Raw genomic sequence first — 288,358 nt, 5'->3', positions numbered from 1 at the left:
TTTATGCTACTTTATACTTCTACTCCACTACATTTGTCTGGCAGCTTTAGTTACTTGTTACTTCCTATCCAGTGAAAACTATGTATCTCCAGATGTGTTGATTTTGAACGTTTGTGATAAAGTGAAGGACGTAGTGTTCCTTTATGGGTTGAGACATTTCTTCTACTTTTTAAGCTAAATAAACTACTTAAAAACCCTCTTGGATCAGCTTGAAAGAAATGCATGCAAGACGGCTATTTTTTTTAGCTCATGAAAACATCTACAGCAGCAAAACGCATCATTCACATGAATGCAGCACTAATATTAATAATACAAAATATATAATAGTAAACAATGACAGTGAACATTTTACTGCACAATGAGTACTTTTACTTTTCATACTTTTTGCTGATAATACTTACATATTTTTACTTAAGTAAGGTATTGAATGCAGGACTTTTACTTATAGTGGAGTGTTTTCACAGTGTGGTATTAGTACTTTTACTGAAGTAAAGGATCTGAATACTTCTTCCACCACTGCCTGCTACTGTGGACTTGAAGTGAAAAGTCAGTATTATAAGATGTAATGCCCGGCCAGGATGTCCACTGGTTTTTAAAAGAAAGCAGGTGTGCTAAAGTTTACAGCTGCTCTACACAAAAAGGCTTTTTAAAAGGTAAATATCATTTCACAGATGTTTCAAAACAATTAGGAAACTGACATTACTGGACATGTACAAGATGCACAATGTGGAAATAAATGGGCATGTTTTGGACTCCTGACAAGTCCAGACATTAAATAGCTAAAAGACAGAATTCAATTACACTTGCAGATCCTCTGAGACACAAAACACGAGGCATGCACTGTAGCTACAGTATGTGCTCCACCTCCTGGAAAACATGTGTTCTTTGACTTGGGGGGGGGGATTAGATCTGTTAACTGCTTTACGAAGACACACACAGGTCATGTTTTGGGAATGTGTGACTGGGGAACTGGGTTGGTGTGTGTTTTAACTGTAGGTTACAACTGCTTCTGTAGTTAGGTGATACACAGGTAACTCATTATGCTCTCTGATACAATACTTTATACTTTATAGAAAAGCCTTTCATATATATGCATGGTTCCAAATACTATAGTCTAGAAAATAAGGTAATATAAAAGTATAATATTAACAAACGCACACAAAAAAAAGGAAATCCTACCAGTTACCCAAATGAAAACTGAGAAGGGATATTCAATATCACTATCATAGCCAACTGGCAAGTCAGTCATGAAACTAAACTTGTGAAGCTCAACGCTGCCTCTTGCTGGCTACTTCTGGGAAGTTCCTACATGTTTGTAGCTACGTGTCTGCACTTGGCCATTATTAGTCTGTTTTTGAAACTTATATGGGACTAAATCAGTGCTTGAAGTGGAAAAACATAAGTGCCAGTACTCCCCTTATTCATATGTCGGCGTGTTTATCGGCCGGTATCAGCAATCTCTTGTTCCTTGTTTATTTATATATTATTATTTGTATACATGTTATACTGTGCCAGTCATAGTCAGTTGTGATTGTATTGCTATTATTATACTTGGGCTTTGCGTCTTCTAGCTATAGTAGGCCTTTAACACTCTAATAACATTTCTACTGGAACATTTTAGGGTTAAGTTGGTGTGTTTGTACCCATAGTGTTAATACAAAAGTGCTTTCCTGTGTTATTTGTAGTCTTTTGTATCTCTCTATAATACATTAGGATGCCTATAGCCTGGAATCAACATCAGCTAGACAGACAGACAGACAGGTACTAGGGTGAATTAGCCTAATGTGGGACATTTTTTTGCATTTCAGACTTCTGGATTATATTGCAATGTGAAGCCAATATATTAAATCTACACCAGTACCACTCTGAAATCTCCAAGATGTGTCCTAATCAAACCAAACAAGAAAATGCAGATATCACACTCATAAAAGAAAATGGTAGGCATATTAGTACTCTAATGCCTAGATGTCCGAAAAGTGGGACACTGCAAAGTTTGTTAAAAAGGCCTAAATCATCTTAATTAATGTAACACTCAAGGCTAAATGTGCTATCCCACGTTCAGTAATTTTACCGCTTACAATGTTATTGCTGTTACAAAACCTAGGCTTATGTCATTTCATTCATTCATTTCAAAATGTATTTCGAACATGTATAATAAAAAAATAAAGAAAAAAAAAAATAAAGAAAAAAAGAATGATCATACCAACAAGTGGACAGTCAGAAACAAGTAGTATTTACATACAATGAAAAGCATAAGAAAAATAAATTGTCAAACACTTGATGCCTTGATTTACATATTCGAAAAGGAGTGAGAAGAAGTATAAACTTATTTAAAATTCCATACATTTCCATAAATCAATTATTAATTATTAACCAGCTCCCTTATTGAGCCATACATATACTCTAATGAAATTTTCCTAAATTCCTATAATTATTATTATTTATAATTATAATTATTTATAATCATTCTAACTATAATTATTACCTTTAATCTGTGTCATACAGAAATATAAATTAACTACTGATATAATTATCCTTATCAAAATATAAATGTGTTATCAATCCAGAATACCAATTAATTACTTATAATATACCTGCTTCATCCCAGTAAAACTTTATTATGACTCAAGCACCACTAGCCGGTGTACGCCCAACAACAAAACGAGCGTACCTCTCCGGTTAAACCCCGCCCATTCTGTCGCCACCACGTGACCACTACCGTAGCAACAACAGCTAGCTAAGTTACCCTCGCGCTGTCGTTAAGGCTGGAAGTTAAGCTCGTCTGTGTTGTACTCTTTTACGCACATTAACGACCTCGTTCAGAGCTGTAAGGACATCATTCAGCTCCAGGATGTGCTCCGTGGTCGGGTGTGTTTCGGGTCGTCTCGGTGCGGACCGGTTCAGGTTACCGGAGGATCCTGAGAGGAGACTGGAGTGGGTTCAGTTCCTGGCTGCAGTCAACAAGCAGCGGTTCAAAGAGGCGTCCTGGACTGACATTACAATATGTAGCGAGCACTTCAAAGAGGACTGCTTTGAGAAGATGATATGTTCTTCAGGTGTGACTGTGAAGGTCCAGAGCAGGTTAAACCCCAGTGCTGTCCCATCACTGTGTCTCCAGTCAGAGACACATCTGGAGAGACCAACACATGTGGTGAGTCTGCTCATAGGCTCAACTAAACATCATCACTATCATCATCATCACCACCTGTAATAGTACCTCTGATCTGAGGTTGTTTGTTTTGTTTTCACACTGAAAACAACATTTGATGTATTTACATCATCAACATCTGGTTACTAACAAAACTACATACATAAATGAAAATAAGTGATTAATAATTATAAAATAAACAGGTCAGGTTAAAGGGACTGTTTGTAAGAATCAGAAATGCTTGTTAACAGCGACACCTGTGGCCGTTAAGTCAACGAAGGTCAGCGTCGGGTTCGCGCTTGTGCTCGCGCTTGTGCTCGCTCTACATAGACATGAGCAAGCATCGCTCAAAACAGTGAGGCGACACACGTCAGCTAAAACCACAATATCACTCTATATTTCAGCTGCTTGGCAGTAATGTTAGCTGACCAGACGAAGGTCTCTCCATGAATCACTGCTGATCCTAGTTTTGGCTTTTCCTGCCTCAGCCTCCCGGCCGCGGCCGGATGGAAACAGGGGGGACACCGGAGTTTTGGGAAACCTCCTGTTGGTCTGGAGGAGCTGCAGCATTTATTTCTGCACAAACGTCCACTGTACATTCACTAGATATTCTCAGAGCTACTAACTCTTCTGCAGTGTGTAGTGTGCGCGCATAAACGTGAGGTGGAGCGAGCTGAGCGAGAACGAACGCGGTGTGTGAGTGAAGGCAAGCAGGCAGAGGAGCAGAGTACAGCAGAGACTCCGGCCCTGGAGACCAAAGCTACGGTCTCCCCCGCGTCTTCCGACCGCGGCCAACACTGTTTAACAGACGGGCTTCACTAGATATAACTATAGCGGTTTTGGTGCTTACGTGTAGTTTGTGTTGGAGTCTTGTCTGAACAGCGTAGCCACACGTGAGCTCGCATGGGACACCGAACCGGATTGATTTATACGGATAAGAAGTTACAAACAGTCCCTTTAATGAATCTGTTTGAGTCATTTTATAAAAAAGGTCAAACTTCTCTGATTCCAGCTTCTTAAATGTGAATATTTTCTGGTTTCTTTACTCCTCTATGACAGTAAACTGAATATCTTTGAGTTGTGGACAAAACAAGACATTTGAGGACGTCATCTGGGGCTTTGGGAACAACTGATTGATATTTCCCTATTTTCCTGGCATTTTATAGACCAAACAACTAATCCATTAACCGTCAGATTAATCAACAATGAAAATCATTTTTAGTTGCAGCCCTACCAAACTCAGTTTTTAATGTATTGTTTGTTGCTTTTGGTTACAACTACAAGCTTTTACTTTTGTTACTTTGTGTAGGAGCCTGAGGAAACAACAGAAGTTGATCAGACTTCAATGGGTAAAAAATGTTTAATTATAAAATAAAAAATTAAGTAAAGTGAAGTGAAATTTTCTGACACTTTAAACTTAATTTTGCAGCTGCCCAAGGAAGCCCAGTCCCTTTAGATGCTTTTATATCTGTACCCGGCCAGATGCAACCAAAAAATATAAATTTTGATTTGATCAGAGAAAAGTAAGTTTTCTTAACTTTCTGCTTACTTTGGCTACGTTTTACACCACGTTGGTGTTTTAATATTTCATTTACATTAATTTTCAGAGCTGGACTTCTGCACATGAAAGGGAAGTACGTCGTGAACGAAAAATGCCTGTTCCAGTTGTTCAGCCACAAGTGCCCGTCATGTGGGTCTAAAGTGAAGATGGAGAAGGTCACCTATGGGGTGCTCATCATCTTGAACCAACAGTGCCCTCAGTGTGACTACAGAAACCAGTGGAAAAGCCAAATCAACGCCAGTGTCCCAGGAGATGGAGATCAACACCTGACAGAAGTAAAAACAGAGACCCAACAGGTAGGACTTTAACAGTCAGAATCGTGCATCGCAGAAAATGTCTATAAGAAAACCATACACACACACACATACACACACACACAACACTGTTCAGTATTATCTATGCCATATTTTTTTAGCTGTAATATTTATAACAGGCTGCCGTACAGACTTAAAAGTGTTTAATTTGACTCTTTCTTATCATTGTTTCACAGGCAGTGCCAACTGGGTTCACGGGGGTCCCTGAGATTGTTGCTGTTATTGATGAGGAGATGGATGATCCCATGGATGAATTGAGTGATCAGGGGGTCATGGATTCAGATGAGGACTGGAAGCCAAAGAAGGGTTCTTTTCACGCTAGAATGCTTAAAAAGATACCCAATACCGAAAGCAAAGATGAAGATGGTAACGACGATCCTCCACTTGCCCGCCGACACGGTCAGCTCTGCACAGAGTGTGGAAAGTTTTTCAATAACCAGTGGCCTCACACATGCGAGCACAAAATTAAACCCTATTCTTGCAATATTTGCGGTAAGAGATGCGTCAGTGAGAACGCTCTGAGAACTCACAGCCGAATCCACGATGAAAACTATGAGTTTCGGTGCAAATACTGTGAAGTTAAGTTCAAAAGAAAGGCGGACAAAATGACTCACCAGCAGATCCACCTAACTCAAAAGAAACCCTTTAAATGTCCCGACTGTTCGGAGACATTTGCCACAAATCAGCAACGCAAAATCCACCTGGACGATCACAGAGGCCCTCAACAGTTAAAATGTCACATCTGCGGGGTTGAATTCCTCTGGCCACTTTGTCTCCAGAGACACTTATCTGTGCACACAGGAGCGAGGCCGTTTAAGTGTTCAGTGTGCCAGCGTGGCTTCAGCCAGGGAAGCCACCTGAAATCACACATGCGTCTGCACACAGGGGAGAGGCCTTTTAAGTGTCAGCTTTGTGACGAACGATTCAATCACAACGTGAGCTTGAAGAGTCACGTCCAGCGTTACCACTCATCGAGCTCCGGACGTGAAGAGAAGAAAGAAAATGAAAGTGACACCCTTGATGTTCAGGAGAATGGGAACAAGAGAGGTTCAGTTTCAGGGCTTGACAATGTAGAGGAAGAACATGATAAAGAAGAGGAGGTGCAGGAGGAAAGGAAAGATATGCCAAAATGTAAAAAGAGAAGCACAGGTAGACCCAAAGGAAGGCCGAAGAGCTATGAACCAGGCAACTCAGTGGAAGGCCAGTGTTCAAACACCGAGACTGTAAAACAACAGTCAAAGAGAACAAAACGCAGCGATGAGGAAAGCGAGGATGAGCCGAGTGACACTTACACATCCTTTGATTCAGCAGAAGAGGAAGAGGAGAGCTGCAAGAAGGCGATGAAGAACACAGCGAGATCGAGGGGAAGACCAAAACATTGTGATAGTGATTCGGATTTTGACCCAGCAGAAAGAAAAAAAAAGAGGTACAGCTCAGGGAAGCGTAGGGGAACACCAAGGACAAATGTTAAAGAAGAGTCTTAAAGGTGCTGTTGATAACATTCAGCCACTAGATGTATTCACTTCACAACAAGTGGATACACAACCTGCAGATTTTTTGTTCGAGAGTCAGACACGTGATACCAACATTGTTGTATTATTGTCTCACAAGTCTTGTTAGAAGTGGGATCCAAATGTTGGATATCTTCCACAGAGATAAACAAAACATTAATTTTGGACCCGTCGAGATTTTTTAAATGATTAGGTCACAATCATATTATTTTTTTTAGGAAAAGCGCTACTTTTATTCGGCACCTTTCTAAAGGGTCTGTGGATGTATTCTTTTTTTTATTATTATTATTTGCCTACATTAAAATGTTATCAATAAGACCTTTAAAATGAACGGAGCTAAAGAATTAATTTGGTTTTTAACAATGTGAAGAGAAAGGAGCCACATAAAGTGGATTTTTATACAGAACTGGACTGTTTTTTCCTAGAAAATGACATAATATGACAGGAAATGCATATACACCTAAAGGCCAGGGTGCAGGTCAAATGAAATTGCCTTTTACCGTTAAGAGAAGCTGTTGCTTTGATTTCCAAATACTTTTGAATCATGTTACCTGACGTGTCTATTATGGGATTAGGAGTGTCGCTATATACTGGTATTGATATCATGTTAATAATACATATATGATAATATTGTGTAAATAATCCAGCACCTCTTAAACCATGCTTTTGAAGTTATGGTAACAGACTCGCTCTCTCTCTGTCCACCTCCTTACACTTGTATTTTGAGTGTAATTAATTTGCCAAAAACACACAATAAACAGAGTTAAAGATTAATTTGACTGCTTTAATTATTATTATTATTATTTTCTAATTTTCTATCGATATCACAATGAACCAAGCCAACTTTCCTGCACTTCCTTAATGAATCTCAACAGTATAGCACCATCATATCCAATATTAACAACAAAAAAGACTATTATAATATGATGTATATAACATAAACACAACCTCTGGCATTATGACATTATGTTTTTTTTGTACCTCAATTAATGAGCACGAGCTCATTAAAGAAAGCATGGTAAAATGAACGGTAACTCCCTCAAGCAAGACAAGCCGGGATACGCCTGGTGACAAACTACGCGAACCCCGCCGTTAAACCCCGCCCACTCAGTTAACCGCCAACACTGAGCAGAGGCGGCTAGCCGTTTGTTAGCTTCTGATCACAGGAGTCCACACCGAGCTCCGTCCTCCTGTCCCCGTAAACATCAAACTGTCTCAACCTGGAGGACATCCTTTAACTCCAGGATGTGCTCCGTGGTCGGGTGTTACTCGGGTCGTCTCGGTGCTCAGCGGTTCAGGCTACCGGAGGACCCGGAGAGGAGGCTGGAGTGGGTTCAGTTCCTCCTGGAAGTCAACGAGCAGCGACTCAGAGAATCCTCCTGGACTGATATCACCGTCTGTAGACATCACTTCACCGAGGACTGCTTCGTTAACCTGACTCCGACCGGCCCGGTCCAGCTCAGGTCCGGTGCTGTCCCTTCAGTGTGTGTCAAGACAGAACCAGACGAACCGGGTCAGGTGAGGCCAGAACAGATGTAGTGATTCTGCTTAATGACATCTTATAGTTACTGCTCTTTAGTACTCAATACACAAGTTACTCATTCCTGACCTGATGTTGACACCATGTCTTCTTTCAGGTTTGTTTGTTTTGGTACACTCATCAGGCTGAGTGGACGGAGTTAACTCTCACTACACTGTTTTTATTGACAAATGTGTTTTAAAGGGCCATTAATAGCTCACTAAATAAATACACAATTCAAATGAATCATTTAAATGTAGGCCATAGTACGAATATGAGTGTCAAGTAAAGCAAATGTTATATTTTAGGTAGACAATTTGCTAGAAGTTAAAGGGACTGTTTGTAAGAATCAGAAATGTTTGTTAACAGCGACACCTGTGGCTGTTAAGTCAACGAAAGTCAGCGTACTGTTGCTCGCGCTTGTGCTCGCTCTACATAGACATGAACGAGCATCGCTCAAAACAGTGAGGCGACACACGTCAGCTAAAACCACAATATCACTCTATATTTCAGCTGCTTGGCAGTAATGTTAGCTGACCAGACGAAGGTCTCTCCGTGAATCACTGCTGATCCTAGTTTTGGTTTTTCCTGCTTCAGCCTCCCGACCGCGGCCGAGGGAGACACCGGCATCCGGTCGGAGACGATAACGTTTCTCGCTGCGGAGCCCCGTCACTTCACAAGACACGGAAAACCTCTGTTGGTCTGGAGGAGTTGCAGCATTTATTTCTGCACAAACGTCCACTGTACATTCACTAGATATTCTCAGAGCTAAACTAACTCTTCTGCAGTGTGGAGTGTGCGCGCATGCACATGTAAAGGTGGAGCGAGCTGAGCGAGAACGAGCGCAGTGTGTGAATGAAGGCAGGCAGGCAGAGGAGCAGAGTACAGCAGAGGCTCCGGCCCTGAAGACCAAAGCTATGGTCTCCCCCGCGTCCTCCGACCGCGGCCAACACTGTTTTGCAAGACGGGCTTCACTAGATATAACTTTACGGTTTTGGTGCTTCCGTGTAGTTTGTGTTGGAGTCTGAGTCTGAACAGCGTAGCCACACGCGAGCGAGCATGGGACACCGACCCGGGTGATTTATACGTGTAAGAAGTTACAAACAGTCCCTTTAAATGGTGTTTAATATTTATTAAAGTAATGACACTAATAAACCAGGGTTATATCAGCGTGGCAATTTAAACAACATTAATTAACATTACAAGTTATTTTTCAAGAGTTTTGATTTTATTACCCCCATAAACATATATGCTAGGTGTTTATACTGCAGGTATTCACACTTTTCTTCATTACAAATAACTGATTTATCCCATCAGAAACACATATTAAGAGTCATAACAGGAGTGCTATATGCAGCATGTAGATGCAGGCATATTGAGACCTTCACCATTAATATGGACAGTAAACTTTAATTTATTTTCATATAGAATAAATCATGTAGTACTGTCAGGTGTATTGTATATACGTCTTGTTACGATGCTGCAACCACAAGTTTTTACTTTTTGTTACTTTGTGTAGGAATATGAAGAAACCACAGAAATTACTTTTCAATATGACGAATTTAAATCGTGTGGTAGTCCATCTTCCTATTCTGGAGAATCAGGACTAACTTCAACAGGTGAGAAGCTTGACATTTCATGTGTGATTAAAAATAGACTGTATAGTCACTCAAATGTCTTCTTTTCATGTGAATAATAAACGTTCAATTGAATTTGCAGCTGCCCAAGAAAGCCCAGCGCCAAGTGACGGCTCAGATGGTTTCATGTCAGATTATGGTCAGATGCTTCAAAAAGTTGAGAACATTGATATGATCAGGAAAAAGTAAGTTGATCTGTCTTAACAGTTGTACTTTGATCACACCAGGTTCACTTTCTTAAAGCATTTTTTCCTCATATTTCAGAGCTGCACTTCTGCAGATGAAAGGCAAGTACGTCGTGAACGAAAAACGTCTCCTCCAGTTGTTCAGCCACAAGTGCCCGAAATGTGGCTCTAAAGTAAAGACGGAGAAGGTCACCTGTGGGGTGCTCCTCGTCTTGAACCAACAGTGCCTTCAGTGTGACTACAGAAACCAGTGGAAAAGCCAACGCAAAGCCAGTGTCCCAACAGATGAAGATCAACACCTGACAGAAGTAGTAGAAGTAGAAGTAACTCCAGAGACCCAACAGGTAGGACTTTAATAGTCAGACATACTACAACATATCCAGACACGATGCTATCTTAAGAGTTGTGCATCCAAGAAAGCTTCTCAAATGGGAGGTTTTGCTGCTTATTGTTGTCATATATGATTGTAAACTAAATGTCTTTGGACTTTTGGTCGGACAAAATAAGACATTATAAGACATCCCCTTGGACTCTGGGCGGTTATGATTAATATTTTATACTATTTGTTGACATTTCACACAGACTAAATAATGACTTTATTAATCACCTCTTTGTTTGTTTTGCTGTAATATTCATCCTGTCCAGACTTTTCACATTACTCATATCCATTCTTGTCATTATATCTTTGACAGACGGCGTCAACAGATGACAGCTCTGTCACAGGCATGCCTGAGATGGTTGCTGTTAGTGATGACGAGAGCGATCCCGTGGATGAAACGGAGGAATCAAATAATGAAGGTGACACGGATTCGGACGAGGATTGGAATCCAGCGGGGGAGGTTTTACTGGCGGACGAGCTTCTTGATGAATCTGAGGAGGAAACCGACGATGAAGATGAAGAAGAAGAAGAAGAAGAAAATGATGATGATCTTCTACTTAATCCTAAACACAGTCAGCTCTGCACAGAGTGTGGAACGTTTTTCAACAATCGGAGGCCTCACACATGCGAGCACAAAATTAAACCCTATTCTTGCAATATTTGCGGTAAGAGATGCGTCAGTGAGATCTCTCTGAATACTCACAGCAGAATCCACGATGAAAACTACGAGTATCCGTGCAAATACTGTGGAGTTACATTCAAAACAAAAGTGGACAAAATGACTCACCAGCAGATCCACCTAGCTCAAGGGAAACCCTATAAATGTCCCGACTGCTCAGAGACATTTGCCACAAATAAGCAACGCAGAATCCACCTGAAGGATCACAGAGGCGGTGGACCGTTGAAATGTCCCATCTGTGGGATTGACTTTACCTATACCACTTCTATTCGGAGACACATGGCCGTGCACACAGGAGTGAAGCCGTATAAGTGTGCAGTGTGCCAGCGTGGCTTCAGCCAGCCAAGCCACCTGAAATCCCACATGCGTATGCACACAGGGGAGAGGCCGTTTAAGTGTCAGCGATGTGACAAAAGCTTCAATCACAACGTGAGCTTGAAGAGTCACGTCCAGCGTTACCACTCATCGAGCTCTGGACGTGAACGGAAGAAGGGTAAAATAAACAAAACTGTAAGTGACGCCGGTGATGCTCAGGAGAATGGGAACAAGAGAGGCCCAGACTCTGGGCTCGACAATGTAGAGGAAGAGCATGATAAAGAAGAGAAGGTGCAGAAGGAGATGAAAGATATGCCAACATGTAAAAAGAGAAGCACAGGTAGACCCATAGGAAGGCCAAAGAGAAATTCAGCAGACGACGAAGGGGAAACACGACGCCGGCGTTCAAACACTAAGACTGCAAAACTTAAGGTGCAGATGTTAAAGAGAACACGCTGCAGTGATGAAGAAAGCGAGGACGAGCACGTGGAAAGTGACATGTCCTTCGACCTGACTGAGGAGGAGGAAGAGGAGAATAGTGAGAAAGTGACATCGAGCACAAGCAGAGCAAGAAGAAAGGCAAACAATTCTGACAGTGACTCTGATTTTGACCCAGAAGAAAGAAAAAAAAGGAGGTACAGCAGCCAGAACAGGGGTAAAAGCTCAGGGAAGCGTAGGGGAAGACCAAGAAAGAATCAAGTCGATCAAGACACTGAACATTGAAGAAAAAAAAGTGAGCATTTATTAAAAAGAAAAACAATTTAGAGTGTCCTACAGAAGTGGACTGTTTTCCATGACATATTTGAACATTTGAAGAGAAACTAAACATGCTCACTTCAAACTTCATTAAGACATGATGTCACTTTGAATTCAAGATGCGTTTGAGTGCTGTTCACTGTTGTATATACTATGGAATCAAACTGAATACATTAGATCAAAGGGGAATAATGGACATTTTTTTTAAAATTATATTTTGGAGGCCTTATGACATGATGGCAAAAATACTGCAGCTTGCTCACGTAGGCGCATATTGTGAAGGTGCGCCAGGAAACCACAAGGTGGCAGCGTTGTCACGGTAAACAGTAACGGCCTGTCAGTGGCAATATGAGTGGAGTGTTGAATTTCAACAACATTTGCAATATAAATAAACAAGCTGTCACTTTCTGAATCTATTTTATGTTGACAAGAAACACTTAGAAGACGGGGAAACTGTCATATCATATTGCCACTGACAGGCCGTTACTGTTTACCTTGATGACGCTGCCACCTTGTGGTTTCCAAGCGTGCCCTCGCAATATGCGCGTACATGAGCAAGTTGGAGTATTTTATTTCCATGATGTTATATAAACGCCAGAATAATATCAATGTTTTGAAATTGTCCGTTGTTCCCCTTTAAACTGTGTTGATGTTAAGTGCCTGTTTTCCTTTGTGTTGTAAATGTTCAATAATTCCTGTTATATGCTTTATTTGAAGACAATACAGTGTTTTAATTGGAAAGAAAATGTCTACTTTCGGTCTTTATATTATTCTGATACTTGTGTTATAAATGGCAGATTATCAAAATTCTGTAAAACTAATTGTGGTAACTAAATGGATTGACTAGATGGATCATTAATTGTATTGCATTTACATCTGTGCTTTTCCTACTGTGACGTCAAGATATAAATTATTTTGTGAAGAAGGCCTATTGCTTCTGTGTTCGACATTCAAATGACACTTAAAAAGTTTGAGGGGATTTTGAATAGTGCTTTATCACAGACAACAACTGGCAACACAGAAACAGGCAATGCAGATAGTATTATGCAGCACGTATATCCAATATTTCTGTCTCCACACAAATATAATGGGGAGTGAAAGGAATTTGATTCATTTGTGTTGCTCAGAGCATTATAATAATAATAATAATGATAATGATAATAATAAATTCGACTTATATAGAGCTTTTCTGTAACCACCGTTTATATTGTTAAGCATTTTTTAGTTCCAGAAAAGCTCTATATAAGTCGAATTTATTATTATTATTATTATTATTTGTGTTATTATTATTATTATTTATGTCACCTGACAAGTTTTGAGGTTGTCTCAAGTAAAAGTATTTAATCTTTAATTGAAATTGCGTTCCTAGACCTCCTCGGCAACCTTTGTGTACAAAATGTAAGAAGTGTTAATGTAAGTAATAATAACCACAAAGGATAATTTCAAATTCAAATTCAAATAAGCTTTACTGGCATGAATGTTCAAGTTACATTATTGCCAAAGCGAAATTACATATTAATGAATATTTACATTTCACAAGAAATAATAACAAAATAATCACAATCTCAATATACCAAATACATTTTAAATATACATTCTTTTACAGATGTAACGTTAGTTAATCAGAAACATGTTCGGAGTTTGTAGCACCTCTTATTGTATGGCAACAGTCAACATGCAGCTCTGAAAAAAATTAAGAGACCACTTCAAAATTATCAGTTTCTCTGGTTTTACTATTTATTGGTATGTGTTGGAGTAAAATTTAAATTTTAGTTTTATTCTATAAACTACTGACAACATTTCTCCCTAATTTCAAATAAAAATATTGTCATTTAGAGCATTTATTTGCAGAAAATGACATCTGGTCAATATAACAAAAAAGATGCAGTGTTTTCAGATCTCAAATAATGCAAAGAAAACAAGTTCATATTCATTTTTAAACAACACAATACTAATGTTTTAACTTAGGAAGAGTTCAGAAATCAATATTTGGTGGAATAACCTTGATTTACAATCACAGATCAATCATAGAATAAATCAAAAATTTTAATTTTACTCAAACACATACCAATAAATAGTAAAACCAGAGAAACTGATAATTTTGAAGTGGCCTCTTAATTTTTTTCAGAGCTGTATTTTGCAGCTAATATTGCACATAGCAGTAGGTGAAGCCAGAATATGAGGTGCTTTGACATCTTATATTTCATATTGGATCTAAAGCCGGGATACGCCGTGTAACAAACCACGCGAACCCCGCCATTAAACCCCGCCCACCCTGTCACCACCACCACCACCACCACAGCTACTAGCTAAACTATCAGTCGACCCAGAAGCTTCATCTTCTTCCAGCTCGTTTATAAACATCAAACTGTCTCAACCTGGAGGACATCCTTTAACTCCAGGATGTGCTCCGTGGTCGGGTGTTACTCGGGTCGTCTCGGTGCTCAGCGGTTCAGGTTACCGGAGGACCCGGAGAGGAGGCTGGAGTGGGTTCAGTTCCTCCTGGAAGTCAACGAGCAGCGACTCAGAGAATCCTCCTGGACTGATATCACCGTCTGTAGACATCACTTCACCGAGGACTGCTTCGTTAACCTGACTCCGACCGGCCCGGTCCAGCTCAGGTCCGGGGCTGTCCCTTCAGTGTGTGTCAAGACAGAACCAGACGAACCGGAACCGGGTCAGGTGAGGCCAGAATAGATGTGTTGATTCTGCTTAATGACATCTTATAGTTACTGCTCTTTAGTACTCAATACACAAGTTACTCTTTCCTGCTTACACAGCAGATCAACCACAGACTAATGTTGACACCATAGCTTCTTTAGGGTTTGTTTGTTTTCATACACTCAACAGCCCGAGTGGACGGAGTTAACTCTCACTCTGTGTAACACACTGTTTTTATTGCCAAAGGTTTTATAGTAAATTGCACATTCATTTCTTATTAAATAAATACATAATTCAAATATAATCATTTAAAAGTAGGTCAGGGTCACAGTACAGTACATTTAACAGTGTTATTTATTTTATTATTTATTTCTTTATTATTATTATTATTATTATTATTATTACTATTACTATTACTATTATTATTATTATTATTAATGATAATAATAATAATAATAATAAATTCATAATAATAAATAAATAAACCCCATTTAACACTGTTAAATGTACTGTACTGTGACTCTTGCCTACTTTTAAATGTTTATATAAATAATATATTATTATTATATATAAATTATTATTATTAATAATAATAATAATAATAATAATAATAATAATAATAATGATAATAACAATAATAATAATAATAATAATTTATTATCAGTAATTACATACTACCAAACCAGGGTTATATCAGTGTGACAATTTAATCAACATTACAAGTTTTCAAGAGTTTTGATTTGATTCCCCCTCCCAGTTTCAAAGTGTGTAAAGTGTATATACTGGTCTGGTCTCTACTGTATATCTCCTATATTTTATTATACAGCACTATATCACTTTTTGCACTATATTCACATTTTTAATAGTCGTGTATCACAGTTGTTACCCTGCACTATATTCAGATTTAACAGTTTTCTTCATCTCCTTGTATTTTTATTTCTGGTATATTTTTTTGTACTTTGTACTACTAACTTTTTTACTGCCATTTTACTAACATGTTTTGCACTATGGAACTGTGATGCTGGAAACTTGAATTTCCCTCGGGATCAATAAAGTTACTATCTATCTATCTTTCTATGTATCTATCTATCTAAATATCTATTTATCTATCTATCTATCTATACTGTAGGTATGGGTATTCCCACATGTCTTTATTACTAATAACTGATTAATCCCCAACAGAAACACATATTAAGATCCATAACAGGAGTGCTATATGCAACATGTACGTAGAGTAGGCCTACGGTATATGAAAGTGATTCACATCTGCATATTTTCATTGCCCCAGTTGAAATGTTGTTTGTACTGACAGGTGTCAGATGGGCCTTTATTCACGTAGCCCTATAGTACTGTTGATAATGTATAATGAGCATTGTGATAATAACATTTACAGGCATATTGAGCCATTCATTATTAATATGGACAGTAAACTTTAATTTATTTTCATATAAAATAAATCATGTAGTACTGTCAGGGGCTTTCAATGGAAACGTCAACCAAACACAACTTTTGGTGTATTGTATGTAACTTTTGTCACTACAACACATAGACAGTCTATGCTACAACTACAAGCCTTTACTTTTGTTACTTTGTGTAGGAGCCTGAAGAAACCACAGAAGTTGCTTCTCAGTGTGATCAACTTAGAACATGTGATAGTCCGTCTTCCTATTCTGAAGAATCAGGACTAACTTCAACAGGTGAGAAACTTGACATTTTATGTGTGATAAAAATAGAGTGGGTATTCACTATGGGGCCGTTGCTGTTGCAGAACTATTTGCAAATGTATGTAGAGAGTTGTGTAACTTTATCGCAATCTGTGTGTGCTTAATCAGATTTGTAAATGTGTAAAAGAATCTCTAAATGCGTACTGAGATTTGTAAATGTGTACAGAAATCTGCAAATGTGTATTCAGAATCTGTGTTTGCATCATCAGATTTGTAAATGTGTAAAAAAAATCTCTAAATCTGTATTCAGATTTGCAAGTGTATTGAGATTTGTAAATGTGTAAACAAATCTGTAAATGCGTACATACATAGATATTAATGGCTGAAACGTATTTTGCTCCAAGAGCTGGAAATACAGACAAATCATCAGTTACAACTCAGGCCGGCATCTCAACTGACTGTCTTTTTACACGTGACTTTTTACAGATTTACAGATTTGTCTACGCATTTACAGTATTATATTATATAGTATGTAGTTACAGATTTGTTTACGCATTTACAGCTCTGTTTACACATTCACAGATCTATGTACACATTTACAGATTTGTTTACACATTTATAGATTTTTCTACCCATTAACAGATTTGTTTATGCATTTATAGATCTGTTTACGAATTCACAGATCTATGTACACATTTACACATTTGTCTACACATTTACACATTTGTTTACGCATTCACAGATCTCTGTACATATTTACAAATTTGTCACAAATTTACAAATCTCAATACACTTGCAAATCTGAATACAGATTTTTTATTTTTTTTCATTTACAAATCTGATTAAGCACACACGGATTGACATACAGTTACACAACTCTCCACACTCATTTGCAAATAGTTCTGCTCCAATAATGGCCCCATAATTTACTCAAATGTATTCTTTTCATGTGAATAATGAATGTTAAATTGAATTTGCAGCTGCCCCAGAAAGCCCAGCGCCAAGTGATGCTTCAGATGCTTTCGTGTCTGACTGTGGTCAGGTGCTGCAAACAATTGTGAACATTGATCTGATCAGGAAAAAGTAAGTTAATATTTCTTAACAGTTGTACCACGTTAGCTGTCTAAAGCTGCATCTCACTGTTTTTTTGTTTAACAAATTTTCAGAGCGGCACCTCTACAGGTGAATGGGAAGTACGTTGTGAATGAAAAACGCCTCCAACAGTTGTTCAGTCACAAGTGCCGGTCATGTGGCTCTAAAGTAAAGATGAAGAAGGTCACATGTGGGTTGCTCATCATCGCGAACCAACAGTGCCTTCAGTGTGAGTACAGAAACCAGAGGAAAAGTCAAGTCAACGCCAGTGTCCCGACAACTGAAGATCAACACCTGACAGAAATAATAGAAGTGAGAGTAACTCCAGAGACCAAACAGGTAGGACTTAAGTAGTCAGACATCCTACAACATATCCAGACACAATGCTATCTTAAAGGAGCAATATGTAGTACTGACAGCTAGCGTTCACTAACTTCACCGGCTGTGTGTCTCATATACTCGTTGCCTTGATAAGTCAGCTGCACACGGACCACAGAGAGATGTGGCGAGGCTTTTCAGGTCGGGTAGGATCTATTGTTAACGTTATCTCTGTTGATCCAGTTTGTTTGCTTGCTTCCATGGCTGCAGAAGGCCGTGTTAGTGTGCCAGTTTGTTTCACATGTGGCAACACCGTGTTGAAATGGGCAATGGACGGGATCACACCGGCCAAAACAAAAACAGAAGTGGAAAATTTCAAAGGAGAACATACTGGTTGTAGCGTTGTTGCCGGAGAAGCCGGTGTTTCAACTCGGCATGTTTCCTTAATCTCTGATGACATATCATGGTCATTTTATGATTTATCACAGTAAATATATTACATATTGGTCCTTTAAGAGTCAACTCTCCTTTTTAATAGAACTGTGCATCCAAGAACGTTTTTAAACTGAAACCATACACAATACACACTGTCAAATATTTTGACAATTTCATGATTATATATTTTGAATTTCTTTTTTATTGTTTTGCAATTTTGTGCTGTTTATTCTTTTTTTGTTCGGGCTCTTGTAACATAAATAGGTAGAGCTCAAATGGTCGGTCGATTAATCGATTAGTCGAATGTCAAAAAAAAGTCAAAAGCAACTATTTTGATAATCCGACAGTATAATTGTTAAAGTCATTATCAAGCAGTGAAAGAATGCTACAATTTCTCAGCTCCCAGCTTCTCAAATGGGAGGTTTTGCTGCTTCTTCTTGTCATATTTGATTTTATACCACGGTCTGGGTGAATACTCAATTCTGATTGGCTGCAGGGTGTCCCATTAATTCCTGATAAAGGACACCTACTACATAGATCCAGTGAAACTGTCCTGTTCACTGTTCTAATTTAATGCTCTAGCTGTATCTAAAATGAGTAACCATAGCAACAGGGATGCATCCAAGGCCTCCATTTACAATGTATTGCAACACATTAACAAGCTAACATTAATAACAACAATGCTTGACTTCAACATTTCATTTCAGTGCCTCGTCCTCTGAACACCACTGTCTGTACACAGGATTATATCTGTCCATAATCAGGAATTACTGGCCTCCCCGTTGTTCATTGATTCCTGATAATGGACACCACAACGGGCATTATCCCTCACGTAAACTGAATATCTTTGGGTTTTGGACTTTTTGTTGTTAATTTGACTAAATTGTTAATTGATTAATCACCTCTTTGTTTGTTTGGCTGTAATATCCATCCTGGCCAGACTTTCACATTACTCATATCCATTCTTGTCATTCTACCTTTTGACAGACGTTGTCAGCAGATGACAACCGCAGCTCTATCCCAGGCGTGTCGGAGATGGCCGCTATTGAGGAGAGTGAAACGGAGGAATCATCGGATGAAGGTGACATGGATACAGAATATGATGAATCTGAGGAGGAAACCGACAATGAAGAGGAAGAAGATGGTGACTGTCCTCCACTGCCCCTCAAATACAGTCGGCTCTGCACAGAGTGTGGAAAGTTTTTTAATAAGCGGAGGGCTCACACATGTGAGCACAAAATTAAACCCTACTGTTGCAATATTTGTGGAAAAAGATGTGTTAGTGAGCACGCTCTGAATTCTCACAGCAGAATCCACAATGAAAACCACGAGTATCGATGCAAATTCTGTTACCTTAAATTCAAAACAAAGGTGGACAAAGTCACTCATGAGCAGATTCACGTAATTCAAGGGAAACCCTATAAATGTCCCGACTGTCCGGAGTCATTTCCCACAAATAAGCTACGCAGAATCCACCTGGAGGATCACAGAGGCCCTCAACAATTAAAATGTCACATATGTGAGATTGAATTTACCCAAACCGGTCATCTCCAGAGACACTTAGCTGTGCACACAGGAGTGAGGCCGTTTAAGTGTTCAGAGTGCCAACGTGGCTTCAGCCAGCCAAGCCACCTGAAATCCCACATGCGTCTGCACACAGGGGAGAGGCCTTTTAAGTGTCAGCAATGTGAACAAAGCTTCAATCACAACGTGAGCTTGAAGAGTCACGTCCAGCGTTACCACTCATCGAGCTCTGGACGTGAACAGAAGAAGGATAAAATAAATAAAACTGTAAGTGACACTGGTGATGCTCAGGAGAATGGGAACAAGAGAGGCCCAGACTCTGGGCTTGACAACGTAGAGGAAGAACATGATAAAGAAGAGGAGGTGCAGAAGGAGAGTAAAGTTATGCCAAAATATAAAAAGAGGAGCTCAGGTAGACCCAGAGGAAGGCCGAAAAGAAATGCAGCAGACAACGTGGATCTGGAAGGTGAAATGCAAGGCCAGCATTCAAACACCAAGACTGCCAAAGTTAAGATGCTGAAAGAGTTAAAGAGAACACGCTGCAGTGACGAAGAAAGTGAGGACGAGCTGACCGAAAGCGACCTACCGGACGAGACATGTCCATTGAGTCCACAGAGGAGCACAAGCAGATCAAGAGGAAAGGCAAAAAATTCTGACAGTGACTCTGATTTTGACCCAGAAGAAAGAAAGAAAAAGAGGTACAGCAGCCAGAAAAGGGGTAAAAGCTCAGGGAAGCGTAGGGGAAGACCAAGAAAGAATTAAGAGACACTTAGAAGACATTGGAAAAACTAGAGTTCATTAAGTTAAAAATACAGTTAGTGTCCTACAGAAATGGGCAGTTTTCCATTATATATTTGTATAATTAAAGGAACAGTGTGTAGGATTTGGCGACATCTAGTGGTGTGGTTGCAGATTGCAACCAACTGAGTACCCCTCAGCTCACACGTCCCTTTCTAAGACTGTGGTAACGTGAACCGCCGAGTGCAAAACCGTGGTAACGCTGTTCGCCTCGGTCAGAGGCCATCCTTACCATAATAACACTACTTACCACGGTTTTGCAGTCTTCAGCTCGGACTCTGTGAAGAGGACCCACTTCCTGTGTAGATATGAAGGACTCATTCTAAGCTAACGAAAACACAACAATTCTTAGTTTCAGGTGATCAGTGATCAGTAACTAAGTACATTTACTCAAATACTGTACTCAAGTACAATTCTGAGGTACTTGTACTTGAGTATTTCCATTTTCTGCTCCTTTGTAGTTGTACTCCACTACATCGCATAGGGAAATATTGTACTTTTTACTGCGTTACATTTATCTGACAGTTTTAGATTTAAAATTTAAGATTAAGATTTAACCAGCTGCAATATTAATATGATGTATACAGTAATTTAGCAATAATTATAATCCAATAATATAATATATATTATTATGACATGGGCCATTCTGCATTATGAGTACTTTAACTTTTTGTACTTTAAGTTTATTTGATGCTGATACTTTTGTACTCTAACTCAAGTAAGATTTTGAATGCAGGACTTTTACTTGTAACAGAGTATTTTCACACAGTGGTTTTACTACTTTAACTTAAGTAAAGGTTCTGAGTACTTCTTCCACAACTGCTGGTGATTATACACTTATGAAAACATAGTTATGAATATTATACTCCATTTCTGCTAATAGATCCTCCGAAATGTTACACACTGTTCCTTTAATTATTATGAGAAACTGAACATACACATTTAGGCTGGGGTCGTTTAACAATTCATTAAGACATAATGTCACTTTGATTTCAATACCCTTTTAGTGCCTGTTTCCCTTTGTGTTGTAAATGTGCAATAATTCCATAACACTGTTATATACTGTATATGAGGACAATACAGTGTTTTAATTGGAATGAAAAGGTCTCCACTGTAGGTCTTTACATTATACAACACTTGTGTTAGATAATTATAATTCTACACAACGGATTGCTTGAAATTGAAGTAACAAAATGCAAGTCAGCCACCATTCACTTGATTACATTTACATCTGTGCTTTTCTTACTGTGACTGTCTCCACCCCATAACGGGAGTGAAAGGATTTTGATTAATTTGGGTTGCTCCGAGCATTGAGAAAATTCATTGATTCAACTGCATTGTTTGGAGGTGGAGGCAGAAATGCCATGTTTCAAAACAAATATAAATAAAACCAAAATTCTCTGCAAGGTTAAACACCACTGGGGCCAAGTGTTGAAATGTTGTTTTTTTTATATTTGCCACTAGGTTTTTTTCCAGAATTTATTTTGAAAGTTCAATACAGTAGTTACATAAACATGTTCAGATGTTCAGAAATTCAGCAAATATATTTCACAGTATAAAAATAAAGAAATTACACAACAAATAAATTGTAATGAAAGGAATTGATGAAAAAAAGAAAGAAAAAAGCAATTGGGGTCTGTTAGTAGATAGTTTTTACCAATTTAGAATTTTTGAGTTTTAAATTTTCAATCGTACTCATATGTTTTAAATTCAGTATCTTTAAAAGTATTAAAGGAGGGTATTCTTTTAAGCCACATCACATTTTATGGTTATAATATTTTGCTAAGATATTAATCAAATTAATTATGTAAATTTAATCTGCCAAAAAACTGGGATTGTTTAAAGTGAGTAATATCTCAATCTTTGTTAGTATGATATCCTTTTCAAAATGTTTTGAGAAGTTCTTCTGTAAATTTAACCAAAAAGAAGTATAGTATGAAAACAATCAAACAAACACATGTTCAATAGTTTCCCCTTCACATTTACAAAAAGTGCATCTATTATAAACATTTGCAAAGAACTTACAAGTATTAGCCTGTGCACAATCTTAAAGGTCCCATATTGTAAAAAGTAAGATTTTTATGTCTTTTACAATATAAAGCAGGTTTAAGTGCTAAATTAATACGGTTAAACTATCAAAACGCTCAATAAACGGAGAAATACACACAGCCCGTATTCAGAAATTGTGCGTTTGAAACAAGCCGTTGGGATTTCTGTCCATTTGTGATGTCACAAATATACAATATTTAGACCATTACATGGTTTTAAACGTAAACATTCTAAATGTGTCCCAGTTAATTCCTGGTTGCAGTCAAGGCCTATGGAAAGGAGGCTGGGTCACGCGTCATTAACGCGTCATATCTTTGGGGGTATAACACATGCGCAGTAAAATCTGGTCTGCACTCGCCGAAATTGATCCAATCGCGACGCACGACCGCAGCTTCAGCTACACATACCCCAAGACCCATGTCGGCCTGTGACCCGGCCTCCTTTCCATAGGCCTTGATTGCAGTGTATGTTAATGACATCAGCTGACAGGAAGTAAACATGGACCCAAACTGTTGCCAGGCAATGCAATTCTGTTGCAATTCTGTTAAAATGCACTAAAACGGAGCCTTTCAGACAGAGGGTAAATACAGGCATATTCAAGCAGACCGTATGAAAAAAATAACGTGTTTTTTTTTAACATTACAGCATGTAAACATGTTCTAGTAGAAACGCAACATACAAGTATGAACCTGAAAATTAGCATGATATGGAACCTTTATATAGAATTATAAATTAAATAAAATGTGCCACTAGTTTATTATTAAACCATCGTAAGACTATTTGTTGTGTATTAAAGGCTGAATGAGTATGATTTCCCTAAAAAGAAATATCTAGACTCATACAAAGACATCCCTCTCAATCATCACTTGCCCCATTAGACATGTGTGTCTGTCTGTCCTCTACCTGTATAAACTCTCTTCATTATGCTGTGTTCAGGGACGTTTCTGGGCGTCAGCCTTTTGGGCACTTTTTTCCAATAAAGTTGTGGGGTGTGAAAAACAACATCCAAACGGGGGGAGCTACGAAAAATGGCGCACAGGGCGCCGAGAGGGAGTAAACGGACATATAGCGAGGCGAAACGTAACGCGGACAAAGCTCGTTCCCAAACGAGAGTGAATCTGGGGTTGGCTTTCACCCGCTGGCGAGCACTGAAGATGAAGATGGGGATGAAGAGCGACGAGGAGCTGGCCTGTTGTCTGCTGGACAGGTATGTTAGCTTGTCTGCGGGCGGAGTTAGGGGTACTCGAAGAGAGGGGCTTGTACACAATGCTTTTACAGTTACTATTTGTTGTCACCTTACACGCTTTGAGGTTGTCCCAGTTAAAAATTACAAAGTACAGCATTTTTTATGTAAACAATCACCTTAAAAAGATAATTAAGCTAATGTTGGACCTAAATCCGGGATACGCCTTATAACAAACCACGCCACCCCGGCTACATAAACCCGCCCACTCCGTTACCACCACAGTAGTGATGGGAATTCCGGCTCTTTTTAGTGAGCCAGATTATTTGGCTCAGCTCACCAAGAAGAGCCGGCTCTTTCGGCTCTCAAACGGTTCTTCATTTTATCACTTCTGCCTTTTTATAATTCAGCCAAATTTAGCGCTGTTTTGACCTATGATTAGTATGTGTGCACATATATCACTTAAATTATTCAATATATTTATACTAAACCTTATAATTTCCAGAATACCACCATTTAACATGCTGCTTTGTTTCCGACTGACACTCATCTTGTCTGCTATTCGCGCACCGCATTCCTCTTTCTCTCCTCCTCTTCCTCCTGCTTTGTACCTGTAGACTGTCAGCGCGCCGCGCATCCCTGCCCCTCCCCGCCCCTCCCTGTTTGATGGTATGATCCTTGTCTGTCATCACCTGATTGGTCGCACGGACGTCATTAACACAACATTCAGTCACAGTCAGTGCATGGCGTGCCCGTGGCGTGGAGAAGATTGTCCTATCATTCTGCCTTGAATTAATTAAAGAAAGAAGAAAAGAAAAAAAGTCTCTCAGACGGGAGTCGGCTCTTATCGTTCACTTAAAGGGACTGTTTATAACTTTTTACACGTATAAATCTACTGGGTTGGTTTCCCATGCGCGCGCTCGCGTGTGCGCGCTCGCGTGTGGCTACGCTGTTCAGACTCCCTGTGGACACGTACCATCAGACTCAAACACAAACTACAAGGAAGCGCCAAAACCTCAAAGTTATATCTAGTGAAGCCTGTCTTGCAAAACAGTGTTGGCGGCGGTCGTAGTACACAGGGGAGACCGTAGCTTTGGTCTCCAGGAGCGGAGTCTCTGCTGTACTCTGCTCCTTTGCCTGCTTGCCTTCAGTCAGACAGTGCGCTCGTTCTCGCTCCACCTCACGTTCATATGCACTCACTACACACTGCAGAAGAGTTAGTTTAGCTCTGAGAATATCTGGTAAATGTACAGTGGACGTTTGTGCAGAAATAAATGCTGCAGCTCCTCCAGACCAACAGAGGTTTCTCGTGTCTTGTGAAGTGACGGAGCTCCGCAGCGAGAAACGTTATCGTCTCCGACCGAGTGCCGGTGTCTCCCTCCATCCGCAGTCGGGAGGCTGAAGCAGGAAAAGCCAACACTAGGATCAGCAGTGATTCATGGAGAGACCTTTGTCTGGTCAGCTAACATTACTGCCAAGCAGGTGAAATATAGAGTGATATTGTGGTTTTAGCTGACGTGTGTCGTCTCACTGTTTTGAGCGATGCTCATTCATGTCTATGTGGAGCGAGCATGCGCGAACCCGACACTGACTTTTGTTGACTTAACGGCCACAGGTGTCGCTGTTAATGAGCATTTCTGAAAGTTACAAAACCTTTAAAAGAGCCGGCTCAAAAAACCGGCTCATTCGCAACCAACACATCACTACACCACTAGCCGTTAGCTTGTCACTGTAGTTACCTTTGGAAATCAGCTAACACAAAACAAACCATGTTCTAGTTTACTTGTAGTAAACATTAAAACTGTCCGACCACTTTTATAAACTGGAGGGCAGACTTTAACTCCAGGATGTGCTCCGTGGTCGGATGTGGTTCTGGGCGTCGCAGTGCGCAACGGTTCAAGTTACCGGAGGACCCGGAGAGGAGACTGTTGTGGGTTCAGTTCCTCTTTGAAGTCAACGGACAGAGACTCAAAGAATCCTCCTGGACTGACATCACCGTCTGTAGTGAACACTTCACCCAGGACTGCTTTGAACCCCTGACCTGGGTCCAGCTGAAGCCCGATGTTGTCCCATCACTGTGTGTCAAGTTGGAGGAAGACGAACCTCCGGAGAGCCTCCAACATGTGGTGAGTCTGCTCTGACAGCTGTAACATCTGTAACATCTGTCCTACCTCATCAACACATCAACCACATCACACATGTCACACAAAGTCCAGCTGAATGGTTTATTTCTTATGCAAAATAAGTGATCAATCATAAAGACAACTCGTCAGAGCTCCAATTAAAAGGAAATAAACTTTGCTTTTCTTAATTGATGAAGTGTTTCTCAAATAAAAAAATGACACTTAAATAATTCACTACATGTTTTATGTCAGTCAGGCAAACTCATTTAAATATGCAATAATTAAGGTGATAGTTTGGGTGTTTTTAAAGTGGGGTTGTGTGATGTACTTATCCATAATCAGTGTATTACTTATCATAGGCTTAATGAATTAATGAATTATCTTTATTTACATTGTGCTTTTAGGAGTTGATTTAGTAGATTTGCATGATTTGTTATTTTAGAGTTGTTTTTGGCAAATATTTATTCCATAAATAATTAATTCAAAACCAATACAGGCTAGATAAAACATGGGATTAAATACATGTTCCCCCTTAAAAAAACATTGTTTATTTTCGTTCAATTAGAGTGCATTTAAGTTCCTAGTAAAGCCATGCATTAACCATGACTGTGGCATGTCTTGATCGAACTTACAGTGAAGGTGACAATGCATAAATAAGAAAATAATAAATAATTTTAATTACAAAAGTTGTGATCAGTCAGGAATAGGTGTGGTTTTAAATATTAATAGCTATTTACAGACTGTGGTCTAAAACACACTAGAAGCCTAATTCTCCTTTACAATAATTCACTACGTGGTTCATGTCATTCAGGCAGACAAACTCATTTAAATATGCAATAATTAAAGTGATAGTTTGGGTGTTTTTGAAGTGGGATTGTATGATGTACTTATCCATAGTCAGTGTATTACTTACAGTAGATGACGGTCGACGTGTAACCAGCTTGGAGAAGCAGTCAGGAGTTACCAACACCGGAGCAAAGCAATACAGTGCTGGGGACGGCAGAAAAACATATTTTAACCACCTAAAAGAAAGGCTCACCTAACAAAATTAAAGGAAATAAACTTTGCTATATCTTAATTGATGAATTGTTTCTTAATTAAAGAAATGACACCCTAATAAAGCATGATAATAACAGAATGTCAGGATAGACAGGACATATTAAAAAAACTTTTATTGTAGTTGCTAAATCATAAAAAAAAAAAAACATGTTTCGACCACTGTAGGTGTTCGTCGGGGCATTCAGCAAACAGACAAAGCGGATGTGGCCTTACCTATATGGTATCTACAACCAATGGGAGGTAATCACATGATCATAATATTACAAAATATGAAGAAATAACACATAATTTATGTACATCATAGATGAAGAATACTCCTAGTTTTTTAAACATAGGCTGTAAAACAAACATAGGAGCCTATACAGAGAGAAGAAAAAATATACACATTTTATTTATTTACAGAAAGCATGTAAAGTCTATATCATCGTTAAAACCAGGATACTTTAATAGCAGAATGTCAATTTAATCATCATGTGCATAATTAAAGGATTTTTGCTTTTCAGTATAACAGCCTAATAAACAAGTGTGTAAAGTGTTTACACTAAAGGTAATTCCATACTAATTTATTCCAGATAATTAACATAATTTCGTCAGAGGCTCATGTGTGAGACGCATTAAGAGTCATAACTATACTGTAACTATGCCCTTTGTGCATTGACATAAACAATCAACTTACTATATGACACAATAATCACAGTGAACTGTACAAATCCTTCATTTTATACAGATTTACTGTCCACTTCCTGTTACACAACATGTAGCCTATATGAAGTAAATCACGTCCACATTTTTAATATTCATAAATCGGTGTCCTGCTCCACGTCTTGTGTGTCCTTGTGCAGCCTGATTTAAATGCTGCTTGCATTGACAGGTGCTTAAAGGAATACTTCGTCCTCAAAATGATCATTTGTATATCAGTTACTCACCCTGTGTTACCTTGAATTCTTGGAGAAAACTTTTTCTCTCATGTCTCCACGGTGAATGCAGAATCCTAAAAAAAGACGAGTAGTGCACCTGCGCAAGCGTGAGACTATTTATGCAGAAGTGTTTTAAATAGTGAGGTTTTAATAAAAATGCATGCGTCTGGGAAGTAGTGAGCATAAGACTGAATGAACGAGACTTGGATTATACTGCATGAGTTGTGTGAGAGTTTGTAAACGGATGTTTTGATATAGTTTTGCTGTGTCAGCGCGGCCCGCATTTACTTCAATTCACCAAGAATTTTCTCTGTTTTTGGATTCTTCACCGTGGAGGCATGCGAGAAAAAATTCCTTCACAAATTGGAGGTAACACGGGGTGAGTAATTGATATATAAACAGTCATTTTTGGGGTGAAGTATTTCTTAAATGGCACATTGACTCATCCCTACAGTGCTGTAAAGGTCACACAGCATGATGAGCACTTCCACTCTAGAGGCTAATGTAGCCTTTCACCATGCAGTCGTTAAGGATACACATTGTCCAGTCAGTGCACACACACAGCTTTCATTTATTTTAAGTCAAAACAGATGTATTCATGGTACTCTAAGGAGCTCTGAAACACAATTTTAGTGTAGTGGTGCAGTGCCTGTTCAAAACATGTCCGTTCATAACGGGCTCAATGCTTGGCCTGTGGTGCTGCTGCTTGGAGCTTTCTCAAGAACCGCTCATACAACTTCACACTAGGGCTGTCAAAAATGCTGTTCGAATATTAGTTCGAAAAAAAAAACATAGGTTCGAACTATTCAAATATCTATTTTTGCGCATTATGTCCATGACACCATGTACAAACTGGTCACGAGCGACGAAGCAATGTACAACGCAGCGTTTTGACCTGAACTTTTGTCGGATGCTGGGTTCCTAATTAATCCTGTCGCTCGCTTTTAAAGTGCTGCAATAGAAAAGGAACGTCGGATTCGTGAATTTATCCAAACAATACCTCCTCATTTCACAACAAAAACCTTTTTAAAATACTAATTTTCATGTTCAAATGTTTTTTTTTTTTTTTTACTATTTTAATATATATGTATTCAAATTTTGAATATTCGTTGAAGCCTTCATTTCTACACTGCTCTTCTTTGGGTCCTGAGCAACACACCTGTCATGACATAGTTACATCACACACCCAAGTTGCGGCTACTCAGGGTTGGAAACACCGGTGAAATGCACTGGCTCATGGGAAAAAACAATAAACACCCAAGTCGTGGCTACTCACGGTCAGAAACACAAGTGAACACTTGGGGAAGTATTAATTTCCAAATAGGCGTACACTGTAAGTTGAACTGCAGTCAATGAGCCGCGGCCTGTAAAGGCCCACTGCGGACGACATGCTTGACTCAGTCCGCAGAACTGTGAAGCCCCGCTCCCGCTGCCTCTCTCTTGTGCTTTGTATTCAAAGTTTATTAATTAATTAATTAATTTAATTAATTAATTTAATTAATTTAATTTATTTAATTTATTTAATTTATTTAATTTATTTAATTTATTATGCGTCCAAATTGCACCAAATTCGACACTGCCTTTCTTGGGTCCCCAGCAATACACCCGCTAAGTGTGAAGTAGATTGGATGAATGGTTTTCGAGATATGCGAAGGACACTTACAGAGATTCCTTGCTTTATTGTTAGATTGTGTGTAGCTTTTGTTTAACTACAAGTTTTTACTTTTGTAATTTCTGTAGGAGCCTGTGGAGACCACAGATGCTGCTCGACAGTGTGACGACCTTAATTGTCCAACTTCCTCTAAAAAATCAAGAAAAACTTTAACACGTAAGAAACTTTACATATTGCACACACGTGTGTGTGTGTGTGTGTATGTATGTATACACATATATACTATATAGATGAAGAGGGTATTTATTTGTTAAATTATTTCTTTATTCTTACATTTGTAGGTTCGCAAGCAAGTCCTATGTCAAGTGGTATCTCCATGTCAAATTCATCTGATGCTTCAAATGCTGTCCGTTCTGGATCTGACCAGATGCAACAAAATATCATGGATATTGATTTGAACATGGAAAAGTGAGTAACACGTTCTCATTTTTGTTTATTTTCCTTACAGCTTACATTATAGGTTGGCTTTTTAAATCTTCATTTCAATTGATTTTCAGAGCTGCGCTTCTACAGATGAAAGGAAAGCATGTTGTGAATGAAAGCTGCCTCTTCCAGTTATTTCGTCGCAAGTGCCCGTCATGTGGCTCTAAGCTTCAGATGGAGAAGGTCACCCATGGGGTGCTCATCATCCTGAACCAACAGTGCCTTCAGTGTGACTACAGAAACCAGTGGAAAAGCCAAATCAGTGCCAGTGTCCCAACAGCTGAAGATCAACGCCTGAAAGAAGAAGAAGCAGTAGTAATCAAACAGGTAGGACTTTAATAGTCAGACATATTACAACATACTCAGACATTCTGACTGTAGTATAATGTCCTCAGAACCTACTCCATGCTATGGAGATGCTAGTCTTGCTGCACCGTGGCCCCCTCATACTCTATATGAATGCGTGTGTGTGCACGCGCTCAGCTGAGAGGTTGCGTCCCACCGAGTTGAGAGCCGAGAGTCGTCTTCACTGTTTGACAAATATTGGCAAAGTGATTGATGACAAAACATTTAGAATTAGCATTGATTGCACAAACAGGCGACATCCTCATTAGACGCTCTACTGTGGAAAACACTGGCGGAAGCAACGTGACGATGGCACAGTAAGCTTTAAAAAGTACACTGAAAGAGCTGCATTTTCCACATCCGCCACTCACACGTTTATAGGCTTAATGAAGGAATTATCTTTATTTACACTGTGCTTTTAGAAGTTGAATTGATTTAGTAAATTCGCATGATTTTTTATTTTAAGAGTTGTTTTTGGCAAATATTTATTTCATAAATAATGAATTAAAAACCAATACAGGCTATATAAAACATGGGATTAAATACATGTTCCCCCTTAAAATACCATTGTGTATTTCTCGTTGAATTAGAGTGCATTTAAGTTTCTAGTAAAACAATGCATTAACCATGACTGTGGCATTTCTTGATCGAACTTACAGTGAAGGTGTCAATACATAAATAAAAAAATAATAAATCATTTGAATTACAAAAGTTGTGATCAGTCAGGAATAGGTGTGGTTTTAAATATTAATAGCTATTTACGGACTGTGTGGTCTAAAACACACTAGAAGCCTAATTCTCCTTTACAATAATTCACTACATGGTTCATGTCAGTCAGGCAGGCAAACTCATTTAAATATGCACTAATTAAAGTGATAGTTTGGGTGTTTTTGAAGTGGGGTTGTATGATGTACTTATCCATAGTCAGTGTATTACTTACAGTAGATGACGGTCGTCGTGCAACCAGCTTGGACAAACACTCAGGAGTTACCAACACCGCAGCAAAGCAATACAGTGCTGGGGACGGCAGAAAAACATATTTTAACCACCTAAAAGAAAGGCTCACCTAACAAAATGAATATCCGTTTTAAGCGTACACTATATTTAGAATATTTTCACCGCTTTATCTTGCTGTCAGACGAACCTTACCTTCTCCTTTCTGACGGGGAACTGAATTGAAAGTGAAATTTATCTATGCTCTCTCCAAAGCCAGCGGGCTCAGATGACAAAAACAGTAGAGATACGTTTCACTTTCAGTTCAGTTCGCAGTCGGAAAATAATAGCTATAGCATACACCTAAACGGATATACCTTTTTTTTAAGAGAGCTTTTACGGCTCATTTTTTTCTGACCACCCCCCTATACTTGTGGAATTTCATATTTATTCAAACATATAGCACAGGCCTTCGTCACATGGTTATATTACACTGACGCGTTTTGTCTTTCGACTTTGAGTAGCGCTCTCTTTATTCACCATACATGTGTTTGCATCATTCTAATGTTAACAGGAGCAGTAAAGAGTAGTCTCAGTACTGCTGCATCATAGATTCAAACACAAATATGAGCAAATCCACAGCTTCAAACACTGCTGCCAGACAGAGCGGCTGCAGCTGTGCTCTCAGTGGCTGTCTACCGTCGGAGCTCGTTCTTTTGAAAGGAGTGATGAGAAATAAATGCGTAATATAAAGTGTCACATCGTCTCTCCTTTCTGTCGTATCCGCAGAGCGTTTCCCTAAACCGGCAGTGTATTACTGCCTGGACTTTTTGCACATAGGCTGATCATAATGTTTCCTCTGCCTGCCTCCTTTTTTTGGTAATTTGGCTATAATATTCTGTACTATATAGACTTGGAAAAGTGTTACCCCTGCTAGGTTTGTCATTCTTGTCCTTGTGTTGTTCACAGGAAATGCCAACAGATGACAACCCCTGCAGCACGGTGTTCTCTGAGATTGTTACTTTTAGTGACGAAGAAAGCGATCCGTCAGATGAAGGAGAGGATGGCGATGATGATGGGTCGAGTTCAGACGGGGATTGGAATCCAACTGAGGAGGTTTTGCTGGCTGAAGAGCTCGCGAACGATTCTGAAGAGGAACCCAGAGAGGAGGACGATTCAGATACTCTGGGTGGCCTCAAAATTAATGAGCTCTGCACAGAATGTGGAAGTTTTTTCACTGTTCAGAAGCCTCACACGTGCGAGTACAAAATAAAGCCCTTTTCCTGCAACATATGCGGCAAAAGGTGCGTTACGGAGACGTCTTTGAAAAATCATAGCAGGATCCACGATGAAACTTATGACCATCCTTGTAAATACTGCCACGTTACCTTCAAAACAAGGGTGGACAAGCTTAAACACGAGCAGACCCATCAAGACAACAAAGATCCCTACAGATGTCCCAACTGTCCAGAGACATTCGCCACCGGTAAAAAACGCAGAATCCACCTGCTGGCAAATCACAGAACCACAAAGGAGTACAAATGTGGAGTTTGTGGGATTGTATTTCAGGATGTGCATCATCTTCGGAGACACTCTGTCGTGCACACGGGATTGAAACCGTACAAGTGTTCGGTGTGCCAGCGTGGCTTCAACCAGTCTAACCACCTGAAATCCCACATGCGTCTGCACACGGGGGAGAGGCCTTATAAGTGTCGGCATTGTGACAAAAGCTTCAATCACAACGTGAGCTTGAAGAGTCACGTCCAGCGTTACCACTCCTCGAGCTCTGGACGCGAGCGGCAGACGGTAGACGAAAGGGCGAGCGACACCGGTGACGCCGAGGACAGCGGGAATAAGAAAGGCACAGACTCTGAGTTTGACAACGTGGAAGAAGAACAAGATACAGAGGAGGAGGAAGAGGAGGAGGAGGAGGAGGAGGAGGTGCAGAAGAAGAAAAAGAAAACAGTTGTGCAAAAAAGTAGAAAGAGGATCACGGGTAGACCCAGAGGAAGGCCGAAGAGAAGTGCAGCAGATGGTTCGGTTCTGGCAGGGCGAAAAAAAGGCAAACGCTCCAAGACTGCAAAATCAAAGGCGCAGAAAACGGGTTCCAGCGATGAGGAAAGTGAGGACGAGCAATCAGTCAGCGACGTGTCCTTTGACTCGGCAGAAGAGGAAGAACAAGAGGAAGAGAAGGAGACGGTGAGGAAGAGAACAGGGAGATCAAGAGGAAGACCAAAAAATGACAGTGACACTGATTTTGACCCAGAAGAAGGAGCAAAGAAAAAGAAGTACAGCAGTAAGAGTTCAGAGAAACGTGGAAGGGGAAGACAAACCAAGAGGCTAGTGGACTGAAAATGTCTCAAACACGCCGAGCTGAAGAATTCTTTTGGTGTGCAGCAATTGTGAAAAGAAAGACGCCATATAAAACTGGATTGATATCTATTGAGTAGATAATAAAGGCAATGTGGAATATGAGAAACAAAACATCCACATGAGGCAGTGTCTTTCTGAATTGAGTAGTCTTTTACTGTGCAGTAACGGAGGGTCAGTCAGTAAATCATTCAATATTGAGTATTGGGTGAATTATAACAAAGAGACTATCAGTGTGGAGGAAGGTAATTGCAAATTACCTTTTGGAAAAACGGTATTACAGTTTGGGGAAATATGTATTATATTCATGTCTTCATGTAAGAATAATAGAGTTTCAAGCTTAAACAAACATGTTTATACTGAAGTCAGGGCACTGTGGCACAGCCAGTTTCTATCTTTTCTTATTCACTATAAAGCTACATAATTATGTAACTTCAGAGATTCGTCAGTCTATAGGGAAATCTAGAAGCATTCAGATATTAGGGCTGTCCTGAATACCACTTTTTGGTCTTTGAAAAAACAAAGCATTTGAATGCTGATTTGAAGGTCAGTTACCATGGGAACGGTCAAAGCTTCGAAGCATTCGGGTCAGCCCTATCAGAAAGCAATTCATTGTTCAGTTTTATAAATCAATATTCCACAGTTTTACCTGTTGGCTAATAGATAAATAAATCAATAAATGCTGTATAATGTTCTTTTACACAATGCCTTTAAATGTATAGAAAGATCATTTAACAGTTTGGTATTTACACCTGATTGTACATTTTGGAGTGTTGAAATGTTGGTTCTCCGCTTAAACCTGAGTTTCAATGATAATCCAGAGAATTGTTCCAGAGAACAACGACCACACCAATGGTTGTGTAATGTTTATCCCATTAGCTACACATTGATATTTACATTGCTGCTGACCATTTTGGATTGATTTGCTACTTAACAGGTTGAAATTGGTTTTCAGTTTTCCTAAAAAAATGCTCCAATAATCCGCTTACTGAGGCTTGAAACTAGTTGGAGATAGAGCAGCTGATTCATCACAGTGAAGATAAGTTAGTTATGGTGCTGTTACGGTTCCATAACACATTTATTAAGATGGACTGTTTTGAAACTCATCCTCTTGGCACGGTCAAGGACCTGAGAGTTTCCCTGAATGCACCACTGAGGCAGGCTTTGCAAATAGTCCTTGTTTGCAACTCTATTAGACCACAAGTATATAATAAAGTAAATAAATAAAAAGCTGGAGATTTCTTCACTGTTTTGAATAACCTATCCCAAGTAAGTTTCAAGTCTCTGCAAGTTTATTACATACCATACAGAAACTACATGTTAAATATATGCAAGTGGTGTAAAACACCCAGTATGGGCCTTTAAGGGATTGCAGATTTTTTACATAAAAAATTCAAAAAATAAATGTGTACAACTGCCGTTTTGAGAGTCTGTCATGTTATCTTGTCCTGTCTTGAGTTTATTCACATTTCTGCTTAAAAAAACTCAGACAAACTGGTCTCTGGCTGATTCCAGTGGAGCTGCTGTGGGTTTAGTATCTTTCCAAAGGAGAACGGTTGACTTTTCCCTACCTTGCATTTCTTGAATTTAAATGTTCGAGTGTATCTGGGCTCAGAGTTCCCACTTTGATCAAAGACCCTGAATGAATCCCATCTGCTTACATGTTTATCCTCTCTCTCTCTCGCACTCTGCGAGCAGGTGCTTAAGATAGCTTCAAGGCCCACCAAGTTTTTTTGAGTGTTGGTGAAACTTCTTCAGCTTTGCTCTCTGAGCGAGAGTCAGCCTGATGTGGGGTAAACTCAAGGATGCACGATTAGACACGCCGACAGTCTGCAGATCTAACCGAGGACTAATGTTTGGAGAACTGAAATGAAAGGAATTGCTTTTGACTTTTAATAAGCTGCACACCTTGAGTGCTTTGAGGCTGTACTGATGCACTTCAGAGCGACAAACGAGGATGTGTGCACAAGAGGTAGAGGAGTCTTTTTTTTAAAGCCTCTCATTTAACCAGTTCTGTGAATCACACATTTGATGGAGTTTATTTAAAGCTCAGTGTGAATACTCGACAAGCCCTCAATGGCAAGATTGCAGATTTAATAAAGGTCAAAAGAACAAGACAAGTGAGCCTCCAGTTTGGTCGCATCACTTTGTCATGTATTATTGGGACTTTAATTTCATCTTGTAAAATTATTTTATCTGATTGCACTTTGGCTCATGAGTCATTTTCCATCACAGTTTTGAAACTAAGGACAGACTGCTTGTAACTGATAAAGCAGTAAGTGGTTCAGCGTGCATAATAGATTTATTCAGCAAATTGTATTTTTTTTACTCATCCGTTTAGGGTGAATTGCATCTTGTACAATTTAATAAGAGTAAGACACGATCAGGCCTCTGACATCAGCACATACAGGTACAAACTTGTCTTATCTAGGTGGTTAAATACATTTTTCGATTATTTGGTATTCAGGATTTTTTAGGATTTAGGGATCATCGGCTCAGTAACGGCACAACATAAGAAAACTGTATTCTGTTAAATCCAGATGACATCCATTTTCCTTTGCAAAAGCAACTTTTATCTAAACATATGAGAGGAACAATGCAAGATGAGAGTACGCTTGATCATTGGCGATTCATCAGTTCACAATACCGTAAAGTTAGGCCAGGCAGAAACACTGAAACATAGATAGAAATAGTTCTTTTAGTTCAATTAGTTTTTTAGAAGGGCCAGATTTGAAAAACAGTGAAGTGTCAATGAGACGGACGGAAATTTACATTTCCTATGTCTGATCTGTCACTTGAAAACAATACCCTTTTAATCTTAGTAGGTTGTTGTTTCACGAAACACAAATTTTTATTCAGTTTTACTCTCCTAAATTTCCTCTCCTAAACATTTTAACAAAATAAGTATTTCTGTGCTTAGCATCTATACATAAGTAATGAATGGGCTAATTAGCCCACTAATAAAATGATGATCTTCTAATAATCAATGTAAACACCCGTTAACTTGGTGTTATGTTAGCAGGTTATTTAAATAAAAACACACCATATTGCTTTTAACAGTCCGTAACAGTGTCAATGGCGTGAGTGGACATTGATGAATGGGAATAAACTCTCTTATTGGAAAGAGTTATTATCATTTTTATACTTTTTTCATATTTATAAATGATCAAAGGGCCAGATTTGGCCCACTGGCCACCAATTGAATAGGCCTGAGTTACAGTATTTAGTCCAGGGTGATAACCGTGTGCTGCTGGTTACAGGTTTACCACTAGATGTCCTCCTTGTGCCACAAATACTGACTCATCTTGCAAAACAATAAGTGAGACCACAGCCATCTCTCCAACACACAATTACTATGGTAACTGTTATTTCTGCTGCAATAGGCAACCTGAGCCGGTCTGTTGGACGAGTCGGAGATGTGCCTTATCTCTTATCTCCCTTCTTTCCCTCCTCCTCTCTCCTTGTCATCATCCCTGGGAATCACTGTATTCTCCCGGGAGAAAGCAGGATTTTAGTGCAGCATCTCTCCCTCTCCATATGTACTTTATAGGCGACCTGATCTTGCAGATCAGAGAGTATGTTTTAAATAAGAGCTAAGACGTCAGAGCCAGCTTTATATTAGGTCATGGCTATATACTGTATATTTTCCTCCTCTTTCTACTGGTATAACTCTCCCTCTCTGCCTCGGATGATTTGAAGCTAGTCTTTTTAGATGTCAGTTGGATAATCTGAGCTGCTCGCCGTTGACAGAAGATTAGATTGATGCTTTGAGAAGACTCGAGACGAAGAGTGCATCTGCTGTGGCGCCATCAGTGTGAGGATAATATTTATTTGGCACCATGAATTCACTCTGTAAGATACGGTGTGGATGGCCTGTGTTCAGTGTGAGTCAGAGAGACGGGAACATTAGGAGAAAGAGGAGTGGTAAAAGAACATGAGCTGAGATTAGAGAGGAAGGAGTATATCCACAAGCAGCCATAGAGCCACTGGAAACTTATTTATGGTTTCTGTATTTCCTTTAAGAAATCAGATTTGAAAATGGGTTTCCCACACGGGAGCTGAAATGCCTTCCAAATGTCATAAGCCAAGCAGATAGGAATCCACCTGGGCCAAATGACATTTTCTCACTTACCAATTCCCAGACAACATTACATGTTTGTTTATTGAAATTCACAGTCTTTTTCTCCTTTTCTGTCTTCTGCTTTCTGTGTTTAAACATCCAGGATTTGTTTTCAGTCTAAGTTTATGTTCCCATTCAAAACTGATGTCTAATATTCACGTTCTGTGTGAAAGTACTCATGACAAAAACAACGGTTTGAAAAGGTATATTGATTTGCAAATTAATCGCAGGAAAAAAAGGCCTTATCTCTCGACAAGAAAGCAAATAAGTATATTTCACAAGATGTCAAACTGTTCCTTTAATGGGAGGATTATCCTACCGAACTGTTTAAAGATCCTACGATATGAAAAAATGTCCTGCTGTGTATCTTTAAAGGTGTTTTACAGAGTTGTTCCTCTGTATATTTCTTCTTCTGTAAAGTTTCACTACTTGTCATTCATTGATTTAGATTAGCCTCCTTTTCCGCTGACTCACAGGGAAGACAAAGTGCTGTCACACAGTATTTATCAATCACACAGCATTTGTATTCTGTTATTCATCGTAACCCACCTCCCCTTCCACCCCCTATCTGTGCAGAATTACCCCCATCAACTGTGCAATCACTTGTCTCCTGCTATCCAGCCTGGTTGACTGGCAAGTATTAGTTTGCTCTCTCTCTGTCACAGTGCGCCATCGTCAATCCAAAACAGCAGGGACTGAGTAGTGTGTCAAGGATGTCTACGAGTTTTCTCCCTGAGTTGGGAGATGTGTTAGATCTTAGTCGGAGCCGAGCATAAATTTGATGGGAGAGGGGCCAAAAAATCCATACTGTTGTCAGCTCAGAATATAAATCCACATGTGAAAGCAACACTATGAAACCTTTCACAGCATCTGTGTGTCAAATTGTCTATTATATTGTTTAAAGCAGAGGTACATATATGTAAATGTCTCTGCATGCATTCAGGGAGAATATTTGATTTGCAGTAATGGCAACTTCCCCATGAAACATTCATTTAGGTATTTTTATGCCTCGGTGCCGGCAACAGCCGTGACAGGAGGCATTATGTTTTCAGGTTGTCCATCCGTCCGTCCCATTCTGATTACAATTTGGTTGTCAAAAGTCACTGTGACCTCACAAGACATGGTTTTGGCCATAACTCAAGAATGCATATGCTTATTATGACAATTTCACACAAATGTCTAAAGGCCCTGACACACCAAGCCGACAGTCGGCCGTCGGACAGTTTGCGGCCGTTGCTGAGCATCTGTCGCCCTAGTTTTTGCGGTGTGTCCCACATGCTCGGCTCGAGGTTTTTCGGCCGATTCAGCATGTTGAATCGGCGGCGGTGCCCGTCGGTGAGAGAAATACTGCAAGGTGGCAATAGAGTGCTACAGGAATGAGTCCTAAAACCCAGAGATGAGTTAGCATTTTAGCACTTCCGGTTCCCGCATCTGGAATTCAATGGGTTTTTAGTTAGATGCCTGAAATCAGGTCTGTGGTTAACACAAGCTTAAGAGATTTTCATGTTTTGTTCTACGATATAAAATACATCAATAATACCCCACTCATGAATTTTGAAGCTTTTATGTGTCTTAAAAAAGGCGGTTGCTATCAAGTGACTAAATGAGTCTATAAAACGTCATCACGCCGACTCGTCCACCTTTACAGCCTTGTTGTGTATACTCGCGCTCATGCGACCGTGCTGTAGTTTGTTTATAGCCTAACGTTAGCTTTTTACTGCTGGTGATTGCATTTACACTTCAAAAATCATAACAGCGGTGTTCATGTGGAGATAATCTTGCAGAACAAAACGTGTAAGTATCATAAACTGTTGTTTGCCACAGAGCTTATTTTCTGCAATAATCCAAAATCCATTGTAAAAATCCCATTGGCTTTTTGTCAAGGGAACCTAGGGGGTTATTTATTTACTGGTTGGCCTACAAAATACTTCATCCCTGGAGCACTTTATTCTACTTAGAACAGAGCACATTGACTAAACACTAACAATATAGCAAGAAGTATTGATAGCCAGCAACAGTCGGCAGCGCTTGTTGCTGTCTAGTGCTAATTCCATGATTAATCTAATCTATTCACGCCACAGAAATTGTAATATTTGTTACTGCAATTGAGAGATTTAATCAGACAAGTGATGTTTTAAGTTTTATGTGGCATATTTGGAGTCCACACGAGCCGCTGAACAGTTGATTTTCTCAGTCGACAAGTTTCCAGTGTAAAAGGAATGATACCTGACAGATAATATCACCATACTGGACCTCCTGCATATTGCATTCATTCGGCATCCTGTTGCTCTCCTCAGCAGGGATAAAACCCTCTGACACTAGCAGATAAAGAAATCCAGCAATGGGAATATTCCTAATATAAAAACATTTAGCACTCAGTGGCTTGCATACTAATGCACTCTGACCATGTCATATTAATATTATAAGTGCGGAGTCAGATTCCTAAAAGCATGTTGATTTGCAGGTACTTGCTCATGTTCATTCATAACTTTACTGTTTCCTCATTCGATCTGCAGTGCAGTGAAATGTTTGCACAGTTTGTAGTGCTACAAAAAAAGTGAGAAATTGGGAGCAAAACCTTTATTCCTTCTGGAGACTTGCCTGGATAGACGGATAAAAAGAGAGAGTTGTTAATGTTTGCAAGACCTGACATCTGCTTCCTGTTCCGCCTCCCATTCCCGACTTATAGTCATTTGGATCATCATCTTTTGAAACATTTTAATCAACCCCTTAAATGTTAATCGCTCCGTTACTCACAAGCACACGCGTGCAGAATGGCAGTCTGTGGAAAATCCAAGGTGACAGAAACCCCCGAGTGTCTGTGACACTGCCAGCCTCAGACAGACACAGTTATCTGTACGAGGCTACTGTGTTCTTCCAAATCGACCCAGGCATGTTACATTTCCACTCACCGCCTCGCAGCAGATTAATACATCCCTCCAGGAGCCGTATACAGTACATGCAGACACTGTCACTTCTCCGTGTGCAACTTTGTTTTGAAATATTAATTAACTGGAGACAATTCAGGCACCGATATGTGTGTGTCTCACAGATGAAAGAGCATACTTTCACTTTTTTATTTGTGTGTTGTAGCCAAACTAGCAACATGACTCTGGGATGGTCCCGACTGAAATATCTCACTGTTATTGAATGGATCGCTATTAATTTTGGTTCAGACGTTCATGTTCCCCAGAGGATGAATCCTACTGATGTTGGTGATCTCCTGACTTTTCATCTAGCACGATTAACAGGTCAACATTGTCCAATATTTTGGTTTATGACTAAATTCCTGCAAAACTAATGCAGCCTCAGATGGACTTTGTGCTCAGTGCTTATTAGCAAATGTTTGCATGCTATCACGCTAATCTAAGATGGTGAACCAAGCCCCAGAAGCAAATTTTCGTAGTGGCCAAATGGTGGTACTACAACTTCCGTGTCCATCACGTGATGCCATTGGGCCCAAAAATACTTTTTCCCATAGACTTACATTGGGAAAGAGACGTCTGTAACTCGGCAGATTATTTTGTTTTAGGTGAATAACAAATAAATAAATAAAACACTTGAATAGCCCTTATTTAAGTCATTAGGTCCTAAAAGTTGTAAAATACACTAATAACCGAATCCAGAGTTATTTACCTTCCTCCGTTCATGTGAATGAGACACAGACCATGGGCTTCATGCGCCACTGAACATGGTAAACATCAGCATGTTATTGACATCGTGAGCATGTAGGCATTCTGATATTAGCATTCAGCTCAAGGCACCTCTGTGCCTAATTACAGCCTCACAGAGCCGCTAACATGTGGCTGTATACTCTTAAGCTTCATTCAAACTGGATTTATTTCTCTAGGGCAGCTGGAGTGATTTTAACATTACCTGCTCTGGTCAGTTTTTCAACCCCACTTCAGTAATAATTACAGCTGAGATAACCTGCTGCTTTTCAGCAAACTCACTGGCTCTCCTGTAATTAAAATCCCATCCTTGTCCTTCTTCTTCTGCATTTTGTCAGCTCGCTGTGATATTTGACTTTTGTGTGAAAATGGAGGAAGTCGAATATGGTTTTACTAATCTGATAGATGGAAACATGTTTGCATCTTGTAATTTCGTGATGGTTAAAAACAGTGGGCAACCTCCAGGTCTGAAAAGTGAAGCCAATGAGTTAAACTTGCATTCTTTCTAATGTCCAGCAGGGGGCGACTCCTCTGGTTGCAAAAAGAAGTCTGATTGTATAGAAGTCTATGAGATAATGACCCTACTTCTAACTTGATTTATTTCCTCAGTAAACATTGTAAACATGAGTTTATGGTCTCAATCGCTAGTTTCAAGTCTTCTTCAATACAGCATGATGTTCATTTAGTAAATTATGGTCCCATTTAGAGTCAAATAGACCATAAAGCAGGGGATGCTTTAGGGCGAGGCTACCTTGTGATTGACAGGTTGCTACTACGGCGTTGTCTGGTCTGGGTGTTGTCTGCATTTTCATCTAAGAACTTAAATGCTTTCACTGTGTGTTTTCAGTTCATGAAAGTTAATTATAACCTCTTTGGTTGCCTACACATGTCTTATTCAGCATTAAGTTGTACTTAGCTCCACCCTCTCGTGTCACTTCAGATTGCAAAGAACCAACATGTCGACGGCCAAAATGCTGAACTTGAGGCTTCAAAACAGCAGGCCACAAACTAATGGGTGATGTCACGGTAACTACGTCCTGCCATGTATTTCATGCCAAAATGTCACAAAATGCAGTTTGAGTGGTGCTTTGATCCAAGTTTACCGCTCTGAAATTGTATACGCTTCTATTGTTCCTTGTCTTTCTAGATGATTCCTTTCCTTGTTCTTTGTATATTGGTCCCCTTTTGATCTTTCCTCTACCTGCTTATTTGTGCATTTCCTGTTTCCCCTTTGCCACATTCATTGTACAATTTTCTCTCTCTGGATATAATTCTACCTTTTTATCTATCCATCATTCCCCGTCTCATGCATCTCTGCTCCCCGTCCTGTTCTACCAGCCACACAAGAAGTAATTGGATTTGATTGAAAAAATAGACATTTGTTGGCTCCAATGCTCTGAGGCCGCACACATTATTCAGATCAAGGCTCTGTGTGTGTGTGCGTGTGTGTGTGTGTGTGAGACCGTACTCGCTGCAGATGAGTTAGTGATTCCAAGGTCACGAGAAGGATACACCATGGGAATCATGAATATGTATAAAATATCAATCGCTTTGAAAGGAGGGGTTGTCAGGCTAAATACCACCGCTGAGTACAGATAACAGTGAAAAAAGTAGCGCCGTTATCTTTCCATCTCAATGGAGTTGCTCAAATACATGTCGTGCATGCTAACGTCTACTGCTGCTACCTGTACTTAATTCTTATTCTCATAATAGAGGTCAGCAGTATTTGGACATGAGGGGATGTTACTGCTCCAAACAAAGTACTTCTCTCCTGCTGTAGAGGTAAGACTGAGGCCTCCCCCCAGACAATAACACTCTGAATAATATGATGGGAAGTGCAGAACACACATTTGTACGGTGTTGGCAATAACTGTTGTCAAAATAGCCCATTTCCATTGCCTCCTAATGTTGCTTGTCATGTCCTGAAGGTTTGTAGAAGTCGTGAGTGATATGAGGAGCTTGAATATTATTTATTCTCGAACGACACCTCTTCAAGGTCCATGGGTCGTTTCCTCGCAATGAACCCCGCAGTGAAATCACGGTGACGACCTTACAAGCATACATGCTGCTGCCCGACTATGTGGGGAACCAGAGGGAGGAATATGAGACATCGGGCACATTACCGTGTCTGTAGCAATGACTCTATCAACTTGCAGAGCCGTTAAACCCAAGGACAAAGTGGACATCCTCCTCTGTGAAGTCCATTCACAGATCATATAAAAGGATATATGGTGTGTGTAATGGCATTTTATAAGCACTCTAAAATGATTATCATTGTCCCAGCCTGACCTTGTTGGCTTTACACTGGTTTCCAATGCACTGCTGCACTAAGATGAGCTTGTAGCCACTTTAAGAGTAAGAATACATTTAGAAAGTTAGGTTAAAGGGGACATACCATGCTCATTTTCAGGTTCATACTTGTATTTTGGGTTTCTAGTGGAACATGTTTACATGCTTTAATGTTCAAAAAACACATTATTTTTCTAATTTTGTCTGTCTGAATAGGCCTTTATCTGAAAAGCTCCGTTTTAGCGCCTGTCTCTTTAAGACCTCCTCCTGAAAAAGCCCAGTCTGCTCCGATTGGCTTGCGATAAAAATACAGAGCACATTTGCAAAGATAGTTCTCAAGCTGTGGGTGATATATTATTATGAGTCTGCATGTGACATAGGAAGGGGACCCAAGTCTGAATGGCTTGTTGAATCACATGTTTTCTGATTTATAGGCAGCCCCAAAACCTGACTGGGTTGTCTTATTTCACAGTTTGTGGGTTGGTAGGCACACCAGATACCCAAATGTATGTGCACAAGCACTGAAAAAGTGAGTTTTTCATGATATGTCCCCTTTAAAAAAACATGTATGATGCACTGTCACTCAACAAGTTCAGAGGTTATGGTGTAAATACATCTTATTCTATACATCTGTATGAGCTGCATGGGTTCTATATCACACAAATATCTCCGTTTCATCCTCCCAGTTCTCCGCCTTTTTTACTCTTGCAGGCAATGTTTTGCTTGAGTGTGTTGCATAAACAGCATACAGCTCCCAGTGGCATGAAATGCACTTAAAACCACATCTGCTCCACTGTAACAGAGCTAGTTAAGTCAAGATATAGACAATAAAGCCTCAGCCAAGATCCACTTGCTAGGTTTTAAGACCCGGTGGTTGAAAGACAGCAAGTCCAGAATTCCAAGGTCAAGAATGAACTTTGTGGCTTAAAGGGTTTTTCTTAGACACTACAGACACTAAACTTGAATTACTGTCATTTATTGTCGGCTACTGCTGTGTTGTACTGTATGTGAAAGATGAAATCAGTTTCTTACTGCACATTGCTGCAGTGAGGAATTTTTGAAATTATGTTTTTGTTGGTGGAGTTGTTGTGGAAGCTAATTAGTCTTTGCAGACCTTGAAAAATGCATTCAGCAATATGTGACCGATTGGTTGTTTTCTTTAATCATGTCCACAGAACACCTTAAGACAGTGTCTGGACCATAGACTGTATATAAGAAGTGGATGTAGTCAACCTGACGTCACCCATTAGTTTGTGGACTGCCGTTTTGAAGCCGTCGCTATCTTACTTTATTGCCATCAGAAGTGTCATGGTTCAATTTAAAAGGCAACACCCAGAAACAGACAACGCCTTGGTAGTGACCTGTCAATCACAAGGTAGCCCCGCCTAAAGCATACCCTGCTTTATGGTCTATTTGACTCTAAATGGGACCATAATTTACCAAATGAACATCATGCTGTATTGAAGAAGACTTGAAACTTGCGATTGAGACCATAAACTCATGTTTACAATTTTTACTGAGGTAATAAATCAAGTGAGAAGTAGGCTTATTTTCTCATAGACTTCTATACAATCAGACTTTTCTTTGCAACCAGAGGAGTCGCCCCCTGCTGGCTATTAGAAATAATGCAAGTTTAAGGTACTTTCAGACCCACCCACACATTCATGGTTCCCAGATGATGTATCATGCGGACTTTGGTGATCCCCTGACTTTTCCTCCACCACCACCATGACATGTAGTTTTGTAATTTTGAGTGAAATGTCTCGACAACTATTGGATGGATCGTAATTACATTTTATACAGACGTTCATTCTCCCCTCGGGATGAATTATGTAAGAACTTTTTGTGATCTCTGACTAAAGATTTAAATATGTAACAGTCTTTTTAATGTGGCTGGATTTTAATTAAACAATGTGCCGGTTTGAAACATGTATGATTAAGTGGCTAGAATACAGTGATGAGTGATGTAACACATTTTCACACTCTTTGAAATACACTGTGTTTCAAAAGAGCAGTCCGTTATGCCTATATGTGTGTGGACATAACACGTCCAGCACTTCAGCTTTAAGGGACAATATGCATCTTATTTTCTTTGTAAACAAACCTAAAAAAAGGTAGAGTGCCAGCACAACACATGCAACTATATAGTCCCATTTGGCTTATGAGTGTTACATCAACTCAACTTCAGATCTCATCCTTGCAACACGGAAGTATGAATTCAACTCCAGGCTGGAGAGGTGAGAGTAGACGAGGGGGGGGAGGGAGGATGTTTGAGAATAACTGAGAGGAGGAGGAGGAAGGAGGAGGAAGGAGGAAGGAGGGGGGGATAAATGGAAGCAATGTTTGAAATTATAATTTAGTTCTCCCCACACTTCGCTGCTTCTCGCCTGGAGCTCAGTGCTGCTCACAGTTTACTATTTGTTACTCTCTCTCTCTGTCTCTCTTATTACAGGGCTCTTATGATAAATCCTGAAGGTAAATCCCTGTCTATTCAACCAGCCTCTAAAGCTCTCCATGTGTGTGTGTAAGTCATGCTGATGGAGCTACTTGTGTATGCACATTGCATTTATGCAGGCATGTTTATGATATATCTGTGTGTGTGTGTGTCTTTGAACTGTATATTATCTGAGCCTGTTTTCACAGTTTATTTTCTCCTCACTATCACTAGAGGGTTTTGATAAGAGGCGTGTTTTATTTTTTCACATTTTAGATTATGCATGTTGTTGGGGGCGGAGTGAATGATCCCTGACAAGTTGGAAACTACTGGTGGAGCTTTTTTAACTGACAAAAAATAAACCCGCTAAGTGGATTAAGAGCTTGTTATCGTCAAGGAAGAGAGAGCAGACGGGCAAAATTAATACATTTTTTTTTTTTTTTTTAGCGTGGATTCAGTTTTCCCATGAAGTCAGGTTGGGAAATAAAGTGTATTCTTGCTCTCTCGCTTTTAAAGCCGGTCTTTAGCTGCAGCGCATCCTGAAGGAATATCTCAGATTTACGTTCAGCTGCTGCCCAGGGCGCGGTATTAACCGTGTAGCATGTTGTCTGTCAGTCAGAGAGTGAAACGCTACAGGCCTTTCTGTAGGGAGAGACTGTGAAGAAAGTGTAAGAGAGGAAGGATGAAGGAAGGATGGAGATAGAAGAAGAGAAAGAGAGAAAAGAGTATAAGCCTCATCTCCATTACATCCTATTATCTTCCCTCTAGCAGAAGGTCCCTTTAGGACACACTTACGTCCACAAATACCAGATACCGTACTGTAGTGTCATTGCAGCTGGACGTAAAGATTGATGGACTCCTTTCTCAATGAGGAGGTGCCGGGGCCATTTAGGGCGTAATCTCTGTGCCTCTGTCACATGCACACTCAGACTTAACTCCATTACCTTAATGGTGAAACAGCTCTGAGGAGAGAAGAGAACCAGGAGACGGTGAAGACAAAGAGAAGTAGTTTATTTGAAGAGGTGAGGAGAAGCAAGATCAGTTCTTATGTTATTTCATGATTACTTGGGTTGAGAGAGTGTAATGGAGCTGATCAACACTTCAGGTGATCCATGTAAGTTCCTGACAAGTTGTTCGTGGAGCTAACGTGACCCTCGAAAGGGGCGTCATCCTCGTATAGTCAGGGTAAGTGAGTCTGTGCACTCAAGTCGGTAGAGTGTAACAGCGTTCTGTGTCTAATAATGAAAGACCTGTGGCCCCCTGGCAGGTAGCCACATTCTCCCCTATTAGATGGTTTCATTTGAATATTTTAATACAGTTTTAAGAAGAAAAAGCTAAGTAAAAAGTGAAAACATAATTTTCTTTAGCAGGAATTATTGTTTTTCTTGTTATCTGTCCCATCAATTTCACAACCTGTTACTTATCCAACACGTTCTCATCCCAACTCGTCACATACTGATGCTTTGTCAGAACCCTCGGTGTCACTTTTTGGTCGCAGTAAACAGTTAATGTTGCTTAATGTTGTGCTTAATGTTGTGAAGTAAACAAAAACAATTGCTTAAGTTTAGGCAACAAAACCACTTAGGTTTAGGAAAAAACAACATGGTTGGGCTTAAAATTACAAGTTTTTACAGTGAAAATGTGACCTAACGTTGTGAACACGGGACACAAACGAACAGCTGATTGTAACGTGAAAGTGAAACTTAACGCACGGCACACGGACAGCGGTCTCCTGGACGAAAGCCTTGTGTTTGTTGGACCGATCCACCTCCCTCTTTTAAAGCTTCCCAGTAATCACATTTAACACTTGTGACCCACAAGGGTATATATACTTTATATATATGTATAAATTAAATGGTTTAATGTTGAAGTTAAACCTCTGAGGTGCTTTTACTTGTTAGCCATGTATAGTTTCCTGTAGTTAACACTCTGATCAATGGTCACCTGATCACAGGTGTGAGAGGGCGTGGGCTGGAGGACAAAGGAAAGGGAATTGTTTGGGTGAAAAGGAAAATGCTTTAGGAGGTAAACAATTGAGTTATGTAAGATCCTGGCTGTCTACAATGGAGACGGGGAAAAGCATTTAGCTCTTTTTTTATTGTGGTTCCTGAAGAAAAAGTGAATTCTGTGAGATGTGAGGAGCATAACAATTGAGCAGAGGACTGGAGATCAACTGTAGGCCAAACCACCTTTTCCCAGTTCTACTTCTGGTGAGCTTGAGTCTTTTGTGTGGTTTTTGCAGTGCATTGCTGTTTCTGATTTATATTTTTGCATTTTGATGGGAGGATGTATCTTCCGTTTTTCTTTGTTGGACATTTCGGTTGGACTATATGGGCTCTATAAGGAGGATTTTTTTTATGTTGGACAAACCTTGTGGACATTCAAGTGGACATTACAATTATTCCTTTGCATAGACAGCCTAGTTTTATAAAAAATTCAATAAGACCATCTTTCCAGTGGTGAAATACTTATTTAAGCATACATTTAAGTTTACATTTTGTACGTTCCTTTGTTGTTGTCAGGAGGTCTTTAAAGGCACCTACATTATTTGACTGTCTTCATTTAACCAGATTTTGATAAATAGATCACGTAGCTCTTGAATAGGCTTGAAACTTAAGCTGACTGGCCTAAACTGTCGGAGTCTACATCTTTTTCAGAGGTAAAAGTAAATTGTTAAGCCAATATTAAAACAAAATTTAAAAAAGTAGAGGGGGCACATAGCATTTCTACGCAGCCAACACCAGTTGTGTTGTAAGCATAGTAGGCCTATTGCTTTTTTTCGGTTTGGTCAGGTTTGCATTTGTACTACCGCCACCACTTGGAGAAAACTTGACATTTTAACCATTTATCCACTTGAGCTGTGTATTTTGATTTCTCTGCTTACCTGCTAACTAGTTTTTACCCTCACTTGCAGCCGATTGCAGCACATAGTGTTCAGGTGTTACAACTGAAAGAGAGATTCTTTAATCAATCAATCAGGCCACAATGTTGTTTCTCATTAAAGGTGGATTTATTTCAACACTACTTCAACTACTTCTCTTTGTCTTCACCATCTCCTGGTTCTCTTCTCTCCTCAGAGCTGTTTCACCATTAAGGTAATGAAGTAAAGTCTGAGTGTGCATGTGACAGAGGCACAGAGATTACGCCCTAAATGGCCCTGGCACCTCCTCATTGAGAAAGGAGTCCATCAATCTTTATGTCCAGCTGCAATGACACTACAGTATACGGTATCTGTATTTGTGGATGTAAGTGTGTCCTAAAGGGCTGATGCTCAGACACAAGATGGACAAAGAATGCAGACCCAGCTTTATATAGGAAGTATGTATGGAAAATACAATATAGTAGGAATGTCTTTGTCCACAGTGAAAAAACATGACGTCAGTAATACCAGGTTCTATTTCTGGTTTTCCTACTTCAGCGTAATATAAGGACGTCTTTTCAGAGAGAGCCTTTGAGTCTGATGTCATACAAAATCAACAACTTACTCAGGTTGTTGTGAGAAACATCTCCCTCATTTTTAATCCGTTTTTCTTTTCTTCCAAAACACAAATATGTGGACGTATCAGTATGTTTTATAACAAATCATAATGTTAATTTTCAAATCAGCTGAGTTTCTCCATAATCTTTCCACGTACGCCCTGCTACCTGCACAAGTACCTCCTGGGGTGCTCGTAACTCTAATTGGGAATCACTGATATAGAGCATAAAGCAGCTCATTATCACTTATGGTTTATGCTTTGGTGCCGACACAAGCGAACCGTCATTTAGGGGAAACTAAGGAGTAAGAAAAGTGCATACTGCATCTACATTTCAAACATTTCATCCATCCGCTGTGTCCTAAAATGTATTCACAGTTTGACAGTGTTATGTGCTGCAGAAACACAAGCTCTCAAAAAATTAAACTATAAAAACATCAGTCAGAAAACGTTGATGTGTTCAGGACATTTTGAGCAGATTTCTGCCGTTTGTTCTACAGGAAGTTCATTACTGTCCTATCAGCCAGATAACAGATCAATAGCTGTCTGGAGTCTCGGATGTGTGCGTGACAGAGTGTATGTAGGTGAGAGGGTTTCGTGTCTGTGTGTGTGTGTGAGAGCTATGAAGCCTGAACGATACCGTCCCACCACTCGGAGCTGTCCTCGTGGCTCGGGTCACCCATGTGCTCGGGATGGGTGGGATGCGTGGAGAGATGGACGGATGAATGACAGTGAGAGAAGAGGGAGGTTTGCTTTCGTGATCAGAGCTCTGACATCTGTAAATTTAATTAAATCTGTGTGTATGTGTGTGAGAGGGAGAGTGTGTGTATTTCTGTGTCAGTCCCCTTTCTGGCCGCCTGCAGGCACAATGCTGCCTCTGTCGATGGTTTGCCCTTCATCAGACAGCCCAAGGTTGACTAATTAGGACTGTGGCACATTTCCTCTTCTCTCTTCCTCTCCACCTCCATTTTTCTCATTCATCTTCATTTCTACATCTCTCTTCCATTTCTGCTTTTCTGCCCTTTTTTTTACACATTTGCATCAGATATTCAATTGTTTCATGATCTACTGTATAATGACAGCACTCACTCTCGATTACACTGCGTGTCATGATCCCCTCTGGACCATTAGGGGGCACTCTGAATATCTATAATAAAGCCTGCTGCACAGAGCCAGACCTGTTATCCAGTATTTGGTACTATACGGGTACATTTTGAGTTTGAATTGACCGATTTTATGCGAGTGAACATGCACTCACATTTCCCTCATATTAAACTCATTTTCAGTTTATCTTAAAGTGACTGCAAAAAAAATAGGTCCCATCACGGCTAATGGTTTAAATGACCTTTAGCTGTCCTTTTTACAACCATCATGGAACATGTAAGCATGCATTTAGAGTGTCCTTTCCTGCTAGGACTAAGTGAGTTATCATTTAAACAGAAAAAATATCCACCACTTCATCCATTTAGGTCAAGGACTCAGTGGGAAGTAGGTATTTTCCTTCGATAAATTTCTCTTCCTATCAACCCTATCACCAGACAAGAACACCAATATTGGACAATTCTGCAAAATGCTGATTAAGTCCAAATACTATGTTTTTAAAAGTCTTCCTTCCTTCAATTCTTTCTGCAATATCTGCACTTGGCAACGGCAGTGTGGTTAAAGATAGGGAAAGATCATGGTTACGGATGTAGTTCAGTTTACTCATCATAAGGAGTACTCAACCTGTGAAAACAGCTGCATTTGCAATTTTCAAGGTGAAAAGAAAAAGTATCTTTGGCTTGAGAAATCCTATGTTACAAACTAGAGGTGTAGTTTCTGAAGGTAGTTGGATTTTGAGAGGGAAGGGGATCTAATGAAAGCAGCTATGGAGTGCTGCAGAAATGAGTCTCTTCCCACGTCTCAAAGTCAGTGGGTTTTTTGAATGGGTTTTTAGTTAGATGCCTAAAATAAAGTCTGCGGTTAACACAAGCTTAAGAGATTTTAATGTTTTGTTCTATGCTATAATATACATCAATTAAAATCCCACTCATGAATTTTGAAGCCTTTATGTGTCTTAAAAAAGGCGGTTGCTAACAAGTGTTTAAATGAGACTATTAAACGTCATCAAGCCGACTCGTCCGTCTTTACAGCCTTGTTGTGTATACTTTGTTCATTCACACTTCTAAAATCAAAACAGTGGTTTTCATTTGTGAAGATTATCTTGCTGAACAAAACGTGAAAGTATCATAAACATTGCCGCAGAGCTTATTTTCTGCAATAATTCAAAACCCAATGGAAACATCCCATTGGCTTTTGTCAAGGGAACCCAGGACGATGCTAACTTCCTGGTTTGCCTACAAAAATACATCATACCTGGAGCGCTCTATTGAATTGCATTATGCGAAATGCAGGATTTAGTGCTTTTGGTGCTTTACCTGTTAAGGACAAAAAGTCAGTATATCTCGGCCTCCACTTCTTCGGCTTTGTCTTGTGAGTCACCTAACTTTATGGAAGTGTAATAAATTGCTGTAGTATCTTTACCAGCTGCAACCAGGCAAGATGCAGTCACGAAACTTTACAGGTGTGTAGTTGAGATAAAAATGAAGGTTGAGTTTGAAGATGGGTGTGGTCCGAGCAAGGGCTCTGGAAGTAGGGGGGTAGGAAGTGTGGAAGGGGCCCCCCACTTTAAGCCCCTGGCTCGATTTGGCATTGTGGCTGTTGTGATTGCATCGCAAGATGGTTTCTAGTTTTAAGGTGTGGTTAGTTTTAGGCAACTATAACATTTAGTTAAGGTTAAGGGAATATCTTTATTTCTAGGAATACTGGGCTGCCGGATGATTCAAGCCATCTGAGAAATTCTTCAAGTGTGTCCAGTTTCTGCACATCCCAGTGAGCCACTTCCAAAATGACTGACTGGGAAATTAAAAATGATGATCATGTCCACCTACACTGACAGGCCAATTCTTTGCTGGAGACACTATCTGAGCATAACGGCATCAAAACAAATGCTGTGTAGCCAACACACAGACAGTAACATTTCCTATTCCACAGTGTATAGTCACTCAAATTCATATTAGCAATTTGTTGCAACTGATCCAGAGTGGCAACAGCTACAAAAACGTGTCTGGTTTGGAAGCTAAGATTCTACATACAGTAGCTGCAGGAACCAGATGTTTCGGACCAGATCGTGGACTTCTTTGCAGTTCACAAGTGACGCATAGAATAATGTTCAAGGGAGCAGAGCTTACACATTTCGCAGATTGCCATGGTGGACACCTAGTGGCAGCCTCTGACGTGTGGAAATCATCAAAGGCAGTTGCGTAACCCTTATTCAACATCACACCTTTGGTGACAGTAGGCTACTGGCCAGGTGGGGGCAAGGGTGAGATGTTCTGCATGACTTTCCTGCTCTTTGATGGCCTGAATGGCCAACTTCAGACTCCAAATAAGTGTAGAAAGTGTGAAATTCTTTGTTGCAAAGTTGGAAGAGTATCCCAGCTGCTGACACATCCATCTCTGTCACCAACAGTAGAGAAATGCCACTGGAAAGAAGCAAGTGTACTCAGCAGAGTTTCCCTGGATAAATAAAAGTCTGAGGAAATCCACACAATGGTGTTGCATATGCTCTCTGGATAGCTAAAATCATTTTGTGAAGGATAGTTAAAGTTATACTTCATATTCTGCTAAGCATTGGAGAAACATTTTAACTCAAAGCACTGAATTTATGTGACAGCTTGCTGTATTGTAATTACATCTAAAGTGCTGAGCTGCTGTTGGTTTACACTGCTGCTACATTTGGCGGCACTCATTGCCTTATTATATCATATATATCCATGTGCGGCTGGTCATCAACACTTGACGTTGCATAAGAGACTGTCTGCTCCCAGCCATCCATTCTTGCAGAAGTTAAAGCTGCACTAATGAGTATTTTCCATGTAATATTAAAGGGGATACTTGTAGTGAGAAACACATACATTAACGCCTAAAGCTGCCTTCACATGACAGGAAATTGCTCTTCACTCACCGCGAGGTAGAACACAGAGCCTTGCATAGACAGCAGGTATAACATGTCACCAAAAGAGAGCAGGAAACGCCAATCACTGTTTCTAGGCAACAACAACAGTTGCAGCTGTTCTCATTGGTTACGCTTTGAAAGGTAAGCGGCAACTGAGGTCAAAGCTGAAATAATTTGAGCTTTGAGAGCAGCTCTTGGTGGCAATTTCGAGCGTTGCTTAGCCTTGCTTAGTGATGTTAATGTCTTTCAGTTCATTGTTTTGGTTTTACGATCTGCAGCTTTGCTGTTTTAGCAACTAGCTGGTGAGCATAGAGCAGCATTTAGCAGCTAAAGAGCTTAATGAGATATTTCCCTCAGGGGTTGGTGGAGACCAAAGCAGAGGCAAAAGGAGTGTGAATACTGGAAAAAAATCCATCGGGTGGCCAGAAACACAACTCCAGATTTAAGTTATTGTTACTCCTTAACTTCTGGCAGCCTGATTTTACGAAAAGGCGTGTAAATGACACATAATGTGTGATATTGCCATGTCATTTGAATGCCATGTAGTCTGTACTGACTGCAGTGTAAATGCATCAGCGTAAATATGCTGATAAAAAATGAGAGACAGTGTATGGTGGGCGGGAGAGGGTCCAACAAACACAGGACTTTCAACCAGGAGACCGGTGTTCAAGACCTGTGTTGTAAGTTAGTGACGTTTGTGATGTATTTTCTGTGCTTATGTCACGTTGCTCCGCACGTATTGTACATAGTTTACGTATATATCTTAAGGCCAACCATGACATTTTTCCTAAACCTAACTAAGTGGTTTTGTTGCCTCCTGATGGTAGGCTACTACCCATACACACACCTGTGTATTATTCAGGCCTCGGCGAGGCAAAAAATGACACTGACACGCTATCCTCTGGTGGACAGGTGGGTCTACTGGATGTGTAAATGTTAACATGAATATGTGCCATAATGACTTCATATGGTGATAATATGTCAGTGTTTACAGTTTCAGGTCCCCCAAAGTGCCCAAAATAAATCAATAAATGGAGCTTTAATGATCTCCTGATTCTCTCTCCTCTAATATCTCCTGCATGATATGCCTGTTTTTGCATTAACAGGTGGATCTTTGGGTTCGGTTTTAGCCTTCTCAATTAACTAGATAATATACTTATTGAAATGATTGGAGGCTCGTGCCTGGCCCTCACAAAAACGCTGCTCTCAAGATAATATTTTACTCTCGTCTGAGATGGGCAGGATGAGAAGCAGGGATTGATACCCTGCCAGGGAAGAGGCCTTGCTTGATCTTTTCTCCTCTATCTTCTCAGTCTAAAGACACGCAGGTCAAGGGAACTGCTTGTCAATCAATCACTCACACTCATAATTGTTTATTTGTGTTAGCTCTGTGATGGACCGGTGACCTCTACAGGACGTTTCTCTGCTTTCTATTCACTGTATCCTGCTATATGCAATGCCCTACAGCCCTGTATGGCCCTGAAAAGGCATGAATGTATTTTTAATAGCCGTGTTTTAAATTCAAACTGCAGGTCAGCAGAGGGAGAGGATCAATGACAACTTTCACAGACTTACACACAAATTGCAGATGCACTATATCCTCATTCAAAACTAATCCTACTGAATGCTGTCTTTTTGTGGTAAAATATCACATTGGAAATTGTTTTAAATGAGTAAAACTGACTGTATCTTAACTACTTCAAATCCTAGTGTGTACGTGTGTGTGCGTGTGTGTGTATGCATGCGTGTATGACTGAGTGTGTGAATCTGCGTGTCAGCTAGCTTATGTGCCCTGCTCTGACACTAATGCAAATAGCCACCTCAAGGGCAACATACAGTAGGAGGGCGGGGGGATGTCATCACTGATAAAAGGCCTGTGCACGCACACACACACACACACACACACACACACACACACACACACACACACACACACACACACACACACACATTATTGCTGATGCCACCCAGCAGCCGAGTGTCCAAATTAATTACAGCCATCCCACGTGAGAGCAGAACGGCTGGCAGAGGCCTTGACTGCTGCTCCTCCCCTCCGCTCAACTCTTCCTCTCTTCTTTTTCTCTGCTGGATGAACACTTCACTTCCAGACGAAGAGCGTTCAACACTCAGTTTTAATCACTTCTTCTCCTCCGCTCGTCTGAAAATGACAGAGTTTGAATCCTCCATGTTTTAAAAAGCCTGTGACCTTCCACAGAGAGCACAGACACAAGCATTCAGCAGTTCTTAAAGGTATAATATACATTTTTCAAAAAAACTGTATCGACTGATACAAAAGGAATCCCTCTCAATCATCACCTCTGACCCACTAGAGGTGTGTGGTGGTGTCTGTATCTACAGAGACCTTGCAGCCCTCTGCCTGTATTTTCTCTTTTCTTATTATTTTGCTGTGTTCAGGACATTTCTGGGCGTCAGAAAAGAACCTTTGGGCCCCACGTTTGGGTTTAACCCCCAGCCAATAAGCAGGGTGAGAAGCCCGTTCTCATTTCCAGGTCAAATACCAGCAGTTTTTCAAGCCCCTCGACGCCTGATACCGAGGCACGTTCTCATCCCAACTCATCACATACTGTACCTCTGCTTTGTCACGCCCCTTGTGGTCACTTTATTTTTGCCACCAAAACCACTTTAGTTAGTAGCGTCACTTTAGGATTAGGCAACAAAACCGCTAGAGTTAGGATTAGGAAAGAAATACATGGTTGGGTTTAAAACTACTACGTTTGTAGAGTGAAAATGACACTGAACGTTGTGAACAGGAGACATGAACAAACAGCTGATTGCAACGTGACGCACGGGACACAAACAGCTGGATGAAAGCCTTGTGTTTGTTGGACCCATCCACCTTACCTACAATCCCGCCCGCCTATGTGTCTTTTAGCTCTTTAAACTATACGTCACCACACTCCCGGCGCATGGGTTTACATTGTAGTTATTGGAACGCCCGGTGCGTTTCATACCAACGATAAAGGGATGCCTTGTGCGGCATTATCGAACGCCAACGGCTGTGACAAAGCCTCAGTATTTGATGCTCTGGGAATGAGAACGGGCTCAAGTCCCTCTTTAGCTCTGTCAGAATACTTAGATTTGTTAGTTGTCAGACTGATTTGTTAGTTACCAAGAGTGCACTCTCTCAATCTGGTACTTTCATGGAAGTGAAGCAAAAGTCTCTCTCTGATTTCTTGACTCTCTTCTGCTCCTTTTGTACGAATTAAATAAGATATAACATGTTAATTAGTGAGTGATTTAGAGACACTATAGTGGATACCTTTGGGCAGAGCCGAGTTAACTGTTTCCCCCTGTGTCTCGTCTTTGTGCTAAGCTAACCAGCTGCTGAATACATATTTATAAACATTAGAGTTATATAGATCTTCACATATAATCATTGGCAAGAAAGCACATAAGAGTATTTCCCAAAAATGTACAACTACTCCTTTAAGGTTCACCGTACTTCACTAACTGTTGAAAATGAAATAAAAGCTTTGAAACTTTTACCTGTACCTGTCTCAAACATAGTAAAAGATAATCCAGCAGAGTTTGTCCAGTCGAGGGTGTAAATTTTGTTGCTTTGAACAGGGTATGTGAGGCCAGACAGAGCTCACACATCCACACGGTCAGCCACTGCCGAGTGGAAAAAGCCCTCCGGCGTTACACGATGGCGGCAGAAACCCCTGCTGCTCTCTTCAACACAGAGAGGCAACACAACACCGCTGGAATCAGAGTGGCTGTTAGATCTCAGTTTCAGCTCAGGGCACTCTGAAAATAATGGCAGTCCTACTGACCAAAAAAAAAGAAGTTTAGACCATCTGGCAACACAATACTATGAGTGAGTTTTCTATTTTTACTCATTTTTGTGGTTATTATACTTCAGAAATTAGGGAATCCGAACATTACATTACCATTTAACTTAGAATATATATATATTTTTTTTATAAATGCTGCACCCCAGCATACTGAAGCCAGGTTAGATGCTCATTTGCATGTGCAAAGTTTTATGTTACCTCTCGCCATCTGTTACATTAAATCCACCCTTCTCACTTTGACTCCTCCTTACTTATTTGATTTCTGTAACACACCAGGTTTCCTATCAGGTCTGCAGATTCTTGTATGGATCTCCACTGATTACACATGCAGACAAATTACTGCATTCTCAGGAGATGAATCTTCAGTCAGCGCTTCACAGCAGAATTGAGCCACCCTGGCACGATTTGCATTTCTGCTGAAGAGTTTTCTGATTCCTCCATTATTTGCACAGTGTGAAGTGAAGAGTGTGTGTGATGTTTGCCGTGTCTGTGTGTGTGTGTGTGTGTGTGGCCGGATGAAGTTCAAATTACAGTATTTCTTCTTTAGTGGTTCAGAAATGATACCTCTTCCAAAATATTTTTCCCTCGTCAAAAGGTTCATTGCTGATAATCGGACATGGTGATTCTGTGTCAGGCTTTAAAGAATAGTTTAACATTTGGGGAAATGCACTTATTTGTGAGCCTGCCAAGAGTTGGATCAGAAGATGGACACCACTTTTATGTATATGAGCTAGGATAGGATTAGCTTAGACTGGAAACAGCTAGTCTGGCTCTGTTCAAAGGTAAAATAAATCCACCTACCACCATCTCTAAAGCTCACAAATTAACAAGTTGTGCTTTACATGAAATTTGTATTTATTGGCGACCTAGCAGCTGGGCACGGTGGCTTCCCACAAAATACATTTCTATGTGATCCAGATAATGGTGAACCAGGAAGTATAAGAAGCGGCAAATGCCTCGTAGGGAGGAGGTCAGGGTGGGTTAAAAATCTCCGGACTTTCGGCCAGGATACCGCTGATCATGTCCCGTGTGAAACCAGAAGTCGATTTATTTGTCATGTAACTTCCGTACTTAAGTTACGCCACTTCCGTAGTTATTTTAACTTTACCTAACCTAACCAAGTATTTCAAGCGTAGTTATTTTAACCTAGAACACGATCTTTTCCTAAACCTAACTAAGTAATTTTGTTGCCTAAACCTAACCAAGTTGTTTCCTGTGAAATTTTGAAAAGACTGTATGCATATAACGAGCAGAAATTGACACATGTTTCTGGACATTCATAGGAGAACGCATGAAAAATGAGGAATAACTTTTCGTAAAATATCATATGAACCGTTGTATTAGGATACGTTGAATGATCTTATTTATGGCCTCAAAACTCCCTGAAATCAGTTCTGACAGCTTGAAATATCCGATAATACTTCAGCGTTCACTTTATGTTATTATGCGTAAACCATACTGCAGGTCACATTAACACCAGGAGCAAGTGTTTGATCCTCCAAACTCCAATGTAGAGGACATGAAGAAGTAACCAGACAAATATAACTCTTGTGAAACTTCAGTCTGGAAAATAAATGAAAGAGTCTGTCTGCTGCTTTTGCTGTCGGCGTTTTTATTAATTCATAGTTGGGAGCTGGTCCAACTCGGTGCTCCTGGATATCCGTCTCTGCTCAACCAACCATCATCGCAGATACACATAATGGGGAGCTGGGATTTTAGAGGGGTGAACATGAGCTCCCCTGCGAGCCTCTGTGACCCAAACACCTCTTCTCTCTGTCCATAACTAAACCTCATAAGCCTGTTTCAGCCTGCAGACATCTCTTCTAATCAGCAAACTTTATCTGCAGGTTGTAGTTTCTGATTATTCAAGTGTTGACACAACAGCAAACATTTTAATTACAAAGACACCTCTTAAAAGGCTGTTACCTCTACAGCTGAATTATCTGCTCTATCAGGAAATGTCAATCCTCAAGTATTCCCGAAAACGCGTCTAATCTGCAGAAACCTGCTGCTTCTTCTTCTTCACCGTCTCCTCTTTACTGTGTGAAATGATATGCTAATCCTATTGGAACTGAGCTATGTGCTTGTGCGCGTGTGTGTGCCTCCATGCTGACACCACTAAATGTATGCTCGTCATTAGAGAGAGTGTGTGTAGTTGTGTGTAGTTGTGTGTGTGTGTTCAAGAGAGTATGTGTCTGTTTATATTCAATATTGTCTGCTGAACCGAGTACGTGATAAATGGAAGGAGCTAATTGCCCGATAATGCTGAAGAAAAATGAAACGCTCTCTGCAGTAACTTGGTGACACTGTTTCCCTCCACAGTTTGTCATGAATACATTTGTGGGATGTTTCCATTCCCACAGAAGAAGTGATTAAACGTTGAGAGACCTGTTCTGTGTTTAACTGGTGTCTTTTATCGTATGATAAGGATGATAAGATGATTGTCTGCCATGATGACAGCTGTTCTGAAATATTGTTCTTCATAAAATAACCGCGATGAACTGCAAATGTCAGCACAGTGTCCGTTTGATGACATTATGAGATAACTTTATCGGAGTATCTGCTCTATCCTTTCCAACACAATCATTATTTCTGTCTTCAACTATGTGAAAACTCAACGAGTACTGCTGTCAAATCCACCCGTTCTCACTCCCAACTCGTCAAATACCGCCGTTCGGCATCGGAAACCGATGCACGGAGGCACCCTTTAACGTAATGAACCGGGCTTTCAACTAACTCCAATGTAAACCCACCTGCTGCCTTATTCGACGGTCGGAACAAGTCACGTAGTATTAATAGCGTGAGTCCACTCAGGGATGGATGGGTCAAACAAACACAAGACTTTTAACCAGACCGCTGTTCGTGTCCCGGGTGAAACTAACGTTGAATGTGTCATTTTATACGATGGACTTGTGAAACATGTCATCTCCTGATAAAATTGGGAAAACTCATTAAGTATCAAATAATAAACCAATGATCGTGTGTTTTCTGAGCTGTTTAAGAGAGCCGGGGAGTTAAACTACTTCAATTCTTTTCTTAAGAAAGCTTGAAAACAAAAAAAAGTCCACAATAAACCTTTTTCACTGACATTTAAACTTGCTTTTCAAACTAACAACATAAGTAATGTCTCTATTCCATTCATGTGTGCCAGTAGTAGCGGGGCTTTGGTATTGCACATGCTGGCTCGCTGATATTGGCACACTATAAATAAGAGAGGAAAAGAGCCATCGTTAATGCTATTAGTTTCACCTGTTGTTTTTTCTGCTTTGACAATTTGAAACATCGGCTCTGATCGAGGTCTGTGCTCGTCTTTTTCTGTTTTATTGTTTATTCCTGTAATTGCTTCTCTGCCTCTTCACTTTTATAATTAATTGTAATTTGACAACTTATGTGTGTTTCAGGAGAGGTCTTTTTGCCAGCCTGTGACTTCCCATCTCTTCTGTATGATCCTTCTTTTTATCATGTAATTGCTTTTTTTTTTTTTTTTAGTAAGACCCATATCATTTCTGTTGCTACATGGTTAAGGCAGGTTTATTTATATAAAGCACATCTCAGCAACAAGGCAATTCAAAGCGCTTTACATAAAACATCAAAAGCATCGAGACAAAGTGCAAAAGGACATTAAAACACAATTAAAAACAGTCATCAAAGAGCTGAGAGAATAGAAAATTAAAACAAGCTAAAATAGAATAAGACATATAAAATACAATACAAAAGGTTACAGTGCAGTGTGAGACATGAATAAATATTTAATTCAATAAAAGGCAGCGGCAACAGAAAAGTCTTCAGACTTGATTTAAAAGAAGTGAGAATTGCAGCTGACCTGCAGTTTTCTGGAAGTTTGTTCCAGATATATGGAGCATAAAAACTGAACGCTGCTTCTCCTTGTTTATAGTTTTGACTCTGGGGACAGAAAGCGGACCTGTCCCAGATGACCTGAGAGGTCTGGACCTAAAGACACCGTTACAGTGGTCGAGTTTACTGAAGATAAATGCATGGACAAGTTTTTCCAAATCCTGCTGAGTCCTTTAGCAAGTCCTTTAATCCTTGATATATAGAGTGGTGTAGGAATGAGTCCTAAAACCTAGAAATGAGTTTCGCACTTCTTGAAGTCAATGTTTTTTTTTTTAATAGCTTTTGTAGTTAGATGTCTTAAATAAGGTCTGTGGTTAACACAAGCGTAAGAGATTTTTATGTTTTGTTCTACGATATAAAATACGTCAGTAAATATCCCACGCGTGAATTTTGAAGCCTTTCTGTGTCTTAAAAAAGACGGCTGCTAACAAGTGGATAAATGAGACTACTAAACGCCATCACGCCGACTCGTCCGCCTTTACAGCCTCGTTGTGTATACTCACGCTCATGCAACGTACTTAGCTTTGTACTTCTGGTGATTGCATTTACACTTCAAAAATCATAAAAGTGGTGTTGATTTGTTTGCTACAGAGCTTATTTTCTGCAATAATCTAAAATCCAATGGAAAAATGGCTTTTTGTCGATGCTCACTTCCTGGTTGGTCTACAAAAATACGTCATCCCTACACCAAAATAAACATTCTCTATCACTGTTTATAATTTTCTATTATGACATTAGTATTTCTATCATGACATTTGTAATTATTATATTATATAGTAAATTCGACTTGAAATTCAATTGTGAAACTACCTCATCTATTTTTTTTATCTAATTTTGATCTGATTCAGAGAAAAAATAACTTCTTCATCATGATGCAAAAATCTATTTTTTCCATAAAACAGTCCCGTTCGTTGATTTACTACTAATACCAGAGATATTAAAGGGATGGATACCTCTGCATAAACGGTATAGAAAAACTGGTTTACAAAGTTCTATTGCCTTATGGTATACGTTATCATATCACCCAATCCCATTGAAGGGATTAGACTCATATAGGATTATTCTAAACCACGTCTGAGAGAACCCTATTTGATTTAATCTGGTTTAAAAGGCCACTTTAGCCTAGAATGAGGAAAACCAACACAGTGAATACTAATCTGAGATACCAGGCTCCCTCTCTATATCAGGTCTCACTCACAGCCACATTTTATATCCACTATTATAAAAGAATATATCCACATATGGGATGAAATATTTGACTCCAACATTTAGTTTGAAAAAATATTAGAATCATGTAATCTTTTTTTAGGATTATACAAGAAATAAAGTTTTTTTTTTTGTCATTGCAATCACTCATCTTGATCTCATTTGGACTGCTACAATCCCTTTATTCTAGGCTTATCCACAAGTCAATCACCTGCCTCCAGCTGATCTAAAATGCTGCTGTTAGGCTTTTTATCTAATTATAGGAGACATGACACTTATTGCACCCACAGTTTCCTTTCTTCACTGTCTCCCTGCATCAATTTGAAAGATTTGCTGGCAAGACACTGTTCAGGTTACTTTACTGTATCTCTCAGTATTTCTCCCTTAGCATTTTTCAGTCACAATCAATCAGCCCATTAGACTGTTGTCAAGCTATTAAATAGGCGTTATCAGTCGCTCTAATCCCCATAGATGTGGGTCAATAGGGGCATACTACACCCACTAGTAGGTTGTATCATCTATTCACATGGTAGATCACCGAAAAAAGGTGTAAAAGAACATGACAGCCGCCTGTAGCGACCGTACTAATTATGACAAGAGCAGGAGACCGCAGTTCACATCTGAAACCAACAATGTGTAGTTGTCTTTGTGTTAGTAGTTATTTTAACCCAAAACATAATGTTTTTCCCTAAACTTAATGAAGTGTTTTTTTTGCCTAAACCTAAGGAAGTTGTAGTTCTGTTGCCTAAACCTAAGGAAGTTGTAGTTGTGTTGCCTAAACCTAAAGATGTTAGTTTTGTTACGTAGAAGTTGTAGTTTTGTTGCCTAAGCCTAAATAAGTTGTAGTTTTGTTGCGCAAACCTAAAGAAGTTGTAGTTTTATTGCCTAAACCTAATTGTTTGTTTTTCCTAAACCTAATGAGGTTGTAGTTATATTGTGTAGACCTAAAGAAGTTGTAGTTTTATTGCCTAAACCTAATTGTTTGTTTTCCTAAACCTAATGAGGTTGTAGTTTTATTGCGTAAACCTAATGAGGTTGTAGTTATATTGTGTAAACCTAAAGAAGTTGTAGTTTTATTGTGTAAACCTACAGAAGTTGTAGTTTTGTTGCTTAAACCTAAAGAAGTTGTAGTTTTGTTGCTTAAACCAAATTGTTTATTCACCTTAACCTAACGAGGTTGTAGTTTTATTGCGTAAACCTAAAGAAGATGTTTTACAACATGTTAGAATGTGTTGCTTTTAAGTTTCACTTTCACTTTTACAACGCAGTAGGCGTAGTAGGCCCCTAAGGACCCTCATCCATGGTGCTTATAGTGACTGATAACGCCTATTTAATGGCCTGATAACAGTCAAATCTGGTGCATCAATCCACTGTTATTGTAAGGCTTTGTTTTTGTTTTATCAGATCTGTTTTTATTTTATTTCCATTGCTTCCTGTATTATTATGCTACTTTGTTATTTAGCGTAATGTGTTTTGTTTTCACAAGCATAATCATCATCTCAATCATTACCGCCCACGCCAGCATCCATAACCCATATTTGAACCAGCAGATTTAAATATAAGTCGGGTTGTCACAGCGGAGGAGTTTCTCTCTCTCCAACGACAACCATTAATGTGGAGAAAATGTTTTTATTTGCGAGACACTTGACGCTGCCAGTGGCTTGGCTCTGAATCCATCTCAGTTTGCCTGGCCTTTGATGAGATTGGAAACTATTTGTTTTCATCATCTGCACACAGAAGCACTTGTTTGCTGTCACCAGCGCAGCGAGAGAGCATTTGAAATCTCAAAGCAAGCAAAGCAGCCATAACAGCTGTTGTTTGGACATCTCTTCACTGCTCACAGAACTGGAAAAAAAAACCTGTGCATCATCAATCCTGCCGCATTATGATGGTGACAGAATAATGACAAGTGATTTTAATATTTTCCTGTGTAAAAGTGTTGAAAAATCTTTTCTTGCAGTAAAAGGAAAGTGATCTCTTGTCACTTTGGAATAAAAATAACAAGTGAGAGTAATTTGGACGTCGCATATTTTTGTCGCTTCCAATTAAACAATACCGATGTTAGGAGTTTTGCAGCCTCTTCTTTTGACCTATTTTGTTCTGCTGTTTGTAACATTTAGTGCAGGTGTTCATTTTTTGCGCTCAGAGCCTCCTGACAATAGAGACTGTGTGTGCTGCACATGGACAGCACTAAACAAGTTGCTGTATTGAGAGACAAAGTGCTGTAATCTCCTGTGGGGATACCGAGAGCCTTTAATTATTCATAGATTAATAGACTGTAAAAAATGTGTGTGTCCCTAGATGGCCACTTTATGTCCTATAACTCTAACTAGCTATTTTTCTTCAGCCGTGCACTGGAAAATAGTCTCTTTAAGAGAGCAGGCATTTTCATCAGCGGGATTTATTCCCTCTGCCATTAATGTTTATTGAACATTTACATTAATATTTATGATGCGCCATTTATAGCTGCAGTAGAAGTGGACTTGTCTGAAGATGAAGACCTGAAACAACTCCTGAGCACAGGACTCTGAAATCTATTTAGGTAGTTATCAATGCATTTGAACAATGCTCTCATAGTAACAAGTAATATTCCATGTATGGCAGGTACATGAATGATTCATCTGACTGTTTTTTGATTCGCCACCATAATAGTTAAGGTAGCCTACGGTTTGGTTAAAGGAATAGCTCAAAATCTTTGGAAATACGCTTTTTCTCTTTCTGGCCGAAAGTGAGATGAGAAGATTGATACCAGTCTCATGTTTGCATGGTCAAAATGAAACTAAAGCTAGCAGCTGGTTGGCTTGGTTTAGCACAAAGGCTAGAAACAGGGGCAAACAGCTAGTGTGGCGATGTCCAAAGGTAACAAAATCTGTCTGCATTACTGGCATAAAACAACCGAATCTCTGACTCAACTGTGGCAATTTGAGTTCAGCGTATCCTCATACAACAGTTCCTATATCTCACAAAAACGTATTCCTCATTTTTCATGCATTTCCTACGAATGTTCAACAACACGTGTCAATTTTCGCTCATTACATGCATACAGTCTTTTCTAAATAAACTTCTGTCTTCACAGGACACAACTTGGTTAGGTTTAGGCAACAAAACCACTTAGTTAGGTTTAGGAAAAGATCGCGGTTTCGGTTAAATAACTCCGGATGTGGCGTCACTAAAGTACGTAAGTTACTTGACAAATAAATCAACGTTGACACAAACACCAGTCTCCTGGGCGAAAGGTGTTTTTTGACCAACCCATCCACCCCAGCCTCCTCTCTATTACGTACATACAAATTGATTTTGTGGGATCTATATGAATTACAGTGCATCACTTTTCGTAGGTACAGCTACAAATTGGGTATGAGAACAACCTGTCGAGTTGTATTGTGAGTAATGTAGGTGGAAGAAGAATGCCTGAAATAAAAAAACACAATATCTCTGCATCAATTTTGATTATTTTTTTGTTTATCATAATGTTATAGGAGTACAATCATAGATTGAGTGCTGTCTTTTATAGTAATCTATAAGTCTTTTGAAAGAAAGCAAAAATTAGAAGGGATGCGAAAAGTGGTCTCCACTGTCAAAGTCACACCCTTTGTACACCTAAAAATCTCCTCAACACGCTTTGCCACTATCTGCCAACGTCATACTGTTGCCATGTTTATTCTGAGTCATAACTTGATGGCTAAAAATAGTCATAGACTAACATAAACGTAGGTCGATTCAGCAATCAATGGTTCTCTTGCGAGAAAAGACTGTTGGATGTTTAATTGAACACATCTGCAGTTATATCCCACTTAGTTTTACCATCTTTGTTACAAACCAATGTTCATCTCCACAGGAGATATTTAAAACCATTATATGAGTGGTATGTTGGGTAGAATAAATTGCCATTCAATATGCTTTGAATAGAGATGCAGATGTTTCCTGATGCAGATGTTCTGACTTATCTTGTCATCACTGTGGGCCTCATTATATCGCGCCAGCTAATGCTGAAATCCTCAATGCATATTAATCTACGAAATCAGCACACAGCCTGCTCTCAAAGTAAACAACAGGTGTTGGCGAACAAATAACAGCTTATTGTGATGAATTAGTTACCATATCGGAGGACCTGTTGATTTGACCATAAAGAAATTGGAGTTTTTACTTCACTTTTACTCATTTTTAGTGATAAAACTTCAGCATTCATATAGCCAGTGCCCATTTGATCACTGAATCATCCCAAAACTCATCTGTAGCATTGCTTCTATGTGTAGAGAGGTAAAGGGCATTTTTTGAAGCACTAAAGGATTTCCTGTCTTATCAAAAGGAAGAGGTTTCTGTTCCTCTGGCTGGGCTTTGTGTACGAATTCCTCAAGGGACTCCTTGGCCTTTATGATACCTGTAGCAGGAGCTACAAGGAGACGGCATGCATCTGTTTTGGGGGATTTTTTTTTCTCCTGCGGACCAAAATGAAATCCAATTATTTTTTGTGAGCCCTCTACTCTGGCACATCACTGTAAGCTGCTCAGAAAGGCATTCATGTTGCTCTCCAATATGTTTTCTGATATTCTCTCTTTCCCTTTCGCTCATCTACAGCCCCGCTTGTCCAATACACTTGGCTGATCAAATCACTGCTCATCAACGGAGGATGTGATCGGTTTCAGTGGGAAAGGAGAGGAAATGATGACTTGATTTTCCTGCAGTTGTGTCAGTGTGTTTTTAGTTATTCTTTTTTTTTCATTTACCGCATCAACTCACCGACTTTTAAGTCCTCTCATTCATATTATCCCTCATCTTCGTGTCTTATCTCCTCTTTCCCAAATCTGCTCCTTTATAATCTTCCTCCCTTTTTTTCAGTTGGTTGTATCTCTTTTTCTTCCATCTTCTCCTTTAATTTCTCCTCTCATCTTTCACTCCCTTCCTGCTACCTCTTATCTTCTTCTCCTCGCTCCTTTTCCATTATTCCCCTTTTCTCTTTCTTCTTGTTTCCTCCTCTCATCCTCCAGTCTTTGTTGTGTTCATCATTTTGCACTTCAATCAATTTAGCTCATTTTGCCAGAATGACGTACAGGTTAAACTCATTTTAGAGGCATATATTTAAAGCTGTGTTGGCCGTGAGCAAATAAAATAAAATAGCTACTTTAAATAAGGTAAACACAGATTAAATGCATAACATTATAAAGATAGGGGATGTATGCAAATATTTGTTTAATAAATCATTGGTTTAGCTTCTGAATAATGCCAGGGTTATTAAGTTGCAGGGACTCTTGTCGTGCAGAATACTTGATAGATCCAATTTGTCTCTTGTGTTGTCTGTCGCTGCAGCAAACACCAAGACAACAGCCAAACATCTGGATAAACTGAAAGAAACCATTCATACACATGCATTAAGAGACAATAACCACCCTTTGATTTAAGAACTATCTTAAGAACTATTTCCTTTTCATACACACAATCACTGCTCACTGGTCGCTGTTTAAAGACAGCTGGTTTCACACTGAAAGGAACCAACAGAACTAACCACGCTGCCTACACAGGACAGTTTGCATAACATGCTCTTGCATAATCTAACATAACTACATTATAGCTCTAATGATGGTTTTCCTTTCTCTTTTTTTGTTTCATAATGCACTAGGAGTCATTTTGTCATCAGAGCTATTTCTCATATTTATTCTACTAACATGCACCAACAGTCCCATCTGAAATCCACATTTTCAACAATTCCTGCTGAACAGCTGAATGTCAGCAGGTCATAGGATTTCACACCTGCCCTGCTTCTGAAATGTAAAGGCTGATATTGATCGGGAGAAACTGGGAATTCAATGTTTTTTGGGCTCATGCCGATATTCACATTTCGGTTGTCAATTGTGCAAAGCCAGGCAACTGCCCTGGAGGCTCTGTATTTATGTATCAGTTGATTTTTGGGCAAATTGATTTAATTGCAATTTGTTTACACACCACAAGAGCCTAAAGGCAGAATCTGCATTATTACTTGTTACCTCTTGTCATGTAAAGGAGCCCCTGTGTCAATATTTACATAATGCATTTATTTTGCCAAATTCCAGTAGGCCTATCTTAACAGGCACATTTTTGCCGCGGGGCCCGCTAGCAGGTTGCCATTTCATTAGCTATAAGTCTTGCGAGGAAAAAGTCATTGTTATTAAAATATTATAGTGTAAGAGAAAACTAGATGGTTGTTATTTTGTTGTTAGGCTGACATCCTATACATTTATCAATTTTAAAACCAAAATTGAAAACTACCTGGTCTGTTAGATTTTACTTAAAGGGGACATATGCTCATTTTCAGGTTCATACTTGTATTTTGGGTTTCTACTAGAACATGTTTACATGCTTTAATGTTCAAAAACCACATTATTTTTCTCATACTGAATATACCTGTATTCACTCTATGTCTGAAACGCTCCATTTTAGCACCTGTCTTTTTAAGACCCCCTCCTGAAAAAGCCAAGTCGGCTCTGAAAAATATGGTGCACCTTTTTCAAATGTAGTTCTCAAGGGTCGTGTCTAGAAGGTAACACGCAAATTACGAAACTCTCGTGAGATGGTTAAGGTTAGGCATTGACCTCAAATGGTTATGGTTAGGATAAGTCGTCAGGCAGCGAGTCTCGCAAGAGTTTTTGCAAGTTTTCGCAATTGCGGGTTACCTTCTAGACATAACCTTCCTCAAGCTGTGGGTGGAGATACTCAGATGGGGGTTGATATATTCTAAAGAGCCTGCATGTGACATAGGAAGGGGAGCCAAATCTGAATGGCTTGTTGAATGACGTTTTCTGATCCAGGCAGCCCACAAAAAACTGACAGGGTTGTCTTATTTCACAGTTTGTGGGTTGGTAAGCGCTCCAGATACCCAAATGTATGTGCACAAGCACACGATACGTCCCCTTTAAGAACAAAAGTATGTGAAATTAGTGATGCATGAGAGGTTCAGTATTTTAACCTTGTAGGTGTCAACCTAATCTATGTACACTGTCCAGTGTCACATACCGACGCTTTGTCAGACCCCTCGGCGTCACGTTTTGGTCACATTAAACATGTGATTAATGTTGAGAATTAAACAAAAACACTTGTTTAGGATTAGGCAACAAAACTACTTAGTTTTAGGAAAAAACAACATGGTCAGGCTTAAAATTACTACATTTGTAAAGATAAAATGTGACGTTGACGTTGTGAACACGGGACACGAACACCTAGATGAAAAAGCCCTGTGTTGTTTGGCCTACGTTGTTGATGCCCTAAATGCCAAAAAAGATAAATATAGTGGGGTAAAAGGTGTATAATTTCCCTCTGACATGTAATGAAATAAAAGTAAGAAGCACCTCAAACTTGTATATAAGCTGAATAATTGACAATATGAAGTATAGCGTGACTTTAATTAGCTAAAAATAAATAAATAAAAAACTTGTCACACATGCGTTGCCCTTGTTATATAGGCTACCTGAGAGAGGTGAGGCATTATCTTTGTCCTACTTTTAGTTTCCATAACAGGCGAATCTCATACATCTTGTTGGAACATGCAGGCTATAAAAGGAGTACAATGAAATAGATGAGGTAGATTTTAAGGTTTTAGAAACTAAACATGACAAGCTGCGAAACTAGAACACTGTCATTATTTTGGATTGCTTTCAGTGATCAATACTTATATGGCCTTCTCCTGCAAGCTGTGAAATATTACGCGGTAGATCTCATGTTATTGGTGCAGTGATTTCCAGCCTCAGGGTCAAAGTTCAATGATTTCATCTTCTCCCTCTGAGCCGCCTGCTTACTGTTTGCCATCAGCACTCCGGTCATGCTCAGTTTAGGTCACTGCTCCTCACACAGCCGCCTTGTGAAACTGAATCCTGTGTGGCCTCAGACTGAGGGACGACAGGGAAGAGGAGACGGCACCGCTGTAATTTCAACCCTCTTTCCTCCCGTCCACAGCGGTTTGTCTTACTTCTCTCTATTTCTCTATTTGTGTCGATCTCTTTCTTCTCCACACAAATACAACCTGAAAAAAGTGTCTTCGAGCACGCATCTATTTGTGTTTTGTGTGTTTGCTCGAATAATTGCGGTAGTGTACCTGCGGTTGCTTGTGTGTACACGTACGTCTGTGCTGGGAAGTTGCCAACTCGACAGAAAAGGGAACTTCAAAAAGCATCCTCCAGAAAAGTCAACAACTGTGAAAGTCATTGTGTGAGAGAAAAAACTCTTCCTCTGCTGCTGCTGTCAACATTGTGGACTTCAAGGGAAGCGCAGCAGGGGCGCAGAGAGGAAGCACTTTAATTGGACACAGTCTGAGACTTTCAATTTGCATAGAAACCTGTGCAGGCAGGTACACGCACACACTGTTACACACATTCATTCAAGCAAACACCCCCCGACGTACAGGCTGAATGCTGTCACTTCAATGGAGCTGATTAATCCTCATGTTTTCTGATTATAGCAGAGCTGCGGATCAAAATATTCATTTCAGCGCTTTTTTTCGGGGTTACAAACTTTTACAAAGGTTTCTCTTGTCTCGGATTTGAAGTAGTGCATTTTTGATTTTCTCTTGTCAGACACTGAATGCACACAATAAATAACAAGTTTAACTTTCTTGAGCCAATTACTATTCCAGTTGCAGGAACTCAAAAGTTGTCAAAAACATCTTTTTCACTTAAGGGAACCGTGTTATAAATAGTGTCAGAGATGCACAGTGTGAGATTTTGGAAATTGCAGCAGCATTTTTTTAATGTGGCATATAACCGTGGTTTAATTGCAAACTCGGGTGTAATGGTTTGGGGGTTAAACTGAAGAGGTGAGGGTTTAGTTTGAGGGCAGAGAAAAGAGACAGAGCAAGAGGGGGATTAAATCTGCAGGCCAGAAAAAGAAATGACATCCCTCCAAATATGACACACGGAGCCACAAGCAGGCAGATAAAACATTCAGGGGTGGGCTGTGCTGTCTGACAGCCGGTGACAGTCGCTGCCAGCTCAGAAGGGCTGAAAACTGGTGCACTGTCCTTCACTTGAAGTAAAGGGCTGAGCGCAGTCTGATTCAATTTCATTCCCTCCGCTCCAAGATTTCTTCACTATTGAGCGTATTTATCTGTTTTTTATTTAGCGAGCACTTCTCAAAGGACAGTTATGAAGTGCTTTACCAAGGAGGAAATGAATACAATAAATAATAATAGTAATAAAAAGCTGTGTAAGCATAGCAAAGAACATTGAAAGAAAACCACGAGAGATCAGGAAAAATGAATAAAAGCTCATTACATAAGAGCAACTCTATAAAAGAGAGCTCGAACAATATATTCAATCCATGATGCTGATTTAGCAGCTTAAGCTCCTCAGGCAGATCTAGTCTTTTGAACATGTACAGTGAGTGTGTATGTGATGTAACACACTGTGCTATACTGTAATGTGTCATGTCACTTGATTCTCCATGGATGTAAAGGATGAAAATGAGTGCAGACAAGTGTTGCTTATAATGTGATCAAATTCAGACGTGAGTGTGTATCTCAGTGACTAGATAGAAGACAAATGTGAAGGACTCACACTTGATTAAAAAGCAATGGAGGTTACAGAGATGATAATGCAATACAAAACAAAACATGAGTTATCTTCCATCTGCTAAATGTCAACCCTTTACTGAAGATCTTTATAGATGTTTCTACTTTACAAAGGTTGTGTACTGAACTAGTTAGATGGAGTTGTACACCACCTGTACCACGCTTGACTCAAGAGATTTGGGTAACATTTGAGCATAACTCGGGGGATCTTAAAGGTACATTGTGTAGGATTTGGCGACATCTAGTGGTGTGGTTGCAGATTGCAACCAACTGAGTACCCCTCTGCTCAGTCATTGTAAAACCGTGGAAATGCCGTTCGCCTCGCTCAGAGGCCATCCTTACCATAATAACACTACTTTAAGAGCAACGGAAGTCAGACGGTGGCTGGCGGTACCACAGTTACATTACAGCATGTTTCACAAGCGTGTCGGAGAACTACGGTGGCCTTCATGTAATGAAAACATTTGAAAAGGTTGGTTTGTCCATTCTGGGCTACTGTAGAAACATGGCGAAGCAACATGGCGGAGTCCGTGAAGAGGACCCGCTCCCCGATGTAGATATGAAGGGCTCATTCTAAGCTAACAAAAACACAAAGATTCTTAGTTTCAGGTGATTATACACGGATGAAGACATAGTTATGAATATTATATTACATTTCTGCCAATAGATCCCCCGAAATGTTTCACACTGTTCCTTTAAATCACTGTTTATAGGTAGACAATGGAGTCTTTGTTATGTTGCTTTGTCTTTGTTATGATCACATTTAAGTTATGTGATATGTGTGTATTGTGATATTATGCTGTGATATCCAAAACTAACTGGATGCACAGTCAGTTTACCACCAGGTTTATCTTCTATCATTCTCCTACAAGTGGAAACTCTACATGCAGGGCTCTATCGGCTTTAATGGTGTAAACTAATTCACATAAGAAAAATTAATTGTAAACGCCCCCACACAGCCCATCTCCTTGGAGGTGTTTCTCCTGAGATTTTAATATTGCTAATAATTGTTTTTCCTGACACACACACACTTTTATTTGCACTTATGTGCTTGTGAAGATTCTCCCTTAATGATGTTGTTGCTGACGCTGCTAATCTTGACCTTAACTTTCATTAAAAAGCCTGATCTTAAAGGGAGCAATTCATGGAAAAAAACATTTTTCAGTGCTTGTGTACACACATTTGGGTATCTGGTGTGCCTACCAGTCCTGTGTTACTATGAAATAAGACAACCCAGTCAGTTTTTTGTGGGCTGCCTAGATCAAAAAAAGTGATTAAACAAGCCATTCAGATTTGGCTCCCCTTCCTATGTCACATGTAGGCTCATTATAATATATCGCCCACAGCCTGAGAACTACCTTTGCAAAGGTGCACCATCTGTGCGTTCCAATCCCAATAATACCGTACTATTTAGTATGCCAGAAAAGATTTAGCATGTCCCAATACATAGTTTGTCAAATGCAGTATGCCAAAAATACCAGGATGTCCTACTACAGATTGCATTTTGAAGTATGCAAGCCACATGCTTTTCTGGCTATTCTGACCCACAATCCTCTGCTCAGCGGATATATGTGCAAGAGGGTCAATGTACAACAATGTTTTGACAAAGTAGTATGTCCCAATTGTTTGCATACTGCATGCAACTGCACATACTTTGTAAGGGCAGCTGCAGTATGTACTAAAAGTAAAAAGAATGTGAATTTGAACATAGCCCAGATTTTTCCTCACAAGCCAATCAGAGCAGACTTTTTGAGAGGCTTTTTCTTAAAGAGACAGGCGCTAAAACGGAGCGTTTCAGACAGAGGGTGAATACAGGTATATTCAGACAGACGGTATGAAAAAAAAATTGTTTTTTGAACATTAAAGCATATTAACATGTTCTAATAGAAACCCAAAATCCAAGTATGAACCTGGAAATGAGCATGATATGACCCCTTTAAAACTCCTATAAGAATGACTTGAACATTTTTAATGTTGGTGACACCTAATGGTAGTTTTTTAAAAAAAGACAATAAATCTGGTGACATTGAATTAATAATTACTAAGATCGTTTTCCTGCAAATTAAACACTTTGCCTCAAGGACCATTTCAAAGATGCTATAATCTCAAAAGGGGCTATAAACGTCTTCTAAACCTGAGGATAATCCCCAATCCGAGTCCTAACCCTTGACTATCCTCTGTCAAAGTTGGGATCCTACAAATAGATAAGGAAAAGAAAAGGAGTGCATGAATGCACACTCCGACACAAACAGATGCTGACTGATGCTGCTTTTGGCTGCACTAACTTACTTATTCAAGGTTTTCTTAAATAAATATGAGTTTAATTAAACAGAGTCCACCGTGGAAAAATACCTTGACCGTATTGTGTTGGTGGTGTGAAGAAAAAAAAGTGATGAAATCGAGGGAAATGTTGACGCACAGTTATTAGTAATATTTTCTTTTCTGTTTGAACATGACCCCTTTGGCCTTTTCTCATAAATGAATTAAATTGACAAACCAGAATAAAAGAACTGGGAGAAAAGCTATAAACATCCCTGCTGTGAACACTTACAAAAGCAGGTGACCTTTGGAAGAGAAACAGACCCATGACAAAAAAAGTCATTAAGCTACATGCTGATTGGTACAATACAAAGTCTCCCCTCTGACCCAGATGTTCCTCACCTGTCCACTAGGGGTCCTCTGTGTGCTCTTCTTCTCATCAGCAGTCATTACTGCTCCCTGCTTCACCAGCTGAACCATATTATTAATTAGGCTCTGTTGGCGTGTTTGTATTCTATATTATAGTCTATAAAGTGTCATTTCATTTTCATTTTCTTTTACTGATGTTAATGCGGTCAGGACAGAGCAGACAAAAACAACAATAGTGAAATTACAATAAATACAGGTAGACTTTGAGTTCTGCCAAAACAGGTGGGACCTGGATACCATGACCTCCTCTCTAACACAAAGATAGACAACACACTCACACAGGAGGTAAAGATCAACCACACCATTCACACGAGGATTTTAAACACCAATGCCAATCATTTCAAATCTGGAAACATCACAAATAGCAGGTAAGAAATGTATTTCCATTAAGGATTTATGCTTTTATTCCTCATTGTGTCTTAGTTTGCAGTATTGTAAAATAACACCCAAACACATTTTTTCTTTTTCTTGACTTGACTTTAAACAACCATCAGGAGCGTGGTTGTTATAATATAACATATTTCATAATGTAAATAAACAAATGTTATATAATAAAAGTTAGCTGGTTGCTCAGTTGCATTAATTAGGCTGATGATGTCACAAGCATAAACTGTTTGAACGTTATTACATCATATGCTTTATCTGCATGCTGGTAGTTTTTGTTTGTTTTTGTATATACTTCATTTTAGCATACTTTTACTACTCAAAACAATAGTAGTTATTTTAACAATTGGGACACATGGTGCCTTCAAATGGGGTCCTGTTTACCGGGTTCACCGGAAGAGTCCACATAAACACCCCCCTCTTGTGGTAGTCACGAGCTCTTAAGTATAAAGTTTCTGAAAGCTCAGAGTTCACGAGTTGTGACGTGTTTGTTGACGTCAGGAATGGCGGAGGTCATGGAAGTTCATTTTCGGTTAATATATTGTAATTTTAATTGTATATTTTTTTTCTTTGTAATTTTATAATATGTCTGAGGCAAATGTTGATATACCCAACGGCCTCATCTTTCTTCCTCTGTCATTATGCCTTTGCATTTCCTGCATTATGTTACCCACTTCCTAGCTTTCTTTGTTGGCCTCTGTGGCCTCTGGACGATGACGGTAATGTTAATATTGCCATTGCTTAGCAGCGATGTTCTCATGACTTAACCACTTGAACGCCAAGCATCTTGTGTACACGACTTCCCATGTTGTAAACATGAGCTCATGAATTTCATTTGAAGGCAGCAACAGCCTATACGTTAGTTTAATGTTTTAACCACCTGATGAGAAATACAGCAGGTATTATCCAGGAAATGCTACAAGTGCATAGAAAGAGATGCTTTTTCACATTTCACATTTTCTATCCCTTTGAACCCTTTGGCTTTTTTGCTTTGATTTTTTTACAGGCTTTTTTTGCATGGTCACTGCTGTACATGTATTATTTAGGCATGCTGTATATTGTGGGTGAAACTACATTCTTCATCATACAAATAGTAGTTTGACGAAATAATCTTAGCTAAAGGTTCACTCACAGTCTTCATTAGTGGAATCTTCTCAGCACTGACCAAAGAAACGGAAATGGTTATTGGAATATCTTGTCAGATGTTGTAGGAGATACGACTATCACTGGAAAGAGTGAGTTAATATGTGTTGTCTATTTCACTGAATTATCACTCTGAGGCAAAGGGTTGTAAGTTTTGATGCAAATTTAATATATGGTTCAATATGTACACAAAAAAAGAACTTGGTGGTAACTATAGTAACTAGTTGTTAGTTAAAATTATAAGTTGACAGATAAACAATAAAGTGTGAGACCAGATCAACCCAATAATGCCTTAATTGGAGTATTATCAATTGCAGCTTAAATGTAAAGGCAGCACTTTACGTATTCATCATTTTAGGATAACATCATAATTTTATATCCACCAATAAACTACAAAAATTGTACTTACTTTCTTTCTGTTGCAGTGAACAGAACAGTGTAGTTGTTAGTTCAAAATAGATGTGTGGAGTTGCCACGAAGGCCACCGCTTGAAGAGCTGACGAGGAGGCTGTTTTTGAGCCAAGACTATTTAACAAGCGCAGGGCTGCCAGCTCTCACTCATCTGGCATAGCATTCATACTTTCAGCGTCAATCTGACGCTCTCATTCCTCTTCAATAAATGTGACTCCAAGGAACACATAACTTTTTCATTTTGGTTGAAATATAAAATTGCTGTTGGCATCCTCAACCAAAAAAAAAAGATCTTTATGGTACAAATGAGCCGAGATTCATTTTGATCTCTTTCCACTTACATCTGTCTGTCCTTGTGTCTATACATCTATAGGTCTGTCTCTTTTATTCACAAAAAAGGAACAACATATGTTTGAATATAACAGGTTTAAATTTACTGATGCAGCAGATACCAACTGAAGAATTATTTGTCAATCAAATATGCATAAAATAAGTGTAGCCGAAGCAAGCCAGCTTAATCCTCTTGTGTTTTCACTGGATTCATCATTCAACGCTATAACAAGCAAGAAAATACAGTAAACATAGTTATTTCTTGCTAACAACGCTCCTTCGCACCCAGGTTCAGCCTTCTGATTGCATGTTTTAAATTGGTTATTATTGTTTATATTTATGGGATCATATGTGTGAATGTGGATGTGTGTATTTATGTGTGTGACAGGAAGCGAGAACGCGAGCAGGAGAAACAGGATGTGTTTTTAATGTAGCATCACCGTTCCTGAGGTTGCATTCAATTTATTCATTTCACATGCAAATTAGTTCCATCATCATGCCACCGTGGAATTTAAATAGCGTTCACATGATTAGTGTCATTACATTTAAATCTTCGTCTCCCATGATCTGCTTCATCAGTGTTAACTCGTATTCTGATCACACCTAGTGCGTAACATCCATGGCGTTAAGAAAATATGTTCTTTACCCCCACTTAACCCCCCATATAGCATTTATAAGCATAAACACTGAATGTTTATAACACACTATAATGTAGACGTGAGCAGATGGAAGGACATTTTTTTAAGTGTTTATTAATGTATTTGTTTACAATTGTGAAGTATTCGTAAATGGTGTATATAAACAGTTATTGAGTGTTGAATATGTCTTTATGTTTTACATGGAAACAGTTCATGATTATATTAATGATGACTTACAGATCATATTTAGAAATAAATTGAATTTATTAAAAAGATAATTATTATTTATTTGTTTATTTACAGATCTTTACTCTCCATGACAACTGGGCAAATGCCATCCGTTGATGAAGACCATAACATGTGGCTGAAAGGTCCAGCAGAAATCTAGTGAGTGGACCTTGTTAGGATTTAAAAAAAAAAAAAGAATTAACCTTAATTAGCAAATGTATGTAAGGGATAATGTACAGAAAAATAAGAAATAAAAAAATAACAATGACCCGCTCGCTATACATTATCCTGCTTATTACACGGCTACTTACCTAAGAAATCAATAATCTGACAAAAAAAAGGTCCTCCTGAGTCTGACATCAGAACTGCGTCCATAGCAACGGCCTGTTATAAAGAAATAACAGACCGTAGAATGATGTTATTGACCAATCAGAATTGAGTATTCAACAAAGCCGTGTAATAAGAATAGTTAATAAATACTTTATATGTGCATACACAATGTAAAGGTTTTTTCATGTGTAATCACATAACATTAAATATGATTACACTGTGTAACTGCATAAATTGTTTGTAGTTAAACATGCTTATAGGAAGTTATAATTGATGGCAATTGCATTATTAAACACATAATTACCATTATAATAATTTACAACTACATTATAGTGTCTTATGTATTAAGTGCCTATATGCTTATAAATACTAAATGGTCATCTTTGTGAATATAGCATGATTAAAACTGAAAATAGATGTCAACCAACTACATTAGTCATTGGCTTTTTTTAGACTTCAATGCAGCCTGCTTGATGTTGTTTTTATATCCACTTTACTCCCATGTGTCACTTGGTCTTGCTTCCAAATTGCTTTCTCCAATTAGTGAATAACATTACTGTTATCTTTCCACACCTGCCCATCTGCACAGTTTTTGTACCTTTCTGTGTGAGTTTTCTGAACTAAAAATATACAGCCCGAACATCAGAGAGCCTCGGTTAAGTTGTTCCCCCCCTTTGTTTAGCGCTGACAAATAGTCAGTGACAGACCCCTCTCCTGGTGCTGCATGGCGTGGCGCTAAAAAGAAGTGAAATGAAGTGTGGAGACACCTGAGACTACTTCAGTTGGCCAGCTCAGTGGATCTTTAATTAGAAGAAAGAACATTTTCATGTTTAATTAAGTAGAGAAATTAATGTATCCTCTGTCATTTAGAAAAGGCTGGATGTTTTCCCTCGGCAATTACACTCCTATGACAGATGTTCTAACACTGTTCCCATTTCTAAAAATTTCTCCTGAAAGTGCTCTAATCCTCAGCACTCAATGTGTTGTGTATGTTTTTAACATAAACTGATGCCCACCCATCTGTCTGTCTTGCAGTTGGAGGTTGTACAAACTTTGTGGGTCATTTCCTGAAAGATGATTTCTTAAAGGGACTATTTGTAACTTTCAGAAATGCTTGTTAACAGCGACACCTGTGGCCGTTAAATCAACGAAAGTCAGCGTCGGGCTCACGCTTGCTTGCTCTCAATATACCTGAACGAGCATCGCTCCAAAAAGTGAGGCGACACACGTCAGCTAAAACCACAATATCACTCTATATTTCAGCTGCTTGGCAGTAATGTTAGCTGACCAGACGAAGGTCTCTCCATGAATCACTGCTGATCCTAGTGTTGGCTTTTCCTGCTTCAGCGCAGGCTTCAGCAGCGGGGCTCCGCAGCGAGAAACTCGTCTCCCTCCGCCTGCAGCCGGAGTGAACAGGGAGACACCAGCACCCGGTCGGTAACGAGACGACAAGGTTTCTCTCTGCAGAGTCCCGTCACTTCACAAGACACGGAAAACCTCTGTTTGTCTAGTGAAGCTGCAGCATTTATTTCTGCACAAACGTCCACTGTACATTCACTAGATATTCTCAGAGCTACTAACTCTTCTGCAGTGTGTAGTGAGCGCGCATTCACGTCTAGAGGTGGAGCGAGTACGCGAGAACGCGCGCGTTGTCTGAGTGAAGGCAAGCAGGCAGAGAAGCGGGGACGCCGGCAACACGCGAGCGCGCATATGCGAGCACTCATTTGTCCCGACCCGGTACATTTATACGCTTAAAAAGTTACAAACAGTCCCTTTAACTTCAATCAAATCATCACCACAGTGACCCTGCATCCACCCAGACCATACGTTACACCTTTGATTACAATAAAATAACCTATTGAAGCATTTCAAATCATCAGTTAAACATTGCTAATGGGGTTCAGTATTTAGCAGCAATCCATGTGACTAACTGGCTTAGAACCAGACATTTTACAGATGTTTGAATGTGCAATCTAAGGATGGCAATGTTTGTCAGTCCACCATTTTCACTGACATATCTCAATAACTAAGGTATTCAGATGAAATTTTTTGGTACAGACATTCATGTCCCTCCTCAGGATGAATTGAAATAACTTTTCATGTAGCGCTATCATCAGGTCAAATTTGTCCAATACAAATACATAAATATAAATAATGAATACATATACTCTGTTACAGGTAAAAGTCATACATTCAAAGTCTTAAGTATTAGCATCAAATGTACTTAAAGTACCAAAAGTAAAAGTAGTCATTATGCAGATTCAGATATATTAACTTATTGAATTAGAATTGTTGATGTGTTGATATGTACATCACATAAGTTTAAAGCTGGTAAATATGGAGTTTGATTACTTTATATACTACTGGGTGGTGTAACCTATAATAATTATAGTTTATTAGTTGATTTGTATTTTGTATTAATAACCTAAACCTATCTGAAGAGTAACTAGTAGGCCTAACTACGTATCAAATAAATGTAATGGAGTAAAAAGCACAATATTCGCCTCTAAAATGTAGTGGAGTAAGCACTGTTGTGCCTCACAGTGCAGAAAGGCTGAAGACTTTTATCTTGTTATCCAATTACAGGCATAAGTCCTTGTTTGTGTTTATATGCTATTTATAGTTGCATGTCCATGTTGGATTTTTTTATGAGTAAAACCAAACCAAAACCATTCATCCATGTAATTTACATTATAGCCTATACCAGCCAAACTCTCTACTTGCTAGCTAGTTTGTTCACATGTTGAAATCGCCCCTTTTCACTGCTAGGATCTGTGCAAACCAGACATACTTTAATTGGATTATTGGCACATTCAAGTGCTAATGTTAAACAAAGGGAAATCCTTATTGATTAAAGTGTGGAAGGCTTTTATGGCCACCCAGGACCCTGATCATCTGGCAGACACAAACAAACACACTAAGTTTCTAATCTCAGAGGGACAGTAGACCTTATGATAAACCAAGGTCTCCATTCAGTAAAGGCTTACTGCTTTTGCTTTGTCTTGAATCCCATTGTGGCTCTGAAATGGAATTGGCTTCCTATAGCTTTGTGTTATTATTCATTCACTATATAGGCTGCATGCTGACTTTTTACTCAACAGCCGCTTTTCCACAGTAAAGCAGAACAGGACTTACAGTGCTAGGGATAACCATTGTTGATAAAAAAGGGATTAACAGCCTTATTTAGTTCAGCATCACATCCAATCTCAAGTAAATACAGACGGTGTTGCCCGGGGCTTTTCTTCTTGAAGATAATGCATCGGCATAAATAAAGAATAAGACCTGTTTAACCTTGTTTGACAACACAGTAGGAAGAAGAATATTGGGAGCAGCCGAGGCCACGGCAGAAACAGGCGGAGGTTATCTTCATGTGAATGAAATCATTTCTCACCATCAAATTTTCATGAAAATAGCCCACTTTCTCAGGCCCGTAAGTGATAATGATGCGATGAATGGCCGTAGAATATGGGGAATGTCATTGCATTTATTCCTTCATGAATGTTTCTTCTGCAAGAGGTAAATAAATCGGGAACTCGCTGGAGCAGCAGCAGCAGCGAGTGCTGAGCTCTGCACAGTACAGCTTGTTTTATTGCATTTTGCATGGAAATGGCTGTTTAAGATAATCAACATTGCTGTTGCTGTTTGGAAATCATGACCGCTATTTGCAGCCCGGGAAGAAGAAACAATGTATTATGTATAATGTCAATTTATTTTACAGTAGGCTGCTACAGCAAGTCTTTTCTGCTGATCACGTTTTTCAGATCGGGTGAATCTTTGAGTTTACAGTATGAGTGTCTGTGTACATGCACTCCAACACTTTCTCATCCCAACTCGTCACATACTGACACTTTATCAGTCCCCTCTGCGTCACTTTTTGGTCGCAGTAAACACGTGCTTGATGTTGTGAATTAAACAAAAACACTTGCTAAGATTTAGGCAACAAAACCACTACAGTTTAAGGAACAAACTACACGGTTGGGCTTATGATACCCATGCTTTTACAGTGCAAATGTGATTTGACATTGTGTACACGGGACACGAACGAACAGCTGATTGTAAAGTGAAAGTGAAATGTAACGCACAGGACGTGAACAGCGGTCTCCTGGATGAAAACCTTGTGTTTGTTGGACCCATCCACCTCCCTTCCCACCCTGTGAGTCTCTTTTGCTCCTTAAACTACATCACCACAGCACTTTCCCTGAGCATTTACTGTTGCCGTGGATGGGTTTACGTTGTAATTAATGGAAAGCCCAGTGTGTCTCATACTGCAGCTAAAGGGTTGCCTTGTGCGTCGGTATCGACGGCGGTGACAAAACCTCAGTATTTGACGCCCTGTGAATGAGAGCGGGCTGTGCACCCAAAGACAGCTTGTACTTTTAATTGGCCTCACAAAAAACATTAAAATTATGTTGGAAAAATATATCCCGTATGATCCACAATTTGGGGTTGAATCAGTTCAAGCACACTGTATCCAGCTTCAACATTAAAGATCCCATCCGTACAGTTTTTCCCACCACATATATTTGAGGTATAGTCACATACACAATTAAATACTTTTGTGTGTAATCGGAATATCAGCATCATGATTTTACTGAAAATAGAGGGCCACAATGTTTAGATGTTAAGACAATCAATTTGGGAGTGATGGAAGGTTTCAATTCTGTTTTGAATGGGTGGGATTACCTTCTTGTTAAAGGTGCTATTGATAACATTGACAACATTCAGCCACAAGATGTTGCAGTCTCCTTCCCCCGTTCCACTGCATTTACTTCACAACAAGTTGTTGCCAGTCACTTACCGCCAGTCTCAGCCATTTATCCATTTTTTTCACACTAACTGACGACACAGAGATACCACGTGATACCAACATTGTTTTAGTGTTGGCTCACAAGTCTGTTAGAAGTGGGAACTAAATGTTAGATAACTTCCACAGATATAACATTCATTTTTAAATTTTTTAAATGATTAATTTGCAATCATAATATTTTTTCCAGGAAAAGCCATACTTTTATTCAGCACCTTTCTAAAGGCTCAGATGTATTATTTAAAACAAAATTGTCTACATAAAAATGTTATTAATAAGACCTTTAAATGTTTTTGTATCACAGATAAAGTTTATTCCACACTTTTTCTTGTGATATGCTAGGTGCTAATGCAAAAGGCTTTACATTGTAGCTGCATTTTTTTATGTGAAATGTCTGTTTTTTTGCTGTTTCATGACATCATAATGTGAATATGAGCAGAGGACGGCATGGAGTGTTATTGAGTTATGTTGCTAAACTCTTTGTCTCGTATATTCACTCTAAAAAATCTACCTCTAGCTCACCGCTTACAATGCAGACAGAGATTCCCTGCAGGTTTGCAAGTTCAACATCTCTCTGATTAAACGGTGTAACTGAAGTATTTCTGGAAAAGCTGAATAAATGAACTGAATTCTGCATGTGAATCATATTCTGTAATGTTTGTCATGAAGTGCAGTTGAGGCAGAATTGGTGGTTTGATCCAATAAACATGCCAAAGTGTATCTGAGCATGTCACTAAACCCTGAAAAACAAATGTCACCTTGGGCAAAGGCAAAATGAATATAATTCAATGTAAATTAGGATGCCTCTATATAAATATGTGGGCAGTAGATCTCAGTCTGTGAGTATCTGACATCAGGAGAAAAGCACATAGCCAGGTGCAAGCAGTATGTGTCCTGATCAGAGTCAAAAATGAATGTATGGAGGTGTGATTTTATAACTGTGTTTATTCTTTCCCGGGGTTTCCCTGCCGAAGATTTCTAATTAGCTCTAATTAACTCAACATGATGATCCCTGTAAGCTGGCGAGTGATCTCTTCCAAATTCTGTTCATCAGCCGTGACAGCCAGCATCAGGTTCTCCTTCTATACCTGGCTAATGGCACCCTATGGATCTCTATCTAGGCCAGCGTCTTACCATTCTGCCCACACATTATTCTTTCCCACACAAACTCACAATTATTATCCATCCTGTTTGTTGGAGAGCCCAAGGTATTTTTGGTTCATCTCCTGTGGTGTGAATACGCTTTGACTCCTGTGTTGTTTTGATGATTGTAAAGCACACGAGTTGAGGTGTGTGTGCATGCGTACACACCTGTGTGACTTACTAAGAATAAAACATCAGTATGCCTCCTGGGTCCTTTCTTTATCATAACCTGACACGCATCAACAAACAAATCAGCGACATTAGAAAACATTTTTTTTTTCTGCACTGTGTGAGATTTCTTCCTCAGCTACAATTTCCTGCAAATATTTTCCTTCACCAATGCAAAGTAGCACATGGCCTTTTTACTCTTCACACCCCAGGCAAAAAACAGTTTTCTTTTGCAGTCCAGCAGTTGATCAGCAGTTGATGATCTCCTGCTAGATTCACCTGCTGCAGCTTCACTGTTGCTGCTGTGTTAGTGAAGATGCTCCCTGAGATTTAGACAGCATCAAAAAACACTTCACCCATGAGGAGATGCACTCCTCCTCGGTCAGGGTTGCGCACAAAAGGCTTTATCACAGCAAGACAGGTGAGGAAAGGTTCGGTTAAGGAAAAAAAAAGGTTTGTTTTTTTCCAGTTGCACAGCAATCCTCGCATTTCATGTTGTAAGACTAAAGGGACACAAGACCTATAGTAGTTTAGTATATTAACATAAGCATGTGTTGAAAAACACTCTGGGACCTGTGTTGCATGTCATACCCCCTCGCTCTATCTCCCTCCTCATTTCCTGTCTGCCTCAATATTGTCAGCTTTCCAATAACAGCAAAATGCCCCCAAAAAAGGTCTTGGTTCATAAAACATCTGGTGTGTGGTGTGCATTTAAACACATTGATCCAAAAGACATGCCTGCTAATATTGCTTTAGTAGTATGGATGGCAATTATCAGGGATTGATGATTGTGTCTATACATAAACGGGAAACTATTATGAATAATACAAATCAGAACACTAAAAGTAAACAAATTGAATAAATTAAAAGTAAATCGGCTCATGATTATTCTTCACTTACATCAACCAAACACTTTGCATTCTTCTGTGCTGATTGAGCATAGGATCTGATATAAATGGGATACTAAACAAATAATTGAACACAAACTAATCAATGACAACATTAATCAAATAGAATAGGATTACATGAGTGTAAAGTTCTTGCCAATTAATATTTTTTTCTCGGTAAGTTATGACTTTATTCTCGTAATATTACGCCTTATTTTCTCGTAAAGTTATGATTTTATTCTCGTAATATTACTATTTTTTTCTCTCGTTAAGTTATGACTTTTTTCTCATAAAGTTATGACTTTATTCTTGTAATATTTCGACTTTTTTTCTCGTAAATTTATCACTTTTTTCTCGTAATATTACGACTTTTTTTCTCGTAATGTTATGAATTTATTTTCGTAATATTACGACTTTTTTCTCGTAATATTATGATTTTATTCTGTAAATCTCAGATTATTTTTCCCTCAATGTGTTTCTAATACTCCGTAGTACATTTGCACTTTGGCCCTCACTGCATTAGACTTATATACTATATACTTAGACTATAAACTGTGTTACCTTCATCACAATGATCAAATGTTTTGCGGCTCCAGACAGATTATTATTATTTTTTTGTGCCTAAAATGTCTCTTTTGATAGTAAAGGTTGCTGACCCCTGCTCTACCTGATACTATATTACATCCATATTGTTGCAGTACAGCTTCCAGCCACCGGCGGCAGCACTGAGCACCATGAAGCGGAGCACCAACCCATATAACATCCTTCACCTCGTGATTGATTGATTTTAATCATCACTCGCACTTTAATGGAATAAACTGTGTTTTTGTCATTTTTGTTTCTCTCCTGAAAGATTGCTGAGATGTCTACAGTATCTGTGGTGAGTTTCCTTAAAATACTTCCGTTAAGTATTAAAGTTAATTAACGTTAATTAACGTTAATTAACGTTAGCACTGAAGGTATGAAATGGGTGGGTAACCCAGGTTACGTTGGAAGTCAACGTCAGTTACTTCCAAATTAACGTTAGCTCTATTTTACCAACCAAACGCCATGGGTAGTTAACTTGAACAACTTGTGTGTTTCTAATTTCATCATGGGAGCCTATAATTGATATTTTGATAGTACTGTCTGTATTCCAAACTTAACTTTTTATCTTTCAAAATAAACCTGCTAAAAGATCCATCTGTTATAAGGTAACAAACCCAGTCCTACTTCATTACATTATCAAGTAATTAGCAAACTAAATGAAATATAATCTCATTTTATTGTTTGGACAAACTGTTAACCTTATCCAGCAGTTGCCACATGCCAAGCTGAAAAACTTGAATAGGTCTACTGTACCATAATCATATTAGATAACACAATGTAGTCTAATATATGATAAATGGGTACTGTAGATATAGACAGAGGAAAAAAGGTTCATGTTGATGAATAGATACTGTAAATCTGTATGTTGTTTGCATACATTACAGCTCCATACATACAACATAGTTAAACATCTTATAAAGCTAAAAATGCTGTAATGTGTACTATATTTACACTGTATCCCAAAAACATGCATCATGTGACATTTTATGTTTTTGCACAAATTGATGATGTTACTATCATCCCCTCTCTCTGTAATCCTCCAGAGGTGTAACCCCCTCTGCCCATTTCTAATACCTGAGCTCATTGGTATGCATTGCTCCCAGGTCTGACCCAGGTAGTATCTGAATTGTCCTGACCAGGGTTCAACCTGGGTTGACTGGCTTGGTTTGAATTGACAAAAGGAGGGTTGGACCAGGGTTTAGGTTAACCCTGGGTTCTGTTGTTTTAGTGTCTTTGCAGTCAACATTAGCAAAGGTGGCAAATGAGCAAATAGCTATAGCAGTCTGTGACTAATGCTTGTTTGACACTTCAACTTCAATTTGGCACATCATATGTAATGTTAACTGTTACACAAAATGGGTTGTGTTTATTTAGTGTTCATCATAGTCAGCTTAATATGACCATCCTTTTGGTTATCAGCTATACATGCTTACTTTTCAAATACTATTTGCACCCCCTTCTTAAAAAAGTTTTCAATAACATGCGCCATAGAGATAAATATGTTAAATATGTGTCCACTTCCCATTTAAAATTAAAAAAGTATTGGCTGATCAATACGTTTTGTACATAATTCTGCTCAAAAGGTTGATTTCATCATTAGTTTTTTAAGTGGTAGATGAGATACCTTTCTATTGACAGGCTTTCATCACGTTTAAATTTCTGTCATTTACATTGATAAACCTAAAATGTTTCTCACCAGTAAACTTTAATATGACCATTATCTGTCATCATCGGTTTAGATGAGCTACCATCGTTACAAATGTATCTTTTGTTTCCAACTTTATGTACAGAGTGCTTTACTCTGTAAGCACTTTGTAACTTTGTTTATAAAATTACCATATAAATAAAGTTACTGTATTATTAAAATTACCAATTGAGCTGAACTGAGAATGAAAAAAAATGGTTCAGAATCAGAAACACTTTATTGTCTGTCACAAGGCAATGGAAATATGACTTTGATGTGGCTCACGAGTAAATAAAAACAACATAGTACACATAGAGTAACGTTTCTCACAACAATTGATATTCCCCTTGCTCAATAGCACCCAGACAATTTAAGTCAAAGTTTATATTTTTTCTAACTTATAGGGCTGCAGACTATTTTGTCTATAAATTGTCAGAATTTTTTTTAAAATGCCCACTATAATTTCAGACAGTAGAAGTTGACACCTTCAAATGTCTTCTTTTGTCAAACCATCAGTCCAAAACCCAAAGATATTCAGATTACTATCAAATATGACAAAGAAGACTTTGGAACAAGCAAATATTTGGCATTTTTGCTTGTAAAATGACAAAAATTGTTAAAAGACTATCAAATTAGTTGCAGATAAATTTTCTGTTGATTGACTAATTGATTAATCAACCAGTCATTGCAGCTCTGATCTGAAACGATTAGCAAAAATCGTAACTCATCTCATCCGTCAAAAATGCCAAACATTTGGTGGTTCAAGCTTCTGCAATGTGTAGCGGTGTAAATCACAAGTTTCATCGCGATACTATATTATATAGATTTTTTTGGACAACAATACAATATTTGCTGATATCACAGTTACAGTTATTACAGAATCAACTCACAAAAAGCAACTAAAATAGGAGTTGACAATTTTATTACTGAGCTCTTGCAGACATTAAAAACAACCCTCAATCTATTCTTTTTAATAAAAAGAATAAACATAAAGTGGGAATTTCAAAATAAAGGTGAATCTTATGAATGAAAATGGTGAAGATGAAGATATGTATTGTTATTTTTGCTTTCAACGATTTTTTATCATTGATCATTGAATCAATATATCGATACAGATTGATTTTTTCTGTTTTATATCATTACACATTGAATATCTTTTGTTTTTTCATTGATGGTTGGACAAAAGAAGCTATTTTTAGATGTCACCTTGACCTAATTGATTCATCAGAAAATGACTGGGGGGCTAATTGATGCTGAAAATAATCATTAGATGCAGTCATAGTCAGCTGTTTATATTTTAATGACTTATTTCTTTCTGTTTTTGTTTTCTTTTAGCTGACGATGACGACTCAAATCCTGGAGAAGATTCACATCACAGCTTCATGTTTTCTGTGAGTAAAATTTGATTCAGGCTTTATATGAGCGGCATGGAGAGAAAGCAGCCACTAGAGGCTGCACTAGCAAAGACACAGATACATAGATCAATAAAGAAAGAGAGAGAGAGAGAGAGAGAGAGACACAGAGGAATCAATGGAGAAACAGCAAAAAAGAGATGGAGAGATAGCACGCAGTTCAGTACAGCAAGACAGAGTGGCAGAGTGAAGAGATAGTAGGAGTGAGCATCGTACCAGCTGACAACCTGAGAGAGAGAGAGAGAGCATCTGAGCCCCATAGAGAGAGAGAGAGAGAGCATCTGAGCCCCATAGAGAGAGAGAGAGGGAGAGAGAGAGAGAGAGAGGGAGGGAGAGTAGAGCAGCACACAACCACGTTGCCCGTCCTCATATTTCCCTCTGCAGCTGTGCGAGGCAGAGTAAGCAGCGGAGAGGAGAGAGCACATCTGAGTCTCGTGGAAACAGCAGGACCACGTACCACTTGCCCGAGAGATCGATGCACTTACGCCAAGCCACGAAGGAAGGGTGAGCGGCCCGTAGGACGTCCGTGTACTGCCACACACACAGAGAGAGAGAGTGAGAGGGGAGCCAAAGGGACAGAGAGAAGGAAGAAGATCACCCAAGGCCAATTTGAAAGCTTTCAGCTGGTCACTCGGAGCAGGTGAGTTAACTTGTGCCGGTGTGGGGATGTTCGGCAGGTGCATTCTGCTTGTATGTGTGTGAGTCCTGCATCTTCACTCATGCACACTTGTATATTTATTTACCTTTGCGTTGGTGCTGTGTGTCTCTCCTGTTTTTAGTTTGTGCATCACTTGCAAGGCAGTGTGCATTTATAGTCATAGCCAGGTGATTAACTGGGGAACCTCAGTATCAATCAAGCCGTTATCACGCTGAGCAGAGAGGAACAAAACAATAGCTGCTTAACGACCCCCTCTTGCCGGTTTGTGTGTTTTATGTGTGTGTGTGGGGGTGCTTTTGCAGTTAAAGTGCATAATGCGTGTGTTGTAGAAGGTGTTTTGTTTGTAACAGGTGAAATGTGTCTGAATTGCAGCCTCCTGGGTAATTTAATAGAGTCATTATAAAAGCTTGCTTTGGGAAAATTAATTGGGAGTAGTTGATGCCATCGCATGGCAATTTATCACAACTGTCACGGGAAGGACATTTGTCTACAGCTTCTTGTATATTCTTTAGATAGACAACTTATTGTGCCAGTTAAAAGGATTTTCTTCTTCTTGGCATGTCGCTGTTGGGTTTGGACGAACATGTAGGGAATTGGTTTGAAACAACAATTCATTTAACAGGAATGGACTCTGGTTGTTAATGGAAAATAAAATTCTGACCAGTGTCATTTTGTACACTTAACTTGATAAGAAATATATTGAATTTCTAACTGAAGTATGATGAGACTGTGGTACTTTCAAACTTGGTTGTAATAGTTTTCAAAGTTGTCCCCATCTAATGGATCAGCATATGCGTGGAAAAATTGTGCTTTTCCATCTAAAACATCTGCCAAATGCTTACATTACTGTACCTTTTGTTGCAGTTGTTGAAGAGTTATTAAGAAGCTTGTTGTTTTTCAAGTCCCATAAACTGCCTTTCCTACACAGATAATTCAGTGTGTTTCAGCTGTAGTGACTTATTATTATCTATGGTGACATTTAGAAAAGTCGGTCTTTGTGTGCACCTGCTAGAGGGTTGCAGGTTCGAATCCGGCTTGGGACCCTTCTGTGTGGAGTTTGCATGTTCTCCCCGTGTTAGCGTGGGTTTTCTCCGGGTACTCCGGTTTCCTCCCACAGTCCAAAGACATGCAGGTTAGGTTAATTGTGGACTCTAAATTGCCCGTAGGTGTGAATGTGAGCGTGAATGGTTGTCTGTCTCTATGTGTAAACCCTGCGATGGACTGGCGACCTGTCCAGGGTGTACCCTGCCTTCGCCCAATGTCGGCTGGGATCGGCTCCAGCCCCCCCGCGACCCCTAACGGGATAAGCGGTTGCAGATGGATGGATGGATGGATGGATGGATGGTCTTTGTGTGCACCATCTCTCCATGTATCCTCATGTTGTACCCGGTTTGGAAATACCATGCCATGCTCGATATATCCCGTCATCCATCTGTATGTGTCTCCGTCTCTCTTTAAGTCCCCCCACCCCCCAGCGCTTCACTCTCCCTCCATGTCATCCTGTGAAGGTTATTTCCATATATCGAGTTGGTTTAATTTGTCAAAGTCAGCCAGACATATTGTTCATGGTCACAGCAGGGGAGCAGGACCAGGTTGGGGGGATTCAGTGTTACGTATTGACTATGGGTGGGAAAAAAATTGTATTCACCCATGTATCGCGTTTTTTTTTAACGATTTTGAAATTGATTTTTAATGCCAGAATCGATATATTTGCCTTATTTGAGTCTATATGGAAATAAAAGGAAGTTACTTTTATTGTTGTAGTCTGACAAACGTAAATTCATATCAATTCCGTACCTTTCAACTAAAACAAGCTGCAGTGAGCCGAATCAACAAAGCAGAAAATGGGGGAGGGTCCACCTGGGTAAGACCTGCACTCTCACATGTTAAATCCAATGTGGTACACAGGACAGGAAACAGGAAACGTTATGCAGTAACATGCGGTCAAGCCAGCTGTCACTCGCATCTCTGTGGTTAAATCGGCCGACACTACAACCGTAGTGCACCCATATACTGACATTTATGTTAAATGCATTCAAACGGCCCGATGGAGAAAACGAAGCTGACAGCGGAGCTAGCGACGGACTTGCCGAACTTAGTGGAAGTACTACATTTGTGACGACATCTGTTTTTCAAAATAAGGTGTTAACAAAGGGAACTGTATATACAAAATACATATATGGAAATAAGATTGATTGGATTATATTCACCAGAAGTATAAAACATTACATGTTCCTTATAAATTAAAAAGAAAATACCACTAATTTCCGAAGGAAATGTTTTCATTCTTTGATTTTTGGGTTGCTGGAAAAAAATTAATGCCTAACAATGAGTGATATATTTAACTTCAGGACATCTCTGACTACATACATGCTGAAAATCAAACATTCTTACTGTATTCATTTAGATATTTTCCAAAGTAAAAGTCCCTAGAAGTATATGATTCAACTTTTTCCCATGGTCTAATGTTAAAAACATTAAAAACAAAAATTGCAATAAATCGCAATATCGAATCGCAAATCTTGTAGAACTGCAATACTTAAAAATCGCAGAACATATCGAATCGGCACCCATGTATCGTGATAGTATCGAATCGGGAGATAGGTGTGTCGTCCCAGCCCTAGTATTGACACCATGTTGGAAGCTGTGGTGATTATATCCTGAGAAGAGAAGGAAAATGACAGAGTGACAGAAAACGGCTGAAGTAGTGAAACACAAACGGAGAGAAAACCACCAATTCATTTTCCTTGTACACCGAGGAGCTGAGCAGTTAATTTCTAAGTTTTTTCATGACTGTGTGTGTGTGTGTGTGTGTGAGAGAGAGAGTGGGGAGGCTTTAGGTTATCGGTCTTTGGATTCATCATATCTCGCACAGAGCTTGGCTTTACCCTCTCTCCCATGTGGATTCTGTGTCATTAAGCCGAGACACCGAATCTGAGAGATCGCTTTCTCTCTCCGACTCTCTTTCTCTTCCTGGATACATCAGACTCTCTCTGTCTCTCTGTCTTTGTCTTTACCTCTCGCCTGCTCTTTATCTGTTCATTAGTCACCCTCTGCCTCTCTTTCTCACACATATACAGTATACAGTACATGCAGAAACACACACACACACACACACACACACACACAAGTGTAACTGCATTTGTGGAAACTACTGCTCATAAAACATGCATCCCCCAATTGAATGTAGAATGAGAGTGTTCAGAGCTTGTGATCGAAATTCAAATTAAATACTGATTGCTTTACCGTGGCCATAATATTATATATTTACCGTATGTTATGGTGAAGAGTCCTTTTTATAAAATTGTGTCTGAATTTGAAAGATTTCTCTGGAACATGCGTTACGATTAAACTGCCTACGGCGGATTTATGGAAATGTAACAGTGGTGACGTCTTACTGACTAGACCAAAATGCAAAATCATTCAAATGTTTACTCTCATTGTATGTTGTTTCCTGTTTGCATTTGTTGCGAGTCAATCTGTGTTTAGTGGTTGAATTGCAAATGCAAATGTTTTTCTATAAATTGCTTAAAGAGCAGGTGGTATTTGTTAAATCTTTCTCACATTCCCGCTGTGTCAGGATTCTCCACTATTTTCCTTTCTCTGTTTCCAAATCATTCACATTTATTTCGGCGCCAATGGGCAGCTGAACAAGATTGCAATCATCTATGTGGTAATTAATAATTTACATAATACCTCATTCTGGGGGAATTTTATTTTTCTCTGTGCCGCCAGTGTTAATTGTGTTAGCTAAGCTACCGTCATTACTTATCGTTAGCACGACAGTTAAATGTGGACATATCCAGCTCTCATTAGCGACCGCATCATCCATCAGATACTGCACAGATTTAAACACAGTAGCAGATAAGGAACTGCAGTAAAAGGACGGAAACTGTTTGTTTTTCTTTCAGTTGTAATTCAAACATTCATCACACGAGCACCGTTTCTTTCCTTGTTTGCTAATTAGATTAGCGCTGTTATGATTGAGATGCAGGTACGTGGGATTTGTACACTTACATTAACGTGAAAACAATTCTCATAATTGTTTTGTGTATAGATTGTTCATTTGTCTTTTATAATATAATATATTGCAGTTGCTTAGTGCAGTACTTAAAAGCTTTAGATAGATCAGTGAACAGAGCATTTTCCGGTCCCTCCACCCATGGTTCATCTTTTCAAGAAGCAGCTCAGCTGCCTCCTGTGCTATCACCTCCGTCTGTGTGATAAATCCCAAGCAGACTGCTCTGATTTATGTTTTGAAGGTGGAGGAGCCAGACATGGGCATTTGTCTGAACAAATGTGTGAACTGTTACCTTTTTTTCCTTTCCTGCTATATGTTATGCTGTCCTCCCTTTTTGTATTCCTGCTGTCCTCCCTCCATCTCTTACCGTTTTCCCCATGGGATGACTCTTTTGATGAATCATACACAAATGTTCAGGCATAAAGTGTAGGGATGTGTACCAAATGTTCATGCCAAAATTAGTGCGGCCAAAAATTTCATGGTAGCATCACCGCAAGGAGATACTACAACTTTGTTAGACTCTGCAAAAGTCTAAACTAAAGTGTCACGGTGAAGGAATTTCCCCTTTGCTAATAATGATTGGCTCAACAGCACGTTATGTGGTATTATTGACATTTTTTTAAACTTCATTTTCATTTCACTTAATTTTTTTTTTTACTTAATTTATCCTGATTTCAGTGTTATAGAGATACGCTTTATTGTTTGGCTATTATTGCTTTTTAAATGACAAAGATGAGATGTTAAATGCAGAACACAGAAGGGAAATGAGGCGCAGCTGAGACGCCTTTGTAGCGTCTGGTTGCTATGATACGGAATATCCGCAGGAGTAAAAATGTTGGCACAAGTTAGAGTACTTGGTCTGGATGAAGGGAAGGCTGAAGCACGTAGGGAGAGAGGACGGACGGACCCGCCGGTCTATGTTTAGTATTTTCTTCTCCATTGTTGTTCAGCACTTGTAGTCTACATGCAAGATGTGACGGTTGATCTTTGTGAAGTTTGTCTCACCCCTCCTCCATTGTGATTGGATGGCTGGCTGAAAAGGGACAAGTGACAAGCACAGCTTTTTACCCAAAGTGCTGCTGGCGTTTGTAGCACAGTGTAAATATGCTCCCATTACAAAGAATTCAATAAAGAAAAAACATGAACATAGCATTGCATTATTGTGATAATTACAATAGCCCTAGATAGAATATACTAAAAAAACACACTAAACAGGGGCGAAACTGGTCGTACACCAGTAGGTCGACTAGCTAATGTTACCTTAGCAAGTCATGGCCACATCTGTAGACAGACGAGGAGCCTGGTTTGCCTGTCTGCTCTGGTTGTTCTCTGAAAACAAGGTTAGTTACCATAACGACGGTGATAGAAATGTTTGGCCGTGTTGTTACTAGGGATGTCCCGATCAAGTTTTTTTTGCCCTGATCACGATCTGAGTCCTTTTTAATATTGGGTATCTGCTGATACCAATATACAGTATATAGTCCGATCCGATACTTATATTTATTTAGATTCTTTTCCTTCTAAATTTGCATTATCCACCTCCTACCAAATATTGAAAGTTCTGATTTAAAACTATAAAGCTTAAATTATTGATATGAAATGGGTTTAGAAGTTTAAAAGAGGAGAGATAACTGCTTCATTGCAGTTATAGCCTTGCAAATCTGTGTATTTTGCCCATACTGATGCATTAAAATAGGCCCGGATCAGCCCTGATACCGATCAGTTCGGGACATCCCTAGTTGTTATCATCAGTATGTTTCACCATGGTGTAGAAAAACTGAATGCAAAAAAACTGAAAACTGGTTTGGTTTCCAAACAGCATTTTCATTCTGACTTACATTTTTTTGTTGGGTTTAGAATTTGATATTTAATAGATTTGCTTAAGGCAGCTGAGTCCTAATTGGGATTATTTTCTAGGTTAAAGGTATTTGTATTGTACACTAACTTAATTGAGAATCTTTTAGTTAACCCAACCCTGGAGACGAAACCAACAGCGAACATCACAGCTGTTGGTTCAGTGTTGATCTCTCTCCACCACAAGGTACTTTATTAACAGAAGACTGATGAATGTGCCAATTGTGCTGATCTTATCAAGACACTTGTCTGTCTGGCAGCCTTGGGTCTCACAGCGCAGTGTGGGAGCGTCTCTCTCTCTCCTCTCTAATAAAAAATAATAAATGAAGAAAAGCATTTGCACAGTGACAGAAGGGCTGATGTAACAGCAAGTTGCAGCATTTGCTGGTTGGGAATGCCTGATCTGGCAAGATGTTGTAAATTTCACATACGCAGCCCCCACAACGGTGTAGAGTGACAGTGCTGAGAGCGGGAAAAACAGGAATCGATGGCAGGATGTCCAAGAAAGCCGGTCTCTGCTATATTGTGGACCACTGACGAAGGACATTTGTTTTTCCAAACTGTTTTGATACTGTCTGATTTAACTACTCAATTGATCGTGTTGAAAAAGTGGTCCGAAGTGGCTCAAAAAAGATGTGTACTGTATATCACAAATGATTTATAGAAGCAGGACAGGAGCTTGGATTGGTTTTTCAAGCCTCTTAGGAGCTTTGTTTTACTGTGTGTTAAACAGCGAGCAGAGAGAGGGAAAATGATAAAGCTCATAGGATCATAAACTGTTGGGAGAAATGTAAACTGCCTACTTGAATTAATGGAGGAAATTTATCAGAGATTGGAGAGCTTTACAGTCATTTTCTTCTCCTTTCCATCCCGTACATATAAGACAAATTTCCCAAATGGGACGACGTAGTTGAACTGATCTAAATCTCTGATTTATATCACATCATAGAGCACTGTAGAGACATATTAACCTTGGTCTTTATTTCAATCCATGAAATCGCAGACAGAGAGATTGGTTCTTTTGCCAATCCAAAGAGTTCAGAGTTCAGGTGAGGGTTCTTGTTGGGTAAGTAGTATCCCCGTTTCCAGGATCCAATGGCGTGTGGTGTTGCATTAAGAAGTACCTTCCGTAGCCAGCGTGTGCTATATCTTTTTTTTACAAGTGGCCGCCTTATGAATCTTGTGGGGATGTGCTTGAGAGGTTTTATTTTTATCCCCAATCTTCCAGGCCTCCCCAGCGTTTAGAGAAATGGGCAGGCCATGTTAATGATCCTCATTAGCCGAGGAGCTTGAATCCAAACTGGAATTCTTCCACTTCAACTGCTACTTAACATTTGGTGTTCTTCTCCCTTCCTCTCCTGTCCGTCTTTCTTGCTGTCTCTCCCTCCATCTGCAACCCCCCACAACATCTTTTTCCATCTCCGTCTTTCTCTCTCTCCTTCTCCCACCTGAGTCTCCGCACTGGGAAATAGTCTGTAAAGGTCTTCCATCTCTTTCAACCTCTTCTTCAGATGGATTTTTTTCCAAGGTATTTACTGCACAGTGCAAGTCCCTGGATACCTGTGTGTACCTGTGTGTTTTGATGTTTGTGTGATCATGTATGTGCACATTGCTGTGTGTGTCCTGCGAGAAAAGGAAGTGTTCCAGGTGACCTCTGATACTAGTTGTTTTTTTCGCCCCAACTGTGAAGTAAAAAGCTTAAAGTTCAAGCGTGAGCCCCCTCCAGGCTGCCTGTGAAGGATGTTCAGATATACAAACATGTCGACTCAAGAGACACCTTTTAGGTGAAGGGTAAATATGCTCGGGCACTGTTTATACAACAACTGTGCAGCAGTTAGAGGCAGTCGTTGTTTGATAGCTGGCTGACTGGGGATTATCTGAAGCTGTACAGTCCAGGCTGCTACACTGCATCATATCTAAATGTTCCCTTTATATAACCTTTATTTCGGAGGGGAAGTCATGCTGAGGGGAAAAAATGTCCCCCAAAATGTGGCCTGAATACATGAATTATCCTGAAGTACAGGTTCGCTGTGTTCAGTTAAAATGTGTCTAATTTGCATTTTTGGAGAAGTTTCTAATTGCAAAGTCTCACTGATGGTGGGAAAGGCTCAAGAATTATAATTCTGCAGGAGGTTATTTGTGTCGTGGGGGATGTTGCCCGAATTGTGTAGCTTGTGAAGCTCTTGACATTTGGGCTTTTTGGAACAAATCTAATTTGAACTTTTACTGAAGATACTCAGCTGATAAAGTAGTATGGACAATAAAACACTAAGATCATAAATTCCTTTCATCTAACTTCCTCTCAGTAAAAGACAAATGACAGACGAGGGTAAAAAAAAATGTGTCTATTACGTCAGCAAACAAATGATCTGTTAGTATAGGATGACTGATATTAACATGAAATAAATATATATATATTACGGCTGTCAAAGTTAACGCAAATTTGTTTTAACGCCACCAATTTCTTTAACGCATTAACGCACTCCATCTTTCGTCGGTTGTAGCAGGCTCAGTCTTAAAGCTAGAGTGAAGATACTGGCATCATATGAAACTAGACCTAAACCTAAGGAATCCATTGGTATCAAACATGTCATACTATATATATATATATATATATATATTAATTGAGAGGGTTCATACTGCACACTGTCTGCTCCTCTTCTCCTAATTAACCCATCAAACTAGCAACCTAAAAACAGACTAACTGTTCTAATACACTGTTAACTCAGTCTATACATATTTTTAGTAAAGCGAACAGAAGAAAATAAAAACGTCTCCTAAAGTTTAAGTTTGCGAGACAACCTGGCGTTTTCATTGCCGTTGGGGAGGCGAACTCTGGAATGAGCAAAGACGTCTTATTAATGTTTCAAGCACATCATCCAAGTCGGCGTTGGGATAGAACATTTCCACGCTGCAAAACATTGCAGCGTGGAAAGCCTTGCGGCCAAAGCTGTTTTTATCTTTAAGGGCAAGTTCAACTTAAGGTCCAAAGTAATTTGAGAAAAGTCCCAAATCCTTTTAGGTCTTCATAAACAAATTGCAAACCAACTGCAAGACTTTTGGGTCTTTGAATGTTGATCATTAAACTACAGTGGTTATAAACTGAATAAAGCTCTTCAAAGCTCTTAATAGTTAAGCAGACAAATTTAATTACTGATATTGGAAAAAGAAGTTTGACAACACAATTCTCTGAGCCCTTGTAAAAGCCAGGACCTTGAGTCAAGATCTTTTTGTCAAACTGTGTTAATGTTTTTTTTACATAGACAACAGCTGCCTTTTCAATGCATGGGCCTATTAATTAAACATTCAAGGTTTAATAGGTCAAGGCTTATGGAAGGCTTTCTTGTTTCATTTCTGTTTTTTTTACCAGAGAGACTTGGGTCGAGACTTGAATATCTTTGCTTTAAAGTCCAAGTCTCAAATGTACAGTAGATGCTGCTGTAGCTGAGCTTGATGTAGCAGGTGAATAACATTAACTAGAGTTCGACCACTGCACTGTGTGTTTGCTACAGTAGTTTGTTGAGATTGAAGTTGATGCTGTCTGCTGATTCTGACAGCCCAGAATGAAGTCAAACTTTAAGCCTTGTTCTCGAATGATTACATCTGTGCATCGGCTGGATGAGAAGTGGCTTGAGGAAATTTGAAAGCAAACTATATTACACTTAAATGATGAATGGTTGAGTTTTTGATAGCTGCCAGCTTACCTGACTCTGATGAATGGTATGCGGATGCGGACAGATTGTGCAGTCATCCCACTATGGGCATTGTGTCATGCACATGTCATACAATGAATATTAAAAACTACAGCACACGGGAAGCTTTGCCCAATAAATCCATTCTGTAGATTTTCATTATCCCAGCTGGTGTGCCGTCCTCTTCCAACTTTTACTCCCATGAGTGTCACAGTGCACGTCGGCCAGTTTGACCCCCTGCTGCCTGCCAATGGTTTCCAGTTTCGGTGATAAAAGAGGGTACCTCTCTCTCGCTCCAGGATACGGACTAATTTGACTCTAACAAAAACACTTTTTAAATGAAACATGGCTGCAACAAACCAATCAAACTAGCACTTTCATACACCAGTTAATTGCACATGTGATTAAGAACTAAGAAAGCGTTTCGTCTCCGTGAACTTTCCATCTGTCTGCCATTTACCGGAATGGTGTCATTAACTTAATTTGTCCTTACCTCATACAAAAAGCCATTCTCATTCGTAGCACACACTGAGCAATTATTACTGCTCCAGTCGTCTCATTTGCATATTTCCATAGAATATGCATTCTGATAGATTAGATTTTCCACTTAATATGCAACTCTCAGCTGTTATAGGTTGGTTTGCACAAGATATACCCAATAATTGAATAATGATTTTTGCTTTCTGCCATAGGGCATGGACACCAATATATTTCAATCAGTATTTCTGCGTTGTTACAATAAACCAATCTGAACTCGATGCGTGCAAATTTCACCTTTTCCAAAAGGTTGTAGCAATGTCCTCTGGTCACAGGCCAACCTCTGTCATCATTAGGTTAGGTAATATGCCAAGGGGATCTGCACTGTTAACATCAGAAATGACCTTACAACCAACCAACAACCAAGCAAGCATTTCTAAAAGGATCTCATAGTGATGCCATGTAAAGGCCACATGAAGGAAAGAACAGTCAGATTAGGCAGGATTGGCTTGAGGTTGACTTTGAAGCCATGTGTTGTGTGCCGGTAATAGTGATAATACAGGTAGGGATTACTGTCACACAGTTACTAAAATTAATTAATCGGTTTGAGTAATTTTTTAAGAAAAATAGAGTCCAAATTCTCTGACTCCAGCTTCTAAAATGTGAATATTTTCTGGTTTCTTTACGCCTCTATGACAGACAAACTGAACATTTTTGAGTTATGAACAAAACAAGACATTTTAAGACGTCATCTTGGGCTTTGGGAAACACAGATTGACATTTTTCACCATTTTCTGACATTTTATAGACCAAACAACTAATCAATTAATCGAGAAAATAATCAACAGATTAATTGATAATGAAAATAATCGTTAGTTGCAGCCCTACATGTAATCGCTTTGCTGGGAATTGAAATAGATAGAAATTCAGTCATTAGCCATCTGTTTGATAGCTAATGATATTTCTTTTTTCTCTTTTCATTCTATTTTGTCTTTTTGTTATGCGCTCTGTCAACTGAGTAGAGTTTGATGATAAAATGTTTTTGTATACATGTGGTGCTGCCATGGCCAGTGGTTTCTAATGGATTTTAAACAATAAAAGAAAATTGACCCCTGTCTCTGAATCTACATTTGCTGATTCTGCAGTGGAGGCTTCTACAACTACTGTACTGTATTTTTAGATTGGATAATTTCATGTTCTACAATGTGGAATCTACAAAGCCATGATATTAATCAATGCAGTATCTCTGCTCTTCAACAGAAACAGGCTCTGTATTTTGTTTGTTGTTTTGTTGCAGTCCAAAACCTAGATGATATTACACATACTCTGCAAACTTTCCATTGATCTCTCCCAATCAATATCCATCCCTTTAGAGAGTGATGAGACATTTTTCAACCTACTTTCATAGGACAGCGCTACCGTCTGAAATCCAATAAGGTGCCCTGGGGGCTCTGGAACAGTTACAGCATGATACATGATTTGGATGCAGTATTATATCCTTTGTACACTATTTAACTATGTTTTGTCATCAGATCTGTGAGACTGAAGCTACATGCAGAAAGCTGAAACATTGAGTAGCTTTGCAAAGCTCTGGTGCTTCTGTTGCATCAATGCCTCCAGTCTATAAAGGAATTGTTGTATTTTTTCTCCTGACTGTTTAAATGATGCGATTTTGAACGAGGGGCTATAAAATATCTGAATCTGTGGGCTGGGATCAAAAATCACTATTCCATGATGATGATTCGTTTGTTAGCATTAAACACATTTTGACATCCAGCACCTTCTCGTTTTGTGGTCGTAGGGGTGTAACAAGCTTTCGATTCTAAATCGAATATCAATCGAAATGAGCTTTTGACCTATGAAATCAAAAGCAGGATTGACCATTCTCCAAGTATTTTTTTTTCTCTCCATCCCCGCCTACTTGCGTGTGACCGAAGTAAAAAACAAACTAAACTTGTGTGGTACATTACCCCCAAAATATGGCTGTTATATCACATTTAATACCCTGTAGCCTTTTCTTCTAAGACGTATTTGAAAATATAAATGACCGGGCATAAAACCAATCATCTGTCTGTCTTTACCAATCAAGACTCGATAGTCTAACAATGGCTTATTCGTCAGTGCTGAGGAAAAACATTTTAAAATCGAAAGTCAAATCATGGATTTGGAGAATCGGGTTGTTTTGTGCTGTAGTTTTGAAACATTTTACTATGTATACGGATCAAATTTACTTCATGCAATGTGGTAATTTGTGAGCTTTAGAGGTTCTGGTAGGTAGGTTTTTGGATTGAACTTTGGAGAGAGCCGGGCTAGCTGCGTTACCCTGCCTCCAGGCTTTATGCTAAGCTAAGCTAGATGCCTCCAAGCCATAGCTACATATTTATCACACAGACATGTTGTTGTATTTCCCAAAATGTAGAAGTATTCCTTTAGGCATAAAACAAGTACTGATAGAAAGCCTGGCTTGAAGTAGGGAAAGTCTTAAGTTCTCAGTTCAGAGCAAGTCCTCCATGGATTGATGTTTCTTCAGGTCGGACTGAGCGTTTCGTTCTGCCCAAATAATACTGTAGAAATGAAACCATCATTGAAAACGGAGCCAAGATTCTCAACGCTCCCAGCTGGAGTAAGTTGAGTGTTTTGGGGTGAGGAGACTACTGTAGCTTGTTGAAGCACTCTTGTTCAGTTGCTTTTGACATGCCATCTGCGATGTGTTTTAGCTACAGATTTCTGCATGTAGCTTAAAAATGAATACGCAGGTTAGAGGTAAATGCAGTTACGGTGTAGACAAATAGAAAACTGCTTAAAGTTTGACCTATTTTCACATAAGAATACTGGGGCTTTTAATAACAATTGTGGAGTTTTCATGACAACAGTTTTTAATATACAATAAAAAAAACTACTATTCACCATTAGCTGCATGACCTTTACAACTATGTACAAACAACATTATCAGTCTTATCTTTGCATGCAAACACAGACTTATTGGTACAGAGATATTGCAGAAGTGAAGGTAAATAAATCCAGAAGTGTAAAAAAAGCAACCAAGGAAGGATAAAATGCAGGAAACGAAGCAAGAGCTGACCAATAATCTCAACAGTTCATCTTGATAATAATACACTTTAGACATATTGGACCACAGTTCAGCAGGCTAGACTAATTAACTGTTTTTTGAGACACTGATCCAGACATTGTGTATCATTAATCAGTACACTGCTGTCTAGGTCACAGGGATTTGTAGCACAAAAACAATTAATATCTACAGCAGCTGTCAAATACCTGTAGGTGAATAGCTGAGCACAGAGGCACCACAATGCAGAGGTAGTTTTTCTGGTACCTCGACACCTCTGGAACAATTAAATAGTTGTACTCTTAATTATTGCGGGTACTATTCGAACACTAACCGAATGACTTCCTGACAGCAGCTACTGGGTCACAAGGCAGTAAGTACTGCTGTGCCACTGATTAAATTCACCCAATAATTAAGCAGACATCATTGATTCCCTGCAGAGAAATAGAGAAATGGAGAGAGTGTGTGTGAGAGAGAGACTCCCTGTCTGTCCCTGTGCTTCCTGTAGCCCCTGCAGCGGTGGGCCAGTCAGATATGCGTAATTTGGGAAATGAGCAGAAGTCAATTCCACTTAAACAGACAGTGGTGGTTGGACACATCGATGTTCCATGCATTGTTGACTCCCTTCATTTTCTTCCTCCCCGACTTCCTCTGTGTAATTGGCATGGCGATCGAAGAGAATGAGAATGTGTGTCCTAGATTATGACCGTGCGAGTGTAATGTGGTGTGTAAGAGTTTAAAACTAAACAATCACGTACTGCTTGAACAATTTAAGACACTTATCTATGTGTGTGTGTCTGTGTATTTTAAAATGAATCAGCAGCTTTAAAAGTAAAGCGTAAAATAAGCTTTATTTCACGGTATCGGTAAGAATCAATTACAAGTACACCCAAATAAGTGTAATGTTAAGGGTTAGTTAGTCACGCATATCTCCACAGCACTGTGTCAGCGCTAAAGAAAGGTCCGGCTCCACACATTATCATTCGGCTCTACGGGGAATAAAACGCTCTGGCTTGTTTGTATTTCTTTTATTCAATCACAATTGTCTTGGGCGGTGCTAAGCACAGAATGCAGCGACAATGCCCTTGCAAAATAGATAGAGCAGATAGCGGAAGGGGAGGAGAATGCCGGCTGAAATAGGCGGCCAATGGCAGGCTTTACACCCACAGTCTACATCCGGTGAGTCAGTAGTAGTCAATAAATGTATTGATGAACAGAGCTGGGCTATACTGCCAAAATCTTCTATCCCGATATACTGTAGGTCATTTCATATCTCGATAACGATATATATCACGATATAGCATGTTTTCAGGTAACTCAATAAATAAATAGTCTATATGAAATAACCACATGGTAAAGCCTATTTTTGTATACTTCTGTGTGAATTAAATACTTGACGAATGAAAAGTACGAAGTATTTCTTGTTGGGTCTCTAAACTATGGGGTACGGTCTAAGACTTCTGTTATGATTTGACGCTATATAAAAATAAATTGAATTAAATTGAATTGAATTTCCTCGTTTTATTATGAACTTTAGTGCAAAATGAACCTATCAGTTTCAAGTGAAATTATACAGAAAAAAAACATATGCCTAGCCTATGTCTTAGATAAAGGGGGCAGCAAATGTAATATGAATGAAAAACAGCTGATGAATGCATTTTACAGGACAGGTGGGAGCCATTAAGGCCCATAATAATTTACACATACATGGTCTGAATCAATCAACTGCACATAAGGTGTATAAAGCCTACATAATCTCACAGATTGTTATATCATTGGTTATAATAACTAAGGTCAGCCTAGCTGTAGAGAGTAGATTTTTGTATTAGTTTTAGACCTGCTTTGTTTAGACTTGGTGTCATTGCAGTTTACAAGTAATAGACATGTAGTGTGATTAGGAACGCACCATTTTATCGGAGGAACGTCAGTATCGGCATATATTGACTTTGTTGACTGCCATCGGCCTATCGGGAAATAAAATGTAATTCGCCGATGACAGTAGACGATTTATCTGTCGTGTTGCATCAATTTTGTGCCGGCTAAATGTTGTGTTGGTTATTTGCGGTCGGTCTCGGACAAGTAAAGTATGTGTGAGAAACACTGTATATGTTTCTAATTGCTTTTCCATTTCCATTTATCTTATGGATCTTCATAAAACGAATATTGTTGTTGGGCTATGTAAGTACTGAAACATTCTTCTCAATGAATAGGTAGTTGTAGCATCTAAAAAGTCTTTGAAGCAGTTGTTTAAAAAAGAAAAAAAATATATATTTTTCATGTGTAAGAAAAGGTTGTTTATACATTAATGATTGAATTTGTGCTCCACTAATGGTGAGCGAAAGTTAAAGATTTACACTAGAAACCTGCTAAAACATTCAGCAGTTTAAATCGGTCCAATTACTGGGTTAACTTTGGATACATTTGGCAAATGTGTTTTGTTCCCAGTTGCATTGCGTTTTGAATTTTCTACAGCTCTAATTTGCTCCCCTGATTGGCTTCTTCTTTATAGCGGTAGCAGATGAGGCCCATGGTAGTATTTACAATCATCCACCATACCAAATTGACAGTAAAAAACATTATTTCTTCAGAGCTAAGTTTGAAATAATTAAAACTGATGGCGATAACATAAACCTATAGTACTGTAAATTATCCAGGAGACTCCCATGCTTCATGAAGGATATCATTAAATGAAAACTTGGAAATGGAATTTACAGAGAGGGGAAATCCTTCAGGAGCTAATGGCTCTATTGCCAATGTTCCAGTTAAGAGAATTATTTTTTAAAGATCATTGTATTACCCACCATACCCTGAAGTAGACTCTTGGCCTCTGTGAACGCTAATAAAATTGTAGGTGAAATGTCCCATCAGGCTGCCACAGCACAATATTCCTGCAGAGAACCACCATCTAAACTCGAGCAATTTAACAGCAGTGTTTCTATGAAAGTTGTCATTAAACTTATGTCCACCGTCCACAGATCATCGATTCATTACGAACGCTTCCAGCGGAACTTCTGTTAAGTAAGTGAAGCCCTGTAAAGTGCCTGGTGGAATGATTAATTATCAGGAGATTGAATGTTAGAGAGTCAGTCAGAGTGACAGAAGGCTGTTAAAGCTTTTGTGGTTTAAAAATGGTAAATTGCATCTTTCAGACTGTAGAGACATTCAAGGTTAATAAACACTCACTGACAGCAGACGTCCTTATGAAGCAACCACATGTGACGAATAGCCAGCCAGTTTTCCTCAGAGGGCTTTTAAAGCTCTTATTATTTATTTTTTATTTGTATTACGCTTTTATGATGGTGTTCTCCCCAGCAGCTTTATAGCTGCGGTTAGCTTATCGAATTGACTTCTTCATTATTGAAGAAAGGGTCATGCCATCATGTCATGAAGGATTTAATCATCTTGCTGAGATTCTTTTTCTAGTCTCTTGTGTCCCCGTTGTGTGGAAAACATTAAATTCAAAACAAGGTCATTGTACTCAATGGGGAGAAGTTATGTTTTTATTAGGGCTGTCAAAGTTAACGCGATAACATTGCGTTAACGCCACTAATTTCTTTAATGCATTAACGCAATCGACCTTTCGGAGGTTGTAGCGGGCTCAGTTTTAAAGCTGCAGTGAAGATATTGATACCGTATGAAACTTGAAAACCTAAGGAATCAACTGGCCCCAACCAATGCCATACTAGCTTGTCGTGAAAGAGGTTAAATGGCAATCCAAACTTTCGCTAAATTTTGACGAGGAAAAACTAGCATGGCCATTTTCAAAGGGGTCCCTTGACCTCTGGCCTCAAGATGTGTGAATGAAAATGGGTTCTTTGTGTACCCTCGAGTCTCCCCTTTACAGACATGCCCACTTTATGATAATCACATGCAGTTTGGGAAAAGTCAAGTCAGCACACTTACACACTGACAGCTGTTGTTGTCTGTTGGGCTTTGGTTTACCATGTTATGATTTGAGCATATTTTTGATGCTAAACGCAGTACCTGTGAAGGTTTCTGGACAGTTTTGCGTTGTTAATTGATTTACAATAATAAATATATACATATATTTGCATAAAGCAAACACATTTGCTCACTCCCATGTTGATTAGAGTTTTAAATACTTGACAAATCTCCCATTAAGGTACATTTTGATTAATCGCCATTAAATATTTAAATCGACTGACAGTTCTAATTTTTGTACTACTTTGGTTTTTATGCTGAAAATATCCATTCTTGTAGATGATGTGCTCTTCTGAGGCCACACGTTCTTTTGAATACATCTTAACTCATAAAGATAACAGGTACAACAAAGCAGAATAGTTCATGAAGCCGTGAGGTGACGGATGGAAATGCTGTACATACAAGTTTTTTTTGGTAATCACTAATTAGACTGTCTTTGCTTGAAAGGGAAGCTAAAGCTGGGTGCAAATGAGTTTCCTTGGGTTGGAAAATGTTTTGTTCTCATTCCTGGTGCCTGCGAGTGATAACGCTATATCACTGCTTTCACACACAGAGCTCGTGTTCGATTTTTGTAGAAATTCTTCGGCTCATCGCTACACAAAGTCTTCATAGTGCTGCCAGAGTTTCAACCTCGAGGCTTACAGCTGTCATACTCCTTCTGTTGGGCGTCAAATCCATATAGATACCCATCAAATAAAAAAAGACCTTCCCAAGCATGTCAGGAAGGCTTACAATCTTGGCAAGAACTAAAAGATATTGAATATAACACACAACCGTCTGTATCTGTATCTGTTGTGATAGCAAACAACTGTCAGACAGGATTGAAACACTTGTCTTGACCTTTATCCATCCATGCTCAACTTTTCAACATTTTGAGATATTTACCTCCTGTTCCTTTCACTGTGAGGATAACATTTAAATGTCGCAGTTATAATACATGTATTTCCTTAAAAAACAAAATTAGTAATTAGAACGAGAGAGTTGCTGCTGCATTGAAATGGAAAATTATCGGTACAAATACAACAACTCTGAGGCTGTAGCACTACACAATGATCCTGAAATGGTTCCAGTCCTCAGGAGGGTGAGGTTTCCAGCAACTGAGCGACGTGATGCAACAGACACTAATATACATTTAAATGCAATTTGGGATACAGAAATGATTCTGTGTTTGAGTTTTGGTGCGAAAATGTCAACTGTTGGTGTGGTTTCTGTTTACTATTCACAAACAGTAAAATCAAATGCCAGTTATACGCCTGCCATGTGGAAGATGAATGTTGCAATAATTAATAATATTTATAATCATCATTTTATTAGCAAACAAAATGTACACACAGTTTACACTTGCTGGAATTGTTGCTGTTAGTTCAGAATACAAGGATACAACTCCAAAGAGATTAAAGAAATATTATAGTAGGGGCACGTTCTTGATATGAATATGTAATAAAATAACATTTACACCTTCAGTTCTAAAACAATTAATACATTTTTCTTTTTTTTTTTTTCTTTGCAGGACTGTTAATTGTAATAGTCTTTCCATATTGAGGTGTTGCTACTTTTACTTAAAGGAACAGTGTGTAAAATTTAGGGGGATCTATTGGCAGAAATATAATATGATATTATTAAGTTATGTTTTCTTTAGTGTATAATCACCTGAAAATAAGAATCCTTGTCGTTACCTTAGAATGAGCCGTTTATATCTACATAGGGAGCGGGTCCTCTTCGCGGAGCCGGCCGCCATGTTTCTACAGTAGCCCAGAACGGACAAACCAAACACTGGCTCTAGATAGGGCTTTGCATTTTCATGTTTTCACGTAGGTCACCATAATTTTCTTACCCGCTTGGTACATGGGAGAATTGTCAGTTGGTTGCAATCTACAACCTCACCGCGATATGCCGCCAGATCCTTTACAACGCAACCTTAAGTTAAAGGACCTGAATACTTCCTCCACCACTGAAAATCTTTATTGTAATTCGAAAACTCCCGTACGCATAGTAACCCATAAAACAGAGAAATGGAAGACGAACAGATGGGCCTTTACTGTGCCATTCGTTTTCTTGTTTTGAAACTTCACAGCCACCTCTTATGAGATGATGCTTTGTTGTACTAATGTATGTTTCAGATGAAATGATTCATTATGCTTTCAATAGGATCAACGAAGTGTATGTGAGCAAATTCTCCCCATGCACTGCCTTCCTTGTAAAGGGCATTCATTGGTTGGAAGGCTTTTAGGGGCACTCTTTTGTGTGAGCATGAGGTTTTTTTTTTTTAAATAAGACCAAAAGAGTCTGGCAATGTTAATATTTCTCATTACACAAGATTGTCCACCCAGAGAGAGCACACACAATGAACTATTCTTTTCTTTTTCTCTCTGTCCGTCTGTCTGTCCTGCACATTTCCTCCCATTTTCCCCCTCTTTGTCACACTTTACAGTCAGTTTTCAAGGCTTTTATTCTGTGGCCCAAAATTGGCAAAGAACATTGTTGCAATCAGGCTTGTTGGACACAGATCAGAACAGCTCATTGAAAGATCTTCCACTGGCTTGTTACAATCTTAATGAAAAGCAAAGCTGAAATGTTTTTTTTGTATCTTATTATAAACTTGATAACCCTTATTGTTTCTGGGTAATTTCATCAATTACAGTTCAAGAATTTATTATTTATTATTTCTCCTTTGAGACGGTTCAACCAAGTTCTCTAATATGAATTCAGAATGACCCCACAAACCAACAAGTTCTCCAACCTTAAAGGGGCCCCACGGATTTCTCTTGTAAACAAACAAGAGTTGTTTGTATTCTGTGTTCCTCACCAAAACGCACTGTGTGTAACCTTGAGGTCTAACAAACCTGTCGAATGCCTTTCCTTCCACATAACACATTTGCAAAGCTGATTTTGTAAGTATTTAAAATCCAGCCTGGGTTCTATCCATGTTTACGAGCCATTCATAACAGCATATTTTGGCGTGATACAGCCACCTGTTAGTTAATTAATCACCAATGAAAATAATCGTTAGTTAGCAGCCCTACTACTTTACCTCCGAGAGACAATAATCACTGTCTACATGATTGTCAGAGATTGGTTTTAATTGTTTTCAGTGTTTAAATCCAACAACCAATGTTGTCATTTTTCTAGCTACGAATTAGGGATGCAGCGATTTATCGGCTAGACATTGGTATCAGCCGATATTTGCCTTGTTGACTGCAATCGGCCAATCGGCAACTAAGATGACATTCACCGATGGCAGTGGCTGATATTTATCTTTTGTGTTGCATCAATTTTGTGCCGGCTAAATGTTGTGTTAGTTATTTGCGGTCGGTGTTGGACAACAGTAACCAGCTGCTGATTGAAGAAGCCACTGGCTGGACACATGTGCACGCCGTGGTTTGTTTACAAATAAAAGTGAAAGAAAAAGTCGGCCGTGTGGAAGTATTACAGTGTCTCGGAGAAAGATCAGCGACAGGAATGTTATGTTCAACGAAAAATTTAAGCAGTAAAACAACGGCAAGATACAGTATATTAAAAACATCACTGCGGTCTGGATGGGAACGAACCTCGTATGTCCGGAATGTGTCACTAGAAGCTTGTCAGTCAAACGAGGGGTGATGTAACACCTAGCACGTTAGAAGTGGGAACATCCTCCGTGCAGCAGTCCGTCCCCCATACAGGCATCCAGTCCCGGGTGAGCAAAGTGCAGCAGCACGTCGGGGCTGCTGCGTCATAGTCCTGCGGCTTCGCTGTGGGTCTGTCCAACCCCGGACAGCTGAGCAGGCCCGAGTCTGGGCCATCAGAGCGGCGCTCTACATCCACTCCCCGGCACACTACTAGTCCTCAAGTTAATCGATCACGGATGGCGTCATTCTCTCGGACGGATAAAACAATTTTAATAAAAAAAATGCTAAAATGGGTTGCCAAATATACTTAGGTGGCCGTTAATATATTGGTGGCCCGCACAAGTAAAGTTTATGTGTGAGAAACGCTGCTAACCTGTTACATTTACATTTCATTTATTTTTCACTATGTAAGTACTGAAACATTCTTCTCATCGAGTAGGTAGTTGTATAGCAGCTGAAAAGGCTTTTGAAGCAGTTATTTAAAATAAAAAATATGTTTCATGTGAAAGAAGGTTATATTGTTATAGGTTGTTTCATAAATGTGTATGATTGAATTTGTGCTCATTCAAAGACAGTGTAATGAAATTCTGAATGACTTTAAAACAGCTCAGTTTTTTATAATGAAGAGGTCTATGTTTTCCAGGCACAAAAGGGGAATAAATAACAGCAAACACAAAATATACAAAAACATCAGTATCTGTATCGGGTATTGGACAAATTGTTATTTTAAACATCAGAATTTCGTGAATCGGTTCATCCCTACTAGGAATGTAATGCGTGTTTGTTCAATGAGTAACATAGCACTGCCCTATTGACACTGTAATGGTGACTGGCTCTCTGGATGTATTGTATAATGAATTTTAAATGTTAACCCTAAACAATATTTCTTGGTGATAGCACATTTAAAAACTGCAAAATCATTCTTTGTGCTGTTACAGTCATGTTTCCCACATCACCAGTCTCAGATTGTGTCAAAGCCTTTGAAAGTTTGAAGTGAGACCAAACTATCCTTGGGCTTAAAAACGACAGCAATTCAAAGCTGATTTTTCATAACTGAAATTCAGAGACATTACTCAAACTATCCTTTATTATGACTGCAGGCTTTATCTCTAACCTGAAATCCAGGCAAAATAATATGATCGTTACTTTCCACAGGATAAAACTTATTTTCTCTACTGCTTTGCCAGTTTTTCAGTAAAAAATATTTGGCCTTCATCTCTTGAAGGTGAAATAAAAAGTAGTGAGCGATGCCAAAAAATACTTTATACAGCATAGGACATTTTTACAGTTAATGTTAGAAGATGTCTGTCATCTTTCATAAAGGACATCACTGTTATTTTCTCTTTTTCCTGTGAACCACAAGGTAATTTTGATTTCTGATATTTTCTGTAGCTCTAAAGTATGAGCGTACTTTACTGATGCAACAATCTGATTGTACAATCATATAATTTCAGCAGCCCACATTCCACTTGTGCCGATAAACCTTGCTGCAGAGTACAGTCTTTCAAAAGGCATTGAATGACCTGTATTGGTGTGTATCAACTGACAACATTTGTTTAAATTTGTGTCAAATCAAGTCTTTGTAGAAAAGATTTTATATATCACAAAAAGACAACTTTCTTAAAGGAGCAGTGTGTAACATTTTGGGGGATCTATTAGCAGAAATGGAATATAATAATCATAACTACATTTTAATTTGTGTATAATCGCCTGAAATTAAGAATCATTGTGTTTTTAGTTTAGAATGAGCCCTTCATATCTACATAGGAAGTGAGTCCTCTTCACGGAGTCCACCATGTTGCTCCATTGTGTTTCTACAGTAGCCCAGAATGGACAAACCAAACACTGGCTCTAGTGAGAGCTTTTCCTGTTTTTACGTTACCTGAAGGCCACCGTAGTTCTCCGACACACTTGTGAAACTGCGGTAACATGAGCCTCAGAGTGCAAAACCGTGGTACCACCAGCCGCTGTCTGACTTCCGTTGCTCCTAAAGTAGTGTTATTATGGTAAGGATGGCCTCTGTGTGAGGTGATTGGTGTTACCACGGTTTTGCACTTGGCGGCTCACATTACTGCAGGTTTGGAAAGGGAGGAGTGAGCGGAGGGGTACCCAGTTGGTTGCAATCTGCAACCACACCACTAGATGTTGCCAAATCCTACACACTGTTCTTTTAACATTAAATTTAACCTGATGCCTTTAAACAGTTTGTGAGGTAATGGCTAGGGGTGTCACTAAATAATTATCCGTACTTATCCCACAAATAGCAAATGCACTCAATAATGGAGAACACCAGATTTGTCTTGCCTGCACAACAATACACCAAATTTCTGGTTGTTTTCTTGCCTTACAGTAAGTGAAAATGCTGCAGTAACCAAAGATAAGTCGTCTTGTCAAAAGAGAGAGCTGCGTTTTGCGATAAGGCAGAGAACCATCACAGACAACGAGCTTTGCCATTTTTTTCCCCCCGTTTCTGCTTCATCTCCATCCATCCCAACTTTGAGACGGGTTTGAATGTAGACTCTTTTGAGTTGTGGGTAATTTGAATTGGAGTGAGGGATCCGCATAGAAACAAAAAAAAATTCTGTCATTGTAAGTTCACAACAAAAGCATTGCATGGCGGCAGAGAGAAATATTCCATCTCGAACAATGAGACAAGGTGGTTAATTACCCAGTTCATTTCTAATTAGCGACGTGAGCGGTGCAGGGGATGCAGCAGAATGGGGAGTCTGCGTTGTTAGCTGGATGGATTCTGTGTTTTGCCGTGTGTTGCTGCTGAGATAGGCCCCATGCCTGGAAACAGTGGTGGTTGTGCATCCAGCAGCACCATCCGTGGTCACTCGGAGGGAAGTAATGCCAGAAAAAAATGCTGAATAAATTGGTATTTGGCACAGTGAAGTGCTGTTCTAAGGGAGGGATGAACAGCAGGCCAAAGGGGACTAAAAACGTGAGCATGGTCATTACCTGCTCACTGAAAGTATCATCCAAGCAGACCTTCCCTGCTATAACTCAAACTGGCGTAAGCGATACACAACATACGACCGAGTATTATTGTTAGTAGAACATTTAATTTCAAGTCTATACATTCCACAAATATCACATTTCCTGTATTATCCAGCCACTTCATGCTGGATTACCCCACAAATACGTTTCCCAAAGAGGACCAAATATTCCCTTTCTTCAGAGCCTGGCTTTACTTTCGACCATCCGGACTACTCCAGTTGGCTGCCACAGGCATGTGTGAGACGAGAGCATGGAAGCGGGAAGCCATGAAACAAATTGGATAAATGTTATTTCTGGAGGAACGTTTAAATGGGATGCAGGAATCTTATTGAGGCAGCCATGCTTGAAATTGGGTGAAATCACACATTAACAGAACATGGGAGATTTTGCATTCACCTTTTGTTAACTCTGGCGCTCCTGCCATTGTCTCCCATGCAGTTCTTTGCATATACAGTAAGACTTATTTTTAGTGGGCTTTGGATCATGCATAATACGCACAGGTTGTTTACAGACCAATGCAGTAAGTGTGAACCGTGCAAGTATATGCACAGGCAGTTTTTTTCCTCTCCATATTTCACCTTCCACAGCTCTACTGCACTCCAAACTAATGGAAAGGTCATCGACTTTGCCCAAACTGACTGTAATTTTCAATATAACCACACAAAGGTGCAATCAGGGAGTAGTGAAACCTACTGGGGTGTAGAGGCCATGGCTGTAAGGAGACAATGAAATGAAATCTGGGAGGCAAGCGCGTGCGAGGGAGTGTTTATGTGCACAACCTCTCTCCCGCTGCAAATCACCTGTCAGGGAATATTGTGTTTGACTTCCTCTATAGGGACACTTCAGGTGCATTTGATTTGTTCTGGCTGATGCAACAGAGTCAAGTGGAGCACTCGAAAAGAGATCATCCATTTTAAATGTTCCTCATGATCTTGAGAGTAACCTCCAGTGTTTGTAATGGGGATTTAGACAACAGTTAGTTTCTAAATAAGAGATTATGATAGGAGGCTTCAACATAACTTAAATATTGGTTGGAAAGTTGCTGAATAAAAAGGCATTAAATGAAGAATAAATTACTTTACTGTATTTTATTTGCATAATACATCGGCAATTAAAAGCAAGGATGCAAATATTTTCGTGGTTTATTTTTGTCACCGTCTCCTTTTGGAGAGATGAACTCTTCTTCTCTTTTTCCAGTTCCTGTATCTCGACTCACAGTAAGACAGCCTTGGGTAAAGAGGTGATTTTCTATCTTTTTTTAACTTGCATGTTTGCGCTCCCTCCCCATCCTCCCTGTAACTATGATTCACAGCTCCAGGGCCATCTTTTTATTTTGATATATTTCTCTCCCCGCAATCCCTACACGTCTCCCTTTTCTTCCCCCCGGGGATCACCTTTGAAATCTTCCAAGGTGATGTTGCACATACGGGGAAAATGTAGTCTTCAAATCTTCACCTTGAAATTCCACCACCAAAAATGATTTGGGAATTTAAAGACTTCTAACTTTTGTGATGGATAACTGTGATGTGTATATACGTGTCAATTACATTGACATTTATTGTCATACTAACCAGCTATGATAGGGCGACTGCACAGGACACACCTCCCACCAACCTGAATCAGTTTTAACACCTGAACGCCACATGCTGTGATGGAGACGGTGTGAAAACTTGCTTGCAGGCAGGCCATGAAATCCAAAATATACTTAGCTGAAAGTTATGGATAAATGGTTTAAATGTCCAGCATCTGCCACTCCAAGTGGTACTGTAATAGTAAATGTACCTTTTATTTACTTTTATACAATTAATAGTGTTAAATAACATCCAGTTTAAAATATATTCAGCAGAACACATGCTAGGTGTTTACCATGCAGGGGTACTTGACAAGGCTGGGACGATACACCTATCTCCAGATTCGATACTATCACCTCTTCTTTGGTTGACGATTCGATAGGTTGCGATTCTATATTACAATTTATTGCTTATTTTGTGAATTTTTTTAACACTAGACCATGGACCATGAATCATACACTTTTAGGGCCATTTACTTTGGAAAATATCTGAATTAGTACATTAAAATGTTTGATTTTCTGCAGTAGTTTCTGCATATATGTAGTAGATGTCCTTGAAGTCAAATATATTAGTCATTGACAGGAATTATTTATTACATTTTTACCAGCAACCAAAAAATCAAAAGTTGCGTTTTTTTTTGGATTGACGGATACGGAACGGATATAACGTCATGTTACTCAGACTACAACAATAAAAGCGGTAACTTCCTTCTACCTCCGCATAGACTCAAATTAAGCAAATACATTGATTCTGGCATTAAAAAATCTATTTCAAAATCGTAAAAAAAAAAAAAAAGTAGTACTTGAACTCATCTGAAAGGGCTGTAGGGCACAGGTGGGTAGCATTTGATTCATGTTGTGTTGATTGTGTAACCTACAGTGCACTAGAATATAGTTATTACTTGTATAAATGCTGACACCTGCTCCTAAACATCTTTTACAGTTTAAATTGTTAAATTATTGTTACAGAGTAGAGAATAAACCACCTTATCTCTCAAGCAATTAAAAAACACAGTGGAAAAAATGACTGTAAACTGCAAAAGCAAGGAACTGAAAACACTTCACAGATAACAAAGCGCACAAAGAGACAAAATGAAGATACTGCCAACACCTTTAAGAAAAAAAAAATTGCAGCTCGGTCCTGTCGGACCAATTTAGATAATTGCTTCATGTCTTGTTTTAATCGCACTCTCTGCTGATTCACATACCTGAAAGAACCTGTTAATACTGGTGACTGTGGACACTAATTCCCTTGTTCTTTTGTGCCACTTGGCTGTTAGTTACAACCGGTGTTAGTCACATAGACAGCATCTGTCCTCTTTCTCTCTCTCTCACAACCTCGTTTTCTCTTTGAATCTTTAACTCCTCGCAGCCCCGTCTCTCTCTCTCCACTTCTGTGGCGCCTTTCTTTCACACTGAGTGTCACAGTTAGTTCTTTGCCCAGACAGGCAGGCGGGCTCATCCAACTACCATCCAAAAACTTGAGATGCCTCGTCCAGACAACTGAGGTTGTTTGGGTCCACTTTGGCTGAGACGGATCGCTTCATTTACTGCCTGTGTGTCCATATTTTATGGCTTTGTCCGACCAGTGTGGCTCTTGTGCAGCACAATGGCGACCTGGGGCGGGAGTTGTAAGGTTCACACGGTCCACTCCTCTCCGCCTGAATGTTTTCTAGTTGCCATGCTTGATTCTCTCTTACCCTTGTTCTCTGTCTTTCGCTCTCAGACACCCACACTGTTTTTTCTATCAGAGACTCATCCAGAATTGTCCAGTGCCAGACATAATTCAAAAAAGAGACAAAAACGCCTTGTTCACTGTTCCATATCAGTCAATTACTGTGTCTACATCGGTGTGTGTGTGTGTGAGTGTGAGTGTTCGGGGGTATTGGCGATTCTCTCTGAATGTGTGTAAGTGTGCCAAAATGAGGGACAGTGTGGTGAATGTGTGTGTGGGTGGGTGTCAGCCCCGACTGTGTTAACTAACAAATCATCAGTGTCCTAATTTTTGTGTTGCTTAGAGGCTTGTTTCCAGTCTATAGACAGATCTGACAGTGATCAATAAGCTGCTGTCTCTGTGTGGGTTTGTGTGCGTGTGTGTGTGTCCTGCTGTGTTTGCATGTGTGTGTGTGTGTGTGTGTTGTGGATCATTAAGCTCCTCTGGGGATGGCACTGCTCTGCTTTCATTTGGCAGACATCAGGCAGCGGGGCAGCCATGTCATTGAAACAACTGAGTCTTCACACTGATAGATAATCAAAATGTACTGCAGAGCCGGATAGATAGCATGACATTACATGGCAGCCTTCTGAAGTGAGTTGACAGGTTTCTTAGCTGTTATCAGCGAGAGCCTTCAAGGCACAATGCATCATTAATCAGCACACCTCTATTATTAAGAGCTTTATTCAAGGCCCCCGTAATGCCTCCGCTCGTCTGCTCTGATGTTCACTTCTTAATTTGAGTATTTTTCAGTCATGTTTTTAGAGCCGAGGCGTCCCTCCATCAGGTCCTGTCAGATTTCTCTAAATATTTTAGGGCTGCAGCTAACGGCGATTTGTTAACAAGTGATTAATCTCTTGATTTTTTTCTTGATTTTTCTACTTCTACAACATTTCAGAGGAAAATATTGCATGTTTTACTCCACTAGATTTATTTGACAGATGTCAAGTTACTTTTCAGATTCACATTTTACATAGACATTTGATAAGCTTATAAGATACAAGCTTCATTTAACCTTTTCCACTCCAACCCTCTTTACCATAGACCCAGTTATGTATTTTTTAGGGGGGTACAGGGTGTCTTCTGGGGGAGATAGCAGGTCAACAGTATCATAAAAGTGATGTACATCAACTGAAAGATATGTTCAGATCAGCAATGTGTCAAATTGTTCTACATTTAACCATTTTTTAACCACTCGAGAATTGATAAAAACGATATATAATCCCTCCAAAATACCACATTAAGACACCAAGACCTTGATGAACATCATGCTGTGATTTGGTATTAAGAAACTTTTGACATTTGGAGATTTCTACAAGAATTGCATTTTTCGGCGATTAGATGGCAAGCATTTCTGTACAGAAAACTGCTCAGAAAGCAACTTATTGTCGATCTGCCTAGGAAAGCCATCCATCCTCTGAATGCTCTAGGTCTCTAGTTTGTGGCTTTAAAGTTTCATGAGGCTGTGATTATCCTAGAGGTCACCACACATGAATACAATTTGGCTCATTGGATCCACAAGCGTCTCAGCTTTACAGTCATGCCCAATTTATGCAATTCCAAGACTGTTTAGAGACCCAGGTGTGCAGAAACCAATTTTAGAATAGGCAAAAATAATACATTTATAATGGTAAAGTCGGGCGAGGGTGCCGGCGCCCTCAAGGAGTGGAAGTTGTATTTTTCCATGTTTCAGATGTCAATGAGTATTATATGTGACGTTCCCCCTCCGGACTTCTCCAATGGTTTCATTTAGATAAATGTTCAAAGGCCAAAGAGGTCAGATTATCCAACATTTTATAAAAACACAAAGACTAGAAAAGTCCAGCAAATAAATACAAATTTGTGTAGCAGACCTTTGTTTTTTTAATTAATAATCTTCATGATTTATTGTTGATCAAAATGTATATACATTAATTACATTTGATGTGGATTGACTAATTAATTAATCGATTTATTGTTTGGTCTAAATGTAACTATGATATTTTATACATCAGGTCTGCAACACAAAAAACAAACACAGGCAGACTTCCCTGTTTACTTTATTAGAATAAATGAGATTATTCCACAACAATTATTCAGCAACCAGGACCGTGGACATTTTTATAATTTAATTGTCATTAAATTATAATCAATTAAAACAACGGCTTGTCCTGGGGATTATTTACAGAGAGCGATTTCTCACCACTGTCAGGAAAGTTATTTGTTGTGACATTGAGAAAAATAATTTCTAGTTGCAACATTTCAAACAGCTGTGTCTCTGTGTGTGATGCATGTTGTCTCTGAAACAGCAAATTCAGACCTCTTTTCATACTGAGCTTTTTAGTAGGCCTAGTTTATGTGAAGGAACACATTTAATCAGGGAAAGAAAATCGGAAAATTGGAGATTTTCTCCTTTGCTTCCCCCCTTGTAACAAAACCTCCTTCCTCTTCTTGTTCCTTATAAAGTAAATTCATGTGGAAGTGGAGAGAAAATCAGATTCAGAAATAACCTAATCAGTGGGTTTTGGCCTGGCAGCCCTTCCCCAGGCAGAGAGACACATGGGCAGGTGGCTGTCTGACAGCCATTGGCATTCTCTCCAACGAAGTCTGCGACTCAGATCAACTCTTCAGTATACCACTGGGACTGGGATTAAACTGGGTTAGCTGAGGCCAGAACACCAGCTCTTTGCGGTGGAAAGAGTGACACTATTATTGACACATCCCTAACCTTCTCCAGATTTAATAGCACACACTTTGCATATCGCCTGAGATGAAGCTGGCTCTGCTTGTCCTGATTGTCATTGGTGCATGGGGATTGATTTACTCAGCGGTTGTTGTGGCAAATGGCCCTAATGACAGTTTTATCCATGTGCATTTTTCCATGAAATTAAAGTTCATTTAATCCTTTCCTCCAAACACCGAAACGGTTGCGACTCCTCATCAGTTCGTAGCAGCTATTTAGAGAACCGAATGTGCTCTAAAAATATGTATCTTATAATTATAATATTAATTGAAAAATTTCAATGGAAAAGTAACAACACAATGATACGGAAAGAGCATCCAATTATTGTCTCATACTTTTTTTTTTTTTAATTAAAGCACTATAGTCGAGGAGCCACGTATTGTCCAAAATGCCAAAGCCCATTATGCGGTTGCATTCATTTCATAATTATGCCCATCTCTGCTAATCCACTAACTGGAGCTCCAGTTGAATAAAATCCCTAAATGTAACTCTTAATTCATTACTCATGGCTTCGCTGACATTTACTGAATGCATGGTATATGAGTGTAAATTAATGCTATTATGAAATTGCTAATACTAATTTATGGTGATTATGGTGATAAAAAGTGGGGTTGAACAAGGTTGAGGTTTTTTTGCAAAGTGCAAAGAAAATGTACAGTGCCTGCTCGAGATGAGAATTATTATTTTTATTTTCTAGTTTTGTACGTTAAAGTGTATTTTTCAACTTCTTTTATGGTAAGACCCCTTACCTTTCACAGAGAGCTGGGGGTCAATAGAAAGCCAAGTTAATATGCACATGTACTTTTGTGAGTGTGAGACATGAAAAGAAATCAATAGAATGAGGAAATGTAAAACCAGGAAAAATTGTTCAGGGATGAACGGTTACACCGAGACAAGCGCTCCAAATGTCAAGACCCGTGCACAGAGGAGAGAGATGACTTTCTGACCCTGGTCGGTCCCCTGTTGATAGTGTTGCCATGGGAACAGGTGTCAGAGCCTAGATGAAGGGCACCGGAGGTTGAAAATTGTGTGTGTGTGTGTGTGTGTGTTGGTGTGTGAGAGAGAGAGACAGAGTGTGAGTGACTGCAACGACCAGTCAGGTCATTTGTCATCATCACCGATGTGAACGCCGGTGTTGTTGCGCTCAAAAGTGAAACATGCATGCAAATGTGCACACACAAGCGGCTTTAGAGAGACTAGAGGGGATTTGTTCCTATCTGCCTTTGTGCCTTCAAGCAAGGCATCACTGCAAAGTTAAACGTGAGATACTTTGAAGTGTGTGAAATGATTTCTGGCTCGTATTATTCGCGCAAATTTGACCTACTGGACTGTTTGTGTAGTTTGTGTCAATTCAACGCAAACAGTCAATGTGCTGACTGTGCAGACGCCAGCTGTAAGCTCGCCTGCAATGTACACAAAGTGTGTGTGCAGAGCCTTTTCCCCTCTCGTGTCTGTCTGTTTATGTAGATTCACAAAGCCTCAGGAGAAGCGCAAATCTTTCGCTCAAGCATTTTCAACTTGTGTGAACGTATCTCTGCCCTGGGCGAGTTTGTGTCTATTTGCACCGAACTGTGTCTTTCTATTGACTTCAGTCGTGCTGTGTCTTTGCCTCACGTTTTGTCTGAACACACCAGTAGAGCACTAACTAATATCATGGTAGCTCTTCCAGAGTTAGAAGATTCATTTCCAGAGGGGCCACTCATCAAAAACATTTCACACTGGATAGGCCATTTGAAAAAATAGTGATGCCGTGTTTACCGTGATCACGAGAAGAGTCCATATGAACGCCCCCCTCTTGTCGTATTCACGACCTCGTAAGTGAAAGCTCAGAGTTTATGAGTTGTGACGTGTTTGTTGACGTTGTCAGAAATGGCGGAGGCAATGGAAGTTCCTTTTTCGGGTTAGGGTTAGACGCCGGGTTAGACGCCGACAATAACGTTAATGAACGCCAAGCATATCGTGTACACGACTTTCCATGTTGGAAACACAAGCTTAAGAGTTCAATTTGAAGGCAACTTATATACATATTTAAAGGAATCAATTTGTTTATTTTTGTATTTTGTGGATTTGGTTCACAGTATCAAGGTCAGGGGAAGGGAAATAAAAAAGAATGCAGTCTGGTCTGCGTCTTTGTGGCAGACACTTTGTGTAACATTTATGTGCTAATGGAAAGCACTAACATTAGAGATCATCTGCTGAACAACATTAATGTTCACCAGCTTGTCAAAGAGCAAATTATATGGTTCCCTGGAAAGTAGAGTGTGAATTTAGTAGCTTCTTCCGTTAAAAAGTCAGCTGTTGAGCACATTAGTCATATGTCAGAGGTATCGGGTGGTAATGAATAGAATAGTAATGAGCCAAAACAAACTTAACACCATATTTACCTCTGAAAATTTTATTCATTTCTTCACCAACCAACATGTGTCTGTAGTCACTGACAGCAGTTGTTTTGAGAAAAGTCTGCTCATCCCTAAAAGCATCCATGAACTAACTAAAAGCCACTCTCTGAACTTGACTTCAGGCGGAGGATGAGGATTTAAAAAAAAAACAAAAAACACACATGAATTTCAATGAGGCTCTGTTGCAGCCATGGCGGCCAATTCATGTAACAAATCAGACACTGCCAAGTCATCTCGGCAAGTCCAACTGGCCCTTTCCTAAAGCTCAGCTCTGTGACACCAACAGTGTGCCCAGATCTCTCTTTCTCTCTCTTCGTCTTCCTGTCTTTTCTCAGGCCGAGACTGGAGCTGGGAAAGGACTCCACCACCTGCTGGTGCTGTTACTGCAGGGTCGAAGGAGAGACAATTTAGGATGCCCAGTGGTCGTGAACCAGAGCACAAGAGGAGGGTTAAGTGGAGAGGTTGAGGCCCAGTGAGAGACAGGAGAGTTGAATACAGTTCAGTGGCCGAGTCCGCGGTTAGGAATCCTCCTGATGCTGATGCACAAAGTCAAGTGAGCTACACTTTAGAGATAAAACTACACTTCAGGTTTTGGATAGAAACTCAGCGAGTGACTATTATCAACATTTGTACATTAGCTTCGGTGTTAGTGCTGGATAGAGTTCAATAACCCTGTTTCGCTGAAGATACTCATCTACATACTCAGTTGCAAAGAATACAGGATTTAGGCATAATATACTCAAAGTGCTTGAGGCTCTCTTTAAATCCTTCTTGTGTGTGTGGTTTTGTAATTTAATCGGAGCGTGACTTATTGCCTTTTGTTGTCTTTGATATTAAATACTAACCATATGTAAATGTTTGAATGCCTTAATTTGTACGGCATGAATTAAGTCAATTAGCTACCGTTTAGTGTTAATACCGCAATATAAATGCATACCTGCAAACTAATTGCCATTCTGAATGCAAAATGTGTCATTCACTTGAATCATGTAGACCCAAACGTTTTTTTTACAATGAGAGGGCGGGTGTTGTTGAGTGAGTGACGAGAGAATGACTCCTTGCCGAATGTGTCTCAAAACTTAAGGCAAGCTTTTATTTTCATAGCGAACGTTGTCGTGCGTTGTAGGGCTGACCCGAAAGCTTCGTAGCTTCGATCGTTGCCATGGTAATCAACCTGCAAATCCATATTCAAATGCTTTTTTTTTTTTTTTTTTTAAATACAAGTATGTAATAATAATGTATAAATCCCCAAATAGAGCTAACTTCATGGTGTTTCTTAACTCAGTTACCAGTGGTGGAAAGTATCTAAGTACATTTACTCAAGTACTGTACTTAAGTACAAATTTGAGGTACTTGTACTTCAATATTTTAATATCATGCCACTTTATACTTGTACTCCAATACATCTTGTCTGACAGCTTTAGTTACTAGTTACTTTGCAAATTCAAATTAACAAAATATAATCAATAAATAAATTTATATTATATCACTAAGGCGTTATTGGTCCCCAGGGGTAAATTCGCAAGCTACCCAGCAATATGTGAAGCGATCTATAAATTACGTATAAATAATAATAATAATAATAATAATAATAATAAGGTAATCCAATAATAATCCTATAATATATATTATTATGCAATAAAATGTATTTATCAAAACAAGATGTTGTTTTCTCATTGTACTCTGATAACAAAACGCTCCAAAAGGCTTCATTTGCGTGTTAAAATCACAACAATGTCCTGCGTCTGTAATTGAAAAGAAATGTAAACATGCTTTTAAACTCGGAATTGTATGTAGTGTTTCACAAAAGCGCTGGAGGGAATGATTAATTTTCAAATAATTTCATCGAAAGAACAAAGTTTAATCGATACTAATTATCAGGAAAGTAGACATGAATTTCTGAGGCACTTATTTAAGTTTAGTTAGTTGAGTTTTCTCATTAACCCAGGTAAATGTTAATATATTATTGAATTGTATGCTTGCCTGCAGACAAAATATACATTTTACATTCAGATGCACTGAGAAAAGCACTCTAGGTTATGCAAGCAATTGAAATCCGTTGATTGAAAATGTACCAATCAAACACTGTTTCTGTTTTGACTCTAATTAATGCCAAATTGCATAATTCTTTTCAGGAGAGGTTATTGCCATATTAGGGACGGTGTTGCCGTGTTTTGTGAGCCCTGCAGATTGCAAAAAGAGCAGCGTCACATTTTACAAATGATGGTTGGTTGCAAATTGCAGATATATTTGCGAGTCCTACAGGGCTCTTGCAAGTTTATACATTTGTAGCAAGTATGATGTTTGTTTTCATTAGTGAATGGTGCCAAAATGAGCAAAAGGAAATGATCCATGTTACAAATTGCAGCTTGCATGTTTAAATATGATGAAATGGGCCTCAGGTCTGTAAACGTGTAAGGCAAGAGTCTTTACAAGACTTACAGGACCAAAGAAAAGTCAGATTTTTAAAAGTTTGATCTGCCGATTCTGATTTTTTTACTGATTTTCTTTCTAAGAGCTTTAATTGACAACAAGGCTTCAGACTAACCTTTTTCACCACCGTCCTGGAACCAGCCAGAAAAATAATTTCAACCATCCCGAAGTCAGTGTAATATAGTTATTGCCATAAAACACAATTCAAATGATAAGGAAATACATTATTTTATTTAAATATTTACTTTGATTAAAAAGAATCTTGGCATTAGTAGTTTTAATTATATATGATAAGGTACTTAGAGCTAACGTTAGTGTTAGGGAGTTAAACAGGTCATAATTCCCTCTCTAATATCTATTTTATATTGCTGTGATAACATACTGTATTTATTCAAGTTCCTCGCCAAAAACTACATTTTACAAGATTTTATTTGAACACATTATGATAGCGTTAGGATTTACCCAATAATGCCCTATAATCAATTTTACTGAATAGACTTTGAACACATCATAATGCAAGTCAATGCAACCTCTGTTAACGTTAGCTGTTAGCTCTGTTATAAGCAGGATTGTGCTAGGGAGAGATTCCAGACAAGCCGGTCACTGTGATGTCTCTTAGCAGCATGCATGGGAATGAATCTGTCTGACTGAATTAGTTGTTCCAAATGTTCTTCCACACCGACGACGTGTTGTGTCTTTCTGTGTGTGTGTGTGTGTGCGTGTGGTTGTGACGTTACTGACTGTGCTGCTGTGTGACTTGTAAAAATGTGACCAGAAAAAGCTGACAATCGGCCGGGTTCGATCGGCGGCCGATCGATCGGCGCATCTCTAATTAAATATGGTATATAACATAAGGGTAACTAGTTTGTATCCCAACCTGGTTATTGATAGTGTTCAGCCTGCATAGAGTGGTGCAGGGATTACATATTTTTGTAGGCCAACCTCGAAGTTTGAATCACGCGGGTTCCCTTGACAAAAAGCCAATGGGATGCTCCATTGGGTTTTGGATTATTGCAGAAAATAAGCCCTGTGGCAAACAAACATCTACTTTTTTTTTTAAAGATTATTTTTTATGCTTTTTGTGCTTTTATTAGTAGAGACAGAGTAGTATCGAAAGGGGGAGAGAGAGAGGGGATGACATGCAGCAAAGAGCCACAGGTCGGATTTGAACCCTGGGCCGCTGCGGTAAGGACTCAGCCTTGATACATTGGTCACCTGCTCTACGAGGTGAGCTACAGTGGCGCCCCCAAACAAACATTTATGATACTTGCACGTTTTGTTCTGTAGGATAATCTCCACAAATGATGACACAATTTTGTGATTTTTGAAGTGTGAATGCAATCGCCAGAAGTAAAAAGCTAAAGTTATAAATGAACTACACTACGGTCGCATGAATGCGGTACACACAACGAAGATTTAAAGGCGGACGAGTCGGCGTGATGACGTTTTGTAGTTTCATTTAGCCACTTGTTAGCAGCCGCCTTTTTTAAGACAGGTAAGCGCTTCAAAATTTACAAGTGTGACATTTACTGACATATTTGATATCGTAGAACAAAATGTTAAAATCTCTTAAGCTTATGTGAACCACAGAGCATCTAATTTAAAAACCCATTCAAAAATCACATTGACTTCAAGATGAGGGAACCGGAAGTGCTAAAATGCTAACTCATTTTTCGGGTTTTGGGACTCATTCCTTTACCACTCTGTTACACATGTATTTATGACAGACACTTTGTTCCAACAATGTTAGAAAAAAACATCGTAAAGTACAGCTGGACGCAGTCATAGACATGAGCTATGCTTGCTATCTGGATGGTGCTATCTCTTTATGACTTTTTGGGAGACGGTGTCAGTCCCCCGTGAAAAATGGTGGCTCTCAAAACCGTATCCTCCTGTTGAACAGGTAAATCATTCCACCTGAGCAGCTCCATTTTGTCAGTCTGCCCGAGGGGGGTGTTTGATGTGAGGGAGGGAAAGAGTGTGTGTGTGTGTAGCTGTATAAGTTTAAGTATGTATGTGTCTGTGAGTGTGCAGCTGTCAGTGTTTGTGAGGAGGCGATTGTGTAAGTTCCATGATCTTTTAACATAGGGAAAGGAGAGCAAATCTTTGAGCCTGGAGCTTTGTGACACTGAGTTTAGTTGATGTAGTGTATATTTGGCTTTGGATCGGCAGACTGAATCACTCTCATGTGCAAGCAACATTTAACAAGGGGCTCTATTTTAATGGCTGTAAAGTCAGGTGGTGCCACATGGCTATTTTTTTGTCAGCTGCTGCACTCCTGATATGAGAAATGAGCTAGATATTCTCTATCCATCCAAGTTTTATGAGCTCCGCATCCTCAAATGAGTCCACACTCCCCCAAAAAATGCGGAGAGAACTTATTCTGTGGAGACATTTAAATCATGATCGGAGAAAAAGTCGTGATTATTTAGTCCTCCTCCTGTTTTATGGGCTCTATTCTGTGAATTTATGACTATTACAAAGAGATCTTGGTAATAATTTTTGATGAAAAGTTGGATATGTCTGTGTTGGAGTATACATCACAGCTCTGCGTTTTGCCAATGCAGATGAGACGGTGCGAGGAGGGCAGAAAAATGAGCTCATTCATTGGGCTAGAGTAGAGTCCTCAATTTGCAAAGCTACAGTTCATTTCTTTCGGTGCCCGCCAGCCCCCTTCCGTGCTGCCAAGCAGCTGAATGTTTTGCGGAGTCATGGGCCGCATGGCAGGGCTAACGTCGAAGGGAGAAGCCAAATTGATCGGTCTTTTCAGCAGTGGCCAAAAGCTGCCACCATAATAAAGTTAGGCCTTGATCATGTTGTTGTGATCCACAAAGCACACAACAGAGAGATAGAGGCAAGTACACAGACCGGCAAACAAACCCTGCACACACACCCCTCCTCCTCCTCCTCCTCCTCCTCTTCCTCTTGCTCTCTCCATCTCTTCATTTTGCTGTCGTCGTCTCCACCTTTCTCCTCTGTTTATCTCTCCCACCACCTCTTTGCTCTCTACTGTATCTCTCCTCTTTTTCTGCAATCTCTCTCTGGACTATCTTGGACGCAGTAACAGGTGCAGGTTTTCAGCCTCTCCTCCTGGCTGACCACTCAGAGCCTCTGTGTGTATTTCAAACACACACACACACACACACACACACACACACACACACACACACACACACACACGGACACCGTCTCAGGAGCACATTCATCCCCTGACAGGTCGAACAGTCTGGCCCATGTGCTTGGTTCAGATGGGACTGCCCCATTACTCTGGCTGGCTGTAGTGGACGTCACACAGGCACACACACACACGCACACACACTTATAGACTAACATAGGTGCATGGACATAGACACACACACAAGAAATAGGCACATGTGGATGCGTAAACTCGTGCGAATCTCTCAGGATATCTATCTCAGGATAGACTCTGCTTGTTCAAGTCAAGCGCTGCAGTAGTTTAATTAATGTGAATAACTTGCAACAGCATATTCAGGTGGTTTGGGGTTTCATGAGGAGCCACAAATGCTAAATAAAAGTGTGCGCTCATTAAATTGGAACAATATTATTCAGATTTTGTTCTTTTTGTAGGCAAAGCTGTAAAAGTAACTGAAACAAACTCAGCCGTATAGAGTGAAAGCCGTAGACTGTGATCCATACACGGCTTCACTCTTGTAGGTATAAGACTTCAACTCACCGAGCCAGTGAATTGTAAATTGCCCTGATCGCAGCGAGGAGCTTGACAGTTTGTCAATATGTGAAGTTTTTATCGTAAACAGTTCACCTTATTAGAAAACTTTTGAACCTCGGGACAAGAGTTTTGTTATTATGGTGGTTTGTTTCATAAAAAAAAGTCTAGAAATAAAACCTCTGCTTTTCTACTGTAAGGTCATAAAGCCCTTTGTGATGTCAGTTTGAGAGGTGCAATGCTGTACAAATAACCGTTATTATATGCGTTTTTCAAGTTATATTTGGTCATGTTATTAGGATTTAAGGATTAGTAGTTTTGGATTAAGACTAGATAAAAAAAATAGACTGATTTATAATAGTACTTTTAGTCTTAACCTCTTCCACTCCACCCCTCTGAACCGTAGACTGACTATGCAATTCCAAGTCTGTTTAGGGACACCAGTTTGCTGAAACCATTTTTAGAACAAGCAAAAATAACACATTTATATTACTGCATGATGTTTGCCCATGTGATTAGCATAAAGTGGGCATGTCTGTAAAGTAGAGCTGCAACAATTAATCAATTAGTCGTCAACTATCAAGGTAATCGCCTACTATTTTGGTTTGAGGAATATTTTAAGAAAAAAAAAAAGTCTAAATTCTCTGATTCCAGCTTCTTAAATGTGAATATTTTCTGGTTTCTTTATTCCTCTATGACAGTAAACTGAATATCTTTAAGTTCTGCACAAAACAAGACATTTGAGCATGTCATCTTGGACTTTGGGAAACACTGATCGACATTTTTCACCATTTTCTGACATCTAATAGACCAAACAACGAATCGATTAATCGAGAAAATAATCGACAGATTAATCAACATGCAAACAATAAATCTCTAGTTGCAGCCCTACTGTAAAGGGACGACTTGTGGGTACCCATAGAACACATTTTCATTCACATACATACTGTATCTTGATGTCAGAGTTCAAGGGACCCCTTTAAAAATGGCCATGCCAGTTTTTCCATTGCCAAAATTTTGCCTAAATTTGGAGCATTATTTAGCCTCCTTCCCAACAAACTAGCATGACATGGTTGGTACCAATGGATTTCTTAGGTTTTCCAGTTTAATATGATACAAGGACCTTCTAGCCCTAAAACTGCTACAGTCTCTGGAAGACAGTTAAGTCGGCCGAGGACGCCACGTCCACAAGGAGTGGAAGAGATTAATATATTTAAAGTAGTTTCTTAATTGTCATGCAAGAATTTTACATACAACAGGATGAAAGTAGTCTCCATAGATATGCGATCATAAGTATCAGATCTCAACACCTGCTTAATGTTGTGATTCCTTTAAGAACTGTCTGAATTGACCGAGATGAGCGTATTTTATAAATGCATTGAAGAATGGAGGAAAAGAGAGGAAATGCTACATATGTCACATAGATGTGAGTTTTCAAATGCACTGTAAATTTAATCAGCCGATGACATTTTGCTTAACTGCCGAGCACAATAACTCATCGTCATGAGCATTATACTGTGTATCAAATCTCGGTGTTGAAATACACACTGCGGCGCCCAGAGAGCTACATATTTATCAATGGCCACAGCTGCACAACTGATTATAAATTCCTGTAATGCATCAGATTGTGCATGAATGTGTTTTCTCATGGCTGAATTATTGCCCCGCTATAAAGCTGTGCCATACTTCTGTTTTTTTTTGTGGAGCTGAAATAAATCTCCTGTGTTTGCTAAATAAACCTGTATCTCTCCCTCTGTACCCTGCCCTCCTGAATAATGGGTGCCATCGGCTAAGAGCGGCTATAAAACTCGTAAGCATAAAAAAGGCAGAAGTCACTTTGTATTTTTAATTCTTTTCTTGTTTATTTTTCATTTGTTTGTTTTCTAAGGCCGATCATGATTCTGCAGGTCACACAGTAACATCCCATTAATTTTTATAATTGTAAAAGTAAATCAAAATTTTCTTTCATGTGCAAATGATCAGCAGCTATGTTTTAATGTTTAACCTTGTTAGTTATTGAATTTTGGGATGGGAGATTCAAAATAAACAAGCCTTAGGGTTTGTGTTGCATATATCATGAGTTCACCATCCTGAATATTTAGTCCTACAATACACAGAGCTATATACAGTATGTATATGTTTCTGAGTCACATCAATATTTCTTATTTGGAGTCTTGCTATGAGCTGGATTTCCTCAAGGCGGCATTGTATTGGAGCTTTCTCATAATATTTTCCCTTCATTGAGATAGTGGGCAGACTGAAGAGGATTCAATTAAAGAACAGAAGACGTTTTCTTTATATATTTTAGCAGCAGGTGCAGAGGTCTCACCCTGAGAAGTACAAACTGATGAAAATGGAAGTGATACCCTCGAAGAACAATTATTTTAATGATGCGTCTATTAAAAGTTAGGAAAACTGTGAAAATTGGCCATCACAAATTCTTAAGCTCAAGGCGATGTCATCGAGTGTCTTCTATTGTCTCAGCAACAGTCCAAAACCAGCCGAACTGATTAGTTATCAGGCTGTTAAATAGGCATTATCAGTCACTATAAGCCCCATAGATGTGGGTCAGTAGGGCCCTACACCCACTAGTTAGTAGTACCGTAGTAATTAGTAAAGGAGTACACAGTACAGGAGGAGACGCACATAGTGTGGGTGGGATGTTTGATGGATGGGTCAAACAAACACAGCACTTTCACCCAGGACTGGGGCTCACATACCGTGTGAAACCAACAACGTTATTTTCGGCCAAAACATGAAGTTTTCCCCCTAAATTTAACTGAGTGTTTTTTTTTTGCCTGAATCTAAAGTAGTTGTAGTTTAGAAGTTGATTTGTTTGTGTTGAAAACGTAACATTTCATTCAGTTTTACGACGTGTTATAACGTGTTGCTTCTAAGTTTTGTTTTCACTTTTACAACATGGTAGGACCCTAATGACCCATATCTATGGTGAACATTGGCTCTCTGAAATAAATGGGTGATAAAAGCCTTGTGAACTTACTATAAGTTTAGTAGGCCCCTACTAGCTGAACCACTTGGGACAGATGTGTGTTGATAATGGCAATTCAATAGCCTTATAACAGTCAGATCGGGTGCCACAACCCAGTATTTATATATTATATTCAGTTTACTATAATGTAAGACGAGGAATAGTTGCAATTTTGTCTTTTGAGAAGCTTGAAAATTATCAAACAATTAATTAGTTATCAAAATAGTTGCCAATTAATTTTCTGTTGATCAACTTTGCCTGAAAATAACACTTAAAACAGGTAAGATGACATTTCTTTTTAAGTTTAATGTTTCAGCTATTGCTCAGCAATATCTGTAGCCTGACACCACAGTCTTTAGTACTAAGCTGGAGAAACAGTGACCCATCTGTGAGAACAAACAAACACAAACTAAATGCCCTTGTCTGTTAGCATCCCTGTTAGCATTAAAGTGATAAACCCTTAATCCCTGTGATATTTCATCTCTTTATCAAGATCATTTCGGAAGCACTGAGGCCTACGTTGGTGTTTACTCAGGATTTCCCGGTGTAGTCTTTTCTTAGGGGGCTTAAATCCCTCTTCACCCTCCTCCTCCTCCTCCTCCCTCCTGACTCCCATACATTTTCCTCCATCCCTGCTTCCCTCTGATTAATTACAAGGTCAGTATAAACAAAAGGGAGCAGTTGTTCACATGTTCTGCTATATCATTGGCCAAGGCTATATTCATACTCCGACCTTTCATTTATCACCACTCGACCCTAGTCCGAGCGGAGCCATTGCCTGCCATGGCGAGGGCGATTCCAATTAATATAATGGACTTGTGGGTTGATGTTTTTCTTAGCGCTCTCAATAACGCAGTCATTTATATGCTGATTTGCCATTTTTCAGTGTTGCAGGCAGCTGGACACGACCCATAAATCCAGAGGGTGCCTCTGCGGGGCTTACAGTAACTCATCAACGACATGTTTTGTCCCAAATCAAAACAACACCCAGGGTTTTGACATTGAAGATTCAGCCGATCTGAACTGTGGCGGCCTTGTGCGTAATGACAGGGTGCAGCATCAGTCTGCCGAGATTGCTTGTCTCAGCAGTATCATTAGACGAATCCCAAAATTATCATGAATCATCAGCAGTAGTCAGCGGTAGTAGATAAAATGAGGACAGCGTGGATGATTGATAACTTGTGTTCATAAACTAGCCAAAGTCATCTAGCCAAGGTCCTCCATATTACTGCCATTCGTGAATCCAACTTAATCGGAAAAGTGTAAGTGTGAGGGGATCGAAAGGCAACTTCACTGTAAATATGTTTTAAAGTGCTTTGAGCTATGTGTTTTTATCCTACAAGGATTGATGCATATTTTCATCTTTGCAGTAAGCCTGTCCTTCGGTGTCATTTGGTGACTTTATTGAAAGTACCTACAAGTCTCTCTGTTCTTTATGAGACGTTGATGCACAGAAATATAACATCTGCCACATTCTTGTTTATGAGAGGTTGCTGACATCCCGGGAATACTAAGTTTAAAAACTGTGTTCTTTATCCTCCATTTGACTTCCAACTCACACCGCAGAATAAATATCAAACCTTTATCCCAATACAAGTTGTTTTAGAAAGAAAAGTGTGTTTTACTGTTAAGAATCTCTTACACTTTGCAATGTGCACAATAATACAGCACAGGGGAAGTATATAGAAAAATAAGTGTTTTCTTTTCAAATAAGCAAATGCTAACAATGAGTCCTTGTGGGAACATTCTCTTGAAAACAGTAATTACATATTATACTTGAGAGAAACCGTTGATCCCAGTCTAATAACTGCACAGCGAGCACGCACTCCTTTGTACACCATGAAGGGATACATTTCCCTTGCAGATAATATCACCTGAAACATATATTTTTTTTCAGAGTTATTTAAAATGTCAGAATTTGTCCCATTAAACTGACATGCAGCTCAATAACTATTAACATTCACTTATCCTCAGGCAACATTGGCGGAAGAGCTTGTAATGCATTGCAACTCTAGCTGCCATTCTGACCCCTTTTTCACCCCTAAAACTAATTAAAGTAGAAACTTTTCAACACCACCCAACCCCCCACTCCCTCACCCCTTAGCATTTCCAAGAGGTATTATTGTTGGTGGTGCTGTCGCAAAGTCAGTTTTCCCTCATAGCCTATAACAACTACCAACAACACAGGACACACTGCGTTTTATTTTCCACATTTACTTGGGTTGTTCCACCGTCTGCACATTTCCGCTACTGGTGATAGTCACTGTAAAGAACTTTAGTACTCTTTGATAACTGGGGAGAGCTGCCGATAGCTACCGGCAAAAACAATAGCACTATGCCCTTCCTGTTTTGGTTGAGCAATGGTTCACACACTTCCTTTGTGCCGTAAATTGAGCCTTCATTTTCCTGGGAGATCGTACCCGGTGGCAGACAGAATTGCAGTGTCAAAGCGAGGCTTTTAGGGAACCAATCTAAACCCACATGGTGTTCTTATTCTATAGCCATTATATTGTAACCTGACCGGCCAGATGGTTTGTTACACAGACTGCAACTTTCTTGACTTGCAAAATTATGTTTTAAATTGACAAACATCACATGTGTGATTCATGACGCAATTCAAACGGGATCAAAAAAATATTTGTCTCTCGCCGTTGACTCCCGTTCACATTTTTTCCAAAGTAAGGTCCCATGGTGGTCCACTGGAAGGGGTGGGACTTCGCCTCTCTATTGGAAACTGTTTGGAAAAGGGCAGGCACTTTCAAAGAAATACTTGCCAGTTGATTGGATGAACCATCTGTCAATCAAACTCTTGCTGAAGCCAGTCGGGAGAAGAGCGAAAACATCTTTTCCATCGAGAAAAGCCTTCAGTGCCGTTCTTTGCTCTCAAGTTCTGATATAACTGATGCTATTGCAGCATCTACGCTGACCTCTTCGTCACTGTTGTTTTGAACAACTCAGCGGCCTCAGCAAAAAACATGTCTATTTATTGAATTCAATTAAATTTTTCAATTTATTTGCTATTATTTAACAATCTCTCCTTCTTTTGTGTGTTTTGCCCATTGTTAAAAGTCAATGTAGTATACTAGTATATGCTCAGGAAGAATAACAAAAATACACCCTGGATCTCTCCAAGGATTTATAAATGGGGTCTGTTCCTCCAGGACCATTGTTAATCTGGACCAAGGTCACTCCAGTGGTCTGCGAACTACTGTGTTTTTAGTGTGTGTGTGTTTGTACATGTGTGCAAGCGTAGATGACGACATTTATGTGTGTATTGTGAAGCTGTAGTGTACTGTACAAGCGTATAGGTCGAGAAAATGAAGACCTATACACTCACAGTTATATACAGACTGAGGGACATGGGGGCCTGTGCAAGGTCACTGTCACTGAGCCATGACAAAGACCGTATGTTGTAAATAATAAGAGCTTTGACCTTTCAGGGGAGCAAGATGAGCCATTCATCAGCTCCGTCGACCCAATGTCCAATTTCTCTATCTGGTGTTTGTCATAGCAAGAAGATTTTGGTCAGTTGTGATATGGATTATCGAGAATTCTTTAAGATATCAAACCATATTTTGATTATATTTATTATTAAATGTATTTATTTATCATACTATTTAATTTTTTTAGCAACAGCCATTAAATGTATAAGTAATAACCGGACATTTTGTGATGCTGTTGCTTCCGTTTAACGGCGTTTAACCAAGCGGGAAGCTTTTATTGTGAAGCAGCCACAGGAAATGCAATGTATTTGTCACAGAGGTTAATCGCACATTGTTAGTAGTGGTAGTGTTCACTTAAAACTGGTCTCAACAAAAGATATCAACATTTTTTACGCGTTTTATATTATTCGATATTTGATCGTGGGTGCTCATTGTATGGTTTGTCTTTATATCCCAGTCGTATGACTCTCCACGAATCCCCTCAACCCACGGTTTCTGGCATTGACACATACCTTTTTTTGGTGAATTAAAGCAATATCTGGAAAGTGATACAATCATTTGTGTAGTTGAGTAATTCTCTTTAAAAGTGGGTGTAGGCATTGATCGAGCTGGCTTGTTTTTGTTGTTTGTCTTGCATTTTCTTGCCCTGGTTATTTGATTTTCTGGAGGAGGGATCTTTCTGTTGCACTTCTGCACTTTTTTTCTGGTTTCGGTTCCTGTCGTTGGCAAAAGATCGGAATTTTCTCTTATAAAGCCCTTAACCTCCAGAGACACTGCTCTGTTAGTGAGTCATAACAAATGTAAACAAAAAAGATAAAAGAAATCTACTAAAAAACCCATCTCAAAGAAGTATTGACATACTGCGAGGCTTTGATTAAAGACTACTGGGAGCACACAGCTAACTAGAACTAGACTGTTTTTTCTCTTGGCTCTTTTCAAAAGGACTGACAGCGTATCTACAGTTGTTCTTAGAGCCATTTGGAAAATGAAAGCCCTCGCTGCATCAAACTGCACTCTGCAGGCCTGAGCAGATGAAACCAGGCACTCCATGCTTTGTTGTAGTATTGCTTCAGTGGCATCTCTATTTAACTGTGACTGAAAGAGAGCGAAAAGATGGATGGAAAGACAGAGATGTTGATACGACACAGCTGGGACCTGCACTCAATTTCGCGACACCAGAAATATTATGGTGCGTGTCCGAGCCGACGGAGCACACCAGTGAGCCCCAGGCCTCCCATTATATTGAAGGGAAAGACATATCACTCCCGAATCGCTTGTCGATAAAGACAATGGCCGCTGGGAAACTGGACATGAGAATAGCTTAATAAAAATACACTTCAAATAAAGTTTACAGCCTTCTAATAAATCACTCCCGGCAAAAACAATATGATAAATGCTTATCTTTGTAAGCTTTAATATTGGCTATTCTTAAAGACTGCCTTGAGAATTTGTTATGCATTATTCACAGGAAAGCATCCTCTATATATATATATATATATATATAGCTGATTAAGCTTTATTTATTCAAATGGATCACTTGAACTTCAGTTTTCCAGTATTTAATTTAACTATTCCCATGGGTTTTCATATTTTTAAGCCTATTAAGCCAATTAACTGAGAGTCATCTGCTCAACAGCTCATTTTTAAAGCAAAAACAAACCAATTCACAGTATCCTTTTGACAAATTCCATGGATTTGAGTTTGGAACAAACAGATGTTGGACTGATAACAGATGTTTCTAGAAGCTGTCCATTTGTTCACATGTCCCTGAATGCATCAACAAAGAGACATTATAACTTTGTCCTCGCTTGCTGCTAACAAAAGTCTGGTAACAAAACTTTGAACCAAAAATAAACACAGAATAATATGTGCTGTGATGGATTTAGGTTTCTCAAACCAGTCTTTGCAAGATGTTTTACAGAACATATTCGATTTGCAGTTAATGGTCCAAAACATTCCTCCAGTTTGGTTCCTTTAAGGGATAGATTGATGAATTTGTTTGCTCATTACCTCCGCCAAGTAGATTATATGTTTTCAGTTCGGTTTGTTGGTCTGCCTGTTTTTTCAGCAGAATTACGGGAAAAATATTAAAGATGCAATTATTGTTATTGTCTTGGCCGATTTCGATTACCAATTTTCTTTTTAAGAACTATAAATGACAGCACTAGAATCTATATGTTACAGAGATTGCGTCACCAAAAGGTACAGGCGGCTCACTGTAGGTCAACTATATCAATCTCTCACACATAATGCATGCATAGAGAGAGGAAGAGAGAGAGGAAAACTGAGAAAGATGGAGAGAACCTCTTCTTTACAAGCGTCAGGAACAGTTCTCAGTCAGATATACAACTGCTAGAAAATGATTTTCCTATCATGGCAACACAAGCTGTCAAACCTTCCTCAAACTTGCGGCCATTATTTACTTATATTGTACTTTACTCTGCTATTATAGTCTAATGAGAGATGAGTACCAAAAATCATATTTCTCATATGTACGTTTATAAACAAAGAATAAATAATTGGACTGTAGCCAATGCCAACATATAGATATGGCTTTGTTGAGACTGTTTGTCTATCAATCTCCTGCACTCCTGCGTTTCAGCACCCGGGACAGCGGCGTTCATACACACACACACATACACACGCACACGCACACGCACACGCACGCACGCACGCACACACAACAAACAGCGCTATCCGTCTAAGAATAACTAATAATAATTAGCCTAATTTTGATGCGTAATGAATAATGTGGGATTACTATTCCTTATTTAATGTTCAATTTGGGATTTTGGAAGTATGAAAATAAATAAATAAAAACTATTTGGACGTTGATTACCATGGCAACGGTCGAAGCTTTGAAGCATTGGGGTCAGCCTTAGTGTATTATTTTATATTAACTCCCACTCCTGCGGCGAGAAGCATCCTCCTGCCTGCCACACTCCTACTGACTGTGCACGGCGCAAGACGAGACGGAGACACTGTTGGCAGGAGAGTCGGTCACTGCGACTAATCTGGCTGTATAATCAAAGTGTTGTTGATGAAATCATACGTTCTATAATCGCAGAATCGGTGAATCCACAGCTGCATATTCTGAGCTGGTCTGAGCAATGACCTGCTCTTCATATGCAGCATAGTTAACAATTTTTCACAGTTTCAATATTTAGTTTCAGTTATTCTCTAAAGCTGGTTTAGATTCTGGACAATGGTCTCGTCCTGCTGAGGTGGGGACAATGTTCTTTATTTAATGCTATCCTTTCTTTTACTGTATTATTCATTTTTTAAACTGGTTGAGCCGAGAGGTGGAGCAAAATTTGATCCAAACTCTTGATATGCTCCTCCAGTAATCTGCTTGTCCAAGACCTTTTCCCTGCAACCTTGACATTTCCTCACTTGTTAAGTGGTGCTACATGATCACAGGCATTGCATGAGAGCTGTAGTAAGCAGATTTGGTCAAATACTAATGAAGACAAAGGTCGAAAGTAAGATGCAATAACAGCCGCATCTTAATATTATGCACAGTCTACACTCAGTTTATAGAACGTGGAACAAATATTAACAAATTCAACAGAAGAGGCATATTTTTGCATTGATAAAAACTAGAAAATGTTAGTTTTTGCTGATTCATTTTTGTGTTTATGTGCATTTTGCGCATTGACTCGTTAAAAATACTTTATACACCTCCTACGGAGCAAGTCAGATCAATGACCCTGGTGCTCTGGAGTCCCTCCACTTCAGGCTGGCACATCAGGTTGTTCAAAGTGAGCTGGATTAATCGGGCAGCAGCTCCCCCGATCGATTATGATCTGGCCCGCCGGAGGAGGCAAAGAAAGTGGGGAGGTAACATGAACCGAAGGCAAAATGCAAACATCTGTGTTCGTTCGAACCAATTAATTGCGAGGGCTTCCCACCCTCCACTCCTCCTTCATTAATGCTGCTTGCCATTTTCCTCATCTTCATCTTTGCTGGTCTTTGGCCCTTCTATCTGCCATCTGTCTCTTTCCTCCCGTCCTTGCATGCCGTTTTCCTCTGCATCTTTCTATTCTCCTCCACCTCCCCCATCCTCTCCTTTCATTTTTAGGCCATTTTTCATGTAAATAATGGAAGTATACAGAAAAGATACATCACAGATCATCCTCTTGTGTCATCCCTTTCTCCTTTGCGTCTTCCTCCCACACCTATCCTCCTCTCTTTTCCTTTTTGGCTTCTTATCTACATCGCTTGTCTGCAGATCACTGCCTCCACCACACTCACACATGCACACAAAATGTTGAATTAATTCCTTCAACGTTCCTGCTCGCTGTCGGTGGTCCTTTATCTCTGGGGGTTGTGGAAAGGTGACTGGATGGCTCCCCATCATTAAAACCTCATCATCTGAGATGACACCGTCTACCGTTATTGACTTTCACAGCTTTTTTTTTCCCCCCACAAAGGCTGTGTCCATAAAATCCAATTGGCAGATGACCATCCAACCGCAGTTTCATTAAAGGTGAATTTAACACTTTTATGGACATTATGAATACAGAGTAATACAGACAGACTATTGTAACACGGACAGAATAATATCAATTCCTGCGCAGAATGTCAGGAACCCCGTGTGCACTTCCACTGCATATTCTTGATATTCGAAAATACGAAAACCGACCGGGGCAGACAATATTGTGTTATGGGTTTCCTGCACTGCTTTCTAGACAGAAAGAGAGAGAGAGAGAGGTGGAGGGAGGGAGGCAAAAGAGAAAAAGATGGAAATGTCAAAGTCGATCATTTCTGCGGAAGACATGTCGGTGCGTTTGCTCCTGAACAGAGGCATCCCTAAAGGTCACGTCAATAATTCTCCTGTTTCTACCGCTGGCCATTAATCATTTGGTCGTACGTCTGTCATCATAGGGGGCTAATGAGATCTACATAGATCATTTCTTCCTCTGGCTGGAGGACAACCCTGCTGTTTTAAAAAAAGCACTCCCATTGATCTTGTGTTGCTCTCAGAGGATCAACGTGTGGCCAGAGCCTGTGTTGCTCTGCGGTGGTGTTTCCTTTTGTCTTTTTGGTTGGAGGTTGGAGCCAAATACATGTGGCTGGCTTTTGAAATGCTGTTGGGTGAATAATATGAGAGCATCGTAACGGATGAATTGGGTCCAATGTTGTGACCGGTACGTCCTTGAACCAGCCAGATATTCTAAAACAAATAAAACTCAGGAGCTACTCTTTGTCGGTCAATTGAAAATAAACACTCTGCATCAGGCCAGAATATTCGCCCACATCAGCCATAAAAGTGACCTGCTGTGGGCATTTCAACAGTGATGGCCCCTTAATCACTGTCAATGTAACAGCTTCAGGATTAAGTCATCTCATTTTTGGCCTTCGGAGGGTACCGGATATGAAGCGTATGGCTCTAAATGAAATATCCAGCCTTTGATTAAAGTGGCATCTTGCCACAAAGTGATTGATTGCACAAACTCAGAACAAGCGACGGCACCTCTCAAGTTCTGTTTTCAATAACTCAGGGATTGTTTAGCATGGTTGTAATATTGTATGCACACAGAAGCAAATTTCTGCTCATAAATGACAAAAAGTTGTAAGATATGAGGCAATATTTCACAATATTCATAACATCTGTCGTCAACACGGGCCAAGATTAATTGTGACCTGATTAAACCCCCTGGGGCTCATTAATCATCCTGTCAATCAATAAATCAACAGTTCAGATCAATGAAACTCTAGTTTAACAATGTCAAAAGAGCCATTCATCAAGCTTTTGTTAAATTAAAACGGATATACATCTGGGACCCTTTTTTAAAGGGCTGACTGGATGACAGATGTTGGTCAGTGATGACTCAACCTTTATAGAAGGGAACACTAAAATCTCTAAACATATGCCCGACAAATTTCTGCCAAATTGCCTGCCTGAAAATATGTAACCCAATAAAAACTCACTTTTGTGTTTCGATAAAAATATGGTTGTGTTTTAGTTATAACTTCTAACTCACAGTAACTCTGTGTGCATCCTTTTGACTTTTCCTGTCTTTTATAGTTGTAATTCTCAATTGACCCTTCGCTAAGCCCCGCCCCCCGCTGCTACTCCGTCAAGCTGTACATAAATATTATTACTAAATACAAAATTTCAAGCGATTTCAGAGAGAAGCAGACAGAAGGGTCTACAATATGTGTTTGAAGGATATATCAGGATGTAAAACTGATTCAGCAGCGAAAACAGGTTAAAAAGATAAAAGTAGAAGCTAAAGCCTACAGATCAATTTGTAAAAGTGAACCACCACATCACCTGGTGATCGAGACAGAAGACAATGACATGAAGGAACAACGCTGTTCCTGTAAAACCGGGTAGGTCTTTATTCACTGTTCCAATCATTACAAAGCAAAAGCAGCATGTGATACATTTGGCGTACCGCGGTCGTCTGTGTTACTGGTGTTACGCGGTGTTCGGGCATACCCCAATTACATTACTTGCCCACCATTGTTTTGCTTTTTTTTTTTTTTTCATCGAAATAAAACCCATTTAGTTCATTTTAGTGTATCAGCACTTTGTTATCAGTACATAGTCGGACGATGGACACTACAAACTGACAGTTAAAGTCTCAGCACAGAGTAGCAGGAGTCGTATTTCACACACGAGACGAGAGAGAGTTGACAGACAAGACGATGGCAGAGGATTTGGTTTCAGAGCAAAAGGCAAAAGCACCTATTTGGCAATATTTGGGATTTAAACCCAATGCTATAAGGGAACCATAATGTCAATGAGGCGATCAACGTGCAGAGTGGTTACAGCCGGCGTGCGCGGCGCACTGATACCGGATGGAAACCTGCAGCCTCGCAGCGAAAGCTCGACCGGAGAGGCCAGACACACAGCCATTAGACGGGTAAAGATCAAAGTAAGCGCTATACATATATTGACCATCATCTTTTCTTGTAAAATGTCCGGTGTAATCGGTGACACCGTTGTTGTCACAAGTTTATTAACCGGTGGGAAAATGTCCTCACCGTGACATGCCTAGTGTACATTCAGTATATCACTATCACTATCACACGTGCACCAGGCACAACGTGTAACCGTGACGAGCTCGAAACCCACAAAACAAGCCCGAAAATGAAGAAAATCTGTAACGATATCATGAGAGTCTATGGAGCAGAGCCAGGTAGCTGTCGCACCCTGGTCAGATGATTGGCCATTCTGCGTTTGAGGGGCGGGACTTAGCGAAGGGTCAACTCTAAATGAGCATTTATTTTCATTACTGTGTCGACACATTATTACCTTGACCTTGAAAGTGGGTATTTTTTAAAATCAATCGGTCTCTTTTCAGTTGCATCATTTTGGTTTGAGTCTACCTGAGGGCCAGTTCAAGTCAGGATGATACGTAGAGGAAAACACAGATCTGTCTGTCTATACAAGATCTGTTTATTTCAGAGCTTAACCTTTACCAAGGAGCCAAAAAGAAAAGAAAAAAGCTTGTGGATTTTTTGACAGTGTGGTGGTAGCTTCGCTGCACGGTGTAAATAGTTTGCAAAGCTAAAGTATTTCACAAGGAGCTTCAATCAAAAGAAAAAAAAGCTGCATTGTTCAGTCATTTGACCAAAGAGGGCAACCAGGCGAGAAAAGACCTTGATCAGGAATGAGACCAAAAACCCGAGGGCTCCTTCTGACAGAAGAGCTGGCAGAGATCGATGGGGAGGATCAGTGCAGTCAGTGCAGAACCTCTTCATGGCAAAATAAAGTGGAAGTAGCGCACATCTGGATTTTTGGAGAAAGATGTGAAATAAATGGAAAAGCATGATGTTTTTCGGATTAAACATAAATGATCTCTTTTGTTGCTGCCTTGCCGCTATCTGTCAATATTCAGGTGATGTGCGAGCAAACACCTCTGCACTCATGGCAGGCTGAGTGTGCATGTATGTGTGTGTATGTAAGTGTGTGTGTGTGTTTCTATGTTATACACTTGCATTTAAGGCATGAGTGGGGCTTCTAGCACTCTGGATAAATGAGTATGTCATCTGTTATGCATTTCAGTTAAATCCAATATCCGTCCCGTCACTGCGATTACCAAACCGTCACACTCAAATGGCGACTCTGACAACGCTGTCAAAATACAAATTTACTGTACACAAAACATTTACGTGAGGATTATTTGTGTGTGTGTGTGTGCTGTTTTACTCACTGCTCTCACATTTGTGTCGTGACAAGTACTGCATGTACCTGGTTTCTGACGTCCGTGTTTTATTTACCCATTCAGTCCGTGTGCCTGATAATCATAGATAATGCATCACCACATTCAGAATCATTCAATTACAGGAGGAACAGGCACTGCAGCCTACAAAAAGCCTTTCAGATTTTCTAGTTCAGCCATCCTCCCTTTCCCCCTTTTTCTTCCAAACACTATAATGTAAGTCCATTGTGGTGGCCTGAGATTTTCTTTTATATCAATATTCAAAGCGTATTATATGAGTCATAAGAGATCCCCTTTATGCAGGTGATGAAACTAAATGTTTTGACTCGTAATGTGCCATGCAGACTCATTGCTTGCCTTCTCTTTAATGCTGTGATAAATAGCAGAAAAGTCAGTCATCCTTCCACCCCCCAAAAATAAATACACAACATTAAAACAGATAAAAACTCCAATACCTGGGCTTTGGGTATCAGCCAATACCGAGTACCGATCCGATACCAGTGTTAAATCAATAAGCTGTATGCCTCACTGTGTGGAAGTGACTGGGATCATTCTTTTATGTGTAAGGCAACAACAAGCTTGACTTAAATATTGATTTCCTAACTTTGTAAAGCAAAATGTAACGAATAAATAGACAGATAAATTTACTTAATTTTTATTTTTTATTATTAAAAGCAAGCGTGAAATACCTCCAAACAGACGTGTGTTGTTTGCTCCCTCAGCTATGTGGTCTACATGCACGTACATGCACGTACATGCACGTACATGCACGTACATGCACGTGTAATCAGACGTAAACACAGAATTTAATTTAATAGATCGGCCCCATTTTATACCCGATCCAGCTATTTGAGTCAGTATCGGCCCGATAACAGTATTGGATTGGTGCATATAAAAAAATAAAAGATACATTGGTGAAACAATGGTCTAATCTAAAGAATAGGCTGAGGCCAGATTAGATTTTTTTTGGAGACTAGGATCTCTTTTTTTCAAATTCATAATTAACAACTTCATTGTTGTAGCAGAATAAATACCTTATTCCATTTTGTTAGAAGGAAATCTTGAGATAAAACCTTGGTTCTGGTATTTTTTGATGAACTGATAATACAAATAATAGATGTAGCAGCCCTACAGTAATTTCTACCAACAAAGACAGAGACATTTATTTTTCATGCTCATCGATTTATACAGAAGTGTTAAAGGAACGTTTGTTTCCATGTTTTACCCCATTAAATACAAATTGCTTACTGTACATTATAGCGCACCATTTTCCAAAAGAAAGTACATTTCTCCAACTAATTTGTGATGGTGACTCTGCAAAGGAAGCTGAAAATAATATACTAATAAAATATTATAGTTTGTAGGGTACATCCAGTGTCTGAAAGCAGAGATACCGAGAGCTTGGAAAGTACAACAGGGTCTTTTAGAAGTCCAGAAACAGTAATGGACACTGACATCTATTTATAGTGGGAACAGCTAAAGACGGTGAATAGAAAGCTGAACAAAGCGGGAGAGAGAGAAGAGCCACTGGCAGTGTTTTCAGAAAGCTTTCATACAGCGTAGCACAGATGATATAATGCAAAACAACTTTCTAGTGAAAGTGTTTGGATTTTTACTTTTGTTACTTTGTGATTTTTAGATTTATATTCGTGGATTCCTTATTTGTTTAACCTGAGAAAATCAACCAAACTGTGGCAAGTAGTCAAATGTGAATCAAGGGAAAGCCAGGAAATATGGCATTTCTGTTTGTTGTATGTATTAATTTGAGGAAGGTTATGGTCTCTTCATCGCGCCGCACTAATCTGATGTTTTCGTCTGCAGCCATTTTTGCTTCTCAGTTGGGAGCGATGAAGTCACATCCTTAATGTTTGTCATGATTGATTTGCTTTGTCTGTTTTCATTGCACTTATATACATTTTGTTTATTGATACACCAACTTCATACATCCACCTCAGCCAAGTGGAGAAAAACTGTTTTGTGATATTTTTCAACTCAGGTATTTTTTTCTCAATTCACTGCTTTTAAAGAAGTTTGCCAAACGTTTTAAAATGTGGTCCGTCATTTAATTAAAGCTGGAGTTGTTAATCTTCTTCAAAAACATTTTAGTTATATTTGTTGAAATTCTCTTTATATCCCGACAGCAATCAATAAATCAAATGCTCTGACAAAAGAAAGTAAAAATCCGATATCTGTAGGACTTTAATAGGCCTGTCCAATCATTTCATTTGAGCCGAACAGAGGCTGGGAAACATTGTGTAAAGCTGTTGTTGTGCTTTTCTCAGGGGAGCCCAAACTTTTGAGCCCAGCCATGGATATTTAAGATGAATGCTTGAGATGCTCACCAGCAATTCAACTTCAACATTTATATTCTGAAATGCCCCATCCCCGTACAGACAAGACATATTTGTTTTTTATGTGTTGAGTGTTTGTAGTCGGTCTAGTCGAATCACTATTCTGACCACGACGTCTCATACAGTTGGGAGGAGTGAGAGAAACATGTTTTTGGAATTCATCTTCTTCGCCTCTCTGGGCGATGCCATAAAGTCACAATATGATTTATTCCTCTTTCTTTAGACATACCCAAGAATTATGCCCCATTTTAAGAAATCCCCGAAGGTACTAATTCATATTCTCTATATGATTGGACCATCAATACTGAGGGTAAGTGAAGGTCGCTCTGACAGTTTTACGGGTTGGCAGGTTTGCCTGCCTTATACTGCCGTGGCTTCACAAAGCTCTGTAATGCTGTTTCTCCAGCATTGCTGATCGCATTGTATTGTGACAGACGGCCAGTTCAAAAGATAGCAAATACAATCAAAGCTGCATTAGACTGAATGTGACCTCCGCTCGCTTGTTCCCGATAGGTTGTTGATAATACAAAGTAGCCTACCCTGCTCCTAATAGCCTCTCAAATACAACCCGTGTATTTATCAAACCGACTTGGAGATCAACATGATATAAAATGATCATTTAGGTTGCTATAACTGATGTAACCAAGGTGACCTGTTTGTCACTGATCATCGATCAATAAACAAGCCCTGTGAACATTCAACGGATTCAGGCACTGGCTTCGCGGTACATTATGCTTTTAGTTGACAGATTTTTTTTACCGTCAGAAGCAATAACAGTAGAAAAGACCAAAGGCTTTGCAAAAGGTTTCACATCTGTTATTAATGTTGGAAACATCCAGTGGCTGTTTCATAGCTCGAAAAACAAAACAGCACATGTCTGGTCCATGCTTTATGAAGTATGAGATGAATATTTCATCATTTTTCACACCTGTGTTTGATATTAATGAACTTCCAGTGTGAGCCTACGCTGCCTGCTTGCTAAGATGACATATCTGCCTGCCCACCTGTTATGAATATTTATAACATGCTAGTGGACAAAGGTTAAAGAGTCAAATTTGGATTTTGGCTCGCTGGCTCAGACTCAGCTCTTTGATTGGTAGTCCAGAAATGTTGCTGTCCTCGGTGCTGAACTAGTGATACAGTCATGCTCAACTCTGGTGGACTCTCTCACTCTCTTCCTCCATGTCTCTCTCTTCTTTCTCTCGTCCTCTCTGTTCAGTCTGGGAACAGTTGATGATTCCAGCTACTCAGCATAGCTGAAGTGCCGCAGGAGAAAAAAAAAAAGAGTGATTACTTTTGTAAGTGATTGAATGGCTTGTTCAACATCTGCGTGACCCCTCAACTTTCCAGCACTGAAACAAAGAAGGAATTAGATTGGGGAGAAAAAGAAAATATGAAAGCCTTATTGACCTTGACCTGCACAAATAAGGTTACAAAAAGTCTTATGTAATGGTCTGAAAAAGCAGTCTATGATTAAATGCACCGCTGCTCTGAGTGCTGCCATACTTACCCTTCGTTGGAGACTCCTTTAATTCTCTCTCTCTCTTTCTGCCTTTCTCTCTACAACCACGTCTCAAACTAAACGGAAAGCCTCGAGGAGTATGAGTGTCGTAAGTATGGCCGTGCATGGCAAAACAATTGCAGCCTGTCTGCTGCATAATAGACGGGTGGAAGTGTAAGCACTGTGCGCCGTCCATGAAATCAATGGTCCACTGCGTGGTGGCTGGCTGACTCCCCTCAAAACACACCCAGGCGGGTGCCATAAAGGATGTTTATTAGGCTGACAAGTTGACACTGCAGCTCCTTGTCATGCTCTGATAATAGGGGCCAGGCGCAGACCAGCGGAAGCCCTGCTTCAGCTGGTTAGGAGACAGACAACCCCTTCAGGGGGGCAGATAAGAAAGGAGAGGAAATAAGAGAGGAGAAGAAAAGAAAGACGGAATAGGCAGGGCGGTGTATCAGTGCGGCTAGTGCCTGTTTTATGAGAGGAAGAAAGAAGAGGAGGGGAAATAGGAAAGAAGGAGAGGAGAGATGAAGAGGATGGAGGATGGTAGATGGGGTTGTGCAATCAGTGATTGAGAGATGACATGACTCATGTAAATGTAAAAAAATGGTAATAGCTGTACGTCATTGCCACTTTAAGACATGGATGTATGAAAAGAACTGTGTGCTGTGATGGCGCCTCATTTGTTCCAGTGTAGGTTGCTTATTGGGTGCATCTGACAAAAAAAGTTTTTCAGGCTTCCTCTGTTTTTGGGGCCAGTGGAGCAAACGTACAACGACTCTCTGTACGCATGGATGGCACGAAAATAATTTAGTGACACGGCTCTTCGAGACTATTCAAACTAATGGATCCAATTCTGATAATACAAAGAGTGATTTCGTGTCTCAAGTGACCTGTAGCGATGTCACGATACCAGAAAATTAGTAGTTGATACCGATACCAGTGAAATTTCACGATTCTCGATTCCAATTCGATACCACATTAAAAAACAAAAGTGAAACAATAAATCCCATGTACTTACATGTTACTGTTTGCATACTGGTTTTTATTAGGAAGTTAAACAGGTCATAATTACCTCTCTTTTATTATCATGATAACGTTAGAATTTACCTTTGCCCAGTATTCACTCATTTGTACTGAATAGAGCCTGAACACATCATGTAAATCAATGGCACCTCCCGTGTTGAAATCAGCAAGACGAGGGATAGTTAACGTTAGCTGTTAGAGGCCGGTAAGCAGCACAGTCCTGCACGGAGCTAACAGCTAACGTTAACTAGCTCTCACCCGGCCGATTTCAACACAGATTTGTTGTCCGCAATGTAGCATTATCAGGTAAAAAATAGGGTGCGTCCCCTGGATGCGTCAATAGTGAGTTACTGCGTCATAGTGAGTTACTTTCTATCGTCCCCGGGACGACTGAACGCTGTTAGTATCGAACCCTGAGGAAAAATGAGTACTGTTACATTTTCAGGTTTTCGGTATTGACTTGGTACCGAAGTATCGGTTCTCCTGACATCACAAGTGACCTGCAATTCTAACTGTGGCCACTACCACAAAATGCCCTCACAACCCAACACTGTTTAAGACTTTAAATGGCATTCTTCCTGTTGTTACACTGATGTTTCTGCATACAGTAAAAACCGAAATTGATATGCTTTTCCAGCATATTTGATGCATTAGATACATTAAAAAAAGCATCAAAAACTTTTTAAAAATCTGTTTTAAGACACTGTATGTACTCTTCTTCTCTTCTTCACTTCCTTTTCTCTTCGCCATCGTTCTCCTGTAATGAGAGACTCTACTTTCACCGCGAGCCGAGAACAGATGCAAGCTATAAATCAGCTAATCAATGGCACCAAAGTTGGTCCCTGAACAATATTGTAGGAAAACGGCTTGAATGAGCTTCATTGATTCAGCCGCACTAATCGTTATTTCTCCAAGAAAGGCTGACCTTGAAAGACAGCAAGGTTGTTATTTGTCACTCCACACACAATTAAACCATCATAGAAGTTTTCTGCTCATTGATTTTGGTTGCATATTTTAAAAAAATGATTTCATGTAGACTTCCTTATCACTTTAGGCGCGACCTTCATAATTATCTTTTCACTCAGGAAACGGGGTCAAAGCAGGACGATGAGCAGATAGGATGAGATTTGGCTCATTTCTTGCCAACTCATCATAAAATAGTGCAACACACATTTTTCCAAGGGTCAGTCCTTTTGAGTCAGCTCTGCAGAGGGAAGTTCCCAGCACCATTATGTCATCAGGGACAAGAGGACGGAGGGAGAGAAAGCGCTGCAAAAGAAGCTATTTTAATTAAAGCTGGCAGATTTACTCGCCTAGCTGGGTTTAAAGCATAGGCGGCCCGGGCCGACGGGGGCCAAAGTGGCGGTCGTAAAAATGACTCATGCCAGGCAGGGGTGGAAAAGAGCCCCCTGAGGGACGGGAGGGGGAATTAAGGTGGGCAGTCGGAGGCTGTTCTGTAATGAGGACAAATAGCTGAGAAGTTTGTCGCCTGACAGAGGGTCTGGAGCTGGCCAGGGAAATATGCATAGTGCAATACTTTCAGCTCCGGTGACATTTCAGCTTCACCATGCCACCTTAGTTAGCGGGGGAAGGAGAGGGGATGAGGTAACCACAAGAAAAATAATAAAAAATAAATAAATAAAAGCAATAGAAATACAGAGTTATGGCATGCTATCAGTCTTGTTATTTAGTTTTCATGCCGACGCGCGAGCGACAGCCGTGGCCGGAGGCGTTATGTTTTCGGGTTGGCCTGGAGGGAATTCCTTCAAATTTGACACAAACATCCACTTGGTATCAGGGATGACCTGATTAGATTTTGGTGGTCAAAGGTCACCTCACGTCTGTCCTACTCTCGTGATGTCTCGGTAATGGGTTGAGCAAATTTCTTCAGATTTGGCAGAAACATCCACTTGGACTTTAGGATGAACTGATCACATTTTGGAGGTCAAAAGGTCAAGGTCACTGTAACCTTATGTCCGTCCCATTCTTGTGAAAGCGATATCTAAGAACGCCTGGAGGGAATTGTATTACATCTGGTGCAAACATCCACTTGGACAATTCTAGGTTCATTAGAATTTAGAAAATATGAGAATTAATTAGGGCTGTCCCAAATACCATTTTTTGGGCTTCGAAGCTTCAGTGAGAAATATTTGAAGGTATTCAAAGCTTCGCAGCGCAGCGAGGCAGGCTGCCATGTTCTTCTCTCTGTCTGTCTCCATCTCCCCCGTTTCAGTGTTGCTGCCACACAACTGTACATACACACCTCTACACACAACAAACGATGATATCTGTCTGAGAATAACATAATAATAATTAATGTTGAATATGAATAATGTTGTTGGATTATTCCTTATTTCATGGGCTATTTGGGGATTTATACTTTATTATTACATACTTATATAAAAACAAAACAAAAACAAAGCATACGAATACTGATTTGGAGGTCGATTACCACGGCACTGGTCAAAGCATTCTGGTCAGCGCTTGCATTGATTATTATTTTAAATGCTAAAACAGGTGAAAATCATTAATTTAAAAAGATCCAGTGCAAACCTTCAAGTCCAAACTTCAGTTTTTTCTTTTTAAGCGGATGATCTGCAGCATAATCAGCAGCTACTGTAATACGTCCTTCTGTATTAGACAATACGCTGTAACACCTTATAGGGTGCACTTCTTAACCTCACACAATCAGTGTCAGAATTTTTTCTGATAAAAAAACAATATGGTATTCATTACTCGCCATTTGATTCAAAAGTTGCATCATTTACAATCAGCTCCCTTTCAAAAGTGTCAATTACATCTCTTTGCCGGTACACTTGTGTGTGAATGATCAGGGCAACGATGGTAATGAATCCATCCACCAGAGAAAGTAAACTTTTGTAACATTTCTCATTTAAACTAGTACAGTGTGTCTTCCCTGAGAGGATGATGACTAATTATGATAAAATGAATTTTACATAATTTAATGCAAATTGGACATTTTAGATGATTTAAAATGTTTCTATCTCGAACAAGTTTAAATGCAGATTTTTGTGCATATTTTACAGTAATTTTTTGAGCTCTTACATTAACTGTAAAAATAAATGTCTTCCCTCTATATGCATTAAATTAGCTCTTTCATTTTCTCACAATTGCATAATATATTTTGCTATTTTGTAAAGACCCAAATGTTTAAGGAAGTGTTAGACCACAATGTAGCTGTATTTATATTTTGCTGCAGACTTCCAATTCAATGATCATAGTAATTAATCATTTCTATGTGTGTCTTTGATCATTTAATCACTCTCTCCCTGTCTCTTCCTCTGTGCACATCCTGTTAGTTACAAGCATAGGCGATGACTTGAACTGTCTGTTTGTGTGGACGAGCATGGCCGCCGTGTTTTGCAGCGCTTTTGGCAGCTATCAGACACACGGAGTACATGTGTAAAGTGTTGCACATGCAGCAGCTGCTGTCTACTTCCTGTGTCAGATTTTAATGGTGGTGAGGAGCCCAAATGGTGGGCCGTCGTACGATCGTGGGTGCAGACGTGTCACTGTGTTTTTCTATTTTCAGGGATTTGGATGGTGTGAAAATCACCCAGCCATCTTCTCTTCTTTTGAGCTTTGATTTTTGACGTTGTCTCACCTCCCACTCTCTTGTGCGTCTCTCATCTCCGTCTCTTGTTCTGTCACTCTCTCCTCCAAACTGTTGGATGTCCCCAGGAATGAATGAGTGATGGGTTGAAAGCTGTGAAAATAATAATCCCCCCACCACAAACACACGCACACACACACACACACACACCACCTCACTCGCTCTCTCTCACCGAAGGCGCTGTCTGCTGGGACAGCAGCAGATGTGACTGGATGTATGTCAGCACTGTCACTTATTCCCTCTCTCTCTGTATTTGCAATGGAATTTATAATTCATAATCACCATCTGTAAATTCCCTTATTTATCTTTTTGATGCCTTTAGTCATTTTAGAGGCTCTTCTTTATATTTTTTAACTAAACAAAACAAAGAGATGGGGACAGATTTGCTGGGCACACAGTGCCATATTGAATGCAGCAGAACAATAGATGGCATTTAGTCTGATAAACAAACAAACAAAAGACTATATGAAAAGGATATACAGTATATTTAATGTGATAATAACATGTCAACGCAAATTGGTTTTAACACCACTAATTTCTTTAATGCATTAACGCAACTTGCGATCTTTAGGTTGTAGCGGGCTCAGCTTTAAAGCTAGAGTGAAGATACTGGTATCATATGAAACTAGAAAAACCTAAAGAATCCACTGGTACCAACTATGTCGTACTAGCTTGTCACAAAGGAGGCTGACGCTCCAAACTGTAGCGTAAGACTACTTTGAATTTAACTTTCGCTAAATTTTGGCGATGAAAAACTGGCATGGATATTTTCAAAGGGGTCCCTTGACCTCAAGATATGTGAATGAAAATGGGTTCTATGGGTACCCACGAGTCTCCCCTTTACAGACATGCCCACTTTATGATAATCACATCTAGTTTTGGGCAAGTCTTAGTCAGCACACTGACACACTGACAGCTGTTGTGTTTGCCATGTTATGATTTGAGCATATTTTTTATGCTAAATGCAGTACCTGTGAGGGTTTCTGGACAATATTTGTCATTGTTTTGTGTTCTTGATTGATTTACAATAATAAATATACCGTGTCGATAAGAGTATTAAATACTTGGCAAATCTCCCTTTAAGGTACATTTTGAACAGATAAAAAATATGATAAATTTGCGAATAACCGCGATCAAATATTTGAATCGGTTGACAGCCCTAATATACTGTATACACACATGCAAAAGCAAGAGCAGATACAAAGAGGTACCATAAAACGTATGGTATATACTGTATAAAAGGCTGAACAGCGGCAGACCGAAAGAGGAGAAATTCTGCCGTATAGTCTCTTATGCCATTAAAGAGAAACTAGATCTCACAATTGATCTTCCTTGCTTCAGCCTGATTCTGTGGTTTCATCCCACTGATTGAGTTAGACAGTGTTTTTTTCCAAGTCCTCAATTTCAGGAGAGTAAAGTGGTTTGCTTTGTCAACTCTTAAAATGTGAGCTGTTGCTCCACAGGACACCTAGACTCTCAAAAAACTGTATTGTTTTTCCAAAATAATCAGAGCATGTCTCTTCAACTTTGGCTTCTTTTCAGCATTTTTCAATTTCTTTCTTGGACATCTTCTGGTGAGATTATACAGTTGGGGAAATCCGATGCGCTCAATATTGCACTCCGTCCGTGCTGCTTTGATTTTCTTTGTTTTCTAATTTGGAGCCTGTTCTTTGGAATTGTAAACTACCTGTATTCATTTCTTAAACAACCCCCTGAATGTTGACACACCATTAAGCTAAATCACATCCCATCTTGCTGACCTAGATGTGAAGTATTTGTTTGTTCTTGCTTTAATGTAAAACCACACTTCCCCAAAGCGCCACTCCTCTCCGTCTCAGTCCTTGTGAATACTTCAGTTGCAGCTTGTTTTTTATATATATATGTTTATTTGTAGCTGTGCTTTACGGACGATAAGAGATAAACAGGCTTGTGTCTGACCTTTTAAAGACCCTGAGGTAATGACATACATTTATGAACAAAGCAAACCATCACACTTTTCGTGAAATGCTGATTATAACCTGGATGTGATGGGTTTTGTATCTCTTTTTTTCTTAAACATGGGGACACAGAGTGAATCGGAGTATGGATTTTTACAGTAGGACCTCAGGTTCAGTTGAAACCACTCAGAGGGATGGATAACAGCTGCAACTAAGCGTGTGTGTGCGTAATGCACATGCCTCCATGCAGTATGTTACACAGGCGTTTTAAACCTATGGTTAATAAACACTTGAACTTGACCAAACACTGATTGTAAGTCTGAGTGCTGGAACAATATGGCTGCCTAATTAGGATGATGAGAGGAGCTCATAAGACGAGTGCCTTATGCAACAGGAAAGGTCATATCCTGTAAAGCTCAGACACACACACACACACACCTGCATCCACTGACTCTATCAAGGCTCTTCATCAAGCGCTGGCTCATGTCTCAAGTGTAAAATGAGAGTCATTTCTAGTGTCCTTCAAAACCATTATAAATGCTAATGACCGCATGTTTGTGTACAGAACGTGCTTGCAGGGAACAGAACAGTATTGCTACAGACTGATAGTGCGACAACAAATCCTGTTGTTTTTGACACTTGAATACATTTAAAATGGATCATTATGTCGGTCAACATTTTATGATCAGTCACAGCGAGTAGGATTATTGGAATTGAACAGACGTCAGGACCACAGCTTTACAATGACTTCAATAAAATAAACAGCTTCATAACCCTTCATTAGACGTTTGATTTGAGTCACAGGTATCTACTATCTAATATTGTCAACTATTTAATTGATTGCTAACTATTTTGATAATGGATTAATCGTTTTTTTAAGAAAGAAAATTAGAAATTCTCTCATTCCAGCTTCTTAAATGTGATTATTTTCTGGTTTCTTTACTCCTCTCTCACAGTAAACTGAATATCTTTGAGTTGTGCACAAAACAAGACATTTGAGGACGTCATCTTGGGCTTTAGGAAACACTGATTGATATTTTTCACCATTTTCTGACATTTTATAGATCAAACAACTAATCGATTAATCAAGAAAATAATCAACCTATTAATCGACAATGAAAATAATCGTTATTTGCAGCCTTACAATTAATTAATTGTTCCTGCTGCTATATGTTGAATTCTAGGGATGTTAATAATGAACCATTAACCGGCATAAGAATTTTAAAATAAGTTAAACGGTTAAAAGAAATATTAAAAATTAAATGAAAAGCTTGTTTATTTTGTGCATACACTGCAGCTGGCAATAAATGATGGATTTAACCTGTTTGTGCATCGGCTTATCGTTGCAGCTGGGTGGCTTGTTAGGCACTAAAACAACAGCACCGCTGTATGCAACACACTAATCTTGTCGGTTGGCGGTTAATAATCGGTTAATGAGGGTCGGTTATCGGTCAGGAAAAAAATAAATCGAAATTAGCATCCTTATTGAATACTGTAGCTTCCACCATCTTTGCCATGTGATACTGCTTAATATGTTAATGTGTATATTTGTTTTTGATTGTGCGGATGGGGTTTAGTCAAGGTGGGAGCAATTATAGGATAAACTGTAGCACAGAGAGATGATACGCAGTTTTTGTATCAGGTGTGTTTTTTTCTATTTTTAATATGTAATGTCTTGTCTTTGTGTATTTTTGGCTCTCCAAACAAATTGACCTTTTTTGGAAAATGAAGTGTGATTTGATTATTTAGTATCTCTGTTCTCTCCAGGTTATCTTAAAACAACAACAACAAAGCAGCGTTTAAAACATCTCATCATCAACATCTCTCCTTTATGTTGACAGCTGCAGCCCAGAAGACCAACACTGAAAGGATCAACCCCGCTTGGAGCTCTCAAGGTGAGTTGCATTTTCAGATGCATGCTACAGCATATCTTTGTGCATGTACGTATGTGTGTGTGTGTGTGTGTGTGTTTGTGCATAATGTTCAGTCCTGTCCTAAATATAAAATGCACTCTCCCTCTCTTTATGTATGAGCGCGTTTGCAAGTCAAAGTGTGCAAAAATGTATTCACACACGGCAACGAAAGGCAACTCAGCATGACACCTGTAAATACTAAAGGACATGAAAAGAAAATCATTCTCTTTGCTTTTCAATGCACATAGTAATGATCCTCTGATTGAGGCTGCTGCATACATCTTTCTCTTGGTCTTTTGAAACCCCTCTTCATCATCACAGCTTGGGTTTTCTGTGTGAAGCTCGGCTAGACATTTTTCCAGAAAGGCCAAGGCCCATTTGCTGTCTGTCTGTTTCCCTGGATACCCCACTTTAGCCACATTAGCATTGGAGCTCATACTTTAGGGGGCTCTTCCAATCACTGTGCGACACATATCTCAATGATCTAGAGACACTATTACTCTTCTTACAATAGGTTTACTGTGTAGCTGACTCCAATGAGGTAATGTATTAACTTCCCACTTCCGGAGCAGTATATCATCTGTACTTAGTTTGTGTGTCACCTTCCCATTCAGCATTGAGCAGGTCGCAAGGTTCAGTTCTTTTCAGCCAATGATTTCGGTACAGTATGTTCCATATCCTGACGTGCTTGCCAACCGCCTGTCAGTTTTTATCAGGCTGATGTTTTTCAGACCCAATAGTCATGATTAAACCCAAGGATAATACCTGACACACACCTCTTTGTCTGCCCCCTCAAACAGAAACTGCATTTACAGCCCTTTCTTTAGCTGCAGAGACGGCCCTGGGCAGACGAGCCCTCTCAGAGTTGTCAGGAATTAACAAAGTATAACGTGATGACTCCACGCCGCATGATTTGCCTTGCAGCATAGTCTCTGGCTCATTTGATTCAAGTGTGTCTGTTTGTGTCACTGCGCCGTCTAATGTAGAGCAATACACCGAGAGGGATAGGTTGATACTACTGTAGATGGGAAGGTATGATTGTTTGCAGCTGGATAGGGATTTAAAAGGAAGTTAGGTAGATAGATCAGAAGATATAGGATATATAGGTAAAGGAGATAAATAGACAGAGAAAAATCATCTCTATCTTAATAAAACCTCACCAGTTTTGTCTTATTCAACATTTCCTCTCGGCGTCGTCAAAATGAGTAATTATCCAACACATCAAACAATCCAATGAACCCACTTCATATTAATAATGATGAAAACAAGCGCCTGATTCACACTTGCAGGGTCTAACAAGGAAAGGGAAGTTACTCATTATTAGTGTTACTCAGTGATCTACATTAATTCAGACTAATTGCTCAGAAGAGGAGACGAGCAAGTCTGTAATCCATCCGTCTCCATTGATGGTGGCTTATCTGAGACTTGTCAGAGTTAAGTTTTAAAAGTGACAGAGTGCATGGAAACAAATTCACTGGGTTTATTATTGATCATCTTCTGAACGTAATTCGCTTTAATGTATAAAACAAAATTTGTTTAAAGGACCAGTGTGTAACATTTAGGGGGATACTGGAATGTAATATAAATGGAATATAATATTAATAACTATGTTTTCTTTAATCACCTGATAATAGGAATCGTTGTGATATTTAAAAAGTATAAAAAACAAAAAACGAAGCATTTGCATAGTGATCGGAAGTCGAATACCATGGCAACGGTCGAAGCTTCGAAGAATTCGGGTCAGGCCTATACATGGGAGATGCGAGAAATTTTAGTTGGTTGCAATCTGCAACCTCACCGTTAGGAAGCGGCAGATTCTACACACTGATCCTTTTTAAAGAAGATCTGTAGAGCAGTGGTTTTTAAAGTGGGGTCCTTTAGAGGGTCCTTCAGGGGGTACCCAGCAAAAAGAGGATTCATTTATTTGCACTACAATTCCATCCATAAGTACCACAATGACAGAATCCGTGGTCCGTGGTCTAATTTGTGTCAGTTGAGGAGTCCTTGACATGAAAAAGTTTGGGAACCACTGCTGTAGAGGATTTCAGGCTGCACTCAATGCTCATAGGCCTTTTAATAATAGTGGACTGAATGGTATGCCAGTCGCTAGACCAAGCAATTATGCGATCACTTCTCTTGTGCTACGTATGGACAAAGTGTCACTTGGAGCAAGACTTGGAGTTTAACTATTATCTACAGTTAAAGTGTAGATAATAGTTAAGGTAATGTAACCTTTATTATTGAGTGGATTGTTAGCGAAACACTTCAAGTCTGACTTGCTTCCTGTTAGAGACTACAATGCAGTACTGAGCTTTTATTGTGAAGGGAAAGCGGAAGTGTAATGTGTATATGTGATGCTACTGTGACTAGCAGCATGGAGTCTGGAGATGGGAATAAGTAAAGACGCCAGCATGTTCAAGCCTCCGTCTCATCGTGTTTTTATTTCACATAATAAATAAGTATAGGCGCACATAAAAGACCGCACTTTGTTTCTTCACGAGAGGCACAACATGACCTTTCTCCATCATTGATATACATTTTTCAATTAATTTTCATGTGTTATAAATACATTTATTCATTTATTTGAGCCTTACATGCAAATATCACTATTGTATTAAACTCTGCTTTGACCCTGACGGTGGAGAAGCACTTAGTTTGGAACTCACAGTGATAGGCAGAGGGGAGGAAGGAGGCGGCGCTGCATGTTTGCCTCTCTAATTAGTTCTCAGAGGAACCCGGCCATTGATTGTTGCAAATGCACATTGATTTTTAGCAGGGCTCTACACTATTTGACGGTTGTGCTAAATGCCACAAGACGAATGATGTCTGTGTGTCGCTGATGTCTGTGACATCAGTTTGTCTTTTTGTGTTTAATGTGTGTGTGTGTGTGTGTGTGTGTGTGCCCATGGTAGTGTGTTTCTGCATATTTATGTGTGCATGTGTTAGATGAAAATGGGTCCGTGTAGCTGACGAATAGGAAAGTTGCTGCATTCGTTTTGGCCCGCGCAGTCTAATCGAGAAACATCGATCTGGCCGGGGGAAACAGTGTGCTTACTTGCACATCGAGATAGCCGAAGGCTATTGGCAAAATGTTTGTTCTCATTGGATAAAATCACAAGACTTCCCTCCCTGTGGTCTAAACAGATCACTATGTCAGAAGGTCAGAAAGAGTGCCACAATTAATCAGCTTGTGTCCTTCAATATTTTTGGTAACAAAATGTTAGGTGATGCCACAGTTCAATACAGAGCTGATTTATTCGTGAATTAATTATGCTTACATTGCATATGTTGAGATGAGGATATTTCAAATGCAAAAGTATGCAAAGTACAATTTGCTTATTTGGCTCAACATAAAGACCCAGTGGAATTAATTTTCAGAAAAAAAGAGTAAAATTGAAAGTATAATCACAAAGTGCTTTCCTAGTCTTAACACAAATGTTACTGTGAAAAAAAGTGCAGCACTTCTCTAAATCTGATCGTCCAGCCACACCCTATATTACTTAACTTTAAAGGGATGGTTTGGGTGTTTTGAAGTGGGATTGTATGAGGTTCTTATCCATAGTCAGTGTATTATCTACAGTAGATGACGGTCGGTACGCCCCCAGTTTGGAGAAGCAGACAGGATTACCGACACAGGAGCAAAGCAATACAGTGCTGTGGACGGGGCCGGCAGCAAAACATATTTTAGCCACCTAAAAGAGAGGCCCACCTAAAAAAATCAATATCAGTTTAAAGGTACTGTTTGTAACATGTATAAATCATTGCGGGTCGGTGTCCCATGCGCACTCGTGTGTGGCAACTGTCAACTGAGTCTGGCTGCATTGATGTTTCAAAATATTAAAATTATAGTGATCATACACGGATATACATTTTTTTTATTTTAGGTGGGCCTTTTTTTTAGGAGCTAAAATATGTTTTGCTGCTGTCCCCAACCACAGCACTACATTGCTTTGATCCTGTGTCGGTCCCCCTGTTTCTCCAAGCTGGGGGCGTGCCGACCGTCATCTGCTGTGGGTAATACACTGACTATGGATAAGTACCTCATACAACCCCACTTCAAAACACCCAAACTATCCCTTTAATATCAAATTGGTAATGGCAGTTTGAAAAAAGTGAATTAATTAGAATAGGCAACCAGCTGCTCACTCCCTAAGTTTGAACACCCTTGTATGACATCGGCATTTCTCAGAAAGATTAGCAGGATCCTGATTATGTGAATCACAGACAGTGTTCGATGTGACCCTGAGGGCTCCATCAGTGTGTGTTGTACTGTAAGCCAGACTGGCTGTATCCAGGATATTGGTTCCAGTCCCTTGATTTTCCACATTAAGTTTGTGATGTGACAGGTATTTCCACTGAGGTTCACCGCAGGCTTAACGCTCACCAACTGCTCTAACTGGCTACTCAGTTTTTGCCCCCTGATCTCACAGCACATGTTAGCCTACACTAAAACGGTGTGGTTACAACTCAAAGGTTTCAATCTTGGTCATTTGATACACCCAGCCAGTTATATTGGTGCTAAAAATGTACCAATTCCCAGAGGACAAACTGGTTCTTTGCTGGTTACGTATATGCATAATAGGAATGGGAATCATGATACGATATTATCACGATATTTAAGTCACAATAAGATCTTATTGCGATTTTAAAGATTTTGCAATATGCTGACTATTGCGATAATATTGCGATATATTGCAATTTATTACCTTTTTTTAACTGCCAATTATGTTTTTTTTTAACATCTGTTATATCTAATAAGATACAGTTTTCACTCTGTTCACCTCATCTTGAGGTCAGAGGTCAAGGGGACCCCTTTGTAAATGGGCATGCCAGTTTTTCCTCGCCAAAATTTTGCGTAACTTTGGACCGTTATGTAGCGTTCTTCCCGACAAGCTAACATGGCATGGTTGCAATGGATTCCTTAGGTTCTCTAGTTTGATATGATACCTGTATCTTTACTCTAGCTTTAAGACTGAGCCCGCTACAACGTCTGAAAGACAGAATAGCAGCCGTCTGATTGTTAAGAGGTTAATAGTGTATATAATAAAAGATCGATACTTGACCTCCGTGTATCGATACAATATTGCCACTCTCAAAATATCGTGATACTATGCTGTATCCATTATTCCCTACTCCTAAGTCGTCTAGTAAAAATATATATATGATTGATAGTTAAAAACAGATGCTTCTGTGAAAAAAACGATTGTGTCCAACATGTGAATGAGTTAACTTGTTGGCTTTACTGTGGCCTTAGGATTTGTTGTCTCAGCAAATGGCTTGCTTTAATGGGAATTTCCCTGTCATTGTTCCCAAACACTCGTTCCTGTGAGGGGTTTGAATAATGCAACACTCTGTCCTTAGCTTCCATTTGAATATATCTGTCTGGTCAGCAGAGAGAGAAAGTGACAAAGACAGAGCGGCTCAGTCAGAGACAGAGACCGAAGTACAGAAAGGCAAAGGGACAAAAAGTGAAAGGGAGGCAAGAAGAGAGAAAGAAGGTTAGTGAGAAAAGGGCCAGCAAAGAGAAAGAGGGACATATCAAGAGAAGGATGGATAGAAAGACTGATTGAGAGAGAGAGGGCCACACAGTGCAGCATCTATATTAGGCTTTCCAAGGATACCTAATGTGATTTGCTTGGGTAATGAGACAGGCAGCCATTTGTAATTTTCAGTGTTAGTTCACTTCTCGTCATGCTTTTTATGCACCGTGTACCTACATCCCCGCCCTGATTACCGAGGGGTTGGAGACGTTTATTTTTAGTTGCCTGGAACGTACGTAGACAGGCGGTGATGAATGGGGACGGTCCTCCATTGTGGCAGCGACAACAGTCGCGGGATTGACTGTAGCGTTGGCAATAATGCTGTCACTACATCACACTGAGAAAAACAGAGCGTTGTTTGCTCAAAGTTTAGTTTAGATTTGCTGAGGTTGCTCGTGATGAACTCCTGATTTCCAGGAGAAAGGGTTAGGTTTATACTTTACTAACCAGTTATTACCTATATTGTTATTATTACTATTATTATATATCATAATTGACAATTCAATAGAGCACATTTCAAACCATATTGTGCTGCTGGCTTTGCTGCACTTAGTTTACTGGTAAAGGAAATGTGAAATTCCTCATGAGTAGCTGGCCAACATCCGTTTTAATCCACGTTGACATCCAATATAATTTTATCTTTGTATCCACTTTTGGTTGGTTAAAAATTCCCTCAGATCGTGTGTTGTCTCTGGAGATTATAAATGTGTCACCAAAAGTAAACGCACGTCATACACAGATGGCCAGAATTATACTGTACAGGATGTACAGCAGCATTGGCACTCGCCTGTCTTAGCTGTTTCCCTCAGTTTTGAAAAATAGATAAAGACATAACTCAAAAAGTGTTTCTCAGTTGAGCAGTCTGAGGAGCACAGAATATGATTTAAGCTTCCTTCTGGAGGGCGGAACAACAATGCAGCTCCAGCAGAATCACTTAAACTATAAATCTAGTTAAAAGTGGAGACCTTACGGTAACTCCCATGCTGCGCTCTACTTTTACTTTCCATTGTACCTCAGTTAAAGAGCTCGCTCATGTCCCTTTGAGAACAGGTACTGTATTTCATCAGCTCTAATTTCACAGCTACTTTCACACTCTTTAATTCCTCCTTCTCCGTTTCAAACTACCGACATAAAAATCGTTCTCTCTGTTAGATCCGTTGAAGTCTTTCTTTTTCTGGCTTTCATCCTCACTTTCTTCTCTGCCTTTCTTCTCTCTCGCTCACTTTTTTTTCCTCTAAGAGGACAAAGTCGAATGGCCCAATAGCGTTTAATTGCTGTGGTTTTTATGTGGTCTGCTGAGAAGTAATAGCCACTCAGCACTTCTGTCTACAAGATAGATGCTGCCGATGCTTGTCTGGGAGTTGGTTGCGGCGTGGGAGCACACCCAGTGGCTCAAGGAAGTGCAGGTGAAGTAATAAAAGAAAATGGTTCGCTGTGGGGGAAAAAAAAAAATCCCATAATGGATTTCATTTCCTTATTGGAAACAAGTCACATAGGGTCACACACACACACACACAAATACACATCGATGTAGACGCACGGGCAAACACAGCAACACACTCACAAACGGGTCAGAGAGAAGAGCAACTTGTTAGCAGCAACCATTCGCTGTGACCAGTCCAGTAATGCAATCTGTTCTTGCTGCTGGACATACCGCCATATGGAAGCGGTCACGGGGTGACTCAGACCGGATCAAAAATGGAAACAGCAGGAAACCAAAAGCATTGCTTGAATCCCTCCTGTATTTGGCCCAGCTCTGGTGTCACAGATTGGAGACAAACCTATTATTTCCTAGGCCACATTAAAATAACATGTCCTTCTCTGCAGTGCCTCCGGGGTCAGGCTTTACAACAATACAACACAATTCTTAAAGTGGCAATCCATTAGATTTGAGTCGTGGTCGATTTGGCGACAACCTGTTTAATGTGGTTTAATACTACAGGTCTCAGAATACTGGGGGGTAGCAAAATACACTATTGTCGTTTTAATAAAGAAGCTAGGAAATAATTGGCCTTTTTCCATCATTCTGTGAGCAACTGTGATCTGATGTTGTGCTGCTCACGGCATGAGTCTGCAAAGAGCGAAAGTGAAAGTAGTTGGTAACCTCGCTGAGAAGTTGGAGATGTGCAGCCTGTCGCCTGCAGCTCTTCATCTAACAGCTCCATGTGTCTTCTCCTTCTTGTTACATTACTCCCTGCAATATTTCAAACTGATCCGCTGTCAAAAAAAATGACGAAAATGACCGTCGTCTTATATTGTAGACACATTTTTGATGAACAATAGTGATCAGAGTCAAGTTCACGTTGTATTTCCTGTAACTACCTCATAATAAAAAATTAACTACTCTTATTATTATATATTTGTTTTCCAGTTAGGTGCTTTTAAGGTGAAGCAGTAGCAGTAGGACATGTTCGGTTTGCATTAACAGTAACTTAATACTGAATTTCTTTCCGGGAATGTCGCCACAGACGCCCAGTTTGTAATAATGCAAATCTATAAATATTGCAACACTTTCATCAGCGGTGTTTCTTCAATTTACACTTAATTAATGTTACACAAAACGAATATTTTTGTTGGGCTATGTACTGAAAATTACTTTTCATTGAGTAGGTAGTTGTTTAGCAGCTGAAAATGGTTTTGAAGCAGTTATATATATATAAAAAAATAATCTTTTTCAAGTGAAAGAAGGTTATATTAAAGTTCATAAATCATATGACTGGATTTGTGCACATTTGAGGGTAATGAAATCCTGAATGACAGCTCAGTTATTCTTTTTTAATGAAGATGTCTTTGTTTCCCTGGCACAAAGGGGGAATAAATAACAGCAAGAACTAAATATACCATAACATTGGTAACGGCCCAGAATATAGCCATCGGTGCATCCCTATTAGCAGGTGCTGTGCATGCCAGCATCACATGACTTTAACACAACTTTAGCTGCACTACATACAGAAAACATCATCCACATCCTGGCTGGAAATTAAGTATGGATCACAGTAAGTTATGTGATTACCTTGGAACTGAACCATGTCAGAAGTTCACTGAAGAGTTTAATTGCTATCCATGCGATTGGATTTTGTTAGTCTCACCACATGATAGAAATTCAAAATCTTAAGTCCATGAAATAGCAATTACTTGCTTTACTGCTTAACTGTTAAGAGGCTCTCATTATCTAGTTAAAACCATTCACAATTTTAATTCAAAGGAAGCTTTAATTTGCTTTATTTACTGCTACTGTGTGCAGTTTATTCCTCCTCTATGGATAATAGGCACTAGGAGACCGGCTCGACCCTTTTGACATTTGTGACAAAAATGCAATAGTCAAATAGTCTGTGTCAACATTTCTGGTTCTGTTTGTCCCCATTTTCTATTTGCAGCTGCTCAGATAATAGGATGATATTTGAAGGTTTGATGAGACCACTTAATTAATAACTACTTGAAACTGTTAACTGTGACAGCTCCTTATACATAGTCAATGTTTGTTATGCAAAATGTGAAGTTTGGCGGCACGTAAAAGGAAGTTATCCCAAACACAAAATTAGCTTTTTGTCGATAACATCCACACCCTGACTGTTGAGGTCTAAATAATTTAGGTTAGCCATTTAATTATTGTTTCTAATTAAGATGCCCAGTAGGACATTAATGCATCACAAGTCACCGCTGTCATCATCATTTGTTAGGTACAAGAAAACTCATTACACTTCACAAGTTTTCAAACTTTCTCTCTAACCAAAGCTATTGTTAATCCATCTTCAATCAAAGTTTCATTGTTTACTGATGACGGAGCTCGAGTTTTACTTTTAAAGTTCACAGAACCAAGTTAATTACTTTACTTAAAGTAAACTCTAAGTGACTGGTGATCATTTTAGAGAGGTTTACTTTAAAGGCCTTGTTATTGGTTTGTGTAATTGTGTTACACCCGCAGGTTTTTGGGTATTGACAGATTTTTTCTTTATTTTATATTATAACACTACTTAAATTTGAGACTTTACTGCAGGTGTAATGAATTAAATTAAATGAATCACAGTAATAACATAAATACTGTAGTGTAATCTGTATGCATCACTCTTTCTTAGCTTATTACAGCCAAACCTAGATTGGCCTCATATAAATAGCACGCTACAGTGAATGACTACAGTAATATATATTCCAACATCCAGGGAGCAAGTTGAGGTGGTTTTGGATTTTAGGAACGGGTTGAGCAGTGTTCATTAGTAACAGCAGCTTCAGGACAACTAGAACAAAACCTGGTTAATCAGAAAGATGACTGTTACTGAATGTTTCAATTGTTTCATTCAATACTCCTGACTTAAATGTTAATCTCTGTGAACTCTTTGGCTGTGCTTCATTCACACATTTCTTGTTATTTACTCAGTTTTCAATGCAAGAGACCGCTTTCTTTTGTTTCATATCATTCACTTAAGTCGGCTTTCAGCTTACAGCTATGCTGCATTCGGACTGACTTTAGCACAGTGGTCTCCATGGTCTGAAAAGTGAAGCCAATGCAGAAGTGCTTTAAACTTACATTCTTTCTAATATCCAGCAGGGGGCGACTCCTCTGGTTGCAAAAATAAGTCTGATTGTATAGAAGTCTATGAGAAAATGAGCCTACTTCTCACTTGATTTATTCCCTCAGTAAACATTGTAAACATGAGTTTATTTATTCAATCACTAGTTTCAAGTCTTCTTCAATACAGCATGATGTTCATTTAGTATATTATGGTCCCATTTAGAGTCAAATAGACCATAAAGCAGGGGATGCTATAAGGTGTGGCACCTTGTGATTGACAAGGCGCTACCACGGCATTGTCCGGTCTGGGAGTTCTACGTGTTTTCATCTTACAACTTTAACCCTTTCACAGTGTTTTTTCAGTTCATGAAAGTTAATTATAACCTTTTTGATTGCCCAAAAAATGTCTTATTCAGCGTTTGGTTGTACTTAGCTACACCCTCTTGTGTCACTTCTGGTTGCAAATAACCAAGATGGCGACGGCCAAAATGCCGAACTTATACTATATATAAGAAGTTGACATAGTCCACTTCTTATATATAGTATAAGATTTAACCCTGCATGAAAAACGCGGCCTCTTCATTCATTTCAACAAAATAAAAGCAAATGCACATTACCAGTATATAGGATTGTATTGTAACGAGAACACAACATGGACTGTTCACCTTGCAATTGTCATGATGAAAGATAAAATAATTGCTGCCATGATTACTTTGTAGAGTTGTAAATTTCTGTCTCGGACAATTATAAACCGCTGTCTAGTGTTTTGGCGTTTTTTAACTCCTGGATCTGTCACTCAAACTGGACTCCCTGGATTTTATTTCATGTCTCACCGGTACCCGAAATAACATACTCCCACCAACACAGCCGCCTTGCTGTTTTCAATCTGAGCCTCCACTTACTGTCTTCCAGCCCCTGACACTGTGTCAACCCCCACTACTGTATTTTTGCCATCATTACCAGCATCAAGAATCTGTGGGATATTATTTTTTCTGACTGAGGGGTGCTTCCTTTATGGGACATTAGCCCTGAATCTTATCCACACCATGGTCTGATGAATGTTTAGTCAATAAAACCTTGTATTCTGAACCTCCTGAAGACGTATGTCCATAAATAATGGGGCTTAATGAATCCAGGTTGTTCAGACAGTACTGTGGCTATGGTCAAGGGAAACATTCAGGCATCCAAAGCCCTCAGCTGGGGCTACTTAGCTACTTAGTCTAGGTTACCGTAATGATTTGGGCAAGAGGCAGCCATTTGTCCTAGTTGAGCTGGCAGCGCAGTAGCTATCCTACATGGAAAACAGCCCCTGGTGAAAATGACTTTCCATTACTTGTGACCCCATCTGTAAATGACGTTCCCTGCTGATAGGATAACTCGCTGCCTTACATACCAACCGGACCATTTTTTGTTGCAATATAATGGAAGCGTATAGTGTAGAAATACCTCCCTAAAAATAGAATAATGTATTCGGGTTTTTTTCCTAGATGATGGATGATATTCGGGGAAGCCGTGTGCTACCACAGCCTCCGTCTCAGGAACCTCACATGTAAAACAATGTCAACTCACAGTGGTGCTCTTGTCATATTTGTCTTTTTTTTGGTGTGTATTTTTGTATTCTTACTGTAGTTCTGTGTAGTCAGCATCTTGGAAGATATATCGATCATATCATTAGAATGCAATGAATGGGAGAGCATGTTAAAATTGATTGCTGTGTGGACGCTTCTGAAAGAGACTTGTTTCATTGCGTAACTCACAAATCAATAGTCTCACAATAACAAATTATCTTGCATCAAGTTATGTGCTCGTGGCTATCTGTCATAGCGTCTCAATGTGCGTGTGTGTGTGTGTGTGTGTGCGCACACGAGTATATGTGTGGCTTGTTCATTTAGCAGAGAGCACTGAGGCAGAATTTAGTGTCATAACAAAGCAAAAGAATCAATGCAGAAGCACTCTTGATCTCTGTTCTCTGTATATCAAACATCACTGAAGCAAGATGACAGCACAGAAATAGGCAACTCGGGAGGACGAGCGAGGAACGAGAGATAAAAAATAACAAAAGACAAAAGAGAAACAAGTCCACATTTTTCATCTTTTTTTGTTAGAGGATATTATTTTAGTATTTTGAATCTGAGTTCATTGCTAAATCATTAGGTCAATTTCCTGCATGAGATGTCTCTCTAAGTGGGCCAGCCTACATGATATCACATCCTGAGGAGAGAAACATCTCATGATAGTTAAATGAGTCACACTTCATGGGTTGTGTCATGAAGTGTATTAGTTCAAGACTAGTTTATACATCGACATTGGTCTGTGAAATCGTATTATTAAAGGAGAAGTGTGTAAGATTTGGCGACATCTAGTGGTGTGGTTGCAGATTGCTCACTCCTCCCTTTCCAAGACTGCAGTAACGTGAGCCGCCAAGTGCAAAACTGTAACGCCGTTGGCCTCGCTCAGAGGACACTACTTTATGAGCAACAGAAGTCAGATGGCGGCTGGCGGTACAACGCTTTTGCCCTCTGCGGCTCACGTTACCGCAGTTTCACAAGCGTGTAGGAGAACGACAGTGACCTTCAGGTAACGTAAAAATACGAAAGTCTCTCTCTAGAGCCAGTGTTTGGTTTGTCCGTTCTGGGCTACTGTAGAAACATGTCGGAGCAACATGGCGGACTCCGTGAAAAGGACCCTCTCCCTATGTCGATATAAAGGGCTCGTTCTAAGCTAACGAAACAATTCTTAATTTCAGGTGATTATACGCCAATGAAAACATAGTTATTAATATTATATTCCATTTCTGCCAATAGATCCCTGAACTGTAACACACTGTTCCTTTAAGTGTACTTACACATGTTTTGCTGCTACTATATGACAAAACATTTTACCAAAGTAAAATGTAAACATTTTTAGGAAGATACTATTTGTGTTGTATTAAGATTCCCCACAACACCACTACATTCCCTATATATACAAAGCATATACTGTAATAGTACCATAACCTATACATACAGGAAAGAGCACACACCCTTTTCTGACTGAAAATATTAATTTATATTCGAGCAGATGACTTTTAAACGACTGAAAAGGTTTCCGGAAATCAATGAAACATGCAAAGTTGATTCGCCGGTTGTGCTTGAATAACTGAGGTAATAGAAAAACTTTTATCAAAGCCCCCCTCTTACTTTCCAAAGGTAGTTTTGCTCATCGGCAAGCAGAGCCATCTCCTGAGATTACTGGAAAGTCTGTTATTCAAAAGAAAAATGATGTAGTTCATATGCAGCACTCACACTGTTGAACACACATCTTTCTGCCTTGCAATCTATTTAGGGATTGGCGTTATAATAGTTTTAAGCCATGTTGCAGGACCTATTCCACAGTCAAAACAAGCTGCAACACGCTCTGGCAATAGAGTTGTTCTTTGTGCTACAAGTGCTGCTTTTGACCTCTTCAGTCAAGTTGAACATAAACGGCTCTGAACTTAAAACCAAAATTATTTCCAAAAATGAATGAGGAATTCAACATGAAGGACTTTTTACAAGGTCTTTACCATCCAATTCTTCACTGTGTATTCTGAGCCTGAAATGCAATCAATGAGATTTAATGTATTTGAAGGATTTTAGGGCCCAAGACTACTACATCTAACAATTATTTATTATTGATAATCTGGTGACTATTTTCTTGATTGATCAATTAATCATTTCGTCTATAAAATGTCAGAAAATAATGAAAAATGTCCAAGGTGAAGTCTTCAGATGCGTTCTTTTGTCTGACCCAACCAGCAAACATTTTGGCATTTCTGCTTAAAGAATGACACAAACGATTATCAAAATAGTTACCAAATATTTTTTTTGTCATCAGACGTAAAGGTTTACTCATTCAATCCACTCTCCTTTCCAAACAGGCAACCCCACTTGATGCTATAATGGGTTTGTTGGGTTGATTTAAATTCAATCTTCATACATTCATTGTTTGGCATGTGAATGGTTTCTAGCATTGTCAAAAGATTTAGTAATTTCTTGGGTTTATACGTTAAATTTCTGTTTTACAAATGTGTATTTCTGGATGCATGACATATGGAGTGTAATAACTACAGAAACAAAAAAAACAAAAAATGCTATTCCAGCCTTCTTTGTCTATGTTCAGACTACAGGCTAATGTGATTTGACATCCTTTCTTTCAGTCCCACCGTGATAATTAGATAGGCATGCATATGTACTTATCTGATCTCCTTCCAAACCAAAACAAGATGGAAAATGTTGTATCCATTTGTCTGTCTGTCAAATCAGGCAACATCAGCGCTGGAGACTGATAAATGCAGCCTTGTTTCATGATTGAGTCACACCTGACTGACCACAAATTGAATTTCAGCCCCCATATAAATATGGGGTAAATTGGATTTACATAATCTGGTTTTGTTGTTCTGCAGTGAAGATTTGATCAAATCTGATATCAATGTGGACAACCCCAAAAAATCAGTTACAGGCTTCCAGTCTAGTATTTTACACTTCCTCCACATCATCCAGAGTAAATATTGCACTTTTAAACCAGTCACAGCAGTAGCAGTCATTCATTTCAGCCTTAATTTCCATTTTAAAAATCTAGTCTATTTAAATGTGATCATTAAACTAAGAATGATTACCACTTAAACATTATTGCAAAATGATTTTCTCAATATTACAACACTGCACTGCTATTAGAGCTACACTTGCATTTTCTAATTTTGCTGCATTTCGAATATGATTAACCTTCCTGGGACCTAATTCGCTAATTTCATGCCAGTATTGTTGTGGGTTTTACATTTGTTCCTGCTCAACATGCAGGGTGCATCCGTGGTTAAACCTGCATTTACATAGCACATTTGACAAGGTTTAAATGCCTTCCATAGCCTTTTTTTGTTTTCTTGTTTTCTTTGCACCAAAAGGAATCTTTTCTCTGCAATTTGTTACAAGGAGCCTCTAATTCTGTGTTTTTTCCTTCTTTCTGACTGATTTAAAGAGGACCTATGGTGCATATTTTTAGGTGCATACTTGTATACTTGTTTTTTAGGTTTGTAACATGTTTACATGCTTTAATGTTCAAAAAATGCTTTACTTTTCTTATACTGACTGTACTGCAGCACCTCATTTCATCTTCTGTCTAAAACGTTCTGTTTGAGCTACTGCACCCCCTTCCCGAAAAGCCCAGTCTGCTCTGATTGGTCAGCTGGCCCACTCTTTTGTGATTGGTCAACTGAACCAAACTCTTTGGACTCTGCTCCAGCTCCGCTCTAACTAGCTGTGTTTGAGGGCGTACCAAACTAGCCTTTAGGCAAATGATCATTCCCTCAGATCACATCACAATTGCACTCAGTTAAAATAATCACAATTAGATATTTTTTAGGGTTTGAAATTAATCAAATCACCGCACATTTAGTTTAGTTTAGCAGGTTGCTGCTGTGTGTCGGCCCGGCGTAATGATACTTTGTCTGCCCGGCATAACTTTAGCGAGTGGCCAACAAACAGTGTGTATTTGTGCTACGTTAGCAGGTCTAGCATTGCCGGAGGCTCGCCGCCGCACACGTAGTCTGCGTAACTTTAGCGAGTTTCCAACAGACCGTGTGTGTGTTGACGGTGAATGTGAGGTTGTTGATGGCGTTATAGCTGTGAACGTAGGTGTAGCAGACAGTGTGTACAGTTTATTTGTCGCGGAATAAATGCTACGAAACTACAACTCCGCTCCAGCTTTTGAGTTAATTATTAACATTTCTTTTAACCGTTTTAACCGATAGCGTTAATAGGTTAAAATGCTTAATGTTGGTTAACGGTTACACGGTTAATTATGGATATTCTTAAATCACATTGCTTCATAATATCTTTATTTAACAAAGGCTCCAACTGTCAGATTGAGGAGTTCTCTGAAGCTATTTAGTGTAAGCCCAGTTGGCTTTTTTTCCCTCAGATCTAAAGAAATGCACAGGCTTGTTTTATCCCTCAGGTCTGTAACGCTTATCATGTTCCCACTGGAGTGAGATTCAATAGAAATTGATTGAGTGGTGCTCTCCGCATCTCTCTCACGCTCCCTTCACAATCTCAGTCATCCTCTAGGATATCCGCGGCCAGACCTGCAGCCCTAACCTCTCTGTGCTGCTTTGACCAGGCTGATGAGAGTGTGTGTGCACAAGAGAGATAGACGTAGAGAGAGTCTCTGACGGAGTGGTGGAGGGCAGTGAGGATTTTGTGTGTAATGTGCAGTATATGAGGGTGACTGGACGAGACAGTGTGTGTTACTCTGCTAGTGCAGCCAAAAGAGAGCAAAGGAACACTCCTTGTTTCTTTTGCTGCAAACAGTGGGAACGGTTCCAACCAAAAAGACACAAAACCCTTTGTGCCATGCTTTTTATACTATTTTAAAACGGTGGGAGTGTGTATATCATTTTCTTAACCTAATTTGACATACATTTTAATACAAGAAATGCTTTTTAAGAAATTCTTTATTTGTTCTGTTGTCATTATTTCTGTGGTAGTTTGTCGGTCAGTTAGTTAAGTTTCCAACCATATGTAGCGCAAGTTTGAACAAAATTTTCCATAAAGAAAATGTGAATTAATGCGTGTTTCCATCCACTACTGTTATGTGAATATTAGGAGCTTGACGCATCAAGATAAACAGCCGGTGGTGCTATTTCTCCAGTCGGGTGCCATTAAACTATTGCAGAAGAACATGGCGGAACAAGATGATGTAATTAAGAGTGCCAGTCAAATCTCAAACAATGGAAAACGTGATTTGATTTAATTTGAGGAATCTTATAGTCTCTTCATCGCTCCACACAGATCTGATTTTTGTCTGCTGCCATTTTTCATCTATCCAGTGAAGCTTGAAGCTTGAAGCTTGAGAGACGTTTAAGTCCCTTGTGTCATCCACGTCATGATTTATTCCTTAAGCCTGTTTCCATTGCACCCAGTCACATTTTGTTTTTATTGATAAACCAACTTTGTTTTTTGTTTTTTAAGGTTATTTTTTTAGGGCTTTTATTGCCTTTATTAGTGCAGCTGGAGGGTGACATGTAAGGAAAGAGAGAGACGGGATCACACACAGCAAAGGGCCGCGGGTCGGAATTGAACCTGGGCCGGTGCCAAGGACTCAGCCTACAATTTTTTTGTATTTCTACCCGCTTTTTTGTAATGTGCAAATTGAAAATGCACATAAAAAAGGTGGATGGAAACTAGGGCTGAGTATTGTTTAAAAATGATGATGCCAGTAGCCTTAAAGAGATACTGATACTAATACAGTACTTTATTCGATACCCATCATGTGAATGGAAACTGTGTGTGTCCCACTGGCTAGCTAATTGCTGCCGCGCTCGTACAGCAGTTACCGCTGATAACACCGACCCACGGTGGTGGGACCACGTTGTCGCGGAAGCGTAATACCCACCCTCTGGTTCCCCCCAAGGTTAAAACTGTTAGCTCCGTCAGCACCTTTCCCGGTGTTGCCAAAATTCCCTCTGTTCGTACCGTTAGCTGCTAGCTGCCGGCTCAGACATCTCTGTTTGCAGGCAGGCAATCTTGGCTGTATGGGTTGTAGCTGCTGCGGTCGCATTAAATCGCTTGCGGTGATTGGCTGTGAGCAAAACCATACAATTAGTAATTTTTTTCCAGAATCTGGGCAAAAAAGGATCAAATGCAGGTATGGAGAAGTTTCAATACTACTTAGTACTGGGTTATTTTGGTCGATACCTTAAAAGGTATCGCATACCGATACCCAGCCCTAATGGAAACACATTTACACTAGCCTATTATAATGAGCTTTTTTTGACAACATCATGTCACCACAGTGTAATCACACAAGTAATGTTTCATTACTACGTAACCACTCACTGTATGTTGCGACAATTGGGGAAAAAGTGATTGATTGACACAATGTAACACCGTCAGGCTACAGTCTACATGTAGTCATGATGATTTTTCTGTATCCTTGGCAACCACAGTCATTTATTTGGTTGACAGAAGTGATCAAGCTTTCGAAAGTGCTCCTGTGGAGCTCATCTAGAGCATTTGTTCTAAATTTGATTGGCGCTGTTAATAATGAGATATTCTATTCAATAAAAATTATGATTTTAACATTTTATTACATTAATGTGTTCCACTGATAATCAAAATGACAAAGCATATTTATTAGATGCAGGAAATGTCAAGTGAGAAGAAGAACTCTTCTCAATGAAAGGCATCGTCACATGTAATTTATCACATTTCACAGGGTAACCAATAGTTTGCTGATGGTCATACCAACAAGAACACAACAGTGTTGATTAATTAAAGGGAGATTATAACAGTATATTTTATACAACCTCTTTTACTTCGGCGAGGGGTGAAGCTTTGATATGTAGCACATTATTTCAGCTGTTAATTGTTCTGTACACCCCGTTGATTGATTGATCATTCAAAGCAACAGGAGAAACACAGCAAGCAGCTTTAATTTAGAGTCTTCTTTCTAAACCTATTAGGGCTGAGAATTCAAGAACTATTAAATGTCACATACTTCATGTCAAGTCCCACATTTTTTTTGACGTTATGGCAGTGAAATGGTAAATGTGGCTTTTCATCCAAAGTATATACCTGCACAAAAGGTACCCGAGTTGGTGTGGCAGTTTAAATAACTGGTGTATTGACCTCTGTCTGTCACTCAGTGATATAAAAGCACTTTAAAGAGCAGCAGGGACTTACGAGCCTGGGAAGAAACGAAAAGAGAGACAAAAAAGAAATGAAAGAAAAGTCAGTGTTCTCACTGTGGTGAGTCTTTTCACTGCTGCTAAATGTCTTGGTCTCTTGAACAGGACACTGAGATAATCTTCATCTTTAATGGAAGGTTTTGTTCCTATTTGTGGTGGAGGTCAGTGTGAATATTCAGCATTAAGTGACTATACGTGTACAAGGGTTTTTCCATACACATGCTGGCTTGGCTTGGCTTGACTTGGTTTGACTCGGCACGTCAGCCCAGCACGGCAGGGATTTGCATCTCCCAAACCAACAGGGCTACCCGCTTGAAGGTGTGTGTGTAATGGTCAAAGGAGCGGCTGTAAAACGGTGGATAAACACATTTAATTTCCTATAAACTTCACATTAAAAGTCCCCTGTTATTTTTTATGCTTGTTCTCTTCCTCTCTGCAGTATTAGTAGATTTGTTTTTATTAAGAATAGCCATTAACAAAGCATCACTAATTCAGAAATAAACATTTCATGTCCTATAAATTATTCACAATAAATGACCCCTGTTTTGTTATTTAAACGTTTTTATTATGAAGCAACAAAATCAGGAAATGTTGGGTTTTCATCAGCAGAAATTTAACACGACTCCTTTATAAGTGAAATCAAAACAGTAAAATAAAGCAGATATCTGGAAGTACAAAAAAGGATGCAGGAGAGAAACTAAACCTCAAACCACAGAGATTCAGTCAGAAGGTACAAAAGTACTGAGAGTTGAACACACCTCACAACCTGTTTGCAACCATAGACTCTATATAAAGATGACATGACAGCTCCCCAAGAGTGAAGCCAAAACATCTTGATCGCCCCCTGGTGGCTGGCTGCAGTATAGGTCATAATGTCCCGCCTCCTCCATGTTAGCGGATGGGACGTGGGCCAAACTAAAAAGTCAAAGTACACGTCAAATACATTTTTCCCATAGATGGTTTCTGTCATTTTAGGTAGTTCTCTTCACGCTGATGTAAGTTCAAGTGTTAATTTTTCTGATAAGTTTGGTTTTAATTAGTTATTTGATGCTATAGAAAGGGGATGAGGCGTCATGATTGGCAGCTGTGAGTCTCTCTCGCTGACAAGCTGCGGCCATGCTCGGCTCGTGATTGGCTCGGTGTGGGCGCGACCTTTATACTGCGGCTCCAGACCCCCCTGATCACTACTGCACAGACTTTGGCTCCAAATGATGTCAAAAGATATTTTTCCTACAGTGCTGACGAGCCTCAGTACGGGTAACTAATGGTTCCTATAATATATCCGCATACCCGTAAGCATGACGTATGTTGGCTTGAGGATTGTTGCAGTATTGACATATTAAACACAACTCACACTGAGGGATTCATATGAAGAATGTATTACATAATTTAGGAAGAGTGACATTAATTTATTACCTTGTGTAATGACTCTTATTTAATATGATACACTAATTAAATTAAATCTCAATTTGTTTATTGTTAAACTATTCCATTTAAATTATGGAAGTTGGATTAATATGGATATGTCATTACCTCAGTGCCTGCATGCTTTATTTTATTGATCTCCGATCCAAGGCTTTTACTTTGTAACCTGCGATGCTGAATGATTGATTTATGGGCTTTTAATTTGTACTTTTATTTGACATGCTGATTCATCACATAGCCTGTGGATCCACTATCAACCACTCATTTACTTGTTCTATTCTCTAGTTGACTTCCTATCAGGCTGCCTGCCACCTTGTCTCTGTCTCTCTGCCCGTCTCTCCTCCTGTCTGTCTCTGTGGGATCGATGACTGTCATAATTACCAGTCGGACATGAAGGCCAAGTGATTCAGGAGACCTGCGGTCTGCCGTGTGTCCGCCTGTGGTTTTCTGTGTCTACTGTGTGTGTGCAAATGTACAGCAGCATCCTTATTATATGAATTTAGTTAAACAATACCCAATATGTAAAAGGGAAGTAAGAAAATATCTATACACATGAGTATCGCAATATTATGTAGTGTGATACTGTATCGATTCTCCAAAACACTGTATCGACTTTTAATTAACCTCTTAAAAATCCGACGGCCCAAAGTCGGGTCTTGCCGCTATTCGATCTTTCGGAGGATGGAGTGGGCTCAGTTTTAAAGTTAGTGAAGATACTGGCATCATATGAAACTAAAAAATGTAAGGAATCCATTGGTACCCACCATGTCATGCTAGCTCGTTGGGAAAGAGGCTAAGTAAGGCTCCCAACTTGGGCTCAATTTTGGCAAGGAAAAACTGGCATGGTAATTTTCAAAGGGGTCCCTTGACCTCTGACCCCAAGAGAAGTGAATGAAAATGGGTTCTATGGGTACCCTCGAGTCTCCCCTTTACAGACATGCTACTACTTTAATACTTTATGATAATCGCATGCGGTTTTGGTCAAAAACTAGGGCTGCACGATATAAGGAAAATATGTGATATGCGATAACAATGTTCAAAATCGCGATAACAATATTACTTGCGATAAACAAACAGATATTATTTTCAGTGTACTGCTAAGAAACAACTTGCTTGTTGAATTAAAAAAGTGGAAGGAAATTATTTCAGACATTCATTTATTGAACAAATTGAATATTGAACTGAACACAAAAGGCACCATTAAAAAAAAAAAAATTACTTTTTAAAGTGTATTTTTTAAAAGTGTATTTTTTAAAGTGTATTTATGTGTGTTCTTTATACTATGACTGTTTTCCTAAAATTAAATTTAAAAAATTGCAATATATTGCCTAGCTTACAATATTGCAATATACTGTATCACAATATATTGAATCGGTACCCCTGTATCATGATACGTATCGCCAGATTCTTGCCAATACACAGCCCTAATACGTAAACATTCCTACAGCAACATTTAGCATACTGACTTAATCAAACTTCAGGAACATATACAAGGTAAACTCTAGAAAGCATTTGCATACACAGATTTGCACACACACACACACACACACACACACACATTTGATTGGATCACATTCAAGTACGATTTGTGTGAGAATAAATTAGACACAGAGCATCAAACAATTTCATGTAATCATGTTGATTGCACAACATTAACGTATTCACTTATTCTCCCATTTAAATCCTAAGAGCCCAAACCTGCACAACCTCATAGTTTATATTTATTATTTAACAGCCAGTTATTGTATTACAATTATTGCAGACATAATTGTCATTTTGAAGATTTTAGAAATACAGAATATTACTATTTAATTATATAACTTACTCTGTTACTTAAGAAACTATCAATCACTGTCACCTCCTGAGCTGAATCACATAGATCTTGATCAATTTAATCATTAAATGACGGTGTAAACACTCACCTCACTCATTAAATATGTGGCACTCGCTGTGTGATGTAGCACCTCTGCTCCCTGTCCCTGAAGCTTAATGTAAATATTTGATTAACATGTTTCAGACGAGATGTCTGTTAAAGATTGCAGGAAACCTTGAACCTGCACAAAACAGGTAGAAAACGAATGAGTCATACTGTAGTTTAAATAATCCTGCAACTCCTTTTCACTCAACATGGTAAACTTAAAACCTTACACCCCAAAAGTTTTAATTCACACGTTAAGCTACAGCAGTAACCCTTTTGTAAGTGTAGTTAACTCCGAATTCCATTTCCTGCTCTACAAAGATAACAGATGTCTCATTTCCGTCCGTCCTCGCTCCCATAAATGAGCTCATTGCACTAACAGTGTCACTAACAGCGTCGTCTTCATTATTTTTACTGACACACTGGAGAGATTTCTAAATTAACCCCGGCATTTGAAACACATCTATGTAAATTCAACTATTGACTAATTACATCGAAAGACAGAGAAAAATAATAATAATTTGTTTGTCCCTTTGCCTTCGTCAGTGTTGGCACGAGTTATGAGTATTGTTTTCCTAAATTGAATCCGTCTTTATCATGCAAATAATTATGCATGGAATAATTTAAAGCGTGACACATTCTCAGTAGTGAAGTTAGTTCAGTGAAAGGACATCACATTTGTACACAAATCAACAAATGACTTTGCTTTTATCACGTCGGTTTCTGTTGTCATCAAAATGAAAAGGTCAGCGGAAGTTTTTAATAAGTGCATGGTGATTAAAAAAACTTTATAGAGCTTCTTCACCTTTAATGTCCTTAAGTAGGTTTCAGGTTATTTTGGGACATTGTGTGTAAAAACGTCTTATGGATTTTTTTTTTTAATGATTCTTTAAGGAAAGATAATGCTTTTATTGAGTGAAATATTTCATATTTAAACCCAAAATGTATTTTTTTAAGACTGCAATTGTAAATGCAGATAAATTAATATTTACATTCATGATAACTACTTGATCATGGATAATCTTTCTACAAGGTTACCAATTTATGCAAATATTCCTTATAACGGTAATCTGGATCAAAATGGATTGAAGAAGTTTTGTCTCCACTCTCTTTTTTTTTTAAGTTTCCCCGTTGCCCTTTAGCATCCTGTGCTGTGAAACGCAAAATAATATAAAACACTTTTTCCTCTCCAAAGCTCCAGTAGCCGCCATGGGACAAGCCCTGTTTGATGACACAGTAAACGACTTTTATTTTTCTTGAGGAAAAAGATGGTCCAAAACCCATTTTTCACTGGTGTAAAGGGGGCAAAGGCAGGTCTTGGTGTGGCAGGTGATGAATGGTTAGTGGGAGGGAATCCATCTGCTGCATCAACACAACGGAAATGGGATGGTCCACTGATAAAAAATTGCACACTTAGAGACCAGCCTAATTCACACACAAGACCCAAACTCACTGTGGAGTACAATAGAGTATGTGTGTGTGAGAAAGAGAGAGAGAGAAAGAGAGGATGTCTTTCAATCTGTGTCTCTGTCTCTCAATTTGTTTTTTCCTCTCTTTCTTTCTCTCTCCCTCTCTCTCTCTCTTTCTCTCTCTCTCTCACACTTAAATTCACTTGTGGCTGTGGGCCATCCGGACTAAATACCAACTATCTATCATCTGAGATATTTCATACTTTCTCAATTCAATAAGCCAATATGATTTATGTAGTGGCTCGGGCAGCTTTGGTATAGAATAATGTTGAGGTTAAGGGATATAGACAATAATATACATTAAGGTCTTTGTGTTTTTAGATTTAAGTGCACAAGAAAATACGAACAAAAAAAATACACTTCTCCAGACAGTTTGACACCACTCAATGTTTTCACTGAATCTGCTTGAAGTTTTGGAAATTCAATCACATTATTTAAGTTTCCTGCTTATTGTTACTTTGGGTGTTTGAGCTTCACTGTGCAGAATGATGAATGTGCAGAGTTTTGACACTAGAAGGCCGTTTCTTGGTGCTCACCTTAAATCTGAGTTTTCTGAGTACGATGATGTACAAGCTTGATTTTCACAACATCACAACTACTTCGGAAGCCAGTCGTGGTCCAGTTTGCAACTCATACAAGTGTGATGTGAATATGAAAGCAGCAGTGGGTAGAAATGCAGCAAATATGATTTAAAAAAAAGTTATTTTTGTAAAACGGTCACTATATCTTGACAGTAGTGCACGAGACAGGTAATCTGAAAGAAATCATGTGCCTCTGTGTCCTTCCTCAATGAGGAAGCAAGGCAAGTTCAGAGGCAAAGTGTTTTTGAGTGAATGTAGCGCTACATTTATGAACCGCATCAGAGTCGCAGGGAGGTGGTCAAAAGCGCACAATGATCGTGTTTTCGGTTAAATGTTAATGTTTAGGGGTGGCAGTAACTCAGTCGGTGGGGACTTGGCTTGGGAACCGGAGAGTCACGGTTCAAGTCCCTGTATGGACCAAGTACGGAGTGTGGATGTACTGTAGCTGGAGAGCTGCTCGTTCGCCTCCTGGGCACTGCTGAGGTGCCCTTGAGCAATGCACCGGACCCCCAACTGCTCTGGGTGCCCCATTGCGCTGACATCTCTCCATTAGTCCATGTGTATAGGCTCTGTTTGTGCATGTGTGTGTATTTTGGGCCTCTGTGTGTGTGTGTGTGTGTGTGTGTGTGTGTAATGTGTGAAAATAACAGTGAAAAAATTTAATCTCCCCTCTGGGATCATTAACCTATGACTTAAACACGTTGTATCTCTAGTCACTGCTGACCTTTTCTGTGTCAAACCAGAGCATGATCTTCCCTTGACCTTAACCAAGTGCTGCCAGTGCCTAAACACAATAGTTTAACAAGGCTGTAGTCACTACAAGAGGATATTGTTTCGTAAGATTTGATATATTAGCACATTTTTGTAATTTGCCAGATACAGTTATTAACAACAATTTCCCTATGTTCTGAGAAAACATAATCCAGTCTGCATTACGCTTCCTTCAAAATATATCTGCTAATTATATTTATATTTTAACATTTAGTATTTTTCTATGCCATAAAATGTGTCTGTGGAACCTGGAATTTGTGGCCCTTTTCTGTACCACATTGTTTTTGTTAGACTACTGTTGACATCTTTGGAGGATGCTGCTGCCTTCTAGCCTACACTCAGGGAAAATAAAACCCTGTGTAATTGAATATCTCTTCTCTGTTTTTTTGTTTTTTTATCATATGCACAAATAAAGATCTAAACTAACCAACACAAGTCATATACAATTTTTTTTTTTTAATAATGATTAAGTTAAAGTCCATAATGATCACATTCAGTTCCATGCTACTGCTATTCAAATGAATTACAATACTGCCTTGCCACACTGTATTAAAATAAGTTACTCTCTACTTAGTGCTTTGATTGTCAACTTTTTTTTAATATGTAATTGTATTAAAACCGTTGCATACCAGAATGGACAAAAACCAACGGCATATGAGAGCTGTGAAACAAGTCAGCGAGCTGAGGACACTAAATCCCTCTCGCCTCCTCCTCCTTCACACCATACTGTGTGGATCGTAAGAATTCAAAGACTTCACGAGATCCGTAAGCCAAAAATATGATTCCCATTCTGTTTTATAAGAACAATACACTTCCACCAGTAATTTATTCTCCCCAACTTTCTTTATAAAACTTCCTGCTATTGTTCGGTTAGGCTCAAACCAACATGGAGGAATGCAAATTATTTATTTTACGCATTCATTTCTGTTGTCTTTTTTATGTATGCTCAGATTTTCTTTTTACAATAGCAGCATTTTTCAGTTGCTGCTGGGCTGGTGTATAAACTGCGGGAGCAAAATATCTGTGTTGCTCTCACAACTACAAAGCCGTCTGAGGAAGGAAACAGGATTGTCTGTAACGTTCTCCTCTCTCAGTGGGACAGCATTCAGAAGCAACAGATAAAAACCTGTGTATATTTGTGTGCGTGCGTGGTAATGCAAACTATTCTGAGATGTCTGTTGTGATGTTTGTGAGTGAATTATTTTAGAATATGTGTCTCTGCATCTCCATATTGGGGTGTCTAAGTATTTTTGAATGCTTGTACCCGTAAGGCTCGCAAAAGTTTTTGTTTGCAGAGGAAACACTACGGGTGAAGATTTCTTGAAACCTCTAAAATACTGAAAGTTGATGTTATTGATTTAAGGCCTAAAACAATCTTTTATTCATGTTGAATATTTCATTTTGAAGCACATATCATGGTCAAAAATTGACTGCAACATGGTTTAACACAAGACCGTCCTCACAAAGAAAAAGTATTGTTTGCATTTGTTACTTGTTTAAATGCTTAATATTATGAGTGAATTATGAGTGTTGTTTGTCACGGACAAATGTCAACGTTATTAGTGCTGAGGTCGGTTCAACGATTGGGTCAACAAACCCTGTGACTGGGACTTGGAGGCTAATGTTAATTTCCTCGTTTTGTTGCCCCCATGTAGCAAAAAAACAACAACAATTACCACAGGTTTAACCGAGTAGTTCTGTTTAACCAAATATATTATATTTGTCATACCTTACCAGAGTCTTTTTTTGTGCCTAAACCTAACCAAACTATAATTGTTGTGGTGGCAGATCAGAAAAAATTTATACAGTTTGTATCCTTCTTATCACTTATATAGTGAAATGTCTGTTTTTGACGTCACAGGAACTAACAAGAAATGTTGTCCTGCTGATTGGGACATCAGATCAGAAAACGCTCTTTTGTGTCATTTTGGAAAGCAAAGGTTGGTTTCCGGTTAGTTTGGAGGGCTTGTTGTCTGAAGCAGTTTATAGTTGAAGATAAATAGTCCTCATATAAAGTGTCAAGATTCAATACTTTATTGCCATACAACTTAGTTTTTAGGAATATGCCTCAGTGTGGTCATGACAGAACAACAAACAGAATCATTTGCATCTGTCTAAGCGTACGTACACAGAAATAGAAAAAATAACAGCTAGGGACAAGGACAACGAAGCTGGACAAATCAAGGCAAGGAGTAGACAGAACTGTTATGTACACAAGTGGTGATAAAATAGATATATATATATAAAAATATATATAAAGAGCACCATGGCATAAAGGCCTTTACACATCGGGGCGCTTTTTTTTCATGAGATTCATTTGCAAGTCAATATATTTTTTCAAACTGTTGTTTTTGTACTTTCACACAATGTAAATATTACATGGCTAAAAAGTGGCTTTTTCTTTTGGGAGTTTCGCACGACGAATAAAGGCATCAACCAATCACGTTGTACAGAACGGGTTGAGTTGCATCTATATTTATAAAAGCACAACACAGAGGCTCCATAGTCCAAACCAGGATGGCAAACTTTATTACTCCTTTCAACCTTGACAAAGGCAGCACAGACCAGATCCACTCCTTCCGTCTTTACCTTTCACAATAAAAGCCCTAAATATATAGTATTTGCAGGTGAGTATTTCGCATTTTCGTGTTGTTTATTTGTCACACCCCTAGTGTGTAAAGGCCTTAACAATACATAACTTCCTTTCCATAAAACATTGCATACATCCGTGGATGTAAGATCCAAGAGGAAAGACTGGTGTAAAGTAAAAACTAAAGTGTCAGGTGCTTTAAAATAAAGTATTAGTGCTTTACTTTCGTAAAGTGCTGGTGCAGAATTGGGGAGCCATTTAGTAATTGGATGGTTCTGCAGTAAGTGCTGCTGAGGAAACGGGGATGTCTTAGTTTTGATGGCCCTGAGTCTTCTTCCAGAGGGGAGAGTTATTAAGACGGGGGTTGGCAGCATGTGTGGAGTCCTGTAGTATTTTTAGACCTTTGCGCTGGATGCGGGTCTCATAGATGTCAGAGATGGGGCTGAGTTTGCAGCTGATGTTTTTTGAGGCAGAGCAAACTATTCTGTTCATATCATAAAATGACACTCAAATGTGTAAACCCTCTGAATTTGCATGTTGATTTCCCTTATGAAAAGGACACACAGTGATGAGCATCTTTCCCTCTTACTATGTTTGAGGAACTAACAGTGGAGCCTCGTTCCTTCTGTTTATTTAATCAACCTTCTTCGCTGGAGGAAACTCAAGTGAAATTGACACCATTTTCAGAGAATTTGCAATTCCTCTGAGCTGAAAAAACAACCCTGGCCAGCAAAGCATGTCATTTTAAGTCTCGGGGGGGGCGGGTGAGCGAGACACCCTCTAGAGCAAACGGGGCTTGGGTTTGTGTTTGCGTTGGCGTGCGTGCGTGTGTGTCTGTGTGTTTTAGTGAGCGTGCCTCAGGAGGTGTGCTGCAACAAAAAAAAAAAACCTCAGCAGCACACCAGACGGGGAAAGCAAATGAGTACTTTTTCTTCTTTCGATGTTGATAAAAAAGCCTCGATATGTTCTTGTTCTTTCTCAGCAGGAGAAAGTTTACGTACTTATACCTCTCTGAGCTTTTCTTTGTGTGTATATAACTGCGTGTGTGTGTGTGTGTGTGTGTGTGCTGTCAGTTTCCTGCAGTGCCTCATTGTTCCTCTATGGTGGTTTGCTCTTTGAATATAAATGCTGACTTACATAGCTAATTATCAAAAACATTTTGCTGCTTTAGCCTATATACACACACCGCCAAGCTGTAAGAGATATAGAAGACTTAAAAAGGCTTATATGTATGTTTCCACCGGCGGTTTGTAGACATCTTATGTAGCCTTGTGTGTGGGTGTAATGAACACTTCTGCCATAGACGCTCTACAAATGTGCATCTCTACCACCGAGCAATTTGCATTCCTAATTCTTTCCAGGGAACGCTGTATTTTTGAGTCAGTGAGAAAGCAGTTCAAATGTGTAATTGGTGTAATACTAATTTAATCTCTCCCCTCTCCAGGACAGGTGCAGAGTCAGAGAGAGACTGACAACAAGAGAGCAAAGTACTCACAGAAAAGGTACGGCGCACACACACGCGACACAAAGACACACTCCTACGTGTAGAGACGCATTAATGAACATCCATATTTTTCCCTCTGGCTATAGTGTAATGTTCAATTTAATGGTCTAATGTCCCTTAATGACTGCTTTATGTGCACAGGCTTATTGTGCATCTATCAACCTGAAGCACATCTAATCAGACAATTAGCCCTCATCTTGGGCTAATTTCCATGTATGTATTCATCACCACTACCGCTGGTCTAATAGCAACACAAATGGATTGTCACTTCTCTATCACACGGTTGCACACACACACTCAATCACACACCTCTATCTATCTATCTGTCTATGTGTCCATCTGGACAAAGGGATTAAAGCTTAGCATCAAACCAAAAACAAATAAAACTGACTTTAGACCAACTGATGCTGTACAGTTTAACACAGAAATGCAGACTTGAGTCACGGACTGTTTACATGCAGGCTTGAAAAGGCTTCTTTCAGTAAACTGACAACAAAGTCACCCAGTGCAAACATGCATTAGAAAGTAATCAGCTGTTTACTGTTTTCTCCTTGGAGATCAGTTAGATCTCATCTCTGATTTGTACAGTTCTGTTTCTCTTCAATTTCTGCTTCGACTACATCTTCTTGTCCACTAAGAGATTAATGGTTATTACTCGCAAGCTGTAATTTTTTGTGCACTTATGCCATAGATCAAACCTCAAGATCAAAAGGCTAATACCCCAAATTATAAGAAATGTCCATGAGCAATCAAGCCAGACCAACGGCCTCTTAAGTTTGTGCTGGCACAAAGATGGCAGTGTTCTCAATAGCGTTTGTTGCTGAGATTGGGTTTAAGTTTCAGGCAGTTACTTTTGCATCAAATTAAGATACAATTTCCACCTGCTCAGACCACCTCTTGTCACAATCGTGCAAAGACCAATTTACTGGTTTGAGCTGCAGAGCTATCAAACGTTGACTAAACCACTGGCTTATTTCCCTTTTAAAATACATTTTGGTTGCAAAATAAGTCTGATTGTATAGAAGTCTATGAGAAAATGACCCTACTTCTCACTTGATTTATTACCTCAGTAAACATTGTAAACATGAGTTTATGGTCTCAATCACTAGTTTCAAGTCTTCTTAAAATACAACATGATGTTCATTTAGTAGGTTATGGTCCCATTTAGAGTCAAATAGACCATAAAGCAGGGTATGCTTTAGGGCGTGGCTACCTTGTGATTGTCCGGTCGCTACCACAGCGTTGTCCGGTCTGGGAGTTGTCCGTGTTTTCGTCTTACAACTATAACCCTTTCAGTGTGTTATCCTTTTTGGTCGTCTAAAAATGTCTTATTCAGCGTTCGGTTGTACTTAGCTCCACCCTTTCGTGTCACTTCTGGTTGCAAATAACCAAGACGGCGACGGCCAAAATGCCGAACTCAAGGCTTCAAAACAGCAGCCCACCAACCAATGTGACGTCAGGGTGATTACGTCCACTTCTTATATACAGTCTATGGTCAGAACACAGCCCAGTGTACAACGTGCAGCATAACATGCGGCAGACTAACTCTAATTTTTTGAACGAGCTTTGTCCGCTTGGCGTTTTGTCTCGCTATATTCACGTTTTTTTCACCACTGTTTCTGCCATTTTTGTAGCTTCCTGTGTGCTTGCTCATGCGTGGAGGCTATATACACAGTGCCCAAAGGCTGACGCCCAGAAACGTCCTGAACACAGCAAAATAAGAAGAAAATAACAAAATACAGGCGAAGGGCAGAGTCTCTGCAGATACAGACAACGCCACACATTTCTTGTGGGTCATAAATGATGATTGAGAGGGATCACTTTTGCATGAGTCCATACACTGTTTTTCTTGAAAATCCTGCGTAGTATACCTTTAAGGCAACGTCTTTACTCGGTTAGATCAATGTGGGATGCTTCATGTAAAATGCACTACAGCCTTAGCAATGATACGTGCGTTTCTTCTGCACTCTCTGATTTGGGAATACGCTACACTCCTCTGCCTAATTACGCATGGGTTAAACAGCTAGGGTATATTCATCACTTAATTAAATTTTCAGCTCTGGGATTTGACAAAATAGGTCCATGACCTACTCTGCTTATTTACACACCGGACTGGTAAGATATTCCACACAGATTTCAGTTTTGAAACAGCGATTATCAGGAGTGTCTTCAGGATACATCCTAAGCTCCAAAACTCCTTCAAAACTGTATGATGAAAATAAGGCCTTTAGTTGTATGATTATGATGAGGCGCTCTCAGTTAATATTATGCTTCATGGCCATTGCTTTTCACACAGTATTTGCAGTAGTGTTATTATTGTGTGCATATTAATTACCTAGTCATAATTTAATGCAATCTATCACTTAGTGTAGGTAAAAAAAAAGTATAGAATCATATATATTTGCAATTTAGAAGAAAAAGGTTGACTTTTTCTGCCTAAGCAGAGTGAGGGTTTCTGGCACAACTTCACCTACTATCAAGGTGCTTGGAGAAGGGGAAATGTTTGAAGAGGTCAACACTCCAGCAACACTTGTAGTATAGACCCTTTAACACCCAACGTCATGATTATGTCACGGTGTTAGCTGGAGGCAAAACAAAGGAAAGACCGGAGGCAAACACGAAGCACCTCAGAGTAGTGGGCTAAAGTTACACATCTAAAATGTCAACTTGCTGTGTGGTTGGGTGCCAAAATCGATATCGCATACATTTGAGATCTAGCGAGCTTCAATATCGACGAATGGTTTCAGAGATGGAGATAACATTTTGCTAATAGTGTAGCCTTCTGCTAGCAGCAGGTTAGCAGAAGGCAACATTTTCTCTCCATCTGAGAGAAACTCGTATTTTCTTCAGTCATTGTTAAAAAAAACAAGCCAACAAAACTTGATAGCCAGTGTTAACTAACGTGTTCGGAGAATTATTCTGCCTCCACTTAACGCTACGCCCACAAAATACGTCATCACGTTTACTAACAGAAAAGGGGTCTATATGGAACAACTTTATCGTAAGACCAATGCGTTTCAGCTTGTGCCCTTCACCAGGGTCATCATGAAACGCTCTACTTTTGCCGTCTCACAGTGGTTTGCTTTGAATTTTGTGGTACTCTTTTTCTGCATAGCTGTGATCTGATTGCTTTACTTTATTAACTTTTAAATAAAAATGTTCCATTGCAACCAACACAACAACTACTGTACGTTTTGAACCATCAGATATGAGTCCTTTACCTGGATGTTTGAGCTGGTTTGACTGTTTGCAATGCCGTGTGTGCGCACGGCTCGGTTTAGCTGGAGGCTCGGAGATTTCTTTTGTCAGTGGTTTGATCTTATATATATGAGGTTAACACCAAAGTGTGCAGCGGTGTGTCTGCAAATATATTCATAGATTTAGAATAAGAGAAGAGAATTTAGATTTGAATGAACGAGGGAAGCTGTTTGGGGATATAACATCTTCATCGTCTTAATGGAAAACTTCGAGAGCGTCGATTGTAGCAGAGAGAGAGAGAGAGAAAGGAATTGCCGGTCAGGGGAAGATGGAGAATGACATGAAGCAAAACAGAGAAAGTGAGAAGGTGACTTTTGTTGTTTTTTTAATTCCAACCTTTCCACTGATTAAACAGTTTTTATTACTCCAGCAGTCATTAAACATGAGAACACGAGCCGCCCGCAGCACCAGCCGTGATCTGGAATCAACTAAGCTACTAAACATCGTGTGGTCAAGCATGCAGATGGAAATTTGTCTCTGAGCGAGCCAGTTTATTTTGACTGAGGTGTTATGATTGAGCTTAGTTTCTGGTTATTATATTGACTGAGGTGTTGTGATGGAGCTTAACTTCTGCTTATTAGCAGAATGAAAGCCTCTATGTCAACATACAGTAGCTGTTAAAACAGGTCGCGAAGGATGAGATGACAAATGAGTGGAAGACCGAAATAGAAGCATTAAAAGGTGAACTTCAGAACACAAGAGAAACATGCAAACACAGATACATTCAGAAGTGAGCGAGGAGCAAGAGAGGCAAAGAAAGAAGCAGAGTGGAGACGGGAGGTGAGAGTGACAGCAGTGGAAGCCTTTGATCTCAGGTTTCTAATCAATGGGGATTATGGTCCGTGTGCCTGTGTCAGTCCTGATTATGGCTGCAGCACCAGGAGACAGCGGTGCATCCTGAAGAGTACAAACAGCTCCTTATTCTAAAGAGAGGCGTTCTGCACAACCCTGTCTGGATGCATCTGATCAGACGCCGCAACTGTTTGACAGGATTCAGAAATCCAACGTGTGCAGATAGATTTATCATTTAGAAAACAGTGTGAGTAAAACCCCAGCATGTAAATCTTCGTCACACCCATATATAGTCGGCAGAGACTGAACTGTCACACGTAGTCAAACAAAGTGCTACATTGTGACTGTAATGTGTCGGCAGTGTGGGGAGTAAACACATTGTGGATACGCAACACAGAAATCATATGAAACACAATGTTACAGAAGAGTATAAACTGCGACGCAAGGACAGACAGACCCTGGAGAACTCATTTCAAATCTTTGAATGTGAATTCTTTCAACTTCCACTGACAGGATTTCAGCGCAAACGTCGAGGGAGTTAAGATGGCAGGATTTCACCGTTTTCCATGACAGCTTTTGGCATATGACGGATTATGCATCTTGTCCTCAGTTTTTTCCCTCTTGTCATTACAACACAACATTGTGAAGCACACAACAAACTGTTTTCAATCTTTTACTTTTAGCATTTTTATGGTGGGACTAGGCAATATTTCCAAATTAAGACAAGTCGATATCACAGTAATTATAGTGGAATAAGGGCCGTAACTAACGATTATTTTCATTGTTGATTAATCTAATGATTATTTTCTTGATTAATTGATTAGTTGTTTGGTCTATAAAATGTCAGAAAATGGTGAAAAATGTCCATCAGTGTTTCCCAAAGCCCAAGATGACGTCCTCAAATGTCTTGTTTTGGCCACAATTCAAAGATATTTAGTTTATTGTCATAGAGGAGGAAAGAAACCAGAAATTATTCACATTTACGAAGCTGGAATCAGAGAATTTAAATAAAATTTTTTTCTTAAAAAATTAATCAAACCGAATAATCGATCATCAAAATAGCTGGTGATTAATTTAATAGTTGACAATTAATCGATTAATCTTTGCAGCTCTACATGGATTTACTTCAATAAAATGAATCTTACAATATATAAAAAGGTTAAATGTTTTATTTCTTAATAATCATTGGGGTTCTCTGGCAATTACAAATCTGTCTTATATAATATGCTCAAAGATCATGTGTTCATATTAGGGCTGTCAAAGTTAATGTGATAATACCGCTTTAACGCACATTTGTTTTAACGCCGCTATTTCTTTAACATATTAACGCAACTTGCAATTTTTAGGTTGTAGTGGGCTCAGTTTAACAGCTAAAGTGAAGATACAGGCATCGTTTGAAACCTAAGAAAACCTAAAGAATTCATTGGTAGCAACCATGTCATACTAGCTTGACGTGAAAGAGATTAAATAACGTCTCAAAACTTGCGCTAAATTTTGGCGAGGAAAAACTGTCATGGCCATTTTCAAAGGGGTCCCTTGACCTCTGACCTCAAGATATGTGAATGAAAATGGGTTCTATGGGTACCCACGAGTCTCCCCTTTGCAGACATGCCCACTTTATGATAATCACATGCAGTTTGGGGCAACTCATAGTCAAGTCAGCACACTGACACACTGACAGCTGTTGTTGCCTGTTGGGCTTCATGTTATAATTTGAGCATATTTTTTATGCTAAACAATATTTTACATTGTTTTGTGTTGTTAATTGATTTCCAATAATACATATATACATACATTTGCATAAAACAAGCATATTTGTCCGCTCCAATGTTGATAAGAGTAATTAATACTTGATAAATCTCCCTGATAAAAAGTGTGATTATTTTACGATTAACTATGGACAATCATGCGATTAATCATGATTAAATATTTTAATTGATTTACAGCCCTAGTTTAAATATGCTTAACTTTGACATCATGCGCACAATGTTGCATATTGCTTTGAATCAAGATAACCTTTATTGATCCCATGCAGAGAAAGTGGCACAGCAGCAAAAGGTATTAAAGAACAGATGCGTACTCTATATGTAACCTGAAAAATCTAGTTTACTATATACATGTGTGCATCCACAATATAGAAAATCAAAACTTTGAACAAATATCAAAAATAGATCCTAAATACCATAAACACTTTAGAAAATAGTAATGACAGAGTATACTGTAGTATTACTGTAGGGTACTGTAGGCTTTAGGGTTCCTGGAAAATCATAAGCCAAACAAATTTACCTGACAACCAAACCATGCCATCCACCTTTTCACAGATTTCTCTGAACTAGTTTCATGCCAAATAAATGTCTAATTAACGCTTGGAAACAAGAACTGTCCTTGACATGATACTTTTCTTTATTTATAGCTTTTCCCTTACTGTTGAGATTTTATTCTATTTCTACTTTTGCTCGGTTAAGAGCATGCTGCTGAAACCAGTCAGAGCAGTCTGTTACTTTGACAGGCTCTCTGCTAATGAACTGGACCTGTGTATCTCCTCCTCACCAGGCTATTCCTGGAACTGATAGCACCACAATCTGATGTCCTGGTACAGAGATAACCCACTCAATCTGACCGAACCTCCCTCCGTACTGGAAGCTTTGCCAATTTGACCCTATGTTAGCGCAATCAATACCGGATGTCCTAACAGGCTGACCCCAACTCTTTAATACGTGAACTGTCCTTTAAATTATGATAGTGATGTCTGAGTGGTTTTCTTTACTGTGATTATGTTCAGGTGCAATAAATAGTGCATTTAATAGTATTATAGTTTTTAAATAAACAACTTACTGATACATGTGTCTTTTCTAAGTTCCTACATAAAGGGTTCCTCGATACTACAAGAAGCAGCTTAATAACCACATAGATTGACAAGCTCTGCTTTGTTTCTTTCTTTATTTGTTCATCTTTTCCTCTCTGTTTTGAATTAGAATTTATAAAGTATATACTGTAAAGCACAGGGCAGTCAGAACAACAAAAACACAGATGCAGACCAGCATACTGCAGTTGAAGAAAACACAGTCTTCAAAGTAATTTTTTAAAGAGTTTGGCTTGATCTCACTGGTAAAGCTGGCTCAAAGAGTCTGCCGGGGCTCTGATGGAGAAAGCTTGATAATCCGTAGTCGTCTGTCTAGACTGTGAAATGACCAGAGCAGCGCTACCTGAGGACCTCAAGCTGTGCTTGGGATCATAAGGACTTAGAAGCTCAGATACAGCTAGGCTCTAGTCCAAGACGTGTCTTAAAGGTAATGAATTACATTACCTTTGATGAGTCCTTCTTTGCACTGGTTGTATAAGAGAAAGCTTTTTGACAAAATTGGGTTTAATCCACCTTTAAAGATTGATACATTCTTCATATTTTGTATGGTAAGTGCACAAAATAACGGTTTGGTATGTACCTCGGTTTTGGGGTCACGGTTTGGTACTTTTTCAGCATTTTAGGGAAAACTAATAAAATGCAGAAAATAACTTTTTTCCTTTATTTTGAAAATTATAAACATTCAACAGTTGTTCATTGGGCATACATCTTACTTTAACAGTTAAGACACTCAAATACTAGTTGTTGTCAATAAAAAATAAATAAATGACAAAAATAAATAACACAAATGTCTGCAATGTAAATGTAATGTAACGTAAATGTAACCCAATTCCTCCCGGGATATATTTCTGATTCCGATTCCGTAATGCTCCACCATAACACCAACAACTTGTGCTCGTTCATACAGGGTAGGCACTCCGGGCTGACTGAAATAGACACGTGAAGGCACATTGTAGAGGGGCTCAAAACACTTTGACCATGCTCTTTAATTCTGTATTGTCTATGATTGAGTGTGGTCTCATACACAGCCTTAAACGCTATCTCATTAGGTACTTTGGCACGGTTTGAATCTGCAGTGGAAGGCTGCCTGAGCGCTGTGGAGGAAAGGACTCGCCATCCAGTCTGTTTTTGTTTCGCTCCGCAAATCAACTCCGAATACCGAAACGAACGTCCTGTACCGAACGGTTCAATATGAATACACGTACCGTCGTGCTCCTAGTAAGTGGAGTAAATCCTACAGCTTCTTTAAACAAGAACGAAGTCATACCCACAGATTGTGCCTCAAGACGCCTATCCTCATAAAGTGATTGTCAAGGGACTGGACCTATCAGATTGTTAGTGTTACATTGCATGGCTGAAACTCTTCATATCCCTTCAATGATTAAAGTCTGCCCAATCTCTCTTCAGCTTGATCAGCAGTGAAAGGCTCACCAATGTGTCCCAACAGTTTGTAGCTTAATCAATAATAAAGGCCTTATGAGTCCAGTTCTAGCTTGACCAATAATTTATGTTTTACCAGTGTGACTCAACCCGACCTCAGTCGATAATGGAGGTCCAACCAATCTAACACTTCTGGGACAAACTGTTCTAAAATAGTTACAATATATTTGTAGTTTCGGGGAAAGACAGGTTGATTTTTTTGACAAATAACACATATTCTAACAAAAAAATTTACTAATGCGTAGCTACTCTTTGTGGACATTTACCTGATTTATACATTTAATGACAGTTCATCTTAAATTTGTCATCCGTTGGTATAGTAATTTGGTTTTGTTTGGTATAAAGTAGATGTAGAGTTTTTACAGATAATGGTCAACAAGCCATTTTTAACCCTTCACTTTCAACTAAAGGTGCACATTTCCCAACAACATATGTTCTTTAGAAATGTACTGGGGAAAAAAATCACAGAAGTCATTGACAAGCCTGTTTCAGCATGTGTAAAACATGACTACTACTTATCATTTCAGTAGGTTATTCATGTTTCTCCAATCCAAAGAGAAGACGACATTAAGAAGCAGGAACAATGTCACCACAAACACAAGCCGATAGCCGTAATAATGCCTGTCAATAAGACATAATGCCGCGCACGCTTCAAAATAACCACCTTTTGTGGTTCTCTGCCATTGAGCTGTTTATTTGGTAATTGAATACAATCCCGACTGAGCGCCGGGAGCACTTCCCTCGCTGTCATGGCATTGAACAGACAGCAGCAACAGAAGAACGTGTCAATCCTTTTGATCCTCCGTAGTTGCTTTATCGTCTCCGCACAGCTTATGGTATTGGATTGTTGCTGCGTTTTGTGTGTCATTTCAACCCACCTTCAAATCGTAGAAGAGAGGGAAAAACAGATAGCACAGGTGGGAGGAGGCTGACTTTTTTTCAGACCTATTTACTGTATATGAAAGGTACAGGAGAACGCGCTATCATTGCTGTCCCACAAGGAACAGAAGCCTTTGAAAGGGGAAGATGAAAGGAGAGAAATGGCTGGCTAGAAAGGGAAGGAGACCAGCAGACAACAACAGCTGATGAGGTGACAGGCAGGTTTGAAGTTTAGTCAATTTTTTTGTTTTAGGTCATGCCTGAGTAAAAAGATAGGAGGGAGAGAATTAAGAGAAAGGAAGGGAAAGGAGGTGGAGGACTCACAAGTTCATGTCAAACTCTGACGTGTGTTATGCAGTTACCATATAGAAGAGAGACCAATTGGAAAATAGTACTGCCTTCTAAAAACATTGTACATGTGTTTTGCGCCTAAGATAGCAAAAATACTAAAGAATAAGATTAAAAAGTACACGGTAGTGAGTAGAATTTAGAAAAAAAAAGCCAAAGAAGTTTTTTTTGGTTTTGTGCATTCTGCGTTTGATGTTATTATTAGGGCTGTCAATCGATTCAAATATTTGATCGCAATTAACCTCATGATTGTCCATGATTAATCATGATTAATTACGATTAATCACACATTTTTCATCCGTTCAAAATGTACCTGAAAGGGAGATTTGTCAAGTATTTTATACTTTCATCAACATGGGAGTTAGCAAATATGCTGCTTTATACGTATGTATATATTCATTATTGGAAATCAATTGACAACACAAAACAATGACAGATATTGTCCAGAAACCCTCACAGGTACTGCATTTAGCAAAGAAATGCGACAAACCAGCAACAACAACTTGCCCGAAACTGCATATGATATCATAAAGTGGGCATGTCTGTAAAGGGGAGACTCGTGGGTAACCATAGAAACCATTTTCATTCACATATCTTGAGGTCAGAGGTCATGAGGTCTTTTGAAAATGGCCATGCGAGTTTTTCCTTGCCAAATTTTAGCATAAGTTGCGGAGCATTATTTAACCTAGTTTTATATGATGACATTATCTTCACTCTAGCTTTAAAACTGAGCCTGCTACAACCTCCAGAAGATTGATTGCATTAATGCGTTAAAGAAATGAATTGCATTAAAAACGAATTTGCATTAACGCATTATAATCACGTTAACTTTGACAGCCCTAGTTATTACTTGAATGTCATGCCTGAAATGCAAAGCAACTTTTGATTTTTTTTGCAAGCACTTTCTACCTTTTATGTCTTTTATTTTTATTTTATTCTTTCTGTCCATTCTAAAATACCCAGCGGGCAGCTGTGAAATGGAAAATGAGTCTGCTAAAAGCCATGTATTGTGTCAGGGCAGAATAGAAGAGCAGTGGGTATTCAGCTGCAGCAGACATGAGAGAGAGAAAATTCAATTCCTCCTAACTCATAGCTGGCTGAACTCAAAAGGATGTAAGCATTTACCTTTACTCTCTAAATTTTTAAATGTCCTCCCACGCTCTTTCATCTGTCCATTCTGTCTCTCTGGCTCTCTCTGTCTCCCGTGCCCTTTTTCTAGATCTCTTTCGTCCACTTTCTGGTGCTTTTCGTCTGTCAGTCTGAAGGCTTCCTTTGTTCTGTCTCTTTTAATCTCTTTTGTATTAAATGTGTAATGAGACCAGTTACAGTATCTTTCACCTGAGGCCAAACCAAAGATAAAAGAAAGACCACACGAGTCGAGTCCAAGACAAGTCTGAGTCAAGGCCGAAAATTTGTGTCTTCACCTGAGACCAAACTTGAGCTGGGACTTAACAAAAAGCCATTCAATTATTTTTTCTTGTTAATTTTGAGTGTTATTTACGACATAAACTTTATTAGTCAAGTCAGTTGGATTTAATCATGCAGGATCAGGAAATCGACAGTGGTGTACTCTTCTACGCAGCAATGCACAGACAGTAAATTGCAATCTGGTACTGTACATATGCTCGCACACAATTGCTGGTGACACCAACTATACAGTACAATTGAAAATTACAGTAAATGACAAACTTACTATAATTGGTTGCACTTGCCATCTTGCATATTTTTCATAGACTAGGGCAGCTGAGGATAAATATGTGAGTTGCTCATCTCACACTTCTATCTTTCAAAATAAAAGTTTCCCCTAGACACGTGGCCCACCTCTGCTATATGGGCCACCGCCTTAAAGGGATAGTTTGAGTGTTTTGAAGTGGGGTTGTATGAGGTACTTCTCCATAGTAGGTGTATTACTTACAGTAGATGACGGTCGGCGTGCAACCAGTAGGGAGAAACAGACAGTAACACCGACACAGGAGCAAAGCAATACAGTGCTGTGGACGGGGATGTCAGTAACATGTATCTTAGCCAACTACAAGAAAGGCCAACCTAGAAACAATTACAATCCATTTGAGTGTACGCTATATTTAGAATATTTTCACTTCTTTATTTTGTAGTCGGACAGCCTTTTTCGTCTCCTTTCTGGCGGGGAACTGAACTGAAAGTGAAACTTATCTATGCTCTCTCAAAAGCCAGTAGGCTCAGATGACAAAAACAGTAAATTACGTTTCACTTTCAGTTCAGTTCGCCGTCGGAAAATAAGCTAAATATAGAGTACACTTAAACGGATATAATTTTTTTAGATGAGCCTTTCTTTTAGGTGGGTAAAATATGTTTTTCTGCCGTCCCCCTCTGCTTTGCTCTGGCGCCGGTGCTACTGTCTGTTTCTCCAGGCTGGGCACATGCCGACCGTCATCTACTGTACGTAATACTCCTACTATGGATCAGTACCTCATACAACCCCACTTCAAAACACCCAAACTATCCCTTTAACTAACAAACGAGTTAGTCAAAGCTCAGGGTACAGAACTTCAGCTCGAGTTTGCTGGCCATGTTAATATAATGAGGGAATTTGCTAAAAAAACACAGTTATGGTTCTTATGTGTGTTTTTGAAAGTTTTAGCAGGACAATAGAGTTCTTTGGCACATAGCTACTATATCCTCCTGGGGCTTCACAGACAATACTTGTTAGTAGAGTAAATTCATTGTTGTTTTGGTCCCTTAAAGGCATCTGCTGATGAATGTAAAAGGATTAAAAATGCCAGCGTTACCTGTAATGATAAATAATCAAATAATGCAATGCATGAATGTATCAATTAACCAGCTTCATCAACTTTTGTATTTTAAATAGTACAAATTGCATGTATTTCTTTGAAAAAACAAACAATTTACAGCAATCAGCTGAACCTTTGTAGCAGTTAAAGTAATGTTGGCGCCAACACTTAATGTATGATTACCTACAATTAAAGATAAAATGACTTGTAAACAGGATTTTATTATTTATGTTTACTATGAACAATTTCATTGAATAGATTATTCAATGAAGCTCATCAAAAATTAGCTAATCAAAAAAAAAAAGTTGTCAACTAAACAGCCTCAGAAAATGTATTGGTGATACTGTAACTACTGTACATATATGAGGCTACATACAGAGTACTTTAACATTAAAATCCCCCCAGTAGAGAATGTATTAATCAGAGTGTTTTACTTTACTTTTAATCCAATACCGTCTCTAACTGGGAATTATTAATTAGCAGAAAAAAGTAGTAGAAGTAATTACAAAAAAAGAGAAATCCAGGATTGTCTAGGAGTAACAGATTAGAGAAATGCTTTCAGAAGATTGACTACTGTCGAGCATTTCTTCAGTGCATGTTATCTCAGAGGTTCCTGTGAACATTTGTTTACATCTTGCTTGATAAATCGGTCTCAGTGTGCAGCATGGAGCAGGCAGTCATCAGTGGCCTGAGGTTGTATCATTTGCTGTAGACTGGAATCCATTTCATGGTCCCATCTTTGCTCTGAAACAGCCCTGAGAAAGAGGAAAAGACTCGTGCAGCCCTCTGGTTTGCGGGAGCAGCCAATGAACAGAGGCCAATGGTCCTGAAAGACAAGGCAATTTGGTCAGAGTGATGGGAATAATGAGAAAAGCATCGTAATGGTGCCAGAGTCCAATTTACAAGGTGGAGAAAGAACGAGAGACAGGGAGAGCTAAAAGGGAAGCAGGGATGGAGAAGGAATAAAAGAATGGGAGAGAGCGAGAGAGTGAGCGATCACCCACGCAAGAAGGTCTGGTATTGGTTTTGTGTTCATGTTGAGGTGGCTGCACATTAACCTGTGCAAATGGAGGTTATGGCTTTACTTCCATAGGGCGAGTAAGAAGGGGACAACAAGGGCTGCTGCCAGAAAAAGACAGAGAAAAGGATGGACATAGCAGAGAGAAAATTCAGTCTTTCCATCTCTACAGTAGGTAGTGGGAAATCAGCCATACTGTATCACCTTTATTGGCCAAGTATGTGTACAAGCCTCTACTGAGGTTCTTAAATGAAGCTTCAAATGTCTGGCATCATATTTTATGATGTCATCATCAATCCTCGAACAAAATCCTCAATTAGATTAAAGTGATTTAGTGAGTTAGTCTTTTTTTTTTATTAACTCAACTTTCTTTAATGAATATAACTCCTCAGTGCGTGCTTCCTTTTGTTTGCGGTAAGTGGGAGAGCAAACAGTTTTTTGACAGCAGTGAAATCGTTGTTTTTGAAAGGCTAAACTCAAACAAAAATGGATTGAAGGAGACTATTTTGTTAGATGTTTTCAATTCCAAAAATTCCCAACATGTTTTTATCTATTTTTTTCTCAACGCTCTGGAGTTATTTGAAATGTTTGGATCACACGAGTCAGAAACAATCATACGCAGCCACCACTGGAGTCTGATTATACAAATAGTATAATACTAATAATATTAGTGTAGCCTAATCTTTATCTGCAACTGTGCAGAAATACCGTGTTTAAACAGAATGAATAGGAATGCAAAGAAAAAGCTGCAGCATTCAAATGTTGATTTAGAGTTTGAATGTCAACATTATGAATGAAGTTTCGAAGCATCTAAATATTTGCTACAGCCCCAGTGTACACATGCAAGGAATTTGACTCCGTTTTTTGCATTTTGGTCGATGTACTTACACAGAAACAGAAATAACAGCTAGGAACAAAGACAACAAAGCTAGACAAATAAAGGTAAATAATAGACAGGACTGTAAATAAGTTACATTATATATAGTGTTCTGTAAGTTGTAAACTATACAATTAGTGCAACGAAATAAAAACTGAATGGATATACATGGACTGGATGATTATGTACAGTATGTGCATGTATAGATGTTTATAAACTGTATATACAACGTGCAGGATTCATATTGACAGTGACAGTGTATATGTATATAAATAAATCGGTGCATTTAAAACTACAAAATTCAAATCTATAATGGGACCAGTGGATGTTTTGGTGTTACAGGGTTACTGACAGTGTGTGACTGATTTAACGGTTCATCAGAACATTATACAGCACATCTCTGGAAGAACAGATTTACTGTGCACAGTGAAAAAAATGACTTTTAGGGATAAAGAAAATCCTCAGAGAAAGAGAGAGAAAATGAAAAGCCTGTCAGACAGATAAAAGGAGATGGCCAAAATGACAACTAGAGATAATGAAAAATGAGAGCGGCAAATATGAGAAGACGGACCAGCTGAGAGCGAAGGTCATTTTCTGTAAGAGGTGAATAAAATCACGGATGAGAGAAAGTGTGAGTACGGCCACTTGGCCACTCTCCTCTCTCCTGACTCCACGTTCTGACAGAGCAGTGACAAGACTTGAGCAGATGGATGCTCCGTGTCCCTCTGGTACCAGTTCAAGCCTGAGACCGACATCCAGCCTGCAGCATCTTAAAACCAGAAGCAGCACTTTGCACTGACTGCTCATGATCACAGTGTCTCTCTGAGCGACTGCGTGTATCGGCAGCTGGGGAGGCACTGGAGATTACCATCGCAGCTGGATTACAGACGGCGATTGCTTCATTAAACGTTTTCACTGTCCTCCTCTCGACTCGTAAAGGGATAGTTACAATGAGCTGCTCCCAAGGATGACTTATCTGTTCTCACTGAGCCCCCCCGAGGGCCACAGAGAGGAACAAGACCACATGCACAGATTGAGACATATGTCTGCAGGGCAGACAGGAAGCACTTAGTCGGGAGGCAACAGCCTTAAAAAAGCCCTGTGGCCATGGAAAGAGAGCTACACACACACACACAGTGAGAGTTAATGAAGCTTCCCAGTGCATATCCCTTCCATAATCCAACGGGGATGTTAATCTCGTGTGGGTCCCTAACTGCTAAAACACACAGATACACACACCTACACAGCCATTTATTCAGAGAGAGACTGTGATCAGTGAGCGGTGTGTGGGAGGGGAGGCATTCAGTGGCTGCTCCTCGTTTCATGATGCAGCTGGTTGGATGAGAGAGGCATGTTTAGCTGTTTGCTCTGTTTCTTCAGCTTCCTTTTGTGTGTCTCTTGAATCCTCTTATCAATTGTCCTGTTTTGTTCAACAATTATATCATTAAATCCCTCTAATCATTTTACGCTCCCTCCTTTTTTCTCTAATACTTTATCTTGTCCATCTTCTAAAGGCTAAACTTCCCTAAGGAATTTACACTTTGCATCAGATATGGTCTGTGTATGGATAACTGAATATATACATATATGCAAAACAACATATTCATGCAGCCCCTCCAAACATGCTCTGTTAGGTGTAAATGCAATCTGTACAACGTGTTTTGAGAGAAAGCCCCCGGGTACGGAAAAAGTCATGACCCATTGTGACTTTTGTCATCCGTTTGGCCTCGCTGAAGAGCTGCAAGCACAATGCACTCCCACAAGTCATGGCTCCTTTCACTCATCTGTGGTGAGAGAATCATTATGGATGAGGGAGGGAGTAGCGCTCACAGCAGCTGTTAATACTGTTGTGATAATAACAAGCTGTCAACTTTTTGTTGCTTCCTACGAAGGAGTCGTGAAAGACAACTTTTCACACCTCCAGCAAAAAAATAAGAAGAAGCTGTACAGCACCATGAAGCCTTGTGTAATTCTGGTGACACTATAGTAGAGTGGCCTTTTTTTGCACTCCAAAACCACAGAATATCTTTATATTTAGCTTAAACCTGCAGTAGGCAGACTGTTTTTGGTATCTTTGGGCAAAAAATCCATAATAACCTTTCAGCATATTGTAATTCAAGTGTTCTGAGAGATAACTAGACTTCTGCACCTCCTCATGGCTCTGTTTTCAGGATTTAAAAAAATCTCCCGTGACGGGAGACTTTGACCAATCACAGGTAATTTCAGAGAGAGAGAGCGTTCCTATTGGCTGTTCATTCATCAGAGGCAGCTGTCAATTACTTGCCTACTCCGATCAAACGGTCATGCTTGGTATTTCCTCAACTGATCTCAACATGCCTGCCGGGTTACAAACTTTCTCATTTTACAGCTTAACAGTACACTACAAGATGTTTCTGAAAACATTTTAGGCGAGAACTAGGCATTACAGTAACAGAATATTGATTCATATTTGATCAGCGCTGCCTAGTTTGACCGTTTGATTGGAGTTTGCAAGTGATCGACAGCTGCTCAGAGACGGCAGGCTCTTTCATTATGATGAACATGGGAACTGTAGTTTATTTTGAGTTGATCCCACATACTGTAAATACTAAATGCATATTAATCCATGGCTGAAATATATATTTACACTTACTATTTACAAAAGTAGCATTTGCTAAAAATTACAGCAACCAGCTGTAAAATGAAAATGAAAGTATGTATTTTTGACTAATTGTTAAGATTCATTTGAGGCGTAGAACCACAGACAAGTTATGGAAATGAAAAAGTAGAGAGAGACGGACTAAGTAGGGCTGTTGGATAACTGCAATATTGCAGTACCGCGCTACTGACAAGACAATTGCAGGGGATGGCAAGCAACCGCCACAACCTCTATGTTCACATTTGTTCTTTTTTTAATTCTTTGCAATGGGAGCGCTGCATATTTTGCATATATCCAGAGCAAGTACTCCACCTGGTGCAAATGTTTTTACTTCTGCGAATATTCCGTATCATAACACCCAGACGCAAGGTGAAAAAAAAAATGCTGCCTCTCATTGCCCTTCTGTGGTCTGCATTTAACAATATACAAGTATTTAATTAGTTTTAAACCAGTCATCTTTTTCATTTAAAAATAAACATATTAATAGCCTAACAATAAAGATTATTTATATATATAATGAAGTAATTTGCAAAAAATTCCGCATATCGCACTGTTGGGCCAACCATTATCACCGCAGGGGAAATTCCTTCACCACGACAGCCCTAGGACTAAGGCATTGTTGTTGTTGCCAGACTTTTCATTTCATCAAACATTCAATAGCAAATATAATCTTGGATGGAATCAAACCATGATGATGTAATAGAGCTTTAGTCTTAACATCTCTTATAATCGAGTGAAAAAGCTTCCTCTTAGGTGAGATAAAGTTACCTGTTTCAAAGGCGGATCGAAACCAGCCTTGATCCTGTAAAACCTGCAGCCACTTCTGCGCCCGACAGTTCATTGATTGACAGTCACAACACAGTCACATTGGTAAAAAGTTAGAATAACAAAAACAAATCAACAGTTTTCTCCTGCTTTGGGGACGTACGGTCAGCGGCTACTTAATGTAAACTCCCTCGTTAATTCAAACTGCCAGCTCCTCTAAACACTGAATAATGTGACTGCAGCTGAATATTTTAAGTATGCAGACTGGGTCAAGAGGTTCAGTTATTGCTAGATGTGTGATGTAAGCAGAGTTGCTGTTACTGCCACAGTACAGTCTATATATATATATATAGACTGTACAGTGGACAAAGTGATAAACAATAATCAATTTGTTAGTGGCAGCGCTGTCACTGTGAGAGGTCAAAGGAAATCACAAGGAAGGAGACACACAAGTGAGGATATGAGAGCTCCGTGAGTCATCTCTGGATGATTCAAGAAACATGACAGTGACATCTTGTCGTCCGCTCAGATTTAAGGTGGTGAAACAGGGGAGTGAAAGTGTGGCTGAAAAAACAGAATAACATCGTATAGAAACCTGATAGATTATAGATTCAGCATGGACCAGAATAACCAATGAGCATCCCCATTACTTGTTAAATATATGCCTCAAAGAATGTCTTATTTTCGGGGGAAATTAGGGTCCTGTCCACTACTATGTAGGTATACCTAATAAAGTGTTTACTGTGTGCATATAAAGGTCAAATTGGCCAACATATAATCCACAAAAAAGGATAAGTAAGGCTTTAAATCAGTCTGTTTATAAGCATGAGCATTGCTTGATAAAGCCACAAAGCTGCATAAAACTCTTTGCAGTGTGAGCTTTTGACCTGCAACCACAAAGCCCAGTAATCCCTGAAGTGAAATTTGCATCACGTTGCCTGATTGTTACGGACACCCTTCCTTTCTGCCTCTCCTAACATATCAGTGCAGTAAAAGTTCATAGTGAGTTACCAATAAGCCAAACAGTTCCATTTAAAACAACAGTGCCTCACTGGTGGAGCATAGAAACACCTCTATGGGTCGTTGAAGTTTGTACATTGCACACTGTACACTGCATAATTCATCGCTAATATCTGTTTAGCCTGGGCAGAGGGCATGTCGATGGAGCTGGGCAAAAGAATATATTTTTTTCTGATCGTTGAGGTTAGTTATGATTCTGTTATCCTTCTGGAGCAGCGTGCAGTCTTCACAGGGCATCATACTCCATCTAAAGTTGTAAGTTGGTAATATAACACAGTCTTGGAGGGATTCAACCCCGGAGAAAATCTATCTTTAGGCGTTTTCAGACCAAACTGTTCTGGAGACTCCCTGAACAAAACACAAGCACTTACCTCAACTGCCCAGGAGTTCATGTAACAGCTGACTACACGGATGCTCGTTGGAGCAATTCTTTGGGGAATTTGATAGTGTGTTTCCTGCACCAAGTTCCAGCACAAGACAAAGCCCCCAATCTTTTCATATCTCGCTGCTGTGCAATGAATGAAACTGCCTTCAAGTGCGGTGGGAAATATGAAGATCATATAAACGCTCTGACGGAAAACAATAATTGTGAAAAATAAAGTCTACTTGTGCTACATTGGGGGGTTAAACCATGGATGTATAGAGAGAACTGGATACAGCGCTGGAGGCGGGCTCCTGTTCATTCCTATGAGAGTTGCTCTGTGGTGCATGAAGCCAAAATGGCTCGACTACAGAGTGATAAAATACCCTGTTCCTAGTTCTTGTGGTGTGGACACAATAAAAATGGGGGTTCTTTAGAACTATGAAAAAGATCCTCCGGCCTGAAAACGCCTTTGGAGCAATAGCTCGCTATTTTGGTTAAAAACAACATTAGTTAACTGCAGATTCAGTTGGCGGTAAGTCCAGGAATAAGGGATCAGGAGCAAGCCAGAAGAGTGCAGTTTGTTGTACGGTAGCCACAAGTGAGTGACAGAAGACTCGCTTCATAAATCCAACAATAATAGTCTGTAGTACGAGGCATTGTTCTCCCTTTTGTTGTTGTTTTCTAAAGATGAGTACACTATGAAATACATTAATATCATACATATAAATGTCAAAATCAAAGGCAGAAATTAAAAACATGCAAGATGTTTTTCCTCTACTCACATTCAACTCAAACTGGATATTTGTTTCCTTATCTACAATATGTTTCCATTTTCTCATTCTGTATAGATACAGCACACGTATCATACATCACACAGGGCACGCTGTGTGTTGGAGTATGTATGCACTATTCATATACAGTACCTTTGGGAGCTATTTGTGAAAGATGAGACACTAATGTAATGGTATTGATCTGTAAAAAAATTCTCACTGTATGGCCATTGGGGAAAAGGAAGCAAGCTTAGTAGTTTACTATTATCTTTCAGACAGCTAATGTTCCCAACATGATGTTTCTCTAGGGGTGAATCTTTCGGTATCTCGTGATTCGATTCCATTTTCGATTTGTGTGGTCAAGATTTGATTAAAAATGTAATCGGTACATAGGGCTGCTAATTTGAGGAGCATGCTCCTCAATAACTGCATTTAAATAAAGCTTTAACAATTGTTCATTAAATATCTTTACACTATTTTTTAAATTAATTCATTATTTAGACATTGTTTACATCAAGTCATTAAAATAAAATATTTTCTATATTTTTACCTTCATTATTAGTCATCTTAACTATAACACCAAGCACCCTTATTTTTCATTTAGCACTATCCAGCAGCACATCTGTATCCACAGCATGTGATAAAAAGACTCTTTTTGAAGCTCCCAGTCCACATGACAATGATTGGATTAGTATATCGGTGTGATTACACTCTGCATTTTTAAATTCAATTCTCTTTTGATATCGACTCTCCTGCCCGTAAACCACATTGTGGATGAAAGAGAAAGATATTGTCAAAGATTCAAGACAAAAAAAGAGCTCACCTCAGAGAGAAATGTAATCTAACAAAGATGAAAAAAGTTAGACAGACGAGATCAAAGTGATTTTTTTTTTTTTCACATCAAACTTTTAAGCATGCAGGTTTTTAAGCTTCATTTTTCAGTACGGATATTTTGCAGAGTGGCTTCTTTTGTATAACGTGAATATTTTACCTTTTTCCTCTGTGACGCTGCACAAAGTGTCCTGATGGTTTTTATTATAATTGGAACAGGCAGTTTCATTTCAGCCCCACAGGGGGTGAACTCATCCAATTTGTCTCAAGAGAATCACCAGGTAATACATAAAGTGACAGCATTGTTTCAGAGCATTCTCAGACAGAGTCATTGAATTGTTTTTCTACATGTACAGAATATTTAGATGTGAATGCGCGGGAACACACATACACCAACCAGTTTCCAATGCAGCTAAATTACTTCAAGTTTTTTTTTTTTTAAAGCATCTCTAGATTGAGAGGCTGCCTGCTGTCAGATCTAATTACCATCAAAGCAGGTGGACTGTTATTAAAATGAATGGCTAAAAACACTTGATAAAGTGTGATTTTGTGCTTCTGTGTGTGCATTTCCCCATGTGTATTTGTGGATATGACTGTAAATGCAACAGTACTGTAGATTTGAAGGCGTACGTATCAGTGCACTCGGTTTTGTGTTGGCTAATGTGCTCGTCTGCGTGTGTTCCCTCTCCTGGAGAAGAAGTGAGTAAATGAAGCCAGTTTTTTAGTGCCTGGAGCATGTTGATTCTCTTCAGTCTGAGCGAGTGGGTCTGTCCTTAATTGAGCCTCCATGAAAAACCTCCTCTCGTTGTGCGATGAAATTCCTTGTGGGCATCAGCCTGCACCATGACCCAATGACTGAAGTATAACCCTGTGACTTTGAAACTCTTTCAAACTTTTATCACTGCCAGTGTGAAACTCTGTATAGGGTAGTGTTAACATACTGTATGGGTCTATATTTGGTAGGCGTTTAAAAGCAGTATGCCTTAAAGCAACATCTCTTTTGTGTATAGTGAGATAAAAAGGTTGCATGTATCTCAAGATACATCTATTTTTATCACTTTCTTTGTCAAAGAAAAGGTTTAAGAAACTGGTATAAAGTAGAGCCTGTCTGGTATATTGGTAACCCTTTTAAGTCATAGCATTTATGTATTTATTAATATAAATGTTTGCATTTATTTATTTTTACAGGGACAATGCAGATTAATCAACATCCCTTGTGACTTGGTCTTATGTTAGATTATCCATTAAAACAACAATAACACACATATTTAAAATCAGAACATAAGAAAGAGAAGTAACAAGAAATTGAAGTACAGAAATGCCAATGATATGTTAATTATAGTTGATGAAATAATCACACAACAAGATCCTTTTAGTAGCTGTTCTGTAGCTTTCAATTGTATATTTTCCTGATCAGCACACAGTACTTCAGTTATCAAGTTGGTCAGATTTAAAGGTCTGATGTGTGTGAATAATTTTAGAATATTTACCAAGATGTCTTCTGTAAAGAACATAATAGAAACAATACAAAATAAAAATAAAAAAAACTCATTATTGTGAAAATAAAGACACTGAAGACGTTCACTTGGTATATTTCAAGTCCAATTAATTGCTAGTGTAACCTAGAGAGTGTTCCAGCCTACTGAAAGTTTGTGCTTCATGGAAACACAAGAACACTGTATTCTGTTTGAAAAACAAAAGAGGCAAAAAATAGCCCTCTGTATGTTTGTAATTATTAATTATTTATTTCTACTTTTCTAAATCACTTTTACATTTAATTTATGTTTCACCAAAAGGGTGTTTTTTGTTGCGCTGTATAAGTATTGAAAAAAAATCTTCTCATTGAGTAGGTTGTTGTATAGCAGCTACAAAGGCCTTTGAAGCAGTTATTAAAAATAATAATCTTTTTCATGAGAAATGTTATATTAAAGGTTGTTTCATGAATTGGAATGGATTTGTGCTCATTCAAAGACAGTGTAATTAAAGGCTGAATGACTTTAAAAGAGGTCAGTTATTTTTTTATAATGAACTCTTCTTTGTTAAACTGGCACAGAAGTAACAACAATAACAAAATAATAATAATACAAAAAAAACATCATCGGCTATCGGCAAAATTGTTATTTTAAACATCGGTATCAGCCCAGAATCGGTGCATCACTAATGGCAACGGTTGATCTTAGAGCTGTTTTCCATCATGCTTGTTACAGGAAGCGAGTGAAACATCCATGTAGTGCCATTTATCATCATCACGTGTTTCAAGCATGCATGCGAGCCCTCTACTGAAGCTGGCCGAAGGGACGCTTCTTTAGCTAACGGCTGTGAACGAGATGGTTCCAGTTGGCTTTGTCCATCTCACTCCTTCATCACCAGCACGCTTCTCATTTGTTTGGTGAATTCGCCAGTTAAACGGCTCGTGTCGTGTCAGACAGCAGCATGCTTGAGGGGAGGGTTTCAAAGTAGAACATTTTCCATTTCTTCCGCGTAGAGCAGGCGGCGTTGGTTGGGAGTTGGGAGTCTATTCTATCAAGGCCAAAGTCATTGTTAAAAGCATTAGCGGCACCGTCTGAAGCAAGGCACGCCGTCGATTGTAACGTATGACCAGTTATCTTTCCCTTATGGGTCTTTTATGATGTACTGTACGTGTCAAAATTTTTTTACATGAGTGATTCTGTTCAACACACACATACAAAACCTCGCACACATGCACACGGAGGTTGTTCCACTTTGCCTTGAAATGACAGATGTGCTCAGGTGGGTGCAAAAGATCTTGAAAGTGAAGTGTGACTGTGTGAGTATGCATCAATTTAAAAAAAATAGATTTTATGTTCCCTCAATGAGACATACTTAAAAGAACACATTGCTCACACACACACTGGGATTCTCTCTGTTTTCTCATTTATGTGCAAATGCACTGATGTTTTAACATTCCCACCTTAAATGATCAAAAAAAGGCAGAGCCGGTTAGGCGTGATAAGAAGACTTCCATCTGGCTCTCACAAAAGACGCCAGCTGAGAGTTTCACTACCATGAGATGCATTGTTGTGATAAAAGAGGCTCTTGAATACAGACTACACAGGCTCATCTGTGAGATGCTTTTTTCTCTCTCCCTTCTGAACAGTCTTCTGCCCACACATACATAGACATGCTAAAACTCATGGGAATTATGCTTTAAATTACTGCTAGAACACATGAACACACACACATACCAACCACTGATATAATTGCTTTTCGGTCTTGTCCACATGCTTTCAAGTTACCAGCTGTCCCCGCGCTTGCATGATAGAACATCTCTGCAGTTTAAGTAAGATGTTTTATTCAGCTGCTGATGGTGACAATAAATTCCAATTGCCACATTAAAGGGCAAACTTCAACTCTACTCCGTTTTATCTGTGCTGATGTGTGTCAGTCGGCTTGAAGGAGCCACATCCGTTTTTCCTCTGTGCGGCTTTTATTTCAGTGTGCCACTGCTCTCACTTCTCCGCTCAATGAAGGGATTATAGCGGCATCACTCAAACCATTTCTCTACTGAAATCTATCTATCAACTCTCTCCCTGAGCAATATTTCTGTATTCCTCCCAAATGGAAAGATCAAATATTTGGGATTGCACAGTGAAATACATTCAAAGCTTCTTAGCCAGTTCCACAATCCCTGGAGGATTTTCTTTTTTTCTTCTAAAGCCAATTATTTTACATCAGATCAAAGGCATTTATTTACCATTTACAGAGGATAAGCTGATGGCAGTGGGACTCCCCACACTCGCACACACAATAGACCCACATGAACAGATATGTTTCCATGTTGGCACACTTAACAACTACACTGGAACAGCTACAGTATGTAGTTTTAATGCAACACCATCACTGACTGCTTTTTTTCTCTCTTTCCCTTCTCCCACCTTTCTGCTTTTTCTCTCTCCTCCACAGGTGTGAGTGGACAGGAGTGGTGAGGTTTCTTCCCAGCATGCCACTGGCACGGCAGCATCACAGGGCCACTGTGCCCACAGCAGGCTGGATCCTGGCTTTTACTCTGTTTCTTGCTCTTCAGGTAAAATGTGTTAGGTACAAAATAGCCCTGTCCATTTTTTCCTGAGCTGCCCAGGGCTTATTTTTTTCTCATTTTTATTATTTATATCCAATCTACGATTTTTGGCAGCATTGTTAATCACTTGACTCTGGGCACAAATCCACACACTCCAGTTTGAGTATCAAAGAGAAGTGGGGATTTGGAGTTAAGTGTTGTTTTCCTGTACATTTCGCCTGCAAAGTAGACCTTTTTAGTTAGAAGGGACCAAGCACAAAGTGTTACAATTGATCGTTCACTAAGTCCCGGCCCCCCTAGTCACCTTTGTTACATGTGTAAAGCTTTCCATTCTTGCAAATGCACATAATGCAGTCGACAGTGATAATGGTGGCAGATTTACACTCGAAACTCTCAGTAAAAAATTGGTCCTGATGCCTGACAGCGCTACACAAAAGCCGCTTTCTCATTTCTAGCCAGCGACCTTCAATGTTGTCAGCTAAAATGATGAAGGGTAGATTTAATCCGGTGTAGCTACCTACCTAATTAAGCAACATTAGCTCCATGGCTGTCTCTAGCAGACTTTTTTTGTTTCCAGCTGACTCGTTTTAAAAGAGTCTTGTAAAAAACGGGTCTTAAATCTGCACATGGTGGCTATATACCATAGACTGTATATAAAGATGGACGTCGTATCTCCACTTCCTCCCACTGTACAGAACTGAAGCCAAAATATCCCAGATACAGGAGCTGTCATCTTGAGATATTTACATCATTTGGAAGCAGAGTCTGCGCGGTAGTGATCGGGCGGTGGAGCCGCGGTATCGAGGTCACACGTCCGAACCAATTGCGAGCCGAACACAGCCGCAGCTTGTCAGCAAGAGAGACTCACGGCTGCCAATCATGACGTCTCTCCCCCTTTTTATAGCATCAAATAACTAATTAAATCCAAACGTATCAGAAAAATGAACACTTGAACATACATCAGCTGATAAGAACTAACTAAAATGACAGAAACCATCTTTGGGAAGAAATGATTTGATGTCTACTTTTTCTTTTTAGTTTGGCTTTATGACCTATACTGCAGCCAGCCACCAGGGGGCGATCAAGAAGTTTTGGCTTCACTTTTGGGGAGCTGTCATGTCGTCCATCTTTATATACAGTCAATGCTATATACATACAAAGATTGTGGCTAAAGCTGTATGTCCCAGGCAAAAGTCACCATCCTCACCAGCTAATGAGCCATGAAGACATGGAAATAAAGAAACAGCATTGTTCTTCTATTGTTAGTAGTAGTAGTTACTTTACTCTGACAACATTTTTTGGCCTCCCACATACTTGTTCTTTTTTAAACAGTATGTTTCTCTTTAAACGTTACAAGAGAAAAGTACCTTTAGGATGAGGACTTACCAATGTGTCTGGCAAATGTAACCCTAGATTCGGCGACATTGGCTCCCCAAATAGCAAGAAAGAGCTGCTAACGTTAGCCTAAACTCTAACAGCATCCAAGACACACAGTGAGGAAATACTACATCTGTAACAACTAATGTAGTTTGTTAATGAAGTGCTCCTTGGTCTTGGAAGTAATGCTTGGAAGCTAATTTAGCGGACGTGCTAACATTTGCAGCTTACATTTAAGAAGATAAACACACTGTTTAATCCATTCCTTACACTTTTACTCTGTGTTTTGGCTTTGGAAAGGCTAAAAAAAAAAACTCCAAACTCTTAATAACATTCTTTAACATTTTTAACAAATCAAAAAAGGTCATGATATTCATCAAGATGTTATACAGAGTTGATCCCAATGTGTCTCCACGTGGCTTTATTTTCTGCTTATCATTCTTTTCCCTTGCAATGTTACTTGCTTTAGCTAATGTTCGAAAGTATATGTGCTTTTATGCCAGACAAAAATATTTTTTTTGGGAAATGACACCCCCTTTTAATGTAAAAATGGTTTTGTCAGTGTAGCAACCAGTGAGAAAATCCTTCATATACTGGGTATTAGTGTCATCTTGCTTTGTGTCCCCCCTGGGTTGTTTTCTTAGTCTTCACTCCATCATATTCTGTAAACACAAGATATGAAGGACAAAAACAACCCCCTGAGTCCATCCACGTGCAGTGGTTTTTGTTTCATATTGTCTTTCTCTCCAGGGTGCCGCTCATGCCGCTCCATCAGGAGGCAACAAGCTGGTTCGTACCACCAGAGTGAGGAGACAGACCCCAGGGGGGGATCAGCCCCCCTTCACTTCCTCAGCCAACGAGACCCTGCGGGATCAACCAGTGGTCTTTAACCACGTCTACAACATCAACGTGCCCTTGGAGTCTCTGTGCTCTGTCGACCTGGACGCCTCCGCACCACCTGCCCCAGGTGACGGTGAGGTCCTCTGATTGATCGAGTGTTTGGGTTTAAACTCACTCCAGTCATTTTATCTGCTGTCCTGGAGGCACCTTTTGTTCACATAGAGACAAACAAACATGCTGTATTTAGACACTTTTAAGACTTATTCTTTTTAATTCAAAGGTTCTCGTGCTGAGTTGGGGTCCAGACCTTCTGTGGAGGGTCCAATGGATCCCAATGGACCAGCAGAATACAGTGAGCAGACACTGGATGCTGACAGCCAGGTAGGTGTTTTTAAGCAGTATGTTATTTTAGTAGTAAAGCATATAGAGCAGCATTTAGGATGACACAAGAGAGAGGTGTGAACAGACTTTTTGTGAGTGATTTGTGTCTCATGTGGCATAAATGATTCTGAAGGACAACATCTGTTTCATCACACATAGTCATTTGCATCCTGATGTTTATGGTGATTTGTTGTTTTGCTCAGAAATAATTAAAGTGATACATCACCTAAAACCAAAATAAAAGTGCCAATCACTCAAATTTAAAGGCTCTGGTCATCGTGTATTCAAGTCCATAACAATTGATTCTGATAGTGACCAGTTTTTAAGATGGAAAACAGTATTAAAACATTGATGGAATATTGTCAAACCACCACCGCAGCGTAATTAGATTAGATGTCAGATTTCTCCAAAATGTGTGTTGCATAACAAGGCGAACACTGTTTTGCATATGTAACAAAACATAAATCACAAACTATCTGCTATATGCTAATGTTCCAGCCATATTTTTATTCAGCCACAATTTGGCTAAGTGTACCACTTCCCTCTGAATTCTGACACATGACCCTGTTGAGCTGGTTTGTAGGTGCCTGCATTGGTTTGCACACATTAGAGCTGCCACCTTTTGCTCTTAATGACCCCCTTTACACCTGGCATTAAAATGCGTTTTGGGTGATCGTATTGTGGAATGTACAAGGGTAAATGCTCCCAAAACGCATCGAGGACAGATTGTGATCAAATCGGCCAAGCCAGGGATGTGGTCATTACACACAAGTGTAAATGCAATTGCGTTTTCAATCCACATACAACAACTACGTGGGCGGAAATACGTAATAGTCCGCTAGACCACTTTATAGGCTCTGGAGCTTTGATAGTAATTTACTGTGAATATTCAAAGCTTCGGCCGTGTGTGTGTGTGTGTTTGGAGGCACGGCTTAACTTGCAGCACGCTCTCCGCGCTCCTCCGGTCACTGGACCGTCAGAGAGATCATTACCATCGGATCTCAACGTGGACACTGGAGACACTGGAGACACATGTTAATACAAGGTGTAAATGAAATCAGGTTAAATCATATCTCAATAAAATCTGGTTACGGGACATTTTAATGCCAGGTGTAAAGGGGGTCAATGTTGGGGATAATTTAAGACGTTTTTATGGAAGTTTGGATACTTTTTATCACATCATGAAAACTGACGATGGCCTCAGTTCTCCCTGAGAGACAAAACTATAAACTTGTTTCTGCCACTTTCCAAACCTACGAGGCTCCAAGTGAGTGATTGATACTTAAAAAATAGATTTTGGGTGAAGTATCACTTTAAAATCTGCATTCTCCCATAACTGAGGAATAAATTGCCCTATAAGCTTGATTAATGCCCTTAGGTGCGAATATGCACTTCTTAACTGAAACTGTTCTTCTTCCCCAGGTGACATTCACTCACCGCATCAACATCCCAAAGGCTGCATGTGGCTGTACGACAACAACCACCATCCAGCAACTTGCCACCCGGGTGGAGATGCTGGAGAGAGAAGTTTCCCTGCTCAGAGCTCAGTGTGGGTCCGGATGCTGCGGGGAGAGCTCCGCCATGGGTGAGTACTGTTAAACAAGGGCAAAAAAGCATATGGATAAAGCTGGAGGATGTTGTGTTTTGTTTATATAAGCCTTTTTACCTGCAACATTTGCACAAAACAAACCCTCTGGTATCAAGATTAGGCTTTTTGAAAGCAAAGATACAAAAAGCTGCAAGAAATTCATTCAAAACAGGCTGTCTGAAAAAGAAAAAAACAGGTGCTTTAAGTAAAAGATGTAAAAAAACAAACTGTTTATACCATGGAAGAAGAGTAGACAGACGGCAGCAGAATATTGATGCTTGAGGGCGACTTTTTTTCCACGCACAGTCTCGGTCTAAAAGGTGTGGAGAAACCTTTGCGACTGGTAAAAATTTGGTCCGCTATTCAGGAGATGCTGCCATTATAATATGACTAGAATGGAAAGAGTTATAGGATATATCATGGTTAAAGGATCTGCTCTATTGACACCATCACTCCATTCAAATATTTTCTGAAAACGTTCCATCTCTTCAGTGGGAATATGATTATCTGCAGCAGCCACGATGTGAATCAGAATGAGGATGAAATGATCAGCTGGAGAGGATTGCGGCGAGATGGAAATGCACAAAATGAGACATGTTTTCACTGATGTCTTGACTGCTGTTTCTCCCATCACACTGGGATCTAAATTTTCTGGTATTCAGTCCTAATGTGAACATGAAGAGGATTGGATGTGTTGAAGTTTATATTTAAATAAGTACAAGTAATATTCCTCCAAAACTGAGCTATCCCTTTAGGTTTGATTGTATTTTCATCTTTGAATCAAGCATCATTTTGTCACATAATAATAATGTTTAAACTTTTATTTCTCAGGTCATTTGGACTTCATCCCAGGCTGCAGTGGCCACGGCAGCTTCAGCTTTGACATGTGCGGCTGCATCTGTGAGGAAGGTTGGGCCGGCAAAAACTGCTCCGAGCCTCGCTGCCCGGACGACTGCTCTGGCCAGGGCGTGTGCATGGAAGGGGAGTGCATCTGCGACCGTGACTTCGGAGGCGACAACTGCTCGGAGCCGCGGTGCCCTTCGGACTGCTCGGGTCGCGGGCTGTGTATCGACGGGGAGTGCGTGTGCGAAGAGTCCTTCACCGGCGATGACTGCATGGTCGGGAGGTGTCTCAACGACTGCTCGGACCAAGGGATGTGCGTCAACGGGACGTGCCAGTGCAGGCCCGGGTACGTGGGAGAGGACTGCTCGCTGGTCTACTGCGCCAACAACTGCAGCAAAAAGGGAGTCTGCAAAGAGGGATTCTGTGTGTGCCAGGATGGCTTTGCAGGAGATGACTGCAACTCCGGTAGGCTATTACTTTTTATCCTTTAGGTCCGTTTGATCCTCTCGACTGTTGTCAAGTACAAAAAGTAGTTAGTTAGACATTTGTGGTGCAATTCCCCAAAGCAGAAACTCCCTTAACACTTGCTGTCAATGTGACCAGGATCAAGTAACTCAGAGCAGAAATTCAGCCCAGACTGATTTCAACGACACTCTGTGACCTTCAGACAGTTCAGCCTGAATTCACTGGCTTCTTTTAAAATTAGAGCTGCAACATTAGATGGAGTGCCTGCAATGCCGAGAGCAATTTACTGTAATGTGGGCACATTTTCTGTTCATGACTTGCTGGCACTATCGCTAAAGGTTTATTTGGGTGGTGAAATTGAATGCATGCTTCAGATTACAGTCTGGTATCTTTAGAAAAGGCATCTTGATTTGTATTTATCTGGTTTACTTACATAAAAATTGAAGAAAAGGATTTGTGCCGCTTGATAAATAACACTAGCAAACGGAGAGGTATTTTCCCTTAAGCTGTTATTAAACTTAGAAAATCTAGTTTTGGATGCTCTTACACGGTTAGATGTCATCAGTATGTGACATTCAGTACAGCGATGTTTGGAGTGGATTTTTATGGAGATGGAATGTAAAAGTCCTTTATATTGTGTGAACAACATCTGTCAAACATATACACTTAGGGCTGCAATGAAATACATAATTAATAATTAAGTTATTTAGTCCACTGGTTCCTAACCTGGGGGTCCTGACCCCATTAGGGGTCGCCAAATCTTCACGGGGGGTCGCAAGGCCTTCTTGATTTTAAGGAGTGTAGGACAGCATAGAATAGTAAGCAGTTAAAACAACTAAAGAGCTAATAGAGTAATGGTCAAGTGTCAGGGAATAGAAAACGCTGAATTTGTATGAATGATTGATAAAAATATAAAATAAATACACAAAATAGAGAATTGTATTAAATTAAATCCGCTCAAAATTCATCCAAATTGCTTGTTTTACACAAACTCCCTGCAGTTATTGCGTTCACTATTTGGGTTAATTGTACAGTTCATCAGTTGTTCTGTACTGTTATTGTTATGCATTGAATATAATATGAAATATCCATAAAATATGTCTCTTAGTCCGGGGTCGTCAGTTTACTCTATGATAGAAAAGGGGTCCCTTAAAGAAAAAGGTTGATTTAGTCTATAAAATGTCCGAAATAAATGGCCACCGCAATTTCCCAGACCCCAAAGTGACGTCTTCAAATGATTTGACCAACAGTTTAAAAACTAAATGTATACATTTTTCAGTGATATAAAACAAAGAAAGTAGAAATGTGTGGCCTTTGTGCATGATATATAACTGAAACAATAATCCAGTTTGTTGTGGATTCATTTTCTGAAGATTGACTAATTGATTAAGCAGCTAATCAGCCACATCACTAAATACAATATATAACAGAAACTTGAAATACAGTACAGTAGGTGTTGGCATTCACGTGCCATGGAGTGCTGAGAGTTTGCAGACAGATAACAGCTACAGCAGGGGATTTAATTTATCGGCACACAATTAACAAGAATAAAGGAAGCAATTAATTCAGCCGCCTAGCGTTTAGATAGAAAGTAAACCTTGTTACCCATGGTGCTCCATGACATTTGGTTGCCTATCTGACCCCTACAGAGCAGGTAGATAGATTTATTGCTTAGATTTATAAATGCAAAGCTTTCTCTCTCTCTCCGCTGCAGCAGGTCTGAAAACTCTGCCCTATCATTTTTATCCTACGTGCAGCCCTGAAAAACAAACCCCTCTGTGCTTCAAATGTAGGTAGCGGGGCCACATGACTTGCCGGACAGCTGAAGGTGTAACAGCATTCATTTGTCAAAAGTCACATTCATCCGGGGAGAGGGCTGTCACATTAGCTGCAGCTGAGACAGTTTCTGAGCCGTGCTCGCCTTTTGTTCACGCCGAGCTCCTCACGCTTAAATATCAGACGCTGCTCTGCCATTTGATGCAGCTGTCAACAAAGTGAAGGATGAGGACCGACAGAAGAGCTGCCCTCCCATTTAATATCTGGACCAAGTGAGGGAGTCCGAATTGCTTATTTCTTTGCAATTAGAGGCTAAAATAGCCAACGCTGGTAGGGGATAGTTTGCTGAATACAAAACGAAGCAGTTCAATTACCAGAGACCTGTAGGGGCGACAGGCTTAAGTGTTTCATGTTATCAAAAGCTGAAGAAAGCGGGATGTATTTTTTCTTCAATTACGGTGGCTTATATTCTCCCACTATGAGAAATAATGGAGGCTGTTGAATTTAAATGGGATGTTTCAGGCGCGAGGGTAGGATGCTGTAAATCTTTACATGAAAACATATCCACCCACAAAGATGAGATCAACTTGTGCTGAAGAGTGGCATTTAATCTTGACGGCAGAGGAATTCCACAATCATTTCGTTGAGTCCTGATGCTACGATGGGAAAGCAGCGGTGACATTCTCACGTAGTTGACATCCTCTGAGTGCGGCAGTGATGACAACTGACATTTATTCCTTTCAGCGCTGCGATACAACTTTAAAGTTCTGCAGCGTACGGCATATCAAAACTACAAAGAAGTTTCATATCGACTCTTAATAGTCTATTTTATTATCATCAATCTATTTTGCTTGAACAGCATGTCTTTTTTTTTTTATAAAGCAGCTTTGTTTCTATCAGTTATCTTATTAGACAGATTATTAAGTGTGATATTAAAGGGCTTTGACAGACATGTGACAGTCCACCTCATAACATGCTCCTTTTAGACACAAACACCTGAACTCAAGCAGCAGGAGAAAGGACACAGTGTTTCTTTGTGTCTTTCGCTGTCTGTTTCTCCAGCTTGAGGACACATACTGTTATCGCGGTTTAGGCTGAAATTGTGTTGTAGATTGTGACAAAAGCTGTTCAATATCCAGGACCATTCTCCTGCACTGAATAGAGAGTGATTCTCTTTTTTCCCTGCATGACAAAGGATCTTTGACGGTATGTATTTTGGAGCTGCAAAAAAAAGAGACTTGAACTTTTAGTAAAAGTCTAGTGTGCTCCTCCTGTTTTTGCTTTAGCAGAGAGTACGTAGGATAAGAAACCAAATTTGCATTTCAGCATAGGAAACCCCAGAGGTTTAGCATAACTTCAGTTAATTTACATTTCACCAATAATAAAATGTAATAGCTATAACAGGTGGCGTGTCTTTTTGGATATACTTTATAGTAGCTGTGCACTAAGGGTACAACCATACCCAGCATGCACCCAGGAGTTGTTTATTCGAACCAGAGGAGTCTTTACATGAATAGTTAGGTAGGTAAAAATGGCATTCTGTAACATGAAGGGGTTTGTTTCAAGTGAAAATGTAACTATATGACACCCCAACAAGTTTTTAGTTCTTAACACATATGAACTTCCTTTTGCATGTACACTATACTGCATCCAACTCCATGTCTCATGTAAAACACACTTTCTGGTTGATTGTGGACAGTACTGAACCCTTTGTGTGGACATTAGACAAGAAGAATTAATTTTTTTAACATGGGTGGCAATGGGAGATCTCAACACCTATTTTAGTTTTTGTCAATACTTAACATCACTTTGATTTCTTACAGTTGAAAGAGTTTCTTGCCTGTACTAATAAGTATTATTACAATGAGTATTATAAATAACAATAATAAACTCTATCCTGTCATTCAAGACTACTTAATATGCCAGTTGTATATTCAGGCACACATAATAATTCCAATACTTATTTATAGACTTCTTATTGTATTTGGTGATTGTATTATTTCTTTATTATTTGTATTGCTTCTTATTCTATCATGTTGAATATTACTTTAAGTCACTTCAATTATCTGATGTTTCTTCTCATATCGTATTAAATGCATTGTTCTTGATTCCACTGCCTTCACATGACCAAGCTTGGGAAAAGGCAGGAAACTGAAAATAGATAGAATCTGTATTATTCAGATGTTTTCTATTACTCACAAATGCTAAAAAAAAAAACATACTTTACACTACAAGTTTCAGTTTAGTCACAGGCAAATTAATAAGAGAAATATCATGACATAAAGTAGCCTGAAGGTAAGGTAAGTCCTCTGATGATGCACTGACCTCTGCTGTCAGCTGGAGTTTTACCTTTAAGGTTTTAGTTCAGTACAAACTGTTCTGCTGTATCTGCCTATGATGGCATACTGATTAGACCTAATGAAACTTAAAGACTCCAGGCGTGATTCCTGAATAACCTTCAGCAAGTTGCCCTTTTGAAACACACCTTAGGAAAGAAACATGCCGGAGAAATGCTTTCACAATTTCCCATCAGCGTCCTCAGCATTTTGATTAGGTTGTAAGTGATATAACCAGTGCGTTTGTAACATCAAATGTACTGTATGTACATTAGCATGCCAAACAGTTGTAAGATAATGTTTCTGATATAATCTTTGTTTTTATATTCTACGTGGGGCAAATTCTTAAAACTGTTTGGCATCCTAAGACCTTGTAGGCAGCCTGTGAAAGAAAGAAAACAAGAGATCAAGTTAGGATCTGAAAACTGCTGCTGAAGTTGGACACTGGCCCAAACACAAAGGTCAGAAACTCTCTAGATACTGTGCAATTGAGAAATGTTGATAGGATGCCAGTTCTGGTCAACAATGTATTTGCATTTAAATGAACTGCTTGTTGATGACCTTTCACGTGGCAACAACAACGTGAGATGCTCAGTGCTTCTCTATCTTTGCTGTATGCTCAGTAAGAAGTTCCTCTGATGAACTTTTCAGAGGAACCTGGAAGAGGAAGTGCCCACTGTGGAGAGTTAGCCCTTTCACTTTCTATGGAAGTTAATGTCTTTCAAGCAGCTCATCTGTTCAGCCTCCTTACATGACCCCATTCAATCACTCTTCTTCTATCCCGTGTATTATTGTTCCCTCATTTCGATTTCATATACGTGACAGAGCTGCCTCTAATTGATGAAATAAATCTCGCTAATTGAATGCTGCAGGATTTGTTCCCAGTGCAGTTTCACTGTTTCGAAATGAGCAAACTAGTGTGCAGCACGTGCCCATCTGTCGAGTGTGTGAGGAAGTAGCTGAAATGGCTACTAGACTGTCTAAAAGTTCTCCCGGAGGAGGAGTCGGTGTTGTGCTGTAGAGTCCTGTATCACAGGATGTAGCGATGATGAAGGGGTGAGAGGTTGTTTATCACGCTATCACACTCACTTTGCTCCTCTCTCTGTCTCTCCTTTTCCGTTTCATCCATATTCTCTCTCATTTAATCGTCTTTTTATGTTAGTCGTCTACTCTCCTGAGGCTCAACTTGTCTTTTTCTCTCTCCTGTCCTCTATCTGTGAATCCGTCTCGCCGTTTCTCCACCTCAAACTGTTTGTACCTCCTGTCTTGTCTTCTCCTCCTTTATGCCCTTCACCTGTCTCCCCTCCTCCTCCTCGTTGTTTTTGGCAGTGGGAGCTGTAAACACTCTTGTTTATGCCTCCTCATTTACATTCAGCACCAGCGCTCAGGCTTATGGCTTGACGATCTCCACTTCAGGCCGAGTGAATGACAGTGCTTCTCTCTCTCTCATGTAAACACTCAGCCTCTTGTTGCCACAAGCACTGGCTTCTCTTTACTGTCTGGAACGCACATATGCAAAGCAGTCTAGCCTGTTGTCTTGTTTTACAGATAACGGATGCGGAGACTGGTTTTAGCGAGCGAGATAATGACAAAAGTAGCGATGTTGTGTGCATTGGCAATAGTTGTAAGTAGTTTGGTTATGGTACCATTTGCTTTACCTTCATTGACCCAATAGGGCACACTCATAACTGAAATTTGCCTCTTAATGTCCGGGTACATCCATCAGTGTCCCCGTTCATTTTCCATCCACACTGATAATGCAGATAAAGGTGGACTCTCCACAATTACTCTTTGTCAAGGCCCTACTGATCTTGATGGGAGGAATGGAAAGCATGGTTTCACCCAGTGGCTGACTACCAGGTGCCGAAGTAGGAGAGGGCTGCCTGCCTGCAGAAACAAAAATAATAGAATAATTCAAATAAGTTTTGAAAGTGTATCTCGGAGACAAGTTTCGTAGGTTTGGGGGAACTCATGCCCATCAGACGACAGCTAGTGTTGCTGACTTGTGCTTGCTGAGGTTCAACACCAACATGGGTATTTGTTCATTTAGCATTTGCCAGCTAACACATAGATACAGTATACAAGTCATATCAATTAGATTTCTGAAAGATCCTATATGTTAGATCTACTTCCTGGTGAAGATGTACAAGTACATTTTTGCAGTTTTCCCACTAGGGTACGCAATGGCTAACTGCAATCTTGTGACAATATACTAGCAAGTGCCATTTTTTTTTTTGTCTCAACAGTGGCACCGGCCATGAACGTGAAGATTCGAGGCGTGACTGATCGCACTGTCGACGTGGAGTGGGAGGGGTCAGTTGTGCTGACGGATTTCTTGGTGACCTACACACCAAGCAGCCTTGGAGGTAAGTACAGAGCTATGCTGGCCTTTTCGAAGCAAGGGAGTTTGTAATTTAAGTTTCAGTTGATTCCAAATGTCTTGAAAGCATACACAGCTTGTATCTTTTTACCTGTCTGTCTGTCAGGTGTGCAACTGGAGATAAGGATTCCAGGCAATACCACCACCTGCTCTATCTCAGGCCTGGAGGCAGGCATGGAGTACAACATCAACGTGTTCGCTGTCATTAACAACACTATCAGCGTCCCTGCCAGCATCACCGTCTCGACCTGTAAGTGCAGCCCCGTGGGTTGTTTTGACAAAATGTTCTCATGGGCGCCCTGAAGGCTATTCCACTGAGGCCATGTTTGGTTCATGACCATCAGTATATAGATGCAATACCTCAGTTCAGTTTCCTGTTTCCCTGTCTCATTCAGTGCTGTGCATTCTCACATGGACACGGCCGTTCATGCGGATGCACACACACCCCGTCTCTCACCTTTTCTTTTTTTTTGTTAAATCCTTCCCAAGATGTTTCTCAGTGTCAATAGAGTAAGAATACCACCTGCTCCTCTGTGCTAACTGGTTATGATGCCTACCTGTAACACCTGCTTGGTGTCACTCACACTAAATCACACACACACACACACATATGAACACCTTCTGAATGTGTACCTCCTGGTCGGTGTTAATGCCAGGTCATCGGATGGCACAGAGAAACATACTATTCCATGCTTATCAGAGGCATGCGAACTCGCTGAACCCCTGAATAAGTAATGGCCTGTTTTCAATAGCAAACAGAATACTGTATCAACTCTACTACATCAGCTGGCCACATACAGTGCCTTGCCATTAGTTCAGTCTTGACTGGTAATATTATCCATTTCACAGATAAGTGGCTTTAATTTCAGTGATAGCAGAGTTTGGAGTTATAAAGTCAATTTAGTGCAATTAAGTTGGATGCCGCCATTTTTCACATATGATATGATTTGTTGGGTTGTCTTTGCTAAACTTAATTATGAAATGTGGTATTTGATTATCTGGAAAGATTTATGAGGACACGAGTGGCTGTGAAAAAAGTAATTGTAACATGTTGCTAAATCAATGTATGAGTCATTTGTTTTAAACCGAGGGACTAATGTTGCAGGGGGTTTTATATATAACTATCATCAGTACTATCTAACATGTATGAGCAGAAAAACAGCAGAACTGGCCCTCTGGATGACTTTTGCAAGTCAAAAAATTGCAGAGAAGTAATTACTTACCAGCTATTCCTCTTTCTCCACTAGAGTTCATGCTGTCCTAATAAGAGTAGCAGGCGCTAGGCTGGATACGTGATTATAGATCCCACATGCTTACGTACAGGCTACGTGACACAACACCGTCAAAAAAGGGCCAGTTCCTATTTCACAGAGGTACCTGGGAAGCCAGTGTGCTTGGTGTGTTCACTGTTCAGTGCTCAAGGATTATAATGTTCTGCACCACTATCAGACTCATCATGGCGGAAAATAAAAGAACTTGCAAGGACAACTGAGAACGGAGAAGATACTGTAAATGAATTGTTCTTGTTCTATTGAATCTGTTTTTAGTCGTAGCCGAGAGATCAGCGAGACGTCTCAGGCTGTTCATCGTGTGTTTTGTAAACGGATTGTTCATTAAATGGTTAAAAAATTGGAGGTGTTGTTAATTATAGATTATGCAATGGTTTTACTGGTCCGGCTCAGTTGAGATCAAATTGGGCAAGAACTAAAATGAGTTTGACACTGAAAATGCACCAGCTAATTAACAAGCCAAACATTTAGTGCAGCATCAAGGAGATCGAAACAAAGAAAATGAATGAAGACAGAGGGAACAGAACAGAAAAATAAATGTAAAAGAGAAATGTTCAGCAGTAGTGATTTATGGGCTGTGTGGGTCACTGAAGAACAATAATACGTCTCTGCTACCTTTCCAGATCTCTCCAATCCGGATGGTTTAGTCTTCAAATACATCACAGAGACGTCAGTGGAGGTCCAGTGGTTACCTTTCTACTATTCCTTCGATGGATGGGAGATCAGCTTCATCCCAAAGGTAGAGGAAAGTTCAGGGGCGAATTCACAAAAGACACATGGCGGTCCTGATAGCACCGGCTGCAATCCAGTCTTTGTGAATTCACTCATGTTCGCTGTCAGTCCCAATGCAAGACGACAGCACTGTAGCATGCTGAAAGACAAGTGCACTGTCCTTGTGTGTGAGACGAACAGAAGGAAAAAAGACAGACTTTTTAGGCTTTCAATGAGTCATCAGCACACAGACACACACACACACACACTAGTTTTTTTTATTTTGCTTGTTGACCGAACACATTATTCTTGATTGAAAATAATTATTTTCAAATCTCATTAATTCCAATCTCTAAACGACTTTCACTTTCTGTGTGGAAACAGGAAGAAAAATAACTGGATGGATTTAGGTTTACTTGAAGCCCATACCAAATTAGACAAGCGGATTGTCTAAAGCTTATTGGCTATTAGGTGGATGAGCCATTAAACCCTTTTCCAGAATAACCCGTTCGTAAAACCATAGCAGGGCCAGGTTCAAAGCCAGAGAGCAAAAAAACCTTTCTCTCTCTAATTCCCGCTGTAAACTCAGGTACACTCTAATCTCATGCCCTCTCACAATAATTGGTTTTCTCCTTTAAGGTGTTCTCAGGGGGAGATATCCTTTGGTCCGGCCTCAAATCTGATGTTAAGATGCTTTCTTGTGTTTATGTCAAGCCCTTTTAAGGATAGAAAATGTCTGAATGGAAAAAGCAGCGGGCTTCCTAATTTCATTTCATTGCTTTTAGCCTTTCTTCTCTCTTTCTACCCAATCCTCCATGTCTCTCTTCTTCTAGTGCTTTCCATCCCTCCACCCTTTCATCTTAATCTCTTGTTTCTGCTCTCCATCCTCCACCTCTTGGTCGAAATCTCCAACCCTTTTCCACTCTGCCCCCAGAGGTACCCTCCATCCCTTTCTTTCTCCTTCACCTCTCTCCTCCTCTCCATCCCTTTCTGTAAATGTTCCTCCCTGTATCTTTCCTCGCTTTCCCTCCCTCGCTCCCGCCACGGGGGAAATCATATTATGAGTTTGCAGTTTCGCCCCCCCCACCCCCCTGTGGATTTAATCCAGCAATGGGGATTGTGAATTTTGACAATCTTGTAATGGAAGTAGGCATGAAAGCATTGGCCTCTGCGAATAAACACAGAACTCAGTATTTTGTAAAAAAGGAAACAGAGAGAGAGAGAAGCAGGGTGAGATTCGTGACCTGCCGTTAACACAGTTAGAAACAGCTACAGTATATATATCTGACGCTCCAATAAAACATCATACTGCCAGCACATACCTACCACACCATCTAATAGGGTATATGTTAGGATTTTCTTAATAAATTGATAAAGCTGTAAAGCAATCAGTCAATCAATACTGCTGCCAGCAGACATGTACTGTACTGTATTAGTCACATATGGCCATAAGAAATATTTTCAGTATTGGTTTTATGTAATTTATGTGACTTTTTCAAGGACACAAGCGCTATTTCAGTTTCCGAGAAGCTCTCTCTTAAATTTATTGGAGAAGTCGCTGTATCTTTCTATTGAAATGAAATTCACACACACAGAAAAACACATGACCGCGCATAACAATTGGGGTTTCCCTGAAGTTACTCTGTATTGTGACTCATGTTCAATAGTCAAGCAAATGGTCAAAGCTTACACGTCTGCAGCACACATGATGAGGTTGTGCAAATCTGCAGTATTCTCTTTACATAAACTTGAAATTATGTTGAATCAACACTCCTGGGAAGAAGAGACAGTGCCAGGCAATAACCACAAATCAATCTTTATTGCTCATTGGAGCCTCTGACGCTGCATCTTGTTGAGAAAAGCAGGTGATTATGTGAGAGGAAACCTCCCTGCATTCCAAACAGCTTGTAATACGTTATATATAGGTTTAAAAAAAAAAAAACGTATCAAATGTTTCATTTATTCATCGATGCAACCAAATTAAAAAATATATTTTCCCACTTACCTCTAGTAGTATCCAGCCATGTTTCATTTGCACTGGTTTTGAGATGTCCGCCTCTTGAGATTTCTGCTGCCACTCCAGTACAAAGGAAGTGAATTGAAAAATGACATTTCAAATATTCAACAGTACATTTTTCCAGAAACAATGGGCCTCATGGAAGAACATTTTTGCATTCTTGTCTTAAAGCTGCAAATATGATTAAAAAAAAGTTACTTTTATAAAACGGTCACTAATGTATATCGTGACAGTAGTGCATGAGAGACGTAATGTCTTCCGGTGTCCTCCGGTGCTCCTAACGGCATCTGCAAGATTTCACAGACCGGAGGAAAACAACCAATCAGAGCCGAGCTGGAGCCTGTCGTCTCTGAGCAGCTGTCAATCACTCACAAACTCCGATCAAACGGTCAAACTAGGCAGCGCTGATCAAATATTAATCAATATTCTGTTACTGTAATGCCTATTTCTCGGATAAAATGTTTTCAGAAACATCTTGCAGTGTCAAACAAGATAATGTCAACATGATTATAATTTATTTAGGATTTTGAAACTCAAAATTGCTTCAAAGTAATGAAATATACAGTCCTATAGTGAAACACTATTTTCCCATGACTTCTACGACAGGTCTGGACCCCTCGTAAATTGTGTTCGTACCTAAGAGAAAATTCAAAATACGAGGAAATTGGTATATGCGACAAGTTCTCCTGAATCATTCGTGCAAGCCACTTAAGAATAAATCTGTTCATAAGAGTGGTTCCTGCATGAGGCGCATTGTCCGTGTTACTCCACAGACCTTACTATCAGTTTTCATTGGAACTACTTTCTATTGAAGAAATAATCTGTACGACATCCCAGTACTGTCTGTTTAAATGCCTTATGAAGGATGTCAAGAGAAGGCGTTTGCATGAGGAAAATCTAATTTCACAAATTGTCACACACAATGATTATATATCACTAAGTATGGCAATGTGCTTATCATAATGTTTGCAAAGGATGGGTACATTTTTATCCCGGTATATCTGTCAGCTGTATGCAATTTACATTCAGCAAGCTGCTTTCTTACTTAACAATATTTTAGTCTTTACAGTTATTATTTTGGACACAAATTACTTAAAAAAATATGAAGCTTGATTCTTTTTTGCAGTGAAGTTATTAAGATATTAATCATTGCTGAAATACATTTCAAATATAATATTATTACATTACTATATTGCTTTTTCTGAATAGTCAGAGGATTATTATAACCACTTTTTTTTGATAGGCATATAATTATATGCTGTCTACCTGAAAATCTAAATCACCCTAATAAGTAACTAAGAAGCATGAATGGGCAATCAAACAGATAAAAATCATTAGTATTAAATTAAAGTAATAAAAATACCTCCAAAAATCTCTTTTTCTCATTCCTCATCTAAGCGACCTTGTCGTCAGAGAGAACGATGACTAATTACGAGCCAGCTGACACAGGAGATGGGAGTGGATATACTGTTATGGTGATTCATGTTGTATAATTTAGCATTTAACTGTATTATTATTGAGATTGAGGACCAATTGTTATTGGAACATTACCACTGTGTGTTACTGCCCACCCTGGTAATTTAGCTGAGGTGATTAAATGGATTACATCTCTAATTACAGTTTTGATTCAGGAAAGTAGCAAGCTGTTCTATGTTCTGTTTTAATACGAGCCTTCGTAGCGCCGGCTTTTGGGGATCTTGGAGCAGCAGTAGGTGTAACATCTGTCTGTCGGCAGGAAGTGCATGTGCAACACTGGCTCTCTGAGAACAGCTGGGAATAGCAGGGGCTCCATATGGATGAGTGACAGGTCTTTGGAAATGTACAGAGTGCTGCCTCTGCAGAATATGGCCTGAGAAATATCACTGTGGCATACATACACTTACACAGTTTGGGAATTTAATGTGCTAAACCAACCAAAAAATTTACAAATCTCAGTCAAAGGAAATATACAGTTCAGAAAAGCTACTGCAGAGAATTTAACTGCATGAGTCACTGTTTATGTCTAACTGGTAGGGGTAGTTTTTATCTGCCAGATCCCTTATCTCCACTGAGAGACGAAGTTTAAGCCACCGAGTAGCTGGCATTTACTCAAAAATATGCAAACAGTTTTTGCTTTTCATCTCATCACTTCTATCTCTGTTTTTTGTTCCCAGGACAATGATGGAGGGATGACCGCACAGCTGCCCAGCACCATCACGTCCTTTGTGCAGACTGGTTTAAGACCAGGGGAGGAGTACACTGTTAACCTGGTGGCGCTCCGAGACCAGGGTCGAAGCCAGCCAGTCACTGCTACTGTCATAACACGTACGTATTAATGGAAACTGTAAAGATAAACCTTGACGTTAGGATATGATGTCACCTCCCTGTCCAATTGCAGTCAGATTAAAGGAAGTTCTTGAATTCTAATTATTTAACGAGTATACCTATTTTTATACAAAACAAGCTTGTGTGCAGAGACAGAGCTAAAATATCACTGTTATGGTATTGCCAAAATATGCCATTAATGTCCTTTAAAACCTATTTTCTCAATCAGCTTTTTACTCTGTGCGATGGTGTCCCACTTAAACACAGAACTCCGGGGTCGGAGATGGGAAGCCAATGTGGAAGTGCCTTAAAGTTGCATTATTTCTCATAGCCGGCAGGGGGCGACTCCTCTGGTTGCAAAAAGAAGTCTGTTTGTATAGAGGTCTATGAGAAAATGAGCCTACTTCTCACTTGATTTATTACCTCAGTAAACATTGTGAACATGAGTTTATAGTCTCAATCGCTAGTTTCAAGTCTTCTTCAATACAGCATGATGCTCATTTAGTAAATTATGGTCCCATTTAGAGTCAAATAGACCATAAAGCAGGGTGCGCTCTAGGGCGAGGCTACCTTGGTATTGACGGGTCGCTACCACGGAGGTCTGGGTTTTGTCTGTGTTTTCGTCTTATAACTTTAACACTTTCACAGTCTGTTTTCAGTTCATAAAAGAAGTGTCACTTCTGGTTGCAAAAAAACAAGATGGTGACGGCCAAAATGACAGACTAAAGGCTTCAAAATAGAAGTCTACAAACCAATGGGTGACGTCGTCCACTTCTTATATACAGTCTATGGGTTCACATGACAAATTTCTGTATTTGTGTTTTCGTCTGTTCTCTTCTCTTTGGTTTGAAGTGGGTGTTGTTCAGTTGGAGAACAGTGATGTACTAATCATGTATTTACAATATTAGAATCCAAATGGGATTACAGTTGTTTGCTTGTGTTGTCAAGTCACTGTCAATCAAACCTGATCAAACCACACCAACACAGTCCTGATGAAACAGATTAGCTCAGGTTTGAAAAGTTTTAAACTCTTAATAAACAAGAAAATATAATAAGGAGCATACAGCCAATTAGAAACTGCCATTTTTAAACATATACATATACTATAATAACCAAAAAAGATAATTTCATATTTATAATGAATGTGAGCAGCACTGCAAATAAAGTTTTTTTGTATTATTAATAATAAATGTGTTGATTAAACCCAACAAGTACCTTGTTTTCTCCAAAAAACAATCCAAAACCAAAAATCCAAAACTTTACAATGATTAAATAACAGAGAAAAACAGCAATCCTCATATTTGACAGGCTGAAAGAAGCAAACGTTTGGCATTTTCCTTGATAAAAGGCTCAATTTATTAAACGCTTATTATAACTGTGAGCAATTAATTTTCTGTCAATCAGTCAATAAATCATCTTGTTTCAGTACCAAATGTAGCGTAGTATTCCACTCACACACACAGTCTGAGTATCACCTTGACGTATTTGTTGGTCTGCCACTGTTTATGTCCCTGATGTAAACCTCACTGAGGTATTACCGCCACTCCTCACCCAGCTGACACAATACTAGACAGCTGTAATAGATCCAATACAAACCGACGTCCATAACAATTCAAACTCTGATGTCTGCAGTCAAAACACCATCAATTTCCTGTCAAGTCTTTGTTCATTTCGTGGGTTGTAATTAAGTATCGATTAATAATTCATGGCAGTCTGTCATTAATTTTTCACGGCGGCCCACTGTAGGACACCTTATTGGATAAAGAAAGAGGAAAAGACAAATTTGAAGTCACTCAATTATTTATAACAAAGATTTAGCCTTCCTTGGAGACGGAGTGAGCGTGATGAGGAGTCGGAGGGAAACCAGAGGGAGAAGACAGCTGATGAGGGAACAGGTTCTCCGCAACTGACTTCCTCAGGATGTTTTCTAGGACGAGACCCAAGGGGCCAATTTCTAATACATCAAGTATCGGGGTGGACCGGCAATATGTCTAGCCTGAGACTTATTTAGATCTCAAAAGCTTTTAGATAGACTTTATGGTCCTGTGCGTGAAATACGTCATTTACATACGTTCCCTCTCGGGCCTTCAAAAGAGAATAACTGTGCTATCGCAGCATAATATGGTGCTTTCAATTCAAAACGTGTGTTGATTTAAACATGTGACATGTGCTATTTTGGTTGATTCCTCAACATTAAATGATGATCGTCACCTTTTTTAAACTTATTTGGATAATTCAATTTATCGTCATAAACTGTGCATTTAAGCTGCAGCGTGGTGGCGGTGTTTGTGTGGCCACGTGATCCTCGGAGCTGTGCTGTTCTAAAATTGGGTTTTCCTCATTATACGCAACGGACCTCATGCAGGAAGCGACGCAGACACAAATTTTCTCTTATTTTTGTTCTTATCCGCGATCTTATTTTGTTAGTACCCATTGATTTCTGGCATTCACCGATGTTTTCTTGTTTTTGCTCTTCTCTCAGGTAAGATAACATTTTACGAGTGGTCAAGAGCACTCTTACCAAGATAAGAAAAAAACACATTGGCTTCCTCTGAAATCAAAGACTATGCACTACATACTCAATATATCACTCAACTATCGTTTAACATACTTTTTTATGGATAAATAGTAGTATGTGTCTTTTTGGACGCACTGAGCAGTAGTATACGTCGTCACTTCCTGAGAGCCTCCTTTGCTGTTTGGAGACGTGTAACCATGGTAACCCGTGCCAACCTCATGTAACCAAAACGACGAATCAAAGTCTGAATTAATTTAAAATATATATTACACCTAGCAAAGTGAAATCTTATACTAAGAGTTAAATTGAGCGTTATTGATGTTACAGAGCTGTCCGCCAATGTCTGTTAGGAACGTTGTCGCTACTACCGCATTGCATTTTAGGATATTTATGCTGCCATAGTGTCCAGCATTGCATACTGTAATATTTGCAATTTGCATACTATTATTTCATACTATTGGTTTCATACTAACGTTTCGGACACACTAAAATATTTCACATACTGTTTTATCGTACTAAATAGCATGTTAGTATAGAACTTCGGACGCAACCATCGCTTTCATGATCCACAAATTGTTTGTCCAGCGCAAGGAAGCAAAAGTTTTAAATTTGAGGAACATAAATAAATGCATGAATATCACATAATCAAATTTGGATTATTATATGTTGTAGAGTAATTATAATGATTTGATTATTAAATGTGGGCTAAATAAATACTGTTGGCCTATGATCCCAATTAAGACTATAAAACCCCTTCGATGATATTGCGGAGCTTACTGTACATACTGCTCTTAGATGCTTTTTGAATTTCCTGTAAACACCAGTACCGACACTCTGGAAAATCATGTGTTTACTTTCTTTACACACGGCACAACACCTGTCCTATAGTGTTTAGGGGGCCTTACCTATGCTAATAACTGCCCTTATATAATATTTAAAGGAGTTACCTATGCTTATAATAAGAAATCGGGCACGCGCCTCCCTCATCATTCAGCACAGCTGGTCAGAGCAGATTTGGATGGTTGCATCTGGAGTTGACTTCTCTTCTTTTTTCTTCACACCTAATAAATGTTGTTTTCCAGCAACCCGCATGGAGAGACTCTAATCACGGCTTATGTTTTACACCTTGCACAGATAAAGCCTATTGTCTCAGCGTGTGTCAGGTCTGATAAGCTTTACTTGCTTGGCTGTCAGAGGACAGCTTTTTCTGATAACGAATCCAGATCTATCGCTGCATAAGCTTGAAGCATGATTATCGTGAACTTTCATCCTTTCATTTCATTTTAGCTTCCCTGTTCATACTGACTGAAATGCGTCCAAACCAAAAGTTGGCACCAAATGTTTGGTCAGATTAGGAATCTTGTTTACTTCTCCTTTGATTTTGTTCAATTTAATCATGAATTGGCCCAGACTGTATTTTATCCAGGCCAAGCTCTTTTACAGCTGGTTGTGGTTAGACAACATTTAACATTGGAGAAGTTTAGCTTCTTTTGTTGAAAGAAAATGGGGTTTTGTAGACAAAGTTTGAATCAGTATTTGATTAATGGATTAGTTGATCTACATAAAACAATTGGTTTTGATAATCAATGAATCTATTAAGTTATTTTTTTCAGCATTCTCTTGTCCCAGCCTCTCAAATGGAAAGATTTGCTGCTTTTTAATCTACTGTCAGTGATTCCCAAACAAGGGACCCCTCCAGTGGGTCATAAATCAAATGAGACAATCTCAGAAGATTAGACGTCAGAACTTGTAATTTGTAGACTATTGACACCTCTAGTGAGGGGTCACAAGTAGGCACTGCTTTATTTTAAGGGGTCACAAGCCAAAAAGATGTGAAACACTGTGTTATGTGATAGTAACCTGGATATGTTGTGGATTTGGAGCATTAGTTGGACAAAACAAGCAATTTAATGTAATCACCTTGGGCTTCAGGAAATTATCACACGTATTTTTCACTATTTTCTTAAAGGTCCCATATTGTAAAAAGTGAGATTTTCATGTCTTTTTTATTATCAAACAGGTGCTATATACATACTGTGAAAGTATTGAAATGCTCAGTCCACAAAGAAATGCACACAGCCCGTATTTAGAAACTGTGCAAAGCTGTGTAAACAAGTATGATCCTGAAAATGAGCATAACATGAAACCTTTAAGTTTTATTGACCAAATAAATATTCTGATAATGACAATAACTGTGAGTTGCATCCCTACCTGAGAGCAAGCAAACAAGTTATTTTTTGTTATCTAACCAAAAATCAGCTGTTAAATTGAGTATAAACACGTCAAACAATACCGAGACCAAGTAAAAAAGTGCAGCAATAGATGGCAAGGTTGACAAAGTGGCCACACATAGCAACGGGACACTCAATAATTCTTCTTCTTTCTTTCTTTGTTTTGCAGTGATTGATGGCCCCACTCAGCTGATCGTGCGGGACGTGTCCGACACCGTAGCGTTTGTGGAGTGGACGCCACCAAAAGCAAAGATTGATCAAATCGTGTTACGTTACGGCCTGGTGGGAGGAGAGGGTCCGCGGACCACCTTCCGCCTCCAGCCCACACTCAGCCAGTACTCCCTGCAGGTGAGCAGTGGGATACGTGTGCAATTCATCACATTGTGGTGTCACAGATTGGATCATACAGACACATCATGTGGACTCACCTGCCATCTGGAGACAAAAAAGCCAGTCCCCACAACTTAAACCGTTTATCTTTGGCTTAAGAGTTGGCTTTGGGGTTATTACATTGTAAACACAAGTATAGTGTTGCTAATGTGTGTGTGTGTGTGTGTGTACACTTGTCATGCTTGTTATATTATCTAATCGCAGAGTCTGCCTGCCGTCTGGAGATTAGACAAAAACAAACAAAAAATCCATGCAGAGAGATTAAACAGGCTAAACTGTCCCTGTGTTGTTTTATTTGTTCCACAGGTTCTGCGTCCTGGCTCGCGTTACGAGGTGTCTGTGAGCGGAGTGAGAAAAGGAAATGAGAGCGGATCTATTTCCACTGAATTTACTACCGGTGAGGTCTGACAGCAAGCAGATAGTGTGGTGTGTGTGGTGCTGTGCCTGTGTATGAAAACAAAACAGCTGATGACATATGGCCTAATGTAAAACATACTGTTTATCTATATTGGATATGGTAGCGAACATCTGTTCAAGGTAATTTATTGTTCTTGTTTGTGCAGAAGAAAGTGCATTATTTTTGGAAACATTATGCTAATTTATTTTTTGAGTGCAAAAAACAAATGAACTTTATCACATTCAGCTACAGTACATCTAAAGTAAAATGTATGCATATGATATCTGATTCAAGGTTATTCTAATGAAGTCAAATCTGCATAGAATTGCCAACCCGGTATACATTATTACTAATGAACATGTCTGATGTTGATGTACAGTAAATTATATCATCATAGTGTACATACAGATCAACTGTAGTAATTAACAGTTGGACACTAGCTGTATCTGTGTCAGATGATGTTTAAAGCGCTGATGTTTGATTGTTCACAATCCGTGAGAATTGGTCTCAGTGTCCCCAACATTGTCAGCTTTATCGTTCTTCTCAGAGATCGATGCCCCCAAGAACCTGCGGCTCGTGTCCAAGACCTCCACCACCCTGGAGCTCGAATGGGACAACAGCGAGGCCGAGGTAATTAGACACGGACCGATTAGCATTAGCGTCAGCCAATTTAAATGATTAAGAAGTGGGGTACAAATCTTAGGACAATAGGGCTGCAACTAAAGACTACTTTGATTGATTGATTTTTAATCGGATAAAAAGTTCTTTATTTCAGCGTCTTATTCGTAAGAAAACATATTCCTTGTGTTCTTGTACAATGCTCTTTTACTACACATTGGGGATGCAGCCTTGCACTGAGAATAAAAGGGAAATATATATATAGTTTTTAAATTATAACCTGGAATTGTGCATTTGCCTCTATACTTTTCTCCGCTGTCTCCGCCTCCGACATTTCAAATGCTTACTTCAGAGACAAAGGGTGTCATTTCCTGTAATTCATCATGTGAGCTAAAAAAGATGCGGCATTGTCTGTTTTACTGCCCCCACGGAGACGTTGCCACATCATGACATAGATCTAACTAATCAATGACCAAATTCAACTTTTATATTTTTATAATCAATTTTAATCGATTTAATCGATTCAGTGTTTCAGCCCAATTCAACAAAGGTTGTTGTGTCTGTCTTTTGATTTGTTGTTTTTAAAACTGCCTGTATTCTGATGCAGTATATGGTCTTGATCTGGTAAAATTATAGGAAGTATTATGAAGCTATCAGTGGTGTAAAGTAACTAAATACATTTACAATTAGTATCTGCGTACACTTTTTTGGTACTTTCAAATTTATAGTGCTTTATATTTTACGCCACAAACAATTTTAGCAACTTTGCAGATTAGGATTTTACATGCTAAACATATGAAAACAATATCATGCAGTGTAATAGATTAAACCACCCAAGAGAATATAAACTAGCTCAAATGAATCAGTAATAATAATCTAATAATATATATTGGATTATATAGAAAAAAATATTCTGAAAGGGCTCAAAATATGTACTTTTGATTTGTTAAGTACAGTTTGCTGATATACATCTGTACCTTCTTTAAGTATATTTTTATTCTATTATTACTTGTACTTGTAATGGAGCATTGTTATAGTCTGACATACAGTAGGTTCTTTTACTTAAGTAAAGATACTTCTTCCACCACTGGAAGCTATTCATCCTGAGTTCCCTTTTGTCTCATTTGTTTATTTTTTAAATAAATGTAGTGGACTATTCTGAAATACTTCATAGCTCTACAGTACAGGATCTCAGCACAGCCTTAGGTGCCCCTTATATCACTGAGAATATGATATGTATGCTCTTTTTGTAAAAATAACTAATTTGTCCTCAATCCCTGCACCCTCTCCACCCTCCCTTGACCCTTCCTGCATATAAAGCGGGTTTTTAATCCCGGTATTTTTCTAAACTCTTGTCTTATGGCATTGAGCACTTTATCATCTCACACACAGGTCGGTCTGCATTTTGTCAGCTAATACCGAGAATGTAGCGAACAAATTTACAGAGTTCAAGTGGTCACTGAATGTTTTATTCCGAATGAAAATGTAGTAAATCATGATGTAGTCACAATGATATTTCCAGGGCTCACTAACTACACAACCAGACTTATGAAGCCAGTCTGTCTTAATGCCTTTTAGCTCTACAAATGTATTCATCCTCATGCTTCTGCAGAGCATTGGCAGAGAGACAAATATCATGCTGGGCTAATGCAAAATAAACCACTTATTCTGTGAAGCAATTTAAAGCTGCTTTGGCTGTTCGTGATAGCCTTGCATTTCCTTCATTTTGTTAAAAAAAATACAAACGCTTCCTTCAATTTGGTGTTAATATTCAAGTGTATATGTTTAAATGCAGGCGGAGGGCTACCAGGTGGTGTACAGCACTTTAGCAGGAGACCAGTATGATAAAGTCATCGTACCACGCAATGAAGGAGCCACCACTAAGACCACCCTCACAGGTAAGTGAGGAGGAGTGATCTTTCATTTATTCATTTTGTTGTGCAGTCAATTTCTATTGAATAGGGGTCTTTTGGGGCAGTGTTTATTCCATATGCCGCCAGTGTTATCGCAGTGCATCTAATGTGTACTGAAGAAGCGGGGAAGTGCTTGTGTGTGTTTTACATGGCAGGATTATCTCTTGAGCTCACAATTGGCTGACGGGGCTACTGATTGTATCTGTAGAACGGCTTGTTGTCCTGCGGGCGTATTGAAAGGCTGTCAGAGAGGAGGGGTCAGATGGGATGTTTTTTTCTGAAAGGCCACAGCTCTGGAAAGGGCACGGCCGGCATAAGAATAGAAGCGAAAGGTCCTTGTGTTATTCTGTTGGGCCATTGCAATCGATGCTGCCTCCACCCTCATTCCTCCTCTGTCACTCTCACTTTCTCTCTACTAATAATCTCTGTCACTCTCTCGCTCATTTCCATTCCTCATTATCTCATTTCTGTAGCTTGAGAAACTCGCTGTGGATGTACCGAATTGATTTGAAGCTGATCAATTATGCTGTTGGCAATAAAAAAAAACAAATCATACTGATGCGCATGTAAATTTGTTTAGACCTCATCACCGATGTAGAGCTAATTGGGCTGTTATGAAATGCACTCTGCTTGAGATGGAGAGTGTGAAACAAGTCTTTGTGATGTTTCTTCTTGCTATATTGTGTGTTGAATTAGTAACCGGTTCCCTCTTCGTCTTTGTGCCTCAGACCTGCTGCCAGGCACCGAGTACGGCATCGGCATTTCTGCCATGAAAGGCAGCAACCAGAGTACGCCGGCAACAATGAACGCCAGGACGGGTGAGTGGATTACTGTTTATACCTCCAGTGATGCAAGTATGACTACGCATTGTACTATACCAGCTGTGAAATACCAGCTTCACAGGAGGCGAGTTTGTTATTATACATGTAATTCTCAGTTTGTGCCGTGGGGTCAGTGCTCCTCCATTTTAGTGAAATTAAGCAAATCAGATTTTGGCAAGACTTGTGCTATTTTAGGGTGATGTTTTATATTACCAGCTGGGGTCAGAGTTCCCATTACATCATTTTAAAACTGTAATAATGCATACCATTAATTGTTAATGGCCCTCTCTTTACCTCAGCACTTGCTCTGCGATTTGAATTTTTATTGTGTTTTGAGGTGTTTTGGCGGAAAGACAAAAAAGACCCCGTTTAACCTTCTGCTTGAAATGTTAGTGCACAGATGTGCTTCTCTAATCTTTCCCGTCACGTCGACTGTCGAGCATGTCTTTCCTCCAGTTGCAATCATTTTAATGGCTGAAGGTATTTTGCACTTTGCAAAATTATGCCTCCATTTGCTTTACAAACAAGCACTTTCTCTACATCCACCCCACTATTTTGTGCACTCTCTTTGAACTTTGAAAATGCGCTACAGCAATCACATCTTTCTAAAATAGCTTTAAATAATATGACAACATCCCCCCTGTCTGCCCGGCACACAGCAGAGCTCATGTGACTATAAGTGTGAGTTGCTGAAAGCATCATTTCCATTAACAGTCTTATTTTTCCCCAAAAAATATATATCTTGACAACAAGCTCCAAAAACTTTGAGGTTTGCAGTAGAGGATTAAATGAGAATGTTGATCCAGAGGGCAGGTTGGGTCATTGCTGCAGGAAAGAAAAGGAAAATCATAAGAACAAAACTAATACAACAAGATTAAATACAGAATGTGGGATCATTATGTTCATACAGACGATGAAGCTGACTGTTAGTTCAATCAGTAAGGGTCCTGCTTTTGATGTCAGTGCTGCATCAAAGAAGAAGAAGAAGAGAGAAAATACAAGTTATTTTTCAGCTAAAATGTTGCACAATGTTGGAGCAGATCCCTGAAATGTCACCAAAATAAAATGTTTCCATCAGCTCAATTTATATAGAAATATTTAAAGATGTGACATGCAACAACTGCCCCTGTCTGGACGCTTTTTAATATGTATATTTTTTGAGCGTTCTGGTCAAGGGGATGCATGCAATGGTGAGTGGCTGCATGACATGAATGCTTTGTCTACAGTACAAGAGGGGACTGTAACATGATGGTGTCTTAAAATAATTAGCATTAAATAAAACATTTTTATCTTCATCTTTTTTTTAATTTATTTTTATTTTGTCTTTTTTTATGCAGAATACAACAATATGAAACATAAGAGGATGAGACAATTTAGCAACAAACAGAAAAAACATCCCAGAACATAACATGAGATTATAACTCTAGTAGTCAACAGAGAAATTGCGTATTAATTACATCAAGCTTTGTGTACTTTCCATGGTGATAGCTTTTTAGGGTAGCCCAAACAAAGGAACGGCAAAATAAATTTAAAAATTAAGTAATGAATAAAGGCATCATTTGAAAAGAAATTGAAATCAGCTTTTCTACAAATGTCTTGCTTTTCGGCTCAGGTGTTTTTGTTAAATTTATTAAAAGAAACTTGGATGGAAAAGTACTTAACTGTGATCAGATGAAGAATAAATTATTTTCACAGATGCAAAAGTGTCTTGAGTGACATGTGCACGTAGGAAAAAAATAACCATAAAGGTAAATACAGTATCAAAAGGTAATGTCCCGTTCACTGTCTACGCTCAGTCACAGGACATTTGTCATGGAAGAGTAGGTAAGTCCCTGAAATATCTTATAATATCTTAAATTGTCATCAATAACTCACCCAGTTGGCGTACACCCACTCAGGTGGGCAAGTAACAGTGTTAATGTGCTCATGCATATTAATGCTGGAAACATTTAAGAGGCTGTGTGCTTTACTAAAAATCTTGTTTCCTCTCTATTAGGTCTGGATGTGCCCATGGATCTGACTGTGACGGCTTCTACGGACAACACCATTACTCTGGTGTGGGGCGTGGTCCAGGGCCCCATCGACCATTACAAGGTCACCTACACCTCCTCCTCTGGCGTCTCTACAGAGGTAAAGAACTGGACAGATTGACGTTGAATAAACAATAGATACAACTTAGCACATATAAACTGTTTATACTGCACACAGACGCGCCTACACGCATCCGTATAAGAACCAACAAGGTTGTGACCTTTTATTATGAAGGAGTCTCAAAGTGTTTAGAGAAATCCCGTCGAATTTATGCTTAACTGTGTCCTTTTCCAGCTGACGGTGCCTAAAGAAGTAACCAGCACCACTCTGGTCGACCTTGAGCCTGGGACTGAGTACACTATCACTGTGGCTGCAAGAAGGGGAAGACAGCAGAGCACTGCAGCTACCATAGACGCATTCACAGGTAGAGAGAATATATAGTGTTATATACTTAAACAGGTAAACAGTGTTTTTTTTGTACAGCTTTATTGCCTCCCTTGTTTTTTTCTAGAGTTCAATATAAACTTTTATCAAGGTTGCATCAGTTAAATCCACTCAATTATCAGACGGAGCTAAGATAAATCCACTCTGGAGTGTTTTCTCGGCTCAGATAAAGACATGAAAAATCAGCCTATTACTGCACAAAGCTAGACAACAGTTTTAACAACAGCGGCGCTTAATGAAGTAGAACAGTGAATATAATGAACCAAAGTGTGGCAGCAGGTAAGGTGAGTGACACTAAAAGAAAATGAAGGACCTTAAAAAGACTTTGAAGAAGCAATTAGCGGAAGTAAATTATTCACGTTAGCTAATGAGCGTGTTACAAGTGTTCCCTAATTGCACCCCTGTTTTGCATCCGAATGTATTTGTGTCTCTGTTTGTTCTGATTTCTTTTTCAACACCACATTCTCTTAGTTTTTTGCCCTCGAGCTCGTTACTGCTCTTCCTCATTCTCAGCTCGATGTTTCTTCAATCACAACAACTATTTCTTTCCAACTATATGTGGAATTGTCTGCCCATCCACACACCGCCGTTGTTATTTTTACAGAAAGCTTGATGTGATTTCCAGTTGCACAAAGGATGGTGTCAGATTGATTGGCACGCGCTTACCTGCTGTCAGATTTGTCATTCTCCTCTTCAACCTCTCTCGTCATCATCATCATCTCTTTGCGTCTTCACCGTGACCGCCGTGGCAGTTGTCACCATCATCATCGTCGTAATCATCGCCTTCCCCATCTTTTTGTTATCTGTGGCTTTTTTAAGTAACGCCACTCCAACCATCTGGAGAGTTGAGATGAGAGGATGATAAAGAGACAGATGAAGAGAATCAGAGGAAAAGTAATTAATTACCTGTCATCTACTCATCCACTGTTCACTGTTCACCATATTGGCAACATCTGTCTGCCTGCGCTTAGGTGAACTCATCACAAAGGGGAAAAAAATATGGTAAAGGTTGATCTTGAACTTAAATCAATATATATCTCAGACTGCATTTGGAGCGCTATTTGTCCTTCAGTTTGTCTCTTTGTCTCTGAATAGGAACTCTACTACTTCCTGTAAGTAGTTATCTGCAAACTTCTCGTTATTTATTTCTCATTGCAGCCATGTCTTTACACTCTATCACTCAGAAAGCAAGAGAGGATTACTTTTCTAACAGTATGTATTAATTTTAGGGCTGTCAATCGATTAAAATATTTAATTGCGATTAAGTACTGCATTTAGCATAAAAGATATGCTCAAATCATAACATGACAAACTAAAGCCCAACAGGCAACAACAGATGTCAGTGTGCTGACTTGACTATGACATGCCCAAAACTGCATGTGATTATCATAAAGTGGGCATGTCTGTAAAGGGGAGACTCGTGGGTACCTATAGAACATATTTTCATTCACATATCTTGAGGTCAAAGGTCACTGGTTGGTATCAATAGATTCCCTAGTTTTTCTAGTTTCATATGATGCCAGGATCTTTACCATAAAGCTTTAGTTTAAAAGCTGAGCCTGCTACAACCTCAAAATTGCAAGTTGCGTTAATGCATTAAAGAAATTAGTGGCGTTAAAACAAATTTGCGTTAACGTGTTAACTTTGTCAGCCCTACCTAATTTACATCTAATTTTGATATTTTAATTAATTTGAACTGGATACCGAGTTGGAGGCGGGGCCTCGTTCATTCCTATGAAAGTTCCTCAGTGGCACTTGAAGCCAAACAAATTTGACTGCTGGGTCTAAACACACCCGGATCTTCTGGCCATCTTCCGCGGCCGTTGGGCCCATAGAGCAAGCGCAGTAGCGTTTCCTTTAACCCCGCCTCCCAGCTCTCTGCCTCGGCTCGCTCACATGAACGGCAGTTCATTATAAACTGGATTCGGCTATTAGTGCATTTTACAACTTTAAGGACCTAATGATTTAAATATAGGCTTTTCAAGTGTTCGTACTGGGAGGTTTATTTACCTAAAAAAAAAATATCCACTGATTAACAGACGTCTCTTTTCCCAATGTAAGTCTATGGGAAAAAGTATTTTTGGGATCACGTGACGCACACGGAAGTTGTAATTCCAGAGTTTAGCCACTACAAACATTGTCTTCAAAGAACGGCACTCTTCCTGGGGGCTTGTTCTTGCCTAGTAAATGCCCTTTTTAAACTCTGTGAACCCAGTTTGTAATGCAGCTTTCTGTTATAATATAAGTTTGAAGCCCAACTCGAGAAAACCACAATTACATCATCAGGTTGTTTTTTTAGAAATTCCTACAGAGCTGCAGAGGACATTATAGAACTTTTTTTCACAGGCAGAGTCACACTTCTCATCATTAGTATTATGACCTTTATCTGTACAAGTGCTTTAACATCTTCTGTGATTTGTCTGTGTCTGTGATGTGAAATCCAAAAGTATCATTAAGACCTACAGAAAGTGACTCATCACACATCACGTACATTTCTTCCGTATGGTCATTGTCGCTGCATTTTACTGGCTTTTTCATCATTACTAACTCTACAAAAGACTTGTCCCTGTCATCTTGATCAACGGCATCTTCATCATAGCCACCACCAGCATGGCCATCACATTATACTGACACTCTTCTTCTGCAATGTTTAATCCAGGATTAAAGCAAAGCCACGAATAGATTTTGAACCGTGTTTGGATGAGTGTGTCCTTGTGTTATTGGTATCACGTCGTCTCCTGGCTTCCACACAAGGACACACATGCACAACGCCACTATGCGGGTTTATATGATACAAATTTTCTGCTGACTGCACAGGGCGGTAATGCGTGTCGACAGTTGGTGAAGGAAATGTGCCATAAAAGTAAGCAATTCACCAATAAAAGAGGTGAAGAACATAAACGCAGACCAGTGTAAACAACGCAGGCTTCAAATGATGATTGATTACAAAGAAAACAGTTTAATCTGGATGAATCAGAAAAGGAGAAGTCAATGTTACTGCATCTTCCCTGCTATTTATACATCCACACATGGCTAATTAAATTCAAATCGTGTTGCATTTTTTGCTGTGTCAGCTGCTACGCCGCCTCGTATTCATTACATCATCTCTTGTCCAGGTCATACATTTTGACAACAGCATCTGCTATCATCATCATCATTTCTCCATCTTCTTGTTACGAACAGTCCCATCACATCTTCATCTTTACGGCGGATAACCTCATTAGCTTTTCTTTTTTAAGACCAATTAAATCATCTCTTCCTTGTGGTCTTCTCTGACTCTCACCTGCCCCATCAAGATTACACCCAAGGATAATTTTCTCAACTGTATTAAAAACGATCCATTACACCATCCAGGACTTCTTTCATCCATCACTGAATTGCTTCCCTGCCATCTCCATAACGATGACAGCTGTTTTTCTTTTTTTCATCGCTTTCCTGCTTGTGGTCGGCTTTGTACCTGTCCTTGAAAACTCTCCGGTGACATTTCAACCCTCCATTCCACCAGGAATCAGGCCCGTAACCCACCTCTACTTGTCAGAGGTGACTTCAGACTCGGTGTCGGTGGCGTGGAGCGCCCCAGCACCGCCTGCTGACCTCTTCATCCTGAGCTACAGCTCTGCAGATGGGACCGACACCTCTAAGGTGACGCTGGACGGCTCCAAGACGAGGTCACTGGTCCAGGGGCTGCTGCCGTCCACTCCGTACACCGTCAGTCTAATCACAATACAGGGGGATGTTACCTCTGAGCCCATTACAGCATCACTCACTACAGGTGAGCTGCTTGATGTCATGGAAAAATGCTATCAAAGTAACTCAGGGATGACACACATGAAGATAGATAAACATGAGCAGCATAGCAAAGGTTTATGGCTTTCTATAGGAGATCTGTATAAGTAGTTATGCAGCCTTGCAACATAATGTTTGTCAATGCATGCATGGACTTTTCTGTACCCATGAACTTAACTTGAGATCACGTTTAAAGAGGACCTATTATGTTCATTTTCAGGTGCATACTTGTACTTTGGGTTTCTACTAGAACATGTTTACGTGCTTTAATGTTAAAAAAATGCTTTATTTTTCTCATACCGGCTGTGCTGCAGCACCTCTTTTCACCCTCTGTCTGAAACGCTCTGTTTGATCTCCGTCTGTTATGACTGGTCAGCTGGACCACTCCGTTGTGTTTGATCAACCGAACCAAACTCTTCAGAGTTCGCTCCAGCTCTGCTCTGACTAGCTTTGTTTGAGTATGTGCCAAACTAGCTGCTAGGCAAAATGTGTTACTTGGTGACATCATCATGTTACAGAAGAAAAGGCGGGACAGCGAGGTGCTTCAGGCAGTTCAGGAGCAGTGTTTCTGTGGGGGAAAGTAACTCCCTTTGGTGTGGACTTTGGGCTTTGTAACTTTGCAGACCTTTTACATGCACAAAAAGCTATATTACACACTAAAAGAAAGGGGAAAGCACAAAAGCATAATAGGTCCTCTTTAAGGCTGCAACTAATGATTATTACATCAATTAATCTGCAGATAGATTAATTGCTTGGTCTTTAAAATGTCAGACAATAGTGAATAATGTCCATCATAAATCCCTAAAGCCCAACACACATTCAATTTATAATCACATAAGGCAAAAAAGCAGGAACATCTCACATTGACTAGCTGTAACTACGTAATGTTTTTTGTTTTTTTTCTCTTAAGACAAATTAAATAATTGATCAATTATCAAAATATTTTCCAGCTATTTTTCTGTTGATCAACTAACGATCAAATGACCAATTGTTTGAGTTGTAATTAGGGCTGTGTATTGGCAAGAATCTGGCAACACGATGCGTATCATGATACACGGGTTACGATACAATATATTGCGATAAATTGTAAGGCGATATATTGCAATTTTTTTAATCTAATTTAACGAAAACTGTCGCATAAAGAACACACCGTGTATGTATTAAATCTGAGTAAAAAAGTTACTTTTTTATGTTATCAGAACAGTGGGATCTGTATTTATCACAGTCCCTATAACATCAAACATCATAGCACTACTTTGAGAGGACGCATCTCTTTCCCAATGAAAAAGAATATTGACTGAGTTAATCTTTGTATGTCAAATATTAAATTAAAAATCGATACACTGCACTCTTGTTTTTAAGTGTTTGGTGAGATAGGAGGAACTGGAGTGTCCTTCAATCCCATTTAGGATTAAGGAAAACAGAAAAAAAACAGAGTTTGGGAACAGGAAAGAAAGCGAAGAAAAGTGGATAAACACTGAAGCATGTTGTGTGAGGTAAAGTAAGAGAGGAAAAATCTGTGCAAGAAATGGCAATACAAAGTGATTTTAAATTAAATATGTATTTGCAAAATTGCTGTTTTAAGCATTCCATTTGCACAGAACCACAGCAGAATGAGTTTTGTAATTAGAGATTTGCCTCAGAGGGTTTTCCTTTCTATTTCTTTGCCAGGCTTACAGACACAGCACCAAAAATACAAGCTTGTTTTATTCCCCTGTGATATCAGATGGCTGAGGTTTTCCACATAGAACAAAAAATGAGTCAATAGCCAGTGTGTATAATGATCCAGTGTTATTCCATAAACTCTTTTGGAAACATGACATTGGGTAGTATTTTAGAATTTCTCTAATGCAGGACAGAGAGAAGAAGAATGAGAGAGGGGGAGGAAAGGTGCAATGTGTGGGCTGAGCTCACATTGTTACTGTAAAATATAGTCTGCTCATGCTTTGTACTGTTTTCTGTCTATCCATTCAAATAGATTTTTTCTCCCTTTATTTTATGTCCTCTCTCTTATTCACAGTTTCCCTATCATTTCTCTCTATGTCTTTTGATTAAAGTGTTTTTTATCCGACTGCGCCGCAGTGATCCTTCACACCTCTCTCTCTCTTTGTTAAGATATTATACGGTATTACCGTGTCATTTTTGCTAATTGGCTTTTTGTCACAAGGAGCTCTCAGAAACATTTCTTTTGATTATGAGTGTGCTATTCACATCTCGGAAGGGAATGAATGAGAAGAGGGTCAGTGGAATAACCTGCCTGAGAAAGAGACAATGGGCGAAATTAGGACAAAAGGAAAATCATCAAAAGAGAAAGAAGACAAATAGAGGAAAGACAAAAAGTCAGCATTGAACAATAGAGATATTAACTTTGCATCAGTGCCAGAGACACCTGCATGCTGTCATCTGATTACTGTGCCAGTTTCAACATAATACCCTGGCAGCTTCAAGCTCACTCTCTCTCTTTACATTCACCCACACATGATGATGATAAGCAGATTTCGAGGATGAAATTGGATGGGGATTTTGAGACAGATGTACAGTATTTCTTGCACCTGTCTTTAGACTGTGGTAATGCTTTGATCTCGCATGTTCGAATGAGAGACTGCACTCTGGCTTTCCTTGTATAATTAGCTTTTAGCGTTACATTTCCAGCATTTGAAATGTTCTGCTCTCCCATGTTTTAACCAGATACAGTAAGTGGTTTGTTATTTACCCGACTTTGATAGTCACTCTGCCGCTACGATCGGTTCAAACGGTGCTTTAGTGTTGCTCAGCCTGAGGGCCACATTCATTTATTAGCTTACACGGTGCAAATTGAATTGTGATCTAGCAGGAGGATCAGGTCAATAGCAGTAGATATCTCTGACACAGAACCATTCTGCAACTGATCCCATTCAGACCCTCTCAGGAAGCTTCATGAGAAAATACAATTTTTCAGCCGCTCTTCTTGCCAAAGCGAACGCAATTAGTAAGATATGCATGCATGAATAATCATAACATGTATAAATGCTTCTACTGTATGTCACACAAGTTGGATTTAAATGAGATCAGGGCCAGGGGTTATAAATCGCCCCCTCTGCTTGTGATAATAGCCATTATTCTTTTCAAAGGAGTGGAGCAGTTGGTTTACAAGCGCTGCCCGAGAGATGGAAGTGATCTCTTAATCTCCCCCCCCCCCTCTAACTTTCTTTATCCCTCTATTGTTTCTCTCTAGCAGCTAAGGACCTGTCGTCACTTTAATGGTTTGCTCACATTGTTTTCGCCATAACCTTTTCCGCGGCAGCTCGATAGTCTCAGGAGACACATAAAACAAATTGTCAGCAGGGGGGTAAATCTCCTCTGAGTAAGCCCTGCTCAGTCTCAATGCTAATGCCGTCCATTGTGTTCTCTTACCAGCTAGATTTCTCCTGGAAGATCTTTTGATTTGGTTATTTATTTATTTATTTATTTACAAATGCTTATGCTTCAACAGGCCAAGGACAGGTATGTTTATGTAAATGTAATGAAGAGGAGATTAAAAATGCACAAAGCAAGGATTACGGAAATACTTGGGTTTTCAAGGGCACTGCATCTTTTAGATTTTTTTTTGTAAATTCCTTCACTTGCTTCGTAATGCGCTCCTATCGTACCTCTGGGATCAGAATAAATTCTCCCATGTTATCCATTGTGGACCATTTTGATTCATTGCTAACACACATCATCTCCCTTCCAGGCATGGACCCACCAAAAGAGGTGATGGTGTCAGATGTTACTGAAGACTCAGTGACTATCTCTTGGATCAAACCACTGGCTCCATTTGAATACTATAAGCTGTCCTACCAATCAGCCAGAGGTAGCGTATTCCTTACATCCTGTAACGCCTGTCTTCATCGCTTTATAATAACATGGTTTTCTATATATCAGCATGCGCGCCGGCACGCTGCGTTTTCATGTTACAGTTAAATGAACACGGCATTTGTTGTAGCAGGTCTCTCCGATGTAAGATATCTTGTAGCGAGGAACCCTGTTACACACACTGCTGTACCTAATTAATTGATAACATTTTATCAGTGAAATTTTAATTGAATTTTTAATTAAAATTCTGTATTGTTTAAATATTTACTCCGTGATGGAAAACGCACACGAGTTGGCTAAGCAGCACTGTATACCCTGTACCTGAAGAAAGATCAGAGTGACGGCAGCAGTTGTGATGTCTCCTGCAGGTCGAGTGGACAGCGTGGTGATTGACAGCGATGTTACCAACTACACCTTGTCCAGCCTGTTTCCTGCTACAGAATACGAGATCAGCATCAACGCTGTCAGAGGGAGTCAGGAGAGCAAAGTGGTCAGCACCTCTGTCTTCACAGGTAGGAGTTAGAACAGAAGAGATTAGAACAGCCATGAAACCTAACAAACCTGCCTGCTTTAGCCTGATAATGACACGTAATTGCTATTTTGATTTCTCGATGGAAAGGTGGGGAGGTTATTTTTTTTTGTCCCATTCTGCTGACATCATTTTCAGTCAACATGAAAGCTTCAGATGCACTTAACTTTTTGATTTTCACAAAGATGGAAGAGGTGCTAATTTAGATAAAAGAGTAGCTCTGGTATTTTTCAAACTGGCATCTATTTTCCCATATGTTTGTTTATGTCTCAGCGACAACAATTTCTGAATTTGTTCCAGTATTGAGGGAGAGCGCTGTAGACAGCAGCCGCTCAGAGGCTGCAATATGGTGCCATTGGGGCAAGAAGGCACCGTCATTTACGTCCACTAAAAGTGTTTTTGGCATGACGGACTCTGATCATTATTATAAGTGTCTGACATTATGGAAAGAGTCTGGCTCAAGGAGAAGTCTCGTTGTGACATCTGGCGAGGTGACGTGTTGCCGGAAGACAACGGTGGAATAGTGAAATACATCTGTGGTGGAAACCACAGAGTTTGTTGTGTTGGAGTATAAACAGCGTAGTTTGGTGTTATCTAAAAGATTTTCAATGTCACGGCTGAATATTTTGACGTTTTCCACAATGTGGATGAGGTCTTTGAATTCGATGGCTGCCCGTATTTTTTAAAGCCAGAGTAAACGGATATTCAGATATCAAAACGAGACTTCTCCTTGAGCGAGACTTGGACACAATAACAAACGGACTGGATCAAGCGAAAGGTAAGAAAAACATTTTATTTCTCTGTAGAGTCCTTCACAATGTTGTCAGACACTTATAATAACAATTTGAGCCTGTCAGTGGCAAAAATAATCACTTTTAGTGGACGTTACGTTATATTGATGCTGCTCACTTGCCCTTGAAGCTCGTTTCATAGCTGCTGGTTACAGCGTTCTCCCTCAATACTGGACCAATTTAAAAAATAGTCCCCATTAGTCACTTAAACACAAACAAAAGGGAAAATAGGGTCCAAAATTGAAAAATACCAAAGTTAATGGTTAATATATCTGTATGTCGACTAACAACAACCCATGCAGCTGTGTTCATGTCACTCACACTTTTGGCCATGAATGAATGAATTGCTGAACAAATCAGAGATTGGCAATTTTTGAGGTCAGGACCAGGCCACCTCAGTGCTGGGACAGAAAAACAAGATCCTGTCTCGGCTCTCTCCTCGGGCCCTTTGTCAGTAACACAGCGATGGAGGAGGTAGCCGGTTAGAGGAGAACATGCTTTGATTAGAAATGTTGTATTTTGCAGCAGGTTGTTTGGGGAGGCTGCCTACTTCTCGGGGTTTCTTGGTTTAATTGCTTGTTAAAATCATGTCCAATGTAGACAGAGAGGTGTTTCTGTTACTTAGCTGACCCTCGTTGATATAAATGGGATAGACAAAATAAGATAATAAGACAATACAACATCATCACAAACTACATCCTCCATAAGGGCCATAAAGTTGAATCAACACCTCACTAAGGCCCTGATCAGACAGAGTGCGTTTTGCAGTTTGTTTTTTAATTGTTGCTAAGCAACCACCAAATGAGTTCTAACGTTAGCTTAACACAAACCATGAACTGTACTTACCCGAAATCTCAAGTACCGCACTAGTTTTCTGTTCAGATCATCCAACAAAAGAAAGAACGGTAATTACATCGGGCGCTTTTCCGCTCTGAGTTTGAATGTTTTTCACCTCGAGGCGTTCAGGGCTCTCCTGTAAAAAAACACAAGACGCGTAGAGCGGAAAAACGTGAGGTGCCCAGCAACAGTTTTAGAAAAGAAAACTGACCAATATAACCTTCGCAAAGGTCCAATTTATTGCAGGACTGTTGTATTAGACTGCTTTAGTTTTGGCAAGGTGTACCTAATGAACCGGCAACTGGTGTGTATATTTCCCGGCTAAACGCTGCGATCTTCTTTCGATGTGCTTTCGTAATGTTCTGCTCTCGTACAGTAGGAAATCCATTTGCATTAAAACCTCGTTCCTCAATCCCTTCGTCTACAGCTGTTTGATAAACGTCACGCTGTGAGAGGGAGCGCCACAGGGATGTAATATTTGCCGTGTAAACTGAATGAAGAATTCCTCTTTTCTCTGCTAGACTCTCAAACCAATTGTTCTTCCCACAACAATAATAGCTGCGCGTTGGGAGTTACTGTATGTGCTAAAAAGAGCAACTCACACAGATACAGACGTCAGAGGAAATCTAAGGGTACAGCTGACATTGCAGGAGGTGCAGTCTTTGCTGCTGCAATAGATGAAACTGTCCACTCCATGACCCAGTAATTGGTAACCTACTCTCAACTCCATCTCTCTCTCTGCTTCCCTCCCTTTCCTATCTCTTTATACTTTTTCCTCACCTCTATCCTTCTGTGTTATTACGCCTCTCTCTTTCTCTCCTCTATCCTCCATCTTTCTGTCTCCTCTTTCCATTTCCTCTCTGCTTCATCCCTTCCCTTCTTTAATCTTCTCTTTCGGTGTCTCCCTCCTGCTATTTCTTCCAAATGCGTCCTTATAGGTAAGAACTCTAAAGCTCTCTCGCTTTCAGACTCTTAACTTAGCAGCTAACCTCACTTGCACAGCGCATGCTTGTACATATGGGACAGCATTCTTCCACGAACCTAAGATTAACACACTCTCCCGGTGCTGTGTGCATAATCTTCAGTGTGCGAGAGAGAAAGCTAAGGAGAGCCCAGGATAGAGGGAAGAGGAGAGCAGGAGGTGTGTTTGCATGCCAATGAGACCTGATTCACTGGGAATCCAGTGAGAAAAAAAAAGAAGCAAAAGAGTCTCTTTCTCTCCCTTTCTCATGTGTCTTGCTCTTCCCCTCCAATTCTTTATCGCCAGCCTCCTTTTTAACAATCCCAGTGTACTCACAATGAGCAGAGCCGTTGGGGCTGTAATAGCCTGAAAAGAACATAACTCCAAAGTCAAGCTTGTTAGAAATGGTAAATAACATTTTCCTCACATCGCACAATGCCCAACCAGGGACTTTTTAATGCCGCTTTCAACAACAATACATAAACAGGGGATTTGGAAGAGTAATCCTGCATTGCCTGGCCAAGTATGTAATGACTTGAATAACGCTGCTATTGCTACTTACTTCACTCCCATAATCAATTATTGTCAGAGGGGATGAAAAAGCATGGGGCCATATTTCACCTGGCTAAGAAAGCAGGTACCTCTAATCTAAGATGAATTTTGGAGGGTTGACACTAAATGGACTATGTGAAGATGGAGGGCTAATAACGCTGCTCATTAGCAAAGTGTCAGGACCCCTAGTAAATTATTACTTGTCCCAAAACTTAAGTTCGGAGACACACCATTAAAGTCCCTGCTTGTCTCATTCTTTCTACCTAATGACCATTTACTTAATGAATCTTTTCAGGTCCAGGTGCTAATGACCACCAATAACACCAATAATCATTACCTACTGATTGGGTGCAATGATTGGTCATGTCTCATTTTTCAAGTAAACGTGTTTTGCCTACACATTCAGTACAGTCACAATCTAAAATCAGCATGGAAAAGTTCAGGACAGTTCCCACACAGCATAAAAGCAGCAGGTATACTGTTTGCATGGCTGTGGCTGCCCCGTATGAGTATTAGTATTGTGCCACAGACACATCCAGTGTAGCTATGGGGCAAATGGGGAGAACACACTCACACTGATAACCTGCGTTTTTTTTGTACAGTGATGCAGCGCAGCTTCCCCAGTAATGAGAGGGGATGCAGAGATAGACTGGGGAGTAAAATGGCCCAATGTGTCTCACTAACTGTACTGTCCGCTGCAGTGTGGTCTACATAATGGACACAGCACACAGCAGACTGACCTCATGGTCAAGCGTCACAGCTGAGGTGTTCCTTGTACAAATAACTCAGTTTGAAACATTTTCCTGAAATTTTTCTGACGTTTGATTCAGACATTTAATTGTACACCAATTGACTGTTATTTTATGTCCACCTTAATACATAAAGTACAATCTTCTCCAATTTTCTCCCACAAAATCAAGGTCAGAATCAGCTAGGGATGGGCGGATCGATACTGTGGTATCCATACATCGATACTCATTTGGTATCGATTCTTTAAAAAAATATATAGATAATAAAATGAACAAAACGAAGCTCCCATCAATATCTCAATCACTTCTTTCAGGATCGTTGGACATTCAAAGCTGATTAGCAGCTCGTTCTGTCGGTCTAGTCTAGTTAGCTATCTAGAACTAACTTCAGCTTCCATTGTCAGACATTATTTCCCAGATGTTTGTCATTAGACAACCACATAGCATTCACTACTACTTTGACTATTATTCCACCTTTGAATTTAATGATAAGAATAATGGAAAAAGTAATTTTGAGCATTATAGTGGTAAACATTGGTCTGGTTTTATCGATACAGATGAATGATTATATTCTTTGAAGCTGACTTCAAGACAAATACTGATTAAAATATTTGTAACAAAGGGGTGTACTTGATCACTCTATTTTTGATCCATATGATTTAATGATTACTCAAAAAGTCTCTTTTATTGAGAGCAATCAAACACAAAACAAAGTTATATGTGTAAATATATATGTCCCTAATCCCTAAACCTAAAATATTGTGTCTAATATCCAGTCTCATGCCACTTAAATATGAATTAATAGCATTCACCTGGTGTACAGTACACTGCAATTAGCTTAGAAGCACAATAAAACAATGAATTCATTGTTTCCTCATGTTGATCGTTACAGCTTTTATTACAATGAAGGATCATACCATTGTTTGTACGTTTTTTATTGTGTTATTGACGTCTGGTTTGTGTGTTACTATATTGTTTTTACTGGAAGAGACCTTCCAAATTCACATGATCATTATCTCAATGTCCTGACTTTCCTGTATTCCTGGATAGGTTTTGGCAATATAGCATGTACAGTAAGTGTCAACTGGCACTCAGGGTTTAATTGAGCTTCCCATCAGCTTGTGACTGCACCACAGCCCCATCCTATAGTCCCAGAGCAGTGTTTTGTTTCTTTTCCAAACCTTTTCTCTTGTCCTGAATCTTAAGCACCGGGGCTTGACTTTCAGCTACAGATACGAGTGCGAGCGTAATGTAGTTGGCTCAATGTGCGAGTCACCGGTGCAATCAGGAGATGGAGAGCGATGATTGGATTATCACTGGGACTGATGAAGGTGGATGACCTGTTTATTTTTTTCTTAATTGGCCATCTCTACTTCATCTTCATCACCAATCTAATTGACTTGGCAAGCCTCCATTAAATTCACTTAAACCTTCTTGCAATTAAAGTAATGATTTTAATCAGGTTTGTCCATCTATCGTGGAGATAAGAAAGACTTCGTTGTGCTAATGAGCACGGTTCTTTTTTTATGCGGATGAGGGCAGGGCAATATTAATTACCTCATCTGGGCAGAGCTTTGGAGCACATGCGGTGTTCTGTGTTCTCCCACCACGCTCTCTACCGCGCTGAAATAACACGCCTGAGGAGAAATTGGGGTTGAAACACTGAGGTTAAAGGTATAATTAAATTCAAACTCAATTTTGGCATGTCCAGCAGTCTGAGAATGAAATTAGGAAGAGGGTGGGGAAACAGTGGGCTCAGGAGAATATCTGAGACTTTCTACAGCCTTTCTGACTGCATAATTTCTCTTTGATGTGTGTTTGAATTGAGGAAACAGTGATCAAAATGGCAAAGAGAGTCATTATTAATCAGTGTGAATGCAAAGCTCTTCTGTGTCGGCTTCTATAATTACAACTAAGATGTGGATTGAAGAATGGTTTTCCATTTCAAATTGTACTCCATTCAAAATTGGTGTAATTGATATGTTATGTCTGTTTGCAATTGTACCACACTGTGTACCAAACGATAACCTCTTTGCATATGAAAGCAACTATGACACAGCTCCATAGTTTGTTTACAAATTAATGGTAGATACCTGGGAAATGACAGAAAAAGTCCAGACAAATTGTGTTTTTTCCTGGAACTTTTTTTTGTTTGCTTTTGTGGGAACTAATTCAATGGGAAATCCTGCAGCACCAAGTTGCTAAGGGCAGGTTAAGAGCTCTGTAAGGAACTTACAGTAGTAGTGAACTGTGTTCACTGTAGTGAACTTTACCCACTTTTATTATTAGTACTAGTAAACCTGAAGTAATTAGTTGATCAATCAATTAGTCCATCACCACAAAATTAACTATTTTGATAATTGATATATCGTTTCACACATTTTCAAGCAAAAATGCCACACCTTCTCTGCTTCCTGCCTCTGAAATTAGGAAATTTGAAGACTTTGAAGTTTTAATGTTCTGTCATTTTATAAAGAAAACCGTTAGCCAACATGTTGACTCAGGGCGCTTTCACAAGCCAACATTTAGTCCGTTTTAATAGAACACTGGTGCGGTTTGTTTGGGAAGTTGTGAATGCAGTAATCATATTCTGGTGCAGACCAAAACAGCAGGTCCAAGACCGCTTGCCAGAGGCGGTCTTGGACTGGTTCCGAGTGAACCAAAGCGCAGGCTGCCTGAGCTCTGATGTTTGCTTGACATCTGGGCCGAAGAGAACATACAGAATATGATACATAAAGTCCACAAAATAGTGACATTTATAATACAGTAGATCAGTGCCGAGTCAAAGTGAAAAGCAATATATCAAAATCCGCAATTTCCTGCATAGAAGTGGCAGCTCTTGAGACGAAAAAGATGAATTCGCTCCTTCGAACGCTCCTTCGACCTTCAGCAACATATTTTTTTTTTTATTTGGTCCATTTTAATTTGTGCACTGTGAAACCGAACCAGACTAAATAGAAAACAAACCAAAAGTATGAATTTCAGTCTTGATTCGGACTAGTCAAACAGACTATGGCTTGTAAAAGCACCCTTACCCACTTTTATTATTAGTAATGAAGCAATTAGTCCATCAGTTAGTCCATCAACATTAAGTGAATTAACTATTTTGATAATTGATAAATCGTTTCAAACATTTATAAAGCAAAAATGCCACACCTTCTTCTGTCTTTTTACAAAGAAAACCATTAATAGTATTTTTTGCTAATGTACAACCTGTTGACTTAGTATACTGTATGTCCTGCAGTATGTGGGTCTTTGTAGTTGATCCATCGCTGTCATATTAGACGAGTGTCACTGAACGCTTCTCAGAAATGTCCTTATAACTGATGGAAAGAGCCTGTTATTGATGCTGTTTTTGTCAACACATTGTGCTCATATTTCTGCTGTGTTTGTAATCCTAGCCATGGACATGCCATCCGAGTTGACAGCTCTCAACATCACTCCACAAGGAGCCCTGCTGAGGTGGAACCCACCTGTTTCCATTGTCGACAACTACGTGCTGACCCTCACACACAACAAGGGTGAGTTACCCAAACATTTATTCATTTAGAGGCATTTGCTGTTTATCAGACAATGAATGAACTTGATTGGTTAACCACCACCAACGGACAAGAATTAGACCAATTAAAGCATTTGGATAAAATCATCAACAACACCCTTTTCTTTTTTTGATGCCTCGATTTCTGGGATGCCAAATGACTGCACAACTAGAGAAAAATTTAGTTTATAATCTCCCCGTCTCACATCACCACTATAGCGGTGCTGCTTACATTGGCTACCACTTAATTTAACAGGACTGTCAATCACATTTTTACACGTCAGCCTTTTTTATTGATGCTGCCGTCTGTATGTGTCATGTTTGTGTTTCATGAAGCAGTTTGTAACCTTGGTTATGGCAGGCACTGTAAAAGTAAATATTTACTTATACACTTGTTTTTGAGTGCAGCTCTCTGCGCATGATGATTGAATTCTTATTGAGTCATAGCACTGACTGCAGTAAGATCATCCTGCAGAGTCGGAGCATAATGAGCAGATTTGTTGTAGGTCATTCAGGTGCAGTGTTTGGTTATGTGTCAGGTACCGTCAAGGTTTCACCAATAAGAAGTGAGATCAGTGATCCTACGAGGCAATGTGGATCCGTTTGGCTTGCTTTCAGAGCGGTTCATTATGCTCAGTTGAACTACTAAGCCTTGACACAAACATTGCAGTTTTTACACGGCATATGTTTCTGATGCAACCCATTCATTCACGGTCTGAGAGCCACATCCAGATAGGTAAGAGATAGCCATATTGCTCGGCCCCTCAGAGTCAGTTTATAATTTGCTCCCTGAACCATGTGGACGACTGCCAAGTTACAGTCGGCAGGCCAGCCACAGAGATAAGGCTACTTCACATACACAGCGAGAGCGATGAAATATGAAAGGGTATAAGTTTCAAAGGAATTATATTTTTAAACTAACATCAGTCAGTCATTAGCCTTTGCAAAGATCGTTTTTAAACTCAGCAGTCAAATGTTTAACGACACTTGAACTCAACTATTATTTTCTCTCCTGACTTTTATAAACCGGCTGGAGAAAAAGTTATGGTGAAGCATATTTTTCATTTGCACATGACCCCACTGACTAAGCCATGCCTGGAGTTATCCAGAGGAATCAGTATCACTCAGCTCTCGGAGTCAATGTGTACGTTACACCCTGACTGACTGGACTGCAGCCAGATCAGATACACAGACGGTATCTATATGCTGAACACATATTGGGAAAGCAGCCCCAGCCAGAGTTCAGAGAAGTAAAGTTGTGGACAAATTCCCTTGAGTGTCAGTGTATTAAATCAAGGTCAATAAATCTCATATTTCATCAAGTCCTGCGTTACAAAATAGATTTTTATTGGCAACCAGGAACACCCACGTAAAAAATCCAGACCATCATTGTGTCAGTCAGTCAAACTTCATATAAAATAGATTAATAGTGTTGCACGGACATAATATGGTTTGTTCACCGGCATCACTGTCACTGTGACGTTTACACATGTCACTTACTGACAGGTCAGACAATCCTGTGTAAGAGGAATATTGGCCAATCGATTCAGCTCTCATCATTATAACTATAAATTACAACTCCGCAGCAGTTACATTAAATTACTTTTCTAGTCAGTTTAAAGTCTTGCCTGTGTTACACAGTTCATTTCTTAATCAGCAATTTTCCACAGTCAATTCAGAGACTGAAGATGCAGTTTGGTAACTGAATGGTAATGTATTCGTATTCACCCCCTTTAATTTGGTTAATCGGATATATTAAGTCATGAAAATACCTTAAATTGATTCTTGGAATATGCAATTAGATAAGATCAGTGATGAATTATTTTTTTCTCTCGGTCTTGCATTTCATTTAAGTACATTACAGAATATTCAGACATATTTTAGAGCAAAAGACATTTATAGTGTGCCTCGTTTTTGCAGAGTTGTTTTAAAGGTTTATTCCACCAAAATACTACTTTCTGTCCAAGTACTTGTAGTTTTAATGGTTTATTCCACCAAAATACTACTTTCTGTCCAAGTACTTATAGTTTTAATGGTTCATTCCATCCAAATACTACTTTCTGTCCAATTTACTTGTAGTTACTTGTAATTTCCAGCCAAATACTATTTTCTGTCGAACTACTCTACTTATAGTTTTAAAGGTTTATTCGACCCAAATACTACTTTCTGTCCAAGCACTTATACTTTTAAAGGTTTATTGCAGCCAAATACTACTTTCTGTCTAACAACTTATAGTTTTGAGGCTTTATTCCACCCAAATACTACTTTATGTCTAACGAGTTAATTAATTTAAACTTCTATCTTTGACAGTATTACAGTTTAGCTTCCTGCTTTTTTAGAAATGTATTTCAGCTCTTAGCTTTTTTGGAGTAATGCAGTTTTCAATTCTGCCAGTTTTACAATTCAGTTTTTGAGGAGTGCAGTGTATTTGCATTTTAAGATGCAATTAGTTTCAGCTGTCAGCGTTCACACACATTTTCTACAGGAAATGCATTTCCTAGTTAGTGCAGAAATTCTTTGAATTGAAAGAGGACCCCAAAGGTGGCCAAACAGTGCTGGCTTTGAGATTCAGATCAGACATTTTTTTCCCCATGCTTAGGAGCTTTTTTCAAAGAGTTTTAAGTTATTGTAGTCTATTCAGACAAAACTGAGAACAGAAGATGTATTGTAAACATATAAACTTTGTGTGTTTTCCAGTGACTGCTGATACTTTCCTTGTGGATGGCAACAAGCAGGAGCACCAGCTGTCCAACCTTAAGCCAAGCACCACCTACTCCGTAGCCCTCTACGCCAGCAAAGGACCCCTCACCAGCGGCACCGTCATCACCAACCTCCAAACACGTATGTGCTCATTTTATTCAGCTGGTCTCCGCACAGTGGGCGGCGCGTGATTCACTGGTGGTTAGCGCTGTCGTCTTCCCAGCAGGACGCTCCTCCAGGCCCCGGCTGGAGACTTTGTGTGGAATTTAAATGTTCTTGCTGTGTTGGCGTGGGTTTCTTCCGGGTGCTTTGTTTCATTCACGCCAAAAAAATATGTTAATTAGGAATTCTCCTGCAACGGCTACACACTGCTTCTAGAGTAGTTAGGATCAGTCAAATGCAGCAGATGCATTTCTCTCAGGGGGTTAATGAAGTGCAATACAAACAACAGAACTATGTCAGACAAAGAAAAAATATAACCAGTGTTTATGTACTATACCAGTTAATCACCACCACGACTACCCTAGAAAAGTAGCAATTAAAACTGATGTGCTGCAGAATAACAATTAATAATAACCTTCTTCCCTGTGGTGATTTGGTTTAGTTTGTGTCTGCAGCTATAATAAAACCTAAATTAACTGAAACAGTCAGTGCATGGTTGTCGACGTGGTAATTAATTCCCCTAGACATACCAACAAATCATTTCTCCAGTAATACAATACCTGTGCCGTGACAATATCACAATAGAAATTAAGTTACTATTTCTGTTGATTAAATCACCTTAATTTTGAAATTCCCTAGCAGTAGCTTCAGCGGTGCGGGTGTTTATCTGAGGGCGCTGCTGCTCATTCCAGACGATGGGTCTAATTGTTACTGTTTGAGACTATATGCACTCGTTGTCTGCATGCTTTATTGGATGGCGATGTTTGGGGTGTTTCCCATCTTTGATACCACAGGTTTGCGACATAATCAACAGTATATTGTACATACATGTACATGGTTTTGTGTCCAACTTTACAGTAAGTAGCTTGTTGCCTGTTTGAGAATGTTTCATCCACTTCACAAGGCTTCACGTATTCACACTACCCATATCTTGTTACCAAGTTTATCCACATTGGCTTTTTATGTTTAAGGTTGTTGTAACTGTTGGGCTGTCACTGTGCCAACATGATAAAGCCCCCGTCTAACTATCCAACTTGATACCACAACATGTGCTGCTAACTCAACCAGCCTTGTTGGGAAGAAGGCATAAAAGATATGTTGCTTAGAAATAGTGTCATATCTGTGGTGTAATTGGTTGTTGAACAATGTAATTCATCAAGTTTATTGAAGTTTGTAATGTTCTTATCAAGGAAATTGATCGGCATCAGTGTGTTTATGACGTTTATATTACCCAGCCCTAGATGGATGTTTGCATCAGAAAAGATACAAGAACAAAATTCAAAAGGAGTTAAAGTATTTTTTATTATTCTGGGTCGTTTTACAGTACGACTTAAGTAGATTTTAGCTTTTCGTACACAGTGTGCTCTTAAAAGTCTTTGGTCCTTTATCTCTGTGTAACAGAAATTGCAGAGTCACATATGTCACACGGGTCAGTAGCGTGCTCAAGACTTTTGCCTGCTTCACCTCCAGGTGACCCACCTCTCCAATTATATTCACCTTTATCCGCTGCTCCATCGAGAGCAAAGTTAGGGGTGAAGGAATTGTTCCAGTTTAGCTGAGTTGCAGCTCTGTAAACTTTGTTTTTTTCTAGAGTTCTTGCAGAGAAAAAAAAAAAGAAAAAAACTTTTCAGTCAGCAGAGGAGTTCATATCCCCCAAGGAGTACCAGAGCTACCTGTCCTGCACTGCAGCAGAGACGAACGGCTCGAAACAGAAACAAACTCAGACAACATATGAGAGCAGGGCTGCAGAGACTTCAAAACATAAATGGGACTCAGGGAAGTTGGGTGTACCCACAACCATGTCAATGCTGTACATGCATATAGTAACTCATACATAAACAAATGTTCTTGGCAGTTTAAGGTGAGTCTAATTTGGAAGCAGATGCTCTGCCTAGTACGTCGTGTACCTCAGCTTCTCCAGAGAACAAAAACAACACGCACTTCTACCCCGGTTAGACTCTCGCATATAAAAGAATTTAGGAAATTGCTGTGAATGTAGGAAGCACCATGGAGCGAGCGCAGAGGACAAGGATTTTGTTTTGTTTTGAATATACCACGTCTTATTGAGTCAAGCAAACGGTTGGGTGCTTGACTTTGTTGCTGTCCACCCCCGAGTGAAATAGACTAAATTTATTCCTGCCACTTCATTTTGGAGGAAATGTGATTAGGTAGAAAGACACAAGTAGATCAAATTCTTCCACACAAGAGGAGGGACATCTGCAGGAGCTCGATGTAGGGCCGTGTATTAGCAAGAATCTGGCTATACGATACGTATCATGATACAGGAGTTACCATTCAATATTTTGTGATATATTCCGATACGGTAAGCAAGGCGATATAAGTAAATAAGTTGACTTTTTTTATGCAATCAGAACAGTGGGATCTGCATTTGCAGTCCCTGTAACATCCTACATCATAGCACTACTTTCAGAGAGCACATACAATGAGAGGGTGCATCTCTTTGCAAATGAAATAAAGTGTTGACTGAGTTAATCTTCGCATGTAAACTATTAATTAAAAATCAATATAGTGTTTTTGAGAATCGATGCAGTATCACGAGACATAACATCGCGATACTCAATATTTTCAATATTTTCTTACACCCCTAGCTCGACATTTGATTTCAGAATCAAACCAAAATTATTAAAATATATCCTGCAATCACAGAACGAACGTAAAATGTTTTATACATATTGACATAGCAGAACATGAAATGCATTTTTCAATCAACACTGGTATTTACAGTATTTTTATTTTCAACTATATATTTGTATGTTGTCCTCGAATAAGGCCTTCAAGAAGGATAACATTCATATTTCATAATTCAATTCAATATTGCTCTTTTATGTCATTTCACTAAGCAACTAAAACTCAATAAAGGAACAATGAGGGATAATCCCCAAGCTTAATCAAGCGCTCCTCTTGGTCAAATATCAAATATATATTAACACTGTTTGTATTAAAAGTGTCAGCCTTCTAGTTCACATTCATGTTTAAAGAAACAGTGAACAGACATCTGTGTGCTGCTATATGTGCACACACTAACACACACACACCAATAGAGTCGTCCCCCTTGTAGGAATGATGATGACATGTCTCACCAGGGGGCGCCTTAGTCAACCCCATCTTCACAGGGAACTTCTAGTGTTGTTAATTCAACTTCCTAATTGAAATCTTAAAGCCTGTTTTCTGTTTCGCTGAAACAGCTTGTTTTCTCAGGCTGTTCCGCTCCAGTGGAAAATGTCACATTGTGATCGGGCTGGGAGAGAAGATGAGACCATTGATTGGTTTGGTCAACAAGCCCAGTTACGGCTCTGTCATCGTCTCCCCATGTCTGCGTCTCCGGTTCTGTCTGCTTCCATCTGCCTCTCACTCTTTGAGTCTCAGTATTGTCTACTGAGCCACAGAGTTAAGAATTACTGGCTTGGACGGCCTTTAGAGGGAAAAGACAGCAGCAAGTGACAGTGGCTGAAAAAAGTGTTTCCATCCTGTACTGATAGTTAAAGGGTATATATCATCAAAAAGTGCTTGTGCGCAAACCTTTGGATATCTGGAGTGACTACCAACCCACAAACTGTGAAATAGGACGACCCGGCCCGTTTTTCGTGAGCTGTGTAGATCAGAAAACGTGATTCAACATGCCATTCAGATTTGGCTCCCTTTCCTATGTCACATGCAGGCTCATTAGAATATATCACCCCCCATCTGAGTATCTCCACCCCTGGCTTGAGAACTACTTTTGCAAAGGTTGACCATATTTTTCCATTGCGCGAATCGCTTTTTTTCATGGAGCACAGGCCGTTGACCACAGTTCGCCAGAGTCTCCCGTCCTGGGCTTTCCTTTCCAGCTGTTTCCAGTCCACTGTGCGTGATGTCAGTCTCCAGGTCCCTCCGCCAGGTGTTCTTGGGTCGACCTCTCTTTCTTGTGCCTTGGGGGTTCCATCTAAGGGCCTGCCTGGTGATGCTAGCATTGGGTTGAGTGTGAGGCCGATCCATCCTCATTACCTGCTCTCGATATCCTCTTCCACAGGTTGTTGGCCTGTTCTCTGCAAGAGATCGTTGTTGCTGATGGTATCTGGCCAGCGGATGCTCAAGATCCGCCTCAGGCAGTTGTTGCTGAATGTTTTGTACATTAGTCATTGTTGTCTTGGTTGTCCTCCATGTATAAATAGAATAGTATATAATGTTAGAGCTGAAGCGTCTGAGCTTTGTTCGCTGGCTGATTTCTTTGGAGCTCCAAATGTTCTTCAGCTGAATGAATGAAGCCCTTCCCTGCCGATTGTGCGTCTGACGTCTGCATCCGTGCCGCCCTGCTAGTCAATGACACTGAGTGAAGGCTTCTACGTCCTCAAGTGCTGTTCCCTCAAGGATCACTGCGTCCTCATGGCTTGTGTTGACCTTGAGAACTTTAGTATTCCCTTTATGGATGTTGAGGCCTACTTGTGATGAGGTGTCTGCCAGTACTCCTGTCTTCTCCTGCATCTGTTGTCGAGTGTGAAATAGCAAAGCAAGTTCATCAGCGTAGGTCATATTCAGACAGACATGATGAGAAAATGTGATTTTTGAACATTCAAGCATGTAAACATGTTCTTGTAGAAAAACAAATATCAAGTATGAACCTGAAAATGAACATCTATCTATTCATTTATAGAGCACATAAAATAGCAAGTGCTTTGCAGATACATTTTGAATATAATTACATATTAAGATTTAAAGCAATCATATAGTCGTATTAATAATAAAGGGGTCTCAAACACAGTAGTAAAAGACACACAAGGATTTGTCTTATAGCGGAATATACATGGTCGTATACAAAGATCATACACGTTCTGTGGTTTGCATAGAGAATGCTTTAAAAAATCTAGCTCATGACGGGAGACTTTGGCCAATCACAGGCCATTTCAGAGAGAGAGCGTTCTCAGAAACATCTTGTAGTGTGCTGTTTAGCTGTACAATGAGTTTGCTCCGGCTGGTGGGCTTAAGAAATCAATAATAATACATAGCAACGGTCTGCTATAAAGAAATAACAGACCGTAGAACGCCGTGATTGACCAATCGGAATCGAGTAATCAACAAAGCCGTGTAATAATTATTGATATCAACAATTCAATTCTCACTAGTGGCAATGTTCATTGTAGATATATAAAATTGTTTGTACATTACAGATATCATAAATGGTTTCCAGATATCTAAAGTTCAATTCTGACAAGTTAAAATGAAATTATTGATATGTCGGCTTATAATTGTAAATAGTAAGAGTGTGACTTCAAATATTTGAAATACAACTGTAACTAGCAAAAATGATATACTACTAGTCAGCACTAGTGATTTAATGTTAAAAGGGCTTGCCATATGCTTGCTATCAGGATGGTCTCTCCACATGTGCGCTGCACAAAGAGAGAGGAGAGAGGAAAAAGCAATGAGTCTGGCTCATATCAAAATGTGGCCACGACTGCCTCAGCCATTCAGGGTTTGTTTTTTTTAGGGTGGAGTTTCTTTGTAGATTCCCAAGCCTCTTAACCACAGCTGAGAGTTGTTTTGTTGTCTGGCCTCCATGCCTCAAGAGTTCAACAACAGTAAGACAGCTCGGCTCCCCATCGGCTGATATTTAAGCTATAAGGCTGGAAAATAAGGGATTTTGCTGCGGGTGTCTCAATAAGCCTGAAGGCTGCAGCACCGGGACTTTTTCCCCTCAGATGTGTCTGAGCCCACTAGCTGAGGAGTGCTTGGCAAGTTTTTGAAGCAGCAGAGATCCTTGCTGCGGGCGGCTTCCCTGAGCTCTGGCTGATAGTTGTACACCAAGTACTGAGAGTGTTGCAGTTACAGAGACATTATCTTGATTCTTCAGGCAAATGAGACATTTTTGACAGTTTAATGTACTTTCAAGAACTTGCCTAATTCTTTTATGGTAAAATGCTTGTTCTACTATATTTAAAATGTTCACTATACTCTATTGAACTTAGTATTTATAGTATAAAGTATGTAGGATTGTGTGTCATTTTCTACCAAAGCTGTACATTTCTTTTTATCATTAGTAAAACAATATTTTGACATGAGCCATGGTGTTAAAGAGGTGTGATTTCCTCTCAGTCTAATCATAAGAATTTCTTATTATAGATATTGTTAGTATCTTGGCTAAATACAGTAGGGTCGTCCTTTGGATTAAACTCTGTCAGTCAAAAAAACAAAAAAAACATGGGCATTAAATGTGAATTATCTGATATGGCATCCATCGTAAGACATTCCTAAGTTGATCTTGTGGAGAATGGATCAAGTTAAAATATTTGTGAGATGATGTTAAATTCAGCATCTAAATGTTCCTAATTCTAGATGTGTGTGTGTTAATCTAAAAGTCTAAAAATGTAGCACACTAACCAGATAATAATAGCTTGTCAATTAATGTCAATCAATCAATGTAACCTGGAATTTAAAAGTGGGTTTAGAAGTTTTGGTTGTAAACAGTATAAAAGAAAAGAAGAATTATTGAGTTGTGCTGAAAGCCGGAAGCTTACTGTCTTCGTATAATATAAAAACAGCAGGTTCAGAAATGTCACTTTACTAAAATACGGTAATAACCAATCCTTACCTAGCAGCGGTAGTGATGTTGCTGAGGGATGTCAGGGGTGGAGGCAACATCTGGATCAGGCATCTTCACTTCATCACCCCCCATGTGGTGAGAGAGTAGCAGGAAAGAATGCAGAAAAGGACACACAGGAGTGAAGAGCGTTAGGCATACTGTAGATAGGCGCAGGAAACTGTATGACATTGAGGCGTGGTCTAACCATGAATGAAAAAATTTACTACTTTAGGCCAGTTAGAAAAATTCAACAAAGTTCTTGTCTGAACTTCGTGAGGTGAAGTGCTCTCCAATGCAGAACTGTATGCATAGGTTTAAAGGTGCTAAATTCAAAATTCAAAGCATATTGTCTCAACACGGCTCTCAATATGGCGACAGCTGTGCCGGCGGCTCACAGCTAACAGTGCTAACAACAGCAACAGTGTTGACAGAGTTAACAGTGTGGTGTGTGGCTGTGTGTCTGGCCTCTCCGGTCCAGCTTTTGCTGCGGGGCCGCAGGGGGTCTACCTGGCGCTGCTCCGCCGTGCACACCGGCTGTGACCGCTCCGTCCTCCTCGCGGGGATTGCCTCATTAACATAATGTTTCCCTTATAGCATTGGGTTTAAATCTGAAATATTGCCAAATAAGCGTGTTTGCTTTTCGCTTTTAGCTGAGACACAGTATGGAGCAGATTTCTCTTTCAGTTTGTAGCATCCGTTGTCTGACTATCTATTGATAACACGCCGCTGATACGCCAAAATTAACTAGATGTAATCAGTGTGTGCCTGACCACCGTATAACACCGGAAACACAGACTACAGCAACAAGCCCAAGTGTTATTAATTGAAACCGGTTCGAACTTTTGAGACATGTTTCAACTTCCTCTGTTAACGCTGTGTGGGCCACAGTATTGTTTTCACACTAAAAGGGGGCGTTGTGATGAGAGCTACTCTGGATGACGTATTGCCGGTCTGATGTATATCAAATAGTTGTTTGCTGCTATATGAATGCTCTGGATATCGTATAGAGAACTTTTAAAGCAATGTAATCATCATTAATGTTGGTTTGTCTGGCTCCTTTTGGCTCTTTGGTATTGTCCATGATGCTAATGACTATGGCTCTTGACTGTTCCTAAAGATAATAACAAGGTGTAACATCACAATACCATCTGTGAGATTCGTCTTTCAGGCAGAATCATTCACTTGCAAATCGGCATATGTGAGATGTGAAAAGAATAACTTCCTCTCTCTTGTCTTCCTACAACAAATTACTGCCGCCCATGCTGCCCCTTCCCATCTGCTTCTCTGTGTGTATTATTTTTTTCTTCCCTTTTGTATTGTTTACGCTGCGTGTTAATGAGACATTAGATGAAGCCAAACCCATTCATCTCAATCCCATTGTTCAAACCTCAGCATCTGAAGATGGAGCTTGAGAGCTGCCAGGAACTCAGACGACACCTGCTCACCTGCTTGGACACACTCCATGCAAAGGTTTAATTGGAGGGAGAGCGTGAGAGAGAACAGGACAAGGAGACAGATTTAATTGGTGAAAGACAGAATAATGACAGGCAAAATGAGGGTGGTTGCAGGCCGTCCGTATCTGTGAAACGCCCCTCCCGCCCTCTTCCCTCTCTCATCCATCCCCCCCGTGCACATAATGCAGCAACAGTCTTCATCAAGGGAAGGACAAGAACAAAAAGATAAACTCCGTTCACTCTCTGGCACGTTGAGTTAGAATGGCAGCCTGTCAGATAAGCAGGGAAAGGAGGAGGTGGACAAAGGATGGGTAGGCAAGAGGAGCAGAGAGAGAGAAACACAAGCACAAATGGAGATAAGGAGGCGAGTGAATGAGAGGAAGACCCCTGCTTGATGTGGGAATAAGGGGGAACAGACAAAAGAGGAGGAGGAGGAAAAGCAGAAATGAGATTCAGACGGGGTCAATAAAGACGTGAAGGTGCAGGAGAGGAGGAGATTGGCACATCATCGCAAGCTTTAGCACAATCTGCAATGTGCGGCGTTCATCTCAAAGCGCACTACTCAGCCTCTCGCTCTTAGAAACTCTCTGTTCCCTCATTTTCCCTTCTGCTCTCTCTCTCTATCTGTCCTTCTCTCTAAATCCCCCCTGTCACACAATGTGGATCTGCCTATCACTGTCTCCAAGAGAAGGCACCCCACCTCTTTCAGGAGGTTATCAAGGCGGGAACATGCTGTTAATTACCGATCTGTCATTGATCTTTCCATATGTGCACACAGACAAGGATTTAAACGATACGAGAGTGTGTGTGTTTGTGGATTTGCTTTGTGTGTGCAGACTTGTGTGAGGTCTGGGTTCAATTTGGGGTCAGACGTGGCTAAAAGTTAAGGAGAAGTCCTCAGGAGAAGTTAAGGCGGTTTACAAAAGCTCTTGTTTGTTTCACTACAGAGCAAAGAAAACAAGAGAGAAGAGCCAGAGTTAGAACAGAGGGAATCACAGACAGAGACAGCCATGTAGATGTCTTCATCTCATATTCACAGTGGTGACGTCAGATTGCACAGCACACAAAAAGTGCAGCACTTCATTTGTTCGAGCGCCCCAGCCTCCCTTACTCAGAGGGTGACTCTCTGATGATGTGCCCCAGAGTCATGATGTAACTCCAGGAAACAGATTTACCGAATAGAAGGTCATCTATTTTCTATCATGCACTAAAATGAGGTTACAGCATGTCAATGCTTCTGCTGCCATGTCGGAAGATCAGATATTGACTCGAAAAGGCTGATGTAAGGTGGGGAAATTGAGGTGAGCCTCCTTGTGATGTGGTTAAGGTATCAAGGCAGGCACTATAATCAAGCCTTGTTTAAAGCTGTGCAGGAACCAAGAATATAGTTGGCTGGTGTGATGTAACGCGCGGTAAAACTTGGGTGGGCTTGATGATCAAGGACTTGAATGCTTTTGAGGCTGTGACACACTGTGACTAAACATGGAAAAGTGTCTCGCTGCTCTTCTCACTCAGTCCAGTGGGGATTTAGGATTACTGACGTGGAGATTTTTACCCACCTCGCGGAATACATTTACAGTATGTGTGCAAGAATGTCCCATATTTCATCTGTTCTGATTTACCTGTGCTGTCCCTTTCCTTTCTTTTCTTTTAATTGCTTAAAAAGTACAGATGATAAGCTCTCCTCCCATCGCAATATTTAGAATTAGAATTTCTTTCCACTTGTCATCCTTTATTGAGGATCAAATTACCTCACGCATCATTGGTTTTCAGGCCTAAAGGATAAGTCTGGCAATATTTTTCTCATTATCAACAAATCATATGAAAAGACCAAAACCTACAAATCTGTTTATTCTACTGATAAGTTTTGCATGTGTTTTGCAAAACCTAATATAGTTCACTAATTTTATAGGGTTATTAAAGTAAACTAAAACGAATATAAGCAGTGACAAATATTTTTAGTAAACTGAAATTAAATAAAAAAATACATCCTTTAAGGAAAACTAAAACAAAACTGAAACTATATTGCCAGGATAAAAAAACTAATAAAAATAAAATGAACCTAAATTCATTTCATATGACTACCGGAAAAAAGGAGACAGCATGAATATCCGTCAACTCTCATGAACTTTAACGGATTGACATTCCAGGAGATGACGCTTTGTCGTAATTGCTTCACTAAAGTAGCTCAAAGATGAAACATTAAACATTATGGCCATTCCTACACAGTTCTCCAACCATGATTTCCGAATGTATGTATAACTACATACTTGTGAGACATTATACCTGACCCTAAGAAAAGACAACTAAAACTACTGTAAAACTAAATATATAAAAACTAAAACTAAACCTTTTGTGAAAAAATTAAACTAAACTAAAACTAGCAAATGCACGTCTGTATTTTATTTAGAGTTAAATCCCACATACACCATCGCGCAGCTATAAGTACTCACCACTGCACCAAATGTGTATTAGAGCCGCAAATGTGTAAAATAGTCCACAACAAATAAACAATTTTCTCCAGTTTGAGCGACATTTGCGACTGTAAAAGAATACAGGGCCCATTTGTTAGAGCATTTACTGTCAAACATGTCAAACCATTAATTTGTGTACAGTTTTTACAGATTTACATCTATACACTATAGTGGTGGGGAAGTCAGAAAGAATTCCTGTAATTCCTGTCGCTCTCTATCAGTGTTGGGCAATATTTTAAAGTTTTCCAAACCCCCCCCCCCCCTCAAAAAATCGCCCCAAAAAAAACAGCCAGCAATGTACTCAGCCGATAGCCGATATAATCGTCCAATCCTACTCTCTATGTTGTCACACTATCAAATAAAGGCAAAAATTCCATTAAAGAAATATTGAGATGCAGGCTAACGCATCATTTTGCAAGTAGTTCACATCCTCTCTTCATCAGATTTATTAATTAACAGTAAGAAAAATATATAATGACATTGACTTTATCAGTTGAATCTTGATTCAGACTGGCAGCATCCCACTTGTGGTTCAAGTGGCAGAAAAATCGAATTAAAAGAGATCCTTTCAAGATGACCTTCAGCAGTACTGGCATAACAACATTTGTCTAGTTTATTTAATCTCAGCTACTGAGGTTTTGTTAAGAGGTTGGGTCACTGCCACTTTGTAACATCTGTTGCTGGGTCTGTCCATAGAGAGCAAACCTGGCCAAGGCAGCACAGCAGACCAGTCAACCTGAACAGAAAAAGGTCCGATGCTGTTAGGTTGCTCTGTTATAGTCTGGCCAGTTACAGGTGTGCATTGATATTGTGAGTTTGCAAAAACAGATCAATCTACCACCCTGCAGATTATCTGTGTGTCAGTTATTGGTTTAATTTCTAGGTTGTTCATTTTTATATTTTTAAGACCCAATTTTTCTGGCTGCTGATTGCATTGCCTGGTACTTCTCTCCTGATAGTGAGTCAGCCACTGCTTGTCTTCAATAACAGAATGATCAAAAGCCTGCAGGACATCAGACCTTGAGTTCAGATTGTTGCCATACATAAAAGATAATGTATTCAATAAAATACTAGTGCCCTGCATGTTCTTCACTTGGGAGATGATAAATAATACAATAAAATACTACAACGACCTTAAAAATGGAATAAAATGCAGCAATACCATAAATTATTAACACAGCTGATTCTATTTGTGCTGTGCATAATGCATGCAAATCGTTGTTACATGATGCAGGTGTAGCGTACAGTATGCACGTGTACATGTGTATTATTAAACTGGTAATCGCTTTTCAGAGGGCAGGAATGAGAATATTGTATGAGCAATAGTACTCATGTAAAGAGAAATATATATTCTTCTATCCAAAGATACTTTCTTTGCCCACCTGCACCAGACAGTGCTGTACAAGTTACTCAAGACTAGGGATGGTACAGGGCAAATTCACATGTACTATACTGTAACTGACTGAGTTTCTAAACATGGTAAGTGTAAAATGTTCTTTCAAGCACCAGGCATTCACTCACTCCACCCTGACACCTGAGCACCTATAAAAAGCTGAAACGCAATGAGTATGATGATATAAATGATGAAATGATATAAATGTTCTGCAAAAGGGAATGAACAAGTCAACACCTCAGTCATTATTTGAAACTACAGTACGCTGTAGATGTAGAAAACAGCCTGAAAACATTATATTTTTCTCTCTCTTTGGCAGCCATGGACGCGCCCCTGAACCTGACAGCAAGTGAGGTGAATCACCGCAGCGCTCTCATCTCCTGGCAACCGCCAATCGCAGAAATTGACAACTATATGCTCACCTACAAGTCGACCGACGGCAGCCGCAAAGTATGTAGCACACATAGCTGAACTCTTGTGCCTCAACTCTGTCTCTTACACATATACTGCTGATATCATATATACTGTAATTGTATGGTAACATTTTATCTGCATCCAAAATGTGTTTCCTTATCTACTCTCCATCTACTCAAATCCTGTTGAGTATTCGTGCTACAGTCGCAAACATGTGTCAAGGAGATAAGCTGTACTTTTGTTAATCCACACACCTGAAAATAGAAATTTAATTCTGCAGATATTGAAAGACATATTGAAAAAAACCTCTTCTTGGATTTCTGCAAAGTAGAAAATGTCCCCAATTTAATCAACTTACTATAACAGAGTAGAGCAATGTTGAGGAAAAGAAAATTAATGCAGAATCACAACTTTATGAAAAGCACTTCAAAATCGAAATTTTATCTTTCAGTCATGTAATCCCTTCATGTGGAGCGCGCAAGTGTTTGGGGACACACAAACCCACAGATTCTCTCACACACACACACACACACATACACACACTGCGCAGTGAAATTGCCTGTCTAATAGAGATATTACTTTAATGTGTCTCAGTAGAGACATTGTTTATTTTGATTAAACTTTTTGATGTGGCTGAGTAATGGTAATAAAGAACATTAGTCAGAGCCGTGTGGAACGCACCACGCCTGTTAACGAATTGACTAGAACCATTTCCCATGATGCTCTGCAAGAGACTCCCTTTTATTGGCAATTACACACAAGCACACACATGTAACCAGATGCACACAGACTCTCCCCGTCAATGCCCAGCGTAGATCGTGACACATCCATATTGATGCAGTGATGATGGTCCACAAGTCTCTCACACACACACACACACACACACACACACACCTTGAATGTGTGGTACTGCTGTGTGGTTGACCATCGGGTGTCACTCATGCACAGAGAATGCAACGGTAACAATTCAGATTATCCCATTTTTTTAGATTTCACTTGTTTCCGGTGCAAACAGACTTCTGTCAACATCGTTCTTAAATGATGGTCACTTTCTTGATGTTGATCCCGTGTTCTGTCTTTTCATCCTTTTTCCAAAACTATGGTTTGTTTCTAAAGAAACATTGGTCTTGAAATATTATGGCATTTACATATGAGTAATATTAAATCAACATTTGATATGACATTTCCAGGACTACGCATACATTTGCATGTTAAGCCAAACAGAAATTAAATTTTTCACAATTATGTTTCTCCTACAGCCACATGCATATCTACATAATACATACTCATACAGCATACAAATCAGTACCCAACAGGGAGAAATTGATATTCAATACTGTTTGGTTTCATTATGGCGCTCCCTTTTCTAGCATTAATGGAAAATTGTTGTTTTCAACTAATCAAATAGTTTCATTTGAAACCATATTTGCATAACGCAGCAAGTTCACTGTTCTATCAAAAGCAGATGGTCATTCTGACTAACAACCAGACAGCAGCCTGCGACACAAAACAAGAGAAACAGACTTTGAATAACAACACAACACTTGTATCCTTCATATCCAACTTACAAATAAATGTAGCTTAACTGTCTAACTAACTAACAAAAAACGACACGTCTTGTGTTGCACTTTGGGTTGCTGAATGAGGGGAAATGTGCACTGCTAACATCAGTTTGCAGGCTACAGTAGATAGCTAATTAGCTGCACAGCTGCAGCACATTAAACAGCTTAAAAAGTTAACTGCAAATGTTATATCGGTCCGTTTAGATGTTGGCGTTGTACTTACTGTTCACTACCACTGCAAACAAAAACACTGTTGGCTCATAGCTAGTAAGCAACAATTTCCAGTCCAAGTTCGTTTATGTTGTCTCTCGACACCGACACGGTGCTTCAGAGGCAAAGGAAAATGTTTGATATGTCTTGGGAGGATCCAATAGGATCATTTTTTCTTCTTTTTATAATAAGAAAATATTAATAAGTTTTGAAATTACTTTAACAAGAAAACACAAACAGGGAATCAAGTAAGGATCACCCCAAGTCCATATCAGTCTCAGACCATCTAGTCCTCAAAGGATTTAGAAGGACTTTGTCTCATTACATTTATCCAGCAAATACACATACAAACCTAGTGACCAATACTTATAACATTTATCGATACAAAGCAGTTCAATCACAGAAAAGATATAAGGATATAATTATTATTGTGATAATACTAGTAAACCACAGAAAACACAATATCAAGTACAGTGGAAACCGCTCATCGTGATCACGTCTGTCCGGGTCAAATTGATAACTATAAGCAGATGATTATTACAACCAAATAGTAGTTGTTTTGCATCATTTCTAATGCAGATTACCATCTAATTTGTATATTTATTTCATGAATACAACGTAATGAAACGGACCGCTTCGCTATTAACTGGCTTGCTGGCGATTCGTCTGCCTTTTCCCTCACCTATGGTGAGGCTTCACCGTTTTTGGCCGGCTCTGCAGCGCGAGCGTGCATGCAGAGCGGTCTGCATGAGCTGCCAATGCTGAGGAGTTGATCACCAGAGTTTCACTTTGGGAGCATTACATGACCAGACATTATCAATCCACTTGACGAGGGTGCTTTCCTCGTGCGCGTTCGGTTTTTATTGAGAGAAAATGACTTTCCTTATCCTGTTATGACATCAATGTGCACACAGCATCAGCCTCAGGTATCCAGTCGGAAAGCAGACGTTCTGCGAGGCAGCGTATCAAGAGAGTAAAGTAAAAAACAAAACAAAAAAAATTTAACTAATGTTAGTCTAACATAGTTTTAAAATGTTTTTCGATCTGTTGTCATGTATGAAAAGACCCAAAATAAACACTGTAAGCGGACTACTTGATTACTATAAGCGGATTATTTAAACAGCATTTGAATAGAAATGATTCTGTCCCAAGCTTTTTGTATCCATACAAGCTGTTGATCACTGTAAGCAGTTTCCACTGTATTCCTTTCTTTCTATGTGATATCCATATGTATTAATCATTTGGACCGACACATAAAGTTTATTGATACAAAGTCTGAGACAAAAAGGTCAGTTTCTCCATATCGTACATTTTCTTTACAACCGCCATCTACTCTCCTTTTGTTGATGGTTCCTTGCCTCGCCATTTCTTTCTTTACGTTGACATTTTAATTGTAATTGTAATTTCAGTTCACTGCTTATATGACGTTTTTTCAGTGTCAATTGATACAGTAGTTTACTAATAAATTCATGCATTAAATAGAGATTGTCTTAGAAAGAAAGGCAAACATCTGGAAGATCTTGTAAACCCAGTTGGAATTTGAAAAGCAATTTCATTTTTCGTTCTTCTCACCACCTTTGATGGTGTTCTTTTCGATTTTATTCAAATCTCCGTTCATCACAGTGAGCTGCCTCAACGAGTGCCACATTAAGAATTCATATCGTTCAACAAGAAATGAGTCACATCACTCATTAATGCACAGAGCAAAAATGATTACTGTGACGGGAGATTGAAGTACTCATTGTAAGACTTTCCTGCGGTTGTCTCTACTTGAGGTCTGGCTTGGCTGAAAATATGAGGCAGCGTTACCTCGGCTGAAAACCTAACCACATATTGGTGCCTTACAGCTGTTCAGCCAGCTTCCCCTCTCACAGAGATAATGGACTTCTGTAATTTACACACAGTAGCTGTAGCAGAGATTAATTTCTTATCTGATTAACATTTACTTACCGGTTTGTAAATGCATGTATCGCTGTTGGTTATGTTCGTGCCTGGAGTAATAAAGATCTGACAATTCAAATACCCACAAGGATAAATACACATCCAACCATTCAACCTCACATACATACACTTTTGATAGCGAGTTTATAAAGGTATGCATTATAAAACGAGGCCGTTTTGCTTGCAATATAAATCTAATCTTGACCCTGAAAACCTGGTGGGAATATGTCAGATCCTCGGAGACGGAGAGACACCATTTACCAGCTGCTTCCCTGCATTATTCACATAGATACATTGCCTGGAAATGTGTGATTTTTTTTCCAAACTGGCTGAATATTTCATTTTTACTTGTTCATATTTAATGTGTATCCAGGGCAAACTGTAACACACATGCACACAAACACGTAGACAAGGTCAAGTTTCTGTTCATCAATTGAGCGTTCTGCCAGTGGATTTTCTGTCTGATCTAAGAAACACGATGTCACAGAAAATACTTGGTCAAACGTCTTGGCTCCTTAAGACGGGCTCAATGAAAGATTTGTCAAAAACAAAGGGAAGTAACTGTACTGCACCGTCGTGACTTCTTTACCAAAAATAGAAATGTTTGTTTCCTGAATGCTTAGACGCTTCTCAGCTTGGCTGTCCAATAAGAGTCTTTTATCTTGTTCTCTCCATCTAGTTGCCCCCTTGTCCTCCCTTTCTCTATTTGATAGCTCAGTCACTTATCACATGTGAAAACACAGGCAACCAGACTTGTTCTGCACAGACAGTGGAATAGTAAATCTTACCACTTAGGTAATTTGTATTTCTATGTCGTGCCAAACATCCAGCCTATCTTACACGGGAGTACAAGACACCACTGTTTTACAAAACAAAAGTTACAACCATAGACTGTATACAGTATAAGAGGTGGATGTAGTCACCGTGACGTCACACATTAGTTTGTTGACCGCTGTTTGGCATTTTGGCCGTTGCTATCTTGTTTTTTGCCACCAGAAGTGATACAAGAGGGTGGAGCTAAGTACAACCGAACCCTAAATAAGGTATTTTTAAGCCACCAAAATGTTACAATTAACTTTCATGAACTGAAAACACTGTGAAAGGCTTAAAGTTGTAAGACGAAAACACTCCCAGACCGGACAACGCCATGGTAGCGACCTGTCAATCACAAGGTAGCCACGCCCTAAAGCATCCCCTGCTTTATGGTCTATTTGACTTTAAATGGGACCATAATTTACTAAATGAACATCATGCTGTATTGAAGAAGACTTGAAACTAGCGATTGAGACCATAAACTCATGTTTACAATGTTTACTGAGGTAATAACTCAAGTGAGAAGTAGGGCCATTTCTTCATAGACTTCTATACAATCTGACTTCATTTTGCAACCAGAGGAGTCGCCCCCTGCTGGCCATTAGAAAGAATGCAAGTTTAAGGCACTTCCTTTTTAAGGCTTCACTTTTCAGACCCCGGAGGTTTCCCACTGGTTACAACATAATCGTAAAGTTCTTCTTTATGCTTTCAAATAACAGATGTATGTGTAAAAATCCAAATTAACTAAACACTAAAGAGAACTGCTACAAGATACAATGGTTAAATATTGTTGTGCTTCATCTCATTTAAATGTTTCATATGTGAACAGCCAACTTGTACTTTACTACTTCACCAATACAGTATTTAAATTGACCTAATAATCTTATTTCAATCCTTCTAAATAATCACCTATTTATATTTATGTTTGATATAACATCGTGTGACTGAAATACAAAGCAAGCTGCTGTGCGTTTCCTGAACAAAAATAGCTTGAAGGTTTCTTTGTTGTCATAGGTCTTTTGAAAACAATATTTTATCAGTGACTTGTGGGGATTCTAATTTAATTTCTTTATCTAATATCTTTTAAGTTCTGTGTGAGTGAATTTGGTCCTGTGTGTTTGTGTGTATGTACTAGGAGCTGATCCTGGATGCAGAGGACACATGGATTCGACTGGAGGGACTGGCTGAGACCACAGAGTACACTGTCAATCTCCAGGCTGCAAGAGGACTTGACACCAGCGCTGTAGTCTCCACTACCTTCACTACAGGTACAGTACACACACATACACACACATAATGTATTTGTACTCTTTGATTTAAGATGGAAAGAGATTCTAACGGGGTGAGTTTTCTTGGCCTTCCCGCTTTTTCACTGCGTATCACATTACTGTCTCTATAACAAAGGTGCACAATAATGGGTCCCCATAGTCAGACACCGTTTTTATCTTCCTTCCCTGTAGCATAGTGAGGAAGACTTCCCATTAGTCTGCATCTGCAGGGTGGCTGGCCCTCTAATCTTCAATGTGCCCAGTGTGTCATTAGGTGACGGATATGTCTTTCAAACAAGGAAGCATCATGAAGTTGCTAATCACCTGGAATTTATGTGAACATGCCAAAAGTAAATATCAATATCCATCATTTCCACCCAGCAGTGGACATAGCAGTAGGATGTGTGTGTGATGAAAGCTTTGCAGTTTGTCAGTTTTACTTTCATCTAAGTCAGTTTTAATTGGTATTTTTGGCCACTTGGATGCAGCAGAACAAGTTGGAATATCATCATCTAAAGTTTATATACTAAATTGTTGCCTATTTACACATCCAACAGACATGGAGCAACATTAGCATTCATTTTAAGTTGTGTTTCTGGCTACCTGATGATTGTAAGGTCAATATTCACTCTGCCTTTAGCTCTTTTTTGATCTCCACTAACCCCTGAGGGAAATATCTGCTCTTTAATGCAACATTATGTTTACCACCTAACTTGGGTCTGTCTGCCATTTGGTGCTTGGCAGGTATTGTACAGTCAGCTTATCAAAGCTTTTTCACTTAAAACAGCTGTCTGCTGTGACTGAAACAGGACTTATAAAAGCAAATAATTATCTGGGGGTCCATCACTGCAGGCATCTAATTTTACATTACACATCTTGGCATCTTGATATAAAAAGGCATCTTTATATAAAAATATCATTTCCTGAATGTCGCCAAAAATAAATCGCAATATTGCAGGAGGCGTAATATTTGGCGAAATGTGTGTCAAAACACCATTTAAAATGAAATATAGTCTTGCTGATGTCCCAGCCTACACATCATATTTCACACCAAAGAAAACATCTTTGTTTAGTACAGATCCTTGCAAAAATCACATCATAATCATCTTAATGTTTTTCAATGAAAATGAGAATAATGATCAGTCGAAATAATTGCAATTACATTGTTTTTTGTAATTGCATTCAGTCTACAGAAATCTCCACAAACTGAATTATTTAAGACAAAATATGGACAAACCCAAGCAAATCATAACTTGTCCCCATACGTCCTCTGCTTCTCTCCAGGGAGTCGTCTGTTTGCAACACCTCAGAATTGTGCCCAACACCTGCTGAATGGAGAGACGCTGAGCGGCGCATACACCATTTACATCAACAGAGACCCCAGCCAGGGTGTGCAGGTGTACTGTGACATGACTACTGATGAAGGAGGCTGGATCGTAAGTCACTGTGAAGATAATGCTTTCTTTTAATAGCACTTTTGTCATAATATGCAAATGTAAGAAAGTCTGTCAGTTAGGTTAAGAGAAGGGACGAAGAGTAGCGGAGAAAATTGGAATTTGATTTTCTTTGGACCACATACAGTACTGAATGTCCTTTTGACAACCGAGTTGTATCTTTCTGATATTGTCCCATTTTCATATTTTGGTGTTCAGGTATTTCAGCGTCGTCAGAATGGCCTGACAGACTTTTCCAGGAAGTGGAGTGACTATCGGGTCGGCTTTGGAAACCTGGAGGATGAATTCTGGCTCGGTAAGACTCTTAACCTGAGATAATTAATCTAGAGGAAAAAATATGTAGAGGGTTTTTTTCAAATACAATGATTTACCCAAATCCACCATCATGCCCAGTGTTTGATGTCTTCTTCTATAGGTGTAACAGGATAAGATAAACATCTGTCCTCCAATCAAATCAAGTTAGGAACTGGAGAGTAGTTGCTCTACATGTTTTGATAAGCCTAAAATGATGCTGATTGACAGGTAGGTGTATTAGAAAATTCACAGGTAACAGGTTTGCTGACGTTTTATTTCAACTTCCCGTCACCCTGCCCAATATATTTTTCAACTGCATAGTATGGGCTTCAGGCTGATATTAATCTGCAACCTGCTACCCATTTTGTTCAATTTTGTGAGGGTTGTATTACCCCCTTTATCTACACGCTGTCTCCATGACTGAAGTGGATTTAATAGGTGCAATCAATAGAGGGTCCTAGCTTTCACTTGGGTTCAATTGACACATCTATTTTATGGAGAGGAAATATGTTTCCAATATCCTTTACAGGCAGTATAGCCTTTCTTGTAAGATTTTTCACTCTGTATGAAGATGGAGAACCATGCTGCTAGCCTTTTTTTTTTTTTGCTCGTCTCATCTTTCAGCACTTGACTTCACAAAGTCTACCCGATTCATTACTGGATTCCCTGAAAGCTCATCTCTCCCTGAAATGACTTGGTAATTGTTTTTAGCGTCGCTGATTCAAAGACAAAACAACAGAACATCCTCAGTGTTTTGATGGACTGCTGAAAATCTTTTTTTTCCCTCCCCCAAAATCTCATTATGAAACAATAATTATATTCATTAGAAAATGTGCTAATGAGTCATGTTTCTTCATGGGCCAGTTTCTTTGTGTTATTGTTTTGGTGCAGATGATTAAAGGGAAAAATATTACATGCATATTTCATTAAGTGAATCAGAACCTTGAGAAGAATGTTTTTTGAACTTTTTGATTAGAGAAATTAAATAACAACACTGGGGGGAAATTTTATGGCATTGCATTATCACCACATTATCACAGAGGGAAGGCTGTTACTCTGCAGCTGACACATATTGGATCATAACACAAGATAGCGGTGGCACGCTCTAGTCTATTAGTGACTAAGCACACTGTAATAGGTGAAAGCATAAAGACATTTTAGATCCAACCCCTCATGAACAGGAGCTGGCAATATAATGGAATCTGGCACAAAAGCAATTCTCGTTGAGTCTGTCAGATTCGTTGCTTTACTGGTTATTTTTAAAGTTGTATGTTTGAGGTGTTGTCGAGTTGACTTGAATAAGAATGTCAGCTGGTCCTGTTACTTTTAGTACACCACAACAGGGAGGGTGTTCAAAGGTAGCTCTTAACATTTCATCACAACAGGAAAAGTTGGATTGCTGTCTGCTGGTATAAATTAATAATTTGCTTTCGTATGTCAACAAAGAAGAGTGGAGGATTACTCGCTGAAGCACAGGAGACGTGATAAAGAATGTTGGACAAACATCTGTTATTGTACGATAACACTACACACACCATACAGGAGAGAAATCCCTCCTCCGTGCACACTACACAGTATAAAGTATAGATTGTGAGCTATAAAGTGACAGCAGTGTTTTAGCTGAAGGCATCCTGTAGCTGCATCCTGGCACAGATTCGCCTCATATCTAGCAGATTTATATTGGCTTGGTCTCTGTACTGTATAATAAAATCTAAAGACACCGAAGCATATCTGGTTCAGTGAGTACAACATTTCATCTGACCCGTTTCCACTTCAGCTGAATCAGCAATAATCTGCCCTCTCACCACTTCTGGACTAGTCGAGGGCACCTCCTTCTATCTCTAGGGTCTTGCTTTACTTTTTTAGTCCCTCCGTCTTTCTTCTATCCTTTACTGTACTCTGTCCTCTCAGCGCATAAAAGCAGCTTAATGTAACCTCAGGGTGTGGAGCATCACAGGCTGCTCTTTGCTCCCATGAAAGCTTCTCCCCATGATGCCAGATTACAGATAACATGCCAGCAGGGAACACGGCAGCCCCAGAGTACGGGACAAAATGTTGCGCCTGCTGTATGAAGCTGACCTGACTGTTGATCTAGTGGTTGTGAGCAGGGCACTACAGGCTTTTTTTCACATAGTAGTAAAAGCACAGGTGTTACTAATAACATTAATAATTAAGTATCCCAGCATGCACAATAGACCCTGAAGCTAAAAATGGAATTCAGCCATCATTCATTTTATTATTTATACCAGTGCTTTTTCGACTGTGACATGTCAAAATGTCTTATTTGAAAAAAAAAAAAAGGTTTATTGGGGAATTATCTATAGCTGTACAATTAATGGAATATTAATCAGGCTTCCCACAATTAAATGAAGATGATTGACTGCGATATTGACGTTTAAAATGCGTGCTCCGCTCATAAAAAATTCTGCTGCATAAATGAAGCGCTTCCTAAACTAACAGCTAGAGATGCAGCATCAATCAGCAGCCAACCGAAGCTGGACAGTTTTCAGTAGTCTCACACACACGTGCAGCCGGCACATGAAGGTTTTACGTTGGCACACAGCAGCAGAGTCAGTAGCGTCACACACAAACAGAGCATGTCTGTGGTGTGGAATTTCTTCAGCATGAGTGAAGAAGACATGAAGCTGCAATTTGTCACAACTGCAGGTCCAAAATAATCCGTGGAGAAACAACTTTAAAAATGTTTCGAACAACTAACTTAATCAGACACTTAATATATTGTAATTGATTCTCGTGATGCTGCTCAGAGTAATCGCAGTGACCGACTCGTCTGCCGACAGCACGGAGCACATCATGGTGTGTTCAAGCTCTGCTCAGTAAAAATGAGTATTAGGCAATGGTAAATTATGACGCTATCATGATGCGTTCAAATGTAATCTTGTAAAATTTAGTTTTTGGCAAGAAACTTGAATAAATTCAGTTATTTAAAGGAGATGTTTTCACAACAAGTTATAAAATAGACATTAGAGAAGGAATTATGACCTGTTGAACTTCCTAACACTAGTAGCTATAAGCAGCTTATAATATATAATTAGAACTACTAATGCCAAGATTCATTTAATCGAAGCAAATATTTAAATAAAAATACCATCTTTTATTTCCTAATCATTTGAATTTTGTGTTTTTATATAAATAGCCACTATAGATGACAATAACAAAGTAAAACAATAACATTCAGAATTTTGTATGGTTATAATAAAGCACAACATGGTAGAGAAAGCAGCGCTCTGATTTTTTAAATGTGAATTTGCAATACAAATATTTTGTCCGTAAAATATATGAATAATCTTGATAGTAATCATGATCTCAATATTGATCACAATAATCGTGATTATCATTTTGGCCATAACCGTAGGGCCTTAGCATTATCTTGCCTGATCTCACCAGAACATAGCAGAGAGGGAAACTTAATTGTGTGTCCTTGCAAAAAAAGGGTGATCCTAAGAGGCTTTTCACGTAGGGACATCCTGCGGGTTGTATTCGAAAAGAGGTGAAGGAAGGTCATGGAGAAAAGGTTGTGCTACACAGCTAACACAATAACGTCCCTCATTTTTAACACTTCAGTTCTTTTGCCACTTCGTCAAAAGTCAGCACTGTCAACACAGCTTGTAATGGCAAGTTTTTGGCCAGAGAAAGCCAGGTCAAGGGTTTCCAAAGTCTGACACTGTGGGCCTTTCCTCAGAAAAATTTGAGACAACTGCCCACCCAACCCGTTTTCTGTATGCATTTACATATAAATGGAGAACCATGTTTGTGGGACATTCTGAGCCTTAGTACTGTCAAAAAAATATATAAATAGTGCACCATGAAAAAAGTTAATATAATATTATAATGGATTTTGTCCCTCCTATTATTCTGAGCTCCGTTTTTTGGCTTGTATTTGCTTACATTTGGGAAATTGACCATATTTTATGTGCATTTTAAGCATTTGCAGTGTAAGAAGTGTCCTTTAAAATGTATTATCCTTATAGAAAGTAAATGGCATGATCATACAGATGGTCACTACAGTTTGAAACCATTCGTCCTTCACTTATCTTTCTACAGATTAGGTCGCTGTCATAGCCCTTAGAGAGCTATTATAGTGAACATTTAGCTAATCACCGCCGCTACACACATAACAGCAATATATTGGACAGTGTGGAACCATAAACATCGATATTAAATCCACTCAAACTGAAAAGAAGAGGCACTTGACTGGTCAGCAGTAAAGAATATGGAAATTAAGCTTTCATTATTATGTGTTACAGTTTGAAAACGGCCGTTTTTATTGCTGCTCTAGGGCAATCTATTCTCCCTACTCACCGACCTCGGCCAGTTTTCATACCGAACACAATGTCAGTAATAACAGAGAGAAACCAGGGTGGCTCTGTGCGAATATGTGATCATTATCCCATTCTCTTTCTTTTTTTAATTTACCCCCTTTGCTTCTGAGTAAGTGAGAGAGAAAGGCTGGTAATAAAATGTGACGAGATGGTAATATTGGTAGTATAATAGGACAAGAGTGCAATAGTGTGTTAAAATGCATTTTTTAATCGCTGCAGTTTGGAATAGAGCAGTCTGATCCCATAAAACTGCTGGAGGAAAAAACAGTAAAATATTATGGGTGCGAGATTAATTGCTGATAATACAGTGATATTATACAATGGAAATTAGAGATGACTGAGTGTTAAACACAATTTTATTACAACAATTGCTTTTCCCCTGTCACCTTAAGTGCCTTTGGGTTGTACCGTAGATTTGATCTGCTTTCCATTGACGTATTACAGCAGACTCCCTGCTCTCTCCGATTTCTACTTCCTACTCCTTATCAGCGTAGGCTTCAGGATTTTTATTTTTTTTCTTCGGATTTTGTACATGTGATGCTTCCGTCGGAGGTTAAGCAGGGAAAGAGACTCTTTTCCAAATGGGTGCTTGTTGTAATCTGATAGTGAAGGCAGTTCCAATCTCTCAGGTTGGTGTAGGGTCTTATCGCCTGTCGGGGGTTCAAACGAGCCCCACATCTGCTACCTTGGAGATAGAGAGCAAAGCCGCATATCTCAGGAAGTTGCGACATGTGGCATTTGCAGGGGGGCTGGTGGTGATGGTGTCCACCGCTCTCGACAATATCAATCATGCACATCCATACAACCAGCTGACAAAGACGTCCGACATAGTGCTTATCAGGATTCAAACCTTTAACCTACAGAGCTGCAGCGGGAACAAACTGTCTATCTATGTGTACGTACGGGTGGTAGAATGTCACTAGGTCACAAAAATCGATATTAAATTCTTTGTGTAATGGTTTTACGTACTGGAAGAGGGATCCCTCTGTTGCAATTCCTGAGGTCTCTTCCTTTATTCCCCATTAAGGGCCTATTTGAATGGAGTTTTGCCTCATCTGAATCAAGGGTCTATGGATAGACACTGTCATAAGAGGAACATTTGTGACTTGTAATTTTGCGCTATATACATTTTTGTAATCTCTTTATGCTTTAACCTACTATAAACCTATCTTGGGCCAGTGGAGTTTTCTTCAATCACAATATGAGCGTAATGACCTCCATATAAGTATGACTTTTTAAATCAGTTTTTTGAAGCTGTAACGCCAGTGTGATTAAAACCTAGATCTTTCTTTGGTTATTAAATATAATACAATATAATGTGTTGTTTCTCCGCAGGTCTAGACAACGTCCAGAGGATTGCTGCTCAGGGCCGTTATGAGCTGAGAATTGACATGAAGGACGGACAGGAGTCGGTCTACGCCAATTATGACAAATTCTCCATTGGAGATGCGAGAAACCTCTACAAGCTCAGGATAGGAGAGTACAATGGCACCGCTGGTACGTGCTGAATACATTACATTGAATATAATATTATTTTGTTTAAGTTAACATACTTCATTATTGGCTCTGTGAATGATAGCCATGTGATCAACCAACTTTCTATAATATTGAAATGGCCAGTGAGGACATCAACATTGAAAGCTTTTTGCGATATGAATATTTTTGCCAAATAACTACACTATATACTTTAATATCGCAAAGTGTGTGCTCTACCATCTCTAATCTGCCATCTGCCATTTTTGTTGCTGCCTCCTTTCCCCTCCATCTTTTCTTCTCCCCGATGTCTAAAACCCGCCTCAGCACTCCTCCACATTTCCACTTTTGTCCTCGCTCTCCATGTATCTCTCAGTCTGTCAACATGACCATATGCCAGAATTACCCATCATCCCCTCATGTTTATAATTATACTTTTTCCTGAGAGCCTGTAGCAGGACCGATTTCCTCTCCCTCCCTCTCATGTCTTTTCCCATTCCCCTCCTGCCTGCCTGGTCATTAATGTCCCCTCATCACGTTGTTATTCACCGCAGCCATATGTAAATGTTGCCCGGCATACACTGATGTCTAAGGTTCTGCATCTCTCTCTCTCCTCTGATCCCAGGTGACTCTCTGAGCTACCACCAGGGCCGGCCCTTCTCTACAAAAGATAGAGACAACGACATCGCTGTCACTAACTGTGCCTTGTCTTACAAAGGAGCGTGGTGGTACAAGAACTGCCACCGGGCAAACCTCAACGGCAAATACGGCGAGTCCAGACACAGTCAGGTACGTCATACAATAAATACACTACTTGACCATAGAGCGAATGTGACAAATAAATTAGTTAATCTACTGATCATAAAGCCAAACTAGAAACGAGAATTGCCGCCTCACGATTGTATGCCTCCGTCAACCAGTCAAGTTACAGTTTACATCCATGTCTGTCCAAAATGTCTTCACTTCATCATTTTATCCTGTTAACGTGTTTTGTGAGGTCACAGTGACCTTTGATTACCAAAATCAAATCAGTTCATCCTTGAGTCCAAGTGGAAGTTTGTGCCAAATTCTAGGAAATCAAGACGTTCCTGAGATATCGTGTTCACGAGAATGGGACGGTCGAACAACCCGTAAAAAATAATGTCGCCGACGTGGAGGCATGAAAAATTAAGGCTTTGTTTATCCAAATTACAAAAGACCACTCCTACTTACTGGTACTGTATCTGGGATGGATAGAAGAGGGGTATGGATTATCAACATGGTAAAGTAGACAACTGCCCCAGGACCCAAAAAGCTCCAGATTTAGTGTGTGTAAACTCATTTGTGCTAATTAGATTGAAATTGTGTTTGGGAATATGTAGCATAATATCAACTGACATGATAAGGGCCTTAAGGTGGGTGAGCTTATGACCTGAGCTTGTGGTCCAGTCCCAAAGAAAGTGTCTGTTTCAAAAAGCAGGAAACACAGATGTCTCAAAAGCTCAGCACATAGCACCAAAACTAACTATCATTTGGGTGTAACCTTTAACTTAATGATGCCGCTTGATCAAGTTGAGATTTTGGTATTTACCAAATTCCCACAAACTGGCTTGATTATGGAAGTGTGATTAAAGGTTGAGATTTGTTTGAAAGACTAATCATTTGTACATTAAATCACATAAAACTTGCTACAAAAATCTTGATGGAGGAGTTGTAATGAAAGGTAAAAAAAAAGGACAGTCACTGCTACACCACTTGTCCAATTTTGATCAAACTTGGAGAGCTGATGCATCTTAATCTTAATTGATCAAAAGTGCCTGCATCATCTGCCGGGAATGACACTCTTATCCAAACACTCATACCAGTGAGTTCATATTCAAATTACAGAAACGTGGAAGGAAAAGGCTTGCGACAAAAAACATGAAACAACCATGCACACGTGTTTGATTCAAAATAATACTGCTATCCCATTCTCACACTGACAGGTGTTTTTTTTTGCTCACTACATGCGAGGTGGGAAAGAATGTCGGAGGCTCGTCCGGTTCTTTTGACTGAGTGTGTGATGTAGCTCAGCTTGATGCCGTAATGGCTCGACAAAGAGAGTGAGGTGTTGTGTGTGAAGCTGTGATTAGGCTGAACTACAAAGGCTTTGGAGCCTCACTGCTTCTTTCTCTGTGTGCTCTGTAACTTCGTCTTTGTTGTTTGACGACATGAAATGAGACCAGGTGGGAGCAGAGATGGACAGGCATAAAGACACGCAGAGAGAAATTGCCTCTCAGTGTAAAGCTGCAAATGGGAAGGTTTTGCGCTGACGGGGATTAGCAGGGATAGAGTGAGACTATAATTACACTAAATTCATGATTGCTAGCTCTTAAGACAGGATTTTTGCCCTCCTGCTTTGAATGCTTCCTTCAGTTGATATTAAAATACACTTTACTGAATATATAACATTTCCATCTTCAGACTATCCTTTTATTTGACATTTTCCTGTCTTTTTCTCAAATGCCCTTGCCTTTGCTACAAAGCCCTGTTGATTCAAGCAGCTTTTCACTCTTACAGGGTATTAACTGGTACCACTGGAAAGGCCACGAGTTCTCTATTCCGTTCGTTGAGATGAAGATGAGGCCATTCAACTTCCGTAGCATCAGCAGCAAGAGGAGGCGGTCTGCCCCTGTATAAACAAACCGCCTCCTCCCAGCCCAGAGTCATGGATAAATAGAGTTCGGACGATGTTTACTGATGAGTTTCTGCTATATGTGTGCCTCACTGATGTGCTCTTTAATGCATTTTAGTGTGGCCGCAAAGAAATAAAGGGGGGGTTATGACAAAAAGCTACTAATATTTTATTAATATTCAGTTGTAAAGTAATAAAACCCATTATTATTAACATACTACCAACACACAGAAACGGTTATAACTATGACATCATGAAATAGCAGAGAGGTTGAAACAATGTCCGAACTCTGTTTATCTCTGCTCCTGCCCAGCTTTAGCTGTCTTTCCCTGCTGTACTTCTACCCAGACGATAGAGGACACTGTATGTAATTTATTAAATACTTTGAATGACAATGGTTCTATTTGCTGTAAAAAAAAACGGAAAGGCAAACCAAGAAGCTTTTTTTTTCTTTAAGTCTGTGATTTGCCTTTCCCTGGGATGCGAGGAAATGTGCTCAGAAATGCCCTCAAGACTGCGAGAGCTAACGTTATTTTAACCGTTACGAAACAATAACACTTTTAACGAAAAATATACTGTATATGCCCTTAAAACCCTTAACTGTAAGATATATATATTTTTATAACTGATATTGTGACAAAAATCCATCTATTTAATATGATTTGATGCCTTGGTTTTTGAGCCTATATTAAGTTAATGTAATCGTAAAACATGATGACAAATACTGGACACACGAGATAAAAATTAATATCAAAAAGCAAAACTGAACAACCAGAATCATCATTCACAAAGCAGTGCACCAGCAACACCTTCATTACCATCTAGTTATCTAGTTACCATCTAGTTATTTATTTTATTTCTCTCTGTCTGTGTTTCTGTTGATTACAGTCTCCTCTGTGTTAATTATTAAAGCAGAATGAGAATCATCAATATTGAACTTTATTATTATTGGTAGCACACACTGAGACAGTATTTGCACTACGAGTGGGAACACAGCAAAGCTATTCTTGTTCATTCAATTAAGTTATTTCTGTAGTCGTTCATGGGCATTTAAATATTACTTCCTGGACTTTATTTTCAAGCAAATTACAAACGCTTAATATCTGTGTCACCCCTGTTGTGGATGCTGTGATTGCTTGCAGAGATGGTGCTGATAGATGTAATTTATAAAGCTGAGGGAGGCTGTTTATTTTTGGTATTATTGGGCAAAAATTCCACAATAACCTTTCAGCATACTGCAATTCAAGTGGTAACCCGGGGTAGGCAGTTTTATGGAAAAGGCAACAAAAAATTAAAAATACAGCCCTCATCCTGCAGCTCTTCCTTCTCTGCCCTAAGACGTTATATAGCGGCAACTCTATACGAATTACCGTCCTGTTTTCTTTGCAAACATATGGGCCTGTAAAGCCCTTTGAGATGACATACTACACGACATACACATACTATGATTTGAGGCTATAGCAAGCTAAAATATTGGCGAAGTGTTTCAGAGATGGAGAGAAAATATTGCAAATAGTTTAGCTTTCTGGTAACTATAGTCGTAGCCACAGTGGTGATAGAGTATAGAAGCAATGAGACAGAACTCTGGTGCTTTTTTGAAGCACCGGAGTTTTGCAGCAGCAGCTGTCGCCATTTTGGACTGAAAACGCTTATTATATTTATAAATTATTGTTCAACACTGGCCCTTTCGGTAGAATAGAAATACTTTTGTTTTACTTTTGCGCGGCACTTTTTAGACAGACGTTTTACTACTGCCATCTGGTAGTTGCTTTCAGTCCAAAATGGCTAAGCGTAGCTTTTCTGCTGGGCGCTGATGTTGCAATGGAACGACCAATTGACTTTCACTTCTTGGCAATATACGTTCTTTTGCCGTGAGCAGAAGGCTAAACTATTAGCAACATTTTCTCTCCACCTCTGAAACGCTTCTCTGATATTGTCAAACTCTCTTTTTGATAAGTCAGACTTCCTTTTTTGGGTTGCTATGCTGTAAAGGCAGTTGTTGCCAATGCTGGAAGAGCAACTTTTTCTGAAGGATATTCTGCCGCTGAATCAGGCGGGATATGCACCTGCATTTATAGAACAGCCAATAGGAACGCTTTCCCTCTGAAATGACCTGTGATTGGCCAAAGTCTCCCGTGACGGGTTAGAATTTTTAAAGCCTGACAACAGAGCCATAAGGGAGCACAGAAGTCTAGTTTTCACTCAAGGTGCTTGAATTACAATAAGTTGAAAGGTTATTATGGAATTTTTGCCCAAAGATGCCAAAAATAAACTGCCTACCTGCAGCTTTAACCAAAGATCTGCATAATAAAGATTCGGCCTGCTGTTTGGAAAGATGCCAGTCTGTTCTGTCACCAAAGTCACTGAAGCAGCTTTTTCCTGTATTAATAGATTCTCACTTTTCAGGGACTTTTATGGTAATCATGTCCCTTGGCATTATTTTATGCAATGTGAACACTAAATTCTATGCAAAAGAAAGTCAGGGTGGGCGTAGTGCGGATTTAAGCCTGGCCTCTCCCCCACTGCTAGCTGAAATGAACTGAACAAAGAAAGCAGGACGTGGAGTGGGGCCAAGTCTTTCTTCTGTGCCATTCTTCTACTTGCTTCGCTATTTAAGCTCCCCAGTGAAACAACTAAATCAGCAAACATGGCAGAGAATGTATTCTTTTAGTAGGGCGGGCGTAATCTGCAGCATGCCCACCAAGCATTTTGTTTCATTCAGTGTTCACACTGTCGCACAAAGCGTTCAGTGCCAGTGCATTTAGTTGACTGCAGTTTTCTGGAAACGGTTTTGTTTTAGTTTCCTGCCTCCTCTGTTGGAGGAAAATTATATCTGTAGAGTTTTAAGACAACTCACATACTGGCTAAATCTCCCCTCTGGTTTCATACTATCAATCACAAAAAAACAATGTGTTGTCCAATACAATCCTTGGAAATCAATTTCACCATCGCTGCAAGCAACATTTGGTCTCATATATATTCAATAATCCAAATATTAACAGCTAGAAATCTCAGTTTCTTCATTTCAGTTATCTGATTGAAGCAAACCAGAAACTCTGGCTTGTATCATACGACTGTGTATATTTTTCATTTGTGATTTTTGTCCCTTTTAGACTTGAAAACAATGGTGACTCTCCCCTCTATAAATTACTAATATACTCATGTAGATATAGAGTTGAAGATGATGTGATTCTTTTGATGTGTTCCCCCTTTAGATGCAAACTAATTCAGAAAAATCCTCTGAAACATTTCCCCTTTTAACAGCTGTATTTTTAACCATTGTTGTGTTAAAGGGCGGATGGAACCTGCTGCATGTTGACTAAATTTCAATCAAGAGTCTGATAGTAAATAACAAAATGTCATAAGAATATGTTTTGTAGTGACATATTTCTTTGCTGATCTGGGTAAAAGGTGCTCTTGAAATAGTTTGTATAGACGATGTAGATAATATAGATTTATCTGGCCTCCAAGCTGTTGTGGAAACAGTAAAAATGCCCACAAGGGCAAAATAAAACCAACATAACCTAAAATATAATTCATAACAAACTGTTTCAACACGTGACCTTTCCCAGGTCTGATTTATGTTTCAGTGTCAAAGTGACTGTTTCAGAGTCTCTCATGCAAT

General features: G+C 39.4%; 5 protein-coding genes across 8 annotated transcripts; all 5 read left to right on the top strand.

The window, feature by feature from the left end:
- Positions 1-2,673: 2,673 nt before the first annotated feature.
- LOC141777206 (uncharacterized) lies at positions 2,674-7,308 on the top strand. The gene is made up of 5 exons (XM_074651258.1): positions 2,674-3,151; positions 4,458-4,497; positions 4,578-4,671; positions 4,756-5,005; positions 5,200-7,308. Exons 1-5 carry the CDS (start codon positions 2,852-2,854, stop codon positions 6,505-6,507), a joined length of 1,992 nt encoding a protein of 663 aa, XP_074507359.1. The 5' UTR covers positions 2,674-2,851; the 3' UTR covers positions 6,508-7,308.
- A 260-nt stretch (positions 7,309-7,568) lies between these two features.
- On the top strand, positions 7,569-12,929 carry LOC141777207 (uncharacterized). The gene is made up of 6 exons (XM_074651259.1): positions 7,569-8,047; positions 9,371-9,399; positions 9,573-9,672; positions 9,773-9,875; positions 9,955-10,219; positions 10,568-12,929. The coding sequence occupies exons 1-6, from the start codon at positions 7,780-7,782 to the stop codon at positions 11,969-11,971; spliced, it is 2,169 nt and encodes a 722-aa protein (XP_074507360.1). The 5' UTR covers positions 7,569-7,779; the 3' UTR covers positions 11,972-12,929.
- Positions 12,930-14,302: 1,373 nt separating this feature from the next.
- Positions 14,303-21,914, top strand: LOC141777205 (uncharacterized). The gene is made up of 5 exons (XM_074651257.1): positions 14,303-14,686; positions 16,263-16,362; positions 17,310-17,412; positions 17,496-17,760; positions 19,162-21,914. Exons 1-5 carry the CDS (start codon positions 14,408-14,410, stop codon positions 20,458-20,460), a joined length of 2,046 nt encoding a protein of 681 aa, XP_074507358.1. The 5' UTR covers positions 14,303-14,407; the 3' UTR covers positions 20,461-21,914.
- A 1,564-nt stretch (positions 21,915-23,478) lies between these two features.
- On the top strand, positions 23,479-34,988 carry LOC141777204 (uncharacterized). 3 transcript variants are annotated; one of them, XM_074651254.1, is made up of 6 exons: positions 23,479-23,752; positions 25,557-25,854; positions 29,568-29,655; positions 29,781-29,907; positions 29,997-30,249; positions 32,170-34,988. In XM_074651254.1, the coding sequence occupies exons 1-6, from the start codon at positions 23,574-23,576 to the stop codon at positions 33,550-33,552; spliced, it is 2,328 nt and encodes a 775-aa protein (XP_074507355.1). In that variant the 5' UTR covers positions 23,479-23,573; the 3' UTR covers positions 33,553-34,988. The 3 variants fall into 3 exon arrangements, with proteins under 3 accessions (XP_074507355.1, XP_074507357.1, XP_074507356.1); XM_074651256.1 differs by having other exon boundaries at positions 23,555-23,752; positions 25,562-25,854; XM_074651255.1 differs by having other exon boundaries at positions 23,641-23,752; positions 25,051-25,854.
- Positions 34,989-85,847: 50,859 nt separating this feature from the next.
- Positions 85,848-286,024, top strand: tnr (tenascin R (restrictin, janusin)). Of its 2 annotated transcripts, XM_074651250.1 has the most exons (33): positions 85,848-85,999; positions 88,727-88,782; positions 89,188-89,443; positions 154,548-154,601; positions 183,569-183,626; positions 208,187-208,307; positions 210,429-210,651; positions 210,799-210,899; positions 212,322-212,484; positions 213,319-213,795; positions 220,154-220,273; positions 220,394-220,537; positions 222,200-222,315; positions 226,458-226,608; positions 231,527-231,705; positions 232,054-232,144; positions 232,692-232,774; positions 234,558-234,660; positions 235,404-235,493; positions 237,493-237,626; positions 237,822-237,951; positions 241,477-241,743; positions 245,470-245,589; positions 245,960-246,103; positions 253,412-253,531; positions 256,246-256,389; positions 268,628-268,758; positions 274,384-274,516; positions 275,801-275,952; positions 276,169-276,265; positions 281,943-282,104; positions 282,706-282,869; positions 284,619-286,024. In XM_074651250.1, exons 6-33 carry the CDS (start codon positions 208,224-208,226, stop codon positions 284,736-284,738), a joined length of 4,143 nt encoding a protein of 1,380 aa, XP_074507351.1. In that variant the 5' UTR covers positions 85,848-85,999; positions 88,727-88,782; positions 89,188-89,443; positions 154,548-154,601; positions 183,569-183,626; positions 208,187-208,223; the 3' UTR covers positions 284,739-286,024. The 2 variants fall into 2 exon arrangements, with proteins under 2 accessions (XP_074507351.1, XP_074507353.1); XM_074651252.1 differs by lacking the exon at positions 241,477-241,743.
- Positions 286,025-288,358: the final 2,334 nt, after the last annotated feature.

Source organism: Sebastes fasciatus, chromosome 11 (genome assembly GCF_043250625.1).
Source record: "Sebastes fasciatus isolate fSebFas1 chromosome 11, fSebFas1.pri, whole genome shotgun sequence".
NCBI classification, from domain to species: Eukaryota; Metazoa; Chordata; class Actinopteri; order Perciformes; family Sebastidae; genus Sebastes; species Sebastes fasciatus.
Note: the sequence above shows the minus strand (reverse complement) of the source record. Positions and strands in the feature narration are given on the sequence as shown.

Coding starts and splice junctions, on each gene's coding strand:
- LOC141777206 (XM_074651258.1), top strand. CDS start 2,852: ATGTGCTCCGTGGTCGGGTGTGTTTCGGGTCGTCTCGGTGCGGACCGG. Junction 3,152..4,457: donor TGGAGAGACCAACACATGTG/GTGAGTCTGCTC, acceptor TACTTTGTGTAG/GAGCCTGAGGAAACAACAGA. Junction 4,498..4,577: donor AGTTGATCAGACTTCAATGG/GTAAAAAATGTT, acceptor TTAATTTTGCAG/CTGCCCAAGGAAGCCCAGTC.
- LOC141777207 (XM_074651259.1), top strand. CDS start 7,780: ATGTGCTCCGTGGTCGGGTGTTACTCGGGTCGTCTCGGTGCTCAGCGG. Junction 9,876..9,954: donor ATTGATATGATCAGGAAAAA/GTAAGTTGATCT, acceptor CTCATATTTCAG/AGCTGCACTTCTGCAGATGA. Junction 10,220..10,567: donor TAACTCCAGAGACCCAACAG/GTAGGACTTTAA, acceptor TATCTTTGACAG/ACGGCGTCAACAGATGACAG.
- LOC141777205 (XM_074651257.1), top strand. CDS start 14,408: ATGTGCTCCGTGGTCGGGTGTTACTCGGGTCGTCTCGGTGCTCAGCGG. Junction 14,687..16,262: donor ACGAACCGGAACCGGGTCAG/GTGAGGCCAGAA, acceptor TACTTTGTGTAG/GAGCCTGAAGAAACCACAGA. Junction 16,363..17,309: donor ATCAGGACTAACTTCAACAG/GTGAGAAACTTG, acceptor TTGAATTTGCAG/CTGCCCCAGAAAGCCCAGCG.
- LOC141777204 (XM_074651254.1), top strand. CDS start 23,574: ATGGCGCACAGGGCGCCGAGAGGGAGTAAACGGACATATAGCGAGGCG. Junction 25,855..29,567: donor CGGAGAGCCTCCAACATGTG/GTGAGTCTGCTC, acceptor TAATTTCTGTAG/GAGCCTGTGGAGACCACAGA. Junction 29,908..29,996: donor ATTGATTTGAACATGGAAAA/GTGAGTAACACG, acceptor ATTGATTTTCAG/AGCTGCGCTTCTACAGATGA.
- tnr (XM_074651250.1), top strand. CDS start 208,224: ATGCCACTGGCACGGCAGCATCACAGGGCCACTGTGCCCACAGCAGGC. Junction 232,775..234,557: donor GGGACAACAGCGAGGCCGAG/GTAATTAGACAC, acceptor GTTTAAATGCAG/GCGGAGGGCTACCAGGTGGT. Junction 274,517..275,800: donor CTCCACTACCTTCACTACAG/GTACAGTACACA, acceptor GCTTCTCTCCAG/GGAGTCGTCTGTTTGCAACA.